General features: G+C 53.3%; 14 protein-coding genes, 1 long non-coding RNA gene and 5 other non-coding genes across 23 annotated transcripts in view; 7 read left to right on the top strand and 13 right to left on the bottom strand.

Annotated features, from left to right (window-relative positions):
- The window catches only part of DNAH2 (dynein axonemal heavy chain 2), a 204084-nt gene extending 176912 nt beyond the window's left edge, over positions 1–27172 (bottom strand). Inside the window, exons 1-7 of the mRNA XM_038768829.1 lie at positions 27079–27172; positions 19238–19477; positions 10693–10763; positions 9387–9557; positions 8282–8510; positions 3410–3520; positions 2246–2484 (exon numbers count right to left, since the gene is read on the bottom strand). Coding sequence (XP_038624757.1) covers positions 2246–2484; positions 3410–3520; positions 8282–8510; positions 9387–9557; positions 10693–10763; positions 19238–19364 — 948 coding nt within the window. The 5' untranslated portion in view covers positions 19365–19477; positions 27079–27172. The remainder of the gene's footprint in view (positions 1–2245; positions 2485–3409; positions 3521–8281; positions 8511–9386; positions 9558–10692; positions 10764–19237; positions 19478–27078) is intronic.
- A 16126-nt stretch (positions 27173–43298) lies between these two features.
- On the top strand, positions 43299–46044 carry LOC119947346. The gene is made up of 2 exons (XR_005456482.1): positions 43299–43423; positions 45776–46044. It is a non-coding gene; the product is annotated as an uncharacterized LOC119947346 (long non-coding RNA).
- Positions 46045–47181: 1137 nt separating this feature from the next.
- On the bottom strand, positions 47182–59928 carry EFNB3 (ephrin B3). The gene is made up of 6 exons (XM_038768992.1): positions 59804–59928; positions 56184–56476; positions 49803–49895; positions 49522–49620; positions 47458–47720; positions 47182–47340 (listed from the first exon to the last, which is right to left on the bottom strand). Exons 1-6 carry the CDS (start codon positions 59926–59928, stop codon positions 47182–47184), a joined length of 1032 nt encoding a protein of 343 aa, XP_038624920.1.
- A 7168-nt stretch (positions 59929–67096) lies between these two features.
- Positions 67097–92139, bottom strand: WRAP53 (WD repeat containing antisense to TP53). The gene is given in 13 exon segments (XM_038768228.1): positions 67097–67363; positions 67633–67694; positions 67696–67783; positions 68052–68155; positions 68361–68569; positions 69653–69785; positions 69970–70060; positions 70526–70614; positions 71174–71282; positions 74055–74153; positions 78085–78415; positions 82295–82563; positions 91988–92139. Coding segments are annotated over 13 exon segments (1923 nt in total). The 3' UTR covers positions 67097–67176.
- A 3-nt stretch (positions 92140–92142) lies between these two features.
- TP53 (tumor protein p53) lies at positions 92143–110980 on the top strand. Its single transcript, XM_038768227.1, has 12 exons — positions 92143–92284; positions 97894–98004; positions 99631–99727; positions 101056–101117; positions 101194–101522; positions 104723–104906; positions 104993–105105; positions 105205–105314; positions 105561–105700; positions 105851–105924; positions 107542–107648; positions 110727–110980. The coding sequence occupies exons 1-12, from the start codon at positions 92143–92145 to the stop codon at positions 110809–110811; spliced, it is 1554 nt and encodes a 517-aa protein (XP_038624155.1). The 3' UTR covers positions 110812–110980.
- A 2360-nt stretch (positions 110981–113340) lies between these two features.
- LOC119947212 (sex hormone-binding globulin-like) lies at positions 113341–171462 on the bottom strand. Of its 3 annotated transcripts, XM_038768810.1 has the most exons (13): positions 169124–169278; positions 168228–168328; positions 166726–166915; positions 166335–166496; positions 164679–164847; positions 162700–162842; positions 159655–159880; positions 127599–127727; positions 120904–121008; positions 119658–119863; positions 118083–118139; positions 115304–115402; positions 113341–115198 (listed from the first exon to the last, which is right to left on the bottom strand). In XM_038768810.1, exons 1-13 carry the CDS (start codon positions 169214–169216, stop codon positions 115034–115036), a joined length of 1845 nt encoding a protein of 614 aa, XP_038624738.1. In that variant the 5' UTR covers positions 169217–169278; the 3' UTR covers positions 113341–115033. The 3 variants fall into 3 exon arrangements, with proteins under 3 accessions (XP_038624738.1, XP_038624739.1, XP_038624740.1); XM_038768811.1 differs by lacking the exons at positions 113341–115198; positions 115304–115402; positions 118083–118139; ... (1 more) ...; positions 120904–121008; positions 127599–127727 and adding exons at positions 154820–155087; positions 171437–171462; XM_038768812.1 differs by lacking the exons at positions 113341–115198; positions 115304–115402; positions 118083–118139; ... (2 more) ...; positions 127599–127727; positions 159655–159880 and adding exons at positions 154820–155087; positions 171437–171462.
- TRNAG-GCC lies at positions 118501–118571 on the top strand. The gene has a single exon. It is a non-coding gene; the product is annotated as a tRNA-Gly (tRNA).
- An 8714-nt stretch (positions 171463–180176) lies between the features above and the next one.
- SAT2 (spermidine/spermine N1-acetyltransferase family member 2) lies at positions 180177–187229 on the top strand. Its single transcript, XM_038768681.1, has 6 exons — positions 180177–180248; positions 181695–181746; positions 182763–182846; positions 183778–183879; positions 184482–184522; positions 186438–187229. Exons 1-6 carry the CDS (start codon positions 180177–180179, stop codon positions 186603–186605), a joined length of 519 nt encoding a protein of 172 aa, XP_038624609.1. The 3' UTR covers positions 186606–187229.
- Positions 187230–191349: 4120 nt separating this feature from the next.
- On the top strand, positions 191350–210420 carry FXR2 (FMR1 autosomal homolog 2). The gene is made up of 17 exons (XM_038768565.1): positions 191350–191431; positions 203400–203452; positions 203765–203858; positions 204148–204219; positions 204377–204525; positions 205393–205486; positions 205611–205727; positions 206393–206563; positions 206740–206818; positions 207160–207269; positions 207405–207491; positions 207613–207829; positions 208108–208323; positions 208948–209148; positions 209304–209399; positions 209515–209618; positions 209822–210420. Exons 1-17 carry the CDS (start codon positions 191378–191380, stop codon positions 209915–209917), a joined length of 2010 nt encoding a protein of 669 aa, XP_038624493.1. The 5' UTR covers positions 191350–191377; the 3' UTR covers positions 209918–210420.
- A 161-nt stretch (positions 210421–210581) lies between these two features.
- Positions 210582–217254, top strand: SOX15 (SRY-box transcription factor 15). The gene is made up of 3 exons (XM_038768226.1): positions 210582–210697; positions 211229–211840; positions 216849–217254. The coding sequence occupies exons 1-3, from the start codon at positions 210582–210584 to the stop codon at positions 217021–217023; spliced, it is 903 nt and encodes a 300-aa protein (XP_038624154.1). The 3' UTR covers positions 217024–217254.
- A 5056-nt stretch (positions 217255–222310) lies between these two features.
- MPDU1 (mannose-P-dolichol utilization defect 1) lies at positions 222311–230657 on the bottom strand. Its single transcript, XM_038768664.1, has 7 exons — positions 230535–230657; positions 225215–225280; positions 224962–225094; positions 223763–223848; positions 223305–223423; positions 222980–223090; positions 222311–222862 (listed from the first exon to the last, which is right to left on the bottom strand). Exons 1-7 carry the CDS (start codon positions 230635–230637, stop codon positions 222728–222730), a joined length of 753 nt encoding a protein of 250 aa, XP_038624592.1. The 5' UTR covers positions 230638–230657; the 3' UTR covers positions 222311–222727.
- A 2659-nt stretch (positions 230658–233316) lies between these two features.
- Positions 233317–238445, bottom strand: CD68 (CD68 molecule). The gene is made up of 6 exons (XM_038768584.1): positions 238276–238445; positions 236383–236978; positions 235965–236084; positions 235585–235657; positions 235199–235369; positions 233317–233650 (listed from the first exon to the last, which is right to left on the bottom strand). The coding sequence occupies exons 1-6, from the start codon at positions 238334–238336 to the stop codon at positions 233514–233516; spliced, it is 1158 nt and encodes a 385-aa protein (XP_038624512.1). The 5' UTR covers positions 238337–238445; the 3' UTR covers positions 233317–233513.
- Positions 238446–239175: 730 nt separating this feature from the next.
- On the bottom strand, positions 239176–249127 carry EIF4A1 (eukaryotic translation initiation factor 4A1). Of its 2 annotated transcripts, none has more exons than XM_038768583.1 (11): positions 249049–249127; positions 245703–245751; positions 242838–242970; positions 241992–242131; positions 241023–241191; positions 240639–240748; positions 240386–240529; positions 240160–240297; positions 239973–240062; positions 239633–239712; positions 239176–239539 (listed from the first exon to the last, which is right to left on the bottom strand). In XM_038768583.1, exons 1-11 carry the CDS (start codon positions 249057–249059, stop codon positions 239395–239397), a joined length of 1209 nt encoding a protein of 402 aa, XP_038624511.1. In that variant the 5' UTR covers positions 249060–249127; the 3' UTR covers positions 239176–239394. The 2 variants fall into 2 exon arrangements, with proteins under 2 accessions (XP_038624511.1, XP_038624510.1); XM_038768582.1 differs by lacking the exon at positions 249049–249127 and adding an exon at positions 246815–246858.
- Positions 239791–239915, bottom strand: LOC119947417. The gene has a single exon (XR_005456491.1). It is a non-coding gene; the product is annotated as a small nucleolar RNA SNORA67 (small nucleolar RNA).
- LOC119947426 lies at positions 240850–240980 on the bottom strand. Its single transcript, XR_005456499.1, has one exon. It is a non-coding gene; the product is annotated as a small nucleolar RNA SNORD10 (small nucleolar RNA).
- On the bottom strand, positions 241711–241850 carry LOC119947424. Its single transcript, XR_005456498.1, has one exon. It is a non-coding gene; the product is annotated as a small nucleolar RNA SNORA48 (small nucleolar RNA).
- Positions 242369–242509, bottom strand: LOC119947423. Its single transcript, XR_005456497.1, has one exon. It is a non-coding gene; the product is annotated as a small nucleolar RNA SNORA48 (small nucleolar RNA).
- Positions 249128–249919: 792 nt separating the features above from the next.
- On the bottom strand, positions 249920–263754 carry SENP3 (SUMO specific peptidase 3). Its single transcript, XM_038768634.1, has 11 exons — positions 263670–263754; positions 256383–257195; positions 255622–255861; positions 255305–255416; positions 253628–253775; positions 253399–253446; positions 253090–253167; positions 250875–251012; positions 250601–250684; positions 250427–250477; positions 249920–250080 (listed from the first exon to the last, which is right to left on the bottom strand). Exons 2-11 carry the CDS (start codon positions 257182–257184, stop codon positions 249970–249972), a joined length of 1812 nt encoding a protein of 603 aa, XP_038624562.1. The 5' UTR covers positions 257185–257195; positions 263670–263754; the 3' UTR covers positions 249920–249969.
- Positions 257632–264525, top strand: LOC119946774 (basic proline-rich protein-like). The gene is made up of 4 exons (XM_038768225.1): positions 257632–257639; positions 257914–258097; positions 263949–264214; positions 264318–264525. Exons 1-4 carry the CDS (start codon positions 257632–257634, stop codon positions 264523–264525), a joined length of 666 nt encoding a protein of 221 aa, XP_038624153.1.
- A 9516-nt stretch (positions 264526–274041) lies between these two features.
- LOC119947341 (tumor necrosis factor ligand superfamily member 13-like) lies at positions 274042–280175 on the bottom strand. Its single transcript, XM_038768988.1, has 6 exons — positions 279910–280175; positions 279340–279430; positions 279164–279211; positions 278922–279040; positions 274919–275057; positions 274042–274815 (listed from the first exon to the last, which is right to left on the bottom strand). Exons 1-6 carry the CDS (start codon positions 280102–280104, stop codon positions 274706–274708), a joined length of 702 nt encoding a protein of 233 aa, XP_038624916.1. The 5' UTR covers positions 280105–280175; the 3' UTR covers positions 274042–274705.
- Positions 280176–280404: the final 229 nt, after the last annotated feature.

Genomic DNA, 280404 nt, shown 5'->3' with positions numbered 1-280404 from the left:
CGTCCCGTGTGAGGCTCACAGTCTCAATTCCCATTTTACAGATGAAGCAGCGTGGCTCAATGGAAAGAGCCCGGGCTTTGGAGTCAGAGGTCACAGGCTCAGATCCCTACTCTGCCAATCATCAGCTGTGTGACTTTGGGCAGGTCACTTCACTTCTCTGGGCCTCAGTTACCTCAGCGGGAAAATGGGGATTTAGAATGTGAGCCCCGTGTGGGCCAACCTGATCACCTTGTAACCTCCCCAGCGCTTAGAACAGTGCTTTCCACATAGTAAGTGCTTAATAAATGCCGTTATTATTATTATTATTATTATTATTATAAGCCCACTGAGGCACAGAGAAGTGAAGTGACTTGCCTAAGGCCACACAGCAGACAAGGGGCAGAGCTAGAATAAGAACTAGACTGTGAGCCCACTGTTGGGTAGGGACTGTCTCTATATGTTGCCAACTTGTACTTCCCAAGCGCTTAGTACAGTGCTCTGCACACAGTAAGCGCTCAATAAATACGATTGATTGATTGGTTGAGTGGGAGGAGAGGAAAGGAGGGTTTAGTCAGGGAAGGTGGAGGTGTGCCTTCAATAAGGCCTTGAAGCGGGGAGGAATAATTATCTGTCAGATACGAAGCGGGAGAAGCAGCATGATTTAGTGGCTACAGCCCGAGCCTGGGAGTCCGAAGGACCTGGGTTCTAATCCCACCTCCACCACTTGTCAGCTGTGTGACCCTGGGCAAGTCACTTTACTTCTCCGCGCCTCAGTTCCCTCACCCGTACAATGGGGATTCATTCATTCATTCAACCGTATTTATTGAGTGCCAACTGTGTGCAGAGCACTGGACTAAGCGCTTGGGAAGTCCGAGTTGGCAACATATAGAGTCGGTCCCTACCCAACAGTGGGCTCACAGTCTAGAAGGGGGAGACAGACAACAAGACAAAACATATTAGTGACTTGCCCAAAGTCACGCAGCTGACAATTGGCAGGGCCGGGATTTGAACCCATGACCTCCGACTCCGAAGCCCACGCTCTTTCCACTGAGCCAGAACTGTGAGCTCCACGTGGGACGGGGACCAACTCAATTTGCTTGTACCCATCCCAGTGCTTAGCACAGTGCCTGTCTCCCCTTCTAGACCGTGAGCCCACTGTTGGGTAGGGACCGTCTCTCTATGTTGCCAACTTGGACTTCCCAAGCGCTTAGTACAGCGCTCTGCACACAGTAAGCGCTCAACAAATGCGATTGATTGATTGATTGATTGGAACGTAGTAAGCGCTTAACAAATACCACTCTTATTAGAGAAGCAGCGTGGCTCAGTGGAAAAGAGCCCGGGCTTTGGAGTCAGAGGTCGTGGGTTCAAATCCCGACTGTGCCACTTGTCAGCTGTGTGACTTCAGGCAAGCCACTTCAATCAATCAATCAATCAATCGTATTTATTGAGTGCTTACTATGTGCAGAGCACTGTACTAAGCGCTTGGGAAGTACAAATTGGCATCACATACAGACAGTCCCTACCCAACAGTGGGCTCACACTTCACTTCTCTGGGCCTCAGTTCCCTCATCTGGAAAATGGGGATGAAGACTGTGAGCCTTAGGAAAACCCTTTTCTAAAGACCTGAAGCTCCTCCTCATCATCAATCGTATTTACTGAGCGCTTACTATGTGCAGAGCACCGTACTGTACTGTACTCACAGTCCTCCTCTGGACTGTGAGCTCCTTGTGGAGCTTCCTCCTTCCTCTCCCCCTCGTCCCCCTCTCCATCCCCCCCATCTTACCTCCTTCCCTTCCCCATATATATGTATATATGTTTGTACATGTTTATTACTCTATTTATTTATTTTACTTGTACATATCTATTCTATTTATTTTATTTTGTTAGTATGTTTGGTTTTGTCCTCTGTCTCCCACTTTTAGACTGTGAGCCCACTGTTGGGTAGGGACTGTCTCTATATGTTGCCAATTTGTACTTCCCAAGTGCTTAGTACAGTGCTCTGCACATAGTAAGCGCTCAATAAATACGATTGATGGATTGATGGATGAGCCCCCCGTGGGACAACCTGATCACCTTGTAACCTCCCCAGCACTTAGAACGGTGCTTTGCATGTAGTAAGCGCTTAATAAATGCCATCATTATTAGTAGTAGTAGTAGTAGTAGTAGTCGTTGGGCGTTCCGGGCCAGAGGCAGGACGTGGGTGAGAGGTCCCCACCACGGGTGGTCTCCCAGGCACCCCCCACCCACCCCGCCCGCCCTCCGGCACCTGAATCTGCCTGGCCAGTTTGAGGAAGGGTGTCATGTAGGACGACTTGGAGAGATTCAGGATGGACGCGATGTGCTTAACGCCCTTCTTGCTCAGCTGCTTGCTGATGCCCGACAGGTCGGCGCAGCGGTTCCGCCAAAACTCAATCTCCTCCAGAGGCCCCAGGCTCTCGCCCATCTCCATGGCCTCCTGGGCGCTCAGGACCTCCTTGATTTGGCGGGTCCAATGCACCATGGACGCTGGGGGAGGGGGAGCGGGGCGGCGGCCGGTCGGGCGTTCAGGACAGCCACCAGGCCCTGAAGACGCCCCTTCCCCGGCCCCGTGACAGCCCGGCGGGGATGGAGACGGGGTCCCCTGCCCTGGCCCCTCGGAGGGGTCAGCAGCGAAGGAGGGAGACCCAGCCCCTTCTCGGGGGTCTGCGGCCTGAATGCGGCCTAGTTCAGCCTTAGTCCTCTAGACTGGAAGCTCGTTCTGGGCAGGGAACGTGTCCGTTATATCGTTGTATCGTCCTCTCCCGACCGCTTAGTACAGTGCTCCGCACACAGTCGGCGCCCAATAAATGAGAAAGACCGACTGGCTTAGTGAGAAGCAGCGTGGCTCAGTGAAGAGCCCGGGCTTTGGAGTCAGGGGTCATGGGTTCGAATTCCGGCTCTGCCACATGTCTGCTGTGTGACTTTGAGCCCACTCTTCTAGACTGTGAGCCCACTCTTCTAGACTGTGAGCCCACTGTTGGGTAGGCACAGTCTCTATATGTTGCCAACTTGTACTTCCCAAGCGCTTAGTCCAGTGCTCTGCGCACAGTAAGCGCTCAATAAATACGATTGATTGTTTGATTGACTTTGGGCAAGTCACTTCACTTCTCTGAGCCTCGGTTACCTCATCTGTAAAATGGGGACAACTTGATCACCCTGTATCCCCCCCCAGCGCTTAAAACAGTGCTCTGCACATAGTAAGCGCTTAACAAATGCCATCATCATTATTATTATTATTACTGCTGGATCAGGGAGACGCAACTGGGCCTCGATCTTCTCAATCCCCTCCCCGTCCCCCCGCTCTCGGCCCCGATCCGGCCTCCCGCTCCGGCGGGAGAGGCTCCCATCCCTCGCACCCGCAATCCTGCTTCCGCATCGCCCCGCCCCGAAGCTCCGTGCTGGGGTTACTCACTCTCCAACCTCTGCACCAGTTCCTTGTCCTTCACCACCACCTCGGGATTCAGGCTCATGGCCTCCATTGGGATGTAAAGGACTGTGTGACCCTCCATTTTGTAGCGGACGTCTGAGGTGGGGGAGAGAGAGAAAGCGGGATGGGGGCGTGGAGTGTGCGGGACATCGGGGATGGGAAGGGAACGGAAGTTTCGAATCTGCAATTGTTGCCAATTGCCAATCTATGTTGCCAATTTGTACTTCCCAAGCGCTTGGTACAGTGCTCTGCACATAGTAAGCGCTCAATAAATACGATTGATGATGATGATGATGATCTGCAGGCCCCAACGCGGCTACCAATGGGGCTACCAATTCTGTTGTGCGGTACTCTCCCAAGCGCTTGGGACACAGTTAGCATCATCAATCGTCATCGTCGATGGCATTCATTGAGCGCTTACTATGTGCAGAGCACTAGGCTAGGGGCCCAGGAGAATCCAATCCAACAGAACCGGCGGTCACGTCCCCTGCCCACAGCGAGCTTACAGCCTAGAGGGGGAGACAGACATTAAGATGAATAAATAAATCCTAATATCAATTAATCAATCGCATTTATTGAGTGCTTACTGTGTGCAGAGCACTGTACTAAGCGCTTGGGAAGTCCAAGTTGGCAACATAGAGAGACAGTCCCTACCCAACAGTGGGCTCACAGTCTAATATATAATGTTATATATAATGTAAGCACTCAATAAATACCATTCATTCACTGACTGAGTTAGGGCAAGAAAGGGAAGAAGAATATAGACTGTATTCATTCATTCATTCATTCAATCATATTTATTGAGTGCTTACTGTGTGCAGGGCACTGTACTAAGCGCTTGGGAAGCACAGTTTGGCAACATATAGAAACGGTCCCTACCCAACAGTGGGCTCACAGTCTAATATATAATGTAATATATAATGCAAGCACTCAATAAATACCATTCATTCACTGACTGAGCTAGAGCAAGAAAGGGAAGAAGAATATAGACTGTATTCATTCATTCATTCATTCAATCGTATTTATTGAGTGCTTACTGTGTGCAGGGCACTGTACTAAGCGCTTGGGAAGCACAGTTTGGCAACATATAGAAACAGTCCCTACCCAACAGTGGGCTCACAGTCTAATATATAATGTAATATATAATGTAAACACTCAATAAATACCATTCATTCACTGACTGATTGAGCTAGGGCAAGAAAGGGAAGAAGAATATAGACTGTATTCATTCATTCGTTCATTCAATCGTATTTATTGAGCTCTTACTGTGTGCAGAGCACTGTACTAAGCGCTTGGGAAGCACAATTTGGCAACATATAGAAACGGTCCCTACCCAACAGTGGGCTCACAGTCTAGAAGGGGGAGACTGTAAGCTCTCTGTGAGCAGGGAACGTGTCTGCTAACTCTTGTAGGGGACTCTCCCAAGGGCTCCACACAGAGTAAGCACTCAATAAATACCACCGATTGAACGAAGAAGAAAATGGGGAGAAGGAAGAGGAGAATAATAATAATAGCAGGACTTAATAATCAATCATTAAATGATATTTATTGAGAGCTAACTCCGTGAGGAGCTCTGGACTAAGTATTTGGGAGAGTCCAGTGCAATTTAGTTGGCAAACTCGATCCCTGACCTCATGGTACTTGTTCAGCCCTTACTATGCATCAAGCACTGTGCTAATAATAATAATTGTGGTGTTTGTTAAGCTCTTTCAGTGTCCCAGAGCACCAGGGTGGAGAGAGGGTAAATCAGTTCAGACCCAGTCCCTGTCCCACACGGAGCTCACGCTCTAAGTAGGAGGGAGAACAGTTAGTGAATCCCCATTTGCCAGATGGGGAAACTGAGGCACCACGGCCACAGAGCAGGCAGGTGGTGGAACCAGCACTAGAACTCAGGTCTGCTGACTTTTTTTTTTTAATGGCATTTATTAAGTGCTTACTATGTGCAAAGCACTGTTCTAAGCGCTGGGGAGGTTACAAGGTGATCAGGTTGTCCCACGGGGGGCTCACAATCTTCATCCCCATAATAATAATAATGGCATTTATTAAGCGCTTACTATGTGCAAAGCACTGTTCTAAGCACTGGGAAGGTTACAAGGTGATCAAGTTGTCCCACGGGGGCTCACAGTCTTAATTCCCATTTTACAGAGGAGGTAACTGAGGCCCAGAGAAGTGAAGTGACTTGCCCAAAGTCACACAGCTGACAACTGGTGGAGCCGGGATTTGAACCCATGACCTCTGACTCCAAAGCCCGGGCTCTTTCCACCGAGCCACGCTGCTTCCAGTCTTCTGCTCTTTCCACTAGGCCACAACGTTTTTTCTTGGGAGGAGGAAGAGGAGGAGAATGAAGGAGAGAAGGAGGGGGAGGAGGAGAGAGAGAGAGAGGGAGGAGAAAGAGGGGTGGGAAGAGGAGGACAAGCAGGAGGAGGGATAAAGGAGGGGGGGCAGGGAAGGGGAAGGGGGGAGGTGTGGGGAGAGGAAGGGAAAGGTGTCAATATGAAATAATAAATGTGTAGAAATATGTGTGAATATATATATATAGACACACGAGCTATGTGGCTCAGAGCCTGTAAAACCTCAGACTTGTCACTCTATATGAGCACACAGTTTGGGCCTCAATAGTGACATCTGTTAGCTGTTTATATGCTGCCTTTACTCATCAACTCCTCCTTCACTATGGGAGCCAGCCTCGACAACTGGCGCTGATGAAAATCGCTTGCTGATCCGCTTCATCTCATCCCCCCCGTCGTCCCTCTACGTTCATCTCCCGGGATGGGTCCCCTTCCTGATCCGGCGGAGGTGGGGAGAGGGGGAGGGGGGGAGGCTGATTTTCCGGGGGGGCTCCCAATGGGCCGCCCCATAACCTCGGCCTGCTCCCATCGGGCTACGCAGAGGGAGGGGCGCTCCGGTCCAGTGCTCTGCACACAGTGAGCGCTCAATAAATACGATTGAACGAATGAATGAATGAATGGTCCCCGCAGAAACCGTGGGGGGACGAGGCGGAAGTCATCTTCGCTGACGTTAGGATGCGGGGACGGTTTGGCCTTTCCTCCCCAAGGACGCCCACTGATAAGCGTTCAGTAAATTACCGGTATTATTATCTTTACACTTGGTGAGCGCTTACTGTGTGCCAGGCACTTGACTAAGCACTGGGGGAGACGCATTGCTCTTGTTTGTTTGTTCACTTATTGAGAAGCAGCGTGGCTCAGTGGAAAGAGCCCGGGCTTTGGAGTCAGAGGTCACGGGTTCAAATCCCGTCAGCTGTGTGACTTACCTCCTTCCCTTCCCCACAGCACATGTATGTATGCTTGTACATATTTTTTACTCTATTTATTTATTTTACTTGTACATATCTATTCTATTTATTTTATTTTGTTAATATTTTTGGTTTTGTTCTCTGTCTCCCCCTTCTAGACTGTGAGCCCACTGTTGGGTAGGGACTGTCTCTATATGTCGCCAACTTGGACTTCCCAAGCTCTTAGTACAGTGTTCTGCACACAGTAAGCGCTCAATAAATTTGATTGATTGATTGATTGACAACTTCTCTGTGCCTCAGTTCCCTCATCTGTAAAATGGGGGTTAAGACTGTGAGCCCCCTGTGGGACAACCTGATCACCTTGTATCCTCCCTAGCGCTTAGAACAGTGCTTTGCACATAGTAAGCGCTTAATAAATGCCATCATCATCATCATCATTCCAACGGTATGAAGCGCTTACTATGTACCAGGCCACTAACTACATGCCAGGCACTGTACTAAGCGCTGGACTGGACACAAGATAATCAAGTTGGACACAGTCCATGTCCCACGTGGGGCTCGCAGTCTTAATCCCTAATTTACAGATGAGGTAACTGAGGCACAGTGGAAGTGAAGTGACTTCACACAGCTAATCCAGGACCTCTGCTTCCAGGCCTGGGCTCTGTCTGGTAGGCCACGCTACTTCCCCTGCTTATTTGATAATAATTGTGGTATTTGTTGAGCACTTACTACATGCCAAACACTATACTGAGTGCTGGGGAGGCTGGAGGTACAAGATCATCAGGTCGGACTTAAGTAGGAAGGAGACTAGGAATTGAATCCCCATTGAATCCCTTCTCTCCTTCTACTGCCCAGCCCACACCCTCCGCTCCTCCGCCGCTAATCTCCTCACCGTACCTCGCTCTCGCCTGTCCCGCCATCGACCCCCGGCCCCCGTCCTCCCCCGGGCCTGGAATGCCCTCCCTCTGCCCATCCGCCAAGCTCGCTCTCTTCCTCCCTTCAAGGCCCTGCTGAGAGCTCACCTCCTCCAGGAGGCCTTCCCAGACTGAGCCCCTTCCTTCCTCTCCCCCTCGTCCCCCTCTCCATCCCCCCCATCTTACCTCCTTCCCTTCCCCACAGCACCTGTATATATGTATATATGTTTGTACATATTTATTACTCATTTATTTATTTATTTATTTTACTTGTACATATCTATTCTATTTATTTTATTTTGTTAGTATGTTTGGTTTTGTTCTCTGTCTCCCCCTTTTAGACTGTGAGCCCACTGCTGGGTAGGGACTGTCTCTATATGTTGCCAATTTGTACTTCCCAAGCGCTTAGTACGGTGCTCTGCACATGGTAAGCGCTCAATAAATACGATTGATGATGATGATGATTTTGCAGATGAGGGAACTGAGGCACAGAGAAGTGAAATGACTTGCCTAAGGTCACACAGCAGGAAAGTGGTGGGGCCGGGATTAGAAGGCAAGAGGCAGTGACAAGTTGGAGGGGGACAGGAGAACGACAGGAGAAAGAAGTTCCATCCTCAGCTTCTCCTCCAGAGGGGCAAGACGAGGCTGCGGGGTGGGAGGACCGGGGAGGGGGATTGGGGTCCCTCTCACCAGTCAGGCTGGCCAAGAACTTGTGCAGGTGGGCGGCGAAGTGGTTGCGGATACTCTCCGGCCAAGAGGTGGTACTGAAAATCTGCGGGGCGTAGACTCCGTTGATCAAGCGGAGCAGGGCCGTGATGTAGCAGCCGCGCACCGTCCCAAACTGCACGGTGGCCTCGAAGTTGTCCGGGGTGATGGGGACGGCCGCTTGCCGGATGAAGTAGGTCAGCTGGTTCTGAGTCTGGGGGGAAGCGGGGGGCGTGGAAGGGGTGGCTCGCGCCCATCCCCGCCGTGGCGGCAAGAAGGACGCTGGCCGGAGGGGAGTGTTGGATGCTTCTGGAAGCTGGGGGCGGGGAGGAGGGTTGCACCGAGCCGACATTCACGACGTATTTGTATTAAATGATAGACTGGGGTCTCAGGCCCCCGCCCACCCCGAATCCAGCACTGGGCAGACCTTCCCCAGACCCCCAATCAAGGGAGAGAGTCCAGGGCCTGGATCGGTCGCCTCGTGACCAAATGGATGGGGAGAAACTGGAGAGGAGTTAAGGGTCCTAGAAGGAGGCTTAAAAAAGGGGGATGGTGGGGAGGGATGGGGGGCTTTGGAAGCTGGGAAAAGGGCAGGGTCTGACCCTGGTGGGCAAGGATTTGAAACCATATCGGGAGGGAGGGAGCAAAGGATTGTTCGAAGGGAGAACGATAATGGCGTCTGTAAAACGCTATGTGCCAAGTGCTATTCTAAGTGCTAGCGTGGACACAAAATCAGCCGGTCTCACAGTCAAAGCAGGAGGGAGCGGAGGGATTGAATCCCCATTTTGCAGATGAGGGAACTGAGGCCCAGTGAGTGACTTGCTCAAGGTTCCACATCAGACACGTGGCAGAGCCGGGATGAGAACCCAGGTCCCCCGGCTCCCAGGCCCCCGAGCTCTATGCACTGGACCACGCTGCTTCTTGGGGGATAATGAATGGGTGGAGAGGGGCAGGGGAGATGGGCCAGGGGCCGGGTTGCAGGGAGGATTGTGGGAGGAGGCTGTTGGCCCTGAAACGGGCTCAGACGCTCAGAGCGAGGGGCGGAGGCCGGTGGGGGCAGCGGGAGGAGGGGAGTGATGAATGGGGCTACCTGCACGGGCATGCCCAGCTCCACCTTCAGCCCTGCATAGGGATCGATGAACACGCTGACCATGGGCTCCCGGGGGTCTTGAATGAAGCACTCCAGGACGGCATCGTGCTCCTCCGTCCACGAGGCCGCCGACAGGCCGCTCAGCACCGTTCGACAACGGAAGTAGGGCTTCTGTGAGGGCGCGGGCGGTGTGAGAGAATCATAGGGTGCATTAGGGTTGGGGACCTGGGGCCGGAGCGGGAGGAGAGAGGAGGCAGGTTCTTGGGATTCCCAAGCATGGAGCAGAGACAGGGGGAGGGGACAGGGCATGAAGCAGAGCCCTCCTTCTCCTTCTCCACCTCCTCATCCTACTCCTGCTCATTTTCCTCCTCCTCCTCCTCCTCTTTCTCCTTCTCTAAGCACATCAAACCACAGCTGGTATTTTGAGGACGATGGGGGGCACTGGGGGAGGTCAAGGAGGGAGGAGTGTGAACTCCGGTCACCTAGGGGTCCCCCAATCCTTGCCCATGGACCTGAGCCCAGTCCAGCATGCTCTCGAAGCAAAGCTGGAATAAGGGCAGGGTGGTCCTTCCAGGCTCCCTTATTTTGGCCCTCGGCCAAAGGTAACGGGCAGAATTCCCCCCTTCCAAGTGCCACCCTCCCTCGTGAGGGATGAAGAGCCAGTCCTGTGTGGAAGCCCCGGATGCTTCCAAGATGACAAAACCTACGATCTCCCAGAAGTTTCTGGGTAGGAGCAGCCCCAGCCCAGACAGGCCAGATTCAGGCTCTGCGCCCCTGGGGTCAGTTCCGACTGGGTGGACTCCCAGATTTTGGACCCATGCTGGGTTCTCTGTGAGCTTCCTTGGCGTTGGGGTTTGGAACAGCAACGGAGAGTCAGAAGGGCACCAGGATACTAGCTGGGAGGGAAAGAACTGGTCCAGTCCTCCGGCTGTGGGAGGGAGGGGCTGTGGAAAATAAGATCCAACTGAGGTGACATCTGGACACCCAACCAGATGTTCATCCAAACCGTCTGGTGGCCAGTTGCCAACTGGGCCAGGACGGGTGAAAGGAAGCAGGTGGGGGGACCTCCAACCCCCCATTCAGCCCTCCCCTCCTCTCTGCTCCCGAAGGGGATGGGGTCAGGGGAGGGGTGGTTTCTTGAGACGGGAGGGGAGGGGAGGTGAAGGCCCCAGGTTTTCCTGGCAGAGAGGATGGGGAGAAGTCGACTTGCGGTCCCAACTGTTCCCTCCCTGCCCCGTCATCCCCTCACCCCAGCTCGCCATGCTATTGTGATCCACCTGGGGCGGAGGGGCTTTGGGCACCTTACCACATCCACCACTTCCTCCAAAGGGAGCGTCTCTTCTTCTTCTTCCACCTCTTCGACAGACTCTATGACCTCTGAAGAAGGTCAAAGAGACAGTGGAGACGACTTGTCCTAGGCCAGCGAGTGACCTCAGCCTCCCGCTCTCCTTCCCCTGCCCCCTCCACAGGTCACCCACCTCCTCTCCTCCACCCGGGAAAACTGAGCCCACAGGCTCAGGCCCCCTTCCCCAGAACCCAGGCATCCTGACCCTCTCCCCTCTCCTATAAATGCTGCTCTAGAGGGCAAGTCACTTCACTTCTCTGGGCCTCAGTTCCTTCATCTGTAAAATGGAGATGAAGACTGTGAGCTCCATGTGGGACAGGGACTGGGTCCAACCTGATTAGCCTGTATCTACCCCAGGGCTTAGAAAACTGCCTGACACATAGTAAGCACGTAACAAATACCCTTAAAAAAATAAATAAATGAAGAAGCTCCTTGTGGGAAGAGAAAGGGTCTACCAATTCGGATTTGCACTCTCCCAAGCATTCCACTTAGTAAGCGCTCAATAAATACCACTGATTGACTAATTGATTGATTGATTGATTCTCCTGCCCACCTCACTCCAGGGTTTATCCCTTAACCTGGAGTTCCTCTTCGGGCAGCCGAGAGGTTGGTCGAGAGGTCAGGAGGTTTGAGTAATTGGATTTGTACCTTTTATTTATTTTACTTGTACCTATCTATTCTATTTATTTTATTTTGTTAGTATGTTTGGTTTTGTTCTCTGTCTCCCCCTTCTAGACTGTGAGCCCACTGTTGGGTAGGGACTGTCTCTATATGTTGCCAGCTTGTACTTCCCAAGCGCTTAGTACAGTGCTCTGCACACAATACGATTGATTGATTGATTGATTGATTGATTCCCCACTCCCTCAGCGTCATAGCACTAACGTGCACATCCATCACTTATTTCTATTAATATCTCTCTCCCACTCTAGACGGTAAGCTCCTTGTGGGCAGGGAACATTTCTACCAACTCTGCTATACTGTTGTACTCTCCGTCCCCAGCACTTAATGTGGCTTTTCGCACACAGTAAGTGCTCAATAAATATGATTGACTCATTCATTCATTCAGTCGTATTTATTGAGCACTTACTGTGTGCAGAGCACTAAGCTGATTGATTGACTTTGTCTCCAATTGGGTCTGGTCATCAGGAGAATTATGGAACTGGGTCATATTGTGCCCAGGGGGTGGAGGTGGGTTGCGGGGAGAAGGACCAGATAGCTGGGACTGCGGGACTGCTGGATTGGGAGCGGGCAGTGGAACGAGATTTAGCCTGAAGGAGAAGCAGTGTGGTCTAGTGGATAGAGCGCAGTGGCTTGCATCATCATCATCATCATCATCATCAATCGTATTTATTGAGCGCTTACTGTGTGCAGAGCACTGTACTAAGCGCTTGGGAAGTACAAATTGGCAACATATAGAGACAGTCCCTACCCAACAGTGGGCTCACAGTCTAAAAGGGGGAGACAAAACCAAACATACTAACAAAATAAAATAAATAGAATAGATATGTACAAGTAAGATAAATAGAGTAATAAATATGTACAAACATATATACATATATACAGGGGCTGTGGGGAAGGGAAGGAGGTAAGATGGGGGGATAGAGAGGGGGACAAGGGGGAGAGGAAGGAAGGGGCTCAGTGTGGGAAGGCCTCCTGGAGGAGGTGAGCTCTCAGTAGGGCCTTGAAGGGAGGAAGAGAGCTAGCTCGGCGGATGGGCAGAGGGAGGGCATTCCAGGCCCGGGGGATGACGTGGGCTTGCACACATTAAGCTCTCAATAAATACGATAAACTGATGGATTGACTAATGGTGTGGGTGCTAGAGAGATGAGAACCGAGACACCAAATTCCCTCAGCTGTAAAATGGGGATGAAGTTTGTGAGCCCCACCGTGGGACACTGGCCTATGTCCAACCTAATTACCCGATATCTACCCTAGTGCGTAGTGCAGTGCCTGGCACTTAGTAAGCACTAAACAAATGCCATTAAAAAAGACACAGTCCCTGCTCTTTATGGGGCTCATGGTCTAAGTAGGAGGGGGAGAACAGGTATTGAACCCCCCAATCAACAGATGAGGAATCTAAGGCACAGATTAATGACTTGGCCAAGGTCATACAGCAAGTAAGTGTTGGATAGTGGCACTTAGTAAGTGTTTAACTTACTAAGTTAAACTAAGCCCAGACTAAACACCCTCCTTCCTCTCCCCGTCGTTCCCCTCTCCATCCCTGCCGCCTTACCTCCTTCCCTTCCCCACAGCACCTATATATATGTATATATGTTGTACATATTTATTACTCTATTTATTTTACTTGTACATATCTATTCTATTTATTTTACTTTGTTAGTATGTTTGGTTTTGTTCTCTGTCTCCCCCTTCTAGATTGTGAGCCCACTGTTGGGTAGGGACTGTCTCTATATGTTGCCAACTTGTACTTCCCAAGCGCTTAGTACAGTGCTCTGCACACAGTAAGCGCTCAATAAATACAATTGATTGATTTAACGAATACCATAAAAAAAGCCTGTCCTCCCTCCTACTTAGCCTGGGAGCCTTGTGAGGGACAGGGACTGTATCTGACCTGATGATCGTGTACCTACCCCAGCGCTTAATACAGTGCTTGGCACCTAATCTGCCTTTACTCTGTGACCTTTGGACACTTGCTATTCACCCCATCCCCAACCCCTCAGCACTTATGTCCGTATTTTTAAATTCGACACTATAAATTATTTATTTACATTATCGTCTATCCCCCCCCTCTAGACTGTAAGCTTTTTATGGGCAGGGAACATATCTGCTGATTCTGTTGTATTGTCCCTTCCCAAACGCTTAGTCCAGTGAGACTGTGAGCCCGTTGTTGGGTAGGGACCGTCTCTATATTTTGCCAACTTGTACTTCCCAAGTGCTTAGTCCAGTGCTCTGCCCACAGTAAGCGCTCAATAAATACGACTGAATGAATGAATGAATGTTCTGCCCACAGTGAGCGCTCAATAAATACCATGGATTGACTGGTTGATTCTTGTAATTATATTTTTTATGGTATTTGTTAAGTTCTTACTACGTGTCAGGCACTATACTACGCGCTGAGGTAGATCCAAGCTAATCGGGTTGGACACAGTCCCTGCCCCACATGGGGCTCACACTCCTCACCCCCATTTTCCAGACGAACTGTGGCCCAGAGAAGTGAAGCGACTTGCCCGAGGTCCCACAGCAGACAGGTGGCGTAGCCGGGAATAGAACCCAAGTCCTTCTGACTCCAGTGATCAGTCCACCAGGCCAAGAGTTTTATGATTCCTTCCTGCCTTCCCCCAGCCCCTCCTTGCCTTGTGTCCCTTTTTTCTCTAGAATTAGCGGCAAATCGAAGCCCAGGAGACCCTCCCCCTCCTAACCGCCCCCCAGGAAACTCTAATTCTGGCCCAAATATTTGGGGGGGGCCGGCATGATGGGAAGGGAGCAGCTGCTACCACAACAGCTCCCCCGGGCCCATCACCATCCACTCACTTCTCCCCTACCCTGGCTCCGTCCCTGGCATCCAAGGGGGCATCCACGCCCACCTCTGCTGGCTCGTCCACTCCCCGGATCCTCCCGGATGCTCCCCATCCCAGGCGTGGGAGGCGGGAAGGCCGGGAGGTGCCAGGGGGACCCCATCATCGGGCCTCCTTTGGCTGGTACCCGAACAGATGAAGCAGCTCGTGGGTTCGGAATTTGCCGGGCGGTGGAGCGGGCCGGGTTTCCGTGGTAACGGGCTTCCCGGGGAAAAGAGATGCTGTTTGCTCTGCCACCCGGGGTGGGCGGGGGTTGAGGAAGGGGAGGAAGGGAGGGCTGGGCCATCATGGGGACCAGGAGGGGCTGGGAGAGCCGGTGGGCGCCTTTGCCCCATTTTACAGATGAGGGAACTGAGGCACCTCCTCCAGGAGGCCTTCCCAGACTGAGCCCCTTCTTTCCTCTCCCCCTCGTCCCCCTCTCCATCCCCCCGTCTTACCTCCTTCCCTTCCCCACAGCACCTGTATATATGTATATATGGTTGTACATATTTATTACTCTATTTATTTATTTATTTATTTATTTTACTTGTACATTTCTATCCTACTTATTTTATTTTGTTGGTATGTTTGGTTCTGTTCTCTGTCTCCCCCTTTTAGACTGTGAGCCCACTGTTGGGTAGGGACTGTCTCTATGTGATGCCAATTTGTACTTCCCAAGCGCTTAGTACAGTGCTCTGCACATAGTAAGTGCTCAATAAATACGATTGATTGATTGATTTGCCCCGGTGGAGAAACTGAGGCAGGTGGCGACTTTTAGACTGTGAGCCCAATGTTGGGTAGGGACTGTCTCTATGTGTTGCCAATTTGTACTTCCCAAGAGCTTAGTACAGTGCTCTGCACATAGTAAGCGCTCAATAAATATGATTGATTGATTGATTGATTGATTGACAAAGCCCTCACGCCTTGTGTTTCCCAGAGAGTCGGGCTGGGCAGAAAGGACTTCTCCGCACCCAATCCTCTCCTGAATCAATCAATGGGATTTATTGAGCACTCCTTATGTGCAGAGCCCTGGACTAAGAGCTTGAGAGAGTCCAATACAATGGAGTTGGGGGTCATGTTCCCTGCCCACAACGAGTTTACAGTCTACAGGGGGAGACTGACGTTAATATCAATACTTAACTGACACATGTGCTGTGGCATTGAGGGTGAATATCCAGCGCTTAAAAGGTTCAGAACTAAATCAATCAATCAATCAATCAATCAATTGTATTTATTGAGCGCTTACTATGTGCAGAGCACTGTACTAAGCACTTGGGAAGTACAAATTGGCAACACATAGAGACAGTCCCTACCCAACAGTGGGCTCACAGTCTAAAAGGGGGAGACAGAGAACAGAACCAAACATACCAACAAAATAAAATAAATAGGATAGAAATGTACAAGTAAAATAAATAAATAAATAAATAAATAGAGTAATAAATATGTATAACCATATATACATATATACAGGTGCTGTGGGGAAGGGAAGGAGGTAAGATGGGGGGATGGAGAGGGGGACGAGGGGGAGAGGAAGGAAGGGGCTCAGTCTGGGAAGGCCTCCTGGAGGAGGTGAGCTCTCAGCAAAACTAAATGAAACCTGAAGCTGCCATTCAGACTCCCCCTCTCCCGAATCCCGGTCTGCATCAATCAATCAATCAATCAATTAATCAGTCGATGGTATTCATTGACCTCTTACTCCTCCCTGAAGGTCGTGTTCTACCGCCTCTGTTGTTCAGTATTCTTCCAAACGCTTAGTCCAGTGCTCTGCACACAGTAAGCGCTCAATAAATACCATTGATTGACTGCTAATAGTAATGATAATGGTACTTGGTAATAATAATAATAATGGCATTTATTGAGCGCTTACTATGTGCAAATCACTTTTCTAAGCGCTGGGGAGGTTACAAGGTGGTCAGGTTGTCCCAAAGGGGGCTCACAGTCTTCATCCCCATTTTACAGATGAGGGAACTGAGGCACAGAGAAGTTAAATGCCCAAAATCACACAGCTGACAACTATGGCAGAGCTGGGATTCGAACCCCTGACCCCTGACTCCAAAGCCCCTGCTCTTTCCACTGAGCCACGCTGCTTCTCTATAATGATGGCATTTTGTTAAGTGTTTACTATGTGCAAAGCACTGTTCAAAGCGCTGGGGAGGTTACAAGGTGGCCAGGTTGTCCCAAAGGGGGGTCACTGTCTTCATCCCCATTTTACAGATGAGGGAACTGAGGCACAGAGAAGTTAAGTGACTTGCCCAAAGTCACACAGCTGACAATTGGCAGAGCCAGGATTTGAACCCATGACCTCTGACTCCCAAGCCCGGGCTCTTTCCACTGAGCCACGCTGCTGCACTTGGTGCTTTCTATAATAATTAGTAATAAGTGTGGTATTTGTTAAGCACATAATATGTGCCAGGCACTGTACTAAGCGCTGGGGTAGGTACACGTTCATCAGGTCGGATACAGTCCCTGTCCCTCACAAGGCTTCCAGGCGAAGTAGGAGGGAGGATGGGCTTTTTTATGGTATTCATTAGACACTTACTAAGTGCCACTATCCAACACTTACTTGCTGTATGACCTTGGCCAAGTCATTAATCTGTGCCTTCGATTCCTCATCGGTTGATTGGGGGGTTCAATACCTGTTCTCCCCCTCCTACTTCGACCATGAGCCCCATAAAGAACAGGGACTGTGTCTTTTTTAATGGCATTTGTTTAGTGCTCACTACGTGCCAGGCACTGTACTACGCACTAGGGTAGATATAAGGACCCAGTCCCTGTCCCACATGGGGCTCCCAGCCTTCATCCCCATTTAAAAGATGAGGTAGCTGAGGCCCAGAGAAGTGAAGTGACTTGCCCAAGGTCACCCAGAAGACAAGTGTCAGAGCCAGGATTAGAACCCAGGTCCTTCTGACTCCCTCATGGGAAGCAGCGTGACTCAGTGGAAAGAGCCCGGGCTTTGGAGTCAGAGGTCATGGGTTCAAATCCCGGCGCCGCCAATTGTCAGCTGTGTGACTTTGGGCAAGTCACCTCACTTCTCTGGGCCTCAGTGACCTCATCTGTAAAACGGGGATTAAGACTGTGAGCCCCCTGTGGGACAACCTGATCACCTTGTAACCTCCCCAGCGCTTAGAACAGTGCTTTGCACATAGTAAGCGCTTAATAAATGCCATCATCATCATCATCCCCAGGCTCAGGCTGTATCCATTTGGCCACGCTGCTTCCCAATTGGCTAAGTCCAGAACACCGTATTAGCACCTGGGAGAGTCCCAGTTCAATACAATGGGTAGGCCGGATCCCAGCCCTCAAGGAACTTCCAGTCGAGAGTGTCTACTTAGGTCTCCCCTCGGTTCCTATGCCAATATCAAGACTTAGTGGCCTCCCTTTGACTCCCAGCTCTCCCTCACCAAATAAACACCAAAGTCCAAGTCTCCTGCCCGCCGGAACTGTGGGGCTTCTTTAGTGCTTACTATTTGTGAAGCGCTGTTCTAGGAACTGGGGGTACTTACAAGAGGAGCAGATCAGAAACAGTCTCTGTCCCATATACGGGTTCAGAGCCTAATGGGCCTAATTTTATCCCCATTTTACAGTTGAGGAAACTGAAGCTCAGAGGGGCCTTCCCAGACTGAGCCCCTTCCTTCTTCTCCCCCTCGTCCCCCTCTCCATCCCCCCATCTTACCTCCTTCCCTTCCCCACAGCACCTGTATATATGTATATATGTTTGTACATATTTATTACTTATTTATTTTACTTGTACATATCTATTCTATTTATTTTATTTTGTTAGTATGTTTGGTTTTGTTCTCTGTCTCCCCCTTTTAGACTGTGAGCCCACTGTTGGGTAGGGACTGTCTCTATGTGTTGCCAACTTGTACTTCCCAAGCGCTTAGTCCAGTGCTCTGCACACAGTAAGCGCTCAATAAATACGATTGATGATGATGATGATGATGATGAAGCGTGGGCCCTGCCCAAAGTCATGCAGCAAGAGAGTGAGAAGCAGCGTGGCCTAATGGCTAGAGCCCAGGAGTCAAAGGACAGGGGTCCTGGTCCCGGCTCTGCCCTTTGACTGCTGTGTGACCCTGACAAAGTCATTTTGCTTCTCTGGGCCTCAGTTCCCTCATCTGGAAACTGGGGATGAAGACCACGAGCCCCACGTGGGACAAGGTCTGATTAACTTGTATCCTCTAGACTGTAAGCTCATTAAGGGCAGGGAATGTGCCTTCTAATTCTGCTGATTGTCCTCTCCCAAGCATTTAGTACAGTGCTCAGCATAAACCTGTGAGCCCCATGTGGGACAGGGACTCTATCCAACCAGATTACCTTGTATCTACTCCGGTGCTTAGTACAATGCCTGGCACATAGTAATAATAATAATAATGTTGGCATTTGTTAAGCGCTTACTATGTGCAAAGCACTGTTCTAAGCTCTGGGGGGGGGATACAATGTGATCAAGTTGTCCCACGTGGGGCTCACAGTCTTAATCCCCATTTTTACAGATGAGGGAACTGAGGCTCAGAGAAGTTAGCACTTAATACATTGTTGTTATTATAATAAGCATGCAATAAATATGAATGATTGATCATGGCAGCGTGGCTCAGTGGAAAGAGCCCGGGCTTTGGAGTCAGAGGTCCAAATCCCGGCTCCTCCAAAGGTCAACTGTGTGACTTTGGACAAGTCACTTGACTTCTCTGTGCCTCAGTTACCTCATCTGTAAAAAGGGGATTAAAGCTGTGAGCCCCCCCCCCCCCCCCCCCCCCCGCGGAACAACCTGATCACCTTGTAACCTCCCCAGCGCTTAGAATAGTGCTTTGCACATAGTAAGCGCTTAACAAATACCACCATCATTATTATTATTATTATTATTATTATCTACCCCTGTGCTAGCACAGTGACTGGCACATAGCAAGCGCTTATCAAATACCATAAAAAAAAATTAAGAGCTATAATCGCCCCTCCCTGCCCCCCAGATCCAACAGTGATGTTGGCAAGGTACTTACTGAGCTCTTCCTGCGTGGGAGTGGGCAGGGGTGGGGGTTCCAGCTGTGGCCCCGATGGGGTCCTGGTTTTTTCCGCAGCTTGGGAGGCAGCTCGGCGCTTCTTCTCCGTGCCGGAACGACCAGACATGGCGCATGCCGGGCCTGGGGCTCACCGAGGGTTGGGAGCAGCAGTGGGGAGCAGGGTGGGATCAGGGGGACGGAAGCGGGGTGGGCCCCTCGATCCTCTTCTCAATGTCCTCCCTGGATATCAACATTACCTTCAATCAATCAATCATATTTATTGAGTGCTTACTGTGTGCAGAGCACTGTACTAAGCACAATATAACAAAGTTCATAGACGCATTCCCTGCCCACAGTGAGTTCTGGTATTTATTAAGCACCTACTATGTGCCAGGCACTGTGCTAAGCGCTTTGGAAAGCACAGTATAACAAAGTTCATAGACACATTCCCTGCCCACAATGAGTTATGGTATTTATTAAGTGCCTACTATGTGCCAGGCACTGTGCTAAGTGCTTTGGAAAGCACAATATAACAAAGTTCATAGACACATTCCCTGCCCACAGTGAGTTATGGTATTTATTAAGCAAGCACCTACTATGTGCCAGGCACTGTGCTAAGCGCTTCGGAAAGCACAATATAACAAAGTTCATAGACACATTCCCTGCCCACAATGAGTTATGGTATTTATTAAGCACCTACTATGTGCCAGGCACTGTGCTAAGCGCTTTGGAAAGCACAATATAACAAAGTTCATAGACACATTCCCTGCCCACAATGAGTTATGGTATTTATTAAGTGCCTACTATGTGCCAGGCACTGTGCTAAGCGCTTTGGAAAGCACAATATAACAAAGTTCATAGACACATTCCCTGCCCACAGTGAGTTATGGTATTTATTAAGTGCCTACTATGTGACAGGCACTGTGCTAAGTGCTTTGGAAAGCACAATAGAACAAAGCTCATAGACACATTCCCTGCCCACAGTGAGTTATGGTATTTATTAAGTGCCTACTATGTGCCAGGCACTGTGCTAAGCGCTTTGGAAAGCACAATATAACAAAGTTCATAGACACATTCCCTGCCCACAGTGAGTTATGGTATTTATTAAGTGCCTACTATGTGACAGGCACTGTGCTAAGTGCTTTGGAAAGCACAATAGAACAAAGCTCATAGACACATTCCCTGCCCACAGTGAGTTATGGTATTTATTAAGCGCCTACTATGTGCCAGGCACTGTACTAACTGCCGGGATAGGTACAATCTAGTCAGGTTGGACACAGTCCCTGTTCCACATGGGGCTCACAGTCTTGATCCCCATTTTACAAGATGTGGGAACTGAGGCCCAGAGAAGTGAAGTGCCTGGCCCAAGGACACCCAGCAGACAAGTTGGGGAGCCGGGATTAGAAACCAATGCACACAGTAAGCGCTCAATAAATACGATTGATTGATTGATTCTGATTCCCAGGTCTGGGCTCTACCCACTAGGCCACTAGATTAGTCTACTAGACTGTAAGTTCCTGGTGGACAGGGAATGAGTCTACCAACACTGTTATAGGGCACTCTTGCAAGCACTTGGTCCAGTGCTCTGCATCCAGTAAGCGCTCAATAAATTCAACTGATTGATAGATAAGATTACACTGTTCCTCTACCAGAGAAGCAGCGTGGCTCAGCGGAAAGGAGCCTGGGCTTTGGAGTCAGAGGTCATGGGTTCAAATCCCGGCTCCGCCACTTGTCAGCTGTGGGACTTTGGGCAAGCCACTTCACTTCTCCGGGCCTCGGTTGCCTCATCTGTAAAATGGGGGTGAAGACTGTGAGCCCCACGTGGGACAACCTGACCGCCTCGTAACCTCCTCAGCGCTTAGAACAGTGCTCTGCACATAGTAAGCGCTTAATAATATTATCATTGCTAATATGATGAGAACTGAGGGGTTGTTTTCCGGAGGAGGGTGCGCAAAATGGGAGGAAAGCGGCTGATCTGGGATCCTGAAAGGGACCTGTCGGTCAAGAAAGCTGGCGGGAAGGGGGCACCTGCCCTCCTGCCATTCTCTGATCACCTGGCCAAGGTAGGGATGAGGAATCCTTGCCAGAGCAGGGGAAAGGATGGGTTTCATTCTCCTACATCCCCTCTGTCCGTCCGGGCGGCCTTGCTCCCTCGGTTGAGATGGCAGCCTCCCAGTACCACCTGTTGCTCACCGCTCTCTTCCCTCCCCGGGGCCGCCGGGGGTATTGATCGTGGGTTTTGGATTTCCTAGTTGGAGGATTTGTAGGGCGCTCGGAGTGAAATTGTTCGGTTAAGCCGACACATCAATAAAACCAACTTCCCCGCTGCCCAGCTTTCTCAGCCAACCCCCTTGGGAGGTCTATCCAGTCTCCGGCTGCCTCAGAAAGCTCCTGGAACATGGCAGCTCCCCATTCCCCCCGGCATCACCGGTCACTTATTCCTCTCTGCATTTCTGCCCCTCACCCTCACTCCCCTCCCTGCATCATCACAGACAACAGTCTTGCTTTTTCTGCTTCTACCAAGGTGGGTCTCATTTTTTGCCTCCTAACTTACCCATCCCCCCCGAGGTGGCTCATCTCCCCAGCTCATCCTCTGGCTCCTTGAAAAATATCTCTCCCTCCAAGGAGGTCTTTTGTGCCCCTTTCATTCATTCATTCAATCGTATTCATTCATTCATTCAATCGTATTTATTGAGCGCTTACTGTGTGCAGAGCACTGGACTAAGCGCTTGGGAAGTCCAAGTTGGCAACGTATAGAGACGGTCCCTACCCAACAGCGGGCTCACAGTCTAGAAGGGGGAGACCGACAACAAAACATAAACCAAATAAAATAAATAGAATAAATATGTACAAGTAAAATAGAGTAATAAATATGTACAAAGATATAATAATAATAATGATGGCATTTATTAAGCGCTTACTATGTGCAAAGCACAGTTCTAAGCGCTGGGGAGGTTACAAGGTGATCAGGTTGACCCACATCGGGCTCACAGTCTTAGTCCCCATTCTACAGATGAGGCAACTGAGGCCCAGAGAAGTGAAGTGACTTGCCCAAAGTCACACAGCTGACAAGTGGTGGAGCGGGGATTTGAACCCATGACCTCTGACTCCAAAGCCCGGGCTCTTTCCACTGAGCCACGCTGTATATATATATACAAGTGATGTGGGGAGGGGAGGAGGTAAGGTGTGGGGGATTCATTCATTCAATCGTATTTGTTGAGCGCTTACTGTGTGCAGAGCACTGTACTAAGCGCTTGGGAGGGGGGGAGGGAGAGAGGAAGGTACCTCTCTCCTTTCTCCTCAGAACTCCCTGCTTCACCTGCTTTATCTCTGTTCCCTCAATATTACCCCTCTCCTCCCAGAAATGTTCACTCTCCCACAGCATTGCCCTTCTACACTGTTGGGTAGGGACCGTCTCTATATGCTGCCAACTTGGACTTCCCAAGCGCTTAGTACAGTGCTCTGCACACCGTAAGCGTTCAATAAATACGATTAATTGATTGACTGACCGTCTCTATATGTTGCCAACTTGGACTTCCCAAGCGCTTAGTACAGTGCTCTGCACACAGTAAGCGCTCAATAAATACGATTGATTGACTGACCGTCTCTATATGTTGCCAACTGGGACTTCCCAAGCGCTTAGTACAGTGCTCTGCACACAGTAAGCGCTCAATAAGTACGACTGAATGAATGAATTGCCCGTCTCCTCTTCAGTACTCCCCCTCTTCCCCTCTCCCTCAATACGGCCCCCTCCCCTCAGTACTGTCCCCAACCTTCAATATTCTCATCTGGAAAATGGGGATGAAGACTGTGAGCCCCCCGTGGGACAACCTGATCACCTTGTAACCTCCCCAGCGCTTAGAACAGTGCTTTGCACATAGTAAGCGCTTAATAAATGCCATTAAAAATATATATATATATTGCTCTCTCCTCAATACTGCCTTCTCCCTCCAGTATCAACCCTCCTGCCCCCTAAGTACCACCCAGTCACCTCAATATTGCCCCTCTCCTCTTAGTATTGCCCTCAGAACTGCTTCCTCCCCTCATTATTTCCCCTTCACTACCGACCTCTCAGCACTACTCCCGCCCCTCAGTACTGCCCCATCAGCACTGTTCCCTTCCCTCCGCATTTCCTCCTTAATAGAGTAATAAATTCCTTCGAGACTGTGAGCCCAGTGTTGGGTAGGGACCGTCTCTATATGTTGCCAACTTGGACTTCCCAAGCGCTTAGTCCAGCGCTCTGCACCCAGTAAGCGCTCAATAAATATGATTGAATGAATGAATGAATGACTATTGCCCCCTCACACCTGATCCCTCCCCTCACTATTGCCCCTTCACTGTTGTCCTCAGCACAGCTCCCTCCCCTTAGTATTTCCTCCTCAGTATTGCCCCCCCAGCACTACTCCCTCTCCTCAGTATTTTCCCCTCAACGCTTCTCCCTTCCCTCAGGATTGCCCCCTTCAACGCTGTTCCCTCTCCTCAGAATTTGCCCCTCAGTATTGCTCCCTCAGCATGGCTCCCTCCCCTCAGTATTTCCCCCTTAACACTGCTCCCTCCCCTCAGTATTCCCCCCCTCAACACTGCTCCCTCCCCTCAGTATTTCCCCCCCCCAACACTGCTCCCTCCCCTCAATATTTCCCCCTCAACACTGCTCCCTCCCCTCAGTATTTCCCCCTCAACACTGCTCCCTCCCCTCAGTATTTCCCCCCCTCAACACTGCTCCCTCCCCTCAGTATTTCCCCCTCAACACTGCTCCCTCCCCTCAGTATTTCCCCCCCTCAACACTGCTCCCTCCCCTCAGTATTTCCCCCCCTCAACACTGCTCCCTCCCCTCAGTATTTCCCCCCCCTCAACACTGCTCCCTCCCCTCAGTATTTCCCCCTTGGTCCTGCTCCCCCCTCAGTAAATACTAAGGATGCCATTTCTTAAGCGCTTAATATGTGCAAAGCACTGTTCTAAGCGCTGGGAGGGATACAAAGTGATCAGGTTGTCCCCACGTGGGCTCACAGCCTTCATCCCCATTTGACAGATGAGGTAACTGAGGCTCAGAGAATAATAATGATAGCATTTATTAAGCGCTCAATATGTGCAAAGCACTGTTCTAAGCGCTGGGAGGGATACAAAGTGATCATCAATCGTATTTATTGAGCGCTTACTGTGTGCAGAGCACTGTACTAAGCGCTTGGGAAGTACAAGTTGGCAACACAAGTGATCAGGTTGTCCCCACGTGGGGCTCACAGCCTTCATCCCCGTTTGACAGATGAGGTAACGGAGGCTCAGAGAATAATAATGATAGCATTTATTAAGCGCTTAATATGTGCAAAGCACTGTTCTAAGCGCTGGGAGGGATACAAAGTGATCAGGTTGTCCCCACGTGGGGCTCACAGCCTTCATCCCCATTTGACAGATGAGGTAACGGAGGCTCAGAGAATAATAATGATAGCATTTATTAAGCGCTTAATATGTGCAAAGCACTGTTCTAAGCACTGGGAGGGATACAAAGTGGTTGTCCCCACATGGGGCTCACAGCCTTCATCCCCATTTGACAGATGAGGTAACGGAGGCTCAGAGAATAATAATGATAGCATTTATTAAGCGCTTAATACGTGCAAAGCACTGTTCTAAGCGCTGGGGAGGTTACGAGATGATGAGGTTGTCCCACTGGGGAATCACAGTCTTCATCCCCATTTTACGGATGAGGGAACTGAGGCCCAGAGAAGTGAAGTGACTTGCCCAAAGTCACACAGCTGACAAGTGGTGGAGCTGGTATTTGAACCCATGACCTCTGCCTCCCAAGCCCAGGCTCTTTCCACTGAGCCACGCTGCTTCTCAGTACTGCTTCCTCCCCTCAGTATTGCCCCCTCAACAAAGCTCCCTCCCCTCAGCATTTCCCCCTCAGTATTACTCCACTTTCAGTATTTCTCCTTGAGTACTGCTCCCCGACTCAGTATTTCCCCTTCAGAACTTCTCCCTGACTCAGTATTTCCCCTTCAGAACTGCTCCCTCCCCTCAGTACTACTCCCTCCTCAGCACTGCTCCCTCCTCTCAGTATTTCTCAATCAGCACTGCCCCCTCCTCTCAGTATTGCTCCCTCAGTACCACCCCCTCAGCACTGCTCCATCAGCACTGCTCCCTCCTCTCAATGTTTCTCCCTCAGCACTGCCCCCTCCTCTCGATATTTCTCCCTTAGCACTACCCACTCAACACTGCTCCCTCCTCTCAATATTTCTCCCTCAGAACTGCCCCCTCCTCTCAATATTCCTCCCTCAGCACTGCCCCCTCCTCTCAGTATTTCTCCCTCAGCACTGCCCCCTCCTCTCAGTATTTCTCCCTCAGCACTGCTCCCTCCTCTCAATATTTCTCCCTCAGCACTGCTCCCTCCTCTCAATATTTCTCCCTCAGCACTGCTCCCTCCTCTCAATATTTCTCCCTCAGCACTGCCCCCTCCTCTCAGTATTTCTCCCTCAGCACTGCTCCCTCCTCTCAGTATTTCTCCCTCAGCACTGCTTCCTCCTCTCAATATTTTTCCCTTAGCACTGCCCCCTCCTCTCAATATTTCTCCCTCAGCACTGCCCCCTCAGCACTGCTCCCTCCTCTCAATATTTCTCCCTCAGCACTGCCCCCTCCTCTCAATACTTCTTCCTCAGTATTGCCCCCTCAGCACTGCTCCCTCCTCTCAATATTTCTCCCTCAGCACTGCCCCCTCCTCTCAATATCTCTCCCTCAGCACTGCTCCCTCCTCAATATTTCTCCCTCAGCACTGCCCCCTCAGCACTGCTTCCTCCTCTCAGTATTTCTCCCTCAGTATTGCCCCCTCAGCACTGCCCCTCCTCTCAATATTTCTCCCTCAGCACTGCTCCCTCCTCTCAATATTTCTCCCTCAGCACTGCTCCCTCCTCTATTTCTCCCTCAGTATTGCCCCCTCAGCACTGCTCCCTCCTCTCAATATTTCTCCCTCAGTATTTCCCCCTCAGCACTGCTCCCTCCTCTCAATATTTCCCCCTCAGCACTGCTCCCTCCTCTCAATATCTCTCCCTCAACACTGCCCCCTCCTCTCAGTATTTCTCCCTCAGCACTGCTCCCTCCTCTCAATATTTCTCCCTCAGCACTGCCCCCTCAGCACTGCTCCCTCCCCTCAATATTTCTCCCTCAGCACTGCTCCCTCCTGTCAGTATTTCTCCCTCAGCACTGCTCCCTCCTCTCAGTATTTCTCCCTCAGCACTGCTTCCTCCTCTCAATATTTTTCCCTTAGCACTGCCCCCTCCTCTCAATATTTCTCCCTCAGCACTGCCCCCTCAGCACTGCTCCCTCCTCTAAGTATTTCTCCCTCAGCACTGCTCCCTCCTCTCAGTATTTCTCCCTCAGTATTGCCCCCTCAGCACTGCTCCCTCCTCTCAGTATTTCTCCCTCAGCACCGCTCCCTCCTCTCGGTATTGCCCCCTCAGCACCGCTCCCTCCTCTCAGTACTTCTCCCTGAGTATTGCCCCCTCAGCACTGAACCCTCCCCTCGGTATTTTCCCCTCAGTACTTGCCCCTTGGGCACTGCTCGCTCCCGTCATCATTGCCCCCTCAGGATGTCACCCTTCTTATTGCCCTCGGCGGCACCGCTCCCACCCCTCAGCATTACCCCCCCCCCCAGCACTGCTCCCACCCCTCAGTATTTGCCCCCTCAAGACGGCTCCCTCCCCTCAGTATTGCCCCTCACAGCCCTGCTCACCCCCCACCCCCTAATATTGGTTCCCCTGTCTCTCCAGCCCCGTCCCTTTCCCCTCACCCCCTCTCCCTCCGCCGCCATCCCCTCAGGTTTGCCCCCACTTGCCCCCGGGGCCCCCTCCTCTCACCGGCGGTTGGGAGAGTCGTTCAAGACTCGGAGGGGGCTCCGCGGGGCGGGTACCGACGCGCGCACACACCACGCGTCGCCATGGCAACCCCCGACGTGCGCGCGACCGGTCAAGCCGGGCGCGTGAACCCAGTAAGGATGGGGGCGGAGGGAGCGACCCAAGGTGAGCGTCACGTGGTCCCAGTGGGGTGGGGGAGGGGCGCGAAGGCGAGGCGAGCGTCGCGCGCCCCGACACGCTCCCCCCACCCACGCTGCGCCTGCGCAGAAGCCGCCGCCTCAGGCTCCCAGCTTGTCCATCAAGGCGAAGCGAGAGGTTTGATTGGCCAGAAGGAGGAAAGGGGCGGGAACAGGGAGCGTTTCTCCCCGCCCCCCCCTCCTGTGGAAAGAAATTGGAGGGAATGGACCTACCCACTTTACAGAGGGGGAAACTGAGGTCCAGGGAGTGTAGAGTGACGAGGGTAAAATGAAGAAGGAAAGCATTGGGGCCTGGGAGTCGGAGGACCCGAGTTCTAATCCCGGCTCTGCCACTTGTCTGCTGTGTGACCTTGGGCCAGTCACCTCACTTCTCTGGGCCTCAGTGACCTCATCTCAATCGATCGTATTTATTGAGCGCTTTCGGTGTGCAGAGCACTGGACTAAGCGCTTGGGAAGTATATAGAGACAGTCCCTACCCAACAGTGGGCTCACAGTCTAAAAATCATCTGCGTAATGCGGTTTAAGACTACGAGTCCAAAGTGGGACAGGGACTCTGTTCAACCTGATTATTCCAGTTTAGTGCCTAGCACGTAATAAGCTCCTAACAAATGTCACTTAAAATAAAATGAGGGGGGCTGATTGGGGCTCAAGGCTGTGGCCCCTTACACATATATTTAAGGTATTTGCTAAATGCTTATCTATGTGCCAAGCACCAACCAAACACTGGAGTAGATACAAACTAATCAGGTTGGACACAGTCCAGGTAATAGTAATACTTATTAATATGTATTTGTTAAGCGCTAACTAAAAATAATAATAATTGTTGTATTTGTTCAGCATTTACTGAGTGCCAGGCACTATACTAAGCACTGGATACAAGCAAATCGGGTTGGACAGTCTGTGTCCCACCTGGGCCTCACAATCTTAATCTCTATTTTCATTCATTCATTCATTCATATTTATTGAGTGCCAGGCACTATACTAAGCACTGGATACAAGCAAATCGGGTTGGACAGTCTGTGTCCCACCTGGGCCTCACAATCTTAATCTCTATTTTCATTCATTCATTCATTCATATTTATTGAGTGCCAGGCACTATACTAAGCACTGGATACAAGCAAATCGGGTTGGACAGTCTGTGTCCCACCTGGGCCTCACAATCTTAATCTCTATTTTCATTCATTCATTCATTCATATTTATTGAGTGCCAGGCACTATACTAAGCACTGGATACAAGCAAATCGGGTTGGACAGTCTGTGTCCCACCTGGGCCTCACAATCTTAATCTCTATTTTCATTCATTCATTCATTCATATTTATTGAGTGCCAGGCACTATACTAAGCACTGGATACAAGCAAATCGGGTTGGACAGTCTGTGTCCCACCTGGGCCTCACAATCTTAATCTCTATTTTCATTCATTCATTCATTCATATTTATTGAGTGCCAGGCACCATACTAAGCACTGGATACAAGCAAATCGGGTTGGACAGTCTGTATCCCACCTGGGTCTCACAATCTTAATCTCTATTTTCATTTATTCATTCATTCATATTTATTGAGCACTTACTGTGTGCAGAGCACTGTAGTAAGCGCTTGGGAAGTACAAGTCGGCAACATATAGAGACGATCCCTACCCAACAACGGGCTTACAGTCTAGAAGGGGGAGACAGACAACAAAACAAAATATGTAGACAGGTATTTTACAGATGAGGTAACTGAGGCCCAGAGAAGTGAAGTGACTTGCCCAAGGCCACACAACAGACAAATGGCAGAGTCTGGATTAGAACCCATGACCCCACTCGCAGGCCTGGGCTATGCTGCTTCTCATGCAGCGCTATGCACAAGGCACTGTCATTCATTCAATCGTATTTATTGAGCGCTTACTGTGTGCAGAGCACTGGACTAAGCGCTTGGGAAGTATATAGAGACAGTCCCTACCCAACAGTGGGCTCACAGTCTAAAAATCATCTGTATAATGCGGTTTAAGACTATGAGTCCAAAGTGGGACAGAGACTCTGTTCAACCTGATTTTTCTAGTTTAGTGCCTAGCACGTAATAAGCTCCTAACAAATATCACTTAAAGTAAAATGAGGGGGGCTGATTGGGGCTCAAGGCCGTGGCCCCTTACACATATTTTTAAGGTATTTGCTAAATGCTTATCTATGTGCCAAGCACCAACCAAACACTGGAGTAGATACAAACTAATCAGGTTGGACACAGTCCAGGTAATAGTAATACTTATTAGGATGTATATGTTAAGCGCTAACTAAAAATAATAATAATAGTGGTATTTGTTAAGCATTTACTGAGTGCCAGGCACTGGATACAAGCAAATCAGGTTGGACAGTCTGTGTCCCACCTGGGCCTCACAATCTTAATTTCTATTTTCATTCATTCATTCATTCATATTTATTGAGCACGTACTGCGTGCAGAGCACTGTAGTAAGCGCTTGGGAAGTACAAGTCGGCAACATATAGAGACGATCCCTACCCAACAACGGGCTTACAGTCTAGAAGGGGGAGACAGACAACAAAACAAAATATGTAGACAGGTATTTTACAGATGAGGTAACTGAGGCCCAGAGAAGTGAAGTGACTTGCCCAAGGCCACACAACAGACAAATGGCAGAGTCTGGATTAGAACCCATGACCCCACTCGCAGGCCTGTGCTATGCTGCTTCTCATGCAGCACTATCTGCAAGGCGCTGTCATTCATTCAATCGTATTTATTGAGCCCTTACTGTGTGCAGAGCACTGGACTAAGCGCTTGGGAAGTCCAAGTTGGCAACATATAGAGACGGTCCCTACCCAACAACGGACTCACTGTCCTAGCGTGGCTCAATGGAAAGAGCCCGGGCTTTGGAGTCAGAAGGTCATGGGTTCAAATGCCAGCTCTGCCAACTGTCAGCTGTGTGACCTTGGGCAAGTCACTTAACTTCTCTGTGCCTCAGTTGCCTCATCTGTCAAATGGGGATTAAGTCTGTGAGCCCCACGTGGGACAACCTGATCACCTTGTATCCATCCCAGCACTTAGAACAGTGCTTTGCACATAGTAAGCGCTTAACAAATACCGTCCTTATTATTCATTCATTCAATCGCATTTATTGAGCACTTACTGTGTGCAGAGCACTGTACTAAGCGCTTGGGAAGTACAAGTTGGCCACATATAGAGACAGTCCCTACCCAACAGTGGGCTCACAGTCTATTATTATTATTATTCTCTGTGCCTCAGTTACCTCATCTGTAAAATGGGGATTAAGTCTGTGAGCCCCAAGTGGGACAATCCATCATTCAATCAAGCATATTTATTGAGCGCTTACTGTGTGCAGAGCACTGTACTAAGCGCTTGGGAAGTACAAGTTGGCAACATATAGAGATGGTCCCTACCCAACAGAGGGCTCACAGTCTAGAAGGGGGAGACAGAGAACAAAACAAAACATATTAACCAAATAAAGTAAATAGAATAGATATGTACAAGTAAAATAAATCAATAAATAGAGTAATAAATACGTACAAACATATATACAGGACAACCTGATCACCTTGTATCCATCCCAGTGCTTAGCATAGTGGTTTGCACATAGTAAGTGCTTAACAAATGCCAACATTATTATTATTATTGTTACTGCCCCATGTCTCAGGTGGGGCTCACAGTCTTAATCCCCCATTTTACATATGAGGGAACTGAGGCGGAGAGAATCAATCAATCAATCGTATTTATTGAGCGCTTACTGTGTGCAAAGCACTGTACTAAGCGCTTGGGAAGTACAAGTTGGCAACATATAGAGACAGTCCCTACCCAACAGTGGGCTCACAGTCTAGAAGGGGGAGACAGAGAACAAAACCATACTAACAAAATAAAATAAATAGAATAGATATGTACAAGTAAAATAGAGTAATAAATATGTACAAACATATATACATATATACAGGATAAATTAATGGCATTTATTAAGTGCTTACTATGTGCAAAGCACTGTTTTAAGCGCTGGGGTAGATACAAGGTAATCAAGTTGTCCCACGTGGGGCTCACAAACTTAATCCCCATTTTACGGATGAGGTAACTGAGGCACAGAGAAGTCAAGTCAGCGTGGCTTAGTGGAAAGAGCCTGGGCTTGAGAGTCAGAGGTCATAGGATCAAATCCCGGCTCCGCCACTTGTCAGCTGTGTGACTTTGGGCAAGTCACTTCACTTCTCTGGGCCTCAGTGACCTCATCTGTAAAATGGGGATGGATTGTGAGCCCCACATGGGACAATCTGATCACCTTTTTTTTTTTGATGGCATTTATTAAGCGCTTACTATGTGCAAAGCACTGTTCTAAGCGCTGGGGAGATTACAAGGCGATCAGGTTGCCCCACAGGGGCTCACAGTCTTCATCCCCATTTTCCAGATGAGGGAACTGAGGCCTAGGGAAGTGAAGTGACTTGCCCAAAGTCACACAGCTGGCAGTTGGCAGAGCCGGGATTTGAACCCGTGACCCCTGACTCCAAAGCCGGGGCTCTTTCCACAGAGCCACGCTGCTTCTCGTGATACAAGGATCACCTTGTATCCTCCCCCAGCGCTTAGAACAGTGCTTTGCACATAGTAAGCGCTTAACAAATACCGAACTTACCAAAATGATTGAGTGACTTGCCCAAAGTCACCCAGCAGACCTGCGGAGGAGCGGGATTAGAACTCAGATCCTCGGACTCTGGGGCCCGGGCTCTTGCCACTGGGCCGCGCTGCCCAGGGTGAACAATAGGTGGCGCTCCGGCCACTTCGATCCGTGCTGGGCGGGAATCCGGCCCGGGTTTTCCGGCCCACCTGGCAGCCCCACCTGGCCGCCCGCGGGCCAGCGGGAAAACCTGGAACCGGATTCCTCAATCAATCAATCAATCAATCAATCTATCAATCAATCTATCGTATTTATTGAGCGCTTACTGTGTGCAGAGCACTGGACTAAGCGCTTGGGAAGTCCAAGTCGGCAACACATAGAGACAGTCCCTACCCAACAGCGGGCTCACAGTCTAGAAGGGGGAGACAGACAACAAATCAATCAATCAGTCAATCAATCAATCGTATTTATTGAGCGCTAACTGCGTGCAGAGCACTGTACTAAGCGCTTGGGAAGTCCAAGTTGGCAACATATAGAGACGGTCCCTACCCAACAGTGGGCTCACAGTCTAAAAGGGGGAGACAGAGAACAACACCAAACATACTAACAAAATAAAATAAATAGAACAGATAGGTACAAGTAAAATAAATAAATAAATAGAGTAATAAATATGTACAAACATATACACATATATACAGGTGCTGTGGGGAAGGGAAGGAGGTAAGATGGGGGGATGGAGAGGGGGATGAGGGGGAGAGGAAGGAAGGGGCTCAGTCTGGGAAGGCCTCCTGGAGGAGGTGAGCTCTCAGTTTATTGAGTGCTAACTGTGTGCAGAGCACTGTGCTAAGCGCTTGGGAAGTACAAGTTGGAAACATATAGAGGCGGTCCCTACTCAACAGTAGGCTCACAGTCTAGAAGGGGGAGACAGACAAAAATCAATCAATCAATTGTATTTATTGAGTGCTTACTGTGTGCAGAGCACTGTGCTAAGCGCTTGGGGAGTACAAGTTGGCAACATATGGAGGCGGTACCTACCCAACAGTGGGTTCACAGTCTAGAAGGGGGAGACAGACAACGAAACCAAACATATTAACAAAATAAAATAAATAGAATAAATATGTACAAATAAAATAAATAAGTAAATAGAGTAATAAATAAGTACAAACATATATACATATATACAGGTGCTGTGGGGAGGGGAAGGAGGTAAGATGGGGGGGATGGGGATGTCTGTCTCCCCCTCTAGATGGTAAGCGCACTGTGGGCAGGGAATGCGTCTGTTCTATTGGCACTCTCCCAAGCGCTTAGTACAGTGCCCTGCACACAGTAAGCACTCCATAAATATGACTGACTGACATGGGTAGGGACTGTCTCTATATGTTGCCAATTTGTACTTCCCAAGCGCTTAGTACAGTGCTCTGCACATAGTAAGCGCTCAATAAATACGATTGATGATGATGATCCCCATTTTACAGATGAGGGAACTGAGGCCCAGAGAAGTGAAGCGACTTGCCCACAGTCACACAGCTGACGGAGCCGGGCTTTGAACTCATGACCTCCGACTCCAAAGGCCGTGCTCTTTTCCACTGAGCCACGCTGCTTCCCTGCAGGAAAGAGAAAGCGGAAAGAGCCCGGGCTTTGGAGTCGGAGGTCATGGGTTCGAATGCCGGCTCTGCCAGTTGTCAGCTGTGTGCCTTTGGGCGGGTCGCTTCACTTCTCTGGGCCTCAGTTACCTCATCTGGAAAATGGGGGTGAAGACTGTGAGCCCCACGTGGGATAACCTGATCACCTTGTAGCCTCCACAGCGCTTAGAACAGTGCTTTGCACATAGTAAGTGCTTAATAAATGCCATTATTATTATTATTATTATTAAGGGGGGCTGGGGGGGAGAGGGGAACGATAATAATAATAATTATGGTACTCATTAAGCACTTACTATGTGCCAAGCACTGTTCTAAGCGCAGGGGTAGTTACGAGTTAGGTGGGACACAGGGGCTTGCACTCTTAATCCCCATTTTACAGATGAGGGAACTGAAGTCCAGGGAATTGAAGTGACTTGCCCGAGGTCACACAGCAGACATATGGCAGTGTGGCTCAGTGGAAAGAGCCCGGGCTTTGGAGTCAGAGGTCATGGGTTCGAATCCCCGTGCCACCACTTGTCAGCTGGGTGACTTTGGGCAAGTCACTTCACTTCTCTGGGCCTCAGTTCCCTCATCTGGAAAACGGGGATTAAGTCTGTGAGCCCCACGTGGGACAACTTGATTACCTTGTATCTACCCCAGCGCTTAGAACAGTGCTTTGCACATAGTAAGCGCTTAATAAATGCCATTATTATTATTATATGGTGGAGCCTAGATGAGAACCCATGACCTAACTCTCAGGCCCGGGCTCTGTCTGCTAAGCTGCACTGAGTCATTCATTCATTCATTCAATCTTAGTTATTGAGCGCTTACTGTGTTCAAAGCACTGTACTAAGCACCTGGAAAGTACAATTCAGCAATAAAGTCAAGGGCTGAAGGGCAGGACCCCCTGAACTCTCCTGGCCTTCCAAACTCTGCCCCCAACCCTTTCATTCATTCAGTCAGTCAGTCAGTCATATTTATTGAGTGCTTAATGTGTGCAAAGCACTGTACTAAGCTCTTGGGAGAGTGCAATACAACAATAAACAGACACATTCCCTGCCCACAATGAGTTTTTCACTCCTCCCTCTCCAGACCCCTCTCTTTCCCAGGCCCTGTCCTTTGCCGAATGCCCTCCCTCTTCATATCCGACAAATAATCACTCTTCCCCCTTCAGCTTTATTAATGGCACATCTCCTCCAAGAGGCCTTCCCTGACTACGCCCTCCTTTCCTCTTCTCCCACTTCTCCCCCTTTGAGACTGTGAGCCCACTATTGGGTAGGGACTGTCTCTATATGTTGCCAACTTGTACTTCCCAAGCGCTTATTACAGTGCTCTGCACACAGTAAGCGCTCAATAAATATGATTGATGATGATGATGATGACTTCTTTATCACTCTGACTTGCTCCCTTTATTTATCCCCTCTCCCAGCCCCACAGCACTTATGTCCCTATCCAACATTTATTTATATTAATGTCTGTCTCCCCCTCTAGTAATAATAACTGTGGTATTTGTGAAGCCCTTCCTATGTGTCAGTCACCGAACTAAGCGCCGGCATGAATAAAAACAAACCGGGTTGGACACCATCCCTGCCCCACATGGAACTCACAATCTTGATCTCCATTTACAGACGAGGAAACTGAGGCTTAGAGAAGTGAAGTGACTTGCCCAAGGTCACACTGCAGACAAGCGGCAGAGCCATAATTAGAACCCAGGACCTTCCAAATTCCAGGTCCGGCTCTATCCACTAGGCCATGCCGCAGCAGGGTATGTATCAGCTTTATTGTTATATTATACTATATATAGTATATATAATATACCATATAATATAGTATATTATACTATATATTATACTTCTTTCCTCTCCCCCTCGTCCCTCTCTCCATCCCCCCCATCTTACCTCATTCCCTTCCCCACAGCACCTGTATATATGGATATATGTTTGTACATATTTATTACTCTATTTATTTATTTTATTTGTACATATCTATTCTATTTTGTTAGTATGTTTGGTTTTGTTCTCTGTCTCCCCCTTTTAGACTGTGAGCCCACTGTTGGGTAGGGACTGTCTCTATATGTTGCCAATTTGTACTTCCCAAGCGCTTAGTACAGTGCTCTGCACATAGTAAGCGCTCAATAAATACGATTGATGATGATGATGATGATATACTCATACAGTGCCTGACACATAGTAATGATAATAATAATAAAGATGGCATTTGTTAAGTGCTTACTAGGTGCAAAGCACTGTTCTAAGCGCTGGGGAGGATACAAGGTGATCAGGTTGTCCCACGTGGGGCTCACAGTCTTCATCCCCATTTTACAGATGAGGTAACTGAGGCACAGAGAAGTGAAGTGACTGGCCCAAAGTCACACAGCTGACAAGTGGCAGAGCCGGAAAGTAAAGTGCTTAACAAATACCATAATGATTATTATTATCATTCATTCATTCATTCAATCGTATTTATTGAGCGCTTACTGTGTGCAGAGCACCGTACTAAGCGCTTGGGAAGTACAAATCGGCAACATACAGAGACGGTCCCTACCCAACAACGGGCTCACAGTCTAGAAGGGGGAGACAGACCACAAAACAAAACATGTAGACAGGTGTCAAAATCATCAGAACAAATAGAATTACAGCTATGTGAGTTAAAATGTATCTGTTTATTGTTATATGGTACTCTCCCAAGCGTTTAGTACAGTGCTCTGCACACAGTAAGCACTCGGTAAATGCAATCGATCAATTGATTGACCGATTTCCATTCGCCTCGCCCCTCCACCCCGTGCCCACCTCCCAGCCCTGCCTCCTCATTCCTCGTTCCCGCTTTCCCATCAATAGACACTAATTACGACAAAGACAGAGGCTGCCTCTGATTGCATTTCCATGAGGAGCAGAGCTGATGACATTTTTTCTTCCCTGGATCAGAGGGGCCTGGCAGGGGAGGGCGGTGTCACCTCTACTCCTCATGTCAGCGTCTCTCTGGGCCTCTTCACAGCTCATTGCCGCCTGCTAAAAGGAGGATCTCTGGAGAGAATAATAATAATAATAATGACATTTTTTTATTAAGCGCTTACTATGTGCAAAGCACCGTTCTAAGCGCCGGGGAGGTTACAAGGTGATCAGGTTGTCCCACTGGGGGCTCACAGTCTTAATCACCATTTGCAGATGAGGTAACTGAGGCACAGAGAAGTTAAGTAACTTGCCCAAAGTCACACAGCTGACAATTGGCGGAGCTGGGATTTGAACCCATGACCTCTGACTGCAAAGCCCGGGCTCTTTCCACTGAGCCGCACTGCTCCTCTAAGGGAGGTTTGGAGGGTTTGGGGGGTCTCTGTCCCTTTAACTGTAAAGTTGTGGTGGGCAGGTAACCTGTCTGAAGCAGCATGGCATAGTAGATGGGGCCCGGGCCTTGGTAAATCAATCGTATTTATTGAGTATTCTGCACACAGTGAGTGTTCAATAAATACCACTGATCGATTGGGTTAGAGAAAGAAATTCGGCCTTTGGCCGTGCCGAGAGAAGACTGGGCCATCTTTCACTGTGGAAGGCAGGGAGGAGAATCTTGGATCTCTACCCTGTTGTTAGTCACCCTCCTCCAGTCCCATAGCATCGATCAATCAATCAATAAATGGTATTTATTGAGTGCTTAATACAAGCAAGAGCACTGTACTAAGTGCCTGTGAGAGCACGATACAGCAGAATGAGCAGAAACATTCCCTGCCCCTAACGAGCTTGCGGTCTGTATCCATCCGTGATTTCTTTTTAACCTCTGATCCCCCCTCTGGTCTGAAAATAATAATTGGGGTATTTGTAAAGCGCTTACTATATATACCAGGAACTGTGCTAAACACTGGGGTGGATGCAAGCAAATCGGGTTGGACACAGGCCCTGTCCCACAGGGGACTCACGGTTTTGACCCCCATTTTACAGATAATAGTAGTTTTGGTATTTGTTAAGCACTTACTACGTTCAAAGCACTGTTCTAAGCGCTGGGGTGGTTACAAGATGATCAGATTGTCCCACAGAGGGGCTCACGGTTTTAATCCCCATTTTGCAGATGAGGTCACTGAGGCCCAGAGAAGTTAAGTGACTTGCCCAAAGTCACACAGCTGACAGTTGACAGAGCCGGGATTTGAAGCCATGATTTGAATAAGTACGATTGAATGAATGAATGGTGGACTTTCCCAATAATAATAATAATGATGGTATTTGTTGAGCACTTACTACGTTCAAAGCACTGTTCTAAGCGCTGGGGTGGTTACAAGATGATCAGGTTGTCCCATGGGGGGGGCTCACGGTTTTAATCCCCATTTTGCAGATGAGGTAACTGAGGCCCAGAGAAGTTAAGCACCTGTATATATGTATATATGTTTGTACATATTTATTACTCTATTTATTTATTTATTTATTTATTTTACTTATACATATCTATTCTATTTATTTTATTTTGTTAATACGTTTGGTTTTGTTCTGTGTCTCCCCCTTCTAGACTGTGAGCCCACTGTTGGGTAGGGACTGTATATGTTGCCAACTTGTATTTCCCAAGCGCTTAGTACAGTGCTCTGCACACAGTAAGCGCTCAATAAATACGATTGATTGATTGATTGATTAAGTGACTTGCCCAAAGTCACACAGCTGACAGTTGGCGGAGCCGGGATTTGAAGCCATGACTTCGGGACTCCAAAGCCCGAGCGCTTTCCACTGAGCCACCCTGCTTCCTCAAGAGTTTAGTAGAGTGTACTGGGCCCCATAAAAACTCAATAAATTCCACTGATGGATTGATCGGTTGATTGGAGGAGTTCGGGCCCAGAATAGATGAGAAGGAAGCCCGAGGAGAGCGGGGTGGGGGGCTGAACCGGGGTCTCGACCCTGACAGCTCAGCCCCCCACATTATGCTAAATGGCTCATCAAACATCTCACTTGGCTAATTACCGCTCAATCGGATTAGGAACTATAGAAGCTCATCAACGCGGGGCGGAAGGTAAGGGTGGGGAGGAGGGGAAGGGGGAATAGAGGAGATCCGAGGCTGGGGGCCCACTGTTGGGTAGGGACTGTCTCTATATGTTGCCAACTTGTACTTCCCAAGCGCTTAGTCCAGTGCTCTGCACACAGTAAGCGCTCAATAAATACGATTGATTGATTGATGGGGGGGGCGGGGGGCTGGATCCCAGGGGGCCCGGCCTGACAGGTGAGAGGGGGGTCCCCAGAAGGCACCAAAAAGCCCTGGGCTCCTTCTCCATCCCCCCTTCCCTCGGGGATACAGGCGGGATCCCCCCCACAAAGTCACCCCCCTCTGAGACCCAGGCACCCAGCCATCCCCCCAACTACCCACCCCTCACATTTAATAAGCTCTTTCCTCACTGTCAATATTTGATTTCTCAGAACCGTCTCCCCGGAGAAGAGAGAGGGGGCCCCCCCAACACCCCCCTCCCCGATCCCCCTCCTCCAGCCTTTTGTCAACCCCACCATCGCCCTCCCACCACACCTCTGAGACTCGCTGATTTAATGAAATGATATTAAAGTCCAGAGCAGCTCGGGGAGAGCGGTTGTTATGGTAAAGTGGGAACGGGCAGGACGCCTGGGTCCCTGAGGAGAACTGAGGAGGGTGGGCGAGGGGGAGGATGCAGGATGCCCTGGGATGGGCTGGGAGTGGAGGGGGCTGGGGTCCTCTTGGAGGGGGGGGGAGAGGAAGGGGTTGGGGTCCTAGAAATCGAGGAGGGGGGAGAGAGAATTGGGCCAAAGTCGGGGGACTTTGATTTGTAGCCGTGGCTCCCCAGGATGGGCTGGGGCCTGGCCCGGCTGATTCATCTGCAGGCCCAAGGATGGTCAGGGGGGTGGGGGGGGACACACTGCTGGGGGTGGGGGGGCGCCTCCCGGGTAACCAGGCCGCCCCCCTCCCCATCCTTCAGTCCGGCTCCCACCAGGGACCCAGGCGTCCGGCTCCTGGCTCTCTCCCACGTCCTCCCACGGGGCCAGGCCTGCTGCCCGTCCCTCCCGTCCCCCCATCCTCCCACGACCCCTCCCCAGCCCCTCGGGGCTGTGGGAACGAGGGGATGTTTCCCCGGACGGTGATGAATGGGGAGCGACTGAGGCGGCGGCCCTCCCTGTTTGCCGAGCACACAGAAGCCCCCCGCCCCCCGGGGACCCCTCCCCAATCCAGGCGGCTGCTGGGGAAACGGGACCCGCCGGGGACGGGAGGGAGTTCGGAGGCTGGGGAGTGGTGGGGAAGACCTCGTGGGGCCCCAGGCGTCCGGGCGCCCGTCCTCCCCGCAGCCCCCCTCGCCTGTTCACACCTTTCCACTCGGGTTTAATTAGCAGCTCGAAGCGCCCACCCTCACCCCTCGCCGCCCCCACCCAAAACCCTTTCCCACCTTGACACTCCACATCTCTCGCCCCCCATCCCTACCGTCCTCTACCTCTTCAATCAATCAATCAATCAATCGGATTTATTGAGCGCTTACTGTGTGCAGAGCACTGGACTAAGCGCTTGGGAAGTCCAAGTTGGCAACATCGAGAGACGGTCCCTACCCGACAGTGGGCTCACAGTCTAGAAGGGGGAGACAGAGGACGGAACCAAACATATTAACAAAATCAAATAAATAGAATAGGTATGTACAAGCCAACCAGGTGAGAAGCCGCGTGGCCCAATGGAAAAAGCCCGGGCTTTGGAGTCAGAGGTCATGGGTTCAAAGCCCGGCTCCGCCAATGGTCAGCTGTGTGACTTTGGGCAAGTCACTTCACTTCTCTGGGCCTCAGTTCCCTCATCTGTAAAATGGGGATGAAGACTGTGAGCCCCCCATGGGACAACCTGATCACCTTGTAACCTCCCCAGCGCTTAGAACTGTGCTTTGCACATAGTAAGCGCTTAATAAATGCCATCATTATTATTATTATTTGGAGTCAGAGGTCATGGGTTCAAAGCCCGGCTCCACCAATGGTCAGCTGTGTGACTTTGGGCAAGTCACTTCACTTCTCTGGGCCTCAGTGACCTCATCTGTAAAATGGGGATGAAGACTGTGAGCTCCCCGTGGGACAACCTGACTGATCACCTTGTAACCTCCCCAGCATTTAGAACAGTGCTTTGCACATAGTAAGCGCTTAATAAATGCCATCATCATCATCATCATCATCACCAGGCATCCTCCTCTCCGTCTTCCCACTACCCTCCTCCCCATCTCTCCATCACCCTCCTCCCCATTCTTCAGTCCCAGCTCCCACCAGGGACCCAGACGTCCGGCTCCTGAGTCCGTTGTTGGGTAGGGACTGTCTCTGTTGCCGAATTGTACTTTCCAAGCGCTTAGTGCAGTACTCTGCACACAGTAAGCGCTCAATAAATACGATTGAATGAATGGATCTTTCCCACTGCCGCCAATGCACACGCTCCCCTCCCACTTTCTGTTTCAGTCCCTGTTCTCCCTCATACTTAGACTGTGAGCCCCATGTGGGACAGGGACTTTGTCTGACTTGATAAATTTGTACCTACCCCAGTGCTTAGAATGGTGTTTAGCACAGAGTAAGTGTTTAACAAATACCATTACTAGTAGCAGTAGTAGTAATAGTAATAGTCCTTCTGTGGCTTTGCTAATAGAGGGTCATCTTACTAAAGAAAATCTTCTTCAAACCCCCTCCTACGGCCCACTACTCTCCTCCAGGCTAAATCTTGTTCCCTCTCCCCCCCAAACACACACATACACACACACACACACACACACACACAATCACACACTACACTAGACACAGAGAATCTGATCCAGTTCCGTAATTCTCCAGATGACCAGACCCAGTTGGAGACAGGATCGGTCGATCAATCCATTGTATTTATTGAGCGCTCAATTGTATAGAGCACTAGACTGAGCGCTTAGGAGGGTGCAATACAACAGAGATGGTAGACACGTTTCCTGCCCGCAAAGAGCTCACAGTCTAGTGAGGGAGACAGGCATTAATATGAATAAATAAATAAACGAGTAGGGACATAAGTGCTGTGCGGCTGAGGGTGGGGTACTTAAAGGGTTCAAATCCAAGTGCAAAGGTGATGCAGAAGGGAGTGGGAGAGGGGAAAATCAGGGCTTAGTCTGGGAAGGCCTCTTGGAGGAGATGTGTTTTTAAAAGCACATTGGCTTTGAAGGTGGGGAAAAATGGGTAGAGAGATAGGATGAATGGGTCCCAGGATTCGGAGAGTCCTGGGGGACACTCTGACCCCTACATCCTCTTCATACCTTGGGTTGGGGGGCCCTGATGGGAGAGAGAGTGTCTGCAGTTGGGTGGAATCTATGAGACCTCCCCCCGTGAGAGTTATAAGCTCCTTGAGGGCACGTGTCGTGTATATTTACTGGATTGTGCACTCCCAATGCATTTATCTAGCGCTTAGTACTGTACTAAGCGCTTGAGAGAGTACACTGCAACAGCAGACAGGTTCTGTGCCCACAACGAGCTGACAGTCTAGAAGACCTGAGTGTTCTGCACGGAGGAAGCGCTCAATAAATGCAGTCGATCGATGGGTTGACTGAATGGGGGAGGCGGATCAATACGTCCCAACCAAGGGGTTGGTTGGGCTATGGGAAGATTTGTGTGGGTTTTATAAAGGTGATGTTGTTTCTGTGGGGTGTTTGTCTCTGAGTGTACGTGTGTGTGTGTGTGTGTGAGAGAGAGAGAGAAAGAGAGAGAGAGAGAGGGGCGGTCCCCAAAGGGTTGGGATGTGGTTCTCCCTCGGTTTGGGGGTCCCATCTGCCCTTTTCTCCCACCCCACTCCCATTTCTCCCCATCCCTAGCAGCGTCCGGCCGTCTTCGTAGTCCCCTGCGTTCCACAGATGTGGACACATTGGGGGAGTCCAGAAGGTGGGGGCCAGAGAGGTCCAGCAGTTCCCCTTCCCCTCATCCCCTCACCCCAGGGCCCCTCCCCTCCTCAGCGAGCCTGTTGCTGGGCGACCGGTTGCTGTGGCGATGGTTGCCAAGTCACCAGGGCTGATAGCCAGCGATGGGGCGGGTCCCATCTCCATCAGAGCGGGAGGTGTGTGTGTGAGTGTGTGAGTGTGTGTGTGTGAGTGTGTGTGTGTGTTTGGGAAGAGGGGGCTGTCACCATGACAACTGACCCCCCCAGTAGGGGGCAGGACGCCCCACTCTGCCTCTGAAGAGCCAAGGACCCGGAGTCAGGCGAATGGGCACCACCCACCCACTCACCCCCCACACCACCCCATCCCGATTTATCCGCTCCAAGCCTCGCTTGACTTAGGGAGGTCTCCCCTGACCCTCAGCCTCTGAGTCTTCTCCCTCTTGGGTCCCCACTCCGTTCAGGGACCCAGGAATCCTGCTTCCCAGCCCCCCCGCCCCATTGTCTACCCCACAATAGCTGCCTTCCCGGGCATCACTAGAGCCTGTCCGGTGGGGCCCTGACCCCTGCCCTCCCCCTCCTCTCTCTGCCCTTAAGGGGCCTCTCTGGCCGCCTCCCATCTGCCCGGAGGTCATGAGTTCCCTGCTGCCACCCCCAGCCCCTCCACCATCCTCAGAGAGCCCCCCCAGCCCTTCCCTTCTGCTTTCTCCCTCTCCTCTCCCACCCTCAGTCCTCAACCCGGTAGTTCCTCCAGGAGTGGATTGGAACTGAAACTGTGTAGGTCTGGATCCCAGAGACACCCGGATCCCGAGAGCCTCCTAGATTCCAGACTCAGAGACACCTGTATCCCAAGAGATGCCTGGATCTCAGAGACACTCAGATCCCAGAGAAACCTGGACCCAGAGACACCTGGATTCCAGAGATGTCGGACCCCAGAGAGGCCTGGATCCCAGAGACACCTGGATTCCAGAGATGCTGGATCCCAGAGACACCTGGATCCCAGAGATGACTGGACTTAGAAACACCTGGATCCCAGAGATGCAGGACCTCAAAGACACCTGGATCCCAGAGACACCAGCCCCTAAAGACATCTGAATCCCAGAGAGGTCTGGATCCCGAATTCCCCACAAAAAGGGAGCAGGAGCATCTGGGAGTGGAACTGATGCCTGGAGGATGGGACCCACGGCTTCTTCCACTCAGATCTCACATCACTTGACTCTGGATCAGGGGTTTTGCAATTTTTCGCTCTTTGAGGAACCAGAATTCTCACTCTCCCTCTTGTCGCCAGAGCTGACCGGGCCGTCCTAGAGCCGTCGGGTCTTTCGCTTTTCTATTTTACCCGGTCCGTGCCAACAGGAGTTTGGGAAAGGAGGCATCCCAATCTGGCTCTTTTTTAGTGGTATTTGTTAATAATAATTATAATAATAATAATGATGGTACTTGTTAAGCGCTTACTATATGCCAAACATTGTTCTAAGCGCTGGGGTAGATACAAGTAATCAGGTTGTCCCACGTGGGGTTCACAGTCTTAATCCCCATTTTGCAGATGAGGTAACTGAGGCGTGGAGAATTAAGTGATTTGCCCAAAGTCACTAAGCTGACAAGTGGCGGAGCTGGGATTAGAATGGTATTTGTTGAGTGCTTACTATGTGCTAAGCACTGTTCATGCCAGGGAGTGTACTAGTTGCTGGGATAGATACAAGCTCATCAGATTGGACCCAGCCCATGGGGCTCACAGTCTTAATCCCCATTTGACAGGGGAGGGAACTGAGGCAGGGAGAAGTTCAGAGGTCACCCAGCAGACAAGTGGCGGAGGCGGGATTACCACCCGGGTCCTCCGACACCCAGGTTCTTTCCACTAGGCCATGCTGCTTCTCTCCTCACTTCCCTGCAGCGGGAAGTCCTCCCTGAGGTTGATTCTTGTGGTCTCCTGCCGCAATGTGTTCCACTCACCCGGGGAACTGGGGCCTGGGCAATTTTCCGATCGCAGAGAACGCCCAGACCAGCTCTGTTCATCTCCCCACCCATCCTGCCATGACCACCAGCAATTTCCCTCCTCCCCTGCCTGCCCCCGACCCCGACCTCCCCCACAAACCCCCCAAATTTTCTTTCATCCGCCTCCCCCCCAGCCCCGACACACGCACTGGACCCGAGAACCACCTCCTTCGTCAGGACCAGCATTTTAGCTTTTTCTCCATTCAGCTTAGGGGATGCTCTGACCCCTAACTTCTCCTCTACAACCTGTTGCCGAGTCACCAATTTTCCACCTCAGGTTTCTTTTCTGGTTTTTTTTTTTTATTCTGTGTTTTTTTGTTTTTTTTTTTTCATTTCCCTTTACAGCAAAACTAGCATCAACACGACCCCAAACAGATCCCCCTCCCTCTCCAAATTCCCGTTTCCTCTAGGGGAGGGGGAAAAGGGGCACAAAAACCAGAAGGGGCACTGGGGGCAGGAGGGACGTGGCTAGGGCGGCCTCTTTGGTTGCTAAGGGAGGCCGCGAGGATCACTAAGGAGCTCCTGATGGAGTGGAGTTGAGTCCAGTAGGGAGAGGGAGAGAGAGGGTGGGTAGTGGGGACAGCTATGACAGGATGGAGCTGTATTCTAGGAGGGGTGGGAAGGGCGGAGTGGGTCAGAAGGGGCCTCTCCACTCCCCAACCTAAGCCTCAGCTGATGGCTCAGCTTGAGGGCCACCAAAGTTGGCTCTTGGGCCCATTCTGGCCCTAACCGGTTGCTGGGGGGGGTGGGTTTTTTTTTCGTTGCTAAGGCACAGCCCTGGTGACTTCTCAAGAGGAAGGGGGAGAGAGAACACAGTTGAGGTTGGGAGTGGGAGAGGGGAGTGATTCGGCAGCTATCCTGTTGCCAGAAAGTTCATTCCAGTGGCCTCATGGGGTGGGGTTTTGTCGTCGGAGGGGGCTACTCCCCCCTTCTCTGGAGCTGGTAGCCAGGGAAGCCCCCGGTTTGGGGGCCGGAGAGGGGCACCGGTCGCATTCGCCCTCCACGGCAGAAGGCGACTTCTGTGCAGAAGTTTTGCGCCGTTCCCCCTTCCCCCGTCCCGACGGATGTTTCCAGGAGAAATGGAACGAGGCAATGAAATAAGGGATAGTTCAGCAGATATGGAGGCACGGGAAGGGTTGGGGAAAAGAGAAAAAACGGAGACTATCGCGGGGGGGTGACCGGGGTTGCCATGGAAGATGGAAGGGGGCTGATGGAAAGATGGCGGTGGGGAAGGCCAACACCATTGTCTACACCCCGGGGCCTTCGTGGAGGGAATCCGACTTTTCAGCCCTCGGCTCCTTCCCGTCTTGGTTCCAATTAGCCAGCCCTTGATTTCCTCCCGACACCTGAAATCCCACCCTCACCTCCCCTAGAGAAGGACCATCCTCCAAGGCTCTCCCACTTCCCGTCCCAGCCACATCACTTCCAGTCCCAAAAGGATCACTTTCTTTTCTGGCTTAAAGGCACTTCCTGTTCCAGTTGAATCGTTTCCTGTCCTGTCAGAGGTCGTGTCCGTCCGGGCCACTCCGCTTCCTGTCCAAGAGTGGATCGCTTCCTCTTTCAGCGGTGGCCAATTCAGTCTTGAGATGGGTAACTTCCCGTCCAGCTCAACTCAACTCACTTCCTGCCCTGACCAAGCCACTACCTGGACAAACCGAGTCAACTTCTTGTGGCAGTGGCCGTCTTCCTTTAGCTTCCCGCCCCGCCTCAATAAAAAATAATAACTGTTGAATGTGGGGATGTAGTGGGCTAAGGCCTTTCCCCTCTGCTCTCCCCAGAAGCTGGGGCGTGGTGGTGGGGGGCGCCTCAACTTGGGGGTCCCTCCGAATTCCGGTCAGAGGGAAAGGAGAAACCCAGAGCCGTGGGAGGGAAGGGGCCGGGGTAGTTGTGTCACCCGAACTCGTGAGGAAGAGGGGAGAGGGGCAGGGAGAGGGACTAGAGGGAAGGAAATTGGAGAAAAGGAGTGAAGCGGCCGGAAGCGGAGCGGGAGAGAGCCAGCCAGAAGACCGGCGGAAAGAGACGCCCCGGGTGGGCCGGGGACGGAGAGACAATCAAGAGATGCGGAGACGGGACGAAGTCACAAACGTTCCAAGCAATGGCTCCTCAGGCACCGAGTTCTGGGTTTCTCCACAACCTGGTCCCGCAAAAAAATCTCAGGCCCGGCCGGGCGTGGAGGCCCAGCGAGTTGGGGGGAGTTTGCAGGGAATTCCGAGAGAAACCGGACGAGCCAAAGCAAGGGGTTGGGACAGGATGGAGAGGCTTGGAGAGCAGGAGCGTGAGGACAGTCGAAGATGGAAGTTGAGGGTCGGAGGCCTGGTGGACCGGAGGCCTGGTGGACTGGGAGATGGGGTCCGGGGAATGTGTGTGTGTGTGTGTGTGTGTGTGTGTGTGGTGGGGTGAAGAGGGGGTTGGAGATTGGAGGGGAGGGTCAGGAAGGAGCTGGGAGAGGGGAAGGGGGGGCAGGAGAGAGTCTGAGGAGTCGGGGATGGCTTTGAAGGAAGTCAGAAGATGGGGAGAGGGCAAAACTGGAGTTCAGGGCCCTAAGTTGGGCGGTTAGGAAGCTGCCAGGTCACTCTAGGGAGGGTGGGAAGTTAGAGGGGTTCTCGGGGTCAAGTCTGGGGAAGGCTCTGGGTTCCTTTGTGGGGAGAGGGGAGACAAAGTCCCCCCTGACCTGGAGAGAATCAGGGGGGCTTCTGATGCCTCTTCAGTGTCTTGGACTGGAGAGGGGCCTGGAGATTCCAGGCGGCCGGTGCCGGCTCTGGGAGCGGGTGGGGGGCTGCAGGAGGGTCCAGGAGCCAGTTGGGGGGCGGGGGGGGCGGGGGTTCGTGTGGGAGAAGATCCAGGAGTGGGGGCCGGGGCCGGGGGCCCCTCATACCTTGTAGTAGATGTTAGCGGGGCTCTGGGGGGGCCCATCCTGGACGATGTAGACCGGGTGGCCATAATCTCCGCTCACCTTCTCGTAGTGGGGGCAGAAAGGGGGGTCCCCGGCGCCCCTGAGCGGGATGCCCAGCTCCCCGGGCTCCGCCCCGTTGTTGTTCCCCGGGCCCGGGGGGCGGGGGCCGGCGGCGGCCCCCGGCGTTGGCGGCGGCGGCGGCGGCCCCCCCGGCTTGGCCCCCGGCCCCCCGATGCCGCTCCCCGCGATGATGCTCCCCCCGATGATGCTGCTCCCCCCGATGATGGTGCCCCCGATGCCCCCGCGTCCGGAGCCCCGGGCCGGCGGCGGGTCCGGGTGCCGGGTCTCGGAGGGCTTGGCCCGGCGCCGGCGCCAGCACAGGGCGCCCCCCGCCCCGGCCGCCCCCAGCAGCAGCAGCGCCGCGCCCCCCGCCGCCCCCGCCACCGCCGCCAGGCTCGGGGCCGCCAGGGCGCCGCCGTCCGCACCGCCGCCCGTCACGTTCCCGGACGGCCCACCTGGGGGGGGGGGGGGACACGGGGGACACGGGGGACACGGGGGGACACGGGGGACACGGGGGGGGACACGGGGACACAGACAGGGAGAGACGCGCGCTGAGCACCGGGGCCCGGCACCCCCAGCCTCTCCTCCCCGGGACCCCCGGACCGCCCCCAATCCAGATCGTCGTTATCGTCCCCCTAACCCCAAATCCAGGCCCCATTCCCTCACTGGGAGGCCGGGCGCCTGGCTCCTCCCGGGGACCCCCTAATCGTCGTTATCGTCCCCTCCACCTCAAATCCAGGCCCCATTCCCTCATTGGGACGCCGGACACCTGGCTCCTCCCGGGGACCCCCGGATCGTCGTCACCGTCCCCCATCCCAAATCCAGGCCCCATTCCCTCACTGGGAGGCCGGGCGCCTGGCTCCTCCCGGGGACCCCCGGATCGTCGTTATCGTCCCCTCCACCTCAAATCCAGGCCCCATTCCCTCACTGGGAGGCCGGGCGCCTGGCTCCTCCCGGGGACCCCCGGATCGTCGTTATTGTCCCCCATCCCAAATCCAGGCCCCATTCCCTCACTGGGACGCCGGACACCTGGCTCCCCCCAGGGACCCCCGGATCGTCGTTATCGTCCCCTCCACCTCAAATCCAGGCCCCATTCCCTCACTGGGACGCCGGACACCTGGCTCCTCCCGGGGACCCCCGGATCGTCGTCATCGTCCCCCCCACCCCAAATCCAGGCCCCATTCCCTTAAGTGGGACGCCGGACACCTGGCTCCTTACCGGATTGTCGTCATCGTCCCCCTCACCCCAAATCCAGGCCCCATTCCCTCACTGGGACGCCGGGCACCTGGCTCCCCCCAGGGACCCCCGGATCGTCGTCACCGTCCCCCACCCCAAATCCAGGCCCCATTCCCTTACTGGGACGCCAGACACCTGGCTCCTCCCAGGGACCCCCGGATCGTCGTTATCGTCCCCTCTACCCCAAATCCAGGCCCCATTCCCCTACTGGGACGCCGGACACCTGGCTCCTCCCCACATCTCCTCCCGGGGACCCCCGGATCGTCGTCATCGTCCCCCACCCCAAATCCAGGCCCCATTCCCTCACTGGGACGCCGGGCACCTGGCTCCTCCCGGGGACCCCCGGATCGTCGTCATCGTCCCCCACCCCAAATCCAGGCCCCATTCCCTTACTGGGACGCCAGACACCTGGCTCCCCTCCAGGGACCCCCGGATCGTCGTTATCGTCCCCCACCCCAAATCCAGGCCCCATTCCCTTACTGGGACGCCGGACACCTGGCTCCTCCCCACATCTCCTCCCGGGGACCCCCGGATCGTCGTCATCGTCCCCCACCCCAAATCCAGGCCCCAGCCGGACCCCTGGCTCCTCTCCACATCTCCCGGGGACCCCCGGTTCGTCGTCAGAGTCCCCCAGCCCAAATCCAGGCCCCTACAAGAGACCCCCGGGGCGCCCCCCCCCCCCCCCCCCCACCCCAGTTCCCGACTCTCTGCCCCTACAGGCTGAGGCCCGTCCCGGGGCCCCGGTGTCCGGGCTCCCAGCTCCCAGCCTCGGGCCCCTCCCTCCCCTCCCCTCCCCGACGCCGAGCAGAGTGCTAATTAAAGCAGTGACGGCACTAATTAGCTCTAATTGAGCCTGTTTCTCGTTTGGCTCCCATCCCCGTCTCCCTCCTCGCAACAACCGCCGCCCCCCGCCCCAAACTGCTGTCTCTGCAGCTGGACCGCGGGGGGTGGGGAGATGGAAAGAAGGGGGCTTTGGAGGGTGGGAGGGGGGGTAGGGGGCCCGGACGCCTGGGTCCCTACCTGCCGGGTTCTCTTTCCCGGGAACCGTTCCAGGAGACGATCCCCGCTCGCCGAGGGTCTCGGAGATGGGTTTTCGGGGAGCGTTGCCCACTCGGGGGTCTGGGCGGGGGAGACACAGGGTGGGAGGGAGAGAGGGAGCAGAGCAGGGGAATTGGCACATCCCCCCAATGCTGCCATTAACGCCCAGCCTGCCCCCACATCCCCACCCCTCCAGCTCCGAACCCCCTGCTCCCCTGGGGGTCCCAGGAATCCGGGGACCCCCTCCCCCAGCTCCAACTCACTCTGTCCCACGCGCAGTAGGACTTTCATCCCTCGGGTGAGGCAGACCCCTCCTTGTAGGCTTTCCAGGCCCTCTCGGGTCCCGTCCGACGTGGCTTGTAAAGAGAGGGAGGAGGTCGGGGGGCAGGGAAGGGGGGACGGGGGAGGGGAGAGTGAGGAGGGGGGGCTCCTGGGTCCCTGAGGGGAGAGGGGTCCCGGACGGGAGGCTGTCAGGCTAGCTCATCTCCACTCGGCTGAATCCTCTCCCTCCAGGGCAGCGAGGAGGGGGCTGAGATTTCCCCCCACCCATCACCCCCTCGCCCCTCGCTGACATCTAGGGGGTGAGGACAGGCAGAGAGATCTCCTCTGCGAGAGACCAAGGCCGAGACACACACATGGGGAGAGGGGTCCCGGACGGGAGGCTGTCAGGCTAGCTCATCTCCACTCGGCTGAATCCTCTCCCTCCAGGGCAGCGAGGAGGGGGCTGAGATTTCCCCCCACCCATCACCCCCTCGCCCCTCGCTGACATCTAGGGGGTGAGGACAGGCAGAGAGATCTCCTCTGCGAGAGACCAAGGCCGAGACACACACATACACCCAGGGGGGTGAAGACCCGGTTTTTCCGCGGCCTGTCCTTGGCCCCCAAGGGTCTCCACGCCTGTCACTGAAGATCAAGTCCCCTCTTGCTGTCACTCCCACATCATCAGCTCCTCTGTCGGCCCCGAGACCCTCCCCAACCCCTCAGCCTCTTCCCATTAAATCGCACTCGCTCCCCACTGAACCGACAGTCCCTCTGGCCAGTCCCGCTCCCTAAAGGAACCCAGTCGTCTGCCATCCCAGCTTCTTCCTTCCCTATCCTACTCCCCCTTCCCAGGCCCCAGCCCACCTCCCCTGAATCACGCCTGCCAGTTCTATTGAACTGACCTCTCCCCAGCGCTTAGGACAATGCTCAGCACACGGTAAGCGCCCAGTAAATACCTCTAGGCTGGAAGCTCTCTGTGTCTCCTGATTCTCTGTATTGGACTCTCCGGAGCGCTGACCACAGTACTCTGCACACGATAAGTGCTCAATACATACCTTTAGACCGTAAGCTCCTTGCGGGCAGAGAACGCGTCTGCTGATTCTGTTGTACTGGACTCTCCCGAGCGCTGACCGCAGTGCTCTGCACACGGTAAGCGCTCAATACATACCTCTAGATTGCAAGCTCGTTGTGGGAAGGGAACGTGTCTGCTGATTCTGTTGTACTTTCCCAAGCTCTTAGTCCAGTGCTCTGCACACAGTAGGCACTCAATAAATACCATTGATTGACTCCTTGATTTTTACTCACCACCTTTATTCACGGTTCCCTCACCCGCCCAGCCCCCACAGTACTTACGTCCGTATCCGTAATTTATTTATTTATATTAAAGTCTGTTTCCCCTCTAGACGGTAAACTCATTGTGGGCAGGGAATGTGTCTGTCATATTGTTTCATTGAACTCTCCTAACTGCTTAGTACGGTGCTCTGCACACAGTAAGCACTCAATCAATACAATTAATTGATTGATCGATGGATACCACTGATAGATTCATTGGATGTTTAGGAAAAATTGATTGACTGAATCAGCTACCTTACTGATCCTAACCCACCTGGATTATTGCATCAGTCTCTTCGCTGACCTCTCCACCTCCTGTCTCTCCCCACTCCAGTTCATACTTCGCTCTGCTGCCCGGATCATTTTTCCACAAAAATGTTCAGTCCACATCTCCCCACTCCTCGAGAACTTCCAGCAGTTGCCCGTCCACCTCCGCATCCAACAGAAACTCCTCACCATCGGCTTTAAAGGCCCCCTCCTACCTCACCTCGCTACTCTCTTAGTCCAACCCAGCCCACACATTTTACTCTTCTAATGCCAACCTTCACGCTGTGCCTGGATCTCATCTCTCTCGCCGCCGACCCCTCACTCACCTCCCTCCTCCGGCCCCCTTCACATCCATCAGCCCACCGCTCTCCCCACCTTCAACACCTTATTAAAATCCCAACTCCTCCAAGAGCCCTTTCCCGACTAAGCCTTCCTTTCCCTACTCCCTCTCATTCATTCATTCATTCAATCGTATTTATTGAGCGCTTACCGTGTGCGGAGCACCGTACTAAGCGCTTGGGAAGTACAAGTTGGCAACATATAGAGACGGTCCCTACCCAACAGCTGGCTCACAGTCTAGAAGGGTGGGTCTTCTGAGCTTGGATCTGTCCCCTCTAAACACTTGATATCGCCCCGCAACCCTTAGCCCCCTTCACTTATGTCTAAATCCTTGAATATCTGTCTCCCCACTCTAGACCGCAAGCTCCTAGGGACCAGGAAACGTGTCTACCAGGTCTGTGGTATCGGACTCTCCCAAGAGCTTAGTCCAGTGCTCTGAACAAAGTAAGCACCCGATAAATACCATTGATTGATCATCATCATCAATCATATTTATTGAGCGCTTACTATGTGCAGAGCACTGTCCTAAGCGCTTGGGAAGTACAAATTGGATGGATCCCCTCATGGTCCCCTCATGATTCCTCCAGGACCTCACCTCCAACGACGTATCTATAATTTCTTTCTTTATATTAATATCTGTCTCCCCTTCTAGACTCAAGTTTACTTTGCGAAAGGAAGCAAGTGTAAACCACTTCTGTATTTCTACCAAGAAAACTCTATGGCTCCACTACCAGAACGATTGCAGATGGAGGTGGGTCGGAGACGACCCGACAGCATAAAATGAGACCCCTTTTGGTCTGTAAGTTCCTTGGACGAGGCCCACGTCTATCAACTCTGTTGTACTGAACTCTCCCAAGTACTCAGTAAATTGCTCTGCACACACTAAGCGCTCAATGAATACCATTGATTGATGTCGTAGATGCCAAGACCTGCTTTGAGCTCCACCCCCACCCGGGACCTCTCCACCTCTCCAGTGTTAGCCGACGGATCAGAATATGAATTATTCCATCTGGGGATTTTCTAGGCTCTGGACTGAACATCGTGGGTATTATGTGGGCTGTGGATCGTCAAAACAGATGCCTGCCCCTGATACCCGGGGTGTAGATGAGCCAGCCTGTGGATTAACTAGAGGGTCAGCCCTTCATCGTGTGGGAGCCAGGGTGGGGACATAATGATGGCATTTATTAAACACTTACTATGTGCAAAGCACTGTTCTAAGCGCTGGGAGGATACAAGGTGATGAGGTTGTCCCACGTGGGGCTCACAGTCTTCATCCCCATTTTACAGATGAGGGAACTGAGGCCCAGAGAAGTGAAGTGACTTGTCCAAAGTCACACAGCTGACAAGTGGTGGAGCCGGAATTTGAACCCATGACCGCTGACTCCAAAGGCCGGGCTCTTTCCCACTGAGCCACGCTGCAAGGGGTGGTTTCTTCTTGACTGTCAGTAATGGGGAAGATTTGGACTATAGAAGACATCAGCTCTAGACTATCAACCTGTGAATGATCTGGGCTGTGGTTTTTCCAGAGTGTGAATGATCCAGTTTGACCGTGTGTTCTCCTCCTGGAGGGAGATTATCCAACAGGTGGCTGGAGATGGGCCAGTCAATCATCATCATCATCATCATCATCAATCGTATTTATTGAGTGCTTACTATGTGCAGAGCACTGTACTAAGCGCTTGGGAAGTACAAATTGGCAACATATAGAGACAGTCCCTACACAACAGTGGGCTCACAGTCTAAAATCAATCAATCCATCAAGGGTACTTATTGAGCACTGACTGCATGCGGGGCACTGTACTAAGCGCCTGGGAGAGGACGATACAACCGAGTTGGTAGACCCCAGTTGGCAGAGTTGGTACAGACGCAGTGTGGTCTAGTGGCTACAGCCCGGGCCCGAAAGTCAGAGGACCTGGGTCCTAATGTCAGCTCCGCCACTCACCTACTGTGAGACCTTGAGCCAGTCACTTCGTTTCTCTGTGCCTCAGTCACCTCATCTGCGAAACGGGGATTCAAAAAGCCTGTTCTCCCTCCTACTTGGACCGTAAGCCCCATGCATCTACCCCCGCGCTAAATCCACTGCTTGGCACATAATAAGTACTTAACAAATACCACGGTTATTATTTTCGGACACGGTGTGTGCCCACCGTGTCTAGACGTCTTAGTTTATCCAGATTTGCGTAGGGGAGCAAGGAGGTAGTGGATCCATCATATGGATTATTTGAACGGTGAATTGTTTGAATTGATGATTTTCCATACACCTGGTGATCCATTCTAACCCTTTCCCCCTCCACTACCCACTTTTTCTCAGTCAGTCAATGGTATTTTTTGAGTGCTTACTGTGTGCAGAGCACTGGACTAAGCGCTTAGGCTAGGACAATAGAACATATAACAGACACATTCCCTGCCCACAACGAGCTGACGGTCTAGAGGGAGCTTACAGTCTAGCTGCTCACAGTTACTCCTCCAATCAATAGGAAGAAGCAGCAATCAAGGAGCAGAGCGGGGCTCCATGTGAGCGGGGAGAGGAGGGAGACGGGTGAAAAAAAGGAGGATAGGGTACCCTCTCCCCCTCCCCTATCTCTAGGTGGAACGGGAGAAGGGTCTTCAGCCATCCCCTGCCTCTTCCTTAAATCGAAACTCGATCCCTTTATTATTATTATTATTATTATTATTATTATATTTACTTACTTGCTTACTTATACTTACTTACTGGCTTACTATGTGCCAAGCACCATTCTAAGCACTGTTTGTAGATTCAAGGTAATCAAGTTGGACACAGACCCTGTCCACACTTGGAGCTCACAGTCTTAATCCCCACTTTATAGATGAGGTAACTGAGGCACCGAGAAGTTAAGTGATATGCCCAAAGTCACACAGCAGACAAGAGGCAGAGTGAGATTAGAACCCATGCCCTCTGACTCTCAAGCCCGGGCTCTTGCCGATAGGCCGTGATGCTTCGCCGGCAACGAGGGGTTCAACCTGTGTGTTCTGCTCCCCGAGCCCATCCCCGAGTCTACCCCTGTTCCCAACCCCTCCCTTCTCTCTGACCCCCTCATCTTGCTTCTTGCCCCACCCCTTACCCCCATTCCTTCCCCAGGCTAGTCCAGCCCCTTCCTTCCACCTTCTAGCTCCTCTGCTACCCTGGCTCCTCCCTAATTTAATAATAACGGTACTTGTTTAAGCGCTTACTCTGTGCCAGGCACTGTTCTAAGCGTTGGAGTCGGTACCAGTTAGTCAAGCTGGGCACGGTCCCTGTCCCCCATGGGGCTCACAGTCTAAGCAACGGAAGAATCTGCTCTGAAAAACTTGGAGAATCAGCGTGGCTCGGTGGCAGGAGCCCGGGTTTGGGAGTCAGAGGTCGTGGGTCCTAATTCCAGCTCTGCCACTTGTCTGCTGTAGGACCTGGGGCAAGCCACTTCACTTCTCTGTACCTCAGTTCCCTCATCTGTACAATGGGTTTTAAAACTGTGGGCCTCATGTGGGACAATCTGATTACCTAGTATCTACCCCAGTGCTTAGAACAGTGCTTGGCATGTAGTAAGCACTTAAATACTGTTATTATTATTATTATTATTATTATTAATAAATAGGAGGGAGAAGGATTGAATCCCCATTTTACAGAAGAGGGAACTGAAGCCCAGGGAAGTGATTTGCCCAAGGTCCCAGAGCAGATTAAGTAATAATAATAATTGTGGTATTTGTTAAGGGCTTACTATGTACCAGGCACTGTACTAAGTACTGGGGTAGATATAGGTAATTGGGTTGGACACAGTCCCTGTCCCACATTGGGCTCACACTTTTCATCCTCATTTTACAGATGGGCACAGAGAAGTGAAGTGACTTGGCCAAGGTCACACAGCAGACAAGGGGCAGAGCCGGGATTAGAAAACCCAGGACCTTCTGACTCCCGAGCCCATGCTCTATCCATTACGCCAGGCTGCTTCTCTGCCGGCGCAAAGGGCCGGGGATGGCCACGCAGTGGACAAGTGATGGAGTCAGGATTAGAATTTGGGTCTTTCTAACTCCCAGCCCCATGTTCTTGTCAGTTAGGCCATGCCCACTTGCAATCCTTCACCAGCTTGTGGCTTCTCCCTCAGCTGTGCTCCCCCTTCTAACTCCCTCAGCCTCCCCTCATCTACCCCCATGCCTCAGCTGGGCCCTACCTCCCCACCCCTCATCTGACTCCCGGCCTTCCCCAACGCCCCGTTCCCACCCTTTGAGCCCCCACCCCCCTCCTTCCCCGCCTTCCCACCTCCATAAGGGTCCCCGCCCTCCCCACTTCCCCATCCCTCCCACCTCCCCAACCCCACAGGAGTCCTCTCCTTGACTACTCCCCTGGCTCCAACCTCCCCATCCTAGGAGTCCCCTCTTTCCCCACCTCCCCATCCCCAACCCCCTGGATGCCCGCCCTCCGACCCCCGGACCTCCCCCCGGCTACCTACCGATGATATAGTAGTCCTGGTTGCTGCGGAACTCATGGCCCCAGAGGTTGGGGCTGTACTCCTGGAACTTGATGGTGAAGCGCAGGTCCAGGTCCGGGCGGTCGCAGGTGAGGAGCAGGTTGGGGGCGGGGGGCGCCTGACAGCGCCGGCCCTGGGCGGCCCCCACCAGGTACAGCTTGTAGAACTCGTAGTCCGGGGACGAGTGGGGGCCGGGGGGCCGGGCCCGGGGGCACAGCAAGTCCAATCGGTCCCCAATCTGGGGGTAGATCACGTAGCCACCCTCTGCTTGGAACCTGGGGAGAAGGCGGGTGGCTGGGGGTGAGGACCCCGCCCCGTAACCCACCCCCCCAACCCAATAGGCCTCTCCCGGGGTGCCAGAACCGGCTCCAGTCTCTCCCTGGTGTCCCCCATCTCCCGAAGGCCCTCCGGCCTTGCCCTCTCCTCCAGAACCTGGAATCCCCCCAAATGCTTGGCCGAGAATGGACCGAGGGGCGCGGGGCGCCTCCCACACCCTGAGAGGCACATCCTACGACCAACATCAAACACACACACACAGACACAGAGCCAGGCCCAAGATGGCACCGCCCTCAGGAACTGAGTGAAAGGAAAGTGGCCACCGAAGTAGGAGAGAGCTGGGGGACGCCTGGGACACCTGGGTCCCTCAAAGGAGCGGGGGCTGGACGGAGGGAGAGCTGGGATGGTCGGACAGCGGGGCCCGATGGCCGAGCCCCAGCTCCGCACCCGACCCCATCGTCCCACTGGCTCTCGCCTTCCCCATCACCTGGGCCGTTACCATGGCAACAGGATGCTAGTTGCCAAGGAGCCCGCCTCCCTGAAGCCAGGGGGACCACCTCCCGCTGGTGACTTCATCGCCGTCACCATGACAACCAGCTCTGAGCTCAGCCGGTCCACCCCTGTCTTCGCTGGGGCAACCGCCGTGATGTCACTGCCCCACGAGTGACCTCACCCCCTCCCAGCCCCATCTCTATGGCATCCGGGGGTGAGGTCACCGCTCCCTGCTGGTGACATCACAGGGACTGCCATCATGAGCTGAGGGAGAGAATCATTCAGGGTTTGGCCAGTGGACCCGCCTGAGGGAAGTAGGGGCTTTTCCTCAGTTTCCCCGATGTCATTAGACTTCCCCCAACTCCCCTCCGTGACCCAGGCAACCTGCCCTCCAGCTCCCATTTCCCTCAGGATCTCAGCGCCCTGTTCACACTTCTACTCCAGAGTAAACGTCATCTCAGCCAACGAGCGACAGGAGTCCTGGACTTTTCATTCTCAGGTCACCCACCTCTCCTCCTGCCTCAGCCTCGCCTGCTCCCTCCACCTGCCCTCCTCTCCTTCTCCTCGTCCCCCTTCTTCCCCTTAGCTGGAACTTCTTCCTGAAGTCTACCGCCACTCCCTCCGGCTGCACTTTCAACCCCTCTCCTTCGATTGGATTCTGCAGCAGGAAGGATGGAGGTTGGACAAAAGGAAGAAGTTTCTGAGTGTGATGAAGACCACACCCTCTGACCTCTCTAGACTGGGGCAGGAGATCAGACAGGAGGCTTTCGATCAATCGATGCTATCTATTGAGCGCTGATTTTTTCACGGCACTTATGTGCTTACTATGTGCCAGACACTGTACTAAGCGCTGGGATAGAGACAAGAGAAGCCGGTTGGACACAGTCCCTGTCCCACATAGGGCTCACAGTCTTCATCCCCATTTCCCAGATGAGGGAACCGAGGCACAGAGAAGTGCCCAAGGTCACGCAGCTGACAGGTGGCTGAGCCAGGATTAGAACCCAGATCCCAGGCCAAGGCTCCATCCACTTGATGGAGAGCACTGGACTAAGAGCTCGGGGAGAGTCCAATATAATACAGTCGGTAGACACGTTCTCTGCCCACCGGGAGCTTGCCCTTAACCATCAATTGTATTTATTGATTGCTTATTTATTGCATATTTATTGAGCGCTTAACTCTCTTCTTCAGCTGCTTGGGGTCTCCTCTGACCCTCTACCCTTTTTCTCATCTATGGGTAGGTCATCCCCGCTCCTTCCAGCCAGGCATTATTGAAAGAGAGAGACCAGACACAAAAGGGCTCTTTTGGGGGGCTAATTTGGGAGGGAGGGAAGGTAGCTTCCAAGGGGAGGGAATGCCAGTGGACTTGGAGGGGAGGGACGGGCCCTGCGGTAAGGAGGAGTGTGGCTAGACTGGGAGGAACCCTGCCCGGAAGGGCTGGGGAAGGGCATCCTCTGGCCACAAAGTTGGGGGGTGATCCCGGGGACAGGTCTGGGCACCCAGGGAGAGGAAGTTAAAGTCCAAGTCACTTGCCCGCCCCGTGACCTCTTGGCTTCGCTGGGCCTCAGTCTCCTCATCTGTAAAGTGGGGATCCAGTGCCTGCTCTCCTGCTTCGGCTGTGAGCCTCATGTGGGACAGGGACTGTGTCCCACCTGCTGGCACAGGTTCTACCCCAGCGTCTAGTACACGGTCAGTACTTGTCGAAGACCATCATTATTAATTCTTGTCACTGTCGCCAAGGCCTTTCATCCTTCTTAACCCCCCTTCGGTGGCCGCTTCTTCACCTCGCGAAGTGGGAGTGGAAGCGATTCCCACCTAGCGATGAGTCCGGATCGCCTGACCCCTCCCCGGGCCCGGGGACCCCGCCCCCGATCCCCCACCAATCTCCAGCTCGCCCCCCTCTTCAGCCTGCCACCCCCCGAATCCCCCTTCACCTCGGGGCGGGCCGGGTGACTGCCAAGTGGGTGAACGAATCCGGAGGGCTGGTTGTGGGCAGGGAAGGCGTCTGCCAACTCGATGGCTTTGTCCTCTCCCCCAAGCGTTTAGTCCAGTGCTGTGCCCATCGTCAGCGCTCAGTAAATACCAAGGATGCTGCTGCTCACCCCGACCCGCCCAGCCCGCCGGCTTTTACCCTCTGTCTTCCCCTGCTTCCCGGCCCCTTCTCCCCGTCAAACTTGCGGCTCCCTCTCCCCAGCGCTTCTCCCTTCCAAAGCCCGTCAACTTTTTCTCCCCGGCCTCCCCAGCTGGGGTTAACCCGTTGCCCGCTGACCCCGCTCCCCCCGCCCAGCCCCCTCCGGCCGAACCGTTGCCCTCCACTCCCTCCTGTCCGCCCCGCCCGTCCCCCCACCTGTTTCCCTTTCATCTTCGCTCCAACCTGTCCATTTTCCTCGCACCCTTCCCTTCGCCCCACCTCCCCTCTCCCCGCCTCCCGCTTGAGTTTCTCCCGGATTTTGAGGCGTCTCCCGCCGGCCCCGGTTGTCCAGAATCTCTCCCCCGCCAGTCCTCTCCTTCCCTCTCCCCCGTTTCTCTAACTTCCTTCATCCCCATTTCAAAGCGACTGGGATTTCCCCCATCCCTCTTTTCTCTCCCTCCCCCTCCCCCGGAAAACTCTACCTCCCCCGGGTCCCACCGTCCCAGCCCCTCTCCCTTTCCCCTCGGCGTTACCTCCCCCACACCCATCTTTCCCTCTCCCCTCCGCCCCCCTCCCACCCCCTCTTTCAAGGGGGCCCGGGACGCCCCCCTCCCCCAAAACAGAGACTCAACCCCTTCTCTGCCCCTGCCCCCCGGGGAGACCTTTCCCCTCCCTCCCCGCCCCCCCACCCCAAATTGCCACCCACCTCTTGTTAGCTGTATTCCAGTACACGGGCTCCAGACTGAGCCCCGACACCAGGCACAGGTCCAGGGTGGTCAACAGAAGCCCCCCAAGGCTCATGCCCCCCCATCCGGGCTGCGGGACCCCCATGCCCCCGCCCCAGTGTCCTGGGGGGGCGGGGCAGGCGGCGGGGGGGGGACTCCCCTGAAGGCACAGACCCCCTCCCGCCACCCCCCCAAGCCCTCTCAGCTCCCCTCTTGCTGCCCCAGCACCCCAACTCAACTCCCCCGGGTCAGGCCCCAGCCCCCCAGGCGTCTGCCGCCCCCTCCCCCCCAAGAGGACCCCCCTTCCCGCCGCTCGCCTGCACCCTGAGGTTTTTTGGGGGTGGCGGCTAGAAGGGGCTGGGGGGGGGCCGGGGGAGGGGGAGCGGGGCCCCGGGCCGGGGTGGCATGGGGGGGATCCTGAAGGAGCCCCAGGGCTGGGAAGGAAAAGGAGAGACGCAGCGAGGGACACAGGGGGAGAGAGGGAGGCAGAGAGCTGGAGCCGGGGAGAGCCGGAGAGGAGGAGGAGGAGGAGGAGGAGGAGGAGGAGGAAGAAGAGCAGGAGGAGGAGGAGGAGGAGGAGCAGGAGCAGGAGCAGCAGCAGGAGCAGGAGGAGGAGGAGGAGGAGGAGACCGAATCCCGGGCTCAGGGAGGGAGGGCTCCAGTTAAAGGGGAGGCGTGGAGAGGGAAGGAGGGAGGGAGGGAAGGAGGGAGGGAAGGAGGGAGGGAAAAAGGGAGGGAAAAAGAGAGAGGGAAGAGCCGGAGCCGGAGCCAGGCCGGGGACAGAGCCAGGATCCCCTCTCCCCGCCCACCACACTGTCTGTCACTCTGCGCGCTCCGGCCCGTCTGTCTCTCCGCCGCGCTCGCCGGCTCTCTGCCTGCCTGTCTCTGACAGTCTGTCTCTTGCAGTCTCTGGCTGTCTCTGATAGTCTGTCTCTGGCAGTCTCTGTCTCTGGCAGTCTCTGTCTCTGGCAGTCTGTCTCTTTCAGCTTCTCTCTGGCTGTCTCTGACAGTCTGAAAGAGACAGACCGCCAGAGACAGATTGCCAGAGACTGCCAGAGACAGACTGCCAGAGACAGACTGTCAGAGACAGCCAGAGAGAGACAGCCAGAGACAGGGTGCCAGAGACAGCCAGAGACAGGCTGCCAGAGACTGCCAGAGACAGAGACTGTCAGAGACAGACAGCCAGAGACAGAGACTGCCAGAGGTAGAGGCAGACTGTCAGAGACAGGCAGAGAGAGACTGCAAAAGACAGGCAGCCAGAGACAGACAGCCAGGGACAGCCTGCCAGAGACTTCCAGAGACAGGCAGAGACGGCCAGAGACAGAGACTGCCAGAGACAGACAGCCAGAGACTGCCAGAGACAGACTGCCAGAGACAGCCAGAGAGAAACTGAAAGAAACAGACTGCCAGAGACAGACTGCTAGAGACAGAGACTGCCAGAGACAGAGACAGACTGTCAGAGACTGCCAGAGAGACTGCAAGAGACAGCCAGAGACAGACAGCCAGAGACAGAGACTGCCAGAGACAGAGACAGACTGTCAGAGACAGCCAAAGACAGACAGCCAGAGACAGACTGCCGGAGACTGACAAAGACTGCCACAGGCTGCCAGAGACAGAGACAGACTGTCAGAGACAGTCAGAGAGAGACTGCCAGAGACAGCCAGAGACTGCCAGAGACAGAGACAGACTTTCAGAGACAGCCAGAGAGAAACTGAAAGAGACAGACTGCCAGAGACAGACTGCCAAAGACGGAGACTGCCAGAGACAGAGACAGACTGTCAGAGACCGCCAGGGAGAGACTGAAAGAGACAGGCAGCCAGAGACAGACAGCCAGAGACAGACTGCCAGAGACAGAGACAGACTGTCAGAGACAGCCACAGAAAAACTAAAAGAGCCAGACTGCCAAAGACAGAGACTGCCAGAGGCAGAGACAGACTGTCAGAGACAGCCACAGAGAGACTGAAAGAGACAGGCAGCCAGAGACAGCCAGAGACAAGACTGCCAGAGACTGACAAAGACTGCCACAGGCTGCCAGAGACAGACTGTCAGAGACAGCCAGAGACAGAGACTGCCAATCTCTGTCTCTGGCAGTCTCTGTCTGTCTCTGGCAGTCTCTGACTCCCGACGACGGCCGGACCCGCGTCTCTCCCGCGCCCCCTGGTGGCCCGAGCGGGGACGGCCTCCCGGCTCCGGCTCCGGTAGGATCCAGCTCCGCTTCTTCCGGCCGCCCAGGCGCGGGCTGTGGGGCGGGGCGCGGCGGGAGGCTCCGGCTCCAGATCCAGCCCCGGCAATCCGGGCCGGGCCTTCCTCCCCGCGCCCCGATCCCATCCGATCCCATCCGATCCGAGCGCAGCCCTCCCGCTGAGCCCTACAATAACAAACACGCTTACAATAACAATAATAATCAATCAATCAATCAATCAATCGTATTCATTGAGCGCTTACTATGTGCAGAGCACTGTACTAAGCGCTTGGGAAGTACAAATTGGCAGCACATAGAGACAGTCCCTACCCAACAGTGGGCTCACAGTCTAAAAGGGGGAGACAGAGAACAGAACCAAACATACCAACAAAATAAAATAAATAGGATAGAAACGTACAAGTAAAATAAATAAATAGAGTAATAAATATGTGCAACCATATATACATATATACAGGTGCTGTGGGGAAGGGAAGGATGTAAGATGGGGGGATGGAGAGGGGGACGAGGGGGAGAGGAAGGAAGGGGCTCAGTCTGGGAAGGCCTCCTGGAGGAGGTGAGCTCTCAGCAGGGCCTTGAAGGGAGGAAGAGAGCTAGCTTGGCGGATGGGCAGAGGGAGGGCATTCCAGGCCAGGGGGAGGACGTGGGCCGGGGGTCGATGGCGGGACAGGCGAGAACGAGGTACGGTGAGGAGATTAGCGGTGGCAGAGGAGCGGAGGGTGCGGGCTGGGCTGGGGAAGGACAGAAGGGAGGTGAGGTAGGAGGGGGCCAGGGGATGGACAGCCTTGAAGCCCAGGGTGAGGAGTTTCTGCCTGATAATAATAATAATAATAATGACGGTGGCATTTATTAAGCGCTTACTACTGGCCAACTGCTGTTCTAAGCGCTGGGGTCGATCCAAGGTAATCGGGTTGGACACAGTCCCTGTCCCACATAGGGCTCACACTCTTAATCCTCATTTTATCACTCAATCAATCAATCGTATTTATTGAGCGCTTACTGTGTGCAGAGCACTGGACTAAGCGCTTGGAAAGTACAAGTTGGCAACATATAGAGACAGTCCCTACCCAACAGTGGGCTCACAGTCTAAAAGGGGGAAATGGAGAACAAAACCAAACATAACAAAATAAAATAGATATGTACAGGTAAAATAGAGTAATAAATGTGTACAAACATATATACATATATACAGGTGCTGTGGGGAAGGGAAGGAGGTAAGATGGGGGGGATGGAGAGGGGGGCAAGGGGGAGAGGAAGGAAGGGGCTCAGTCTGGGAAGGCCTCCTGGAGGAGGTGAGCTCTCAGTAGGGCCTTGAAGGAAGAAAAAATATGGAACGCTTCACGAATTTGCGTGTCATTTTACAGCTGAGGGAACTGAGGCACAGAGAAGCGAAGTGACTATCCCAAGGTCACACAGCAGACAAGTGGCGGAGTAGGGATTAGAACCCAAGACCTCTGACTCCCAAGCCCTTTGTACATATTTATTTTGTTAATATGTTTTGTTTTGTTCTGTCTCCCCCTTCTAGACTGTGAGCCCGCTGTTGGGTAGGGACTGTCTCTATATGTTGCCAACGTGTACTTCCCAAGCGCTTAGTACAGTGCTCTGCACACAGTAAGTGCTCAATAAATACGATTGAATGAATTCCCCAAAATACAAAATGCTTCACAAATTTGGGTTTATTAGTGGAGGCCGACCAGAATGACCTGGCCAGCAATCCACTGCAGGTGGGGCTGGGGAGAGAAGAGGAACTTTGGTTTTGTAATCAATTAATCGATCGATCGATCAAAGTCATTGAGCACTGAACGTGTGCAGAACATGATCTAGTGGAGAGAGCACAGGCCTGGGAGTTAGAAAGACCTAGATTCTAATCCTGACTCGGTCACTTGTCTGCTGTGTGACCTTGGGCAGGTCACAACTTCTCTGGCCCTCAGTCCCTCAGCTGTAAAATGGGGATTAAGGCTGTGAGCCCTGGTTGGGACAGAAACTGCATCCAATCTGATTATGTTGTATCTACCCCAGTGCTTAGCATCATCATCATCATCATCATCAATTGTATTTATTGAGCGCTTACTGTGTGCAGAGCACTGTACTAAGCGCTTGGGAAGTACAAGTTGGCAACATACAGAGACAGTCCCTACCCAACAGTGGGCTCACAGTCTAAAAGCACAAAGTAAGCGCTTAATACCATCACCACTGGACTAGACGCTCGGGAGAGTACAATGTAACAGAGTTGGTCGACACGTTCCCTGCCCGCTGTGAGTCTAGAGATGAGTTTACAGTCTAGAGGTTTTATTTTTACGGCATTTGCTAAGCACTTACTAGGTGGCCGAGCCGGAATTAGAACCCGGGTCCTCTGACACTAGGCCATGCTGCTTCTCTACGTTAATCCCCTTCTAGACTGTGAGCCCACTGTTGGGTAGGGACTGTCTCTATATGTTGCCAACTTGTACTTCCCAAGCGCTTAGTACAGTGATCTGCACACAGTAAGCGCTCAATATAAATACGATTGATTGATTAAGTTGAAGTCCAGAAGGGCACAGGAGAGGGAAGAGAATCTGAGGTCGAGGCAAAGGACAAGACACTGCCTTCAACTGGCAACAACTTTCTAACACACCACACCCCCATTATTGTAGGACCTACACTAATCCAAAAGGTCACATAATGAGTATTTATTAAAGTGGGGTGTGAGAAGAGTTCCAGGCCAATGTCCAGAAGGAGAGCAGAAAAGGGGTGGTGTGACCTTGTCAGCTGTGTGACCTTGGGTGAGTCACTTCACTTTTGGGCCTTGATCACTTCTTCTGTAAAATGGGGGTTAAGACAGCTCCCGGTGTGGGACAGGGACTGTGTCCAACCAGATTAGCCTGTAGGAGGTCTTTCCAATTTAGGCAAAGGGGGTTGGGGAGGGGGATACGGAACTCCTTGGGCGATCTCCACCCACCATCCAGGTTGACTAAGCGCCAGCCAGTTTAGAGGCAGGGGAAATAAAGTCTGCTGTGACGCCTTGGGCGAGTCACAACTTCTCCCTCTTCTTTCATGTCTGATGGATCACCACTCTCCCCACCTTCAAAGCCTTAACTAAAATCCCATCTCCTCCAAGAGGGCTTCCCTGACTAAGCCCTCATCTCCCTGACTCCCTCTCCCTTTTGTGTCACCCACGTCCTTGGGTCTGTATACCTGTATATATGCCCGTACATATTTATTACTCTATTTTACTTGTACATATCTACTCTATTTTATTTTGTATGTTTGGTTTTGTTCTGTCTCCCCCTTTTAGACTGTGAGCCCACTGTTGGGTAGGGACTGTATATGTTGCCATCTTGCACTTCCCAAGCGCTTAGTACCACAGTAAGCGCTCAATAAATACGACTGATTGATTGCCCCCTTTTAGCACTCGATATTCACCCCACCTTTGGAGAGGAGAGCTGTAAGTGCCCCACAGCACTTACGTCCATATCCGTCATTTATTTTAATGTCTGTCTTCCCCTCTGGACTGTAAGCTCCTTGGGGGCAGGGGCCACATCTCCCAACTCTGTTGTCCTGGACTCTGCCGAGCGTTTAGTACAGTGCTTGGCATATAGTAACTGCTTAACAAATGCTGGTAATTAGGAAGCTTGGGATTTGAGGGGATTGTAGGGGTGGTAGCTAGGTCAGGAGTCAAGCTGACTTCAGAGACGGTAACTTCTTAGAGGAAAGGATACCTGGGCTAGGCTACCCACCCTAAAACCTGACCATGTAGAATGACTCAATGGTATTTCTCGAGTGCTTCCCGTGGGCAGAAGAGTGGGAGAGTCCAACCCAACCCGGCTGGACGACACGACCCCTGCCCGCCAGGAGCTTCCGCTCGTTAGCATTTGGTGATGAACAACGGTGCTGTCTCGAACACTCCTCGGGGAAGACTTAATGAGGCAGACATGCCAGGGGGGTTGGGGGCTGAGGGGGAACTGGGGCGAGTGGGATGAGGAGTGGGAAATAAGGGGGGCTCCGGTTTGACCTGGGAATGGCTGGGTTCCCCCGCTATGGAGGGAAGATCAGAGGGGCTGATGCGTGCAGACCAGCACGCACGCACAAACACACACCTGCTCCCTCCTTCACACCCACACCTCATTCCCAGCTACACACACACACACACACCCTGCTCCGAGCTACACACATCTGCTCCCCCTTCACACCCACACCTCTTTCCCAGCTACACACACACACCCCCTGCTCTGAGCTACACACACATCTGCTCCCCCCTTCACCCACCTCATTCCCAGCTTCACACCGACACACACACACACCGTTTGCAGCTTCTCCTACAGACACACCACACACACCAAGTTCCCAGCTTCTCTCACACACACCCCTGCTACCAGCTTCTCACACACACTCTCACTCTCTCTCTCTCTCTCTCTCTCACGCCCTGTTCCTGGCTTCACATACACACATGCTCGGTTCCTAGCATTACATATACACACACACACCCTGCTTCTAGTTTCACATACGCGCACACACACACACATACATATACACACTCACGGCTCCCAGCTTCCCCCACCACGGCTACCAGAGAACAAAGCCAGAAACCCGCCCCCCTCAGTTTACTCTCGGTCGCCCTAGCAACCAGGAAGGGAGCAAACTGGGTGCATCCCCCCCCCCCCCCCCAATTCTGTGACATCTCAGCAGGTGCTGGGGCTGATTGGCTGGTTGAGCCTCCTGCCTGTCCCACCCACTGCTGGACCGTCACCAAAGGGCTCGGATTGGCCCAGCGTTGTGAGTCCCCCCTCCCCATCTGCGCCACCCCCTTCCCCCCGCTCCGACCCTGACTCCCCACATCAGACAGCAGTCAGGCGTCCAAGTCATACAAAACACCTTTATAGACCCCTTCCCCCACTTTGGCCGCCCCCCCCCCCCCCCCAACTCACCTCATTGGAGGTGGGGATACTGATGTCCAGGCCGCCCCCACCACCCCCATGAACCCCTCAGGGACCGGGGACGCGGGTGTTCGGGTCACCCTCGCAGACGCCTTAGGAGCCGGGGCTGCGGGCATCGCCCAGCGGACCCCTCAGGGGCCGGGGCCGCCGGCAACCGGGCCGTCCCCGCCCCTCACCACGGCCTCCTCGAAGGTGGGGGACACCGGCGTCGGACCGCTCCGGCCCAACCCCCGTGGACCCCTCAGGAGCAGGGCAGCCCGGTGTCCGGGCCGCCACCAGCCCACCACAGCTGAAGGCGGCAGTCGGGGCGGGTGTTGCGGAGGGATAGGAGGGGGTGCCGCTCCTCGCCTTCCTCCTCGCTGTCCTCCGGCTCGGGAAAGACGCGCTGGCCGGAGGCCGTGGCCAGCAGCGGGAGGCTGGGGTGGAGACTGGAGGCCGGGGAGGGGGAGAGCCCCAGACATAGAGGCACAGGAACAGATAGGGAGCAGGCAGAGAGAGAGAGAGACGGACAGAGAGCCAGAGAGACAAATAGGAGGAGTTGGGTGCAAGAGGGAGGATGGGTTGGCAAAGGAAAGAGAGACAGAAAAGGAGAGGCTGTTTTTGGTCATCTCAGCCTCAAGGTTCCCCTTCCTGGACACCCCTCAGGCCCCAGCTCTCCCTGCCCTGCCCCCTCTATGGGCCCCCCACGGCCCCTCACCTGACTCCGTTGGTACAGTCCCGCTGGGGCGAGAAGGTCAGCAGTGGGGACGGGTCCCCCCCCGTCCTCCGCGGCCCCGGGGGGCAGCTGCCCGGTGTCCCACACGCACACATGGCCCACCGTGCTGCCGCTGACCAGGAACTGCCCCGTGCTGGAGGGAGAAGGGAGGATGAGGCAGTGAGGGGTGGGCTGGAGTTTCCCGGGCCCCGGCAGCGAAGGGAGGGAGGAAAGGGGCAGGGTGAGAAGGGAGGATGAGGCAGTGAGGGGTGGGCTGGAGTTTCCCGGGCCCCGGCAGCGAAGGGAGGGAGGAAAGGGGCAGGGTGAGGTGGAAGGGGGAAGGGGGAAGGTAGTGAGGGGTGGGCCTGGAGGTGATGGGAGGGAGGGAAGGCGCGGGGCGTGGGGCCAAGGTGGTCACTCACGCGTCCAGGTCAAAGTAGATGCGCTGATTGGTGGTGACCTGCCGCCTGAGAGCCAGCAGCGCCCGGCTCAGCTGCCGCACGTCCCAGCACAGAAGCTCGCCATCCTGGAGGCAAAAGTGGCGGTGATAGCTGGAGGGTGGGGGCAACGGGAGCAGGGGCGACTGGAGGGGACTCAGGACCCACAGGGCCTCGCCCTTCCCCACCCCCATCGGGGGGATGGAGATACCCGGTGGGAGATGGGGCGGAGGAGGAGGAGCTGGGGACCTTGGGGGTTTGGGGCGGGGGAGGGAGCTCTGCGGCGAGACCCACCTTGCGGGCGCCCGAGAAGAGGCGGTGGCCGTCGGGGTGGAAGCAGAGGTGGGTGAGGCCCCCGCGGTGCCCGGTCAGCAGGGCCAGCAGGGTGCCCTGGTCGCGGGAGTACAGCGCCAAGGAGCGCCCGTAGGAGCCACAGGCATACAGGTCCTGAGTGGGGCTGAACGCCAGGCACGAGATGATGCCGCTCTGCCCCTGCTTCTTCGCTGCCGAGGACCGAGCGGACGGTGAGGGGACGGGCGCCGCCTCCCACCCGGCCCCTCCTCCCCCATCCCCACCTTCCCTCTGCCTCCATCGATCGCTGGCCTTTACTGAGTGCTTCCCGTGGACTGAGCGCTGCACTGAGCCCTTGGGACAGCGCAAGGCAACAGCGTTGGCAGGGGCGATCCCTGCTCGCAAGGAGCTTACGATCTACTGTGGGCAGAGCACTGGACTGAGCACCTGGGGGCCCGATATAAGAGTTAACGATAACAACAACAATAACAATTGTGGCATTTATTAAGTGCTTACTGCGTGCCGGGCACTGTATTAAGCGCTGGGGTGGATAAGAGTAAACCGGGCTGAATAACAATTGTGGCATTTATTAAGTGCTTACTGCGTGCCGGGCACTGTATTAAGCGCTGGGGTGGATAAGAGCAAACCGGGTTGGACGCGGTCCCCGGCTCACATGGGGCTCGCAGTCTCGATCCCCGTTTAACAGGTGAGAGTTGGTAAACTTGATCCCTGCCCGCGAGGAGTTTACAGTCTATTTGTGTGCAGACCGTTGGAGTGAGCGCAATACAACAGCACTGGCAGGCGTGATCCCGGGCCACGAGGAGCTGATAGTCTAGTTCTGCACGCAGTTAAGTGCTCAATAAATACAACTGTATGAACAAATGAGTGTTTAGCTCTATGGCCCTTAAGTGCTTGACTGCTCTAACCCAACAGCACTTTTGTCCATTCCCTTCTATCCAGTTGCATCCCCTGCCTTTTCTCCCCCTCTAGACTGTCAGCTCCTAGAGGGCAAAGGTCTCGCCCACCAAATCTGTTGTACTGTCCTCTCTCAGGCGCTCAATACAGTGCTCTGCACCCAGGAAGTGCCCAATAAAGACCAGGATTGATTGACTGATGAACTGATTTCCTCAGGGCCGAGCTCCCCTCCTATCCCTGGCTCCCTCAGTCCATCAGTGGTACGGATTGGGCGCTTACTGTGGGCACAGCACTGTACTAAACGTTCTCGGCTTCCTCTCCCCTCGGGCCCCCCCCCGAGCCGCTCCTCCCCTCCCGATCGGCTCCCCAGGAAGACTAACCAAAGGTGGGGCGGGTCTCACACGTCCGGCCAGGCCGTTCGGTGGCGAAGACCCGCACGGTCCTGTTGAAGCCGCAGAACAGCTGGGAACCGTCCGGGGTGAAGCAGAGGGAATGCGCAGCCGTCAGCTCGTCCTGGGTGGGGACAGGGGACAGGCTGAAGTCCGGACCCCCAGGGATGGGGATGGCCGGCGATGGACAGAGGAGGAGGAGATGGGGCCGGTGACTCGAGCGGCGGGCCGGTCCGGCCTGCGCTGGGGGGGGCCGAGGAACGGGGGAGCCAGGGGGTTGGGGGGGGGCCTTCCGCACAGGGTCCTACCAGGTGGTTGTAAGGGCGGAATGAGGCCCGTAAGTGGCCCGTGAAGGCGTCCCAGATGTGGATGGGATTCTCCCGGCTGCTGCTGGCCACGCTGTGAGAGAACACATCGCGAGGCTGGGATCGTGCCGTGAGGGGAGGTGGGGAGGTGCAGCAGAAGCAGCCAACATCTGAGGGGGTGGGTGGCAGGGAAGGCGGACCCAGGCTGGCGGCAGGAGAGGGCCAGGATCCAGGCTTGGGAATGACGGGAGGGAAGGGAACGTGGACAACCAGACGGAGGCTCTCAGGTCCAGTCTGCGGGAGCCGGGAGGGGAAGAGAGGCCACCCACAGGGCCTCCCTTCCCCGGGACCTCCACCTCAACCCCAGTCGCCTCGGCCCCGCTCCCTTCCCCAAGCCGACCATGAGGCTGCTGCTCGTCTGAGCAAGCCCGCTCTCGGCCGAGGGGCTGGGGGGACGGGGGGCACCCCCACCCCCCAACACACACACACCCAATCCTCCTGCAGGGCTACGGGCCGCCGGACGGCGGGGGGTCCGACGGGGTCCCGGGCCGGGACTCACAAGCAGGTGTCGGGCTGGGCCGAGCTCATGAGGGGGAACCAGCAGTAGTCATAGACGGTGTCGCCCTCCGCCATGCGCAGCACGGGCTCCTGGGGGTGGGGAGACGGGAGGGGAGACGACGTGAGCCCACTGTTGGGTAGGGACTGTCTCTATATGTTGCCAACTTGTACTTCCCAAGCGCTTAGTACAGTGCTCTGCATCATCAATCGTATTTATGGAGCGCTTACTGTGTGCAGTAAGCACAGTAAGCGCTCAATAAATACGACTGATTGATTGACGGGGACACCTGACCGCCGACCAACCAACCCATCCATCCACCATTGACTGACTGAGCGCTTACGGTGGGCAGAGCACTGAACTAAGCGCTTACTAGGTGCGAAGCACTGTTCTAAGCACTGGGGGGATACAAGGTGATCAGGTTGTCCCACATGGCTCTCGCAGTCTTAATCCCCATTTTACAGATGAGGTCACTGAGGCACGGAGAAGTGAAGTGGCTGGCCCAAGGTCACACAGCTAAGTGGCGGAGGTGGGATTAGAACCCATGACCTCTCTAAGAGGGTCCATTCCATCGCTAGGCCCATGAGGGGGAGACCCAGCCCCCCGGCGGTCCCCTCAGCCTCCTGGCTGCCCCCCGGCCCCGTCACGTACCATCTGGGCGTAGACGGGCTCCTCCTGGCTGTACAGCTCGTGGGGCAAGTTGTAGATGCGCAGGGTGTTGTCAGCGCTGTTTGTGAGGAGGCACGAGCCATCTGGAGCCCTAGAGGCAGGAAATAATAATAATAATAAAAATAATAATGGCATTTATTAAGCGCTTACTATGTGCAAAGCACTGTTCCAAACGCTGGGGGATACAAGGTAATCAGGTTGTCCCACCGCGGGCTCACAGTCAATCCCCATTTTACAGATGAGGGAACTGAGGCCCAGAGAAGTGAAGCGACCTGCCCAAAGTCACACAGCTGACAGTTGGCCGAGGCGGTATTTGAACCCATGACCACCGTCTCCAAAGCCCGGGCTCTTTTCCACTGGGCCACGCTGCTGGGACCTGGAGCTGGGGCCAGGGGAGGGCCGAGACCCCCTACCCCCACCTCAGCCCTCGCGAGAGGGGCGTCTACCCACATGCCTGCCACACCTCACTTCCTCCCCCGATCTTCACACCCTCCTAAAATCCCATCTCCTCCTGGGGGGGTCTGCGTGGCTCAGGGGGGATTCAAATCCCGGCTCTGCCAATTGTCAGCTGTGTGACTTTGGGCAAGTCACTTCACTTCTCTGGGCCTCAGTTACCTCATCTGTAAAATGGGGATTAAGACTGAGAGACCCCTTTGGGACAACCTGACCACCTTGTAACCTCCCCAGCGCTTAGAACAGTGCTTTGCACATAGTAAGCGCTTAATAAATGCCATTATTATTATTAAGTCCTCATTTCCCCTTCTCCCACTCCCTAAACAGTAACAATAATAATTATGATTGCGGTATGTTTTAAATGTATACTATGTGCCAGGCACTGTACTAAGCGCTAGGGTAGATACAAGATAATTGGTATCTCCAGCTCCACCACCTGTCTGCTGAGTGACCTTGGGCAAGTCAATCAATCGATCAATCGTATTTATTGAGCGCTTACTATGTGCAGAGCACTGTATTAAGCGCTTGGGAAGTACAAATTGGCAACATATAGAGACAGTCCCTACCCAACAGTGGGCTCACAGTCTAAAAGGGGGAGACAGAGAACAAAACCAAACATACTAACAAAATAAAATAAATAGAATAGATATGTACAAGTAAAATAAATAAATAGAGTAATAAATATGTACAAACATATATACATATATACAGGTGCTGTGGGGAAGGGAAAGAGGTAAGATGGGGGGATGGAGAGGGGGACGAGGGGGAGAGGAAGGAAGGGGCGAAAAACTCACTTAACGTCTCTGGATATATGTTTGTACATATTTATTACTGTATTTATTTTACTTGTACATGTCTATGCTATTTATTTTATTTTGTTAATATGTTTGGTTTTGTTCTCTGTCTCCCCCTTCTAGACTGAGAGCCCACTGTTGGGTAGGGACCGTCTCTATATGTTGCCAACTTGGACTTCCCAAGCGCTTAGTACAGTGCTCTGCACACAGTAAGCACTCAATAAATACAGTTGATTGATTGATTGATGCGCCTTGCACTTGGACCTGTCCCCTTCAAGCACTCGGCATTAGCCACAGCACTTAAGTCCAAAGCCCGTCATTTATTTTACAGTCCGTCTCCCCCTCTAGTCTGGGACCCCACTGTGGAACATGCCTACCAAGTTTGTTGTACTGGACTCTTCCAAGCACTTAGTCCTGTGCCCTGCACACAGTAAGCGCTCAATAAATAATGACAGTATTTGTTAAGTGCTTACTATGTGCTAGTCCATTGTTCTAAGTGCTGGGGTACATACAAGCTACTCAGGTTGGACACAGTCCCCATCCTAAATAGGGCTCACAGTCTTCATCCCCATTTGACAGATGAGGGAACCGAGGCACAGAGAAGCGAAGTAACTGGCCCAAGGTCACACAGCAGACAAGCTGCAGAGCCGGGATTAGAACCCAGGTCCTTCTGACGCCCGCTAGGACACGCCTACTTCCCAAGCACTTTGTACTTCCCAAGCGCTTAGTACAGTGCTCTGCACACAGTAAGCGCTCAATAAATACGATTGAATGGATGAATGAATTCACTGACTGATTCTCTCCCAAGCGCTTAGTCCCGTGCCCCGCACACACTAAGCGCTCAAAAAATATCACCGATGGAGTCTCTCCCAAGCGCTCAGTCCGGTGCCCGGCACACATTAAGTGCTCAATAAATCAATCAATCATATTTATTGAGCGCTTACTGTGTGCAGAGCACTGTACTAAGCGCTTGGGAAGTACAAGTTGGCAACATATAGAGACCGTCCCTACCCAACAGTGGGCTCACAGTCTAAAAGGGGGAGACGGAGAACAAAACCAAACATACTAACAAAATAAAATAAATAGAATAGATATGTACAAGTAAAATAAATAGAGTAATAAATATGTACAAACATATATACATATATATAAATGCCACTGGTTCTCTCCCATGCACTCAGTCCAGTACCTTGCACACAGTAAATACACAATAAATGCCACCGATTGATAGCACTGCCTCATGGAGCTGTTTAGGAGGCCAAATGGGCAGATAAACGCCATGGACTAGCCAGATGGAGGTGGCTCCCAGCCCAACCCCATCTCCCATTCATTCATTCCATCGTATTTATTGAGCGCTTCCTGTGTGCAGAGCACTGGACTAAGCGGTTGGGAAGGACAAGTCGGCAACGTATAGAGACGGTCCCTACCCCACAACGGGCTCACAGTCTAGAAGGGGGAGACAGACGCCAAAACGAAACACGTAGACAGGTGTCAAAGTCGTCGGAACAAACAGAATTAAAGCTAAATGCACGTCACTAACAAACTAAATAGAATAGTAAATACGTACAAGCAAAATAAATCTGCACAAATACCCACCCCCTCCGCCCTCACCTTACCACTTGCAGCCCTTTAGGAAGTTCTCGGGCCGGGAGCTGAATTCGGACCAGGAGCCGGTGAGGAGCTGGGGCCACTGCGTGAAGTCGTAGAACCAGGAGCTATAGGAGGCCGGAGTCACGGGCTTAGAGAGGATGGGGGAACGATGCTCTGCCGTATGTCTGCTGTATGACCCTGGGCAAGTCATTCATTCATTCAATCGTATTTATTGAGCGCTTACTTAGAGAGGATGGGGGAACGATGCTCTGCCGTATGTCTGCTGTATGACCCTGGGCAAGTCATTCATTCATTCAATCATATTTATTGAGCGCTTACTGTGTGCAGAGCACTGTACAGTTGGCAACATACAGAGACGGCCCCTACCCAACAGCGGGCTCACCGTCTAGTCACTTCACTTCTCTGAGCCTCAGTTACCTCATCTGTAAAATGGGGATTCAGACTGTGTCCCCCAACCCGATTACCGTGGAATCCCCCCAGCGCTTAGTACAGTGCCTGGCACATAGGAAGTGCTTAATCAATCAATCAATCGTATTTACTGAGCGCTTACTGTGTGCAGAGCACTGGACTAAGCGCTTGGGAAATACAAGTTGGCAACGTATAGAGACAGTCCCTACCCAACAGTGGGCTCACAGTCTAGAAGGGGGAGACAGAGAACAAACCAAACATATTAACAAAATAAAATAAATAGGATAGATATGTACAAGTAAAATAAATAGAGTAATAAATATGTACAAACATATATACATATATACAGGTGCTGTGGGGAAGGGAAGGAGGTAAGACGGGGGGATGGAGAGGGGGACGAAGGGGAGAGGAAGGAGGGGGCTCAGTGTGGGAAGGCCTCCTGGAGGAGGTGAGCTCTCAGTAGGGCTTTGAAGGGAGGAAGAGCGCTAGTTTGGCAGATGTGCGGAGGGAGGGCATTCCAGGCCAGGGGGAGGATGTGGGCCGGGGATCGACGGCGGGACAGGTGAGAACGAGGCCTAAAGGTGAGGAGATTAGCGGTGGCAGAGGAGCGGAGGGTGCGGGCTGGGCTGGAGAAGGACAGAAGGGAGGTGAGGTAGGAGGGGGCGAGGGGATGGATGGACAGCCTTGAAGCCCAGGGTGAGGAGTTTCTGCCTGATGCGCAGATTGATTGGTAGCCACTGGAGATTTAACAAATCTTAACAAATACCACAATTATAATAATAATAATGATGGCATTTATTAAGCGCTTACTACGTGCAAAGCACTGTTCTAAGCGCTGGGGAGGTTACAAGGTGATCAGGTTGTCCCACGGGAGGCTCACAATCTTCATCCCCATTTTACAGATGAGGGAACTGAGGCACAGAGAAGTTAAGTGACTTGCCCAAAGTCACACAGCGGACAATTGGCAGAGCCGGGCATTTGAACCCGTGACCTCTGACTCCAAAGCCCGGGCTCTTTCCACTGAGCCGCGCTGCTCCTCATAATTACGACAAGCTGAGGCTCCTCCAGGCAACTCCGGCGATGGAGGGTGATTGAGTTCGGCAGGAGACGAGTTTTTTTTTTTTCTTTTTTTATGGTATCTCTTAAGGACTTACTATGTGCTGGGCTCTATACAGAATGCTAAGGTAGATCCGTGTCAATCATGTTGGACACCGCCCATGTCACTCATTCATCCAGTCGTATTTATTAAGCACTGTGTGCAAAGCACTGTACTAAGCGCTGGGGTAGATCCAAGCTAATCAGGTTGGACACAGTCCCCGTCGCACACGGGGCTCACACCATCTTAATCTCCATTTTGCAGAAGAGAGCTGAGGCCTAGAGAAGTGAAGTGACATGCCCAAGGTCACATTGCAGACAACAATTTTCTCTCAACCCATTTCCATGACGGAGATTTAGAGGCCCCCGGGGGCCCACTTCCTCAATCCCTCCCCTTTTGGAGCAGGAGCGGACGGAGCTGGGCATGGGAAGCAGGATACCTGCTGATGAGAACCAGCGTGGCTCAGTGGAAAGAGCACGGGCTTTGGAGTTAGAGGTCATGGGTTCGAATCCCGGCTCCGCCACCTGTCTGCTGTGTGACCTTGGGCAAGTCACTTAACTTCTCTGAGCCTCAGTTACCTCATCTGTAAAACGGGGATTAAGACTGTGAACCCCACATGGGACAACCTGATCACTCTGTATCCCCCCCCAGCGCTTAGAACAGTGCTTTGCACATAGTAAGCGCTTAACAAATGCCAACATTATTATTATTATTATTATACCTGGTTCCTTGAGGGGAGTAGAGCTGTAGGAAGCTGAAGGAGCCCTTAGGTTCTTATATATATAAATGATCACTCTTTTAGACTGTGAGCCCACTGTTGGGTAGGGACTGTCTCTATATGTTGCCAACTTGGACTTCCCAAGCGCTTAGTACAGTGCTCTGCACACAGTAAGCGCTCAATAAATACGATCGATGATGATGATGATATAATGTAAGTGCCTAATTTATATTAATGTCTGTCTCCACCTCTAGACTGGAAGCTCACTGCAAGCACGGAACGTGTCTACCGTCTCTGAAGCAGCGTGGCTCAGTGGAAAGAGCAGGGGCTTTGGAGTCGGAGGTCATGGGTTCGAATACCAGCTCCGCCACGTCTGCTGTGTGACCTCAGGCAAGTCCAGACTGAGCCCCTTCCTTCCTCTCCCCCTCGTCCCCCTCTCCATTCCCCCCCGTCTTACCTCCTTCCCTTCCCCACAGCACCTGTATATATGTATATATGTTTGTACACATTTATTACTCTATTTATTTTACTTGTACCTATCTATTCTATTTATTTTATTTTGTTAGTATGTTTGGTTTTGTTCTCTGTCTCCCCCTTCTAGACTGTGAGCCCACTGCTGGGTAGGGACTGTCTCTGTATGTTGCCAACTTGGACTTCCCAAGCGCTTAGTCCAGTGCTCTGCACACAGTAAGCGCTCAACAAATACGATTGATTGATTGATTGATATTAACAAAATAAATAGAATAAATGTGTACAACTAAAATAAAGAGTAATAAATATGTACAAACATATATACAGTACAGCACAGAGAAGCAGCGTGGCTCAGTGGAAACAGCACGGGCTTTGGAGTCAGAGGTCATGGGTTCAAATCCCGGCTCCGCCACTCGTCAGCTGTATGACTTTGGGCAAGTTACCTGCCTTCTCTGTGCCTCAGTTCCCTCAACTGTAAAATGGGGATTCAGTCTGTGAGCCCCACGTGGGACAACCTAAACACTTTGTATCCTTCCCAGCGCTTAGAACAGTGCTTTGCACATAGTAAGCGCTTAATAAATGCCATTATTATTATTATTATTATTATAAAAGTGCTTTGCACATAGTAAGCGCTCAACAAATACGATTGATTGATTGATATTAACAAAATAAATAGAATAAATGTGTACAACGAAAATAAAGAGTAATAAATATGTACAAACATATACACAGTACAGCACAGAGAACAGAGAAGCAGCGTGGCTCAGTGGAAAGAGCCCGGGCTTTGGAGTCAGAAGTCATGGGTTCAAATCCCGGCTCTGTCACATGTCTGCTGTGTGACCTTGGGTAAGTCACTTAACTTCTCTGAGCCTGTTACCCCATCTGTAAAATGGGGATTAAGACTGTGAGCCCCATGTGGGACAACCTGATCACCTTGTATCCCCCCCAGTGCTTAGAACAGTGCTTTGCACATAGTAAGCGCTTTACAAATGCCATTATTATTATTATTATTATCCCGGCTCCGCCACTTGTCAGCTGTATGACTTTGGGCAAGTTACTTGACTTCTCTGTGCCTCAGTTCCCTCAATTGTAAAATGGGGATTCAGTCTGTGAGCCCCACGTGGGACAACCTAATCACTTTGTATCCTCCCCAGCGTTTAGAACAGTGCTTAGAACAGCACTTAATAAATGCATTATTATTATTATTATAACAGTACTTTGCACATAGTAAGCACTTAATAAACACCATTATTATTATTATTATAACAGTGCTTTGCACATAGTAAGCGCTTAATAAATGCCATTATTATTATTATAAATGCAATTGAATGAATGAACTTACTAAGGGCCCTGGTCCTCGGGGAGCAGCTCCTTGGCACCTTCCTCCATCACCTCCCCCGTTTCGAGCTTCGGGGACATCCCGGTGGGCTGCAGAGTCTCCTCAAGTATTGGGGTCTCCTCCTCCTCCTCCTCCACTCCAGGGGTCTTCTCGGGTGCCGGGGTCTCCTCCTCCAACGGAGAAGTGCCGGCCCCCGGCCCTGGGGGTCCCAGAGACCCCTCCCCAGCTTCTCCCAGCTCCCCAGGAGAGGCTGGAGGGGCCGCTGCCCCTGGGAGGGGCCGGGCGGGCTCATCCCCGGCAGGATCCGTCTTTCCGTCCCGGGCTGGGCAGGAGGCTGAGGAGGCAGAGACACACACAGAGATCGTGATCCTGGCTCCGCCAATTGTCAGCTGTGTGACTTTGGGCAAGTCACTTCACTTCTCTCGGCCTCAGTTCCCTCATCTGTCAAATGGGGACTAAGACTGTGAGATCCCCCCCATGGGACAACCTGATCACCTTGTAATCTCCCCAGTGCGTAGAACGGTGCTTTGCACATAGTAAGCGCTTAATAAATGCCATCATCATCATTATTATTATTACATGGGGTCAGTCAGGCATATTTATTCATTCACTCATCCAATCGTATTTATTGAGCGCTTACTGTGTGCAGAGCACCGTACTAAGCGCTTGGGAAGTACAAGTTAGCAACGTATAGAGACGGTCCCTCCCAACGGCAGGCTCACAGTCTAGAAGGGGGAGACAGAGAACAAAGCAAAACATATTAACAAAATAAAATAGAATAAATATGTACAAATAAAATAGGGTAATTCATTCATTCATTCATATTTACTGAGCGCTTACTGTGTGCAGAGCACTGTACTAAGCGCTTGGGAAGTACAAGTTGGCAACGTATAGAGACGGTCCCTCCCCAACGGCAGGCTCACAGTCTAGAAGGGGGAGACAGAGAACAAAACATATTAACAAAATAAAATAAATAGAATATGTACAAATAAAATAGAGTAATACATATGTACAAAGATATATACATATATACAGGTGCTGTGGGGAGAGGAAGGAGGTAAGGTGGGGGAAGAAGGGGGAGAGGAAGGAGGGGGCTCAGTGTGGGAAGGCCTCCTGGAGGAGGTGAGCTCTCAGTAGGGCTTTGAAGGGAGGAAGCCCTATTTTTTATTGAGTGCTTACTTGTGCCGAGCACTGGACTAAGCTTTTGGGAGAGATAGCAACAGCACAGTATAACAGACGCATTCCCTGCCCACAACGAGCTGGCAGTCTAGAGGGATGGGGAGACAGGGAGATGGCCCTGCTCCTGGCTGGGGAGAGACACGGGGCCCCTGCTATATAATAATACTACTACTACTACTAATAATAATAGCATTTGTTAAGCACTTACTATGTGCAAAGTACTGTTCTAAGCGCTGGGGCGGTTACAAGGTGATCAGGTTGTTCCACGGGGGGCTCACAGTCTTAATCCCCATTTTACAGATGAGGGAACTGAGGCCCAGAGAAGTGAAGTGACTTGCCCAAAGTCACCCAGCTGACAAGTGGTGGAGCCGGGGTTTGAACCCACGACCTCTGACTCCAAAGCCCGGGCTCTTTCCATTGAGCCACGCTGCTTCTCTAATATATACACAAAGACGCCCATACCCACACCCCGGGGGTCCCTGCTATACACACACACACACACACACACACATCAGAGCTTAGAAAAGTGCTTGGCATATAGGAAGCGTTTAACAAATACCATTATTATTATATCCAGCGCTTAGAACAGTGCTTTTGCACATAGTAAGTGCTTAATAAATGCCGTTATTATTATACCCACGCCCCGGGGTTCCCTGCTACACACACACACACACACACACACACACACAAACATTCAGCGTTTAGAGCAGTGCTTTGCACACAGTAAGTGCTTAATAAATGCCGTTATTATTATACCCACACACTGGGGGTCCCTGCTACACACACACACACACACACACACACACACACAGTCAGCACTTAGAGCAGTGCTTTGCACACAGTAAGCGCTTAATAAATGCCATTATTATTATTATACCCACATCCCGGGGGTCCCTGCTACACACACCCGGGGGTCCCTGCTATACACACACACACACACACACACACACACACATATTCAGCGCTTAGAGCAGTGCTTTGCACACAGTAAGGGCTTAATAAATGCCATTATTATTATACCCACACCCCGGGGTCCCTGCTATACACACACATTCAGCGCTTAGAGCAGTGCTTTGCACATAGTAAGCGCTTAATAAATGCCATTATTATTACACCCACACCCCGGGGTCCCTGCTATACCCATACCCCAGGGGTCCCTGCTACACACACACATTCAGCGCTCAGAGCAGTGCTTTGCACATAGTAAGCGCTTAATAAATGCCATTATTATTATACCCACACCCCGGGGTCCCTGCTATACCCACACCCCAGGGGTCCCTGCGATACACACACATTCAGCGCTTAGAGCAGTGCTTTGCACAGAGTAAGCGCTTAATAAGTACCATTATTACTATACCCACAACCCGGGGGTCCCTGCTATGCACACACACCCACACCCCGGGGGTCCCTGCTACTCACACACACACACACACACACAAACACACACATCCCCACACCCCCCAAAAACCAGGCCCGGGGGAGTCGGGAGGCAGCAGGGTCGGTATGTGGGGGGGGAGAGGAAACCAAGGCTTCGAGAGCATGTTCCTGTGGGCCCCCCACCCCTAATAGACCCCCATCATCCGGGAGGGCACTATAGCCGAGGCCTCATCAATCAATCAATCGTATTTATTGAGCGCTTACTGTGTGCAGAGCACTGGATTAACCGCTTGGGAAGTCCAAGTTGGCAACATATAGAGACAGTCCCCGCCCAACAGTGGGCTCACAGTCTAGGAGGGGGAGACAGAGAACAAAATCAGACATACTAACCAAATAAAATAAATAGAATAGATATGTACAAGTAAAATAAGGTAATAAATATGTAGAACCATATATACATATATACAGGTGCTGTGGGGAAGGGAAGGAGGTAAGATGGGGGGATGGAGAGGGGGACGAGGGGGAGAGGAAGGAAGGGGCTCAGTCTGGGAAGGCCTCCTGGAGGAGGTGAGCTCTCAGCAGGGCCTTGAAGGGAGGAAGAGATATAGCTTGGCGGATGGGCAGAGGGATTGGGGGCATTCCAGGCCCGGGGGTCATCTCCCCTTCCCGCTTAGGGCCTCAATGGGAGAGGCGGGAAAAGCGTCCAGAGCGTCCAGAGTTATCATCATCATCATCAATCGTATTTATTGAGCGCTTACTGTGTGCGGAGCGCTGGACTTAGCGCTTGGGAAGTCCAAGTTGGCAACATAGAGAGACAGTCCCAACCCAACAGTGGGCTCACAGTCTAGAAGGGGGAGACAGAGAACAAAACCAAACATACTAACAAAATAAAATAAATAGAATAGATAGGTACAAGTAAAATAAATAGAGTAATAAATATGTACAAACATATATACAGGTGCTGGGGGGAAGGGAAGGAGGTAAGATGGGGGGATGGAGAGGGGGACGAGGAAGGAAGGGGCTCAGTCTGGGAAGGCCTCCTGGAGGAGGTGAGCTCTCAGTTGGGCCTTGAGAAGGGTGGGCACGTTTAAGGGGGGGAATCAATCAATCGTATTTATTGAGCGCTTACTGTGTGCAGAGCACTGGACTAAGCGCTTGGGAAGTACAAGTTGGCAACATAGAGAGACAAGGGGCAGCCCTTCGTGAGGCGAAGGCCCTGCTGAGAGCTCACCTCCTCCAGGAGGCCTTCCCAGACTGAGCCCCTTCCTTCCTCTCCCCCTCTCCATCCCCCCCATCTTACCTCCTTCCCTTCCCCACAGCACCTGTATATATGGATATATGTTTGTACATATTTATTACTCTATTTATTTATTTATTTTACTTATACATATCTATCCTATTTATTTTATTTTGTCAGTATGTTTGGTTTTGTTCTCTGTCTCCCCCTTTTAGACTGTGAGCCCACTGTTGGGTAGGGACCGTCTCTAGATGTTGCCAATTTGTACTTCCCAAGCGCTTAGTACAGTGCTCTGCACATAGTAAGCGCTCAATAAAGACGATTGATGATGATGATGGAAGGTGCCACGTTCTACTGAAGAAGGAGGCCCCGCGGCCCGCACCTCACCTGCCCCGCGCGCTCCGCCAACTCTCGCGAGACCTCGCGAGCCACCCCGCTTCGGATTTCGGCCTTCAGCGCCAGTCGCAGCGAGCCCCCGCTCCGGAACTCTCGCGAGACCTGCCCCGCGCGCGCTCCACCGACTCTCGCGAGATCTCGCGAGCCCCTCCCCCCGAATTTCGGTCTTCAGCAGCAGCCGCAGCGAGCCCCACTCCGGAACTCTCGCGAGACCTCCCGGTGGCCGGCCCATATTAGGGCTCCTGGGCCCCGAGGCCTGCTGGGAAATGTAGTCCGGAAGCGTTAAAATGGGCCTGGGGAGGGAGGGGGCCGCGATTCTCCGCGCCGAACCCGCACCTTCAACTTCTCTACAGCAGGAGGCGCTGCGACACCGCCTTCCTACCCAGGGATTCACTCATTCATTCATTCAGTCGTATTTATGGAGCGCTTACTGGACGAAGCGCTTTGGAAGGACATCATCAATCATCATCATCATCATCATCAATCGTGTTTGTTGAGCGCTTACTATGTGCAGAGCACTGTACTAAGCGCTTGGGAAGTACAAATTGGCAACATATAGAGAACAATCGTATTTATTGAGCGCTTACTGTGTGCAGAGCACTGGACTAAGCGCTCAGGACATGTTAGAGAAGCAGCGTGGCTCAGTGGAAAGAGCCCCGGCTTTGGAGTCAGAGGTCATGGGTTCGAATCCCGACTCCGCCACATGTCTGCTGTGTGATCTTGGGCAAGTCACTTCACTTCTCTGGGCCTCAGTTCCCTCATCTGGAAAATGGGGATGAAGACTGTGAGCCCCCCGGGGGACAAACTGATCACCCTATATTCTCCCCAGCGCTTAGAACAGTGCTTTGCACATAGTAAGCGCTTAACAAATGCCAATTATTATTATTATTATTACATGTTGGCAACATATCTACCCGTTCCAGACTGTGAGCCCCCTTCTAGACTGTGAGCCCGCTTTTGGGTAGGGACTGTCTCTATGTGTTGCCGACTTGTACTTTCCAAGCGCTTAGCACAGTGCTCTGCACACAGTAAGCACTCAATAAATACGATTGATTGATTGAATAGTACATTGCTCTGCACACAGTAAGCGCTCAATAAATACGATTGAATGAATGTCCGTCTCTATGTGTTGCCGAGTTGTACTTCCCAAGCGCTTAGTACAGCGTTCTGCACACAGCAAGCGCTCAATAAATACGATTGAATGAATGACCGTCTCTATATGTTGCCGACTTGTTTTTATTTTGTTAGTATGTTTGGTTTTGTTCTCTGTCTCCCCCTTTTAGACTGTGAGCCCACTGTTGGGTAGGGACTGTCTCTATATGTTGCCAATTTGTACTTCTCAAGCGCTTAGTACAGTGCTCTGCACATAGTAAGCGCTCAATAAATACAATTGATGATGATGATGATGACTTGTACTTCCCAAGCGCTTAGTACAGTGCTCTGCACACAGTAAGCGCTCAATAAATGCGATTGATTGATTGACTGATTAGTATAGTGCGCTGCACACAGTAAGTGCTCAATAAATACGATTGAATGAATGACCGTCTCTATGTGTTGCCGACTTGTACTTCCCAAGCGCTTAGTACAGTGCTCTGCACAAAGTAAGCACTCAATAAATACGATTGATTGATTTGTATAGTGCTCTGCACACAGTAAGCGCTCAATAAATACGATTGAATGAATGACCGTCTCTATATGTTGCCGACTTGTACTTCCCAAGCGCTTAGTCCAGTGCTCTGCACACAGTAAGCGCTCAATAAATACGATTGAATGAATGACCGTCTCTATGTGTTGGCGACTTGTACTTCCCAAGCGCTTAGTCCAGTGCTCTGCACACAGTAAGTGCTCAATAAATATGATTGATTGATTGATTAGTATAGTGCTCTGCACGCAGTAAGCACTCAATAAATACGATTGATGAATGACCGTCTCTATATGTTGCCGACTTGTACTTCCCAAGCGCTTAGTACAGTGCTCTGCACACAGCAAGCGCTCAATAAATACGATTGAATGAATGACCGTCTCTATATGTTGCCGACTTGTACTTCCCAAGCGCTTAGTACAGTGCTCTGCACACAGTAAGCGCTCAATAAATACGATTGAATGAATGACCGTCTCTATGTTTTGCCGACTTGTACTTCCCAGGCGCTTAGTACAGTGCTCTGCACACAGTAAGCGCTCAATTAATACGATTGAATGAATGCATGAATATAGAGACGGTCCCTACCCAACAACCGACTCGCAGTCTAGAAGGGAGGGGGACGGTCCAGGGAAAGAAGGAAATGGTCTATGGAGAAAGCAAAAAATGTCAGCAGGATCAAGAAAAGTTTCCACAAACTCAGGGATTCATTCATGCAATTAAATCATATTTACTGAGCGTTTACAGTGTGCAGGGCACTATATTAAGCGGTCTATCTCGCCGCCGATCTCTCACCCACAACCTACCTCTGGCCTGGAATTCATTCATTCATTCAATCGTATTTATTGAGCGCTTACTGCGTGCAGAGCACTGTAATAATAATAATAATAATGCTGGCATTTGTTAAGCGCTTACTATGTGCAAAGCACTGTGCTAAGCGCTGGGGTAGATACAAGGTAATCAGGTTGTCCCACGTGGGGCTCACAGCCTTCATCCCCATTTTACAGATGAGGGAACTGGGGCCCAGAGAAGTTAAGTGACTTGACCAAAGTCACACAGCTAAGTGGCGGAGCCGTGATTTGAACCCACGACTTCTGACTCCAAAGCCCGGGCTCTTTCCACTGAGCCACGCTGCTTCCCAAGCGCTGTACTAAGCGCTAAGTACAGTACAGCACTGTACTAATCGCTTGGAATGCCCTCCCTCCTCACATCAGACAGCGCTTAGTACAGTGCTCTGCACACAGTAAGCGCTCAATAAATACGATTGATGATAATTGCTCTCTCCCACTTCAAAACCTTACTGAGGGAACATCTCCTCCAGGAAGTCTTCCCTGACTAAGCCCTCCTCTCCTCTTCCCCCACTCCCTTCTGAAGTGCTTTTACTTGCTCCTTTATTCATTCCCCCTCCCATAATAATAATAATTAAGGATGTTTGTTAAGCGCCTACTATATGCACAGCACTGTTCTAAGCGCTGGGGAGGTTACAAGGTGATCAGATTGTCCCATGGTGGACTCACAGTTTTAATCCCCATTTTCCAGATGAGGGAACTGAGGCCCAGAGAAGTGAAGTGACTTGCCCAAAGTTACACAGCTGACAGTTGGCGGAGCCGGGATTTGAACCCATGATCCCTGACTCCAAAGCCCGGGCTTTTTCCACTGAGCCACACTGCTTCTCACAGCATATATGCATATACCTGTGTATGTAATTTATTTATTTCTATTAATGTCTGTCTCCCCCTTTAGACTCTGAGCTCGTTGTGGGCAGGAATTTGCCTGTTTGTTGTTATCTTGTACTGTCCCAAGCGCTTAGTACAGTGCTTTCCGTGCAGTAAGTGCTCAATAAAGACAATTGAATGAATGAATGAAAATGAGCTGGTAGAGGAAAAGTTTGAGATTTGAGGGGAAAGTTCAGGATGTTAGTGCCTGTAATCACTAAACAAATAACATAATTAATTAACAAATACCGTAATTAAATCCCTAAACATTGGAACTGATGTCAAGGAGGAATCATTGATTTCTTTTATTTTTTTTAATGACATTTGTTAAGTGCTTACTATGTTCCAGGCACTGTTCTAAGCGCTAGGGTAGATACAAAGTGATCAGGTTGTCCCACGTGGGGCTCACAGTCTTAATCCCTGTTTTACAGGTGAGGTAACTGAGGCACAGAAAAGTTAAGTGACTTGCCCAAAATCACACAGCTTAGAAGTGGCGCATCCGGAATTAGAACCCACGACCTCTGACTCCCAAGCGCGTGCTCTTTCCACTAAGACGCGCTCACAATCAGCTCACAGTCTACAGGGGTAGACAGGCATGGATATAAATAAAGAAATGACAGTTATGGACGTAGGTGCCATGGGGCTGGGAGGGGAATCAATCAATCAATCAATCGTATTTATTGAGCGCTTACTGTGTGCAGAGCACTGGACTAAGCGCTTGGGAAGTACAAGTTGGCAACATCCGGTCCCGGTGAGTCGTCGCTTCACTCACAGCAACTTTTTTTTGCATTTTTTGCATGCAAAAAAAAGTGGCTCCCCCCCCCCACATGCATTGGTGCATAGGAGGCTTTTAGACTGCGAGCCCACTGTTGGGTAGGGACTGTCTCTATATGTTGCCAACTTCCCAAGCGCTTAGTACAGTGGCCCTACTGTGAGCTCACCTCCTCCAGGAGGCCTTCCCAGACTGAGCCCCTTCCTTCCTCTCCCCCTTGTCCCCCCTCCATCCCCCCCACCTTACCTCTTTCCCTTCCCCACAGCGCCTGAATATATGTATATATGTTTGTACATATTTATTACTCTATTTATTTATCTTGTACATATCTATTCTATTTATTTTATTTTGTTAGTATGTTTGGTTTTTGTTCTCCGTCTCCCCCTTCTAGACTGTGAGCCCACTGTTAGGTAGGGACTGTCTCTATATGTTGCCAACTTGGACTTTCCAAGAGCTTAGTACAGTGGCCCTACTGAGAGCTCACCTCCTCCAGGAGGCCTTCCCAGACTGAGCCCCTTCCTTCAATCAATCAATCAATCGTATTTATTGATCGCTTACTGTGTGCAGAGCACTGTACTAAGCGCTTGGGAAGTACAAGTCGGCAACACATAGAGACGGTCCCTACCTAACAGCGGGCTCACAGTCTAGAAGTCCTTCCTCTCCCCCTCGTCCCCCTCTCCATCCCCCCCATCTTACCCCCTTCCCTTCCCCACAGCACCTGTATATATGTATAGATGTTTGTACATATTTATTACTCTATTTATCTTGTACATATTCAATTTATTTTGTTATATTTTGTTTTGTTGTCTGTCTCCCCCTTCTATACTGTGAGCCTGCTGTTGGGTAGGGATTGTCTCTATATGTTGCCACCTTGGACTTCCCAAGCGCTTAGTCCAGTGCTCTGCACACAGTAAGTGCTCAATAAATACGATTGAATGAATGAATAATAAACAGGGGAATAAAGGGAGCAAGTCAGGGTGATGCAGAAGGAAGGGTGAGAGTTGGGTAGAGCAGGGATGGGGACTTGGGTAAAGAGAGGCAACTAGTTAGGGTAATGATTGCACACTTAATATGTGCCCAAAGCCCTGGGCTGTACCAAGGAATAGATGGGAAGATATAACAGAGCAGACACACAATCTGGGCCGGTGTGTCAACAGGATAAGAACAGAATCAACAAACCAAGACGGCAAAGTCAAAACAAATAAACAGAGAGTAAGAAACAGTGTTTGCCGAGTGGAAAGACCACCGGCCAGGAAGCCAGAGGACCTGGATCCTAACGGCATCACCTCCTCCAGGAGGCCTTCCCAGACTGAGCCCCTTCCTTCCTCTCCCCCTCGTCCCCCTCTTCATCCCCCACGTCTTACCTCCTTCCCTTCCCCACAGCACCTGTAGATATGTATATATGTTTGTGCATATTTATTACTCTATTTATTTTACCTGTACCTATCTATTCTATTTATTTTATTTTGTTAGTATGTTTGGTTTTGTTTTCCGTCTCCCCCTTTTAGACTGTGAGCCCACTGTTGGGTAGGGACTGTCTCTATATGTTGCCAACTTGGACTTCCCAAGCGCTTAGTCCAGTGCTCTGCACACAGTAAGCGCTCAATAAATATGATTGATTGATTGCTGTGTGACCTTGGGCAAGTCACTTTGCTTATCGGGGCTTCAGTTTCCTCATTCATAAATTGGGGGTGCAGTGTCTGTTCTCCCTCCCTTTTAGATTTCCACGGGGGGTTAGGGACTGTGACCTCATAGTCTGAATCCACCCCAAGTGCTTAATACAGGGCTTGACAATTATTGAGCACTTACTACGTGCAGAGCACTGTTCTAAGCGCTCGGGAGAGTCCAACACAAGAAAATAAGCTGACATATTCCCCATTTGTCACACAGTAAAAGCTTATATATGTATATATGTTTGTACATATTTATTACTCTATTTATTTATTTTACTTGTACATAGCTATTCTATTTATTTTATTTTGTTAGCATGTTTGGTTTTGTTCTCTGTCTCCCCCTTTTAGACTGTGAGCCCACTGTTGGGTAGGGACTGTCTCTATATGTTGCCAACTTGGACTTCCCAAGCGCTTAGTACAGTGCTCTGCACACAGTAAGCGCTCAATAAATACGATTGATTGATTGATTAACAATTACCATAACTAGTACCTGAGGAGCCAGAAACATACAGTTCTTAGGTAGGTTGGGGGGAAGGGGAGGTTGTATAATAATAATGATAATAATAATAATGGTATTTGTTAGGTGCTGTTCCGAGCACTGGGGTAGATACAAGCTAATCACGTTGGACACAGTCCCTGTTCCACATGGGGCTCACAGTCTTAATCCCCATTTCACAGATGAAGGAACAGAGGCACAGAGAAGTGACAATAAAGTAAGAGTTGTTAGACAGTAGCCCTGCCCTACACAGTTAAAGCCTGCTGTGATACACACATGAATGTGTGTATCACAAGTGTATCACAAGTGACAAGTCACAGTAAGCGCTCAATAAATACGATTGATGATGATGAAGTGAGTGACTTGCCCAAGGTCACACAGCAGACAAACGAGATTAGAACCTACACCCTCTGACTCCGAGGGAAGTCCACATCCTTAACAATCAGTTACATGACAATGTAGACTTTAAACATATCAACATAGCCTACGTGTACTGCAGCACACTCAGTTTTTGCAAACCCTTGAAATTTTACCATATTAATGAAACCCATCCATTTAGCACATCAATGTAACAAGTAATAAATCCTTAACAATTAAATAACTTAAATAACAATCCTTTATTGTTATATTGTACTCTCCCAACTCAGTAAGGGCTCAATAAATCTGATTGAATGAATAAATGAATCCTCAGCATTCATGTGTGTATCACAGCAGGCTTTAACTGTGTAGGGCAGGGCTACTGTCTAACAACTCTTACTTTATTGGACTCTCCCAAATTCTTAGTACAGTGTTCTGCTCACAGTAAGGACTCAATACATATGATTATTAGGTTTAGAGAAGCAGTGTGGCCTAGTGGAAAAAGCCCAGGCTCAGGAGTCTGAGAACCTGGGTTCTAATTCCGACTCTGTCACTTTCATTCATTCAATTGTATTTATTGGGTTCTAATTCCGGCTCTGTCACTTTCATTCATTCAGTCGTATTTATTGAGCGCTTACTGTTTGCTGTGTGGCCTTGGGCAAATCATTTAACGTCTCTGGGCCTTCATTTCCTCATCTGTGAAATGGGGATTTCCCTCCTACTTCGGCTGTGAGCCCCATGGGGGACATGGATTGTGACCAACCTGATTAACTGTATCTACCGTAGGGTTTAGTACAGTGCTTGGCACAGAGGAAATGTTTAACAAATACTATTATTACTATTATCTAGACTGTAAGCTCCTTGTGGGCAGGGAATGCCTCTGATGACTGTTGTGCGGTACTCTCCCAAGCACTTAGTCCAGTGCTCTGGACACAGTGAGCTTTAAATAAGTATCATTGATTGATTACTTATTTTACTTGTCCATATTTATTCTATTTATTTTATATGTTTTGTTGTCTGTCTCCCCCTTCTAGACTGTGAGCCCGCTGTTGGGTAGGGATCGTCTCTATATGTTGCCAACTTGTACTTCCCAAGCGCTTAGTCCAGTGCTCTGCACACAGTAAGTGCTCAATAAATACGATTGAATGAATGAATTTATTCTATTTATTTTATTTGGTTTATATGTTTTGTTGTCTGTCTCCCTGTTCTAGACTGTGAGCCCGCTGTTGGGTAGGGACTGTCTCTATATGTTGCAAACTTGTACTTCCCAAGCGCTTAATACAATGCTCTGCACACAGTAAGCGCTCAATAAATACGATTGAATGAATGAATGAATTATTGTTGTTCTTATTAGTAGTATACCCAGGCCCTAGAGGAGAGCCCTTCCTCTACAGCATTTAGTACACTACATGGCTCATAGTAAATGCTTAATAAATACCATGATTAATATTGTTATTCTGGCTGTTGGTATTAGTTGTATATATGGGCCCTAGAAGACGGCTCTTCCTCCTCAAATCTTTGATACATTGAACTCCAGGCTGGGTGTCTCTCTCCCCTCCCTCTTTCCTCTCTCCCCCCTTTCTCTTTTTCCCTCTCCCTCTCCCCATTTCCTCTCTCCCCCTTTCTCTTTTTTCCTCTACCCCTTCCCCATTTCCTCCCTCTCTCCTTTTTCTCCCCTTCCCCCTCCCTCTCCCCTTTCTCCCCATCCTTCCTCCAGCCCTTCCCTCCTTTCTCCCCCTCGTTCCCTTCCTCCTTCCCTCTCCCCTTTCTCCTCCCCCCCCACCGCCTTTTCTCCCCCTCCCCACTTTCCTTTCTCCCCACCATCTCCCCCTCCCTCCCTGCCCCCTTCTCCAATTGTCAACCGGGTGACTTTGGGCAAGTGCAAGTTGTTGCCAACTTGTACTTCCCAAGCGCTTAGTCCAGTGCTCTGCACACAGTAAGTGCTCAATAAATACAATTGATTGATTGATTGAAGTCACATCATTCATTCATTCATTCATTCACTCAATCCCACTGTTGGGTAGGGACCGTCTCTATGTGTTGCCAACTTGTACTTCCCAAGCGCTTAGTCCAGTGCTCTGCACACAGTAAGCGCTCAATAAATATGACTGAATGAATACCTCGTAACCTCCCCAGCGCTTAGAACAGCACTTGGCCCATAGTAAATGCTTAATAAAGGCCATCATTCTTCTTCTTCTAGACTGTGCGCCCACTGTTGGGGAGGGACCGTCTCTCTATGTTCCCAACTTGGACTTCCCAAGTGCTTAGTCCGGTGCTCTGCACACAGTAATCGCTCCATAAATACGACTGAATGAATGAATGAATGACTCTATTTATTTTACTTGTACGTATTGACTATTCCATTGATTTTATTTTGTTATTATGTTTGGTTTTGTTGTCTGTCTCCCCCTTCTAGACTGTGAGCCCACTGGTGGGTAGGGACCGTCTCTCTATGTAGCCAACTTGGACTTCCTAAGCGCTTAGTCCAGTGCTCTGCACACAGTAAGTGCTCAATAAATACGATTGATTGTTGTGTAGGGACCGTCTCTATGTACGGGAACTGTACCTGTATATATGTTTATACGTATTTATTGCTCTATTTATTTATTTATTTATTTTACTTCTACACATCTATTCTATTTATTTTATCTTGTTAATATGTTTTGCTTCGTTCTCTGTCTCCCCCTTCTAGACTGTGAACCCACTGTTCGGTAGGGACCGTCTCTACGTACGGGGACTATACCTGTATATCTGTTTATACGTATTTATTACTCTGTTTATTTATTTATTTTACTTGTACACATCTATTCTATTTTAGTTTGTTAATATGTTTGGTTTCGTTCTCTGTCTCCCCCTCCCACTGTTGGGTAGGGACCGTCTCTCTATGTTGCCAACTTGGACTTCCCAAGCGCTTAGTCCAGTGCTCTGCACACAGTAAGCGCTCCATAAATACGATTGATTGATTGATTGATTGATTGATTGATTGATTGATTCTTTTCCTGCCCCCTTTCCCCTCTGTCTCTCTCCCTTTCTCTGTCTTCTGCTCCGGCCCTCCCCGTGCCCACACTAAAGATGGCCGCCGGGCGGCTTCAGCCCGGGCGTCGCGCGGGGGCTGCCGGGACAGGGATTCTCCCGTCCGTGCCCACATTAAAAATGGCCGCCGGGCGGCTTCAGCCCGGGCGTCGCGCGGGGGCTGCCGGGACAGGGATTTTCCCATGGCATGTGGCTGGTTGGCGCTAAGTTAGGAACCGTGGGAAGGCGGTGCATCCGCAGGCAGCGGAGGACGGGGCCCGGGACCCCGGCTTTCGGGGGACCCCAGCGTCCGGACCCCTCCCCGCCCCGTCCCCCGCTTGCACCCGACGGTTGAGACGGCGATTGCTCCGGTCCCGGTGAGTCGTCGCTTCACTCACAGCCACTTTTTTTTTTGCATTTTTTGCATGCAAAAAAAAGTGCCCCCCCCCCTCCCCCATGCATTGGTGCATAGGAGGCTTTTAGACTGCGAGCCCACTGTTGGGTGGGGACTGTCTCTATATGTTGCCAACTTCCCAAGCGCTTAGTACTGAGAGCTCACCTCCTCCAGGAGGCCTTCCCAGACTGAGCCCCTTCCGTCAATCAATCAATCAATCGTATTTACTGAGCGCTTACTGTGTACAGAGCACTGTACTAAGCGTCTTGGGAAGTCCAGGTCGGCAAGACATAGAGACAATCCCTACCCAACAGCGGGCTCACAGTCTAGAAGTCCTTCATTTTTTGCATGCAAAAAAAAGTGGCTCCCACCCCCCCACCATGCATTGGTGCATAGGAGGCTTTTAGACTGTGAGCCCACTGTTGGGTAGGGACTGTCTCTATATGTTGCCAACTTGGACTTCCCAAGCGCTTAGTACAGTGGCCCTACTGAGAGCTCACCTCCTCCAGGAGGCCTTCCCAGACTGAGCCCCTTCCTTCCTTTCCCCCTTGTCCCCCTCTCCATCCCCCCATCTTACCCCCTTCCCTTCCCCACAGCACCTATATATATATGTATATATGTTTGTACATATTTATTATTCTATTTACTTACGTTGTACATATTCTATTTATTTTGTTAATATATTTTGTTTTGTTGTCTGTCTCCCCCTTCTAGACTGTGAGCCGTGTTGGGTAGGGATTGTCTCTATATGTTGCCAACTTGGACTTCCCAAGCGCTTAGTCCAGTGCTCTGCACACAGTAAGCGCTCAATAAATACGATTGAATGAATGAATGAATATCTATTCTATTGATTTTATTTTGTTAGTGTGTTTGGTTTTGTTCTCTGTCTCCCCCTTCTAGACTGTGAGCCCGCTGTTGGGTAGGGACTGTCTCTATATGTTATTTTATTTGGTTTATATGTTTTGTTGTCTGTCTCCCCCTTCTAGACTGTGAGTCCTTAGTTGGGTAGGGACCGTCTCTATATGTTGCCAACTTGGACTTCCCAAGCGCTTAGTCCAGCGCTCTGCACACAGTAAGCGCTCAATAAATACGATTGAATGAATTTGGTTTATATGTTTGGTTTTGTTGTCTGTCTCCCCCTTCTAGACTGTGAGCCCGCTGTTGGGTAGGGACCGTCTCTATATGTTGCCGACTTGTGCTTCCCAAGCGCTTAGTACAGTGCTCTGCACACAGTAAGCGTTCAATAAATACGATTGAATGAATGAATTGTCCGGGGGGAGGGGGGGAATTGCTCCAGCCCGGGAAAGGGGGTGGGGGGGGGGAAGCCTCCAGATTGAGCAAGTTCCATTAAAGTTCGGTTGTGGGGGGGTTCGGGGGAGTCCACCTCGGGAGACCGGGCAGCCCCCGCTGTCAATCAATCAATCAATCGTATTTATTGAGCGCTTACTGTGTGCAGAGCACTGTACTAAGCGCTTGGAAGCCCAAATTGGCAACATATAGAGACAGTCCCTACCCAACAGTGGGCTCACAGTCTAAAAGGGGGAGACAGACAACAAAACCAAACACATTAACTTATTAACAGCGGTGATCCCGTTGTCTGGAGGCGAAAATCTACGGCCGGAGCGGAGGCGTCTATTACGTTTCGGGCCCAGATTTGTTTTCCCTCCTCCCCTCCCCCCCGATCCTTATGGATTTCCTGTTTTGGTTCAGTCCATTCGAGGTAATGGAGGTGGGGAGGGAAAAGAAAAAAAAAAAAAAGGCTGCCCGGCCAGGGGAAGGAAAGGCCGTGCCCGCGCACCGGGGCGTGTTTTTCCCTTTTTTCTTCATCGATTCGAAAGTAAATGGAAGGATCTGAAGGGCTGGGATGTAAAATTCGTCATCCCATTCCCCCCTTTCCCCCCCCGCGCTCTCCATGACAATAGGTATGCCCTGGCTCCAGGGCTCTGCCGCCTGTCCTCTAGGACCATACCATCGCGCGGGGCGGGGGGTGGAGGAACAGGAAGATGGGATTCAGGGATATGTGGGGGTGTATTGACGGGGGTGAGGGGTGTTGGCGACTGTGGGAGGTTATTGAGGTCGGTGATGGGGGACGTTGTGGGCGAGGAGATTCACGAAATGGGAGAGCGAATTTGGTGTTATTCCCGTCACCCCCCCCCGCGGTAGTAGTGGAACGGTCGAGGTAGGGAGGCGGGGCTCGAGGGGGCGGGGCCACAAGGGGGCGCGCGCGAGACCTGCCCAGCATAACCCATCAATCGTTTTTATTGAGCGCTTACTGCGTGCAGAGCACTGTACTAAGCGCTTGGGAAGATACAAGTCGGCAACACATAGAGACAGTCCCTACCCAACATCAGCATCAATCGTATTTATTGAGCGCTTACTATGTGCAGAGCACTGTACTAAGCGCTTGGGAAGGACAAGTTGGCAACATATAGAGACAGTCCCTACCCAACAGCGGGCTCACAGTCTAGAAGGGGGAGACAGAGAACAAAACCAAACATACTAACAAAATAAATAGAATAGACATGTACAATCAATCGTATTTATTGAGCGCTTACTGTGTGCAGAGCACTGTACTAAGCGCTTGGGAAGTACAAGTCGGCAACACATAGAGACAGCCCCTACCCAACAGCGGGCTCACAGTCTAGAAGGGGGAGACAGAGAACAAAACCAAACATACTAACAAAATAAAATAAATAGAATAGATATGCACAAATAAAATAAATAAATAAATAAATAAATAGAGTAATAAATATGTACAAACATATATACATATATACGGGTGCTGTGGGGAAGGGAAGGAGGTAAGATGGGGGGGTGGAGAGGGGTTCCCTTTCCTACTTAAGCAGTGGGCCCCAGGTAGGACACCGACTGGGTCCGATTTGGTTAACTTGTATCTTCCCCAGCGCTTAGAACAGTGCCTGGCATGTAGTAAGCGCTGAACAAAAATAATAATATCACTTAAGCGATTGTCATTCTTCTCTCTCCAATGCCCTGCCCTCGCCTCAGAAACAGGATTTGGATCTCGTTAATCTGGCCTACGTTAAGCGAGATTATCTTAACCCTTCTTATTCCGCCCGCAGCCTCGGTCTCCAGGGGTCCGTCAGACATTTGCTAAGGCCGGAAATGAGTAATATGAAAGAAACACTTCCCACGCAGGCGTTGTTGTTTGTCAATCAATTTGTTTTAAAAAAGCTCAAATAAAATCTGAACTGTTTAAAATCTAAACGTCATTTTTACCCGATTGAGAAACAGCCGATCCGTGTCTCCGAAATACCTATTTTGACCCCCTTATTTCGCGCCTTAACCACATCCGGCTTCACCCTAAATTCAGAAACGTGTCATGGGACAAGGAGTTGGGGTGCTCTGGGTTCCAATTCCCACTTTGCCAGTGGCCAGTTGTGGGACCTTGGAAAAGTCGCTCTAACTTCCCTGTGTCTGTTACCTTTTCTGTAAAACGGAGCTAAAATGGTGTCTCTCTTTCGGTTTGTGAGCCTGCTGGGATAGGGTCTGTGCCTAATGGTGGTATTAATAATTGTAGTATCTCTTCAGTGCTTAAAGTGTGCCAGGCACTGTAGTAAGCGCTGGGGTGAATACAAGCAAATTGGATTGGACACAGTCCCCATCCCACGTGGGGCTCACTGTTCTTCATCCCCATTTTACTGATGGGAGAACCGATGCACCGAGAATCAATCAATCAATCGTATTGAGCGCTTACTGTGTGCAGAGCACTGTACTAAGCGCTTGAGAAGTGAAATGACCTGTCCAGGGTCACACAGCAGGCAAGTGGCAGAGTCAGGATTAGAACCCAGGCCTTTCAGACTCCCAGCCCCAGGCTCTAGCCATTGTACCATGCTGTTTATGCTGTTTATGCTGCCCGATCTGATTATATTGCACCTCTACCTTTGTGCTTCGTCCAGGACTTGGCCCAGTGAAATGACTTAATACCATCATCACTATCATCTCCTCTCCCCCAAGAGAAGCAGCGTGGCTTAGTGGAAAGAGCCAGGGCTGGGAGGGAGAAGACCTGGGTTCTAATCCCGCTGTGCCGCTTGCCTTATATCTAAATATGGGCAAATCACTAAACTTCTCTTTGCCTTAGTTTCCTTATCTGTTAAATACCTGTTCTCCCCCCTCATCAGACTGTGAGCCACATGTGGGATAGGGACTGCGACTGAGCCAATTACTAAGCGCTTAGTACGGTGCTTTTTTATGGTATTTGGTAAGCACCTACTATATGCCTGGCACTGTTCTAAGGTAACTGTACTAATTGCTTGGGAGAGTACACTATAACCATATAACAGACACATTCCCTGCCAACAGTGAACTTACAGTTTAGGGGGGAGACAGACATTAATAGAAATAAATGAATTATGGATATGGACAGAAGTATGAAAATCCCCCGAGGTTTGTGTCGGTTCTTCCCGCGTGCCCGCCGAAAGAGAACATTTTCACCTTATTCTCATGTTTTGCCTTCAGACATTTCTTCCTTTTCTAAGCAGCGAGGCTTAGCAGAAAAGAGCCTGGGCTTGGGAGTCGGAGGTCGTGGGTTCTAATCCCGCTCCACCACTTGTCAGCTCTGTGTCTTTGGGCAAGTCGCTTAACTTCTCTGTGCCTTAGTTACCTCATCTGGAAAATGGGGATTGACCGTGAGCCCCCCGTGGGACAACTTGATCACCTTGTAACCTCCCCAGCGCTTAGAACAGTGCTTTGCACATAGTAAGCGCTTAATAAATGCTATCATAAATAAATTTAAAAAAAGTGCTGTAGGGCCGGGTGGGAGAGATGAATAAAAGGAGCAAGTCAGGGCGACACAAGGGAGTGGGAGAAGGGGAATGTAGGGCTTAGGGAAGTCCTCTTGGAGGAGATGTGCCTTCAATAATAATAATAATGGCATGTATTAAGCGCTTACTGTGTGCAAAGCACTGTTTTAAGCGCTGATAAGGGCTTGAAGATGGGGAGAGTCATTGTCGGATTTGAGGAGAGAGGGCATTCCAGGCCAGAGGCTGGACTTGGGCCAGCCCGACACCCCTTTCCTCTAGACACAGAACTTTACTGAATTTTTGTTTGTTTTTTATTTTATATATTGGTCCATGTCTTCAGTCCTGTTTTAGTGTTTTATTGTTTTGTCTCAGTCCCCTCTCCTTCAGTCCTATTCTTAGAGGGTGAGGGCCCCCTCCCGCCCCCTGCAACCCAGGGGTCAGGTACCCCAGCTAATTCCCACCTCTGCATACTCTTTCCTAGCACTCAGAACAGTGTTCGGCACCCAGTAAAGGGTTTAACAAATACTGTGACTACCAGGCTATATAACGGACGTAACAGACACATTCCCTGCCCCCCTACTTCCCAAGCGCTTAGTACAGTGCTCTGCACACAGTAAGCGCTCAATAAATACGATTGATGATGAAGAAGCTTACATAGAGGGGGAGACAGGTATGAATAGAAAAAAATAAATGACGGAGAGGGACATAAGTGCTGGGGGGCTGGGAGGGGGCGTGAATTAAGGGAGCAAGACAGGGTGGGGGGGATGCAGGGAAGCTGCGGTCTCCTTCCTGGTGTTTTTGGTAGACTTCCGAGCCCAGGGCTCGGCTACAGGTATTGTGTTCCGAGGCTATATCCGCTTACAGGCCTCTTCCACTATTGGGGTTATTCAGTTATCAGACTCTCCTGTTTATCACGGTATTGGTATCGGCGGAACCAGCATTATTATCATTATTGGCAACAGGGGAGGGAAGAGGGCACAGGCTAATCCGGGGGTGCCCCAGGTTGCCCGACCCCCCAAATCCAGCCCCTGACTCTGGGGTCCTGTTATTCATTCAGTCGTATTTATTGAGCGCTTACTGTGTGCAGAGCACTGTACCAAGCGCTTGGGAAGTCCAAGTTGGCAACATGTAGAGACGGTCCCTACCCAACTGCGGGCTCACAGTCTAGAAGGGGGAGACAGACAACAAAACATATAAACCAAATAAAATAACGTACAGAGACAGTCCCTACCCAACAGCAGGCTCACAGTCTAGAAGGGGGAGACAGACAACAAAACATATAAACCAAATAAAATAACATATAGAGACGGTCCCTACCCAACAGCGGGCTCACAGTCTAGAAGGGGGAGACAGACAACAAAACATATAAACCAAATAAAATAACATATAGAGACAGTCCCTACCCAACAGCGGGCTCACAGTCTAGAAGGGGGGGGACAGACAACAAAACAGAACATATAAACCAAATAAAATAATATATAGAGACAATCCCTACCCCACAGTGGGCTCTGTCTAGAAGGGGGAGACAAACAAAATATTCATTCATTTAATCAATCGTATTTATTGAGCGCTTACTGTGTGCACAGCACTGTACTAAGCACTTGGGAAGTCCAAGTTGGCAACATATAGAGACGGTCCCTGCCCAACAGTGGGCTCACAGTCTAGAAGGGGGAGACAGAGAACAAAACCAAACATATTGTCCCCTTCCTCCTTTCCTCTTCTCCCATTCCCTTCTGTGTCACCCTGACTTGCTCCCTCTATTCCTCACTGCCCCGTCCCAGCCCCACTTCACTGTGTCCCTTCTCTGTCATTTATTTATTTCTGTTAATGTCTGTCTCCTCCTCTAGACTGTCAGCTCAATGCGGGCAGGGAATGTGCCTGTTTCAGACTGTGAGCCCACTGTTGGGTAGGGACTGTCTCTATATGTTGCCAACTTGTACTTCCCAAGCGCTTAGTACAGTGCTTTGCACACAGTAAGTGCTCAATAAATACAATTGATTGTTTATTGTTGCATGGTACTCTCCCAAGCACTTAGTACAGTGCTGTGCACACAGTAAGCGCTCAATAAATACGATTGACTGAATGCCCCCCTGTGTGGTTTAGTGGATAGAGAGCACAGGCTTGGGTGTCAATCAATCAATCAGTAGTATTTATTGAGCGCTTACTGTGTGCAAAGCACTGTACTAAGCGCTTGGGAAGTACAAGTTGGCAACATCTAGAGACGGTCCCTACCCAACAGTGGGCTCGCAGTCTAGAAGGGGGAGACAGAACAAAACATATTAACAAAATAAAATAAACAGGGGCCTGGGTTCTAATCCCAGCTCCACCATGTGTCCGCTGGGTGACCTTGGGCAAGTCACTGCTCTGGGCCTCAGTTCCCTCATCTGTAAAATGGGGGTGAAGGGTGTGAACCCCCAGGTGGGGACAGGGGCTGTGTCCAACCTGATTGACTGGTATGTACCCCAGCAATGAGAACAGCGCTTGGCCCGTAGTAAGCGCTTAACTAGTACCATTATTATTGCTCTCCCCCCATCTTCTGCAGGCGCGAGGCTGCCCACAGCCGTGGACCCCAAAATGGAGTCGTTGACTGAGCTGGAGCCCCCCCTAAGCCAAGAGACGTTTCTGGATCTGTGGCAGATGTGAGTGGGCGTGGGAGGCCGGGGGTGGGGGCTGGACTCCTCTCCTCCCAAGTCCCAGGGTCTCCATCAAGCATCAGAGCACCAGATCCCGAGCCTGCGAGAGCGCAGTCCGATAAAGGCGGTCATCCCTGCCCATGAGACGGTTTCGGTCCCAGGAGTCGTCCCCCCCAGCCCCGCCACCAAGTCGGTCAGTCAGTGGTATTTACTGAGCGCTTCTCCTGTGCAGAGCGCTTGGGAGAGCACGGTACGATAGCATTGGTAGAGGTGACCCCTGCCCGCCAAGGAGCTTTCGGTCCCGTCCCTCCCCCCCAAACCCAACCAAATGAATTGATAAGTGGGGGTGTACTGAGCGCCTACAGTGTGCAGAGCACTGGCCTGAGCGCCTGGGAGAGTGCAGCGCGATCGAATCGGAAGACCCGAGTCTTGCCCACAAGGAGCTGTCAGTGCCACGAGTCCTCCCCCCTCAACCAAGTTAATTAACGACTGGAATTTAATGAGCATTTACCGTGTGCAGAGCACTGGACTGAGCGCTTGGGAGAGCACGGTACGATAGAGTTGGTAGATACGATCCCGGCCCACAAGGAGCTTTTGGTCCCGGGAGTCTTCCCCGCCCTGCCACCAAGTCAGTCAATAAACGGTATGTATTGAGCGCTTACCATGCGCAGAGCACTGGACTGAGCGCTTGGCAGAGCACAGTACTTTAGAGTTGCATGTGCGAGCCCTGTCTGTAAGCAGCTTTCAGTCCTCCCCTTCAACCAAGTTAATTAATGAGTGGGATGTATTGAGCGCTTACCCTGCGCAGAGCACTGGACTGAGCTCTCATGCCCATCCAGTACCCAGCCCTCCACTGGCCCAAGCAGCGTGGCTCGTTGGAAAGAGCCCGGGCTTTGGAGTCAGAGGTCATGGGTTCGAGTTCCGGCTCCGCCACATGTCTGCTGTTTGACCTTGGGCAAGTCACTTCTCTGAGCCTCAGTTCCCTCATCTGTAAAATGGGGATTAAGACTGTGAGTCCCACGTGGGACAACTTGATCACCTTGTATCCCCCCCAGCGCTTAGAACAGTGCTCTGCACATAGTAAGCGCTTAACAAATGCCATTATTATTATTATTTCTGCCACCTCCCCCAATAACGCCCCATACGGACCCTTCCCAAGACCCTAGCGTCAAGTGCTTAGTACATTGGCTGGCACATAGTAAGCGCTTAGCGAATGCCGGATTGGAAAAAAAAAAGGCGTTCTGGGGGTCCGGTTCTCTGCTCCCCGAATCCCGGACGTCTCCGGCTCACGGGGCTGCCGGTGTCTCTGAATCTCATCTCTTTCTCCTTTCCAGACTCACTGGCCAGAACCAGGGGGGTCTGCTGGTGAGCAACGGGGGGGACCGGGGAATCCTTGGTGGGGCGGGACAGGGGAGGGGGAAGGAAGGAGAGCCGGAAACCATCCCCACTCCCCTGCCCCGTCAGGATGTGAGCCTCCTGGAGCTCATCCCTGCGGACGAGGGGGCTGCCCCGGAGGAGCCGGCCTCCGTCCAGCCAGCCCCCATTCCGCCGGACCCCATCCCGCCGGCCACTGCCTCGCCGCCCCCCCGTCCCGCCGGCCCCCACCCCGCCAGCCTCCGTCTCGCCGGCCCCCACCCCGCCGGACCCCATCCCTCCGGCCTCCGCCTCGCCGGGCCCCGCCTCGCCGGCCCCCGCCCTGGCCGCGACGTCCACGGTGCCTTCCATCGAAGACTACCCTGGGGAATATGGCTTCCACCTCGGCTTCCTGCAGTCCGGCACCGCCAAGTCTGTCACCTGCACGGTGAGCAGCCCCGGGGGGACGCCGGGGGTGGGACTTTGGATCTCCTGAGTCCTGACCCTTTCCACTCCCTCTCCCATCTCTCACCTCCCTTCTCTCCTTCTCCAGCCCAGCCCGCGCCCTCCGCTCCTCTGCCGCTAATCTCCTCACCGTTAGGCCTCGTTCTCGCCCATCCCGCCGTCGACCCCCGGCCCACGTCCTCCCCCGGTCCTGGAATGCCCTCCCTCTGCCCATCCGCCAAGCTCGCTCTCTTCCTCCCTTCAAGGCCCTACTGAGAGCTCACCTCCTCCAGGAGGCCTTCCCACACTGAGCCCCTTCCTTCCTCTCCCCCTCGTCCTCCTCTCCATCCCCCCATCTTACCTCCTTCCCTTCCCCACTGCACCTGTATATATGTATATATGTTTGTACATATTTGTTACTCTATTTATTTATTTATTTTACTTGTACATATCTATTCTATTTATTTTATTTTGTTAGTATGTTTGGTTTTGTTCTCTGTCTCCCCCTTTTAGACTGTGAGCCCACTGCTGGGTAGGGACTGTCTCTATATGTTGCCAACTTGGACTTCCCAAGCGCTTAGTACAGTGCTCTGCACACAGTAAGCGCTCAATAAATACGATTGATGATGATGATGATGATGATCTCTCCCCGGTCACGAGAAGCGGCGCGGCCCAGCGGAAAGAGCTCAGGCCCGGGAGTCGGAGGGCCTGGGTTCTCTTCCCGCCTCCGCCACCCATCTGCTGTGTGACCCTGGGCCAGTCGCTTCACTTCTCTGGGCCGTAGTTCCCTCATCTGTTAAAACAGGGATTAAGAGTGGGGACTTCACTTTGGACAAGGGCTGTGTCATTAGTTCATTTGTTCAGTCGTATTTATTTTGCACTCACTGTGTGTGGAACACTGTACTGAGCGCTTGGGAGAGTGCACTGTAACAAGAAACAAACACATTCCCTGCCCCACAATGAGCTCAACCTGATCGGATTGGATCTTCCCCAACGCTTAGTGCAGTGCTTGGCACGTAGAAAAGCAGCGTGGCCTGGTGGATAGAGCCTGGGTCTGGGAATCTGAATAATAATAATGGTATTATTTTTTTGTTAATGATATTTGTTAAGCACTTACTATGTGCCAGGCACTGTTCTAGGCCCTGGGGTGGCCTGGGTTCTAATTCCAGCTCCGTCACTCATCTGCTGTGTGACCCTAGGCGAGTCACCTCACTTCTCTGGGCCGCAGTTCCCTCATCTATAAAACGGGGTTTTGAGACTGTGAGCCCCATGTGGGCCAGAGTGTCCCACCTGAGGATGTTATGTCTGTCCTAGTGCTTAGTACAGTGCCTGGCACATAGCGCTTGACAAATACCTTTAAAAAGCAAAAAAAAATTTTTTAAAGTCTCTTCACTTCTCTGTGCCTCCCTCTGTTGAGTGGGGGTTCATTCCCCAGAGAAATAGCGTGGCTCAGTGGAAAGAGCACGGGTTTTGGAGTCAGAGGTCATGGGTTCAAATCCCGACTCCACCAGTTGTCAGCTGTGTGACTTTGGGCAAGTCACTTAACTTCTCTGTGCCTCAGTTCCCTCATCTGTAAAATGGGGATGAAGACTGTGAGCCCCCCCGTGGGACAACCTGATCACCTTGTAACCTCCCCAGCGCTTAGAACGGTGCTTTGCACAGAGTAAGTGCTTAATAAATGCCATTATTATTATTATTCTCACTCCCTGCGTGGGACCTGATGATCTTGGATCTCCCCCAGCACTTTGTACAGTCCTCGGCACATAGTAAGCACTTAACAAGTAGCATTAACCAAAAAAAATACCATTTTTTAAAAAAGTTTTTTCAGTTCTCTGTTCCTCTGCAAAATCGGGGTTCGTTCCCGCTCATGCATTCAATAGTATTTATTGAGTGCTTACTGTGTGCGGAGCACTGTACTAAGTGCCCTCCTCCTTAGACTATGAGCCCCGTGTGGATCTCCCGCCGGCGCTTAGTACAGTGCTTGGCACGTGTATCTGGAGCTCTACCCTTCACCTGCTGTGTGACCCCCACCAGGGCTCTCAGCCTCTCTGAGCTGCCAAGTGGGGCTCAGGTCGCTCTTAATTGTGGCATTTGTTAAGCTCGTACTATGTGCCAAGCGCTGTTCTAAGCGCTGGGATGGATACAAGCTATAATTCTATTTATCCTAACGGTTTTGACACCTGTCTACATGGTTTGCGTTGTTGTCTGTCTCCCCCTTCTAGACTGTGAGCCCGCGGTTGGGTAGGGACCGTCTCTATATGTTGCCAACTTGGACTTCCCAAGCGCTTAGTACAGTGCTGTGCACACAGTAAGCGCTCAATGAATACGATTGAATGAATTACTCTATTATTATTATTACTCTATATTTGTACATATTTATTTTATTTTGTTAATATGTTTTGTTCTCTGTCTCCCCCTTCTAGACTGTGAGCCCACTGTTGGGTAGGGACTGTCTCTCTCTGTTGCCAACTTGTACTTCCCAAGCGCTTAGTACAGTGCTCTGCACACAGTAAGCGCTCAATAAATACAATTGAATGAATGAATGAATGAATGGATGAATAACAAGTATCCTGCTATCCTGCAGAGACAGGATAGCAAGAGGAGCAGCGTGGCTCAGTGGAAAGAGCACGAGCTTTGGAGTCGGCGGTCATGGGTTCAAATCCCGCTCCGCCACTTGTCAGCTGTGTGACTTTGGCCAAGTCATTTCACTTCTCTAGGCCTCAGTTCCCTCCTCTGTAAAATGGGAGTTAAGACTGTGAGGACCCCCGTGGGACAACCTCATCACCTTGTAACCCCCCCAGTGCTTAGAACAGTGCACATAGTAAGCGCTTAATAAATGCTATCATTATAGAGAAGCGGCGTGGCTCAGTGGAAAGAGCCCGGGCTTTGGAGTCCGAGGTCATGGGTTCGAATGCCGGCTCCGCCACGTGTCTGCTGTGTCACCTCGGGCAAGTCACTTCACTTCTCTGAGCCTCAGTTACCTCATCTGTAAAATGAGGATTAAGACTGTGAGCCCCACGTGGGACAGCTTGATCCCACTGTATCCCCCCGGCGCTTAGAACAGTGCTCTGCACGTAGTAAGCGCTTAACAAATGCTATTATTATTATTATTATTATTAAGTACAGCAGTGGTGGTGATGTTGATGGTCGCCGTCCCGTGCGCCAGCTGTTCACCCCGTGTTCCCGGCTCTGTCTCCCCCCCAGTACTCCCCATTGCTCAACAAGCTGTTCTGCCAGTTGGCCCGGACCTGCCCCGTCCAGCTGTGGGCCGACTCCCCGCCCCCGCCGGGGGCCCAGGTCCGGGCCATGGCCGTCTACAAGAAGACGGACCACCGGGCCGAGGTGGTGAAGAGGTGCCCCCACCACGAGCGCTCGTCCGACGGGGACGGTGAGGGGGTTGCGGGGGGCGGGTGGGAGGGGTGGGCCCCTTGGGTCCCCGGAGGCCCCACCAGACGACCCGGCCGCCCCCGGCAGGAGCGGCACCCCCCCAGCACCTGATCCGCGTGGAGGGGAACCCCCAGGCCAGATACTTGAATGACGAGCGGACCACCCGCCAGAGCGTCGTCGTCCCCTACGAGCCGCCTCAGGTACCTTCCTCTTCAGCGGCGGGGGGCGGGAGGGTTGGGGCGGAGGAGGGAGGACCCCCAAAAGTGAGGCGGGGTTACCCTCTCTGTATCCCCCTCCAGGTGGGCTGTGAGTGCACTACCGTGTTCTACAACTACATGTGTAACAGCTCCTGCATGGGGGGAATGAACCGCCGGCCCATCCTCACCATCGTCACGCTGGAGACCGCCAGGTGGGAGACCCAGGCGTCCCCTTCTGTCTTCCGTCCTCCCAAGTCCCCCACTTTCCGGCAGCCCGCGTGGCCCTTCCTTTCTTTTTCAGCTCGTGGTCCCCTCTCACCCCTGGCTCCTCTTTGTGGGGGCCCTGCCAAGCCTACTTAAACCCTCTAGGGATTCTCCTGCCTGGGAAACGCGCGGCTCCTGTCTCCCTCCCGCGTCCTCACGGTCTCCCTTCTCCACTCCCCCACCCCCTGCCTCAGCGGTCAGCTCCTTGGCCGTCAGAGCTTTGAGGTCCGGGTCTGCGCCTGCCCCGGCCGGGACCGCAAGACCGAAGAGGAGAATCATCAGAAGAAGGGGGAGTCCAGCGGTCCCCAGCCCCCTTCGAAGGAACCCAAAAGGGGTGAGCGCTTCAGAGGGAGCAGGATGGCGGGGAAGACGGGGGAGACCGAGGTGGGGAGGGATGGGGTGGCAGGTAGAAGGGATTGGGAGAGGTGGGAAAACTAATTTATCCTGTATCTCGCCTGCCTCCTTCCCTTCCTCCCCAATCCAGCCTGTCCCTCGCCCCCCAAAAGTCCTCCTGAGACCAAGAAGAGGCTGTTGGATGAAGAGGTGTTCACCCTGAAGGTAACAGCTGGGCCCTCAGGCCCGGGGGCACATTCGTTCGTTCGGTCGGTCGTACTTATGGAGTGATTACTGTGTGCGGAACACTGTACTGAGCACTTGGGAGAAGACAATACAATAATAAGCAGACATATTCCCCGCCCACAGCAAGCTTACGGTCTAGAGACGAGCTTACCCCTCAGCTGCTGTTGCGGACAGGGTCAGGGATGTCCGTGGGTTCCCGTGATCCTCCTGCGGCTCCGGGAGATCTCTGTCCCCCTACCTGATTAAAACGTCCTTCGGTCGATCGATCGGTCGGTGGTGTTTATCGAGCGCTTACCTGTGTGCGGAGCACTGGACTAGATGCTCGAGAAGATACAAAACAGGAGTTGGTAAGACGCCATCCCTGCCCGCAAGTAGTGAGAAGCAGCGGGGCCGAGTGGGAAGAGCTCGGGCCTGGGGAGTCGGAGGACCTGGACCTGCTAGTTGGTGGCCGTGTGGCCCTGGACAAGTCATTTCACTTCTCTGGGTCTCAGTTCCCTCATCTGCAAAAATGGGGATTCATTCCCTATCCTCCCTCCTTCTTAGACTGTCAGCCCCATGTGGGACTCGATGATCTTGGATTTACCGTGGCGCTTAATGCAGTGCTTGGCATATAGCGCTTAGCAAATACCACAATTAAGGAGCTCACAGTCTATTGGGGGAGACAGACGTTAGCGTAGAGATAGGGGAACTAGAAAACCTACTGAACGACTTGTTCGTATGTTTGGTTTTGTTCTCTGTCTCCCCCTTTTAGACTTTGAGCCCACTGTTGGGTAGGGACTGTCTCTATATGTTGCCAATTTGTACTTCCCAAGCGCTTAGTACAGTGCTCTGCACATAGTAAGCGCTCAATAAATACGATTGATGATGATGATGATGATGATAGAGCCCGGGAGTCAGAAGGACCTGGGTTTTAATTCTGGCTCTGCCACCTGTCTGCTGCGTAACCTTGGATGAGTCACTTCACGTCTCTGTGACTCATCATCATCATCAGTCATATTTATTGAGCGCTTACTGTGTGCAGAGCACTGTACTGAGCGCTTGGGAAGTCCAAGTTGGCAACATATAGAGACAGTCCCTACCCAACAGTGGGCTCACAGTCTAAAAGTTCCCTCATCTGTAAAATGGGGGTTAAGACCCTATAAGGGACAAGCAGCGTGGCTCAATGGAAAGAGCCCGGGCTTTGGAATGAGAGGTCATGGGTTCGAATCCCGGCTCCGCCACATGTCTGCTGTGTGACCTTGGGCAAGTCACTTCACTTCTCTGAGCCTCAGTTACCTCATCTGTAAAATGGGGATTAAGACTGTGAACCCCACATGGGACAACCTGATCACTTTGTATCCCCCCAGCGCTTAGAACAGTGCTTTGCACATAGTAAGCGCTTAACAAATGCCAACATTATTATTATTATTATTATTATTATTATTATTACAAGGACCGCATCCAACCCGATTAGCTTGGATCTACCCCAATGCTAGTACAGTGCCCGGCACAAAAAAAGGGCGTTTTTCGTCCTCTCCCCACTCCCTCTGGATCCCTGGGCATCAGCTTCTCCGGTCCTTCGGAGACCCCCAACCACCCTTTCCTTTCCCCTTCTAGATCCGTGGCCGGGAACGCTACGAAATGTTCCGCATAATGAACGAAGCTTTCGAGTTCAAAGATGCCAAAGGCGGCCAGGAGCCCGAGGGGACACGCACATCCCGACAGTGAGTTCCCCTTCCGACCAACTTTCCTGGGGGTCACCCCGGCAATCCCCAGCCTCTCTACGCCCGATGACTCTTTCCCCACCCTGAGCTAAGAGAAGCAGAGAAGCCGCGTGGCTCAGTGGAAAAGAGCCCGGGCTTTGGAGTCAGAGGTCATGGGTTTGAATCCCGGCTCCGCCACATGTCTGCTGTGTGACCTTAGGCAAGTCACTTCACTTCTCTGAGCCTCAGTTACCTCATCTGGAAAATGGGGATAAGACTGTGAGCCCTACGTGGGACGACTTAATCACCTTGTATCCCCCCAGCGCTTAGAACAGTGCTCTGCACATAGTAAGCGCTTAACAAATGCCATTATTATTATAAGGAAGCAGCCCAGCTGAGTGGCTAGAGCCACGGCCTGGTGGGAGTCAGAAGGACTTGGGTTCTAATCCCGGCTCCGCCACTTGTCTGCTGGGTGACCTTGGGCAAGTCACTTCTCTGAGCCTCAGTTCCCTCATCTGGAAAATGGGGGTGAAGACTGTGGGACAACCTGATCACTTTGTATCCCCCCCCCAGCGCTTAGAACAGTGCTTTGCACAGAGTAAGCGCTTAATGGGGGTGAAGACTGTGAGCCCCCCGTGGGACAACCTGATTACCTTGTAACCTCCCCAGCGCTTAGAACAGTGCTTTGCACATAGTAAGCGCTTAATAAATGCCATTATTATTATTAAGAGAAGCAGCGTGGCTCAGTGGGAAAGAGCACGGGCTTTGGAGTCAGAGGTCATGGGTTCAAATCCCGGCTCCGCCACTTGTCAGCTGTGTGACTTTGGGCAAGCCACTTAACTTCTCTGTGCCTCAGTTCCCTCATCTGTAAAATGGGGATGAAGACTGTGAGCCCCACTTGGGACAACCTCATCACCTTGTATCCCCCCCAGCGCTTAGAACAGTGCTTTGCACATAGTAAGCGCTTAATAAATGCCATCATTATTATTATTATTATTATACTCAGAACAGTGCTTGGCACATGGTCCTTAGTTATTATTAGGACCTGCCTTGGTTTCCCGCCTTCCATCAGAAAGCTCTCCCTAGGTGAGGTCTACCCTCACTCACTCCCACTGCAGCCCGGCATCCCTCCCGCTTTATCCAGCCAATCGGGACCTTCTTCCAGCCAATGGACCCTAACCCTGTGCCAGTCGGGCTGGTCGTGCAAATGAACCTTCGGGACATTTAAGAAGCAGCGTGGGCCTACCAGAAAGAGGCCAGGCCTAGGAGTCGGAGGACCCGGGTTCGAATCCCCGCCCTGCCCCTTGTCTGCTGTGTGACCTCGGGCAAGTCACTTCGCTTTTCTGGGCCTCAGTTCCCTCATCTGTAAAATGGGGATTAAGACTGTGAGTCCCTGGTGGGACGGGGACTCTATCCAACCTGCTTATCTTGTATCTACCCCAGTGCTTAATGTAGTACCTGGTGTACATAATAATGATGGCATTTATTAAGCACTTACTATGTGCAAAGCACTGTTCTAAGCACTGGGGAGGTTACAAGGTGATAATAATGAATAATTATTCATTATTCATTCATAATGATAATTAAGCACTTACTATGTGCAAAGCACTGTTCTAAGCACTGGGGAGGTTACAAGGTGATAATAATGAATAATTATTCATTATTCATTCATAATGATAATAATAATTAAGCGCTTACTATGTGCAAAGCACTGTTTTAAGCACTGGGGAGGTTACAAGGTGATAATAATGAATAATTATTCATTATTCATTCATAATGATAATAATAATTAAGCGCTTACTATGTGCAAAGCACTGTTCCAAGCACTGGGGAGGTTAGAAGGTGATCAGGTTGCCCCACAGGGGGCTCACAGTCTTAATCCCCATTTTACAGATGAGGGAACGGAGGCACAGAGAAGTTACTTCATTTCTCTGTGCCTCAGTTCCCAGGTTGTCCCACGGGGGGCTCACGGTCTTCATCCCCATTTTACAGATGAGGGAACTGAGGCCCAGAGAAGTTAAGTGACTTGCCCAAAGTCACACAGCCGACAATTGGCGGAGCCGGGATTTGAACCCATGACCTCTGACTCCAAAGCCCGTGCTCTTTCCATTGAGCCACGCTGCTTCTCTAGTAACATAGTAAGCGCTTAGTACAGTGCCTGGCACGCATAGTAAGTACTTAACAAGCGCCATTAAGAAAAAAAAAGTTGGATCCTTAGTGCTTTGGCCTATTGCTCAACTGGCCCTTGCAGGCAGATTTGCATGAACCACCTGATTGGTGGGTAGAATGCATAATTTGCATAATTTCATTGATACAGAGTTGGTCAATCCCTGCTCATTTGCATAGGCCTTCTTTGAGCCAATGGGGGCGGAGGAGACAACTAGTAGTGGAGTCTTGAGAGTGGGGAGTGATGGTTGGCCCGGAGAAATTCAGAGCTTAATAATAATAATAATAATAATAATGGTATTTATTAAGCACTTACTATGTGCAAAGCACTGTTCTAAGCGCTGGGGAGGTTACAAGGTGATCAGGTTGTCCCACGGGGGCTCACAGTCTTCATCCCCATTTTACAGATGAGGGAACTGAGGCCCAGAGAAGTGAAGCGGCTTGCCTAAAGTCACACAGCTGACAAGTGGTGGAGCCGGGATTTGAACCCATGACCTCTGACTCCAAAGCCCATGCTCTTTAACACTGAGCCACGCTGCTTCTCTAAGTGAAAATTCGAGTCCATTAAGCCAAGATTCCCGGGAAGGGGAGGGCCAGGCCCGTGGCATCCTGAGGGGCAGGGAGAGCTCCTAGCATGGGAAGGGAGATTCTTCGATGGTGGTTGGGGGTGGGGGGTGGTGCTGACTGGAACTACAGCCGGAGGGAGTGAGGGCAGACCTCAGGGAGGACTCCCCCTCCTCCTTTTTGTTGTCTGTCTCCCCCTTCTAGACTGTGACCCCGCTGTTGGGTAGGGACTGTCTCTATATGTTGCCAACTTGTCCTTCCCAAGCGCTTAGTACAGTGCTCTGCACACAGTAAGCGCTCAATAAATACGAATGAATGAATGAATTCTTTAGTAACGACATACCGTTTTCCCTCCTGTCTCTCCTACAGGTCCCTGAAGTCGAAGAGGGAGGCTCCAGGCCCCAAGAAGGGCAAACGGCTGCTCGTCAAAGAAGAGACTCCCGAGTCCAACTGACATTTCCCCCTGACTGCCGTCCTCCCCCCCCCCCGCCCGCCGTCCCTACTCCCCCTCCCTCACCTTGCACACCCTGAGCCCTCTTCTGAAGCTTCTTTTATATTTCCCTCAGCCCCCCACTCCCCTCCCTGCTTCCTTTTTTATATGAACTTCCACTTTTTAAATAAAAATAGAATCCTTCGCTGGTAGTGGCTCCAGGCAGGGCTGGGGGAGGGAGGGAAGACCGGGGTGATTCGTTTATTCATTCAATCGCATTTATTGAGTGCTTACTGTGTGCAGAGCACTGGACTAAGCGCTTGGGAAGGACAAGTGGCAGAGGGGTTGAGGGGGAGGGGGGGCTTGGGCGTGAATGAGGAGAAGTGCCCGGATGTTCCACAAGGGGGCGGCTGTGACTACGTGGGGGGGGGGGGGGAGGATGGATGGACCACGTGTGAAGGAGATGGATGGATGGATGGACCACGTGTGAGGGAGGAGGATGGATGGAGAGGAGGGGAGGATGGAGGAGAAGAATTGGATAGGGATCCTGGGCCTTCAGAGGGGAGCAGGTGCTGAGGGGACTGCAAACGGGGTCAGCCGGGAGGGAGCGAGGCCCAAAGTGGGCCTGTGAGAGGAGAGCGGCCCGGGCCCGGACCCCCAGGTTCCGGGCTTGGAACAAAGGCCGGGGACTGGGTCAGTCGGTGCCCTGCATGACAATGAGGCCGGCCACCCCGGCTCCATTCACGGGACTCCCAGGGCTCCCCGCCGGCGGCCAGCCCCGGGCCTCGGGCCAAAGGGGAGACCCTGGCATCCCGGCCTCCAGGGCCGGGCCAGCCGCAGAAGGCGTCGTGTGGCCGCCCCTCATCTCTCCCTCTCTCGCAGAGGATTATGAGATTTGAAAGTCCGATTTAGCAAAGCCGAGCGGCCGCGCGGGCTCCCATCTGCCGCGGCCCGGGGACCTCCCGGCTGAGGGGGATGGGGCCATGAGGCCCAAGTGGGCGGCCAACGAGCCCAATCCTGGGGGTGGGAGAGGGGAGCGAGCTCCTAAAGGGAGGCGGATAATAATCATGGCTTTAGTTAAGCGCTTACCCTGTGCCAAGCGCTGTTCTGAGCGCTGGGGGAGTACGAGGTGATCAGGTTGTCCCACGTGGGGCTCACAGGCTTCATCCTCATTTGACAGATGAGGGAACTGAGGCACGGAGAAGGGAAGTGAAGTGTTCAAGGTCACCCAGCTCCCAAGTGGCAGAGCCGGGATTAGAACCCACGGCCTCTGACTCCCAAACCCTGCCTCTTGTCAGTAAGCATTGTGGCTCAGTGGAAAGAGCGCAGGCTTTGGAGTCAGTTCATGGGTTCGAATCCCGGTTCCGCCAACTGTCAGCTGTGTGACTTTGGGCAAGTCACTTAACTTCTCTGTGCCTCAGTTACCTCATCTGTAAAATGGGGATTAAGATGGTGAGCTCCCTCTGGGACAACCTGATCACCCTGTAACCTCCTCAGCGCTTAGAACCGTGCTTTGCACATAGTAAGCGCTTAATAAATGCCATTATTATTATTAAGCCATGCTGCTTCTCCGGGATGGGATGAGGGGGCGGGTAGGATCCGGGGGAGAAGTTGGGGGTTGGGGCGAACCCCCAAAGGGAGGCAGGTGAGATGGGGGGCCGAAGTCTGGGGGAAACTGAGCCCTGGGGAGGCAGGTGGGGAGAGGGGCGAAGTCTGAGGGAGGCCCGAGCCCCTCCCCGCCTCTAGACTGTGAATTCCTTGTGGGCAGGGACTGTCTCTGTTGCTGTAGTGTACTTTCCCAAGCGCTTAGTACAATGCACTGCACACAGTAAGCACTCACTAAATACGACTGAATAAATGAATGCGGTTGGCGGAGGGGCAAAGTCGGGGTGGGAGGCAAGCCCTGAGGGAAAGAGGGTGGGATAATAATAATGATGGCATTTATTAAGTGCTTACTATGTGCAAAACACTGTTCTAAGCGTGGGACGAGGGGGGCAAAGTCTAGGGGAGGGCCGAGGTCCCTGATGGGGGGCGGTTGAGGTGAAAGCGTAGAGCTGGTGGGGGGGCGGGCATTGGCAGCAACGGGCCTCGGGGCTCCGTGCCAGGCGATTGAATGAATCGAGGCTTTAAACTCTGCCAGGAAAAACCTTTCAAGGGACTGTGGGCCGAGGGAGGGGCTCCAGGGTCTGGCCCCCCACCCACTTATGGACTATAAGCCAGGCCGGCCTGTTCCCCGGTCCGTGCCAGGGCTGGCTGGGGGGATGGGGAGAGAGGGGGCCCGGTCCTGCCCACCCCCGGTTTGGCCCTAAGGCCTCACACGGGGAAGAGCAGATGGCACAGAGGTCCGTGAGCCCACTGTCGGGTAGGGACTGTCTCTATATGTTGCCAACTTGTAATCCCAAGCGCTTAGTCCAGTGCTCTGCACCCAGTAAATACGACTGAATGGATGAATGAACAACGAGGGGCTCGGGCCTCATATGGGAAGATCGAGGTGGTGTTGGTGGGGAGCTTGTTGGCCCTCACCTAGCTAAGCAACAGCAAGAAGGCAGTAGCGTGTGTGTAATATATATATTTATATATATATCTCTCGTCTTATCGTACTTTTGTCTTTTACAGTAGATCGGACACAGGCATTAAATAACTCTGCAGAGAGAACCCTGGGGAGGTCGGGAGGCGGGAAAGGAAGAGGGGCAGAGAGGCAAAGGAAGCCAAGGGGAGAAAAGTATATGCAGGGGGGGACAGAAGAAGAATAGGGGAGGGGAGCGGGTTTGTCTGCCGATGGGGAGGGAGTGGGAAGGGGGACGGAGGAATGAGGAGATAAAACCAGGGACGAAAACGGGGGTGGGGAAGAGTTAAAAACAATTCTGCGATTAAAAAATATCCAAACAGGGGCCCAAAGCCCCCTCTGTACCACACTAGGGGGTGGTTAAAGGGTTAAAAAAAGATTTGGGGGGGAGGCGTGGGGGAGGGTGTGGTGGGAGCGGGCTGGACCTGGACAAAACTCCTCACCTCCCAGCTCATCATCATCAAAGGTACTTCTTGAGTGCTTACCGTCCACCAGTGCTTACTGTCCACCAGTGTTGGTGGACACGTTCCTTGCCCACGACGAGCACGGTCTAGAGGATGTTGGATGGGGGAAGAATTCAAAGTATTAAATTGAGCTGGGGAGCTGGGGAACTGGGGAGGAAGAATTGGAGGGAGAATTGGTGAATTTTGCTAATGAAAAGCCGGAAAGGTCCCTTTTGAGAAAGACCTTAGAGCATCCAAAAAGGCCGCCTAAAAAAAAATGGGGGCCACCAAGGGGACCCACAATGGGCACCGAGCAGGGTGGTGGCAACCAGGAGTAGGGGCCGAAGGGAGGGTTCCTTCTGGAAGCCAGGAGAAAGACACGAGGGGGAAGACTCAAAAGGGACTCCCAACGTGGCCGTTTGGAAAAGGCCATTTTTCCAGCCCCTAGATGGCCCCTAGCCAGACATGGAGGACCTGGACCAGAGGGTGGCCTTGGGCTTCTAATCAATCAATCAATTGTATTTATTGAGCGCTTACTGTGTGCAGAGCACTGTACTAAGCGCTTGGGAAGTACAAGTTGGCAACATATAGAGACAGTCCCTACCCAACAGTCTAAAAGATGGCCACCCACTCCAGATCCACCAGGGCAAGAGGGGAGCTGGCAGTGGTGGACGGGTGGGAAGCCGTTGCCCGATTTGGGGTGGAAGAGGAGGATTCCGGGACGGGCAGGAGGCCACCACCCCTGGAAAATCAGGGAAAGAGGGAAGAGGAGATTGAGTCCTTGAGGAATGGCGGAGGGGGTGGGGGGGACCCCCGAGGAGTCCCCACAGACAGAAGCCAAGAACCAAGGTGGCAACAGGAGACACAAAGAGCAGCCACACACTACAAAGTCTCGCAGGGACAGAGGGAACAGAAAGGAGAAAAGAGGGTTGGGAAAGCGGGGGGCGAACACGCGCAAAAACAGGAAGCCCAGGTGACCCTCCCCGGCCAGCCAAGATGGCCACCCAAAAACAAAATGGCCACCGCCCACCCAGCTCAAGGGAGGGGACGGAGTGAGTTGGATCGGTTATAAAAAATACCTTTGTCGGGAAGAGGACAGGGAAAGGCATTCCAGGAAGGCAGGCAGGTTTGGGAGGGGTTGAGGGGGAGGGAGACGGAGGGGACAGAGATGGCGGGGTTGCCCCAGGGAGGGCCGGGGCGGGGGAAGGGGGGAAGGAAGGGTAGGGATGGGGAGGACTCAGGTCTTATTGATCTGGAGCTTGAAGGCGACGCGGCCGGCGAACTTGTCCCTCTCGTCGTCGGTGGCGATGTTGGCAGCGTTGACGCGACACTCCACGTTCACCTCCACGTTGGGCGTCACGTTGAGAAACTTGACGGCCACCAGGGGCTGGGTGTAGTTCACCTGAGGCGGGGGACGGAGGTGATGGGGCCGGCCTCCCACGACCACCCCTCCCACCCCCACCCCCGGCCAGCCTGCCCACCCCCCCACCTTGCCCGCGACACTCACGTGGAAACGCTTGCCGTAGTAGGGGAAGTACATGAGATCGATGTGGCCGTTGGCTGGGAACATGACAAATTTTCCCAGATTGTCTTCGTCCTCATCCCGCTGTAGGGGAAGATGGGGGTGGCCGGGGAGAAGGGGGTTAGAGAGATGGGGAGGCCCAAGGGTCCGGCTACCTAAAACACGTCCAAGACTGAACTCCTCGTCTTCCCTCCCAAACCCTGCCCTCTCCCCGACTTTCCCATCACCGTTGACGGCACTACTATCCTTCCCGTCTCACAAGCCCGCAACCTTGGTGTCATCTTCTACTCCGCTCTCTCGTTCACCCCTCACATCCAAGCCGTCACCAAAACCTGCCGGTCTCAACTCCACAACATTGTCAAGATCCGCCCTTTCCTCTCCATCCAAACCGCTACCCTGCTCGTTCAAGCTCTCATCCTATCCCGTCTGGACTACCGTATCAGCCTCCTCTCCGATCTCCCATCCTCCTGTCTCTCCCCCCTTCAATCCATACTTCGCGCCGCTGCCCGGACTGTCTTTGTCCAGAAACGCTCTGGGCATGTTACTCCCCTCCTCAAAAATCTCCAGTGGCTACCAATCGACCTACACATCAGGCAGAAACTCCTCACCCTGGGCTTCAAGGCTGTCCGTCACCTCGCCCCCTCCTACCTCACCTCCCTTCTCTCCTTCTCCAGCCCAGCCCGCACCCTCTGCTCCTCCGCCGCTAATCTCCTCACCGTTAGGCCTCGTTCTCGCCTGTCCTGCCGTCGACCCCCAGCCCACGTCATCCCCCTGGCCTGGAATGCCCTCCCTCCACACATCCACCAAGCTAGCTCTCTTCCTTCAAGGCCCTACTGAGAGCTCACCTCCTCCATGAGGCCTTCCCAGACAGAGCCCCCTCTTTCCTCTCCCCCTCCTTCCCCTCTCCATCCCCCCCACCTTGCCTCCTTCCCTTCCCCACAGCACCTGTATATATGTATATATGTTTGTACATATTTATTACTCTATTTTACTTGTACATATCTTTTCTATTTATTTTATTTTGTTAATATGTTTGGTTTTGTTCTCTGTCTCCCCCTTCTAGACTGTGAGCCCACTGTTGGGTAAAGACTGTCTCTATATGTTGCCAAATTGTACTTCCCAAGAGCTTAGTACAGTGCTCTGCACACAGTAAGCGCTCAATAAATACGATTGATTGATTGAAGGGCGGTCCAGAGCACTCGCTGGACTTCCTGATTCTGTCCCTCTTCCTGCTAGTGGGGGGCTCTTACCCCTTCCTCTTGGACCGGTGTCTGCCGTGCGCAAAGCCGAAAAGAGAACGGAGAGATGAGGAGTGGGTGGATGGATGGGGATAATAATCAGAATCGGAACATTTGTTTAGCGCTTACTATGTGCCAAGCACTGGGCTAAGGACAAGATGGGCACAGATCGTAAGCCCCTTGTGGGACAGGAACTAAGAGGGAGAGAGAACGGGTCCTGACTCTCCATTTTACAGATGAGGGAACAGAGACCCAGAAGTGAAATGACTTGCCCAAGGTCTCACAGCAGATGGGTTTTTTAATGGTAATTTGTTAAGTGCTTCATGCCCAGCACTGTACTAAGCGCTGGGAGAGATACAAGGTAATCAGGCGGGACCCAGTCCCTGTCCCACATTGGGCTCGTAGTAGGAGGGAGGAGGACTAAATCCCCATTTTATAGAGGAAGAAACTGAGGCACAGAGCAGCGACTTGCCCAAGCCCACACAGCAGACAAGTGGTGGAAGCGGAACTAGAACTCAGGTCCTCTGACTTTCCAGCCTGTGGAAATTATTTAAATTAACATCTGTCTCCTCTAGACTGGAAGCTTGTCGTGGGCAGGGAACGTATATCTTCCAACTCCGGAGTTTTGTCCTTTCCCACCGCCTAGTCCAGTGCTCCGCACACAGGAAGTGCTCAGTAAACAGCAATCAATCAATCGGATTTATTGAGCGCTTCCTGTGTGCAGAGCACTGTACTAAGCGCTTGGGAAGTACAAGTTGACAGCACTGATTGATTGATTCTACTAGGACACAGTGCTTCCCAGGAGGTAGAAAGGAAACGGGATTCTGGAGTAAAATGGGGTGCAGGGCTGAGGGGGTTTTTTTATGGTATTCGGTAAGCACTTATTGTGCGCCAGGTGCTGTACTAAGCACTGGGGTAGATACAAGCTAATCAGGTTAGATAAAGCCCTTGTCCCACCTGGGGCTCATAGTGTTCATCCCCATTTTACACAGGAGGGAACCGAGGACCAGAGAAGTGAAGCGACTCGCCCAAGGTCACACAGCAGACAAGTGGCAAAGGCAGGATTAGAACCCAGGTCCTTCAGACTCCCGGGCCTGGACTCTACCCACTAGGCCGCACTGCTTCTAAGTGCGGAAGGAATTTGGGATGGATGCTTCAAAAACTCGGCTGGCCTAGTGGAGGAACAAGGTTGGGGGAAAAGAGAGGGGTGAGGCTAGCGGGGAGGGTTTGGGGGTGTCTAGAGAAAAGTGGGGCGTCTGTATCGATCCGAACCGTGGGAATCCTCTTACCCCCTTGTCCCGGCTGTTCCGGGGTCTCTGGACCCAGTGGGAGGGAAGGAAAGAGTGTGAGTGACCAGAAGACGTGGAGGGGAGGGATTGCAGACCGTCCGCTCGGAACACATCTACCGATTCCGTCGTATTGCGCTCTCCCAAGTGCTTAGTCTGGTGCTCAGCACACAGGAAGCGCTCAATAAATCCCACCGACTGAGAGAGCTTGGGAGCAGGCAGGGGTGGATGGAATCTCACCTTCCCAGCACACGTGACGTTCATGCTCTGATTGGCGCCGGCGTAGAAGTTGATGACCTAATAAGAATAAATTGCAATATTAGGCGCTCACAGCGTGCCTAGCATTGTACTAAACGCTGGGGGAAGACAAGGTAATCAGGTCGGACCCAGTCCCCATCCCACAGGGGGCTTCCAGTCTAAGAGGGAACAGGTATTTCATCCCCATTGGACAGAGGAGGGAACTAAGGCAGAAAGAAGTGAAGCGACTTGCCCAAGGTCACCCAGCGGGCAAGGGGTGAAACCAGGATAAAAATAATAATAATAAAGTGGTATTTGTTAAGCGCTTACTATGTGCTAAGCAGTATTCTCAGCACAGGGGTAGATACAAGATCGTCAGGCTAGCAGTCTTAGTAGGAAGGAGAACAGGTATTGCACGTGAGCATTGGTGGTTCAGTGGTAGAATTCTTGCCTGCCACGCAGGAGGCCCGGGTTCGATTCCCGACCAATGCAACAGATGTTTCTTTTAAACTGTGAGCCCACTGTTGGGTAGGGACTGTCTTTCTATGTTGCCAACTTGTACTTCCCAAGCTCTTAGTCCAGTGCTCTGCACACAGTAAGCGCTCAATAAATACGACTGATTGATTGATTGACTGAATCCCCATTTTGCCGATGAGGCCCAGAGAAGTGAAGTGACTTGCCCAAGGTCACGCAATAGGAAAGGGATGGATCCAGGATAATAATAATAATAAATAATAATTGGCATTTAAGTGTTTTAATTATTTTATTTTATTTTATTTTGTTAGTATGTTTGGTTTTGTTCTCTGTCTCCCCCTTTTAGACTGTGAGCCCACTGTTGGGTAGGGACTGTCTCTATATGTTGCCAACTTGGACTTCCCAAGTGCTTAGTCTAGTGCTCTGCACACAGTAAGCGCTCAATAAATACGATTGATGATGCCAAGCGCTGTTCTAAGAGCTAGGGAAGATACGAGCTCATCAGGTCCCGCATGGGGCTCCCAATCTAAATCAGAGGGAGAGCAGGGATTGGACTCCCCACTCTCCAGATGGCAGAACTGAGGCCCAGAGAAGACTGAGCCCCTTCCTTCCTCTCCCCCTCGCCCCCCTCTCCATCCCCCCATCTTACCTCCTTCCCTTCCCCACACCACCTGTATTTATGTATATATGTTTGTACATATTTATTACTCTATTTATTTTACTTGTACATATCTATTCTATTTATTTTATTTTGCTAGTACGTTTGGTTTTGTTCTCTGTCTCCCCCTTTTAGACTGTGAGCCCACTGTTGGGCAAGGACTGTCTCTGTGTGTTGCCAATTTGTACTTCCCAAGCGTTAGTACAGTGCTCTGCACATAGTAAGCGCTCAATAAATACAATTGATGATGATGATGATGATGTGTTGCCAACTTGTATTTCCCAAGCGCTTAGTCCAGTGCTCTGCACATAGTAAGCGCTCAATAAATACGATTGATGATGATGATGATGATGATGAAGCGACTCGCCCAAGGTCACCCGGCGGGCAAGGGTCCCCTCTCCGGCCCCTCCACCCCCGCCGCCCCCGGCCCCTCGCCCCGGCCGTACTCGGTTCATCTTGATGAAGACGCAGGGCTGTCCGGTGTTGTAGCCGTAGTGCGTGGAGTCCCCGAGGCCGGAGCAGTCCCCCAGCTGGGTCCGGTTGAACCGGCAGGCCCGTTTCGGGTAGTTGAGGACCCCGTGGTCCGGCTGCTCGTGGTATCGGCCCGGCTGGCATAAGGCGTTCTTTTGAGCCTGCAGGGAATCGTTGTAGGCTGCGGGGGCGGAGGGGGAGGAAGCTGTGGGGACCCAGGCGTCCTGCCTCCCGGGCCCCCTCTCCCTGAAGATCCAGGCCCCAACTCCTGCATCGATGATTACTCACTACATCCCAATCTCATCTACCTCGCCCTCCTCCTCTGGCCTGAAACCCCCTCTCCCTCCAGACGCCCACTCTCCACACCTTCAAAGCCTTATTAAGGGCACATCTCCTCCAAGAAGCCTTCCCCGATTAAGCCCTCTTTTCCCCTGCTCTCTCTCCCTTCTGCGTCGTCCATGCACTTGGATCTGTGACTTCTGGGTATTCGATATCTGCCCCACCTTCAACCCCACAGCCCTTACGTCCAGATCTTAAAAAATAAACGCTCTATTTCTATTCACGACTGCCTCCCCCTTTAGAAGGTAAGCTCGTCGTGGACAGGGGACGTATCTGCCAACTCTGTTGCCCTCTCCCAAGCGCTCAGTCCAGCGGTCTGCACACAGTAAGCGCTCACTGAACACCATTGATTGGTTGACTGATGGAAGGCTGTAAGCTCGCCGTGGGCAGGTAGTGAGTCTACCCACTCTGTCGTCCTCTCCCAAGCACTTAGTCCATTGCTCTTCACACAGTGTGCGCTCAATGAATACCGTTGACGATGACAGTGGCCGTGTCCCTCCCTGCCCCCCATCCCCAGGCCTACTCATCATCATCAATCATATTTATTGAGCGCTTACTGTGTGCAGAGCACTGTACCAAGCACTTGGGAAGTACAAGTTGGCAACATATAGAGACAGTCCCTACCCAACAGTGGGCTCACAGTCTAAAAGGGGGAGACAAAACCAAACATACTAACAAAATAAAATAAATAGAATAGATATGTACAAGTAAAATAAATAGAGTAATAAATATGTACAAACATATATACATATATACAGGTGCTGTGGGGAAGGGAAGGAGGTAAGGCGGGGGGATGGAGAGGGGGACGAGGGGGAGAGGAAGGAAGGGGCTCAGTCTGGGAAGGCCTCCTGGAGGAGGTGAGCTCTCAGCAGGCCTACTCACGCTCCAGGAACTTGTGGAGCGTCTGCACATAGCGATCCCAGCTCTCCGTGTCACTGACGTTCACCACCACGTCCAGGTTGTCCGTCTTGGGCCGGATCATGAGTCCTGCGGGGAGGCCAGGGGGGGTCCATCAGGTAGCGGGGTCTCGACGTCTCCCTCCCGGGGTCCCCCCGTGTTCCCCTCGGGGGCTCAGCCGGAGGGATATTTGGTCCCCGGGCTCTCCAGAGGGGAGCGACTGCCACCACTGTGTCTGTCTCCTCTAAAATGGAAGCTCGTCGAGGGCAGGGAACGTGTCCCACCGACTCCGTTCTGTTGGACTCTCCCGAGCACTCAGTACAGTGCGCTGCACATGGGAAGCGCTCAAAAAGTACCACTGACTGAAGGCAGGGAACAGGTCTCCCTACTCCCTTATATTGGACTCTCCCAAGCACTTTGTCTAGTCCTCTGCACATTGGAGGCGTTCAATAAATAGCACTGACTGTGGACAGGGAACAGGTCTCCCAACTCCATTGTACTGGACTCTTTCAAGCGCTTAATCTTGATGAGAAGCAGCGTGGCTCAGTGGAAAAAGCACGGACTTTGGAGTCACAGGTCATGGGTTCAAATCCCCGCTCCGCCAATTGTCAGCTGTGGGACTTTGGGCAAGTCACTTAACTTCTCTGGGCCTCAGTTACCTCATCTGTAAAATGGGGACTAAGACTGTGAGTCCCCGTGGGACAGCCTGATCACGTTGTAACCTCCCCAGCGCTTAGAACAGTGCTTTGCACATAGTAAGCGCTTAATAAATGCCATCATTATTATTATTAATCTAGTGCTCTGCACAGGGGAGGCGCTGTATAAATAATAATGACAATAACGATGTTGGTATTTGTTAAGTGCTTACTGGGAGTCAAGCACTGAGGTAGATACAAGCTGATAATAATAATAATGATGGCATTTGTTAAGCACTTACTACATGCAAAGCAGTGTTCTAAGTGCTGGGGGGGGGATACAAGGTGATCAGGATGTCCCACGTGGGGCTCACGGTTTTAATCCCCATTTTACAGATGAGGTAACTGAGGCCCAGAGAAGGTGAGTGACTTGCCCAAAGTCACCCAGCTGACAAGTGGCGGAGCCGTGATTAGAACCCATGACCTCTGGCTCCAAGGCTCGTGCTCTTTCCACTGAGCCACGCTGCTTCTGTCCCCGTCCCAAGGTGGAGGGGATCATTGTCTTAATGTCCATTTTACAGATGAGGGAATTGAGGCCCAGAGAAGTGAAGGGACTTGCCCAAGATCACACGGCAGACAAGTGGCGGAGCCGGGATTAGAACCCATGACCTCTGGCTCCAAGGCTCGTGCTCTTTCCACTGAGCCACGCTGCTTCTGTCCCCGTCCCAAGGTGGAGGGGATCATTGTCTTAAAGTCCATTTTACAAATGAGGGAATTGAGGCCCGGAGAAGTGAAGGGACTTGCCCAAGGTCACACAGCAGACAAGTGGCGGAGCCAGGATTAGAACCCAGGTCCTGATTCCAAGGCCCGGGCTCTATCCATTAGTACATTAGGGAAGCAGCGTGGCCCAGTGGAAAGATCACGGGCTCTGGAGCCAGAGGTCATGGGTTCAAATCCCGCCTCCGCCACTTGTCAGCTGTGTGACTTTGGGCAAGTCACTTCACTTCTCTGGGCCTCAGTTCCCTCATCTGGAAAATGGGGATGAAGACTGTGAGCCCCACGTGGGACAACCTGATCACCTTGTCAACTTCCCAGCGCTTAGAACAGTGCTTTGCATATAGTAAGCGCTTAATAAATGCCGTCATTATTATTACACGCTGCTTCTCAATCAATCAAATACCATTGATTGACTGATCGAGAGGATCAACAGGAAGCCGGACTTGCCCTGGGGATCTTTTGGAAGAGAGGCACTCCATCAATTTATCGATGGATCAAGGAGCGACGCGGACCAGTGGAATATTTCCAGGCCTGCGAGTCAGAGGATTTGAATTCTCATCCTACCTCCTCCACTGGTTTGCTGTGGGACCTTGGGCAAATCATTTCACTGCTCTGGGTCTCGGTTACCTGATCTGTAAAATGGGGATGAAGACCGTGAGCCCCGTGTGGGACTTGGACTGTCTAACCTGAGGCGCTTGGATCTACCCCAGCGCTTAGTAAGTGCCTAAGCGCTTAACAAACACCACTGAAAAAAAAAAACCCTGTGAGCCTGTTTCACTAGTGACAGGGAATGTGTCTTATTCCCACAATCAATCAATCAATCGTATTTATTGAGTGCTTACTGTGTTCAGAGCACTGTACTAAGCGCTTGGGAAGTACAAGTTGGCAAAATCTACAGACAGTCCCTACCCAACAGTGGGCTCACAGTCTCAAAGGGGGAGACGGAGAACAAAACCAAACATACCCAACTGTGTATTCTTCCCCAATGCTTAATAAATACTATTACTACTTGATAAATACCATTAGTTAATAATAATAATAATAGTGATGGCATTTGTTAAGCGCTTACTATGTGCAAAGCGCTGTTCTAAGCGCTGGGGAGGATACAAGGTGATCGGGTTGTCCCACTTGGGGCTCACAGTCCTAATCCCCATTTTACAGATGAGGTAACTGAGGCCCAGAGAAGTGAAGTGACTTGCCCAAAGTCACACAGCTGACAACTGGCGGAGCCGGGATTTGAATCCACGACCTCTGACTCCCAAGCCCGGGCTCTTTCCATTGAGCCACGCTGCTTCTCTAATGCTAATTAGACATTAATCTTAATGTCTTTGTGCCTTTGTTTCCTCCTTTGTACAATGGGGGATTCAACACCTGTTCCCCCTCTTTTTTGGACTGTGAGTCCCATGTAGGGCAGGATGATCTTGTAACCACCTGAGCGCTTAGTACAGTGCTGGGCTTAGCGTAAGCACTTAAACGTGATTAATATTAATTGAGAACTTACTCTTATGCTAAGTGCTCTATTACTACTACTATAACCACTAATAACCATGTAATAATAATAATAATAATGATAATGGCATTTGTTAAGCACTTACTATGTGCCTAGCACTGTTCTAAGCCCTGGGGAGGATACAAGGTGATCAGATTGTCCCCCGTGGGGCTCACGGTCTTCATCCCCATTTTACAGAGGAGGTAACCGAGGCCCAGAGAAGTCAAGTGACTTGCCCAAAGTCACACAGCTGACAATTGGCAGAGGCGGAATTTGAACCCATGACCTCTGACTCCCAAGCCCGGGCTCTTTCCATTGAGCATTGAGGTTTTGTTCTCTGTCTCCCCCTTCTAGACCGTGAGCCCACTGTTGGGTAGGGACTGTCTCTATATGTTGCCAACTTGGACTTCCCAAGCGCTTAGTACAGTGCTCTGCACACAGTAAGTGCTCAATAAATACGATTGATTGATTGATTGAGCCATGCTATGTATTTGTTAAGCACTTACTCTGTGCAGAGCACTCTACAACTGATGACTGTGAGCCCGTTGTTGGGTAGGGACCGTCTCTATATGTTGCCAACTCGTACTTCCCAAGCGCTTAGTACAGCGCTCTGCACACAGTAAGCGACCAATAAATACGATTGGATGAATGAATGAAGACAAGAATTGTGGTTTTTGTGAAGTGTTTTCTCTGGGCAGGGAAATAATACTACTAATATTACTAATACTACTAGTACTAATACTACTAATATTACTACTACTACTACTACTCACAATTGGATATGTCTTAGATGCTTAACTCTGGGCAGAGCGTTGTACTAATCACAAGAATAACTGGATCTTTGCTAAGCCTTTACTCTGTGGGGAGCACTCTACAACTATTAATAACGATATTTATGGTATTTATTAATCACTTAATATGTGTCAAGCACTGTTCTACTACTAATGATGGGAATTGCGGTATGAGTTATAAGCGCTTAGTTCAGTGCTATGCACGGAGTGCTACTAATGATAAGAGTTGTGGTTTTTGTTGCATGCTTATTCTGCAGAGTACGCATTACTACTACATAGAACAAAAATCATATTTCTTAATGATAACAATAATAATAATTATGGTCTTTGTTAAGTGCTTACTATGTGCCAAGCACTGTTCTAAGCGCCGGAGCACTGTTCTAAGCGCTGGGGGGGATGCAATCAAATCGGATTGGACACAAATTCCTGTCCCACAGAGGGCTCACCGTCTCAAGCCCCATTTTCCAGATGGGGTAAATGAGGCACAGAGAAGTGAAGCGACTCACCCAAGGTCACACAGCGGATAAGAAGATAAGTGCCGGAGCTGGGATTCGAACCCTTGACCTTCTGACTCCCAGGGCTGTGGTCTATCCACTACACCCTGCTGCTTCTCCAAAAATAAGAAGAACTGGATATTTGTAAAGCCCTTACTCTGTGAGGAGCACTCTACTCCTACACACAATGATAATTCTGGTATTTATTAAGCACTTAATATGTGTCAAGCACTGTTCTACTACTTAGTTATTAATATTTTAATTCTATAATTATTTTAATTCTATAATTGTAATCTTAACACTTTAATTCTTGATATTTAGAATTGTGGTATTAGTTATAAGCGCTTACTCTGTGCAGAGCACTGACTACTAATGGTAAGAATTGTGCTCTTTTTTAAATGCTTACTCTGCAGCGCTCTAAGGACTGTTGAGTGCTTGCTCTGTGGAGGACTCTGATTAAAAATGAGAATAACTGGCTATTTGTTAAGCGCTTACTCTAGGCAGAGCACTGAACTACTACTACTAATGATAGTAATAATAATAATAATAATAATGGCATTTATGAAGCGCTTACTATGTGCAAAGCACTGTTCTAAGCGCTGGGGAGGTTACAAGGTGATCAGGTTGGCCCACAGGGGGTTCACAGTCTTCATCCCCATTTTACAGATGAGGGAACTGAGGCCCAGAGAAGTGAAGTAACTTGCCCAAAGTCACACAGCTGACAATTGGCAGAGCTGGGATTTGAACCCATGACCTCTGACTCCAAAGCCCGGGCTCTTTTCCACTGAGCCACGCTGCTTCTCTGAGAAGAAGTGTGGCCTAATGGTTAGAGCTTGGCTTGGGAGTCAGAAGGACCTGGGTTCTAATACCGGCTCTGCCACTTGTCTGCTGGGTGACCTTGGGCAAGTCGTTTCACTTCTCTGAGCCTCAGTTCCCTCATCTGTAAAAAGGGAATGAAGACTGTGAGCCCCCCATGGGACATTCCCAAGCGCTTAGTACAGTGCTCTGCGCACAGTAAGCGCTCAATAAATATGATTGATTGATTGATTAGCTTGTATCTGCCCCAGTGCTTAGTACAGTGCCTGGCACGTAGTAAGCGCTTAACAAACAAGCTAAAAAGACTTTTTTAAAAAATGATAAGAATTGTGGTATTTGTTAAACATTTACTCTGCAGAACACTGCACTAATAATAATAATTGTGGTCTTTGTTAAACATTTACTCTGCAGGACACTGCACTAATAATAATAATCGTGGTCTTTGTTAAACATTTACTCTGCAGGATACTGCACTAATAATAATAACTGTGGTATTTGTTAAACATTTACTCTACAGAACACTGCACTAATACTAATAATTGTGGTACTTGTTAAAGGTTTGCTCTGCAGAGCACTGCATTACTAATCCCTCTAGACGGTGAACTCCTTGTGGGCAGGGTCTTTCAGCGCTTTGCACATGGTAAGCGCTTAATAAATGCCATTATTATTATTATTATTGTTCTATTGTCCTCTCCCAAGTGCATAGTACAGTGCTTTGCACACAGTAAGCACCCGATAAATACAATTGAATGAATAATAATAATAATAATAATAATGATGGCATTTATTAAGCGCTTACTATGTGCAAAGCACTGTTCTAAGAGCTGGGGAGGTTACAAGGTGATCAGGTTGGCCCACGGGGGGCTCACAGTCTTAATCCCCATTTTACAGATGAGGGAACTGAGGCCCAGGAAGCGCTGGGGAGGTTACAATAATAATAATAATAATAATAATAATGATGGCATTTGTTAAGTGCTTACGATGTGCAGAGCACTGTTCTAAGCGCTGGGGGGGATACAAGGTGATCAGGTTGTCCCACGGGAGGGCTCATTTTACAGATGAGGGAACTGAGGCCCAGAGGAGTGAAGCGACTTGCCCAAAGTCACCCGGCTGACAGCTGGCGGAGCCGGGATTTGAACCCATGACCTCTGACTCCAAAGCCCGGGCTCTTTCCACTGAGCCACGCTGCTTCTCTATTATTCTGAATGAATAATCGGAATAACTGGATATTAGACCTTCCTCCGTGCGGAACTGCTAGTGGTACCAAGGTGGTTTGGGTTCAGCGCTTACTCTGGGCCACACGCTGGAAGCAGCATGGCGCAGTGGAAAAGAGCCCGGGCTTTGGAGTCAGAGGTCATGGATTCGAATCCCGGCTCGGCCAATTGTCAGCTGTGTGACGTTGGGCAAGTCACTGCCCTTCTCTGTGCCTCAGTTACCTCATCTGTAAAATGGGGATTTAACACTGTGAGACCCCTGTGGGACAACCTGATCACCTTGGAACCTCCCCAGCGCTTAGAACAGTGCTGTGCACATAGTAAGCGCTTAATAAATGCCATCATTATTATTATAACTGGGGCCGACAGCCCTTGAGAGAACCCCACGTTGGGTGGGCCTGGGTGGGGGGCGAGGGGCCTCACTGGGGGGGGTCCGGAGGGAAGGTGGGGGGGGGTCTCCTCACCGGGGGTGGCGAGCCGGTCCTGGTACTTGGGCGTGTGATCGGAAACCGTCTGCAGCATCGCCCACATGGTGAGCGTGAACATGGCCGTGAGGAACCCATAGAACACCAGGTAGAAGAGCAGGATGAAGGCTGCCGAAACAAGACAAAAACCCTCAGCCCTCAGGCCCAGCAGCCCAAGCCCACCCCCCGGCACCACCACCACCCATCCCCATAACGCCCCCCTCATCCCTACAATATGCAAACTTATTTATTCATTCGTTTATTTAATGTAGTTTAATCATCATCATCAATCGTATTTATTGAGCGTTTACCATGTGAAGAGCACTGTACTAAGCGCTTGGGAAGTACAAATCGGCAACATATAGAGACAGTCCCTACCCAGAAGTGGGCTCACAGTCTAAAAGGGGGAGACAGAGAACAAAACCAAACATACTAAATGTTCATCTCCCCCCCCAGACTGTGAGCTAATCTCCTCACCGTACCTCATTCTCGCCTGTCCCGCCATCGACCCCCGGCCCACGTCCTCCCCCGGGCCTGGAATGGCCTCCCTCTGCCCATCCGCCAAGCTAGCTCTCTTCCTCCCTTCAAGGCCCTACTGAGAGCTCACCTCCTCCAGGAGGCCTTCCCAGACTGAGCCCCTTCCTTCCTCTCCCCCTCGTCCCCCCTCCATCCCCCCATCTTACCTCCTTCCCTTCCCCACAGCACCTGTATATATGGATATATGTTTGTACATATTTATTACTCTATTTATTTATTTATTTTACTTGTACATATCTATTCTATTTATTTTATTTTGTTAGTATGTTTGGTTTTGTTCTCTGTCTCCCCCTTTTAGACTGTGAGCCCACTGTTGGGTAGGGACTGTGTCTACATGTTGCCAACCTGTACTTCCCAAGCGCTGAGTACACTGCTCTGCACACAGTAAGTGCTCAATAAATACGATTGATGATGATGATGATGATTTATTACTCTATTTATTTTACCTGTACATATCTATTCTATTTATTTTATTTTGTTAGTATGTTTGGTTTTGTTCTCTGTCTCCCCCTTTTAGACAGTGAGCCCACCGTTGGGTAGGGACTGTCTCTTTATGTTGCCAACTTGTACTTCCCAAGCGCTTAGTACAGTGCTCTGCACACAGTATGCGCTCAATAAATACGATTGATAATGATGATGATGATGTGGGCAGGGAACCTGTCTGCTGTTGGACCGTACTCTCCCGTGCACTTAGTTCAGGGCAGTAGGCTCTCAAACAGTACGACTGAATGAACATTCATTCATTCATTCATTCAATCGTCTTTATTCATTCATTCATTCATTCAATCGTATTTATTGAGCGCTTACTGTGTGCAGAGCACTGTACTAAGCGCTTGGGAAGTACAATTTGGCAACATCTAGAGACGGTCCCTACCCAACAGTGGGCTCACAGCCTAGAAGGGGGAGACAGGCAACAAAACAAAACATATTAACAAAACAGAATAAATATGTACAAATAAATAGAGTAATAAATACATACAAACATTAATTCATTCAATCGCATTTATTGAGCGCTTACTGTGTGCAGAGCACTGGACTAAGCGCTTGGGAAGTCCAAGTTGAGCACTTACTGTGTGTCGAGCACTGTACGAAGCACTCGGGAAATACAAGTTGGCAACATACAGAGACGGTCCCTACCCAACAACGGGCCGCAGAAGGGGGAGACGGGCAACAAAACAAAACACGTACGCAGGTGTCAAAACAGTCAGAATAAATGGAATTATAGCCGTATACACATCATTAATAAAATTAATACGGTAGTAAATATATGCAAGTAAAATAGAATAATAAATATGTACAAATCTATACAAGTGCTGTGGGGAGGGGAAGGGGGTAGGGCAGAGGGAGGGGGGATGATGGGGAGGGGAGGAAGGAGAGGAAAAAGGGGGCTCAGTGTGGGAAGGCCTCCTGGAGGAGGTGAGCTCTCAGAACATGCACACACATACACACACACAAACATCCCATCCCCATTCAATCATATTTATTTACTGAGCGCTTACTGTGTGCAGAGCACTGGACTAAGCACTTGGGAAGTACAAGTTGGCAACATATAGAGACAATCCCTACCCAACAGCGGGCTCACAGTCTAGAAGAGGGAGACAGAGAACAAAACCAAACACACTAACAAAATAAAATAAATAGAATAGATATTCATTCATTCAATCGTATTTATTGAGCGCTTACTGTGTGCAGAGCACTGTATTAAGCGCTTGGGAAGTACAAGTTGGCAACATATAGAGACAATCCCTACCCAACAGCGGGCTCACAGTCTAGGAGGGGGAGACAGACAACAAAACAAAATATATTAACAAAATAAATAGAATATGTACAAGATAAATAGAGTAATAAATATGTACAAACATATATACATATATACAGGTGCTGTGGGGAAGGGAAGGTGGTAAGATGGGGGGGATGGAGAGGGGGACGAGGGGGAGAGGAAGGACTTCTAGACTGTGAGCCCGCTGTTGGGTAGGGACTGTCTCCATGTGCTGCCGACTTGTACTTCCCAAGTGCTTAGTCCAGTGCTCTGCACACAGTAAGCGCTCAATAAATACGATTGAATGAATGAATTTATTCTATTTATTTTATTGGGTTTATATGTTTTGTTGTCTGTCTCCCCCTTCTAGACTGTGAGCCCGCTGTTGGGTAGGGACTGTCTCCATGTGTTGCCGACTTGTACTTCCCAAGCGCTTAGTCCAGTGCTCTGCACACAATAAGCGCTCAATAAATACGATTGATTGATTGACTGAAGGAAGGGGCTCAGTCTGGGAAGGCCTCCTGGAAGAGGTGAGCTCTCTCCCACCAGCATCCCCTCTCCTCAGGGACCCAGGCACCTGCTCTCCGGCCCCCAGCTCCCCTCGAACCCACACCTTCTGGGCAGGTGAAATGGCTGTGAGCACACTGTTGGGTAGGGACTGTCTCTATGTGTTGCCAATTTGTACTTCCCAAGCGCTTAGTACAGTGCTCTGCACATAGTAAGCGCTCAATAAATACGATTGATGATGATGATGATGGCTCAGCCTCATAACCCTGCGGCTGCGGCAGGCTCAGTACCACACAACACATTCGGACTCCCACCCAGACACACAAAAACACAACCATTCGACGCCCCGCACGCAGCCCAGAACCATTGTTGGCTAGGGACCGTCTCTATAGGTTGTCGACTTGTACTTCCCAAGCGCTTAGTACAGTGCTCTGCGCAAAGTAAGCACTCAATAAATACGCTTTATACTTATTTATTTTATTTTATTCATTCAGTTTATTTAAATTATTTATTTATTTTTATTTATTATTGTATTTATTTACTTCCCAAACGCTTAGTACAGTGCTCTGCGCACAGTAAGCGCTCAATAAGTACGCTTTACATTTATTTATTTTATTATTTTATTTTATTTTATTTTATTTAAATTATTTATTTATTTTTATTTATTATTTTATTTATTTACTTCCCAAGCGCTTAGTACAGTGCTCTGCACACAGTAAGCGCTCAATAAGTACGCTTTATATTTACTCATTTTATTTATTTTATTTTATTTAAATTATTTATTTATTTTTATTTATTATTTTATTTATTTACTTCCCAAGCACTTAGTACAGTGCTCTGCGCACAGTAAGCGCTCAATAAATACGCTTTATATTTATTTATTTTACTTTATTTATTTATTTTATTTTATTTAAATTATTTATTTATTTTTACTTACTATTTTATTTACTTCCCAAGCGCTTAACACAGTGCTCTGCGCACATTAAGCGCTCAATAAATACACTTCATATTTATTTTATTTTATTTAAATTACTTATTTATTTTTATTTATTATTTTATGTATTTACTTCCCAAGCGCTTAGTCCAGTGCTCTGCGCACAGTAAGCGCTCAATAAATATGCTTTATATTTATTTATTTTATTTATTGCATTTATTTCATTTCATTTAAATTATTTATTTATTTTTATTGTTTTATTCATTTTATTTCATTTAAATTATTTATTTATTTTTATTATTTTATTTATTTATAAATAAATAAATACGATTGAAGGAATGAATGAACACCGAAGGCATCCGCTTGAAGCCAATAGCCACCATACGCAAAACACCTCTCAGACCCACAACACAACCATAGGCACACCCAGCTCGAGGCAAAGTAATCTGAACACACAACTCCCACCCCAGACACACAACCTACTGCAAGGCCTTTAAACACTCCTGCCCGACAGTCATCTGGGCAACTGCACAAGTCTGCGAGCCCACTGTTGGGTAGGGACCGTCTCTATATGTTGCCAACTTGGACTTCCCAAGCGCTTAGTACAGTGCTCTGCACGCAGTAAGCGCTCAATAAATACGATTGAATGAATGAATGAACCCATCCCAGTAATAATAATAATAATAATAATGGCATTTGTTAAGCGCTTATTATGTGCAAAGCACCGTTTTAAGCGCTGGGGGGATACAAAGTGATCGGGTTGTCCCATGTGGGTTTCACAGTCTTAATCCCCATTTTACAGATGAGGTAACTGAGGCTCAGAGAAGTTAAGCGACTTGCCCAAGGTCACACAGCAGACATGTGGCGGAGCGGGATTCGAACCCATGACCTCTGACTCCAAAACCCGGGCTCTTTCCACTGAGCCACGCTGCTTCAGTAAGCGCTCAATAAATACGATTGATTGATTGATTGATTGATCCCAACTAATTGTGGAGGAAGCGTGGTAAAGTGGAAAGTGGGTTCTAATCCCAGCTCCTTCACTTGTCTGCCACATGACCTTGGGCAAGTCGTTTCACTTCCCTGGGCCTCAGTTCCCTCACTTGTAAAATGGGATAACTCCGGTGAGCCCCACCTGGGACAGGGACTGTGTCCAACCTGATTAGCTTAGCTGTACCCCAACGCTTAATACAGTGCCTGACAAATAGCGCTTTTTTAAACGACCCCTTTCCACAATCACTTGGACATAAAGCAATCAATCAATCGTATTTATTGAGCGCTTACTGTGTGCAGAGCACTGTACCAAGCGCTTGGGAAGTCCAAGTTGGCAACATAAAAGCAAGATAAACAACCACCTTTGCAAATCCACCTGCTGCAGCCTGCTTGCCCAATTATCCCAACGATAACAATAATTATGATTGCAGCATTTGCTAAGCACTTATTATGTGCCAGGCACTGTGCTAAGCACTGGCGAGGCTACACGGAAATCGGGTTGGGCGCAGTCCCTGTCCCGCATGGGGCTCCCAGTCTTAAATGCCCATTTTCCAGATGAGGCCCAGGGAAATGAAGCGACTTTCTCACGGTCATAAAGCAGGCAAGTGGCAGAGGCGGGATTTGAACCCAGGTCCTTCGGACAGAATCCCAAGCCCTGGGCTGTAACCACTGCTTCTCTGTGGTTCCACTCCCACCACGGGACGGGGACTGTGTTCAACCTGATTTGCTCGCATTGATTTTTCTAGACTGGGAGCCCACTGTTGGGTAGGGACTGTCTCTATGTGTGGCCAACTTGTACTTCCCAAGCGCTTAGTACAGTGCTCTGCACACAGTAAGCGCTCAATAAATATGATTGATTGATTGACCATCTCCTCAACCGCGTAAACCCACCCTCCGCACACCACCATAGTCCACTTCCAAGACCTCAGCACCCGTCAAGGCCCACACACGCCCAACCCACACTTCTCCAAGGCCCCAAGTGGATCCACAACATCACAACCTCAAGCGTTGGGACACGTGATTTGTCACCACAATTGCACATTGTTCAGAAACTGCTACATCCACCCAACCTCAGACACACCCAGCACAGCGACAACACTTGCGGTTCTCACGTGCCCCGTCCCAAACCCTGAACCTGTAACTCTGAAGACACAAGACCCTGTATACGAAGAATGCCCACGTCTGTAATGATTGTGGTATTTGTTAATTTGTGGTATTTGTTCTGTATATATGTATGTACATATTTATTACTCTATTTATTATACTTGTACATATCTATTCTATTTATTTCATTTTGTTCGTACGTTTGGTTTTGTTCTCTGTCTCCCCCTTTTAGACTGTGAGCCCACTGTTGGGCAGGGACTGTCTATATGTTGCCAATTTGTACTTCCCAAGCGCTTAGTACAGTGCTCTGCACTTAGTAAGCGCTCAATAAATACGATTGATGATGATGATGATGATGTCCAGCGCTTAGAACAGTGCTTTGCACACAGTAAGTGCTTAATAAAAGCCGTTATTATTACTAAGCACTGGGGAGGATGCGAGGAAAATCAGGTTGAAAACGGTCCCGGTCCCTCATGGGGCTCACAGTCTCCATCCCCATTTTCCAGATGAGGGAACTGAGGCACAGAGAAGTGAAGGGACTCGCCCAAGGTCACCCAGCAGACAAGCGGCGGAGCCAGAATTAGAACCCAAGCACAACCCACCCCGATTTAGGGCCAGAGCTACTGGGGACAGTCCCAGAGTCACAACATCACCGCCTCCCCCCAGACTGGCTGAGCAACTACGGATGAGGTAACTGAGGCACGGGGAAGTTAAGTGACTTGTCTGCTGGGTGACCTTGGGCGAGTCGCTTAGCTTCTCTGTGCCTCAGTTACCTCATCTGGAAAACGGGGATTAAGACTGGGAGTCCCACACAGAACAGGGACTGTGTCCTTCCTGGTTAGCTTGGCTCTACCCCAGTGCTTAGTAGAGTGCCTGGCACGTAGTATTTATTACTCTGTTTATTCATTTATTTATTTATTTTACTTGTACATTTCTATCCTATTTATTTTATTCTGTTGGTATGTTTGGTTCTGTTCTCTGTCTCCCCCTTTGAGACTGTGAGCCCACTGTTGGGTAGGGACTGTCTCTATGTGTTGCCAATTTGTACTTCCCAAGCGCTTAGTACAGTGCTCTGCACATAGTAAGCGCTCAATAAATACGATTGATTGCTTGATTGATAGTAAATGCTTAATATGTTTTAAAAAATCCATGCACACCTAATTCTGGGCAACTGTACAACTATCCTCAAACTGAACTGTATGACTAATCCCTGGCTACTTTACAATTGTATCTTCACAAACCCCTAAGTGTACAACTGTCCCTACGCTTATTTTACCACCACAGTTGTGGGGTCTGATTTCCCATGCCACAATTGCATGCCCCACAGCGCACAACTCTACACTCAAAAGGCACAACACGCAATTCCACAACTAATAACGCTAATGATAGGATTGGTTCAGCGCTTTCTTTGTGTCGAGCACTGTGGTAGATACAGGATATTCAGGTTGGACACAGTCCCTGTACCAGACGGGGCCCGCAGGCTAAACCGGAGGGAGGAGGATTGAATCCCCATCTTGCAGATGAGGAAACTGAGGCCCGGAGACGTTAAGGGACTCGCCCGAGGTCACCCAGCCAGGCAGATGTCAGGGCCTGGCTCCTCCGACGCCCGGGCCGGAGCTCTCTCCTCCAGGCCCCGCGGCTTCCCAACTTAAATAATAAATCATCAATCGTATTTATTGAGCGCTTGCTGTGTGCAGAGCACTGTACTAAGCGCTTAATAATAATGGTATTTGTTAAGCGCTTACTATGTGCAGAGCACTGTTCTAAGCGCTGGGGAGGTCACAAGGTGATCGGGTTGTCCCACGGGGGGCTCACAGTTTAAATGCCCATTTTCCAGATGAGGGAACTGAAGCCCAGAGAAGTGAAGTGACTTGCCCAAAGTCACACAGCCGATGAGTGGCGGAGCCGGGATTTGAACCCATGACCTCTGCCTCCAAAGCCCGGGCTCTTTTCCATTGAGCCACGCTGCTTGCTATCGGGGGCCCTGAAATGTCACACAATCCCACGACCCTCCAGGGCTGCCCCATCCCACCACTCCTTCAATCAATCAATCGTACTTATTGAGCGCTTACTGCGTGCAGAGCACTGTACTAAGCGCTTGGGAAGTCCAAGTTGGCAACATATAGAGATGGTCCCTACCCAACAGTGGGCTCACAGTCTAGAAGGGGGGGACAGAGAACAAAACATTTCAACAAAATAAAATAAATGGAATAGATATGTACAGGTGAAATAAATGAATGGCCTCACACCTTCCCAATCGGCCGGAATTGCAAACACCCTGGAGACCCTCCCCACCATCCCAAAGGGAAAAGAGGGATGTTGGGGGGGGGGCTCCACTATCTCCAACCAATCAATCAATCGTATTTATTGAGCGCTTACTGTGTGCAGAGCACTGTACTAAGCGCTTGGGAAGTACAAATCGGCAACACATAGAGACGGTCCCTACCCAACAGTGGGCTTGCAGTCTATATGTTGCCAACTTGTACTTCCCAAGCGCTTAGTACAGTGCTCTGCACACAGTAAGAGCTCAATAAATACGATTTATTGATTGATTGATAGAAGGGGGAGCCAGAGAACAAAACCAAACATACTAACAAAATAAAATAAATAGATGTGTGTAAGTAAGATAAATAAATAAACCACACAAGCACACACTCCGGAGCCACAGATGGCAAACTCTTTGTGGGCCGGGATCGCGTCCGCCTCTCGCAGGCGCTTAGCCCAGTGGTGGGCACCCAGTAAGCGCTCAGTACATGCGATGGAATAAATGAATGAGTCTCAACAGGACTCCAGGGCCTCAAAATGTTCCCTCCGCTAAACGCTGGGGCTAAAGGCCAGACCAGGGCAGGCCGGCCCCGCGGCTGGGGAGGTGGGCCGGCCTGGACCCCCCCGTCCCCCCCATGACTACTGATGAGGCCGCAGGGGAGGGCGGAGGAGGGGGCGCCCAGGCTAAAAATAGACGAGGAAGGGGCGGGGGTCTCTGGATCGTGGGAGGAAGGATGGGGAAGGGGGGGGGGGGAGGACCAAAGGACCACACACACACACACACACACACACACACACACAGAGGTGAGCGGATCCCGGGGAGAGCCCCCTGCCCCCCCCGCCCCCCTGCCCCCGGGCGCCGGGGCCCCGTCGAGGCCGAGTTAGGGCGCCGCCGTGACCCACTTTCTCCGCCCCCGCAGCCACCGGGGAGATGCGGGGACCCCCCACCCCCCCACCCCGCCTCCTCCTCCTCCGGCTTCGCCGCCCAGGCCCCCAGACCCCCAAACCTCCCCGCCCACCCCCCTCCCCCCCAGCTCCCCTAAATCTCCTCTTCATCTCCCCTTCCACGACTCCCTCCCCCCAATCTCCCCTCACCACCCCCTCCCCCAGTTCCCCTAAATCTCCCCTTCCACGACCCCCTCCCCCCAACCCCCCCAATCTCCCCTTCCACATCCCCCTTTCCACGACCCCCCATCCCCAACCCCCAATCTCTCCTTCCATGACCCCCTCCCCCCAAATCCCCCATCCACGACCCCCCTCCCCCCCAGCTCCCCTAAGTCTCCCCTTCCTCGACCCCCTCCCCCCAAATCTCCCCTTCCACGACCCCCTTCCCCCCAATCTCCCCTCCCACCCCCCTCCCCCATCTCCCCTAAATCTTCCCTTCCACGACCCCCTACCCCCAGCCCCCCCAAATCTCCCTTTTCCACTCCCCCTACCCCCAACCCCCCAATCTCCCCTCCCCCACAGCTCCCCAAATCTCCCCTTCCATAAACCCCTCTCCCCAAATCCCCCCATCCACGACCCCTCTCCCCCCAGCTCCAAGTCTCCCCTTCTTCGACCCCCACCCCCAGCTCCCCCAAATTTCCCCTTCCACGACCCCCTCCCCCCCAAATTTCCCCTTCCACGACCCCCTCTCCCCCCAATCTCCCCTCCCACGACCCCCTCCCCCCCCCGGCTCCCCCAAATCTCCCCTCCCACGACCCCTTGTTCCCTCCCACCCTCCCCCGGCTCCGGCGGCCCGTCCCCCCCGCCCCCCTCCTGTCCCCCCGCCGGGGGCCCGAGGCACCCATCCCTCCCTCCCTCCCACCCGGCCTGCGGGACCCCCGGTGGGTACCCCAGCTGCCGCCGGTCCTGCCCATGAACTGGCGGGTCCGCGGGTTCCAGACGAAGTCCTTCCACTCGTCCAGCAGCCGGCCGCCGCTCCGCTTCTCCTTCTCCATCACCACGGGGGGCCGGGGGGGGGCCGGGGGGGGACCGGGGGGGGCCGCTCCCCCCGAGGGCCGGCGGAGTCCCGAGCTCCGAAGACCCGAGGGTGTTGGAGGGGGAGGGGGAGGGGGCGGGGTGATTGACAGCCCCAATGGGACCGATGCAGAGAGATGGGGGGGAAAGAAAAAAAGAAAAGAAAAGAAAAGAAAAAGAGAGTCCGAGGGTCACCCCGGGTCAGAAAGGGCCAAAATGCGCCCCCAAAGCCGTGGAAAAAAAGGGGGTGGGGGTGGGGGGTCGGGCTGGGGGGGGATTTGGGGGGTCGCGGTGGGCTCCGCTGTCAGCAGTGCGGGGACCGAGGCTGCGGCGGCCCCCTTATACAGTCGCGGGCCACGCCCCCTCATCAATATGCACACACCACATGAATATGCAGATACGCACCTCATGAATATGCAGATGTGCACCGCATGAATATGCATGCGGGGCCCCCCCCCGGCTGGCCACGCCCCCCTCGCCCCGGTTACCGGGGCTTCAGCAACAGGAGCAGGGCCATCATCATCAATCGTCTTTATTGAGCGCTTACTACGTGCACAGCACTGTACTAAGCGCTTGGGAAGTACAAGTTGGCAACATAGAGAGACGGTCCCTACCCAACAGTGGGCTCACAGTCTAAAAAGTCTGGTCAGAGACACAGGGGATGAGATCCATTATAATAAGAATAATAACGATGGCAGGTGTTGGGCGCTTACTAGGTGCCAGGCACTGTTCTTGGGTTGCCAGCTTGTACTTCCCAAGCGCTTAGTACAGTGCTCTGCACACAGTAAGCGCTCAATAAATAAATACGATTGATTGATTGATTGATTGTTCTAAGCGCCGAGGGGGGATACAAGGTGATCAGGTGGTCCCACGGGGGGCTCACACTCTTCAACCCCATTTGACGGATGAGGGAACTGAGGCTCAGAGACGTGAAGCGACTTGCCCAAGGTCACACAGCTGACAGTTGGCGGAACCGGGATTAGAACCCATGACTTCTGACTCCCAAGCCCGGGCTCTTGACGCTGGGCCACGCTGCTTCTCACCACCCATCCCTCCATCGTCTTTAATAATAATAATAATGATGTTGCTATCTGCTAAGCGCTTACTAGGTGCCAAGCACTGTTCTAAGCACTGGGGGAGATACAAGGTGATCAGGTTGGCCCACGTGGGGCTCACAGTCTTCATCCCCATTTTACAGATGAGGTCACTGAGGCCCAGAGAAGTGAAGTGACTTGCCCAAAGTCACACAGCTGACAGGTGGCAGAACCAGGATTAGAACCCACGACCTCTGACTCCCAAGCCCGGGCTCTTTCCACTGAGCCACAGTGCTTCCCTAGACTGGAAGCTCACCGGGGGCAGGGTGTGTGTCTAATAATAACGATGGTGTCTAAGTGCTTACTATGTGGCAGGCACCGTACTAAGCGCTGGAATGGGGGTAAGCAAATCGGATTGGACACCACAGTCCCTGTCCCACGTGGGGCTCACAGTCTCAGTCCCCATTTTTTTACAGATGAGGTAACTGAGGCACAGAGAAGTGAAGTGACTTGCCCAAGGTCATTCAGCGGACAGGTGGCAGAGCTGGGATTAGAACCCATGTCCTTCTGATTCCTAGGCCCGGGCTCTAGCCACTACGCCCAGTTCTGTCATACTTCCCAAGCGCTTAGTACAGTGCTCTGCACACAGTAAGCGCTCAATAAATACGACTGATGATGATGTCGACTGTGAGCCCACTGCTGGGTAGGGACTGCCTCTATATGTTGCCAATTTGTACTTCCCAAGCGCTTAGTACAGTGCTCTGCACATAGTAAGCCCTCAATAAATACGATTGATGATGATGATGATATTGAACTCTCCCAAGCACCTAGTACGGTAATAAATGTGGTATTTGTTGAGCGCTTACTATGTGCCAAGCGTTGTTCTAAGCACAGGGGTAGATACAAATTGATCAGGTTGGAGACAGCCCCCGTCCCACGTAGGGCTCAATGATCTCAGTCCCCATTTTTTACAGATGAGGTAACTGAGGCACAGAGAAGTGAAGTGCCTTGCCCCCGGTCACACAGCAGATAAGTGCCTGCACACAGGAAGCGCTCAATAAATACCACTGGTTGATTGAAAGCTCCTTGTGGGTAGGGAATGTGTCTACCAACTCTGTTATATTGTGCTCTCCCAAGCGCTTAGTGCAGTGCTCTGCACCCAGTAAATGCTTAATTGATTGCACGGTTGCAGGGCACTGTACTAAGGGCTTGGGAGAGTATCAAACAAATACAATACAAATATCCAATACTCATATATGTTGCCAATTTGTACTTCCCAAGCGCTTAATACAGTGCTCTGCACATAGTAAGCGCTCAATACGATTGATGATGATGATGATAACGGTAGCTGTGGTATTTGTTTAGCATTTACTACGCGCCAAGCTCTTTCTAAGCTCTTTCTCTCCCCCTCACCCCTCTCCATCCCCCCCATCTTACCTCCTTCCCTTCCCCACAGCACCTGTATATATGTATATATGTTTATACATATTTATTACTCTATTTATTTATTTATTTTACTTGTACCTATCTATTCTATTTATTTTATTTTGTTAATATGTTTGGTTTTGTTCTCTGTCTCCCCCTTCTAGGCTGTGAGCCCACTGTTGGGTAGGGACCGTCTCTATATGTTGCCAACTTGGACTTCCCAAGCGCTTAGTCCAGTGCTCTGCACACAGTAAGCGCTCAATAAATACGATTGAATGAATGAATGAATGAATGAATCAATAAATACGATTGATTGATTGATTCTAAGCGCTGAGGCAGATGCATGATAATTAGGTCCTGCATGGGGCTCACCGTCTAAGTAATAATAATAATAATGGCATTTATTAAGTGCTTACTATGTGCAAAGCACTGTTCTAAGCACTGGGGAGGTGACAAAGTAATCAGGTTGTCCCACGGGGGGCTCACAGTCTTAATCCCCATTTTACAGATGAGGGAACTGAGGCCCAGAGAAGTGAAGTGACTTGCCCAAAGTCACACAGCTGACAATTGGCAGAGCTGGGATGTAATAATAATAATAATAATATAATAATGGCATTTGTTAAGCGCTTACTATGTGCAAAGCACTGTTCTAAGCGCTGGGGAGGATACAAGGTGATTAAGTTGCCCCACGTGGGACTCACAGTCAATCCCCATTTTACAGATGAGGTAACTGAGGCTCAGAGAAGTGAACTGACTGGCCCAAAGTCACACAGCTGACACTTGGCAGAGCTGGGATATGAACCCATGACCTCCGACTCCAAAGCCCGGGCTCTTTCCCAATGAGCCACGCTGCTTCTCTAAGTGGGAGACGGAACAGAAATGGGATTCCCATTTTGCTGGTGAGGAAACTGAGGCCCAGAGAAGCTGAAGTGACTTGCCCAAGGTCACAAAGCAGGTAAGTGGCGGAGCGCGGAACCCAGGTCCTCAGGCTACCAAGGCCCGGGCTCTTTCCTCTTGGCCTCGCTGCTTCTCTCGGGGCCGCGATGCGAGACGGAGATGGATTAATCAATCAATCAAAGGGATTTAACGCGCGCTCACCGTGTGCCGAGGACTGGACTAAGTGCTTGGGAGAGCACCGGACAAATATCCAGTACTGAGAGAAAAGAAATAATGTCAAAGTCTTCTCCCTCGGATCCCCTTTCCCCCCCAAACCCAAACCTTCTCTCCAGAATATATTGAGCCCTATATATTTCCTTTCTTTCAATCGTATTTATTGAGCACTTACTGCGTGCAGAGCACTGTACTGGGTGCTTGAGAGCATATACTACAAAAGAATTTACAATCTGGCCCTCGAGGGGTTTAGACTCTATATGTTGCCAACTTGCACTTCCCAAGCGCTTAGCACAGTGCTCTGCACGCAGTAAGCGCTCAATAAATACGATTGAATGAATGAATGAATAATGGGCTCACAGACACTGAGAACAGTAGGAAGTCCACAAACAGTTGGGTAGGGACCGTCTCTATATGTTGCCAGCTTGGACTTCCCAAGCGCTTAGTACAGTGCTCTGCACACAGTAAGCGCTCAATAAATACGACTGATTGATTGACAAGTTGCCACAAAAGTAGCAAATAGGAGTATGTGTGTGCACATATATATTTGCACATGCATATACATAGACACATATATTTTTTATATTTGTTAAGCGCTTACTAGGTGCCAGGCACTGTACTGAGCACTGTGCAATACAACGGAGTTAGTGAACACGATCCCAGCCCCAGCCCACAGGAAGCTTACAGTCTACACCGAGAGGGGGTAGACATTGAAATAAATGTCGTGGCTCAGTGGAAAGTGCCCGGGTTTAGGAGTCAGAGGTTCTAATCCCGGCTCTGCCACATAATAATAATAATTACGGTATTTATTAAGCGCTTACTATGTGCAAAACACTGTTCTAAGCACTGGGGAAGTTACAAGGTGATCAGGTTGTCCCATGGGGGGCTCACAGTCTTAATCCCCATTTTACAGACGAGGGAACTGAAGCACAGAGAAGTGAAGTGACTTCCCCAAAGTCACCCAGCTGACAATTGCCAGAGCCGGGATTTGAACCCATGACCTCTGACTCCAAAGCCCACGCTCTTTCCACTGAGCCACGCTCCTTCTCTGCTGTGTGACCTTGGGCAAGTCCCTTAACTTCTCTGAGCCTCAGTTCCCTCATCTGTAAAATGGGGATTAAGACTGTGAGCCCCACATGGGACAACCTGATCACCCTGTATCCCCCCCAGCGCTTAGAACAGTGCTTTGCACATAGTAAGTGCTTAACAAATGCCATCATTAAATTACAGAAAGGGGATGTAGTAGGTATATAAGGATATGTACATAAATGGAAGCGCTTAGGGCAGTGTTCTGTAGTCAATCAATGGCAGAGAAGCAGTGTGGCTCAGTGGAAAGAGCACGGGCTATGGAGTCAGAGGTCATGGGTTCAAATCCCAGCTCTGCCAAGTGTCAGCTGTGTGACTTGGGCAAGTCACTTCACTTCTCTGTGCCTCAGTTCCCTCATCTGTAAAATGGGGATTAAGACTGTGAGCCCCACGTGGTACTACCTGATCACCTTGTATCCCCCCAGCGCTTAGAACAGTGCTTTGCACATAGTAAACGCTTAACAAATACCATCGTTATTATTATTATTATTATTATTAATGAGACTTACTATGTGCACTTGGGAGAGTCCAATATAACAGAGCTGATAGACACATTCCCTGTCTACACGGAGCAGCTGCATGGTTTAGTGGATAGAGCCCAGGCCTGACCGTCAGAAGGACCTGGGTTCTAATCCCGGCCCCTCCACGTCTGCTTGGGAGTCAGAGGACATGGGTTCTAATCCTGCCTCCGCCACTTAAGTGCTGGGTGACCCTGGGCAAGTCATTTCACTTCTCTGGGCCTCAGTTACCTCACCTGTGAAAATGGGGATTAAGACTGTGGTCCCCATGTGGGAGAGGGACTGATTGACTTGAATCTACTCCAGCTCTTAGAACAACGCTTGGCACATAGTAAGCGCTTCAAAAATACCATGATCATTAATGATCTTAGAGTCTACAGTCTGCACACAGTAAGCGCTCAATAGAAACCACTGATGGAAAGGCCTGGTCTAACGGAGGTCGGGTGTGCCCCAGGAGGGTCCCCTCAATCAATCATCAATCAATAAATCGTATTTATTGAGGGCTTACTGTGTGCAGAGCACTGGACTAAGCGCTTGGGAAGTACAAGTTGGCAACATAGAGAGACGGTCCCTACCCAACAACGGGCTCACGGCCTCCCCTTCTGTACCCCGACAGGGTCAGGCTCGGGACTGCGAGGTGGTTTGAGGAAAACAAGCTGAGAAAGGTAGGGCTGGAGGGTCAAAGTAGGAAGATAAGGGGGGAAAAATAGCACTCATCCAGGGATTAGAGGGGAGGAAAGGAAGAAGACCGAGAGGCCTGAGGTCCATTGGAAACGGAGTCCATGCAGACCCTTAAGAGGTGCGATCTCCCCCCCAAGATGACCCTTCTCCCCCCTTCCCACCAATGCCAGAGGTGTGGGCAGGCCGAGGGTCCCCGGGGCCTCGATTTCTGTTTCTCCATCCGAAGGGGAGTGGGATCGGGGCAGAGCAGGACGATTGAGGGCCCTAATCTATCCGAAAGGGAAGGGGAAGAACTGGGGGATGGGGTGGGCGCCAGGAGGTGTCCTTGGGGTGGGGGAAGAGAGAGCCAGGTGACACATGTGCAAAGTTGGATTTAATGAGCGGGTGTGGACAGCCAGATGTGATAAGCCATCAGGAATCCAGCCCGGGCTGCCTGGGGACGGAGGTGGGGGGTAAGGAGGAGGTCAGAGCTCGGGGACTCCTTGTCCTGGGCCCAAGGGGACACTGAGGGAGGGGGGGGATCCCCCCTTCTCCCCCCTCCCAATTCCCCATCCTCGGCCCTTCAGGCAGCCTGGGGTTCTGCCCCCTCCCCTGGTTTCATTCCCTTCCCAAGTCAGGGAGAGCTGCCCCCTCGCAAGGCCTCAACTCTTAATAATAACAATAATAATAATAACGGTACTGATTAAGCACTTACTCTGCGCCAGGCACTGTACTAAGCGCTTGGGTGGGTACAATCAAATCGGGTTGGGCACAGTCCTCATCCCGTAAAGGGCTCATATATACACACACACACACACACACACATAAATATACATACATACATATATACACATATATACATATATGTGTGTATGTATGTATATATCATCATCATCATCAATCGTATTTATTGAGCGCTTACTGTGTGCAGAGCACTGTACTAAGCGCTTGGGAAGTACAAATTGGCAACATATAGAGACAGTCCCTACCCAACAGTGGGCTCACAGTCTAAAAGGGGGAGACAAAGAACAAAACCAAGCATACTAACAAAATAAAATAAATAGAATAGATATGTACAAGTAAAATAGAGTAATATGTACAAACATATATGTATGTATATATGTCTGTACTCATATATATGTGTGTGTGTGTGTATATATACACACACACATATATATACACACATATATATACACACACATATATACATATATATGTGTATGTATGTATGTGTATATATGTATGTATATATGTATGTACATATTTATTACTCTATTTATTTTACTTGTACACATCTATTCTGTATATGTGTATATATACATGTATATATATGTACATTCTATATATGTATATATATATATTCATATATATGTATGTATATGTATGTATATATGTCTGTACATATTTATTACTCTATTTATTTATTTATTTTACCTGTACAAATCTATTCTATTTATTTTCTTTTGTTGATATGTTTGGTTTTGTTCTCTGTCTCCCCCTTCTAGCCTGTGAGCCCACTGTTGGGTAGGGACTGTCTCTATATGTTGCCAACTTGGACTTCCCAAGCGCTCAATAAATACGATTGATTGATTGATTAATCCCCATTTTCCAGATGAGGCCACTGAGGCCCAGAGAAGCGACGCGACTTGCCCAGGGCCACACAGCAGACAGGTGGCGGAGCAGGGATTAGAACCCATAACCTTCTGACTCCCAAGTTTGGGCTCTCTCCACTATGCCATGCTGCTTCCCAACTCTTCAATCAATCAATCAATCAATCAATCGTATTTATTGAGCACTTACTGTGTGCAGAGCACTGTAGTAAGCGCTTGGGAAGTACAAGTCGGCAACACATAGAGACAGTCCCTACCCAAGAGCGGGCTTACAGTCTAGGAGTCTTCCCTCCATCTCCCCGCCGTCCCTCAGGAGTACAAGGTTGGGGCTTATCTAAACCCGCTCCTCTTTCCATCCCTGAAGCGGGAGGGAGCGAAGATAAACCCTGTGAGGAAAAACACCCTTCTTAATCCCCATTTTACAGATGAGGGAACTGAGGCTCGGAGAAGTGAAGTGCCTTGCCCACGGTCACACAGCAGACAGGTGGCAGAGCCGGCATTCGAACCCATGACCTCTGACTCCCAAGCCCGGGCTGAGCCACGCTGCACATAAGAAGCGCTTAACAAATACCACCATTATTATTATTATTACCGTTTAACAATATAACAGGCACAGTCCCTGCCCCCAACTTGCCACTCATTTATTCAGTCGTATTTATGAAGCGCTTACGGTGTGCGGAGCCCTGCGGAGACAATCCCTGCCCACAACGAGCTCACAGTCTAGAGGCGCTCTCTGTCCCCACAACACCTATATATATGTTTGTACATATTTATTACTCTATTTATTTTACTTGTACATATCTATTCTATTTATTTGATTTTGTTAGTACGTTTGGTTTTATTCTCTGTCTCCCCCTTCTAGACTGTGAGCCCGCTGTTGGGTAGGGACTGTATATGTTGCCAACTTGGACTTCCCAAGCGCTTAGTCCAGTGCTCTGCACACTGTAAGCGCTCAATAAATACGATTGATGATGATGATGATGATGATGATACAAGCCCATCAGGTTGTCCCACCCGGACTCACCGGTTCTCTCAGGATCCAGGAGTTCCGGCCTTCCAGGCCTAGCGAGGGACCGGGAAATCGGAGATCCGGGGCGGCCCCCGATTCCTTCCCTTCTTCCCTCCTCCGCGCACGGGAGCACCCGGGAAAGGCCCAGGCGGAGAGGGGCCGCCTCCCTCTGAGTCAGACTCCCGGAACAGGGCAAGGGACCCAGGTGTCCCCCACCCCCGGATCCCTGCAGCCTAGGCTCCCAGACCAAGGAAGATTTTCCACCTGGCTCCTCGCCCTCCCAGAGCTCAAATTCTCACATCTCCGGCACCAGATAGGAGGATAATAATATAATCAATCAATCAATCGTATTTATTGAGCGCTTACTGTGTGCAGAGCACTGGACTAAGCGCTTGATATAATAATAATGGTGGTATTTGTTAAGCCCTCACTATGTTCCAGGCACTGTAATAATAATAATAATAATTGGCATTTGTTAAGCGCTTACCATGTGCAAAGCACCGCTCTAAGCGCTGGGGAGGATACGGGGTGATCAGGTTGTCCCACGGGGGGCTCACAGTCTTCATCCCCATTTTACAGATGAGGGAACTGAGGCCCAGAGAAGTGAAGTGGCTTGCCCAAGGTCACGCAGCTGACAAGCGGCAGAGCTGGGATCAATCAATCAATCGTATTTATTGAGCGCTTACTATGTGCAGAGCACTGTACTAAGCGCTTGGGAAGTACAAATTGGCAACATATAGAGACAGTCCCTACCCAACAGTGGGCTCACAGGCTAAAAGGGGGAGACAGAGAACAAAACCAAACATACTAACAAAATAAAATAAATAGATATGTAAAAGTAAAATAAATAAATAAATAGAGTAATAAATATGTACAAATGTATACATATATACAGGTGCTGTGGGGAAGGGGAGGAGGTAAGATGGGGGGATGGAGAGGGGGGACGAGGAGGAGAGGAAGGAAGGGGCTCAGTGTAGGAAGGCCTCCTGGAGGAGGTGAGCTCTCAGTAGGGCCTTGAAGGGAGGAAGAGAGCTAGCTTGGCGGATGGGCAGAGGGATTGGGGGCATTCCGGGCCCGGGGGAGGACGGGGGCCGGGGGTCGATGGCGGGACAGGCGAGAACGAGGTACGGTGAGGAGATGCGAACCCGTGACCTCTGACTCCCAAGCCCCCGCTCTTTCCGCTGAGCCACGCTGCTCCGAGCGCTCGGTCCAGTGCTCCGCACACTTGGAGCGCTCAATAAATACAACTGGCCGATGGACAATAAAAAATATTGTCTCCCCCTTCTAGACTGCGAGCCCACTGTTGGGTGGGGACCGTCTCTATACGGTGCCAACTTGGACTTCCCAAGCGCTTAGTCCAGTGCTCTGCACACAGTAAGCGCTCGATAAATCCGATTGATTGATTGATTAAAAAAAAAAAAACCTCCCCCAAAGCTGGGGGTCCCGGGGGAGGCGTGACTCTCTCGGAGAGGGGGAAGGGGGAACTGGGCCAGTCTGGACGTCTTAGGTCGGACCAGCAGAGACCAGTTCCTGTTTAATGGCCCGGAGAGAAGCCGCGTCGGAGAATTCAACTCTCTGACCGGGGCACTGAACCCAACTCAGGGAGATAGAGGAGCCTTCCCCACCCCCAAGCCCCCTCTCCCCTCTATCTGCCCCTAAATCTTCTCCTGCCAGACCCCTAAATCTTCTCCTGCTGGACATTCAGAAGGCGCTCGCTATGGGCAGGGAACTAGGCTAATTCTGTGATATTCATTAATTCGGTCGGATCCCAGCTTCACCAATTGTCAGCTGTGTGACTTTGGGTAAGTCACTTCACTTCTCTGTGCCTCAGTTACCTCATCTGTAAAATGGGGATTAAGACTGTGAGCCCCCTGTGAGGCAACCTGATCACCTTGGAACCACCCCAGTGTTTAGAACAGTGCTTTGCACATAGTAAGCACTTAATAAATGCCATCATTATTATTATTATTATTCAGGGAGCGCTTACTGTGTGCAAAGCACCAGACTAAGCGCTTGGGAGAGACAATACAGCAATAAACGGACACACTCCCTGCCCTTACTGTGCACTTATTATGTGGCAGGCAGTTCCCTGCCCTTACTACGCATTTATTATGTGGCAGGCAATCAGGTTGGACACAGTCCTCGTCCCACGTGGGGCTCTCACAGTCTTCATCCCCATTTTACGGATTCAGGGAGCGCTTACTGCGTGCAAAGCACCGGACTAAGCGCTGGGGAGAGACAATACAGCAATAAACGGACACACTCCCTGCCCTTACTACGCACTTATTATGTGGCAGGCAATCAGGTTGGACACAGTCCTTGTCCCTCACGGGGCTCTCACAGTCTTCATCCCCATTTTACGGATTCAGGGAGCGCTTACTGCGTGCAAAGCACCGGACTAAGCGCTTGGGAGAGACAATGCAGCAATAAACGGACACACTCCCTGCCCTTACTACGCACTTATTATGTGGCAGGCAGTTCCCTGCCCTTACTATGCACTTATTATGTGGCAGGCCGTTAATCAGGTTGGGCACAGTCCTGGTCCCACATGGGGCTCTCACAGTCTTCATCCCCATTTTATGGATTCAGGGAGCGCTTACTGTGTGCAAAGCACCAGACTAAGTGCTTGGGAGAGACAATACAGCAATAAATGGACACACTCCCTGCCCTTACTATGCACTTATTATGGGGCAGGCAGTGAATCAGGTTGGACACAGTCCTCGTCCCACATGGGGCTCTCACAGTCTTCATCCCCATTTTACGGATTCAGGGAGCGCTTACTGCATGCAAAGCACCGGACTAAGCGCTTGGGAGAGAAAATACAGCAATAAATGGACACACTCCCTGCCCTTACTACGCACTTATTATGGGGCAGGCAGTTAATCAGGTTGGACACAGTCCTCGTCCCACATGGGGCTCTCACAGTCTTCATCCCCATTTTACAGATTCAGGGAGCGCTTACTGTGTGCAAAGCACCGGACTAAGCACTTGGGAGAGACAATACAGCAATAAACGGACACACTCCCTGCCCCTACTATGCACTTATTATGTGGCAGGCCGTTAATCAGGTTGGACACAGTCCTCGTCCCACATGGGGCTCTCACAGTCTTCATCCCCATTTTACGGATTCAGGGAGCGCTTACTGCGTGTAAAGCACCGGACTAAGCGCTTGGGAGAGACAATACAGCAATAAACGGACACACTCCCTGCCCTTACTATGCACTTATTATGGGGCAGGCAGTTAATCAGGTTGGACACAGTCCTCGTCCCACATGGGGCTCTCACAGTCTTCATCCCCATTTTGCAGATGCAGATTTCTAGGCACTTACTATGTGCCAGGCACTGTAATAATAGTAATAACTGGCATTTGTTAAGCGCTTACTATGTGCAAAGCACTGTTCTAAGCGCTGGGGAGGACACAGGGTGATCAGGTTGTTCCAAGGGGCGCTCACAGTCTTAATCCCCATTTTACAGCAATAAAGTACAGTAACTGAGGCCCAGAGAAGTTAAGTGACTTGCCCAAGATCACACAGCAGACATGTGGCAGAGCGGAATTCGAACCCATGACCTCTGACTCCAAAGCCCATCTCTTTCCACTAGACCATACTGCTTCTCACGCTGGATAGTCAAGGACTTTTTTAAAATGATATTCAGCACTCGCTATGTCCCCGGAACTGTACTAAGTGCCGGGGTAGATAATAATAATAATTATTATTATTATGGGACTCGTTAATCACTTAGAGAAGCAGCGTGGCTCAGTGGAGAGAGCCCGAGGTTTGGAGTCAGAGGTCATGGGTTCAAATCCCAGCTCTGCCAATTGCCAGCTGTGTGACTTTGGGCAAGTCACTTCACTTCTCTGGGTCTCAGTTGCCTCATCTGTAAAATGGCGATGAAGACTGTGAGCCTCCCCGTGGGCCAACCTGATCACCTTGTAACCTCCCCAGTGCTTAGAACGGTGCTTTGCACATATTAAGCGCTTAATAAATTCTATCATTATTATTATTATTATTACTTACTCTGTGCCAAGCCCTGTTCTAAGCACTGGGGGGATCCAAGGTCCTCAAGTTCATAATAATAATAATGTTGGTATTTGTTAAGCGCTTACTATGTGCAAAGCACTGTTCTAAGCACTGGGGGGAATACAAGGAGATAAGGTTGTCCCATGTGGGGCTCACAGTCTTAATCCCCATTTTACAGATGAGGGAACTGAGACACAGAGAAGTGAAGCGGCATGGCTCAGTGGGAAGAGCCCGGGCTTTGGAGTCAGAGGTCATGGGTTCGAATCTCGGCTCTGCCACGTCTGCTGTGTGACCTCGGGCAAGTCACTTCACTTCTCTGAGCCTCATTGACCTCATCTGTAAAACGGGGATGAAGACTGTGAGCCCCACGTGGGACAACCTGATCACCTTGTATCCCCCCAGCGCTTAGAACAGTGCTTTGCACATAGTAAGCGCTCAATAAATACGATCGAATGAATGAATGAATGAATGAAGTGACTTGCCCAAGGTCACATAGCAGACACGGGGGGGCGGAATTCGAACCCATGACCTGTGACTCCCAAGCCCGCGCTCTTTCCACTGAGCCACGCTCCATGTCCCTTGTGGAACTCCCAGTCTTAATCCTCATTTTTACAGATGCAGATTATTAAGCACTTACTGGGTACCAAGCGCTGTACGCTTGGACTCTTCCAAGCGCTTAGTACAGTGCTCTGCACTTAGTAAGACTTCAACAAATACCACGGATAGATTGGCCCGCTGTGAACTCAGCTAGTCAGGTTGGACCCAATCCATGTCCCACGTGGGGCTTCCAGTCTTAATTGCCATTTGACGGACGAGGGAACGGAGGCCCGGAGAAGTGAAGTGACTCGTCCAAGGTCACACAGGAGACGAGCGGCGGAGCCGGGATTAGAAGCCAGGTCCTCATCATCATCAATCGTATTTATTGAGCGCTTACTGTGTGCAGAGCACTGTACTAAGCGCTTGGGAAGTCCAAGTTGGCAACACATAGAGACGGTCCCTACCCAACAGTGGGCTCACAGTCTAAAAGGGGGAGACAGAGAACCAAACCGAACATACTAACAAAATAAAATAAATAGAATAGATATGTACAAGTAATCAATCAATCAATCAATCAATCAATCGTATTTATTGAGCGCTTACTATGTGCAGAGCACTGTACTAAGCGCTTGGGAAGTACAAATTGGCATCACATAGAGACAGTCCCTACCCAACAGTGGGCTCACAGTCTAAAAGGGGGAGACAGAGAACAGAACCAAACATACCAACAAAATAAAATAAGTAGGATAGAAATGTACAAGTAAAATAAATAAATAAATAAATAAATAAATAGAGTAATAAATATGTACAAACATATATACATATATACAGGTGCTGTGGGGAAGGGAAGGAGGTAAGATGTGGGGGATGGAGAGGGGGACGAGGGGGAGAGGAAGGAAGGGGCTCAGTGTGGGAAGGCCTCCTGGAGGAGGTGAGCTCTCAGTAGGGCCTTGAAGGGAGGAAGAGAGCTAGCTTGGCGGAGGGGCAGAGGGATTGGGGGCATTCCAGGCCCGGGGGAGGACGTGGGCCGGGGGTCGACGGCGGGACGGGCGAGAACGAGGCCTAACGGTGAGGAGATTAGCGGTGGCAGAGGAGCGGAGGGTGCGGGCTGGGCTGGAGAAGGACAGAAGGGAGGTGAGGTAGGAGGGGGCCAGGGGATGGATGGACAGCCTCGAAGCCCAGGGTGAGGAGTTTCTGCCTGATGCGCAGGTTGATTGGGAGCCACTGGAGATTTTTGAGGAGGGGAGTGACATGCCCAGAGCGTTTCTGGACAAAGATAATCCGGGCAGCAGCATGAAGTATGGTCCTCTGACGCCCAGGCCCGGGATCTTTCCACTAGATGCCGTGCTGCTTCAGCCTTCCCGCCGGCTTTTCCATTCCTCCCCCTGGCCACCATCGACCGATCAATCGTATTTAGAATCATACTGAGAAGCAGCCTGGCTCAGTGGAAAGAGCCCGGGCTTTGGAGTCGGAGTTCATGGGTTCGAATCCCGGCTCCACCACCTGTCTGCTGTGTGACCTTGGGCAAGTCACTTCACTTCTCAGAGCTTCAGTTCCCTCATCTGGAAAATGGGGGTGATGACTGTGAGCCCCACGTGGGACAATCTGATCACCCGTATCCCCCCAGCGCTTAGAACAGTGCTTCGGAGAAGCAGCGTGGCTCAGTGGGAAGAGCCCGGGCTTTGGAGTCAGAGGTCATGGGTTCAAATCCCGGCTCCACCACATGTCTGCTGTGTGACCTTGGGCAAGTCACTTAACTTCTCTGGGCCTTGGTTCCCTCCTCTGGAAAATGGGGATGAAGACTGTGAGTCCCATGTGGGACAACCTGCTCGCCTTGTAACCTCCCCAGCGCTTAGAACAGTGCTTTGCACATAGTAAGCGCTTAATAAATGCCATTATTATTATTATTATTATTATTATTTATTGAGCGCTTACTGTGTGCAGAGCACTGTACTAAGCTCTTGGGAAGTACAAGTCGGCAACACATAGAGACAGTCCCTACCCAACAGTGGGCTAGACTGTGTTACTGTGGTGGCTTGGAAAGTCCCGGTTCCTGGGAGAAACGGACTCCGCGGAGGGGTCGGGGGAAGACCTGGGATTTGTGAGGAGGAACCGGGCAGGATAGCGTTTCATTCATTCAATCGTATTTATTGAGCGTTTACCGTGTGCAGAGCACTGTACTAAGCGCTTGGGAAGTCCAAGTTGGCAACATATAGAGACGGTCCCTACCCAACAGCGGGCTCACAGTCTAGAGAGCAGGGGGCTGCAGCGTGGAAAAACCTGGGGCTGGGAGTCAGAGGACCTGAGTTCTAATCTCAACTCTGCCCACTTGCCTGCTGTGTGACCTTGGGTGAGTCGCTTCTCTCCTCTGGGCCTCAGTTTCCTCAGCTGTTCAAAGGGGATTAAATACCCACTTAGACTGTGAACCCCAAACGGGTCTGGGACTGTCTTGGATCGGATTATCTCGTGTCCTAACGCTTGGCATATAGGAAGCATTTCACGTCGGCTCGTTACAGGCAAGGAACGTAATTCTGCGGTATGATCCTCTCCCAAGCACTTAGTCTAGTGCTCCGCACGTAGTAAGCGCTCAATAAAGACCACGGATTGATTGATTGCTTATTAAGTGCTGAGTACAGTGCTCCGCACATAGTAAGCGCTCAAGAAAGACCATGGATTGATTGACTGCTTATTAAGCGCTGAGTACAGTGCTCCGCACATAGTAAGTGCTCAATAAAGACCATAGATTGATTGCTCATTAAGCACTGAGTACAGTGCTCTGCACATAGTCAGTGCTCAATAGACCATGGATTGATTGATTGCTTATTAAGCGCTGAGTACAGTGCTCCGCTCATAGTAAGTGCTCAATAAAGACCACGGATTGATTGATTGCTTTTTAAGCACTGAGTACAGTGCTCCGCACATAGTTCATGCTCAATAAAGACCATGGATAGATTGATTGCTTATTAAGCGCTGAGTACAGTGCTCCGCACATAGTCAGTGCTCAATAAAGACCATGGATTGATTGATTGCTTATTAAGCACTAAGTACAGTGCTCCACACATAGTAACTGCTCAATAAAGACCATGGATTGATTGATTGCTTATTAAGCGCTGAGTACAGTGCTCCGCACACAGTCAGTGCTCAATAAAGACCATGGATTGATTGATTGCTTATTAAGCGCTGAGTACGGTGCTCCGCACATAGTAAGTGCTCAATAAAGACCATAGATTGATTGCTCATTAAGCGCTGAGTACAGTGCTCCGCACATAGTCAGTGCTCAATAGACCATGGATTGATTGATTGCTTATTAAGCGCTGAGTACAGTGCTCCGCACATAGTAAGTGCTCAATAACGACCACGGATTGATTGATTGCTTTTTAAGCACTGAGTACAGTGCTCCGCACATAGTTCATGCTCAATAAAGACCATGGATAGATTGATTGCTTATTAAGCGCTGAGTACAGTGCTCCGCACATAGTCAGTGCTCAATAAAGACCATGGATTGATTGATTGCTTATTAAGCGCTGAATACAGTGCTCCGCACATAGTAGGTGCTCAATAAAGACCATGGATTGATTGATTGCTTATTAAGCACTAAGTACAGTGCTCCACACATAGTAACTGCTCAATAAAGACCATGGATAGATTGATTGCTTATTAAGCGCTGAGTACAGTGCTCCGCACACAGTCAGTGCTCAATAAAGACCATGGATTGATTGATTGCTTATTAAGCGCTGAGTACGGTGCTCTGCACATAGTAGGTGCTCAATAAAGACCATGGATTGATTGATTGCTTATTAAGCGCTGAGTACAGTGCTCCGCACATAGTCAGTGCTCAATAAAGACCATGGATTGATTGATTGCTTATTAAGCGCTGAGTACGGTGCTCTGCACATAGTAGGTGCTCAATAAAGACCATGGATTGATTGATTGCTTATTAAGCGCTGAGTACAGTGTTCCGCACATAGTAGGTGCTCAATAAAGACCATGGATTGATTGATTGCTTATTAAGCACTGAGAACAGTGCTCCGCACATAGTAAGTGCTCAATAAAGACCATGGATTGATTGCTTATTAAGTGGAGTACAGTGCTCTGCACATAGTCAGTGCTCAATAAAGACCATGGATCGATTGCTTAAGCGCTGAGTACAGTGCTCCGCACGTAGCAAGTGCTCAATAAATACGACTGAACGAGTGCATGAACGATCAGGGGACTAGGGAAGCGGCAGCAGCTACGGGCTGGGCGGGGTGAGGTGAGGGGGCCGTTTATCGGGGGGGAATTTGGGTGGCGTTCCCGGGATCCCGGGGGCAGCTGTGACTCCAGACGGCGTCGCTCAAGCTTTGCGCTCGGTCCGGATCCAGGATCTGGCCTTGTGCCAGCAGTCTTTCCAGGCAGAAAGCGGCCGGAGAGGCCCGGGGGTCCGATCCTGCGGGGGACAAGGGGGCAAGGCTCGGCCCAAACACGCACAACGCCCTCCCTCCGGCTCTACCTTTACTTCTATTTATCCTGACGACTCGACACCTGTCCACATGTTCGCCCCCCTCTCCATCCCCCCCATCTTACCTCCTTCCCTTCCCCACAGCACCTGCATAAACGTATGTACATATTTATTACTCTTTATTTATTTTACTTGTACCTATCTATTCTATTTATTTTATTTTGTTAGTACGTTCGGTTTTGTTCTCTGTCTCCCCCTTTTAGACTGTGAGCCCGCTGTTGCGTAGGGACCGTCTCTATGTGTTGCCAACTTGGACTTCCCAAGCGCTCAGTCCGGTGCTCTGCACACAGTAAGCGCTCAATAAATACGATGGATTGATTGAGTAGGGTGAGTCGCTTCACTCCTCTGGGCCTCAGTTTCCTCAGCTGTTCAAAGGGGATTAAACGGGTTTGGGATTGAACCCCAAACGGGTCTGGGACTGTCTTGGATCGGATTATCTCGTGTCCTAATGCTTGGCATATAGGAAGCATTTCACGTTGGCTCGCTACAGGCAAGGAATGTAATTCTGCGGTATGATCAATCAATCAATCAATCGTATTTATTGAGCGCTTACTATGTGCAGAGCACTGTACTAAGCGCTTGGGAAGTACAAATTGGCAACACAAATTGGTATGATCCTCTCCCAAGCACTTAGTCTAGTGCTCCGCACGTAGTAAGCGCTCAAGAAAGACCACGGATTGATTGATTGCTTATTAAGCGCTGAGTACAGTGCTCCGCACATAGTAAGTGCTCAATAAAGACCACGGATTGATTGCTTATTAAGCGCTGAGTACAGTGCTCCGCACATAGTAAGTGCTCAATAAAGACCATGGATTGATTGATTGCTCATTAAGCGCTGAGTACAGTGCTCCGCACATAGTAAGTGCTAAGAAAGAACACGGATTGATTGATTGCTTATTAAGCGCTGAGTACAGTGCTCTGCACATAGTAAGTGCTCAATAAAGACCACAGATTGATTGCTTATTAAGCACTGAGTACAGTGCTCTGCACATAGTAAGTGCTCAATAAAGACTACGGATTGATTGATTACTCATAAAGCGCTGAGTACAGTGCTCCGCACATAGTAAGCGCTAAGAAAGAACACGGATTGATTGATTGCTTATTAAGCGCTGAGTACAGTGCTCCGCACATAGTAAGTGCTCAATAAAGACCACGGATTGATTGCTTATTAAGCACTGAGTACAGTGCTCTGCACATAGTAAGTGCTCAATAAAGACCATGGATTGATTGATTGCTCATAAAGCTCTGAGTACAGTGCTCCGCACATAGTAAGCACTAAGAAAGACCACGGATTGATTGCTTATTAAGTGCTGAGTACAGTGCTCCGCACATAGTAAGTGCTCAATAAAGACGATGGATTGATTGATTGCTTATTAAGCGCTGAGTACAGTGCTCCGCACATAGTAAGCGCTAAGAAAGACCACGGATTGATTGATTGCTTATTAAGCGCTGAGTACAGTGCTCCGCACATAGTAAGTGCTCAATAAAGACGATGGATTGATTGATTGCTTATTAAGCGCTGAGGAGTACAGTGCTCCACACATAGTAAGTGCTCAATAAAGACCATGGATTGATTGCTTATTAAGCGCTCAGTACAGTGCTCCGCACATAGTAAGTGCTCAATAAAGACGATGGATTGATTGATTGCTTATTAAGCGCTGAGGAGTACAGTGCTCCGCACATAGTAAGTGCTCAATAAAGACCATGGATTGATTGCTTATTAAGCGCTCAGTACAGTGCTCCGCACATAGTAAGTGCTCAAGAAAGACCATGGATTGATTGCTTATTAAGCGCGGAGTACAGTGCTCCGCACATAGTAAGTGCTCAATAAAGACCATGTAGGTCCCTGTAGGTCGCCAACTTGGACTTCCCAAGCGCTCAGTCCAGTGCTCTGCACACGGTAAGCGCTCCATAAATACGAGTGAATGGATGGATGGATGAATGTGGTCCCAGTAAGAGCTCGATAAATCGATTGAATGAACGAACGTGGTCCCGGCTCTCCGGACTCCGGGAGGCCGGAAGCTTGTTGTGCGCGGGGGACCAGTCTGCCGATTCTGTTGCGCCGCACTCTCCCAAGTGCTTAGTACAGCGCTCTGCACATGGTAAGCACTCAATAAATACCATGAATGAATGAATTGTCCTCTCATGAATTGTCCAATGAATGAAGGGGGAAACAGACAACAAAACAAAGCATATTAACAAAGTAAAATAACATATAGAGACAGTCCCTACCCAACAGCGGGCTCATCAAAACATATTAACAAAATAAAATAACATATAGAGACGGTCCCTCCCCAACTGCGGGCTCACAGTCTAGAAGGGGGAGACAGACAACAAAACAAAACATATCAACAAAATAAAATAACATATAGACAGTCCCTCCCCAACTGCGGGCTCACAGTCTAGAAGGGGGAGACGGACAACAAAACGCTTAGTCCAGTGCTCTGCACACAGTAAGCGCTCAATAAATACGATTGATTGATTGATTAACCAAATAAAATAACATATAGAGACAGTCCCTACCCAACAGCGGGCTCACTGTCTAGAAGGGGGAGACAGACAACAAAACAAAACATATTAACAAAGTAAAATAACATATAGAGACGGTCCCTACCCAACAGCGGGCTCACAGTCTAGAAGGGGGAGACAGACAACAAAACACTTAGTAAAGTGATCTTCACACAGTAAGCGCTCAGTAAATACGATTATTGATTGATTAACCAAATAAAATAACACACAGAGACAGTCCCTACCCAACAGCGGGCTCACAGTCTAGAAAGGGGAGACAGACAACAAAACACTTAGCACAGTGATCTGCACACAGTAAGCGCTCAATAAATACGATTATTGATTGATTAACCAAATAAAATAACATATAGAGACAGTCCCTCCCCAACAGCGGGCTCACAGTCTAGAAGGGGGAGACGACAAAACAAAACATAGTAACAAAGTAAAATAACATATAGAGACTGTCCCTACCCAACAGCGTGGTCACAGTCTAGAAGGGGGAGACAGACAACAAAACAAAACATATTAACAAAATAACATATAGAGACAGTCCCTACCCAACAGCGGGCTCACAGTCTAGAAGGGGGAGACAGACTACAAAACGCTTAGAACAGTGCTCTGCACACAGTAAGTGCTCAATAAATACGATTGATTGATTGGTTGATTAACCAAATAAAATAACATATAGAGACAGTCCCTACCCAACAGCGGGCTCACAGTCTAGAAGGGGGAGACAGACAACAAAACAAAACATAGTAACAAAGTAAAATAACATATAGAGACGGTCCCTACCCAACAGCGGGCTCACAGTCTAGAAGGGGGAGACAGACAACAAAACAGAACATAGCAACAAAGTAAAATAACATATAGAGACTGTCCCTACCCAACAGCGTGGTCACAGTCTAGAAGCGGGAGAGAGACAACAAAACAAAACATATTAACCAAATAACATATAGGGATAGTCCCTACCCAACAGCGGGCTCACAGTCTAGAAGGGGGAGAGAGACAACAAAACAAAACATATTAACCAAATAAAATGACCTATAGAGACAGTCCCTCCCCAACAGCGGGCTCACAGTCTAGAAGGGGGAGACAGACAACAAAACAGATCATAGCAACAAAGTAAAATAACCTATAGAGACAGTCCCTACCCAACAGCGTGGTCACAGTCTAGAAGGGGGAGAGAGACAACAAAACAAAACATATTAACCAAATAACCTATAGAGACAGTCCCTACCCAACAGCGTGGTCACAGTCTAGAAGGGGGAGACAGACAACAAAACAAAACATATTAACCAAATAACATATAGGGACAGTCCCTACCCAACAGCGGGCTCACAGTCTAGAAGGGGAAGACAGACAACAAAACAAAACATACTAACAAAGTAAAATAACATATAGAGACAGTCCCTACCCAACAGCGGGCTCATAGTCTAGAAGGGGGAGACAGACAACAAAACAGAACATAGTAACAAAGTAAAATAACCTATAGAGACAGTCCCTACCCAACAGCGTGGTCACAGACTAGAAGGGGGAGAGAGACAGCAAAACAAAACATATAAACCAAATAACATTTAGGGACAGTCCCTACCCAACAGCGGGCTCACAGTCTAGAAGGGGAAGACAGACAACAAAACAAAACATACTAACAAAGTAAAGTAACATATAGAGACAGTCCCTCCCCAACAGCGGGCTCACAGTCTAGAAGGGGGAGACAGACAACAAAACAGAACATAGTAACAAAGTAAAATAACCTATAGAGACGGTCCCTCCCCAACTGCGGGCTCACAGTCTAGAAGGGGGAGACAGACAACAAAACAAAACATATAAACCAAATAACATTTAGGGACAGTCCCTCCCCAACAGCGTGGTCACAGTCTAGAAGGGGGAGAGGGACAAGATAACATATGAACCAAATGAAATACCATATAGAGGCCCCCTCCCCCGGGGGTCCCCCGGCTCGGGTGGGGTCGTGTCCCGGGGCTACCTGGGGCGGAGCCGAGGATCAGGGCACCGTGGGGCTGCTCCCAGAGGGCGGCGACGGCGGCGAAGCTTGTCGGGGCGAGGGGCAGCACGGCCTCCCGGGGCCCCAGGCTCAGGGCGGCGCCCGCCGGGCCCAGGCGGAGGAGCAGCGGGGCCTCCAGCCCCGACGGGGCCCGGGGCAGCGACCCCCGGCCCTCCGCCGCCGACCCGCCCAACGACAGCACGAAGGCCTGTGGGAAGGAACGGGGACGGACACGGACGGACACGGACGGACACGGACGGACACGGACGGACACGGGGACCGGCTCCTTCGCCTCCCCACCACGTGTTCTGCCCAAGCGCTGGGACGGAGGGAGGGACGGGTTTTCATTGGCCCCGCCCTGGCTACACCCACGGGAGGGAGGGGTTTCATTGGCCCCCGCCCCGCCCTGGCCACGCCCCCCTGGAGGGAGGGATTTCATTGGCCATACCCTGGCCACGCCCCCTGGGGGGGGGGAGAGCGGCGTGGCGCGCCCCCTGCGGGTGAGGCCCCGCCCCCTCCGGCCTGGGGAGGGGATGACAGGGAGCGACTGGACGGGGAGGCTCCGCCCCCTAGCGGTGAGGCCCCGCCCCCTGGGGGGGAGAGGGTGGGAAGCGCCCCCTGCCGGTGAGGCCCCGCCCCCTCCGGGATGGGGAGGGGATGACAGGGAGAGACGGGACGGGGAGGCTCCGCCCCCTAGCGGCGAGGCCTCGCCCTGGCCACGCCCCCCGGGGAGGTGGCAGGGAGCGCCCCCTGCCGGCGAGGCCCCGCACCCTCCGGCCTGGGGAGGGGAGAGGGAGCGACTGGACGGGGAGGCTCCGCCCCCCTGCGGCCTCGGGAGGGGATGACAGGGAGAGACTGGAGGGGGAGGCTCCGCCCCCAAGCGGTGAGGCCCCGCCCAGCCCAGGCCACGCCCCCGGGGGAGGCCGGCGGGGAACGCCCCCTGCCGGTGAGGGCCCGCCCCCTCCGGACGGAAGAGGGAGGGGCAGGGAGTGACTGGGAAGGGGAGGTTCCGCCCCCTAGCGGTGAGTCCCCTCCCTGCCCTGGCCCCGCCCCCGGGGGAGGGCGGCAGGGAGCGCCCCCTGTCGGTGAGGCCCCGCCCCGGCCGGCCTGGGGATGGGGGGGGGGCAGGGAGCGACTGGCTGGGGGAGGCTCCGCCCCCTAGCGGTGAGGCCCCCCTGCCCTGGCCACGCCCCCCGGGGGGAGGGCAACGGGGAGCGCCCCCTGCCGGTGAGGCCTCGCCCCCTCCGGCCTAGGAAGGGGGTGGGACAGGGAGCGACTGGACGGGGCGGCTCCGCCCCCTAGCGGTGAGGCCACGCCCCCGGGGGAGGGCGGCGGGGAGCGCCCCCTGCCGGTGAGGTCCCGCCCCCTCCGGCCTGGGGAGGGGGTGGGACAGGGAGCGACTGGACGGGGAGGCTCCGCCCCCTAGCGGTGAGGCCACGCCCCCCGGGGGGGGGCGAAAGGGAGCGCCCCCTGCCGGTGAGGCTCCGCCCGATCCGGCCTGGGGAGGGGGGGGACAGGGAGCGACTGGACGGGGCGGCTCCGCCCCCTAGCGGTGAGGCCCTTCCCTGCCCTGGCCACGCCCCCATGGGAGGGAGGCGGGGAGCGCCCCCTGCCGGTGAGGTCCCGCCCCCTCCGGCCTGGGGACGGGGTGGGACAGGGAGCGACTGGACGGGGAGGCCCCGCCCCCAAGGGAGGGCGTCGGGGAGAGCCCCCTGCCGGTGAGGTCTCACCCCCTCCGGCCTGGGGGCGGGGGGGACAGGGAGCGACTGGACGGGGCGGCTCCGCCCCCTAGCGGTGAGGCCCCTCCCTGCCCTGGCCACGCTCCCCGGGGGAGGGCGGCGGGGAGCGCCCCCTGCCGGTGGGGTTCCGCCCCCTCCGGCCTGGAGGGGGGGGACAGAGGGCGACTGGAGGGGGAGACTCCGCCTCCTAGCGGTGAGGCCCCTCCCTACCCTGGCCACGCCCCCGGGGGAGGTCGTCGGGGAGTGCCCCCTGTCGGTGAGGTCCCGCCCCCTCCGGCCTGGGGAGGGGGTGGGACAGGGAGCGACTGGACGGGGAGGCTCCGCCCCCAAGGGAGGGCGTCGGGGAGCGCCCCCTACCGGTGAGGTCTCACCCCCTCCGGCCTGGGGGCGGGGGGGAGACAGGGAGCGACTGGACGGGGCGGCTCCGCCCCCTAGCGGTGAGGCCCCTCCCTGCCCTGGCCACGCCCCGGGGGAGGGCGGTGGGGAGCGCCCCCTGCCGGTGAGGTCCCGCCCCCTCCGGCCTGGAGGGGGGGGGACAGAGGGCGACTGGAAGGGGAGGCTCCGCCCCCTAGCGGTGAGGCCCCTCCCTATCCTGGCCACGCCCCCGGGGGAGGTCGTCGGGGAGCGCCCCCTGCCGGTGAGGTCTCGCCCCCTCCGGCCTGGGGAGGGGGTGGGACAGGGAGCGACTGGACGGGGAGGCTCCGCCCCCAAGGGAGGGCGTCGGGGAGCGCCCCCTGCCGGTGAGGTCTCACCCCCTCCGGCCTGGGGGCGGGGGGGACAGGGAGCGACTGAACGGGGCGGCTCCGCCCCCTAGCGGTGAGGCCCCTCCCTGCCCTGGCCACGCCCCGGGGGAGGGCGGCGGGGAGCGCCCCCTGCCGGTGAGGCCCCGCCCCCTCCGGTCTGGGGATGGGGACAGGGAGCGACTGGAGGGGGAGGCTCCGCCCCCTAGCGGTGAGGCCCCTCCCTGCCCTGGCCACGCCCCCATGGGTGGGCGGTGGGGCGCGCCCCCTGCCGGTGAGGCCCCGCCCCCTCCGGTCTGGGGAGGGGGGACGGGGAGGCTCCGCCCCCTAGCGGTGAGGCCACGCCCCCGGGGGAGGGCGTCGAGGAGCGCCCCCTGGCGGTGAGGTCCCGCCCCCTCTGGTCCTGGGGCTTGTCCGGGTCCTGGTCCCGGTCCTGGTCCCGGTCCTGGTCCTGGACCTGGTCCCGGTCCTGGTCCTGGACCTGGTCCCGGTCCTGGGGAGCGAGGGGTGGTTTGGGTTCAGCCCCTCGCTCCTCCTGTTGCTCTCACCTGGTTCCGCAGGTGCAGGCTGAGCACGGGGTCGCTGCCGGGGGTCCCGAAGGCCAGGATCCGGGTGGGCCCGCCCGCTCCCACCGGGCGCAGCCCCAGCTCCACCGTGAAGTTCCAGGGATCCTCTCCTCGGGGGCGGAGGTCTGGGTGCGGGGGGGACAGAAAATTGGGAGACGCTCAACCCATCAGTGAATAGATGGATTCAATAGACCCATAGATCCGGATTGGAGCAGCGTGGCTCAGCGGAAAGAGCCCGGGCTTTGGAGTCAGAGGTCACGGGTTCAAATCCCGGCTCTGCCGATTGTCAAGCTGGGTGACCTTGGGCAAGTCCACTTCTCTGGGACTCAGTGACCTCACCTGTCAAATGGGGATGAAGACTGTGAGCCCCCCGTGGGACAACCCGATCGCCTTGTAACCTCCCCAGCGCTTAGAACAGTGCTTTGCACAGAGTAAGCGCTTAATAAATGCCATCATTATTATCAGTGGTATCGATTAAGCGCTTTCGGTGTGCACAACACTGTACGCAGCGCTGGGGAGAGTCCATACGATAAGGTTGGCAGACGTTCCCCACCCACAACTAGCTTCCAGTCTACAGGAGAGAAAGGAAGAGTGTCCTGGTGCCCTAACCACAGGTCCCCCCCTTATCAATAATAATAAGAATGATTGCATTTATTAAGCTCTTACTATGTGCCAACATGCCTCAGCATGCTCAGGGTCCATCCTAAATTTTCATCAGTCCCGTTTGCCTTGGTCAATTTTGTCTGTAGTTCTCTTGCTGGTAGATTTATGCCCCCTGAACGTTTGCTGGTAGATTTATGCTCCCGATACATTGCGCTTGAATGTTGTCCTGCCTCTCTCTGGAGGGGCAGGGACCGGGCCTCAGGGGGGTGCTCAATAAATCCCGTCGATGAGGATGGCCCAAAAAACGGGCCCACAGAGAGGAGAAGCAGCACGGCTTGGCGGACAGAGCCCGGCCTTGGGAGTCAGAAGGACTTTGGTTCTAATCATGGCTCCGCCCCATGTCTGCTGTGTGAGCCTGGGCCAGTCACTTCACTTCTCTGTGCCTCAGTTACCTCATCTGTAAAATCGGAATAAGAGTGTGAGCCCACTGTTGGGTAGGGACTGTCTCTATATGTTGCCACCTTGTACTTCCCAAGCGCTTAGTACAGTGCTCTTCACACAGTAAGCGCTCAGTAAATACGATTGATTGATTGTGAGCCCCATGTGGGACCGAGACCGTGTCCAACTTGATTAACTTGAATCTACCCCAGCGTTCAGGACGGTGCTTGCCGCATAGTAAAAGTGCTCAACAAGTACCATAATTATTACTATTAGAAGAGAGACTGTGAGCCCACTGTTGGGTAGGGACTGTCTCTATATGTTGCCACCTTGTACTTCCCAAGCGCTTAGTACAGTGCTCTTCACACAGTAAGCGCTCAGTAAATACGATTGATTGATTGTGAGCCCCATGTGGGACCGAGACCGTGTCCAACTTGATTAACTTGAATCTGCCCCAGCGTTCAGGACGGTGCTTGCCGCATAGTAAAAGTGCTCAACAAGTACCATAATTATTACTATTAGAAGAGAGACTGTGAGCCCACTGTTGGGTAGGGACTGTCTCTATATGTTGCCACCTTGTACTTCCCAAGCGCTTAGTACAGTGCTCTTCACACAGTAAGCACTCAGTAAATACGATTGATTGATTGTGAGCCCCATGTGGGACCGAGACCGTGTCCAACTTGACTAACTCGAATCTACCCCAGCGTTCAGGACGGTGCTTGCCGCATAGTAAAAGTGCTCAACAAGTACCATAATTATTACTATTAGAAGAGAGACTGTGAGCCCACTGTTGGGTAGGGACTGTCTCTATATGTTGCCGATTTGTACTTCCCAAGCGCTTAGTACAGTGCTCTGCACATAGTAAGCGCTCAATAAATACGATTGATGATGATGATGATGAGTGAGCGTTCCGGATTCACCTTTAAGGGCAAACTGGGCCTGTGATCCAGGAGGGAAGTAGGCCCCGGGGCCGGAGTCAGGCTCACAGGCCCTGAGGGGTGGATGGCGGGTAGGCGGGGGGGAAAATGAGGCCAAGGGTACGTTGAGCCAGAAGGAGCGGCGAAGGCAGGCGTCCAGGAATGGGACCAGCTGCGGAGGGAAACGGAAGAGGGTGCTGGGAATGTGTTCCTCCCCCCGCCCCCCAACCCCGTCCCTGTGGGCTCCCGCCTGGCCCCCTAGACATCAGTACAGTGCTCTGCACATAGTAAGCGCTCAATAAATACGATTGATGATGATGGGAGCCAAGCATCCTAACCAGCTGGCCCCCTCCTCACTGATCTCCAACTCCAGCCCGGCCCGCAAACTCCACTTCTCTAGCATCCGCTTACTCGCCGCGCCCCGATCTCGTCTATCTGGCCGCCGACCCCTTTCCCCCGTCCTTTCCCTCTCCCTCCAAATATGCCAGACCCTCACTCTGCCCACCTTCAAAGCCTTCAGGTCGTGTCTCCTCCGAGAGGCCTTCCGCGATGAAACCCTCTTTTCCCCGGCTCCCTCTCCCTTCCGCCCCATTTATGCGCTTAGATCTGTGCCCTTTGGATATCTGCCCCACTCCCACCCCACAGCACTTCTGTACACATCTTGAAATCGTGTATTATACATTATTCATATTGTCTGTCTCCCCCTCTAGACTGTACACTCATTATGGGCAGGGAACATCTCTGCCAACTCTGTTATATCGTACTCTCTCAAGCGCTTAGTACAGTGGTCCGCCCATAGTATGCGCTTTGTTCTGACGACTTGACACCTGCCCACATGTTTTGTTTTGTTGTGTGTCTCCCCCCTTCCAGACTGTGAGCCCATTGTTGGGTAGGGACCGTCTCTATGTTCACTCATTCATTCATTCATTCATTGAATCGTATTTATTGAGCGCTTACTGTGTGCACAGCACTGTAGTAAGCGCTTGGGAAGTACAAGTTGGCAACATAGATCTCCCCCTTCTAGACTGCGAGCCCACTCTTCTAGACTGTGAGCCCGCTGTTGGGTAGGGACTGTCTCTATATGTTGCCAACTTGTACTTCCCAAGCGCTTACTACAGTGCTCTGCACACAGTAAGCGCTCAATAAATACGATTGATTGAATGAATGAATGAATGTGCTCAATAAATACCATGGATTGATCCACTGACTGATGGCCTCTTCCTCTCTCCCTAGTGCCTTGCCCCCGCATCCACCTGCTGCGCTGTATTGTCCTCTCCCAAGAGCTTACTACAGTGCTCCCCACTTCATTCATTCAATCGTATTTATTGAGCGCTTACTGTGTGCAGAGCACTGTACTAAGCGCTTGGGAAATACAAGGTAGCAACATATAGAGACGGCCCCTGCCCAACAACGGGCTCACAGTCTAGAAGGGGGAGACGGCCAACAAAACAAAACATGTGGAACAGGTGTCAAGTCATCAGAATAAACAGAATGTACACCATTAACAAGTAAATATGTACAAGTAAAATAGAGTAATAAATCTGTACAAACCTAGTAAGCGCTCAGAAAATAGCCCTGATGGATCGATTGACCGGCTCATCCTCTCTCCCCACCCCCCCAGCTCCCCGGCCATCCCTCCTCGGGTCCTCCGGTGCTCACCGGGAGACGGAGTTTGCTGGGAGGGAAGAGAAGGTTTCCCAGGACGATCTTCATGGGGGGCAGCGGGGCTCCAGCGAGCGGCTTGGAGACCTGGTGGAGTTTGAGTACTTCATCCCCATCGATGGCCAGCACCACCATGTCTTGCTTGTTCGACACCTCCATCTGCGGGGTGGGGGCGGAGGGGGGGCGGTCGGAGGGTGCAGTCGGGCCTGGATCCCTCCCGCTGTCCTCAGGGACCCGAGCGACCAGCTCCCCCGGGGCCGGTAAAGTCAAGTGCCACGAAGCCGGGGAGCGGTGGGGTGCAGGGGAAGACTGCAGCAGGGTCGGGGGGCAGTGAGGAGGAGGGTGGGCTTTGGGGGGATGCTGGGGAGGGGCGTGGGAGGGCTCTTACCCGGTGCCATTTCCCGTCGTTGAGTTTGGGGCCCGCCGCCACCGTCACCCGGGCGTGGGGGTTATGGAGCTGGATCTCCACTCGACCCTCCCTCAGCCCCAGCAGGAACCAGTCATATTTGGGGTCCGTGTCCCCGTAAAACACCACCCCCTCTGGGTCCCAGGTGCGCAGCTCGAAGTAGGAGGTGGCCCTGGAGCAAGGGGACATGAGGAGGAGGAGGAGGAGGAGGGGCAGGGGGCAGAACTAAAGGAGAGGGGGGAGAGGGGTCCCATCTTAGGTCCCGGCGGGGAGGGGGTTTGGGGTTGGGTAAAGGGGTCCTTCTGAACTCACATCTCTTCCAGGAGGTCTGCCCTGATCAATCGTTGCTATTTATTGAGCACTCACCGTCCGCCAGAGCACTGTACTAAGCGCTTGGGAGAGTCCGATAGAACAGAACTGGTAGACACGCTCCCTGCCCACAAGCAGCTTCCAGTGATTTCTGTGTCTTCACACCTTATGTTCCCTAACTCTCACTTCAGCACTCTTGGCTACTCACCCCACGTCACCCTACTCTATTATTATTATTAATCATATTTACTGAGCGCTTACTGTGTGCAAAGCACTGTACTAAGCGCTTGGGAGAGTCCGATAGAACAGAACTGGTAGACACGCTCCCTGCCCACAAGCAGCTTCCAGTGATTTCTGTGTCTTCACACCATATGTTCCCTAACTCTCACTTCAGCACTCTTGGTTACTCTCCCTGCGTCACCCTACTCTATTATTATTATTAATCATATTTACTGAGCGCTTACTGTGTGCAAAGCACTGTACTAAGCGCTTGGGAGAGTAAAAGCACCCACATTCATCTCATGTTTTCCCCCTTCCTCCAATCCGTAATTCATTTTAGCATCCGAATGCCCCCGCTGTAGTGTAAGCCCCTGAAGGGCAGGGATCGATCGTATCTACTCGCTCTATGTCTATTTTTTTTTAATGGCATTTGTTAAGCACTTACTGTGTGCCCAGCACTGTACAAGCTCATCACGGGGCTCACCGTCTTATAACCCCATTTTCCAGATGAGGGACCCGAGGCCCAGAGAAGTGAATTTTTTTGTCCAAGGTCACCCACAGACAAGTGGCGGGGCCGGGATTAGAACCCGGGTCCTTCAGACCCTTGTTCTAACCAATAGGCCACACTGCTTCTCCTGAGAGCTTAGGGCGGTTCTGTGCACTTAGTCGGACCAGCTCAATAAATACTGATGATTGACAGGGGCGGAAGAGATCAGGAGAAGTGCAATGTGGGTCCTCGATTGGAGTTACAGGAAAGGCGAGGAGGTGGAAGAGAGGGAAGAGTCAGGGAAAGGGATGGAGGGGCGGAATCGGAGGAGGAGGGTGGATGGGGTTGAGGGAGAGAGGTGGAGTCAGGAAGGAAGAAAGAGATCTGGATCCCCCACGGAACCGGGGTCTTCCCCATTACAAATAATGATTACTGTCATTATCATTATTATGATGATGATGATGATTACCTAGTGACCTTGGTGAGGTCAAAGGTCATATTAAGGGCAGGCCCAAGCCTCCCGTGACTGCCAAGGTGCAGGGCGTCTGAGTCCAGGTTGGCTGGGTGACTCTGGTGGGGGGAACAGGAGGGTTGGGGAGCGTCGGGGGGAGCCGGGACCCGGGAGATTTGGGGAGAGACAGCAAGACCCAGGGCAAAAAGGGAGCTACTAGCTTCGGGGGGAGAGCATAAGAGCGTCTCTATATGTTGCCAACTTGTACTTCCCAAGCGCTTAGTACAGTGCTCTGCACACAGTAAGCGCTCAATAAATACGACTGAATAATAATAATAATAACGGCATTTATTAAGCGCTTACTATGTGCAAAGCACTGTTCTAAGCGCTGGGGAGGTTACAAGGTGATCAGGTTGTCCCACGGGGGGCTCACAGTCTCAATCCCCATTTTACAGATGAGGTCACTGAGGCACCGAGAAGCGAAGTGACTTGTCCGAGGTCACACAGCGGACAAGCGGCGGAGCCGGGATTAGAACCCACGACCTCTGGCTCCCAAGCCCGGGCTCTTTCCACTGAATAAGATGGATGGGAGACAGACACCCAGGAACCGAAAGCCCAACCCGGAGAAATCCACCAATGCCGACATTCACGTGCCCCACTGTATTGAACCAGTTTTTCCTATCATCCCTTGGGCCCAAGGCACTGCCACCCTTCCTGGAGACCTCCGACCTCCCTTCCTCCCTCGGCCGGGTTGGTTCTGGGATTGAATTTTGGGTTCCCCGTCAATCCCACCACCACCCCCAAAATATATGACACCCCCCCCAAGCTCCCCCACAGTCTTCCCCTCCCTCCTGAGAATGGACCAAGACGACTCCACCCCGGCCTTGGACCTGCCCAAGGCGTCTCTCAGGCACCTGAGGGCTCAGGGCATGCGAGGAATCGGACGAAGCTTCAGGAGGCAGCAGCAGCAGCAGCAGCAGAGGGGACCAAAGGGGTAGGTCAGCCATAGCGGGCCGGAAAGTCGGGGGGCCGGGGCCGTGTGTCCGTCCTCCACCGGGCTTGGATGACTCTGAGGTGGAGCGGAGAACCAGGTGGAACCGGTCCCCCGGAGGCAGCAGGGACTGAGGTGAAGGACCGGGATGAGGGACTCCAGTGGGGGCGGGAGCCGGGGTCAAAAGTTGGTGCGTGGGCAGAGGAGGGGGTGGGGACGGAGCCCGGGGGGGAGCCCCCATCCCCACTCCATCCGGGGGAAGGGAACCGATATAGACCGGCGGACCCACCCCCACCTCTCCCCGGCAGAGCTGGGAGCGAGTGGCGCCAGGAGGGCAAACAGAGAGGGAGGGAGAGAGGGAGGAATGGGATCCCAGGTGGAAGGGAGGCGGCAATCAATCAATCAATCAATCAATCAATCGTATTTATTGAGCGCTTACTATGTGCAGAGCACTGTACTAAGCGCTTGGGAAGTACAAATTGGCAGCACATAGAGACAGTCCCTACCCAACAGTGGGCTCACAGTCTAAAAGGGGGAGACAGAGAACAGAACCAAACATACCAACAAAATAAAATAAATAGGATAGAAATGTACAAGTAAAATAAATAAATAGAGTAATAAATATGTGCAACCATATATACATATATACAGGTGCTGTGGGGAAGGGAAGGAGGTAAGATGGGGGGACGGAGAGGGGGACGGGGGGGGAGAGGAAGGAAGGGGCTCAGTCTGGGAAGGCCTCCTGGAGGAGGTGAGCTCTCAGCAGGGCCTTGAAGGGAGGAAGAGAGCTAGCTTGGCGGAGGGGCAGAGGGATTGGGGGCATTCCAGGCCCGGGGGAGGACGGGGGCCGGGGGTTGATGGCGGGACAGGCGAGAACGAGGTACGGTGAGGAGATTAGCGGTGGAGGAGCGGAGGGTGCGGGCTGGGCTGGAGAAGGAGAGAAGGGAGGTGACGTAGGAGGGGGCCAGGGGATGGATGGACAGCCTTGAAGCCCAGGGTGAGGAGTTTCTGCCTGATGCGCAGATTGCGACAGCGGCACTGTCCGTATCGATCGCTTGACCCCAAGTGAGCCGTCGTGGCCCGCCAATATGGCGAGAGCGGCTCACGCATTGGTCGTCCCCCGTCCCCCGCCCAGTGGGCCATCCGACTGGGGAGGAGCGTGACGTGTTGGGAAGAGTTCAGTCCTGGGAGTCTCATTCCCGCTCTGTCACTTGCCTGCCAGGTGACCTTGGGCCAATCACTTTGCTGTGAGCAGGGAATGCGTCTGTTTATCGTTGTGCTGGACTCTCCCAAGAGCCTAGAACGGCGCTCTGCACATAGGAAGGGCTCGATAAATACTGACTGACTGACTTGACTTCTCCGTGTTTCAGTTTCCTCTTCTGTGAAATGAGGATAAAATCCCTGTTCTCCCTTCCCTTTAATAATAATAATAATGATGATGATGATGGCATTTATTAAGCGCTTACTATATGCAAAGCACTGTTCTAAGCGCTGCGGAAGTTACAAGGTGATCAGGTTGTCCCACGGGGGGCTCACAGTCTTAATCCCCATTTTTGACAGATGAGGTAACTGAGCCACAGAGAAGTGACTTGCCCGGAGTCACCCAGCTGACAAGTGGCGGAGCTGGGATTTGAACCCATGACCTCTGACTCCAAAGCTTGGGCTCTTTCCACTGAGCCATGCTGCTTTAGGCCGTGAACCCCATATGGGACAACCTGATCACCTTGTAACTTCTGCAGCGCTTAGAACAGTGCTTTGCACGTAGTAAGTGCTTAATAAATGGGACAGGGACCATAACTGATCCATTAACAGCATTTACTGAGCGCTTACTCTGTCCCTCTAGAAGGCAGTCAATCAGTTAATCAAATTTATTGAGTGCTTACGGTGTGCAGGGCACTGTACTGAACAGTCAGGAGAGTACAACTCAACAATATAACAGACACAGGTTGGACACAGTCCCTGTCCCACATGGGGCTCCCATTCTTAACCCCCATTTCACAGAAGAGGAAACCGAGGCCCCGAGCTGTGAAGTGACTTGCCCAGGGTCACACAGCCGGCAACCGGCAGAGCTGGGATTGGGATTCAGGTCCTCCAACTCCCAGACCCAGGCTCTTTCCACTAGGCCACACGGCTTTATTATTATTAACGCTCTATTTCCCACCTTTCCCCCTACCTGGAGTCAATCCAACATTCATTCATTCATTCACGCATGCAATCGTATTTATTGAGCGCTTACCGTGTGCACAGCACTGTACTAAGCGCTTGGGAAGTACAAGCTGGCAACATATAGAGACGGTCCCCTACCCAACAGCGGGCTCACGGTCTAGAAGGGGGAGACAGACGACAAAACAAAACATATTAACAAAATAAAAAAGCAATCAGTCAATCAGTGGGATGAATTGTACTCTCCCCAAGTGCTTAGCATAGTGTCCAGCACACAGATGGGGCTCCAAAAATACTACTAATTACTTGATTGAGGGGAACGTGTGTTTGTAGCCGAAAACATTCGGCTTTAAAGCACTGAATCCCCTTGCCCCATCCTACTGCACTTCGCTGCTCTCTTACTACAGCCCAGCCTGCACACTTGACTCATCTAATATTAACCAAACTACTTACTGAACCTCGATCTCGTCTATCTCATCGCCAGCCTCTCACCCACATCTTGCCTGTGGCCTGGAATGCCTCCCTCTTCATGTACCACAGACTCTCCCCGCCTTCAGAGCCTTATTGAAGGCACACCTCCTCCAAGAGGCCTTCCCTGACTCAACCCTCCTTTCCTCGTCTCCCATTCCTTTCCTGAGAGATGAAGACACTAAATCTGGCCCTAACGGGCAGTCGCTGAGAGAAACAAGTTCACACGTTAACAAATACAAATACATTAATAAATACATAGTTACCTGTTAAGCGCCGGGATAGATACAAGATAATCAGATCAGACAGAGACTCTGTCTCACACAGGACTTGCGGTATAAGTAGAAGGGAGAGCAGGGCCTGAATCCTCATTTTACAAGTGAGGAAACTGACTCCGAAAGTGAATTGACTTGCCCAGGGTCCCACAACTGGCGTGTGGCGGTGCAGGAATTAGAACTCAGGTTTTCGGACTCCCGGGCTGGGACTTTAAGAGGCAGAGACCCTCGGATAGAGATTCTGAGACCCTCAATCAGGATATATGTATATATGTCTGTACATATTTATTACTCTATTTATTTATTTTACTTGTACATATCTATTTTATTTTGTTAGTTTGGTTTTGTTCTCTGTCTCCCCCTTTTAGACTGTGAGCCCACTGTTGGGTAGGGACCGTCTCTATATGTTGCTGACTTGTACTTCCCAAGCGCTTAGTACAGTGCTCTGCACACAGTAAGCGCTCAATAAATACGACTGATTGATTGATTGATTGATGGATGGGGAGTCTCCTTCACCCTTCTCCAGAACTGCCACCCACAGGACTCCATCCTCCTCCGCCTCACAGACAATTCAGCCAGGAGCCCCTGGACTCTCCTTGCCATTAGCTTTTCTGATTTTTTGATTTGACTGACCCATGGACAATTCGAACCTTCTGCTCTGGGCATCACCTGCTTATTTTATTGTTGCTGCTGCATGTTAATTGTTAACTGCGCTCTGTGCAGTTTTTGTTGTCTCGCTGATCTCACCATGACCTGTGCATTCCCCTGCTCCCACCTGCCTTTCCCTGTCCTCATCTTTCCCTTCCCATCTCCCACCCTGCTCTTTCCCTCCCTTTACTCCCTCCTACCCCTCATCCCCACCCCCTCCCTGGAATCCCTCTGTCCCAGTTCCAACTCTCATCCCCCTCCCCCTGAGCAGATCTCCACCAAACCCCTCCCTTCCAACCCCTTCCCTTCCCTTCTCCCCACCCCTGTCCCATCCCAGTTCTCTTTTCTCATCGCCACCCCTCATTCCCCTCTCCCTGCCCACTCATTCCCATCCAAACCCTCCCCATCCCACATACCTTCCCTCTCCCTCCCCTCCCTCCACAGCTGCTGCCAAGTGTGGCCTATGGAAGCCCCGCTCCATCATAGATAAGCTCCCTTTCATCCTTGACCTGTTCCTTTCCCACTCTCTCCTTCTCCTCGCCCTCACAGAGACATGGCTCGCCCCAGATGATACGGTCTCTCCTGCTGCTCTCTCCAGCAGAGGCCTCTTCTTCTCCCACTCCCCCCGATTCACCGGGAAAGGGGGAGGTGTCGGCTTCCCTCCCGCACCCCAATGTCGCTTTCGTACTATTCATTCATTCAATCGTATTTATTGAGCGCTTACTGTGTGCAGAGCACTGGACTAAGTGCTTGGGAAGTACAAGTTGGGAACATATAGAGACAGTCCCTACCCAACAGCGGGCTCATCCCTCTTTCCCCTTCCCTTTCCTTCCCCTCCTTTGAAGCTCATATTATTCGCCTCTAACCACCCCCTCCAGATTCTTAATAGCCATCATCTACAGCCCCGCTGGTCCCACCTCCAACTTCTTTAATCATTTTGACCCCTTTCTCACTTTTCTTCTCTCCTTTTCCATGCCCACTCTGATCCTCGGAGACTTCAACATCCGCATGGATGTACCCGGTGACTCCTCTGCCGCCCGCCTTCTATCTCTCCTTGACTCTGCCAACCTCCTGCTCCACCCCACCTCGCCCACTCACCAACTTGGTCACTCCCTCGACATCTTCATTCATCCATTCATTCAATAGTATTTATTGAGCGCTTACTGTTTGCAGAGCACTGTACTAAGCGCTTGGGAAGTACAAGTTGTCCTGGACGGTCCCTACCCAACAGCGGGGCTCACAGTCAAGAAGGGGGAGACAGAAAACAAAACAAAACATTTAAACCAAATAAATAAAAAATAAACAGAATATGCACAAGTAAAATAGAGTAATACATATGTACAAACATGTACATATATACAAGTAAAATAAATAGAGTAATGAATATGTACAAACATATATACAGGGATTATTCATTCATTCATTCAATCGTATTCATTGAGCGCTTACTGTGTGCAGAGCACTGTACTAAGCGCTTGGGCACTGCACTGTCTCCACCCTCACCAACTCTGAAATCCCTCTCTCTGACCACAACCTTCTCACCTGCCTCCTCACTCACACTCCTCCCCCGTAAATCTATATTCTCCCCCACAGAGACCTCCGCTCTCAAGACTCCGTCCTTCTCTCTCAGCGCATACACCCCACCTCGCCTCCCTATCCTCTCTACCCACTCTCAATGCCCAGATTACTGCTCTCAACTCCACCCTCTCGACTCAACTCAACTCGCTCCCCTTTCCCTTCATCGCTCTCGCACCACTAACCCACAGCCTTGGATCACTGCCACTGCCCGCCTCCTTCACACTTATGCTCAAGCTGCTGAACGCTGCTGGCGAAAGCCTAAACACCAAGCCAAAGTTTTTCTCTTTAAATGTATCCTTTCCTGCCTTAACTCTGCCTTCTCCTCTGCCAGGAAAAACTATTTTTCTTCCCTTATTGACACCCATGCCCATCATCCCCGTCAGCTCTTCCGTACATTTAACTCCCTTCTCAGGCCCCCTGTTCCTCCCCCTCCTCTATCCCTCACCCTCAACGATCTGGCCTCCTTCTTCATTAGTAAAATTAACTCCATCAAGTCCCCCAAAGTCACCCCTCTCCCTTCTCCATCTCCCCCGTCCCCAACCCTCTCTTCCACTTTCCCATCCTTCCCAGCAGCATCTCCAGATGAGATCGCCTCCCTCCTCTCAAGTGCCACCTGTGCTTTGGACCCCATTACCTCTCATTTTATAAAAACTCTCGCCCCTTCCCCCCTCCCCTCTTTAACTTGCATCTTCAACCACTCACTCTCCAATGGTTTCTTCCCCTCTGCCTTCAAACGTGCCCACGTCTCCCCCATCCTAAAAAATGACATGCATCTAGCTTTATTTCTATTTATTCTGATGACTTGACACCTGTCCACATGTTTTGTTTTGTTGTCTGTCTCCTCCTTCTAGACTGTGAGCCCGTCGTTGGGTAGGGACTGTCTCTATATTTTGCCAACTTGTACTTCCCAAGCGCTTAGTGCAGTGCTCTGCACACAGTAAGCGCTCAATAAATACGATTGAATGAATGAAAGAATATGACTGAATGAATGAAATTAATGAATTGTATTTATTGAGAGCTTACTTTGTGCAGAACACTGTGCTAAGTGCTTGATTCAGCACTTACTGTGCGCAGAACATTGGACTATGTGCTTGAGAAACTACTATAATAATGATGGCATTTATTAAGCACTTACTATGTGCAAAGCACTATTCTAAGCGCTGGGGAGGTTACAAGGTGATCAGGTTGTCCCACGCGGGGCTCACAGTCTTAATCCCCATTTTACAGATTCATTCATTCATTCAATCATATTTATTGAGCACTTACTGTGTGCACAGCACTGTACTAAGTGCTTGGGAAGTCCAAATTGGCAACATGTAAAGACAGTCCCTACCCAACAGCGGGTTCACAGTCTAGAAGGGGGAGACAGACAACAAAACAAAACACATTAACAAAATAAAATAAATAGAATAAATATGTACAAGTAAAATAAATAAATAAACAGAGCAATAAATACGTACAAACATATATACAGGTGCTGTGGGGAGGGGAAGGAGGGCGCTCAGTCTGGGAAGGCCTCCTTCCTTGAGGTAACTGAGGCCCAGAGAAGTTAAGTGACTTACCCAAAGTCAAACAGCAGACAAGTGGCGGAGGCGGGATTTGAACCGATGACCTCAGACTCCAAAGCCCGTGCTCTTTCCACTGAGCCACGCTACTACTAACTGTGGTATCTGTTAAGCATTTACTACGTGACTAGCACTGTTCTAAGCGCTGGGGTTGATGCCAGTGAATCAGGTTGGACACAGTCCCTGTCCCATATAGGGCTCACAGTCTGTAGGATAGGGGTGAGTAGGATTTAATCCCCCTTTTACAGAGAAGGTAACTGAAGCCCAGAGAAGTGAAGCAACTTACCCACAGTCCCTGTCCCACATAGGGCTCACAGTCTGTAATAATAATAATGATGGCATTTATTAAGCGCTTACTAGGTGCAAAGCACTGTTCTAAGCGCTGGGGTTGATGCCAGTGAATCAGGTTGGACACAGTCCCTGTCCCACATAGGGCTCACAGTCTGTAGGATAGGGGTGAGTAGGATTTAATCCCCCTTTTACAGAGAAGGTAAGTGAAGCCCAGAGAAGTGAAGCAACTTACCCACAGTCCCTGTGCCACATAGGGCTCACAGTCTGTAGGACAGGGGTGAGTAGGATTTAATCCCCCTTTTACAGAGAAGGTAATGGAAGCCCAGAGAAGTGAAGCAACTTACCCACAGTCCCTGTGCCACATAGGGCTCACAGTCTGTAGGACAGGGGTGAGTAGGATTTAATCCCCCTTTGACAGAGAAGGTAATGGAAGCCCAGAGAAGTGAAGCAACTTACCCACAGTCCCTGTGCCACATAGGGCTCACAGTCTGTAGGACAGGGGTGAGTAGGATTTAATCCCCCTTTTACAGAGAAGGTAATGGAAGCCCAGAGAAGTGAAGCAACTTACCCACAGTCCCTGTGCCACATAGGGCTCACAGTCTGTAGGACAGGGGTGAGTAGGATTTAATCCCCCTTTGACAGAGAAGGTAATGGAAGCCCAGAGAAGTGAAGCAACTTACCCACAGTCCCTGTGCCACATAGGGCTCACAGTCTGTAGGATGGGGGTGAGTAGGATTTAATCCCCCTTTGACAGAGAAGGTAACTGAAGCCCAGAGAAGTGAAGCAATTTACCCAAGGTTACACAGCAGACTTGCGGTGGAGTCTGGATTAGAACCCAGGTCCTCTGACTCCCGGCCTGGTCTGTTTCCACTAGGCCCCGCTGCCTCCCACGTACCCTGCCACCCGAGGAGCTTACAGTCTCGATCTTACAGTCCCCTTAATGGCCCGACCTCTGCCCTCCTCCTACGAACCGCCCCCACCAAAGTGGTCAACTACAACTCCCAGAAGCCCCCAGGGCAACTTTTTTTTGTTACCTTCATCCCAAATGTTCGTTCGGTTCGTCGAAGGGGGCGTGGCCTCCCCCGAGGGGGCGTGGCCTCCACGAGGGGGCGTGGCCCTGACGGGACCCGCGGGGAAGGGGCGGGGCTTAGAGGGGTGTGTGTATGTGTGTGAGTGAGAGAGCGTGAGGGGGCGGGGTTTGTGTGTGTATGTTAGCGTGAGGGGGCGGGGTTTAGGGGGTGTGTGTGTGAAGGGAGTTTAGAGAGGGTGTGTGTGTGAGCGTGAGGGGGGCGGGGTTTGGGTGTGTGTGCATATGTGAGTTAGCATGAGGGGGTGGGGTTTAGGGGTGTGTATGTGTGTGAGTGTGTGAGTGAAGGGAGTTTAGAGGGTGTATGTGTGTGTGTGAGCATGAGGGGGGCGGGGTTTGGGGGTGTGTGTATGTGAGTTAGCCTGAGGGGGCGGGGTTTAGGGTGTGTGTGTGTGTGTGTTTGTGTGTGTGAGTGAAGGGAGTTTAGAGGGTGTATGCGTGTGTGTGTGAGAGCGTGAGGGGGGCGGGGTTTGGGTGTGTGCTTGTGAGTTAGCATGAGGGGGCGGGGTTTAGGATGTGTCTGTGTGTGAAGGGAGTTTAGAGGGTGTATGTGTGTGTATGTATGAGAGCGTGAGGGGGCGGGTTTTGGGTGTGTGCATATGTGTTAGTGTGAGGGGGCGGGGTTTAGGGTGTGTTTGTGTGTGTGAGTGAAGGGAGTTTAGAGGGTGTATGTGTGTGTGAGAGCATGAGGGGCGGGGTTTGTGTGTGTATGTGAGTTAGCATGAGGGGGCGGGGTTTGGGGGGGTGTGTGTGTGTGTGAGAGCATGAGGGGGCAGGGTTTGGGTGTGTGTATGTATGAGTTACTGTGAGGGGGCGGGGTTTAGGGTGTGTGTGTGTGTGAAGGGAGCTTAGAGGGTGTGTGTGTGAGTGTGAGGGGGTGGGGTTTGGGTGTGTGTGTATGTGAGCTAGCTTGAGGGGGCGGGGTTTAGGTGTGTGTGTGCGGTATGTGTGAAGGGAGTTTGGAGGGTGTACGTGTGTGAGAGCGTGAGGGGGCGGGGTTTGGGTGTGTGTGTATGTGAGTTAGTGTGAGGGGGCGGGGTTTAGGGGGTGTACGTGTGTGTGAGAACGTGAGGGGGGCGGGGTTTATTCATTCAACCGTATTTATTGAGCACTTACTGTGTGCAGAGCACTGTACTAAGCGCTTGGGAAGTCCAAGTTGGCAACATATAGAGATGGTCCCTATCCAACAGTGGGCTCACAGTCGAGAGGGAGGGTGTGTGTGTGTGTGTGTGTGTGTGTGTGTGAAGGGAGTTTAGAGGGTGTAGTGTGTGTGTGTATGAAGGGAGTTTAGAGGGTGTACATGTGTGTGGGTGTGAGAGTGTGAGGGGGCGGGGTTCGGGTGTGTGGCGGGGGATGTGGGGTTTATTCATTCAATCGTATTTATTGAGCGCTTACTGTGTGCAGAGCACTGTGCTAAGCGCTTGGGAAGTCCAAGTTGGCAACATATAGAGACTGTCCCTACCCAACAGCGGGCTCACGGTCTAGAGGGGTTTGTGTGTGTGTGTAGGGTTGGGGTGTGTGTGTTTATGAGGGGGGTTTAGAGGGTGTGTGTGTGTGTGTGTGAGGAGGAGGGTTAGAGGGTGTGTGTTTGTGAGGGGGGTTTAGAGGGTGTGTGTGTGTGTGAGGTGGGTTTAGAGCGCTTACTGTGTGCAGAGCACTGTGCTAAGCGCTTGGGAAGTACAAATTGGCAACATATAGAGACGGTCCCTACCCAACAGCGGGCTCACGGTCTAGAGGGGTTTGTGTGTGTGTGTAGGGTTGGGGTGTGTGTGTTTATGAGGGGGGTTTAGAGGGTGTGTGTTTATGAGGGGGTTTAGAGGGTGTGTGTGTGTGTGAGGAGGAGGGTTAGAGGGTGTGTGTTTGTGGGGGGGTTTAGAGGGTGTGTGTGTGTGAGGTGGGTTTAGAGGGGTGTGTGTGTGTGTGAGGGGGGTTTAGAGGGTGTGTGTGTATTTGTGAGGCGGGTTTAGAGGGTGTGTGTGTATTTGTGAGGGGGGTTTAGAGGGTGTGTGTGTATTTGTGAGGGGGGTTTAGAGGGTGTGTGTGTATTTGTGAGGGGGGTTTAGAGGGTGTGTGTGTATTTGTGAGGGGGATTTAGAGGGTGTGCGTGTGAGGTGGGTTTCGAGGTGTTTGTGTGTATTTGTGAGGGGGATTTAGAGGGTGTGTGTGTATTTGTGAGGCGGGTTTAGAGGGTGTGTGTGTATTTGTGAGGGGGGTTTGGAGGGTGTGTGTGTATTTGTGAGGGGGATTTAGAGGGTGTGTGTGTGAGGTGGGTTTCGAGGTGTTTGTGTGTATTTGTGAGGGGGATTTAGAGGGTGTGTGTGTATTTGTGAGGGGGATTTAGAGGGTGTGTGTGTGTATTTGTGAGGGGGGTTTGGAGGGTGTGTGTGTATTTGTGAGGGGGGTTTGGAGGGGGTGTGTGTATTTGTGAGGGGGGTTTAGAGGGTGTGTGTGTGTTTGTGAGGGGGGTTGAGAGGGTGTGCGTGCGTGTTTGTCGGGGGGGTTGGGGGGGTGTATTTGTGAGGGGGGGTTTAAACAGTGTATGTGAGAGAGAGGGGGAGGTTTAGTGGGGGGGGGTGTGAGTGAGTGGAGGGGGGGTTTGGAGGGAGGGAGGCGGGGTTTGGAAAGGTGTGCGCACGCGCGGGCTCCCCGTGGGGGGGGGGGGGGATGAAGGGGGGGAGGGGGAGGAGTCGGGGTCGGCGTCCGGTGGGAGGGTCCCCGGGTGTCCGTTCCACCGAGGGCCCGGGACGGGCCCGACCCTCCTCCCCGCCCGCCGGATTCGCTCATTCCCTCACTCAGTCGTATTTACTGAGCGCCTCCTGTGTGCACCGCACTGGACTAAGCGCCCGGGAAGCCCAAGTTGGCCACACCTAGGGCCGGGCCCTACGCCCCGGGGGGCTCGGGATGGCCGCCGGCCAGGTGCGGGTCCGGGAGGCCGCCGACACGGACTGCGGGGACGTGATGAGGATGATCCGGGTGCGTGAGGAAGGCCGGGGGTCACACCTCCTAAAGCCCAATCCGGGCGACCACGCGGGGGGCGAAGGAAGCCTGGGCCAATCCATCAATCAATCAATCAATCAATCAATCGTATTTATTGAGCGCTTACTGTGTGCAGAGCACTGGACTAAGCGCTTGGGAAGTACAAATTGGCAACCCATGACCTCTGACTCCCAAGCCCGCGCTCTTTCCACTGAGCCACGCTGCTTCTCTTTGTACATATTTATTACTCTATTTATTTTACTTGTACATATTTATTCTATTTATTTTATTTGGTTTATGTGTTTGTTTTGTTGTCTGTCTCCCCCTTCTAGATTGTGAGCCCGCTGTTGGGTGGGGACCGTCTCTAGTACATATTTATTCTATTTATTTTATTTGGTTTATATGTTTGTTTTGTTGTCTGTCTCCCCCTTCTAGACTGTGAGCCCGCTGTTGGGTAGGGACCGTCTCTAGATGTTGCCAAAACTTGGACTTCCCAAGCGCTTAGTACAGTGCTCTGCACACAGTAAGCGCTCAATAAATACGATTGAATGAATGAATGAACATATGGAGACGGTCCCTACCCAACAGTGGGCTCACAGTCTAGTCTAAAAGGGTCCCGGGCCTGTCTCTCTATGTTGCCAACTTGTACTTCCCAAGCGCTTAGTACAGTGCTCTGCACACAGTAACCACTCAATAAATACGATTGATTGATTGATTCAGGGGGGCAGGACGGAGGGACGACAGCCGTCACTCAGCACGGCCCACGGGGCTGGGTCACCCTGGCCAAGTCACTTCACTTCAAGAGAAGCAGCGTGGCTCAGTGGAAAGAGCCCGGGCTTTGGAGTCAGAGGTCACGGGTTCAAATCCCGGCTCTGCCAGTTGTCAGCTGGGTGACTTTGGGCAAGTCACTTCTCTGGGCCTCGGTTCCCTCATCTGCAAAATGGGGATTAAGACTGTGAGCCCCCCGCGGGACAACCTGATCACCTTGTATCCCCCCCAGCGCTCTGCACATAGTAAGCGCTTAACAAATGCCATCATCATTATTATTATTATTATTATTAGAGGGTGACAGACATTTTTCATTGGTATTTACTGAGCACCTACTGTGTGCTGAGCACTGGACTAAGCACTTGGGAAAATACAATACCACAGAATTAGCAGATCCGTCCCCAGCCCATAACGAGCTGATAGTCAAAAGGGGGGGAGACACATCAATATAAATAATTAATAATATGTAATCTAAAGATATGGGCATAAATTCTGGGGGCGGGAGGATATCGAATGCCCAAAGGTCACGCATCCAAGCGTCATAGATGACGCAGAAGAAGGGAGAGGGAGCTGGGGAATAGCAGATTTAATTGGGGAAGGCCTCTTTGAGGAGATGTGTCTAGGCGGACTGAGTGCAGAGCATCCTAATACCATCCTCTCGTTTCCCATTTTCAGGAATTAGCCGAATTCGAGAATCTCACCGATCAGGTGAAGAATACCGAAGAAGGTCCGAGACCCTAAACCACCTCCCCCGTTCATATAAACCATGGGGTGGGTCCTGGGAAAGGACACGTAGTTCCTAGAAGGGGAATGGCTGGTATTTATTGAGCGCTTATTATGTGCAGAGCACTGTACTAGACGCTTGGGAGAAGACGACAGAGTTAGTAGATGTGTTCCCTGCCCACAATGAGCTGTCTAGAGGGGGAGACAGACATTCATATAAATAATTATAAATACTATAAATGAGTCATTTATAACATAGTCAATCATTCATTCATTCATTCAACTGTAGAATAATTATAAATACTATGAGTCATTTATAACAGTCAATCATTCATTCATTCATTCAACTGTAGAATAATTATAAATACTATAAATGAGTCATAACATAGTCAATCATTTATTCATTCAATCGTAGTTATTGAGCGCCTACTGTGTGCAGAGCACTGTACTAAGCGCTTGGGAAGTCCAAGTTGGCAACATATAGAGACGGTCCCTACCCAACAGTGGGCTCACAGTCTAGAAGGATGAAGATTATGAGTCCCACGTGGCACACGGACTGTCCCACCCGATGTGCTTCTTTTTATCCCAGGCTCACCGCCTAGAAAACTGTGTATGTATCGTTCATATGTATGTATTCATATGTATTGAACGCTGTGTGTAGAGCACTGTACTAAGCACTGGGGACAGTACATTATAACAACAGAATGGATACATTCTCTGCCCACAATGACTTGACAGCCTAGAGGGAGAGACAGACTTTAATAGAAATAACATATACTGTTGGGTAGGGACCGTCTCTATATGTTGCCGACTTGTGCTTCCCAAGTGCTTAGTACAGTGCTCTGCACTTAGTAAGTGCTCAATAAATACGATTGAATGAATGTGTGGAACCTGGAAAGAGGATAGCATCTAAGCCAGACTTCATTTTTTCTGTCTCCCACTCTATCCCCTTCACTTTACTCCTTTCTCCCCACCACCCTGCCCCTCCATCCCATCCACTCCTCGCTACCCCCGGGGCAGGCCTGAAGGCCGACGGCTTTGGAACGAACCCATTTTTCCGATGTTTGGTCGCCGAAGTTCCCCCGGAGCGGAGGAACCCAAACGGTAAGATTCTCCAGGACCCAGAGATCGCTCCCAGCAGCTCCCCTGCCTCTCCTCCATCAGTCAGTGATGGTGTAGCGGAAAGAGCCCGAGCCCGGGAGTAAGAAGGTCATGGCTGGTCAAGCCATTCAACCTCTCTGTTCTTCAATTACCTCATCTGTAAAAGGGGGATTAAGACTGTGAGCCCCCCATGGGACAACCTGCTTAACTTGCATCTACCCCAGTGCTTGGAACAGTGCTTGGCACCTCGTAAGCGCGTAACAAACACCATCGTTTTTCTAGCGCTTCGAACAGTGCTTGACACGTAGTAAATGCTTAACAAATGCCATTATTCAATTATTAATCCCAGCTCCGCCAGCTGTTCGCTTTGTGACCTCAGACAAGTCACTTCACGTCTCAGGGCTTTAGTTCCCTCATCTGTAAAATGGGGATTGAGACTGTGAGCCCCACACGGGACGGGGACTGTGTCCAACCCGATTTACTTGTGTCCACCCCAGGCACTTAGTTCAGTGCCTGGCATATAGTAAGCACTTAACAGATACCGCAATTATTATTATTTATTGAGTGTTTACTGTATGCGGAGCACTGTCCTAAGCACTTGGGAGAGTATCATCATCATCAGTCGTATTTATTGAGCGCTTACTATGTGCAGAGCACTGTACTAAGTGCTTATAAAGAGAGAGTATAAAATAACAGAGCTGGTAGACACGTATGCTGCCCACACCGAGCTCGCTCAGCCCTGTTGACGTCCGTCTCCACCCTTCTAGACTGTAAAATCGTTGTGGGCAGGGAATGTGTCTGTTTATTGTTGTATTGTACTCTCCAAAGCGCACAGTCCAATGCTCTGCACAGTAAATACGGTAGAATAAATGAATGGGGACCACCCAACTCCCAGCCCCCTACTGACCCCCTCCCCCCTTTTGCTGTCTCCCAGGTCCCAGCGTGGTGGGCTTCGGCCTTTACTATTTCATCTACAGCACCTGGAAGGGACGAAGCATTTACCTGGAGGATTTATACGTGATGCCGGAATACCGGGGTCAGAGGGGTGGGGTGAAGCCCACCCAGGTGTTCCTGGCCCTCGGCCCCACTTCCTGCTTCCCGGGACTCAGTTGCCCAACCCCTAATTACCAGTCCTCCTTCCCAGCCCCAGGAGGGAACCCAGATTATCCCGTTTCCCGGCTCTCATCCCTTTCACCCAGGCGCTGCTTCTCTCTCCTTTCCTAGCATTTAGACATTCCGTTCCCTTGTCCTCTTGGCCCTTATCATGCACCGACCTTCCCTCCTCCCGGCCCCTTATTACCCCGGCACTTTTTCCCCTCCATGTCACTCTGTACCACTAGAAGCGGACTGACCTAGTGGAAAGAGTCCAGGCTTGGGAGTCAGAGGGCCTGGGTTCTAATCCCGGCTCGGCCACTCGTCTGCTGTGTGACCTTGGACAAGCCACGTCGCTTCTCTGGGCCTCAATTCCCTCATCTGTAAATTGGGGGTTAAGACTTGTGAGCCCGGTGTGGGACAGGGACTGGGTTTAACCTGATTATCTTTCCATCAACCCCAGCGCTCAGTACAGTACCTGGCACATATTAAGCACTTTTACAAATACCACAATTATTATTATTAACCTTTGGGTCTCTGCAACAGGTCAAGGGATTGGTTCCAAAATACTCAGTAAAGTGGCCGAGGTGAGAAGAGGAATGGGGGGAGGGGGACTGGGGGGTCTCTCTGAGGTGGGGGCCTTGGGAAGGTGGAACTGAGTGGGTCCGGGGTGGGTTGGGGGTGTGTGCGTGCCCATGGGGGTGAAGGAGGTGGTCTTCTAGAGCCCTGAAAGAACTGAAATACCGGTCCCAAACTCTGCTAAGACCTTTCTGCCCTTCAGGCTGGGGGTGGGGTCAGCCGCATCACCTGCCAAAGGAGCTATTGCCCTCCAGTCCTTCTAGACTGTGAGCCCGCTGTTGGGTAGGGACTGTCTCTATATGTTGCCAACTTGTACTTCCCAAGCGCTTAGTACAGTGCTCTGCACACAGTAAGCGCTCAATAAATACGATTGATTAATTGACTGCTCCTCCCCACCCCAGACAGGCCCCTCCAAGCTCTCACACTAAGCTCTCAGACCCAGCTCCCGCACCCAGCTGACCTCCTCCTCCTCCTCCTCCCCCCTCATCCCCCTCTCCATCCCCCCCCGCCTTACCTCCTTCCCTTCCCCACAGCACCTGTATATATGTATATATGTTTGTACAGATTTATTACTCTATTTACTTGTACATATTTATTCTACTTATTTTATTTTGTTAATATGTTTTGTTCTCTGTCTCTCCCTTCTAGACTGTGACCCCGCTGTTGGGTAGGGACCGTCTCTATAAGTTGCCAACTTGTACTTCCCAAGCGCTTAGTACAGTGCTCTGCACACAGTAAGCGCTCAATAAATATGACTGATTGATTGATTGACTGCTCCTCCCCACCCCAGACAGGCCCCTCCAAGCTCTCAGACCCAACTCCCGCACCCAGCTGACCTCCTCCTCCTTCCCCCTCCTCCCCCTCTCCATCCCCCCAGCCTTACCTCCTTCCCTTCCCCACAGCACCTGTATATATGTATATATGTTTGTACAGATTTATTACTCTATTTACTTGTACATATTTATTCTACTTATTTTATTTTGTTAATATGTTTTGTTCTCTGTCTCTCCCTTCTAGACTGTGACCCCGCTGTTGGGTAGGGACCGTCTCTATAAGTTGCCAACTTGTACTTCCCAAGCGCTTAGTACAGTGCTCTGCACACAGTAAGCGCTCAATAAATACGACTGATTGATTGATTGACTGCTCCTCCCCACCCCAGACAGGCCCCTCCAAGCTCTCAGACCCAGCTCCCGCACCCAGCTGACCTCCTCCTCCTTCCCCCTCCTCCCCCTCTCCATCCCCCCCGCCTTACCTCCTTCCCTTCCCCACAGCACCTGTACATATGTATATATGTTTGTACAGATTTATTACTCTATTTACTTGTACATATTTATTCTACTTATTTTATTTTGTTAATATGTTTTGTTTTGTTCTCCATCTCCCCCTTCTAGACTGTGACCCCGCTGTTGGGTAGGGACCGTCTCTATAGGTTGCCAACTTGTACTTCCCAAGCGCTTAGTACAGTGCTCTGCACACAGTAAGCGCTCAATAAATACGATTGATTGATTGATTGACTGCTCCTCCCCACCCCAGACAGGCCCCTCCAAGCTCTCAGACCCAGCTCCCGCACCCAGCTGACCTCCTGCTCCTTCCCCTTCCTTCCCCCTCCTCCCCCTCTCCATCCCCCCCGCCTTACCTCCTTCCCTTCCCCACAGCACCTGTATATATGTATATATGTTTGTACAGATTTATTACTCTATTTTACTTGTACATATTTATTCTACTTATTTTATTTTGTTAATATGTTTTCTTCTCTGTCTCCCCCTTCTAGACTGTGAGCCCACTGTTGGGTAGGGACCGTCTCTGTATGTTGCCAACTTGGACTTCCCAAGCACTTACTACAGTGCTCTGCACACAGTAAGCGCTCAATAAATATGATTGAATGAATGAATGACCTCTCCCCCATCCCCGCTCCCCTTGCAGGAGGCCTTGGCAAACGGCTGCTCCCAGTGTCGCCTGGCAGTGCTGGACTGGAATCAGCAGGCTGCCCGCTTCTACAAGGCTCGCAAGGCCGAGGACCTGTCTGCCACCGAGGGCTGGCACACCTTCCTCTTCAACACGGCTGCCCTCAAGGAGCTGGCAGGAAAGTGACGGGCATCGAAGGATCATCGCCCTCTTGCCAACCCCCTTTCCCCCCCCCAGCCTGACCTCCCGGGGGAGAAATCTATGTTCTCTGCCCCCCAGCCCACTATTCTTCATTCGCTCTCTCTGTGGTCTCGGGAAAACCCCACCTCCCAAATTCCAGTCGTCCTACTTTCAATCAATCGTATTTATTGAGCGCTTACTTTGTGCAGAGCACCGGACTAAGCGCTTGGGAAGTACGAGTTGGCAACCTATAGAGACGGCCCCTACCCAACAGTGGGCTCACAGTCTAGAAGGGTTTCCCTCGCCCCATCCCGGCATTCCCTGACTCCTCCAAACTGATTGCTCCTAGTGGAAAAATAAAGGGCAGTTAGTTTGGTGGGGAAGATTCATTAGGGGAAAAGTGACAAGGACTTTGCCCCCATCGGATGAAAAATAAACCCGAATCACTAGGAAGAGGACCCTATTATTCGCTCCCCTCAGGAAAGGAGAGAAGCAGCAGCAATGAAATACTTCACGGCCTGGAGAATTAATGCTAGGGGCTCGCTTGGGTTGTCAGAGGTGTCCAAATAATTCATTCAGTCGTATCTACTGAGCACTTACTGTGTACAGAGCACTGTACTAAGTGCTTGGGCGACTAATAGTTGTGTTGTTAAGCGCTTACTACAGAGAATCAGCGTGGCTCAGTGGAAAGAGCCCAGGCTTTGGAGTCAGAGGTCATGGGTTCAAGTCCCAGCTCCGCCACTTGTCAGCTGTGTGACTTTGGGCAAGTTACTTGACTTCTCTGTGCCTCAGTTCCCTCATCTGCAAAATGGGGATTAAGTCTGTGAGCCCCATGTGGGACAACCTAATCACTTTGTATCCTCCCCAATGCTTAGAACAGTGCTTTGCACATAGTAAGTGCTTAATAAATGCCATCATTATGATTATTTACTATTCCATTTATTTTATTATTAATAATAATAATGGAATACCTGGAATAATAATAATAAATATTAATAATAATAAGGCCCGGCCTCACGGGGATCTACCCCAGCTTTTCGTCCAGGGCCTGGCACACATTAAGTGCCTAACTATAATAAAAATAATAATGGTACTTGTTAAGCACTTACTATGTGCAAAGCACTGTTCTAAGCACTGGGGGGATACAAGGTGATCAGGTTGTCCCACGTGGGGCTGACAGTCTTCATCCCCATTTTACAGGTGAGGGAACTGAGGCATAGTTAGGCTCTTAATGTGTGCCCCTTCTAGACTGTGAGCCCACTGTTGGGTAGGGACCGTCGCTATATGTTGCCAACTTGTACTTCCCAAGCGCTTAGTCCAGTGCTCTGCACACAGTAAGTGCTCAATAAATACAATTGATTGATTGCCAGTCCCTGGACGAAAAGCTGGGGTAGATCCCCGCGAGGCCGGGCCTTATTATTATTAATATTTATTATTATTATTCCAGACATTCCATTATTATTATTATTAATAATAAAATAAATGGAATAGTAAATAACTACGCCTCAGCTCCCTCATCCGTAAAATGGGGATGAAGACTGTGAGCCCCACGTGGGCCAGCCTGATCACCTTGTATCCCCCCAGCGCTTAGAACGGTGCTTTGCACATAGTAAGCGCTTAACAAGTACCTTGATTATTATTATTATTAAAAGACAGTGGCCGGGCCCAACGGTGCCACATTTTCCTAGACTTCTAGACTGTAAGCCCACTGTTGGGTAGGGGCAGTCTCTATATGTTGCCTACTTGGACTTCCCAAGCGCTTAGTCCAGTGCTCTGCACGCAGTAAGCGCTCAATAAATACGATTGATGATGATGATGATGTTGGGTAGGGGCCGTCTCTATATGTTGCCAACTTGTACTTCCCAAGCGCTTAGTACAGTGCTCTGCACGCAGTAAGCGCTCAGTAAATACGATTGATTGGGTAGGGACTGTATATGTTACCAACTTGTACTTCCCAAGCGCTTAGTACAGTGCTCTGCACACAGTAAGTGCTCAATAAATACGATTGATGATGATGATGATTGATTGATTGATTGATTGACAGTCACGTGCCTCAGCTCCCCGGGCCCGCCGTTCTGGGCGGTGGCGGCAGCCAATGGCCGCGCTCCTTCCTCCCGCCTCCCCTCGTGATTGGTGGAGACGGCCTCCGGAATGGGGGCGTGGCTTCTTCGCTAAACTCCCCAACCGCGGCGGGCCTCGGAAGGAGGGAAAGAGGGGCCCCCCGCGCGCCTGCGCACTGGGGCGCGCGCGCCCTCGCGCTCCCAGCGTCGGCGGGCGCGCGCACGTGCGCGCAGCCGCGTCCGTTGGGGCCACTGGTGGACGTGGTGGGGGGGAGGGAGGGCGGCAGGGCTACGTAATGATCGGAAGCTCAGGATCAAATCCGGGATAATCAATCAATCAATCGTATTTATTGAGCGCTTACTGTGTGCAGAGCACTGGACTAAGCGCTTGGGAAGTACAAGTTGGCAACATATAGAGACAGTCCCTACCCAACAGTGGGCTCACAGTCTAGTCCCCCACATGCCTGCTGTGTGACCTTGGGCAAGCCACTTCACTTCTCTGGGCCTCAGTGACCTTTTCGTTCATTCATTCATATTTATTGAGCACTTACTGTGTGCAGGGCACTGGACTAAGCACTTGGGAAGTACAAGTTGGCAACACAGAGAGATGGTCCCTACCCAAAAGTGGGCTCACAGTCTAGTCCCCCACATGTCTGCTGTGTGACCTTGGGCAAGTCACTTCACTTCTCTGGGCCTCAGTGACCTGTTCATTCGTTCATTAGATCGTATTTATTGAGCACTTACTGTGTGCAGAGCACTGAACTAAGCGCTTGGGAAGTACAAGTTGGCAACACATAGAGACGGTCCCTACCCAACAGTGGGCTTACAGTCTAGTCCCCCACATGTCTGCTGTGTGACCTTGGGCAAGTCACAACTTCTCTGTGCCCCAGTTACCTTATCTGTAAAATGAGGATGAAGTCTGTGAGCCCCACGTGGGACAACCTAATTACCTTGTACCTACCCCAGCGCTTAGAACAGTACTTGGCACATAGTAAGCACTTAAATGCTATCATTATTATTTTTATTATTATTCTCTGGGCCTCAGTGACCTTTCATTCATTCATTCAATTGTATTGAGCACTTACTGTGTGCACAGCACTGTACTAGGCGCTTGGAAAGTACAAGTTGGCAACATATAGAGACGGTCCCTACCCAACACCGGGCTCACAGTCTAGAAACTCATCTGTAAAATGGGGATGAAGATTGAGCCCCACGTGGGACAACCTGATCGCCTTGTAACCTCCCGGGCGCTTAGAACAGTGCTTTGCACGTAGTAAGCGGTTAACAAATGCCATCATTATTATCAGCGATTAGAACTGCGCTCTGCACATACTAAGCGCTCAACAAATGCCATTATTATTATTAAGGGTGCACGAGGGCGAGACGCTCTAGCGCGTGCGCACCAGGTTGGACAGGGCGAGATGCTCTAGCGCATGCGCATCGGTTTAGACAGGGCGAGACGCTCTAGCGCATGCGTATCGTTTATACAGGGCGAGACGCTCTAGCGCATGCGCATCGGTTTAGACTGGGCGAGGCTCTAGCGCATCGGTTTAGCAGGGCGAGGCGCTCTAGCGCATCGGTTTAGACAGGGCGAGACGCTCTAGCGCATGCGCATCATCTTATACAGGGAGAGACGCTCTAGCGCATGCGCATCGGTTTAGACAGGGCGAGACGCTCTAGCGCATCGGTTTAGACAGGGCGAGACGCTCTAGCGCATGCGCATCGGCTTGTATAGGGCGAGACGCTCTGGCGCATGCGCATCGGTTTAGACAGGGCGGGACGCTCTAGCGCATCGGTTTAGACAGGGCGAGACGCTCTAGCGCATGCGCCTCTGTTTATATAGGGCGAGACGCTCTGGCGCATGCGTATCGCTTTAGACAGGGCGAGACACTCTAGCGCATGCGCATCAGTTTATACAGGGCGAGACGCTCTAGCGCATGCGCATCGGTTCATACAGGGCGAGACGCTCTAGCGCATGCGCATCGGTTCATACAGGGAGGGACGCTGTAGCGCATGCGCATCGGTTCATACAGGGAGGGACGCTGTAGCGCATGCGCATCGGCTTATCCCTTTCCCTCCCGCCGGGGGTGTGTGGGTTTCCTCGTCGCGCATGCGCAAGAGCCCTCCCCGAAAAAAAAAAAAGGTGGGGGGGGGGGAACACGAGGGAACGAGCCTCAGAGCGCATTCACATACCGGCCTGGTCGCACTCCCGACCCCAGTCGCCGAGCGAGGCTACCCCTAAAGCGGCGGGAAAGAGAGCGCGCTCCGTGGGCCGCGCAGGCGCAGCGCTCTCTTTCTCTTTCTGTTCCCCCCCCCGGCCTCGCGCCGCGACGCCTGCGCGCGGAGGCCCTCCGCGCGCGCCGGGCGGGTGCGCGTGCGCGGAAGCGGCGGGAGGAGGCGGCGGCGGCCGGTTTCGGGGCTGAGGCGGCGGCGGCGGCTTCTGAGGCAGCGACGGCGGCGGCGGCCGTTCCCCTCACGGTGGCGGAGACCGAGGCGGCGGCGCTGGACGGGGAGCGGGCCGGCCCCGGGCCCCTGCTCGTGGCCGCCGGGGGCGGCGGGGGCGGTGGCGGCCCGTCCCGGCCGGCGCCCCCCGCGGCTCCCCCGCCGGCCCCGGGGCGGCGCAGGGGGCCCGGCCCGGCCCGCGCTCAGCCCGCCGCCACCGGAGCCGGCCCCGGCCCCGGCCCCGGTCCCGGCCCCGGCCCCGGCCCCGGCCCGGACATGGAGCCCGGCCTGCCCGTCGAGGTGCGAGGCTCCAACGGGGCCTTCTACAAGGTGAGGCCCCCCCGCCCCTTACAACCCGTCAGTCCGATTTACTGAGCGCTTACCGGGTGCGGAGCGCTGCGCTAATACACCACTTTATACAGTCTTTATACCGCTCCTCCCCCTCACAATCAATCATCAGTCGTATTTATTGAGCGCTTACTGGGTGCGGAGCACTGCGCTAAGCGCTTGGGAAGTGCAAGTCGGCAACATAGAGAGACAGTCCCTCTAATACCGCTTTATACAGTCTTTATACCGCTCCTCCCCCTCACAATCAATCGTACTTATTGAGCGATTACTATATACAGAGCACTGTGCTAAGCGCTTGGGAAGTACAAGTGGGCAACATAGAGAGACAGTCCCTCTAATACCGCTTTATACAGTCTTTATACCGCTCCTCCCCCTCACAATCAATCGTACTTATTGAGCGATTACTATATACAGAGCACTGTGCTAAGCGCTTGGGAAGTACAAGTGGGCAACATAGAGAGACGGTCCCTCTAATACCGCTTTATACCGCTCTTCCCCCTCACAATCAATCAATCGTATTTATTGAGCGGTTACTGTGTACAGAGCACTGCGCTAAGCGCTTGCGAAGGACAAGTCGGCAACATAGAGAGACAGTCCCTCTGATGCCGCTTTATACAGTCTTTATACCGCTCCTCCCCCTCACAATCAATCGTATTTATTGAGCGCTTACTGGGTGCGGAGCACTGGGCTAAGCGCTTGGGAAGTCCAAGTTGGCAACATAGACAGTCCCTCTAATACCGCTTTATACAGTCTTTATACCGCTCCTCCCCCTCACAATCAATCGTATTTATTGAGCGCTTACTGTGTGCGGAGCAGTGTGCTAAGCGCTTGGGAAGTACAAGTTGGCAACATATAGAGACAATCCCTCTAATACCGCTTTATACAGTCTTTATACCGCTCCTCCCCCTCACAATCAATCGTATTTATTGAGCGCTTACTGTGTGCAGAGCACTGTGCTAAGCGCTTGGGTAGTACAAGTTGGCAGCATATAGAGACAGGCCCTCTAATACCGCTTTATACAGTCTTTATACCGCTCCTCCCCCCCCCCCCCACACACACACCCCCCCCCCAGAGTGACTGTGAGGAGGACGAAGGGGGCCGCCCCCCACCCTCCCCCAATTTCCTTCTCATCAGTCAATCAATCAATCGTATTTATTGAGCGCTTACTGTGTGCGGAGCACTGCGCTAAGCGCTTGGGAAGTCCAAGTTGGCAACATAGAGAGACAGTCCCTCTGATACCGCTTTATACCTCTCCTCCCCCTCACAATCAATCGTATTTATTGAGCGCTTATTGGGTGCGGAGCACTGGGCTAAGCGCTTGGGAAGTACAAGTCGGCAACATAGAGAGACAGTCCCTCTGATACCGCTTTATACCGCTCCTCCCCCTCACAATCAATCGTATTTATTGAGCGCTTACTGGGTGCGGAGCACTGTGCTAAGCGCTTGGGAAGTACAAGTTGGCAACATAGAGAGACGGTCCCTCTAATACCGCTTTATACCGCTCCCCCCCCCCCACACACACACACCAGAGTGACTGTGAGGAAGACGAAGGGGGCCCCCCCACCCTCCCCCCAATTTCCTTCTCGTCAGTCAATCAATCAATCAATCGTATTTATCGAGCGCTTACTGTGTGCAGAGCACTGGACTAAGCGCTTGGTAAGTACAAGTTGGCAACACGTAGAGACAGTCCCTCTAATACCGCTTTATACCGCTCCTCACACACACACCAGAGTGACTGTGAGGAGGACGAAGGGGGCTGCCCCCCACCCTCCCCCCAATTTCCTTCTCGTCAGTCAATCAATCAGTCGTATTTATTGAGCGCTTACTGTGTGCAGAGCACTGCGCTAAGCGCTTGGGAAGTACAAGTTGGCAACATATAGAGACAGGCCCTCTAATACCGCTTTATACGGTCTTTATACCGCTCCTCCCCCTCACAATCAATCGTATTTATTGAGCGCTTACTGTGTACAGAGCACTGCGCTAAGCGCTTGGGAAGTACAAGTCGGCAACATAGAGAGACAGTCCCTCTGATACCGCTTTATACCGCTCCTCCCCCTCACAATCAATCGTATTTATTGAGCGCTTACTGTGTACAGAGCACTGTGCTAAGCGCTTGGGTAGTCCAAGTTGGCAACATATAGAGACAGGCCCTCTAATACCGCTTTATACAGTCTTTATACCGCTCCTCCTCCTCACACTCACACACACACACACACACACCAGAGTGACTGTGAGGAGGACGAAGGGGGCCGCCCCCCACCCTCCCCCCAATCTCCTCGTCAGTCAATCAATCAATCGTATTTATTGAGCGCTTACTGGGTGCGGAGCACTGGGCTAAGCGCTTGGGAAGTCCAAGTTGGCAACATAGAGAGACAGTCCCTCTAATGCCGCTTTATACAGTCTTTATACCGCTCCTCCCCCTCACAATCAATCGTATTTAGTGAGCGCTTACTGGGTGCGGAGCACTGGGCTAAGCGCTTGGGAAGTACAAGTCGGCAACATAGAGAGACAGTCCCTCTAATACCGCTTTATACCGCTCCTCCCCCTCACAATCAATCAATTGTATTTATTGAGCGCTTACTGGGTGCGGAGCACTGCGCTAAGCGCTTGGGAAGTGCAAGTCGGCAACATATAGAGACAGGCCCTCTAATACCGCTTTATACAGTCTTTATACCGCTCCTCCTCCTCACACTCACACACACACACACACACACCAGAGTGACTGTGAGGAGGACGAAGGGGGCCGCCCCACACCCTCCCCCAATCTCCTTCTCGTCAGTCAATCACTCAATCGTATTTATTGAGCGCTTACTGGGTGCGGAGCACTGCGCTAAGCGCCTGGGAAGTCCAAGTCGGCAACGTAGAGAGACGGTCCCTCTAATACCGCTTTATACCGCTCCTCCCCCCCCCCACCGCCCCCCCACCCCAGAGTGACTGTGAGGAGAACGAAGGGGGCCGCCCCCCACCCTCCCCCCAATCTCCTTCTCGTCAATCAATCACTCAATCGTATTTATTGAGCGCTTACTGGGTGCGGAGCACTGCGCTAAGCGCTTGGGAAGTACAAGTCGGCAACATCTAGAGACAGTCCCTCTAATACCAATTTATACAGTCTTTATACCGCTCCTCCCTCTCACAATCAATCAATTGTATTTATTGAGTGCTTACTGGGTGCGGAGCACTGGGCTAAGCGCTTGGGAAGTACAAGTCGGCAACGTATAGAGACAGTCCCTCTAATACCACTTTATACAGTCTTTATACCGCTCCTCCCTCTCACACACACACACACACACACACACACACACACACACACACACACTCACCAGAGTGACTGTGAGGAGGACGAAGGGGGCCACCCCCCACCCTCCCCCCAATCTCCTTCTCGTCAATCAATCACTCAATCGTATTTATTGAGCGCTTACTGGGTGCGGAGCACTGGGCTAAGCGCTTGGGAAGTCCAAGTTGGCAACATAGAGAGACAGTCCCTCTAATACCGCTTTATACAGTCTTTATACCGCTCCTCCCCCTCACAATCAATCGTATTTATTGAGCGCTTACTGGGTGCGGAGCACTGGGCTAAGCGCTTGGGAAGTACAAGTCGGCAACATAGAGAGACAGTCCATCTAATACCGCTTTATACCGCTCCTCCCCCTCACAATCAATCAATTGTATTTATTGAGCGCTTACTGGGTGCGGAGCACTGCGCTAAGCGCTTGGGAAGTACAAGTCGGCAACGTATAGAGACAGTCCCTCTAATACCACTTTATACAGTCTTTATACCGCTCCTCCCTCTCACACACACACACACACACACACACACACACACACACACACACACACACACACACACACACCAGAGTGACTGTGAGGAGGACGAAGGGGGCCGTCCCCCACCCTCCCCCCAATCTTCTTCTCGTCAATCAATCACTCAATCGTATTTATTGAGCGCTTACTGGGTGCGGAGCACTGCGCTAAGCGCTTGGGAAGTACAAGTCGGCAACATATAGAGACAGTCCCTCTAATACCGCTTTATACAGTCTTTATACCGCTCCCCCCCTCACACACACACACCAGAGTGACTGTGAGGAGGACGAAGGGGGCCGCCCCCCACCCTCCCCCAAATCTCCTTCTCGTCAATCAATCACTCAATCGTATTTATTGAGCGCTTACTGGGTGCAGAGCACTGGGCTAAGCGCTTGGGAAGTACAAGTCGGCAACATAGAGAGACAGCCCCTCTAATACTGCTTTATACAGTCTTTATACCGCGCCTCCCTCACACACACAGACACACACACACACACACCCCCAGAGTGACTGTGAGGAGGACGAAGGGGGCCGCCCCCCGCCCTCCCCCCACTTTCCTTCTCGGCAGTCAATCGTACTTATTGAGCGCTTACTGTGTGCAGAGCACTGTGCTAAGCGTTTGGGAAGTACAAGTAGGCAACATAGAGAGACAGTCCCTCTAATACCACTTTATACAGTCTTTATACCGCTTCTCCCCCTCACAATCAATCAATCGTATTTATTGAGTGCTTACTGTGTGCAGAGCACTGCGCTAAGCGCTTGGGAAGTCCAAGTCGGCAACATACAGAGGCAGTCCCTCTAATACCGCTTTATGCCGCTCCTCCCCCCCCCCACACACACCCCAGAGTGACTGTGAGGAGGACGAAGGGGGCTGCCCCCCACCCTCCCCCCAATTTCCTTCTCGTCAATCAGTCAATCGTATTTATTGAGCGCTTACTGTGTGCAGAGCACTGGACTAAGCGCTTGGGAAGTACAAGTTGACAACATATAGAGACAGGCCCTCTAATACCGCTTTATACCGCTCCTCACACACACACCAGAGTGACTGTGAGGAGGACGAAGGGGGCCGCCCCCCACCCTCCCCCCAATCTCCTTCTCGTCAGTCAATCAATCAATCGTACTTATTGAGCGCTTACTGTGTGCAGAGCACTGCGCTAAGCGCTTGGGAAGGCTGAGTTGGCAACATATAGAGACAGTCCCTCTAATACCGCTTTATACAGTCTTTATACCGCTCCTCCCCCTCACAATCAATCAGTCGTATTTATTGAGCACTTACTGGGTGCAGAGCACTGTGCTAAGCGCTTGGGAAGTCCAAGTCGGCAACATAGAGAGACAGTCCCTCTAATACCACTTTATACAGTCTTTATACCGCCCCTCCCCCTCACAATCAATCAATCGTATTTATTGAGCACTTACTGGGTGCAGAGCACTGCGCTAAGCGCTCGGGAAGTCCAAGTCGGCAACATAGAGAGACAGTCCCTCTAATACCGGTTTATACAGTCTTTATACCGCTCCTCCCCCTCACACACACACACCAGAGTGATTGTGGGGAGGACGAAGGGGGCCTCCCCCCAATCAGTCAATCAATGGTATTTATTGAGCGCTTACTGTGTGCAGAGCACTGGACTAAGCCCTTGGGAAGTCCAAGTTGGCAACATATAGAGACGGTCCCTACCCAACAGTGGGCTCACGGTCTAGAAGGGGGAGCTACTGTGTGCGGAGCACTGTACTAAGCGCTTGGGAAGTACAAATTGGCAACATCTAGAGACAGTCCCTACCCAACAGTGGGCTCACAGTCTAAAAGGGGGAGACAGAGAACAAAACCAAACATACTAACAAAATAAATAGAATAGATATGTACAGGTAAAGTAAATAGAGTAATAAATACGTACAAACATATATACATATATACAGGTGCTGTGGGGAAGGGGAGGAGGTAAGATGGGGGGGATGGAGAGGGGAACAAGGACCCTCCCCCCAGTTTCCTTCTCGTCAATCAGTCAATCAATCGTATTTATTGAGCGCTTACTCTGTGCAGAGCACTGGGCTAAGCGCTTGGGAAGTACAAGTCAGCAACACATAGAGACAGTCAATCAGTCAATCAGTCGTATTTATTGAGCGTTTACTGTGTGCAGAGCACTGCACTAAGCGCTTGGGAAGTACAAGTTGGCAACATATAGAGACAGTCCCTACCCAACAGCGGGCTCACAGTCTAATACCGCTTTGTACAGTCTTTATACCGCTCCTCCCCCTCACACACACACATCAGAGTGATTGTGGGGAGGACGAAGGGGGCCGCCCCCCACCCTCCCCCCAATTTCCTTCTCGTCAATCAATCAATCAGTCGTATTTATTGAGCGCTTACTGTGTGCAGAGCACTGTGCTAAGCTCTTGGGAAGTCCAAGGCGGCAACACAAAGAGACAGTCAATCAGTCAATCAATCGTATTTATTGAGCGCTTACTGTGTGTAGAGCACTGGACTAGGCGCTTGGGAAGTCCAAGTCGGCAACACATAGAGACAATCAATCAATCAGTTGTATTTATTGAGCGCTTACTGTGTGCAGAGCACTGGACTAAGCGCTTGGGAAGTCCAAATCGGCAACACATAGAGACGGTCCCTACCCAACAGCGGGCTCACAGTCTAGAACGGGACTAGACTTCTCGTCCTTTCCCTCCCATGCCTGTCCTCCACCAAGGGGAATTACAAAGAGTCAATCAGTCATATTTATTGAGCGCTTACTGCATGCAGAGCACTGGACTAAGCGCTTGGGAAGTCCAGGTTGGCAACACATAGAGACAGTCCCTACCCAACAGCGGGCTCCCAGTCTAGAAGGGGACTGGACTTCTCGTCCTTTCCCTCCCGTGCCAGTCCTCCACCAAGGGGAATGACAAAGCGTCAATCAGTCGTATTTATTGAGCGCTTACTGTGTGCAGAGCACTGGACTAAGTGCTTGGGAAGTACAAGTTGGCAACATATACAGTCCTATTCATTCAATCCCACCTCACCTCAGCAAAAAAAAAAAACCCAAAATCCCTTCCTTCCCCGGCCCCAGCTAAGCCGCTTCCCATTCATTCAATCGTATTTATTGAGCGCTTACTGTGTGCAGAGCACTGGACTAAGCGCTTGGGAAGTACAAGTTGGCCACATATAGAGACAGTCCCTATTCATTCATTCATTCATTCAATCCCACCCCACCTCAGCAAAAAAAACACCCCAAACCCCTTCCTTCCCCGGCCCCAGCGAAGCCGCTTCCCATTCATTCAATCGTATTTATTGAGCGCTTACTGTGTGCAGAGCACTGGACTAAGCGCTTGGGAAGTACAAGTTGGCCACATATAGAGACAGTCCCCATTCATTCATTCATTCAATCCCACCCCACCTCAGCAAAAAAAAACACCCCAAACCCCTTCCTTCCCGGGCCCCAGCGAAGCCGCTTCCCATTCATTCATTCAGTCGTATTTATTGAGTGCTTACTGTGTGCTGCAGAGCACTGGACTAAGCGCTTGGGAAGTACAAGTTGGCCACATATAGAGACAGTCCCTATTCATTCATTCATTCAATCCTACCCCACCTCAGCAAAAAAAACACCCCAAGCCCCTTCCTTCCCCGGCCCCAGTGAAGCCGCTTCCCATTCATTCATTCAGTCGTATTTATTGAGCGCTTACTGTGTGCAGAGCACTGGACTAAGCGCTTGGGAATTACAGGTTGGCAACATATAGAGACGGTCGCTACCCAACAGTGGGCTCACAGTCTAGAAGCATTCCTCTCCCTCCCATGCCCAGGGCGACACCCACCACCCCGCACCAACTAAAGCTAGTTGCCCATGTCCCCCCTTCCATCCTTGGACAGACAGACACCCATCCACCTTGTCCCTGGGGCAGGGTGATCATTATTCCATTCCTCCCCCTGTGCGCCCCCCCCCCCCCCCATAGGACAGAGGGAGCCCACCTGTCCCATTCCAGACCACCCCCCACCACCCCTGACCACCACCACCACCACCACCAAACTCACATCTTTGCTGCCCTTTGCTTCCCCAAAGCAAGGTGCCCCACCCAGTCCTTTTCATCTTTCCCTTCTGCCTTCCCTCTGCTTTGAGATCAACATGGATGACCCACCCCATCTCCGCACTTCCAGATCAGCACCTCCACCCCCCTCTAACATCTATCTCTTGATTCTTGGCCACTCACAGCTTATTCCCTCTCCTTATGGAGAGTCAAAACTGCTGATCTTACAAGGAGATAGCAGTCGATCAATCAGTTATATTTATTGAGCACTTACTGAGTGCAGAGGGCTGTACTAAGCACTTGGAAGGGTCCAATAGAACACGAAACCCCCCCCCACCTCGTTTTAGACTTTGGAACCGCCCCCCCCCTCCCCACCACTTACTCCCCACCTGGGGCATCTCCCCTACTTTGGTGCTTTGATTTAGACCTTGCGAATCAGCGTCTTCCAAAGACCTTTTCAAAGGGCAAAAAGTACATCTCCTCCCCCTTCTCCCCCACCCCCTCATTCACCTGGCTTCCAGGCTCCAGTTCATCATCATCAATCGTATTTATTGAGCGCTTACTGTGTGCAGAGCACTGTACTAAGCGCTTGGGAGTACAGTTGCCCTGGAGCCCCATGGCCCCACTTTTTCCCCAATGCGGTGTCCTCGATAGTCTTGTACTTGACTGCTGCCCCCCCTGCCCCAGTTGTTTATGAAGGACCCCCAAACCCTGGTCCCTCTGTTTCTTCTTTTGGCTTCCCCTAACGCTAGCCTCCTCCTCCTTGCCCATAGGCCGCCCAAGAAGCTTCAGGGCCACCAGGACATCCTCAATAACTGAGATCGTTTTGGTTGACACATTTTTCTGGGAGGTGGTGGTGCCTCCCTTTCCAATCTCACATGAAGAGATCTCTTTTTGTTCTCTTCAGAGTCTTGTTCTCGATCACATCCACTCCCACCCCCCGCCAAAAAACCCCACCCACCTTATGCCAAGGGAAGATTCCCCTCACTCCCTCCATCCTTGTCTTGATCAGGTCAGTTGGAAGTGTCCAGGGTCCTAGTTTCCACGACGCCTCCGTGACTCACTTCCCTCCCAAATTGCAAATGTCCAACCCACCTGCCCCCAGATGATGAGACCTCTCAAAACGCAGGACCTAGGTCCCTAAACCCTCATGAGCAGTTCCCTAACTGGGTCTAAACCAACTCTCTTAGCCCCCCGCCCCCTTTTCTGTAGCCCGGGATCTCCAGGGTCATACAGGGAAACGCCGCAGAATTCCCTCTTGCCTCCCCAGGACTTTGCTCATCTCCAGTCCCATCCTTCTCCTCCATCCACGACCCACCCGGTGTGAGCCCTTCCCCCAAATCTGGCAGGTAGATCACCCTGAGCAGCCTCCAGCTCTCTCCAGGCCCCCACCTCTCATTTCCCCGGCCCTCCTCCTGGATCCAGGACTTCAGCCCAGATTCTCCCTGACCCCAGTCCGACCTCCACATCCCACCCCATCGCCCTGACCCGTGGTCCTCTGCCCCTGGGGAATCCAGATTCTCCTCCCCGACCACCGGCCCGGCCGTCCCTCACCTCCTCCCTCACCAAGTGCCCTCCCCATCATCTTGAACCTTCTCCCTGATCTGCCTTTCACCACCCTGCTGACCCTCGCCTCCCACCACGGTGTTTTTTGTTTTGTTTTGCTTTTTGCGGTCAGGTTGGAGCCGCCTTCGTGGTTTCTCCTCCTGAGCCTCAGGGGTTGGGGCCATTTTTGGAGACAACCGGCTGGGGAAGGGAAGGCGGTTGGCCGGCAGGCAGGCCGAGGTGCTCTCCTCACCCTTTGACCCTCCGCTTCCCCGTGGGCCCAAGGTGACGGTGGGCGGGTGAAGGGGCCCGGCAGGGCAAGACATCTTGGCCTCGAGGAACGGGAGACCGGGGAACAGTAGTTCAGGGAGCAGGGGAGCGGAAGGGAGGATGGGAGCTAGGGGTAGGATGCCTGGGTCCCTGAGGGGAATGGAGACTAGGAGCTAGGGGTAGGATGCTCAGGTCCCCGGAAGGCGTGGGGGCAGAATGCACCAGACCTCTCCAAGTGAGGCTTTTATTGCCCCCTGCCTCAATTTCCCCTTCCTCTTAAGGTTTCCTGGAACAGAGTCTGGTTCCGCATCCGTCCCCAGAGGTCTCCTAGAGCCAGCTCCTCTGTGACCCCGTTCCCCGTGGAATTCCCGCTCTCCCTCCCTCCGGCCCCCAAATACCTCCACCCTACAGGAGCCGAATCAACTCTGTTCTCACTCAGCACTTCCAGGCAAGGGGCCGCTTGGCACCAGCGGCCCGTTGGAAAATGCGGCCACTACTTGCCTAGGCCCCCACTCCAGCCCCGAGGTCCAGGGACCTTCCCGGCGGCCCTTCCAGGGAGCAAGGGACCGAGGTCCTCATCCCCTCGGCTTGATCGTTAACTCGGGCCTTGCCGGGATCGAAGGTCCCCTGGAGGAACCCGGGATCCCAGAGTCCGCGGAGGATCCGAGCCTCAACATCCACCCCCAACTCCCACCCCTCCTCCCTCCTGTTAGTCCAGGGCTTGGTTTTCTTGTCTCCTAGCCCTGAATCCCCTCACCCAGCCCAGGTTTTTGCTCCCCACCCTCAACGCCACCACCTTGTGCCCCTCAGCCTCCACCCCCACCCCACCCCCAGTCAGTCCTTCTTTGTGTCCCAGCCCTTTGGCAGTCTCACCCTCCCAAGACCTAGAGATTCAACCTCTCCTGTTTTGAGCCCTGGCACTTCTCCCCCACCCCCAAGAGGTCAAAGCTGCCTCCTCCTCCTCCAGGGCCCCTGGCCTCTTTGACCCCCGAGGCTGAGGCCAGAGGTTGGGGGCCTCCTGGGTTTTGCTGCTGGCTTCCTTGCGCCCCTGTGCCCACAGACCTATACACATTTCAGTCAGGCCCCCCCCCGAACCCAGCCCAAAATAGTGCCCGTTAGAACCCAGCTATGGGGGCAGAGGGAGGACGTTGGAACAGGAGGGAAGGGACAGGGAGCAGAGAGGTGGTTGAGGAGATGGGAACAAGGGCAGGGGTCTGGGATGTAGACGGGGGTCTGTGGGGGTGGGGGCAGGGCCTCCAAGTGGGAAGAGCGTCGAGGTGATGAAACTGGGGGCTGGATTGGAGCCTCTTGAGGGAAGCCCTCCTCGCCCCGGCCCCCATGGGCAGAGAAAAGGAGTGAGGGCAGGAGGCTGGGAGAGCCAGGTGCTCCTACTCCTTCCGCCAGAGGCCCCCCAGTAACCCGAGCTCGGCCCTGGGGCGCACACTGACTTCAGGGGGCGGTTAAATTTAGCCCATGTTCCCCCACCATATACGGAGTCTGGATAGAGGTGCCAGGGGTGGGCATGGGGGAGATTCTCCCACAGGATAACCCCCCCAGGCACCATCCTTCCCCCTTCCCTGGGGACCGTCTCTAGAATCAGCCGGAGTCAGACTCTTCCCAGTGTCTTGGAATCCCCCAAATCCCTTCCTGTCCGAAGGACTGAGCGTTTGGGTCATAAGAGGCGGGAAGGGCGTGGGTCCGTCCCTCCCATCGCCACCGGTCCCCCAGAGGTCCCAGATGTCTTCCCACCCAGAGTCCAGCCAGCCGCCTCCCTGCCTGGGACCCCCAACTACGTGTTCACGCTCCTGCTCCCTTCTAGAGTCTCAGTCCCTCTGTTCTTGCTCCAGCCTCCCCCCAAATCTCCTGCCGCTCCCGCCACACTGGGCATCTCCACTTCCTTTGCGCCCAACTCCTTCCTTGATGCATGATCTCAGATGCCCGGGGCTCTAGTTGCCGCCCTCCCTTACCTTCTCACCTCATATCCTCTCCCCTACTCCCTGAGGGACCGGCCCCCTCCAATTCAGTCCCACTGGTCAGGGCCCCTGGACCTCCCTCCCTTCTCCCCGGGGGAGCCCCAGACAACCCCTCTGAGGATATTCTTAGCTGGGATTAACTCGCTGGTATTTTAATTGGCTGCTGCCGGCCAGCCGGGGGGAGAGCCGGGACCAGGGAAAGTTAGGAGCCGAAGGCGGCGCCTTTCCCAGCTAAAACCCCAGTCCCAGGTGTCCGGCCTCCCGGCTTTCCACCCCTCTTGAATCCCAGGGCTCTGAATAGAGGAGAGATTTTTTTTTCTCTCAGCTTTCGTTTTCTGCCCCCTTCCACTTTACAGGGCTTTGTGAAGGACGTTCACGAAGACTCTGTCACCATCTTCTTTGAGAACAAGTACGTGTGTGCCGTCCCCTGCCCCTCCTCCTCCCCTTCTCCCCTCCCCCCTAGGGAAAGGAAGCCAGGGGCTGGGAAGCCGAGGCTAGTGGGGGCCACGCTTGGGGTCCCTAAGAGGAGCCCGGGACCAAGTTGAGGGTGGGGCGGGGGGCCGGGAGTCTGTGATCCCTGTGGGAGATGGGGGCTCGGGGGTGGAGGGTCCCGGAGGAAGGGCCGAGGTCAGAGTTGGGGATCGTGGGGGGCTGCAGAGAGGGGGCTTCCTTCCCTTTCCCTCCACCCCCCGATCCGACTTTTCCCTCTCACTCGGGGCAGCTGGCAGAGCGAGAGGCAGATTCCCTTCAGTGATGTGCGGCTCCCGCCGCCGGCGGACTACAACAAGGAGATCACGGAAGGGGATGAGGTGGAGGTGAGGGGTTAGGAACGCGCGCCCACTGTCCCGAAGCCCTTCACAGACCAACCTCCTCACCCCGATCGAATCTCCGCGGGCAGCTGGTCCCCAAGGCCCCCCTCCTTGCCGGCTGACCGACCCCACCCCCCCGTGTCCACACACATCTCCCCCCCTCCCGCCCGTCGCAGCTCCTGTCCACTCTGGGGTGGCCCAGCTGGCCGGTCTTCTTCCCCCAGGGCCCCAGCCGACTTCGGGAGGGCGGGGAACCTTCTCCCCGCACCTCAGGCCTTTCTCGATTTGCCTCCAGGTTTACTCTCGAGCCAACGAGCAGGAGCCGTGCGGCTGGTGGCTGGCCAGGGTGCGGATGATGAAAGGAGATGTAAGGATCCAGACCCCCCACGAGGAAGGGGAGGGGACGGGTTCTGACCCCGGGGAGAACGGAGCTGGAGGGCAGGACGCCTGGGGTCCTGAGGGAAGCTGGGGCCTCAGGGGGCTCCCCGGTGCCCTGAGAGATCTCCCCTGCCCGTCCCCCCCAGTTCTACGTCATAGAGTACGCAGCCTGCGACGCCACGTACAACGAGATCGTCACCCTGGAGCGGCTCAGGCCCGTGAACCCCAGCCCGTTGGCCACCAAGGGTAGCTTCTTCAAGGTCACCATGGCGGTGCCCGAAGACCTGCGCCAGGCGTGAGTTCCCCCCCGCCCACCCCGTCTCCCACTCCTCCCCTACCAACCAGCAATCTTGAATTTCCCACTTGCGAAGGACAGAGCCCCCGCCAAGGCCTCTGGGGAGCCAGGTCCGAGAGCGGACATTGGGGGATTACCCGTCCTCAGGAGCTTAAGGCCCGTTGGCATCATTAGCCACACGGGTAGTTGGCAGCAGCACGGTGTAGCGAATAGAGCCCGGGCCCGGGAATCAGAAGGGCATGGGTTCTAATCCTGGCTATGCCACTTGTCTTCTGTGTGACCTTGACCTTCATTTCTCTGGGCCTCAGTTACCTCATCTGCAAAATGGGGATTGAAACAGCCCTACGTGGGATGGGGACTGTTTTGCAACCCGATTTGCCGTTGTCCACCTAGTGCTTAGTATGGAGCCTGGCACATAGTAAGCGCTTAATAAATGCCACAATTATTATTAAGTCACGACAAGAGCGAGTGGCTGGGAGAGACCCCCATCCTGGCCCAAATGGCGGAAAAGAAGTTTTGTAAAGAAATTACAGGGTATGTGACGTAAGTGGCGTGGGGCAGAGAACAAAGGGAGCAGATCAGGGTGTTGGAGAAGAGAGTGGGAGAAAAGGAAATTGAGGACTTAGGGAAGACCTCTTGGAGGAGGTGGGCCTTCATTAAGGCTTCAGAGGCGGGGAGGGTCATCCTCTGTGGGGTATAAAGCTAGAGTAATAATAACAACAGTAGAGTGAAAATTGGGATAGTTCCCCCGAGAGAAAGGTGGCTTCGCGCCGTCAGGGTGAGGCGGCACGACCTGGAAAAGGAACTTGGCAGCAGGGGCGACTGGGACCATCCGTCTTTTCTTCCCCACCCACTCGGCCCCCGCAGGTGCTCCAACGAGAGCGCCCACAAGGAATTCAAGAAGGCCGTTGGCGCCAACTGCATCTTCCTCAACATCACCAACAGTGAGCTCTTCATCCTGGTGAGCCCCCCCTCAGACCCCTGCGCCCGAGCAGCCCTGCCCTCACCCCCACCCCGGGGTGTGGGGCCTTTCCTCCCGCCCCCCAGCTCACGTCCTCTCCCCCGGTCCCCTCGGTCTTCCTCAGTCGACGACGGAAGCCCCGGTGAAGAGGGCATCCCTGCTGGGCGACATGCACTTCCGCAGCCTCCGCACCAAGCTGCTGCTCATGTCCCGCAACGAGGAGGCCACCAAGCACCTGGAGGTGAGTGGCGCGCCCGCCCTGGAGCCCAGTAGATCCCACGGCCCCTCTCCGCTGGACGTGAGGTTGCTTCTGGTTGGCAGCCTGGGAGTCCCGGTAAAACGTGGGGGCCGCTGGTCCGATGTGGCGGGGGGTGGGTGGGGGGCGCTTGTCGTCCGGGGACTTGTGGCCCTCCGTCCACACCTTCCTTGTTGGGTGCCCCCATTGAGCCTCGCCAGATGACGTCCTGTCACACCCTCCAGGAGGCCTTCCCCTATTACAGTCCCGGCCGAGCCACCGCCTCGGCACCTCCTGCGGTGTTGCGTCCGCCGTGTGTGGTCCCCGGGTCCGTGCCCTCTAAGGCTACTTACTAAGTGTTAAGCAGTGGCCGTTTGTCTGCCGCTTCACCCCCCGCTGGACCGTTCACCCCTCGTGGGCACCAGTCCATCAGTCGGCCTCATACTTGTATTTTACCCTTGAAACCTAGCCGTGCCCCTTCCCCTGTGTGCCCCCCACCCCCTCTCACCCAAGAAGTTTGCGTGGCCCCGTCGGATTGGCTCCGAGGCGGTTCTTTCCGTGTCCCGGCCCCGCTAATTGCCTCCCATTAGGTCCGGCGCTGCGCCAGACCTCCGGGAAGGGCTGGGTGGGCGGGCACCAGTGTAGCTGTCCCCCATCCCTCCCGCTTGCAGACGAGCAAGCAGCTGGCGGCGGCGTTCCAGGAGGAATTCACGGTGCGGGAGGACCTGATGGGCTTGGCGATTGGGACCCACGGGGCCAACATCCAGCAGGCCCGCAAGGTGCCCGGGGTGACGGCCATCGAGCTGGGCGAGGAGAGCTGCACCTTCCGCATCTATGGGGAGGTGAGCCCTCCCCCCCCCCACCCCTGGGGGCCGGGGACGGACCAGGGGAGGGGGCCGGGCCGCGGGCTCCCGGTTTGCCGCCCCGGCCCTTTCCCCGGGATGGAGGGAGAGGTGGTCCGGCCTCAAGTCCCAGGCTGCTGCCTGCCAGTGATCCTCCTCCCCCCCGGACCCCACAGACCCCCGAGGCATGTCGCCAGGCCCGCAGCTACCTCGAGTTCTCTGAGGACTCTGTCCAAGTGCCCAGGAATCTGGTCGGTGAGTCCGGCGGTGGGTGGCGGCCGTGTGGATTCGGAAGATCGGGGGTGCGTTTGGGGGGCATAGCGAGAATGGGGACCAGGCGGCCGAGTCTCAGACAACGGAACCAGGAGCAATGAGGCCCGGGCCTGTCTGAGGCAGGGGGCCTGCCTGCTCTAAAGACTAGAAGAAAGGGGGTATTTTTGTGAGGAGAAGTGGGGGACCGGAAGGCACGGTGCCTGGATCCTGAAAAAAGGGGCAAGGTCGGGGGCACGTGGCAGCTCGGGCCCTGGCTGTCTCGGGACGGAGGCCGGAAGGGGAACGGTGTCCTCACGGCCCCCCACCCCCCTCTCCCTGCTCAGGGAAGGTGATTGGGAAGAACGGGAAGGTGATCCAAGAGATCGTGGACAAGTCCGGCGTGGTGCGGGTGCGCGTGGAAGGTGACAACGACAAGAAGAACCCACGAGAGGAGGTGCCCAGCGGGCGGAGAATCACGGGGGAGTGGGCCAGGCCGGTCTCCGTGCCGGGGGACGGGCTAGGGGAGGGACGGGGGCGCACCACCCCCTTCCGTTGGGTGTCTGACCACCCCTGGCTCTCTCCCCCCCAGGGCATGGTCCCTTTCATCTTCGTGGGCACAAGGGAGAACATCAGCAATGCCCAGGCCCTCTTGGAGTATCACCTGTCTTACCTGCAGGTTCTGGCGGGCCGGGGAGGGCGGGAGAGTTGGGGCGGGAGGGCGATGGGGGTGTCGAGGGTAGGGGCTGAGGGGGCGGGGGCGGAGGGGGGTGACCTTCTCGCCTGGGCCCCGTCCGCAGGAGGTGGAGCAGCTGCGGTTGGAGCGGCTGCAGATCGACGAACAGCTGCGCCAGATCGGGCTGGGCTTCCGGCCGGCGGGAGGCGGGCGGGCCGGGGCCACGGACAAGGGGGGCGGCTACGCCACCGACGAGAGCTGCTCCTCCTCCTCCTCCCTGCACGCCACGCGCACCTACGGGGGCCGGGGCCGCGGGCGCAGGGCGGCCGGTCCCGGCTACGGTGAGGGTCCGGGGGCCCGGGGCTAGCACGCTGGGAGGCGGTGGGGGCGGGAAGGACAGGGTTGAGGTTGGGGTTCCGTCTGGCGGAGGGCGGGCCGCTGTGGGTGGGGGCAGCGGGCCAGGGGAGGTTGCTGAGACTCGGGCGGGGAGGAGGGCGGAAGGAGACCCCCTCGAGGAATAAACTCCCCCACCCCAACCAATCAATCAATCAATCTTATTTATTGAGCACTGTACTAAGCGCTTGGGAAGTGCAAGTACAACCCTCACATTGCCCGGCAGGCCCCGGCTCGGACCTGTCCACCGCCTCCGAGACGGAGTCGGAGAAGCGAGAGGAGCCCGAGCGGCCCGGCCCCGGGGACAGAGACAGGGACAGGGACCGGGACCCTCCGGGCCGGGGAGAAGAAGGCCGGCGGCGGCCCGGAGGGGGCCGCGGGAGAGGCCCCCCGCCCGCCCCCCGCCCCCCCGCCAAGTACAGCTCCTCCTCCATCAGCTCAGGTACCGGGCCCCCGGTGACGAGACGGGTCGGGGTGGGCACGGGCTAGCGCGCAGTTGGGGTGCCCCTTGTCTTCCCCTTTATGCCGGCAGCTTGGCGTGAGCAGGGAATGAGCCTACTCACTCTGTTGGAGGGGACTCTCCCTAATCAATCAATTGTATTTATTGAGCGCTTACTGTGTGCAGAGCACTGTACTAAGCACTTGGGAAGTCCAAGTTGGCAACATAGAGCCAGTCCCTACCCAACAGTGGGCTCACAGTCTTAAAGGGGGAGACAGAGAACGAAACCAAACAACCATCACTTGGTCCAGTGCTCTGTGCACGGCAAGTGCTTAATACACACCCTTGATTGATTCAGTCGTATTTCTTGAGCGCTCCCTGTGTGCAAAGCACTGTTCGAAGCACATGGGAGAGTACAGTAGGACAGTTAACAGGCACGTTCCCTGCACACGACGAGCTCACGGTCTAGAGGGGGAGACCGATGCACATAGGTACACACCGGAAATAACACAGATACTGAGGTGGGGAATGAGGGGAGGCCCGGCCCCGTCCCTCCCATCTGCCCTCACCCACCCCCGGCCTTACTTTCTGCTCCCCGTCGTCGTCCTCCCTCCCTCCCGTCCCCAGTGCTGAAGGACCCCGACAGCAACCCGTACAGCCTGCTGGACACTACGGAGCCGGAGCCCCTGGCCGAGGCCGACGCCGGGGAGGCCCCCCCGGCCAGCGCCCGCCGCCGCCGCTCCCGCCGCCGCCGCACGGATGAGGACGGGACCGTCATGGACGGGGGGCCCGAGCCCGACGGGCCGGGCCTGGCCGAGAACGGGCTGGGTGAGCCGGGGGAGGGCCGGCCCTCCGTCCATCGGTCCGTCCGTGCCCCGGGCCTGTGGGAGCGGGGCGGCGGGGACTCCGGGGTCAGGCCCACCATCCCCTTCCCCCTCGCTCCCCCGTCCCCGCCACCGGCCCTGAGCCCCGCTGCCCCGCAGAGGACGATTCCAAACCCCAACGCCGCAACCGCAGCCGCCGCCGCCGTAACCGCGGCAACCGGGCCGACGGCTCCATCAGCCGAGACCGCCAGTCAGGTGAGCCCCGGTCTCCAGGCGAGGGCGGGGGGCCGGGGTGGGTGGCAGCCGCGGGATCCCCCCCCCCCTTCCGCCCCGCATGCCCAGTCTCCCCTTCCTCCTCCCCCCCCCGAAGTGACCGTGGCCGACTACATTTCGCGGGCCGAGTCCCAGAGCCGCCAGCGTCCGCTCCCCGAACCCGCGGACCGACCGACGGAGGACCCCCCCTCAGGACAGAAGGTAGGCCCCCGGTGCCTAGGGCGGCGGGCCAGCGGGGAGGTCCTGGAGAGAAAGGGCAGGATGGGGGGGGGACCCCCGGGTTGGGGGGGGGGACAGCGGGGTCTCAAGAGGTCATGGGGGGGGTGTGGTGTTCTCTTCCTCACCTCCTCTCCCTCCGCCCCCCTCCCTTCTCTCTTGTGCATCCCTGTCCCTTCTCCCACTAGGGCGACTGCAGCAGTAAGCTGGCCCCCCCTCCCTCGGAGAATGGGGAGCTGGCTCCACCCCCGGAGCTGGGCAGCCTGGTCAACGGGGTCTCATAAACTCAGTCCCCCCCCCACCTCCACCCCCCCAAAAAAAATCCCCGCCCTGCCCCTCCCCCGTCTCGCTTGCAAAAACACCACCACGGCCCCCTCCCCCCATCGGGCGTTGGCGCCGTATTGCCAAAGAGGGAACAGGCCGGGGACGGCGGCTCAGCCCCCCACCCCCCCAAACACACACACACACACCCCTTCCCGGGGGGGGGCTGATTTCGGGGTGACACCCCAACCCCCCCCCCCCCCAGACTGTATGTGCCTTCTTCCCCTACACCCTCCCTCCAGCTCCACTTCCCTCTGGGGACCCAGGAGTCCTGGTTCTCCCGCCCCCCACCCCCCATCTCTCCCCACCCTCTCCCCCCCACATCTCAGCCTGCTGGCGGGGGAGGCCTAGGGAGCCGGGGTTAGGGGGGGCGAGCCCCGTCCCCAGGCTGAAAGCGAGGGAGGCCTGGGTCCCCTCCCTCCCTCCTTCCTGGTCCCCTCGGGGGGGCCGACATCACTGTGGCAGATGGGGGGCGGGGTGGGGGGGGGGGACGACGAGAGGTGCTGGAGCAGGACGGGGGACAGGGGGGACGGGGCCTGTTGGGGCGGGGACGGGGGGGACGTGGGCGGTGGCGAAGGCGTATTTATTTTTCACTGTACAGTATTTAAAAAGAGAATAAAAAACCCAATGGGCCGCCCGCTTGGGGCTCCTGCCTCTTCACCCTCCCGCCACCGCGCCTGCCTCTGTGTCATTCTGCCCCCCCCCCGCCGCACCCTCTGGGCCGGGACCCCCACCCCCCTCCCGTAGGCCCAGCTCCCTAACGGGGGGGGGGTCCCGGCCTCGTGGGAGGAGGGGGGTGTAAGCGGGGCCCCTCAGTGAGGGAGGAGTGGGTGAGGCCGCCCTCCTGCCCTGCTCCTCCTGCCAACCGGGAAAACTTAATCCTCTTAGCCGCTGCCCCGGGGCCTGGGCCGGGCCGTGGGAAGGGACCAGAAAGGGGGGTACAGGGCGGGCACGGGGGGGGGGGGGGAGCAGGACCCCCAATCGGGGGGGGGGCGGCCTGTCCGGAGGGCAGGGCGCCTGGGTTCTCCTTAGCCCCGGGGGCAAGATGGGAGGAGAGGGAGAGAGGGAGGATGGGAGGGAGGGATGGAGGGAGGATGGGTGGGAGGGATGGAGGGAGGATGGGTGGGAGGGAGGGAGGGGAGCCCGGAGGGGCAGGACACCTGGGGGCGGGGCGGGGCCGGGGGCGGGGCCTCTTGCCCTTAAAACCTGCCGGTCCCGGGCCGCCCACCGCAAAACCCGGCCGGACCCCCCGACTCCCGGCCGCTCCCCACCAGGCCCCAACGACCCCTGCAACGGTCTGAGGGAGGGAAGGAGGGCGGGCGGGCGGGGGTCACCGTGGCGCTGCCGCCGGCCCCGCCTCCCCAGGCCTGGGCCCTCGGGCTCTCCGCCCCGCCGGAGCCGGGGGGGCCCAGGGGGCCGGGGGAGGCCGGAGGCCCTCCAGGAGGAGGCGGCGGCGGCGGAGGCGGCCGCGTCGGCCCCTTGTCGTCGTCGTCGTCGTCTCCGGCGGAGAAGGTGAAGAGGCCGATGAACGCCTTCATGGTGTGGAGCTCCGGGCAGCGCCGCCAGATGGCGCTCCTGCACCCCAAGATGCACAACTCGGAGATCTCCAAGCGCTTAGGCGCCCAGTGGAAGCAGCTGGGCGAGGCCGAGAAGCGGCCCTTCGTGGAGGAGGCCAAGCGGCTCCGGGCCCGACACCTCCGAGACTACCCCGACTACAAGTACCGGCCCCGCCGCAAGGCGAAGCCCGCCCTCCAGGCCCCCCAGGCCCCCCAGGCCCGCGAAGGCGGAGCAGGAGGACCAGGAGCGGGAGGATGGGGGGCCGCCTATCGCGTCGACGGGGCCGGAGGCTTCGGGTACCAACCCCACTACTCGCCGGGAGCTTACGGGTGAGTGCCCCCCGTGCCGGGCTCCCCGCTGACCGTCTTAATCGGGGACATAAGGAAAGCGCTTACGACGCTGGGGTAGATACAACCTCGTTCATTCATTCCATCGTATTCACTGAGCGCTCACTGTGTGCCGAGCACTGCACTAAGCGCTTGGGAAGTACAAGCCGGCAACAGATAGAGAAGCAGCGTGGCCCAGTGGAAAGAGCACGGGTTTGGGAGTCAGAGGTCGTGGGTTCAAATCCCGGCTCCACCACTTGTCAGCTGTGTGACCTTGGGCAAGTCTCCTCACTTCTCTGGGCCTCAGTGACCTCATCTGTAAAATGGGGGTGAAGACTGTGAGCCTCCCCCGTGGGACAACCTGATCACCTTGTATCCCCCCCAGTGCTTAGAACGATGCCTTGCACATGGTAAGCGCCTAACAAATGTCATCATTATTATTACTATTATTATATAGAGACGGTCATTTATTCATTCATTTAATCGTATTTACTGAGCGCTTACTGTGTGCAGAGCACTGGACTAAGCGCTTGGGAAGTACAAGTTGGCAACATATAGAGACGGTCCCTACCCAACAGTGGGCTCACAGTCTAGAAAGCTCATCAGGTTGGACTCAGTCCGTGCCCCACGTGGAGCTCACGGCCTTAATCCCCCTTTTGCAGCTGAGGGAACTGAGGCCCAGAGAAGCGAAGGGACTTGTCCAAGGTCACACAGCGGGCAAGGGGCGGAGGCGGGATTAGAACCCACGTCCTTCCGACTCTCAGGCCTGGGCTCTTAGCCACCAAGCCATTGATCGATCGGTCAGGCTGAGAGAGGAGGCTGCAGGGGGAGGCGTTAATGGTATCTGTTAGGACTTGCTATGTGCCAGTCACTGTACTAAACGCTGGGCTCATCGGGTTGCGTGCCCCACGTGGAGCTCACGGCCTTAATCCCCATTTTACAGGCGAGAGAACTGAGGCACAGAGGAAGTGAGGTGACTTGCCCAAGGTCACACAGAGGACAGGTGGCAGGGCCAGGATTAAAACCAGGGTCCTCTGACTCCTAAGTCAGGGCTCTATCTGTTGGGCCGCACTGCTGCTTCTGGGCAGAGAAGAGTCCGGGGAAGAGGGAGGGAAAAGAGCCGGGTTAGTGATGGTTGACCGCGGCGGGGTGGTGTCGTTTGTTTCTGGGGCCAAGTTGGAAAGAGAAGCAGTGTGGCTTAGTAGAAAGAGCCTTGCACAGAAGACCTGGGTTCTAAATCCTGCCCCTTGTCTGCTGTGTGACCTTGGGCAAGCCAGTTCACCTAATTGTGCCTCAGCATCCTCATCTATCAAATTAGGATTAAGACTGTGAGCCCTACATGGGACATGGAATATATCAAATTAGGATTAAGACTGTGAGCCCTACATGGGGCATGGAATATATCAAATTAGGATTAAGACTGTGAGCCCTACATGGGGCACGGAATATGGCCTACCTGATCATCTTATATCTATCCCTCGTCTGTAAAATGGGGGTGAAGACTGTGAGCCCCCCGTGGGACAACCTGATCACTTTGTAACCTCCCCAGCGCTTAGAACAGTGCTTTGCACATAGTAAGCGCTTAATAAATACCATCATTATTATTATATCCCAGCTCATAGTACGGCGCTTGACACATAGTAAGTGCTGTGCTTAATAGATACCATTTTTCGAAAAAAAGAGATGAGATTGAAGGGAAAGGAGAAAACGGCAGAGCCACTTCCTCTCTCCGGGCCCCGTTGCCACCCGGAGCCAAGGCTGAGGACAGGGAGAGGGGGCCTGGGGAAAGGGGGAGGGGGTTGCAAAAAAGCAGGAGGTTGGGACAAGGTGATCCCTTGGATGCCCCGAAACTAGGAGGCTTCAATTCACCCGCCCACTCCCTGCATGCGGGGCTTGTGGGGAGCTCCCTGCTGCAGCCTCCACACTTAAGCGGGGGGGTTCCTGGGTGATGGCATTTCAGGCATCGCCATCAGTGGCGTTTATTGAGCGCTTATTGTGTGTAGGGCACTGGACTAAGCGTTTGGCCGTCCTCCTCACCCCTGCCCGAGGTGAAGGGTCGCTAAAACGACCCCCCCACCCCCCCAAGGCACCCCAGGGGGAGAGAAAGCATATGGGGTAGGGGGAGGCAGGGGAGAATCGAGTCGCGTTGGCCTGGTGCCCAGTAAAAGGATGAGAGGAAAGGGGAAGGCCCCGACCCTTGTCAGCAGGGAAGCAGACAAGAAGCAGCAAGAAGCAAGACAGAGAAGCAGCGTGGCTCAGTGGAAAGAGCCCGGGCTTTGGAGTCAGAGGTCGTGGGTTCAAATCCGGGCTCCGCCACTTGTCAGCTGTGTGACTTTAGGCAAGTCACTTCTCTGGGCCTCAGTTACCTCATCTGTAAAATGGGGATGAAGACTGTGAGCCCCCTGTGGGGCAACCTGATCACCTTGTAAACTCCCCAGTGCTTAGAACAGTGCTTTGCACATAGGAAGCACTTAATAAATGCCATCATTATAGGGATGCAAAGTGAGGCGCCTCAGGAGGACCCGAGGAGGAGGAGACCCAAGTGGCTGGTTTGGAACAGACCAAAAGCCCCCACCTGCTCCCAATCCTGCCACGGCTGGCCCCGTTTGATCCAGGGGCCGTATTGAGGAGCAGAAAAGTGTGCAGAGCACTGTAATAATAATAATAATGGCATTTATTAAGCGCTTACTACGTGCAAAGCACTGTTCTAAACCTCCCCCACATGTCTGCTGTGTGACCTTGGGCAAGTCACTTCACTTCTCTGTGCCTCAGTTCCCTCATCTGTAAAATGGGGATTAAGACTGTGAGCCCCACATGGGATAACCTCATCTCCTTGTGTTCCCCCCAGCGCTTAGAACAGTGCTTTGCACATAGTAAGCGCTTAACAAATACCAACATTATCATTATCATTATTATTATTATTCTAAGCACTGGGGAGGTTGCAGGGTGATCCGATTGTCCCAAGGGGGGGTGCTCACAGTCTTAATCCCCATTTTACAGATGAGGGAACTGAGGCCCGGAGAAGTGACTTGCCCAAAGTCACACAGCGGACAATTGGCAGAGCCGGGTTTTGAACCCATGCCCTCTGACTCCAAAGCCCGGGCTCTTTCCTCTGAGCCACGCTGCTTCCCCAATTGGGGAGAGTACACTGTAACAGTTGGTAAAACAATCAATCAATCAATCGTATTTATTGAGCGCTTACTGTGTGCAGAGTACTAAGTGCTAAATCTACCCCTCAGGGACCCAGGTGTCCCACCCCGCCAACACCCAGCCCTGGTGGACGACCTGCTTGGGGCCCCAGGGACCCTCAGGAGTGGGTGGGAAGGGGCAAGGGGTGGTTAACGACACTGATGTTGGCATTTGTTGAGCGCTTCCTAGGTGCCAAGCACTCAGCCGAGCGTGGTGAGGCTGAAGCTCGTTATTGGCTTCTAGGCTTGAAGCTCACAGTGGGCAGGGAATGTGTCTACCAACTCTTCAATCAATCAAACAATCAATCAATCGTATTTATTGAGCGCTTACTGTGTGCAGAGCACTGTACTAAGCGCTTGGGAAGTCCAAGTTGGCAGCATATAGAGACAGTCCCTACCCAACAGTGGGCTCACAGTCTAAAAGGGGGAGACGGAACTCTTGTTATCAATCAATCAATCAATCAATCGTATTTATTGAGCGCTTACTATGTGCAGAGCACTGTACTAAGCGCTTGGGAAGTACAAATTGGCAACACATAGAGACAGTCCCTACCCAACAGTGGGCTCACAGTCTAAAAGGGGGAGACGGAACTCTTGTTATCAATCAATCAATCAATCAATCGTATTTATTGAGCGCTTACTATGTGCAGAGCACTGTACTAAGCGCTTGGGAAGTACAAATTGGCAACACATAGAGACAGTCCCTACCCAGCAGTGGGCTCACAGTCTAAAAGGGGGAGACAGAGAACAAAACCAAACATACCAACAAAATAAAATAAATAGGATAGAAATGTACAAGTAAAATAGAGTAATAAATATGTTATATATAACTCTTGTTATATTGTATACATTGTCTTCGATGTATTGTTATTTGTTGTTATAGCGTACTCTCCCACGTGCTTAGTACAGAGATCTACACACAGTAAGCGCTCAATAAATACGATCGATTGATTGATTGAAGAGTTGGTTGATTGACTGGCTTTTGGCTGAGAACGGGAAGGGTCTGGGTCCCGGGCAACGGGGGGAGGTGGGGGTCTCTCTATACCGTGAGCTTGTTGTGGGCAGTCGATCAGCGGTATTTACTGAACACCTACTGCGTGCAGAACGCTCTACCACGTGCTCAAGAGAGGACAGTGTAAACAGTTGGAAGACACATTCCCTGCCCACTTTGAACTTACAGTCTAGAGGACAGGGAACGCGCCTGCCGATTCTTTTGCACGGTCCGCTCCCGAGCGCTTAGTACGGTGCTCTGCGCTCAGTGGATTCATTCATTCATTGTCGTATTTATTGAGCGCTTACTGTGTGCAGAGCACTGTACTAAGCGCTTGGGAAGTACAGGTTGGCAACCTATAGAGACAGTCCCTACCCAACAGTGGGCTCACCGTCTAGAAGATACCACCGATCGATCCCTCCAGAGCCCAGACCGCCCTGGAAGAGCAGGGGACCTGCTTATTTTGTTAGTATGTTTGGTTTTGTTCTCCGTCTCCCCCTTTTAGACTGTGAGCCCACTGTTGGGTAGGGACCGTCTCTCTATGTTGCCAATTTGGACTTCCCAAGCGCTTAGTCCAGTGCTCTGCACACAGTTAAGTGCTCAATAAATACGATTGATGATGATGATGATGACCTAAGGGCCTGTAGGGAGGGTGAGACCAGGAAGTGGGGAGGGTTGGGAGGGGGGTAGTGTCCTCACAGGCCCAAACAGGGCTCTGGTTCTTACCTGTCCTCAACTGGAACAGGCCCTACCTGTGGCTGCCAACTGTGACTCAGTGCCCCACCCGCGGGGCAGGGGGCCGAGTTGGTGATTCGACCTTTTCTCTCGGCAGCTGTCCCCCCTACAACGCAGCCCTGCCTCCGAAGCCGGACGCCCCGCCGCCCTCCGTCCGGGTTCCTCCGTTCCCGGGGGACTTCCTGTCCCCCTACAACGCCGCCTACGTCCCCTCCCAGCCCCCCTACGCCTCCCCTCACCTCAGCGCCACGGCCCCCCTCACTCATCTCTAACCGGCTCGCGGGGCGGGGGGGGCACCCGTGGACTTGGAATCCGAACTGGGGACCTCCGCCCGGCCCCCCGCTCTCTCCCCAGGCTGGAAGATGGAGACGCCTCCCGCCCGGGAGTGGACACTGAGGTCCCGGACGCGGAGACCGGAGTCCCTGAGGAGGGGAGGGGACGGGGTAAGGGGGCCCGTGCCGTTTTTATAATGTTTTACAAGGAGATTAAAATGTGCTTTTTGTGACCCCTGTTCCTCCGCGCTCCCCAAGTCTTCCCAGCTGGCTCTGCTCCCTTCCGCCTCAGACCTGCCTCGGCAGGCCGCTCCCTCACCCAGCCCCGCGGGCCCTTGACTCAGTCTCCTCCCATCCTGCCCTGCCTTGCCGGGGCGAGGGAGCGGCCCAGAGTTAGCCAATGTTGGGGGGCGGAGCGGGGGGGACACGCTTGTGGCCCCCCGGGGCGGGGTGAGGGGGTCACCTGAAGGTCGGGGGCAACACCTGAAGGTCGGAGGCAACCCGCCCGTGGCCTGAAAGAGAGGGAAGAGGAGGCAGGAGCAACCAGAGGTCGGGGGAGACTGGGCCAGCAGCCGCCTTTCTGGGGGCCTGTGTTGGGGAGGGGGTGTCAAGCCCTGAGGCGGCCGGGTTCCCACCCTAACCCTCACAACTGTAGCTGTCGAGTGCGTACGAAGCGACCGGGTCGAGAAAATCCCCCGAGACGCAGTCCCTGCTGTCCCACTGTAAGCGGCGGGGATTTATTCCCCGTGTCACACAGGTGAGGAAACAGGCCCAGAGAAGTCAAGCGACTTGTCGGAGGTCACCCAGCAGGCAAGTGGTAGACTGTGGGCCCACTGGTGGGTAGGGACTGTCTCTATAGGTTGCCAAATTGGACTTCCCAAGCGCTTAGTACAGTGCTCTGCACACAGTAAGCGCTCAATAAATACGATGGATTGATTGATTGGCAGAGGCGGGGTTAGCATCCAGGTCCTGGGCTCTGTCCACTGATCCACACTGCCCGTGTTGTGCCCGCTGTTGGGTAGGGACTGTCTCTATAGGTTGCCAACTTGGACTTCCCAAGCGCTTAGTACAGTGCTCTGCACACAGTAAGCGCTCAATAAATACGATGGATTGATTGGTAGAGGCGGGGTTAGCACCCAGGTCCTGGGCTCTGTCCACTGATGCACACTGCCCGTGTTGTGCCCACTGTTGGGTAGGGACTGTCTCTATATGTTGCCAACTTGGACTTCCCAAGCGCTTAGTCCAGTGCTCTGCACACAGTAAGCGCTCAATAAATACAATGGATTGATTGGCAGAGGCGGGGTTAGCACCCAGGTCCTGGGCTCTGTCCACTGATCCACACTGCCCGTGTTGTGCCCACTGTTGGGTAGGGACTGTCTCTATAGGTTGCCAACTTGGACTTCCCAAGCGCTTAGTACAGTGCTCTGCACACAGTAAGCGCTCAATAAATACGATGGATTGATTGATTGGTAGAGGCGGGGTTAGCACCCAGGTCCTGGGCTCTGTCCACTGATCCACACTGCCCGAGTTGTGCCCACTGTTGGGTAGGGACTGTCTCTATAGGTTGCCAACTTGGACTTCCCAAGCGCTTAGTCCAGTGCTCTGCACACAGTAAGCGCTCAATAAATACGATGGATTGATTGATTGGCAGAGGCGGGGTTAGCACCCAGGTCTTGGGCTCTGTCCACTGATCCACACTGCTGGGTAGGGACTGTCTCTATATGTTGCCAACTTGGACTTCCCAAGCGCTTAGTACAGTGCTCTGCACACAGTAAGCGCTCAATAAATACGATTGATTGATTGTGCAACAGTGACATTGGTGATAGAATAGAATGGTCATCTGACAAGGCCACCCCTCGCCCAGCCGAGCCCAGGGGGTACCACACCGCGTGTGTTGTATAATATTCAGTCATTCATTCCATCGTATTGCCTGCTTACTGTGTACTGAGCACTTAGAAGCGGCGTGGCTCAGTGGAAAGAGCCCAGGCTTTGGAGTCAGAGGTCATGGGTTCAAATGCTGGCTCCGCCACTTGTCAGCTGTGTGACTTTGGGCACGTCACAACTTCTGTGCCTCATCTGTAAAATGGGGATTAAGACTGTGAGCCCCACGTGGGACAACCTGTCCACCTTGTAACCTCCCCAGCGCTTAGAACAGTGCTTTGCACATAGTAAACGCTTAATAAACGCTATTATTAGGAGAGTACAATGTGACAAAGAGACCCATTCCCTGCCCACAGTGAATATTGTTAGAATAGTGTTCTAGCTACCCCAGAAGTTAGCAAAAAGTGTGGCCATGGGGAAAGAGCTCAAGCCTTGGAGTCAGAGGACCTGGGTTCTCATTTCCGCTCTGCCAGTTGCTTGCTGTGTGACCTGGGGTAAGTCAACTGACTTCTCTGTGTCTTAGCACCTTAACTGTAAAATGGAGGTTCAATATCTGTCCTCCCTCCTACTTAGACTGTGAACCCCATGCGAGAAGGGACTGTGTCCAATCTAACTGACTTATACCAGCCCCGGCGCTTAGAACACCGTTTGACACATAGCGAGCGCTTAAAAATACCATTAAAAAAAGAAAAAGTAGCTCCATTGGCCGAGGGGGACCGATAACTCTTCTGCAGCCCAAGCAGACACTCAATCAATCAATCAATCGTATTTATTGAGCGCTCACTGTGTGCAGAGCACTGTACTAAGCGCTTGGGAAGTACAAGTCGGCAACATGTAGAGACAGTCCCTACCCAACACAGTCTAGAAGCAGTGTGGCTCAGTGGAAAGAGCCCAGGCTTTGGAGTCAGAGGTCATGGGTTCAAATTCTTGTTCTGCCAAATGTCAGCTGTGTGACTTTGGGCAAGTCACTTCACTTCTCCGGGCCTCAGTTCCCTCATCTGTCAAATGGGAAGACTGTGAGCCTCCCGTGGGACACTCCCGCCTCACTCCACCCCAGCTCCCCTTCTCTTCCCCCCACCTCAAGCCCACCCAGAACCAATTCTCTCCTCAGACCTCCCTCTTCAAATAGTCCACCTCCTCCGGGCAGGAGGCCTTCCCCATCGCCTTAAAGCACTTACTACGCGCCAGGCACTGTACTAAGCGCTGCGGTACATACGAGAGTCAGCTGGACACAGTTCCCAACCCCTCCTTCAAGCAGGAGGCCTTTCGCAAACAACCTCTCATAGCCACCCCCACTCTGCCTCTATAACACCCCTGCACCCCGAGAATTTGGGTGGAATCAATCAATCAGTCAATCGTATTTATTGAGCACTTACTATGTGCAGAGCACTGTACTAAGCGCTTGGGAAGTACAAATTGGCATCACAAACAGTAGCAGTAAAAATGGAAACAGTTCTCCCCAAGCCCCACTCTATTCAGCGCTTAGAAGAGTGCTTGGCAGGGTAAGCACTTAAATACCATTAATTATCACTACTCCTTTTCCCTACCAGTAGCCCCCTCCCCTCACTTTGACATTTCGCCCCCAGCGCTTAGAACAGTGCTCTGCACATAGTAAGTGCTTAAAAAATGCCATTATTATTATTATTTCCCCTATCTCTAATTTATTTTAATGTCTGTCTCCCCCTCTAGACTGTCAGCTCCTCGTGGGCAGGGAGCCCATCTACCAACTCTTACGGCGGACTATCCCATGCATCCAGAGAAGCAGCGTGGCTCAGTGGAAAGAGCCCGGGCTTTGGAGTCAGAGGTCATGGGTTCGAATCCCGGCTCCACCACGTGTGTGCTGTGTGACCTTGGGCAAGTCACTTAACTTCTCTGAGCCTCAGTTACCTCACCCGTAAAATGGGGATGAAGACTGTGAGCCCCACGTGGGACAACCTGATCACTTTGTATCCCCCCAGCGCTTAGAACAGTGCCTTGCGCGTAGTAAGCGCTTAACAAATGCCAACATTATTATTATTATCCAGTACAGTGCTCTGACTACAGAAAGCGCTCAGTAAATACCAGCCAATCATATTTATTGAGCGCTGTGTGCACAGCACCGTACAGAGCGCACGGGACAGTACAGTGCAACGATAAATAGACACACTCCCTGCCCACGACGAGCTTCGTCTAGAAGGGGAAGGCCAGTGGGAAACACCACTGACACACACCCTCCTTGAGAAGCAGCATGGCCCAGTGGCTAGAGCATGGGTTAGTTAGAGCATGGTTAGCAAGCGCTTAGTACAGTGCTCTGCGCATAGGAAGCGCTCAATAAACACGATTGATGATGATGGGTTTGGGAGTCAAAAGGTCACGAGGTCTAATCCCTCGTCTGCTCCATGATGTTGTGCAAATCACTTAACTTCTCTGTGCCTCAGCTACGCCATCTGTAAAATGGGGATTACGACCGAGCCCCATACGGGACAGGGACTGTGTCCAACCCAATTATCTTGTATCCACCCCAGCGCTCAGAACAGTGCCCGATACATAGTAAACGCTTAACAAATACCATAATTACAATAACACCACTATCTCACCCTATTATTTTCAGCCCTAACACTCGTACACACTTCCTTCTTCCTCCCGCCTGTCAATTCCTTTCAAGGTCTCTTTTCCTCACCTCCTTCTCCCTCCCGCCTGTAATTTCTTTTAAGGTCTCTCTTCCTCACCGGAGCGTAAGCTTAAAGACGGGGATCCCGTGGCCAAAGTGCCGTACTCTCCCCTGCGCTTAGTCCGGTGCTCTGCAAAGGGCAAGTGCTCAAATACTGTAAATAATAGTAATAAAAACAAGGGCGAGGAGAGGGGGCAGGGGCTCACCACTCCTCTGGGAAAAGAGATGTGGCTGGGGGGTGGGGAGGGTGGGACGCAAGACCCTGAGCACCAGGCCTATTGGCCTGGCTAATTGGGATGATTAAGGAATTACTGTTTAGGCCCCACCATTTACCCCCTGGGCCCGGGGGAAGCATGGGGCATAAAATACTCTCTCTCCCCCACCCCTCACGGGTTGGGGTGGGAGCCCTAGACCCAAAGCTGCCAACTTTCCAAGTCAGAGCCCAGGACTGTGGGAGAAGGCGGAGGGCGAGGACTGGGCGGGGACAATGGCCTCCAAGACCGAGCAGGCCCGAACCCACCGTTTTGGGTCTTTTCAGCCCCGACTGCGCATTCTCCTGTCTGGTCTGGGCAAGCCTGGGCATCCCAGCTGGAAAACCGTGGGGAGGGGGCCACCGGAGAGGGCCAGCCCGGCCCCCCAGCTTCACGTCTCCCTTCGCGATAGTCCGGAGGCCTCCGCTCTACCAAGATCCCAACCCTGGTGAAGGCCCAGCCTCCCCTCACCAAAGCTGGCGTGAGAGAGACGGAGGCAGCAGGGGAAGGAAAATCCCCCTTTAATTTTAAAAAAAAAAAGTGGCCCCCTCACCCGGAGGGGGTGGACCCTCCCCCCAGGGCTCGCGATGAGGAAGGTGCGTATGGCGGGCGGGTTGGGAGGATTTGGCTCAGTTGACAGCAAAGGATGGGGAGGGTGGAACTTGTACTTCCCAAGCGCTTAGTACAGTGCTCTGCACACAGTAATCGCTCAATAAATACGATTGATGATGATGATGGGGGGGTCCCAGAAGCCCCTGGAGGGGGCAACGGGTGGTCCAGCGGTGGCCCGGAGCGGGCGGGGAGGGGCGGAGACGGGGGACTAGCCGCCCCCCGCCCCGGCCAGGTGGTCCCTCGGAGCCAGGGGAGGTCGGGGAGCCGGAGGGGCTGATTGGTTGATTGACAAGCTCGGGGCGGGGGGGCCCTACTGGTGCTTCTTCTTCTTCTTCCGCTTCTGGGGGGGCCCGGCCTTCCAATAGTAGAGGACCTGGCCGGCGATCAGCCCGTTGCACAAGGAGGCGACGACGAAGGTCAGCGCCATCAGAGGGTCGGACGTCTCCTGCCGGACGGCAGGGGAGGGGCGTCAGGGAGGAGCCCAGCGCCCGGCCCTCCACGGGGGGTGGGGACCGACGGCCCCCTTCCTCCCCCGGCCTCCCCCCCCCCGGCCGCCCCTCACCTGGATGGACGTGAAGATCCGGGCGAGGGACCCCCCGAACAGCAAGAAGACGGTGACGGCCGAGAGCTGGCCGGTGTGGCCGTTGCGGTAATTGGTGGAGGCCTGCAAGAGCTGCCGGGGGCGCGCGCACATCATCACCATCATCAATCGTATTTATTGAGCACTTACTATGTGCAGAGCACTGTACTAAGCGCTTGGGAAGTACAAACTGGCGACATATAGAGACAGTCCCTACCCAACAGTGGGCTCACAGTCTAAAAGGGGGACACACAGACACAGGCTCGGTCCGTCCATGCCTCTGGTCTGACCCGGCCCCCCAGCTCACCTTCCCCACGACCACGGTGGGCATGTTGCAGGCTTGCAAGCAGGTGATCATGGCTGGAGGCATGACAGGGGACAGCAACAGGGCCACGGCCAGGGCGTACGTGACCAAGAAGATGGTCCCTGGGGGGTGGACAGGGAAAGGGACAACGGGCCTGGATTTCACACACGTACAGGCAAAAACAGCCACAGACCTACAAACACCCTGTCCTTTCCGTCACACAGTGTCCCTATTCCTCCCTCTACCCCAGCCCCAACTGGCCTCTTCCCAACACCGGGTCTTCTCCCGGGCTAAGCTTTAAGTCTCCCCTCAATCCCTCTTGCTGCAGCCTCTCCACCCCACCTTCCGAAAGCTTGACCCTCCACCCCCACCCCCGGAGAAGGCTCCATCCGACTGGCGCGGAGGAGCCCCCCGCCCCGTCCGCACCGTTCCCTCGGACAGGGTGGACGGCGGGCAGTCACCTCGCAGGCTCTGTCGCCGGTAATGGAGGATCAGGAAGCAGATGAGGACGGTCTGCACCATCAGGAACAAGGCTTCGCCCCAGGCGCTGAGGAACCAGGGCAGAGGGTCAACGAAAGATTTTAGTCAGTCAACCATATTTATTGAGCGCTTGATGGGCGTAGGGCACTGAACGAAGGGCTTGGGAGAGTCCATTATAACAAAGTCGGCGGACACGTGCCCTGCCCACAGTGAGCTTCCAGTCTCTAGGGGCAAATGGCCCCCGAAATCTGCCTGTCCACCCTGACCCCTGGGATTACCAGACCTCCAAGCGGTTTACCGTGAGCCCACTGCCCCGAGACGTGGTCTAGGGCATCTTCAGACTGGCACACTGGCCCCCATCCCCGGTTTCAGACCACGCAGAAAGGAGAGCCATGCTGGGTGACGGCGCCCCAGAGGGGCAGGAGATTTGGCCCCCACGGCTCGGTTCTCCTCCGACCCCAAAAGTACGGACTGGGGATCATTCATTCACTCAATCAATTTACTGAGTGCTTACTGTGCGCAGAGCACCGGACTAAGCCCTTGGGAAACGACAGCGTGGCTCGGTGGAAAGAGCGCAGGCTTTGGAGTCAGGCGTCATGAGTTCGAATCCCAGCTTCGCCAATTGTCAGCTGTGTGGCTTTGGGCAAGTCACTTAACTTCTCTAGGCCTCATCTGTAAAATGGGGGTTAAGATTGTGAGCCCCCCGTGGGACACCCTGATCACCTTGTATCCTCCCCAGAGCTTAGAACAGTGCTGTGCATGTAGTAAGCGCTTAATAAATGCCATCATCATCACAATACAACAAACAACAAACCCCTGGTCCCACTCCACCGGCCGGCCCCCAGAAATTCTTCCCCCTCGCCACGCCACCTGGCTTTTCTTTTTTCCTCTTTGAAATGGCATTTTTAAGCGCTTAGTAGGTGTCAGATGCTGTTCTAAGGGCTGGGGCAGATCCAAGCCAGTCAGGTCACTGACCCACATCGGGCTCCCAGTCTAAGGAGGAGGGAGAACGGGGATTCAATTGCCATTTTTCGTTGGGGAACCTGAGGCCCAGAGAGGTCAAACGACTTGCCCGGGGTGACCCAGCAAGCGACTGGCAGAAGTGGGATGAAAGCCCGGGTCCGCCGGCCGGCTCCCGGGCTCGTTCCGTCGGGCCGCGCTGCCTGCCCGTGCCGCTCACCTGAAGGGGAAGCCGTGGATTACGCTGTAGGCCATGGTGCCCGTCAGGGCTACCAGCTCCAGGAGCACGGATTTGAAGCTCAACCCCTCCGCGCTCTTCGCACCCAGGATCTTAAACACTTGCGGCAGCTTCACTGCGGAGGGGGAGAAGGACGGCAACGAGACATCCCGTCGTCCCCTCCGTTCATTTCAGGTTGTGCCCCTCTCCCCACCTCCCCCAGGCCACGAAGGCGTCATCCCGCTCCCTCACGTACCCAGGAGGGATCCAGCGACGATCGCGAGCCCCAAACTTTTGCTGAGGAGGATCTTGAGGCAGGGGACTCAGGTGAGAGAAGAGAGGAAGGGAAATTTCAGCCGGGCTCTCCCCGACTATTATTACGGTATTTATTTAAGTGCTTACTCCGTGCCAAGCACTGTTCTAAACACTGGGGAACATTGGACAAGCAGCGTGGCTCACTGGAAAGAGCACGGGCTTTGGAGTCGTCATCATCATCATCAATCGTATTTATTGAGCGCTTACTATGTGCAGAGCACTGTACGAAGCGCTTGGGAAGTACAAATTGGCAACACATAGAGACGGTCCCTACCCAACAGTGGGCTCACAGTCTAAAAGGGGGAGACGGAGAACAAAACCAAACATACCAACAAAATAAAATAAATACGATAGATATGTACAAGTAAAATAAATAAATAAATAAATAGAGTAATAAATATGTACAACCATATATACATGTATACAGCTTAGTACAGTACTAAGTACTAAGCGCTTAGTACAGTGCTCTGCACATAGTAAGCGCTCAATAAATACGATTGATTGATATACAGGTGCTGTGGGGAAGGGAAGGAGGTAAGATGGGGGGATGGAGAGGGGGATGAGGGGGAGAGGAAGGAAGGGGCTCAGTCTGGGAAGGCCTCCTGGAGGAGGTGAGCTCTCAGCAGGGCCTTGAAGGGAGGAAGAGAGTCAGAGGTCATGGGTTCAAATCCCAGCTCTGTCAACTGTGTGACTTTGGGCAAGTCACTTCCCTTCTCTGGGCCTCAGTTCCCTCGTCTGTAAAATGGGGATGAAGACTGTGAGCCCCCCATGGGACAACCTGATCACCCTGTAAACTCCCCAGCGCTTAGAACAGTGCTTTGCACATAGTAAGCGCTTAATAAATGCCATTATTAGTATTATATAAGTTGATCACGTTGGACACAGTCCCTGTCCCACGGAGGACTCACACTCTTCGTCCCCATTTTACAGACGAGGTCACTGAAGCACAGAGAAGTTACACAGCAGACACGTGGCAAGCCGGGATGAGAACACCCATCCTTCTGAATCCCGGGCCCAGGTTCTATCCACTAATAATAATAATGATGGCATTTATTAGGCGCTTACTATGTGCAAAGCACTGTTCTAAGCGCTGGGGAGGTTACAAGGTGATCAGGTTGTCCCACGGGGGGGCTCACAGTCTTCATCCCCACTTTACAGATGAGGGAACTGAGGCACAGAGAAGTGAAGAGACTTGCCCAAAGTCACACAGCTGACCGTTGGCAGAGCCGGGATTTGAACCCATGAACTCTGACTCCAAAGCCCGGGCTCTTTCCACTGAGCCGCGGTGCTTCCCAATAATAATGATGGCACTCTGCACATAGTAAGCGCTCAATAAATACGATTGATGATGATGATGATGATTCGTTAAGCCCTTACTATGGGCCAAGCACTGTTCTAAGCGCCGGGGTAGATACAAGGTGGGGCTCACAGTCTTAGTCCCCATTTTATAGACGAGGGAACTGCCACACTGCCTCTCTAGGTGACACACACGGGGGAAGGCGGGGAGGAGAAAACGAGGGCTTAATCGGGGAAGGCCTCTTGGAAGAGGTGGGATTTTAGGAGGGTTTGAAGGTGCGCGGGGGTGAAATGTCGGATGGGAAGGGGAAGGGGAAGTTCCGGGCCAGAGGTGAGCGGTGAGATAGACGAGATCGAGATACAGGGAGTAGGTTGATGTTATTACTGTGTTGTTAGATACCGGACAATCAGGGCAGACTCGGTCCCTGTCCTTTGAGGGGGTCTAAGAGAGAGTGAAAATAGGTATTTTATCCCCATTTTACAAAGGGGGAGCCTGAAGTCCAGAGAGGTTAAGTGATTCCCTTCAAGGCCCTACTGAGAGCTCACCTCCTCCAGGAGGCCTTCCCAGACTGAGCCCCCTCCTTCCTCTCCCCCTCACCCCCCCATCCCCTCATCTTGCCTCCTTCCCTTCCCCACAGCACCTGTATATATGTTTGTACAGATTTATTACTCTATTTATTTTACTTGTACATATCTATTCTATTTATTTTATTTTGTTAATATGTTTGCTTTTGTTCTGTTTCCACCTTCTAGACTGTAAGCCTACTGTTGGGTAGGGACCGTCTCTATATGTTGCCAACTTGGACTTCCCAAGCGCTTAGTACAGTGCTCTGCACACAGTAAGCCCTCAATAAATACGATTAAGTGTTACCGACTTGTACTTCCCAAGTGCTTAGTACAGTGCTCTACACACAGTAAGCGCTCAATAAATACGATTGAACGAAGGAATGAATGAATTTGCCAGAGGTCAAACAGCAAGGAAACAGGGTTGAGACTAGAACCCCGGTTTCCCAGCGATTAGGCCCAGGCTCTTTCCACCAGACCACACCGTCTCCCTCAGGAGTTTAGCACTGTGATTTTTCTTGCGGTACCTGTTAAGCACTTATTATGTGCCACACCCTGTACTAAGCACTGGGGTGGATACAAGCTAATCAGGCTGGACACAGTCTCTGTTCCACATGGAACTCACGGTCTTAATCCCCATTTCACAGATAACAGAAGCGTGGAGAAATGAAGTGACTTGCCCAAGGTCATACTTAAGACGAGTGGCGGTGGTGGGATTAGAACCCAGGTCCTTCGGACTACCAAACCCGGGTTCTATCGACTAAATCACACTGCTTCCTGAAGAGGTGTTTAATGAAAAAAGTATTTCCTAACACCATTTGGGTTCCAGTGGGGATTAGAATCAAATGTTCGTTATGGGAAGGGAATGTGTCTGTCTGTAATAATAATAATAATGGCATTTCTTAAGCGCTTACATGTGCAAAGCACTGTTCTAAGCGCTGAGGAGGTTACAAGGTGATCAGGTTGTCCCACGGGGGGCTCACACTCTTAATCCCCACTTTACAGATGAGGGAACTGAGGCTCAGAGAAGTGACTTGCCCAAAGTCACACAGCTGACAATTGGTGGGGCCGGGATTTGAAGCCATGACCTCTGACTCCAAAGCCCGGGCTCTTTCCACTGAGCCACGCTGCTTCATTCGTTCATTCATTCATTCATTCAATCGTATTTATTGAGCGCTTACTGTGTGCAGAGCACTGTACTAAGCGCTTAGGAAGTACAGGTTGGCAACCTATACAGACGGTCCCTACCCAACAGCGGGCTCACAGTCTAGAAGGGGGAGACAGAGAACAAAACCAAACGTATTAACAAAATAGAGTAAATATGTACAAGTAAAATAAGTAAATAGAGTAATAGATATATTAGATATACTAATAGACAAACATATATACATATATACAGGTGCTGTGGGGAGGGGGCGGAGGGAGCTCAGTTCTGCTGAGGCCTTCCCAGACTGAGCCCCCTCCTTCTTCTCCCCCTCGTCCCCCTCTTCATCCCCCACGTCTTACCTCCTTCCCTTCCCCACAGCACCTGTATATATGGATATATGTTTGCACATATTTATTACTCTATTTATCTTACTTGTACATATCTATTCTATTTATTTTATTTTGTTAGTATGTTTGGTTTTGTTCTCTGTCTCCCCCTTTTAGACTGTGAGCCCGCTGTTGGGTAGGGACTGTCAATCAATCAATCAATCAATCATATTTATTGAGCGCTTACTATGTGCAGAGCACTGTACTAAGCGCTTGGGAAGTACAAATTGGCAACACATAGAGACAGTCCCTACCCAACAGTGGGCTCACAGTCTAAAAGGGGGAGGCAGAGAACAAAGCCAAACATACTAAAAAAATAAAATAAATAGGATAGAAATGTACAAGTAAAATAAATAAATAAATAAATAGAGTAATAAATATGTACAACCATATATACATCTATACAGGTGCTGTGGGGAAGGGAAGGAGGTAAGATGGGGGGATGGAGAGGGGGACGAGGGGGAGAGGAAAGAAGGGGCTCAGTGTGGGAAGGCCTCCTGGAGGAGGTGAGCTCTCAGCAGGGCCTTGAAGGGAGGAAGAGAGCCAGCTTGGCGGATTTTGGGAGAGAGGGCATTCCAGGCCAGGGGGAGGACGTGGGCCGGGGGTCGACGGCGGGACAGGCGAGAACGAGGCCTAACGGTGAGGAGATTAGCGGCGGAGGAGCGGAGGGTGCGGGCTGGGCTGGAGAAGGACAGAAGGGAGGGGAGGTAGGAGGGGGCGAGGGGATGGATGGCCAGCCTTGAAGCCCAGGGTGAGGAGTTTCTGCCTGATGCGCAGCTTGATTGGTAGCCATTGGAGGTTTTTGAGGAGGGGAGTAATATGCCCAGAGCGTTTCTGGACAAAGATAATCCGGGCAGCAGTATGAAGTATGGATTGAAGTGGAGAGAGACACGAGGATGGGAGATCAGAGAGAAGGCTGGTGCAGTAGTCCAGACGGGATAGGATGAGATAGGATAGGATAGGACTGTCTCTATATGTTGCCAATTTGTACTTCCCAAGCGCTTAGTACAGTGCTCTGCACATAGTAAGCGCTCAATAAATACGATTGACGATGATGATGATGATTTTGTTAGTATGTTTGGTTTTGTTCTCTGTCTCCCCCTTTTAGACTGTGAGCCCGCTGTTGGGTAGGGACGGTCTCTCTATGTTGCCAACTTGTACTTCCCAAGCGCTTAGTCCAGTGCTCTGCACACAGTAAGCGCTCAATAAATACGATTGATTGATTGATTGATTGCAGAGCACTGTACTAAGCGCTTGGGAAGTATCCTGACAGACATTTCATCACAACGATGGAAACTCGCCGTGGGTAAGGAATGTGTTGTCAGTTTTACTGACCTCTCCCAAGCGCTTAGTACAGTGCTCTGCACACAGTATGGCTCAGTGGAAAGAGCCCGGGCTTTGGAGTCAGAGGTTGCGGGTTCGAATCCCGACTCCACCACAAGTCTGCTGTGTGACCTTGGGCAAGTCACTTCACTGAGCCTCAGTTCCCTCATCTGGAAAATGGGGATGAAGACTGTGAGCCCCACATGGGGCAACCTCATTAGCTTGTTTCCCCTCCCCAGCGCTTAGAACAGTGCTTTGCACATAGTAAGCCCTTATCAAATGCTATCATTAGTTAATTAAGAGCTGAATAACTAGGCCTGGCGGACGAAGGCTAAGGCGGGTTTTTTTCTGCCCTTCACAATGATGGCGCCCTCCACCGCACTTCCGCCCGTCACCAACATGGCGAAGCCAGAGCGGCTTCCGCCCTCAACTGTCATGGCGGCCGCCACGGGGGTGACTCGACTCGTTCTCCCGTCCCCGAGCCGCCCCCCGTGGGACGCGGGAGGGCGGGAAGGAAGCTGCGCCAGAAACGGGACGCGCCCTACCGTGCAGCAGGTCCCAGTTCAGGAAGAATTGGTCGTAACATTCCTCGGGAAGAAGGAAGGGCACCAGCAACCGCTTGAGCGGCTCGTCCCCCTCGGCGGCCATCTTGCTGATTGCGGCTGCCACTCGTCTCGCCCTTCCGGGACCGCCATTTCTGGTCGTACGCATGCGCCGCTTTCCTTTCGCGCCATCCTCAACCCCGCCCGCTCGGCCACTGCGCATGCGTGCCGCCCCCCTTTTTAGCGCCCACCTCTTCTCTCGCGGGCTCCCCCACCGCGCCTGCGCGCTGACACTTCCCGCTCCTCATTGGCCGCGCGGACGGAGGCGGGAGATGGAGGTCGCGCAGGCGCCCTAAGCGGGTCTGACCGCGCTACGACGCCATCTTGTCTTCTTCTACCTTGAGGACCCCCTTTTGTCAATCAATCAATCAATCAATCGTATTGATTGAGCGCTTACTGGGTGCAGAGCACTGTACTAAGCGCTTGGGAAGCACAAGTTGGCAACATCTAGAGACGGTCCCTCCCCAACAGTGGGCTCACAGTCTAAATCCCCACTTTACAGATGAGGTAACTGAGGCCCTGTCTCGTTTGAGGAAGGCGAGGCGGGGCCTCAGTGGTGGTCCTGAGACCAGGGACCGTGGCGGGCTTTGGAGTCAGAGGTCATGGGTTCTAATCCCGACTCCGCCACTTGTCAGCTGTGTGACTTTGGGCGAGTCACTTCACTTCCCTGGGCCTCAGTCACCTCATCTGCAAAATGGGTATTAAAACTGTGAGCCCCCTGCGGGACAACCTGATCACCTTGTATCCCCCCCCTCCAGCGCTTAGAACAGTGCTTTGCACATAGTAAGCGCTTAACAAATACCATTGTTATTATTATTATTCTCTGGGCCTCAGTTACCTCATCTGCAAAATGGGGATTAAAAGTGTGAGCCCCCTGCAGGACAGCCTGATCACCTTGTATCCCCCACCCAGCGCTTAGAACAGTGCTTTGCACATAGTAAGCGCTTAATAAATGCCATTGTTATTATTACTATTCCCTGGGCCTCAGTTACCTCATCTGCAAAATGGGGATTAAAAGTGTGAGCCCCCTGCAGGACAGCCTGATCACCTTGTATCCCCCACCCAGCGCTTAGAACAGTGCTTTGCACATAGTAAGCGCTTAATAAATGCCATTGTTATTATTATTATTCCCTAGGCCTCAGTTACCTCATCTGCAAAATGGGGATTAAAAGTGTGGGCCCCATGCGGGACAACCTGATCACCTTGTATCCCCCCCCCAGCGCTTAGAACAGTGCTTTGTACATAGTAAGCGCTTAATAAATGCCATTGTTATTATTATTATTCCCTGGGCCTCAGTTACCTCATCTACAAAATGGGGATTAAAAGTGTGGGCCCCCTGCGGGACAACCTGATCACCTTGTATCCCCCCCAGCGCGTAGAACAGTGCTTTGCACATAGTAAGCGCTTAATAAATGCCATTGTTATTATTATTATTCCCTGGGCCTCAGTTACCTCATCTGCAAAATGGGGATTAAAAGTGTGAGCCCCCTGCGGGACAGCCTGATCACCTTGTATCCCCCACCCAGCGCTTAGAACAGTGCTTTGCACATAGTAAGCGCTTAATAAATGCCATTATTATTATTATTATTATTCTCTGGGCCTCAGTTACCTCATGATGAAGACTGGGAGCCCCACGTGGGACAACCTCTCCCCCTTCTAGACTGTGAGCCCGCTGTTGGGTAGGGACCGTCTCTATAGGTTGCCAACTCGTACTTCCCAAGCGCTTAGTCCAGTGCTCTGCACTCAGTAAGCGCTCAATAAATACGATTGAATGAATGAATCAGTTGTATCCTCCCCAGCGCTTAGAGCAGTGCTTTGCACATAGTAAGCGCTTAACAAATGCCATCACTATTATTATTATTTACTGCCAGTGGGAGTGGAACCGTCCTCGCCAGGCGGCCTTCCATCGCCCTCGGGCCACCTGCCATCACCATCGGGCTCCCGGCCGCGCCCTCCGCTTCTCCCTCCTCTGGTCCTCCCGCGCCCTCGGCGACAGACCCCGCGGGACCCCCGACAGTTGCCCCCGGAAAACGAGGAGGAGGAGGAAGAGGAAGTCCTGGTGTAGGGGGGCATCCAAGATGCCGGCCCCCGGGAGGCCCAAGTGGAAGGCCGTACCCGTGGCCATCTTGAATCTGGGGTCCACCAGAGCACCAGCTCTGGGCTAAGGCGCTTAGAACAGTGCTTTGCACATAGTAAGCGCTTAATAAATGCCATTATTATTATAAGGCGCGCTCCTCGGCGTTCTGGGACATGAGGATGGGCTGTGGGTTTGGGGCAGCCGAGTGGATGGGCCACTTTCAGCTGGGCAAGGGCACGTCGGACTACCCGGCGGGCGGCCCGCCGTCCAGGGGCGAGACGTCACCGAGTCTACACTCGGTGTAGATGCCGATTCCGATTCCCGATTCCCGGCGCAGACTGGGGAAGGAAGAGGAGGAGAGCGGGCGGCTTGGACGATCATCATCATCAATCGTATTTATTGAGCGCTTACTATGGGCAGAGCACTGGACTAAGCGCTTGGGAAGTACAAATTGGCAACATATAGAGACGGTCCCTACCCAACAGTGGGCTCACCGTCTAAAAGGACGATCCACGAAGCTCCGAGCCGGGCGCTGCAGGACTGAGCTGATAGGAGCCCGCCGAGACGGGGGTGCCAGGCTGCCCGGCCCGCCCTCCCCCCCCAACCCCGGGCTTTGAGGGTCTCAGCCAAAGCAGGGCGATCACAACGTACAGAGTCACAGTTTTTAATCGTGCAGGGTAGAGTGGGGGAGCAGGTGCCCCTCCGGCCCTGCCCGGACAAGGCGGGGGGGAGGTGGTCTCAGCCCCGGATTCCCAATAAAGCCCGCGCCCCTTCCCCGGGGTGGCATCTGCCGCTCCGGCCGGGGGAGGAAGGAGGGCCGGGGCTGGGCGAGGGGCGGCTGTGGCTCACAGGGGCTGGTAGCTGGCCGTCCGGCTGCGGCGGTAGACGCAGAAGGCGACGAGGGCGAGGAGGATGAGGGCCAGCAGGATCAGGCCCACCACGAGTGGCACCAGGGAACTGCCGTCCCCGGGGCAGGACACAGCTGCGGGGAGGTGGGAGAGAGAGATGGGGGCGGCGGGGGGGGTCTTTTAGACTGTGAGCCCACTGTTGGGTAGGGACTGTCTCTATATGTTGCCAATTTGTCCTTCCCAAGCGCTTAGTCCAGTGCTCTGCACACAGTAAGCGCTCAATAACTACGATCGATGAGGAGGAGGAGCAGTCTTCGGAGACCCACCCTACCAGAAAAGGTAGGAACGGAAACAGGCCCTGCCCTCAGGGGCCTGTGATCGATAGTAATGATGATGCTATTCGTTAAATGTTTACCGCAGGTCAAGCACTGTTCTAAGCACTGGGGTAACGAGAAGCGGCGTGGCTCAGTGGAAAAGCTTTGGAGTCAGAGGTCATGGGTTCAAATCCCGTCCCTGCCAATTGGCAGCTGTGTGACTTTGGGCCAGTCACTTCACTTCTCTGGGCCTCAGTTCCCTCATCTGGAAAATGGGGATTAAGACTGCGAGCCCCCCATGTGGGACAACCTGATCACCTTGTAACCTCCCCAGCGCTTAGAACAGTGCTTTGCACGTAGTAAGCGCTTAATAAATGCCATTATTATTATTATTATTAATAAGGTTGGGCACAGTCCCTGTCCCACGTGGGGCTAGCAGTCTTAATCCCCGTAACAGATGAGGGACCTGAGGCCCAGAGAAGTGAAGTGACTTTAAGGTCACCCAGCAGACAAAAGGAGGGGCTGGGATTAGAACCCAGGTCCTTCCTAATCCCAGGCCCCGGGTTCTATCCACTTGGCCACGATGCGGGGGGAATGGGGCAGACGGAAACCCCCCTGTATCCAGATGATGATGATGATGATCATCATCAATCGTATTTATTGAGCGCTTACTGTGTGCAGAGCACTGTACTAAGCAACACATAGCAACGCATAGAGACAGTCCCTACTCAACAGTGGGCTCACAGTCTAAAAGGGGGAGACAGAGAACAAAACCAAACATACTAACAAAGTATAGAATAGATATGTACAAGTAAAATAAATAGAGTAACAAATATGTACAAACATATATACGTATATACAGGTGCTGTGGGGAAGGGAAGGAGGTAAGATGGGGGGATGGAGAGGGGGACGGGGAGAGGAAGGAAGGGGCTCAGTCTGGGAAGGCCTCCTGGAGGAGGTGAGCTCTCAGTAGGGCCTTGAGACCACCGCCAGACCCCTGGCCGGGGAAGGCCAGAGGCCGGAGCGCGAAGGGGGGGCCGGCCGGCCCGGGACACTGATGACCAGCCGTTGAGGACGGTGTAGTCGCCCCCGGCCTCCCTGGGGCTCGGTGGGGGCGGGGGCCGTCCCACGGCTAGTGGTGGGGCCGTGACCGGTGGTTGTTCCGTGACCAGTGGTGGTTGCCTACCACGTCTGTTGTACGGGACTCTCCCAAGCGCTCAGCCCAGTGCTCCGCACACGGCCAGCGCTCCATAAATAGCTCCGATTGACACAAGACCTCCCAAGAGCCAGAGCAGGGGGCCGTGGGGGTGGGGGGGGGAATGGTCAGGAGGGAATGGGGAACAGAGGTGGGTGAGGGAGGGGGCCGACCTTTGCCGAAGGCCCCCGAGGGGGGCAGCTGGGCAGCCTGAAGCTGCAGGGAGAGGAGATGGAGGCCAAGGGTGGTGCTCAGGCCCAGGCTGGCGTTGCTGCAGAGGAAGCTGCGGCCCGTCGGGGCCTCCAGGGCTCGCAGGGAGTCGTTGCGGACCCTAAAATCCCAGGCTGAAGGTGGCCAGCCAGGGGGGCGGGCTTAGGCTCAACGGGGGTCCGGACGCCGCTCCCACCATCCCTCCCCATCCTTGTCCCCCCCCGGGGGCCTGGATGCTGCACCCCCCTCCCCCTTGGGGGCCCCACCTCTCACCCCGTGGGGGTCCGGACTCCCCACCCCTTTTGCCCCCTCGCCACCCCAGGGGTCCGGGTACCCGGCGGGTACGTACTGCTGCTACGGGGAAAGGCCACTTGCAGGTGGACTTGAGTGTTGTTCAGGTATACGGTCCCCTGGCTGGGGTCCTGTAGCGGGGCAGAGCCGAGCGGCGGGGAAAAGTCACGGAGTCAAGGGAGGGCAGAAGGGAGTGAGGGGTAACTTGGGCTGCCCGAGCGCTCGGTACAGTGCCCCGCACACAGTGAGCGCTCAATAAATACGACTGAACGAATGAATCGGGGAGGCCGGGGGAAGCCCACGTGGCACACGGCTCATCCCGCTTGAGGGTGGAGGGGAGTGGGGGTCGCCCACGTGGCGCACGGCTCATCCCGCTGTGGGAGGGTGGAGGGGAGTGGGGATCCCGGGAGGGGAAGGGGACGAGGAGGGGTCTCCTACCTGGCGGAAGCCAAAGCCCAGCTTCCCTTGGGGGAAGGAAAGTTCCAAGTTGCTGCGGCCCTCCGCACAGCTGCCCGACACCTTCGTGCTGTTGGGTGGCAGGACCATGCTGCCCCAGAGCTGGTGGGCCGCCCAACGGGGGGCACCCGGAGGGAGGGGGAGGGTGGAGGGGGTGCAGGGCACAGGGGCAGAGGATTAGACGGACAGGGACGGGGAGGAGGGAGGCCCAGCAGGCCCAGTTGGACCGGAGGGGGAAGTTGGGAGAGAGGGTGAGGGTTAGGTTAGGTTTAGGCCCCGCCTTTCACCGCACCACCCTACCCCTTCCCTTCCTCATTAACCGCCTCAGCCCATCCCTGCCCACCCCCCCAGCTCCCCCGCCTCGGCACGGCCCCCCCACCCTCGCCCCCACACTCTGCACCTCCCCATCTTCCTGGGCCTGGTACAGGACCCAGAGCCGGATCTCGGCCCGAAGGCGCAGGCAGGGCCGGGAACCGTTGAGGACGGCGTAGTCGCCCACAGCCTCCCCGGGGCTCGGCGGGGGCGGGGGCGGCCCGGGCCGGGTGACGGGGCTGGCGGTGGGGCCGGGAGCGGTGGCCGTGCTGTGGCCGGTGGTAGGAGCGGTCCGGTGACTGGTGGTTGGGTGGCTGGTGGTGGTGGTTTTGGGAGGCGTGCTGGTCCCGTGACTAGTGGTAGTCCCGTGGCTGGTGGTGGTTGGGTGGCTGGTGGTGGTTTTGCGAGGCGTGCTGGTCCCGTGACTAGTGGTAGTCCCGTGGCTGGTGCTCTGGTGGTCGGTGGTGGTCCGGTGGCCGGTGGTGGTGTGAAGCGCGCTGGTCCTGTGACTCGTGGTCCGGTGGCCGGTGGTGGTCCCATGACTAGTGGTGGTCCCGTGGCTGGTGGTGCGGTGGTGCGTGGTGGCGGCGGGGCTGCTGGTCGCAGTGGGCGTCACGGTGAAGGACGGCAGCAGGGTGGCTGACTTTTTGTGGGGACAGTTGGCCCCGCACTGGGAGCCCCGGGCTGGGAGGGGGAAGGGGAAGGGGAAAGGGAAAGGGAAGGGGAAGCGTCAGCCCCACGGAGAGGTCCCTCCCTCCTTCCTCCCCATCCCTGCCACCCTCTCCGCTCCTCACCCCGGCCCCCCAGCCCCAGACGTGGCTCAGTGGAAAGAGCCCGGGCTTTGGAGCCAGAGGTCACGGGTTCAAATCCCAGCTCCGCCACTTGTCAGCTGACTTTGGGCAAGTCACTTCACTTCTCTGGGCCTCAGTTCCCTCATCTGTAAAATGGGCATCAAGACCGTGAGCCCCCCTGTGGGACAACCTGATCAATCGAATTTATTGAGCGCTTACTGTGTGCAGAGCACTGGACTAAGCGCTTGGGAAGTACAAGCTGGCAGCATATAGAGACGGTCCCTCCCCAACAGTGGGCTCACAGTCTAAAAGGGGGCTCCCTGATCACCTTGTAACCTCTGCAGCGCTTAGAACAGTGCTTTGCACGTAGTAAGCGCTTAATAATGGGCTCACAGCCTAAAAGGGGGCTCACCGATCACCTTGTAACCTCTGCAGCGCTTAGAACAGTGCTTTGCACATAGTAAGCGCTTAATAATGGGCCCACAGTCTAAAAGGGGGCTCCCTGATCACCTTGTAACCTCTGCAGCGCTTAGAACAGTGCTTTGCACATAGTAAGCGCTTAATAATGGGCTCACAGTCTAAAAGGGGGCTCACCGATCACCTTGTAACCTCCGCAGCGCTTAGAACAGTGCTTTGCACGTAGTAAGCGCTTAGTAATGGGCTCACAGTCTAAAGGGGGGCTCACTGATCACCTTGTAACCTCCGCAGCACTTAGAACAGTGCTTTGCACGTAGTAAGCGCTTAATAATGGGCTCACACTCTAAAAGGGGGCTCACTGATCACCTTGTAACCTCCGCAGCGCTTAGAACAGTGCTTTGCACATAGTAAGCGCTTAATAATGGGCTCACAGTCTAAAGGGGGGCTCACTGATCACCTTGTAACCTCCGCAGCGCTTAGAACAGTGCTTTGCACGTAGTAAGCGCTTAATAATGGGCTCACACTCTAAAAGGGGGCTCACTGATCACCTTGTAACCTCCACAGCGCTTAGAACAGTGCTTGGCACATAGTAAGCGCTTAATAATGGGCTCACAGTCTAAAAGGGGGCTCACCGATCACCTTGTAACCTCCGCAGCGCTTAGAACAGTGCTTGGCACATAGGAAGCGCTTAATAAATGCCATCCTCATTATTATTATGTGGTCCTCCCAGGGCAGGCCTCCCTCCGGCAGCCCCCCGACCCCCCAGTAGGTACCTGCCGGCAGCCCCAGGACCAGCGCAGCCCCCCAGAGCAGGAAGGCCGGGGATGGCCGCATGTTCGGGGAAGTGGTGAGGTGCAGGGCGGGTGGACGGCCGCCGCCTTCCTTCTCCTCGGGCTGCCCGGCTCCGTCTGCCCGATCCGCTCCCAACGGCCGCCCAGTAGCTCCCAATTTCCCCCCCCAACCCTAGTTCCACTTTTGGATATTTGCGGAAACGAAACCTCTCCTGTCCCAACCAACTCCATCCCCCGCCCCCCTGACTCAGCCACCTCTGTCCCTCGCATGGGCAGTGACTCAGGAGCAGCTGACAGGGCAGCAGCCCAGGTTGGGGGGGGGGAAACCTGACGACCCCCCAAAGTGGCACTTCCTCCTTTCAAAACCCACCACCACCACCGGAGGATCACGAGTCTTGAGCCTAAGTCAGTCACACCCTTCACCTTGGGCCTTAAGGGGATGAAGAAGCCTGCCTTGGGGTCTTGGGAGAGGGGAAAAGGGCCTGGGGGGAGGAAGAGAGGAGAGGAAGGGTGGGGGTCAGAAATGAGAGACCCAACAGGCAGTTTCCAAGACATTTTATTCAGAATTTTTCTGCTTCCCTCCTTTTTTTTTTTTCCTGGATCAATAAATACTATACAAAACAACGTAAAAATGGCCGTGTCCTCTCCCCTCTACCCCCCCAGGGGGGTGGGAGCCGGATTGGGGCGGGGGCTGGGGGCAACCCTCCCCCCACAACCACTGCCTCGGTGGGGGGGGAGGGTTCGTTTTTGGTCCGGGAATGGGAGGGTGGACAATGTGATGAACGGGCTAAAGGGTGGTCTTAGTGTTTCTGCTGGGGGGGGGGGGGGGTCGGCGCCTGGGGCAGAAGGGGCCCGCCCAAATCAAAGGGTTCGAAGCTTTCGTGCTTCCTTCTTTTTTGCCTCAAAAAGTGACATTTTATTCAAAGTCAAAAAAAAAAAAAAAAAAAAGTTGACAAAGGTCCCCACCTCCCTTCACGCCTCCGCTGGCCCCTTGTCTTCCTCCCTCCTTCCCTCCCGCTGTCGCCCGGCTGCCAGCCTGGTGGATCTCGGGCCACGCGGCCCCTCGGGCATCGGCGGGCGGGCGGGGGGCAGGCCGGGGCCTCAGATCAGGTCGGCCACGTTGAGAGGCATCTCCTCGATGGAGGTGTTGTAGAAGGTCTCGATGTCGCGCAGGGTCCGCTTGTCCTCCTCCGTCACCATGTTGATGGCGACGCCTTTGCGGCCGAAGCGGCCCCCGCGGCCGATTCTGCGAGGGAGAGAGAGAGAAGGTCGGGGGGCGTTAGGGACGGGGGGCCGGGGCTGGAAGATGGGGGGGCCGGGGCTCATCCCACTCGCTCACCTGTGGATGTAGTTCTCCCGGTTGGTGGGCAAGTCGTAGTTGATGACCAGGGACACCTGCTGCACGTCGATGCCTCTCGCCTGGAGAAGGGGAGGAAGGGGGGTGGTCAGCACCCGTGGAAGGATTGGGGTCGGCACGGGCCGAGGCGGCGTGTGGCGGCGTGGATGGCCGGAAGGGGCGAGGATCAGGCCCCGTCCCCCGTGAGCCCGCTCGCTGCTCTGCCAAGGAGCTACGTTCCAGGAGGGGCACCGCGCGGCCCCTAGGAGAGGGAATCTCCTTGGCCCCCACCCGATCCTCCCCGGGGGTCCCGTCTCCCCGCATCCCCCCGCCCGGCACTGACCAGCAGGTCGGTGGTGATGAGCACCCGACTGGAGCCTGAGCGGAACTCCCGCATGATCACGTCTCGCTCCTTTTGGTCCATGTCGCCGTGCTGGGAGAAGCGAGGGGGGAAGGAAGCGGCTGAGTTGGGGGTCGAGGGTCGGAAGAAGGAGGAGGGAAAGGGGGGGGGCAGGGGAGCAACGGCTCACCATGGCGGAGACGGTGAAGTCCCGGGCGTGCATCTTCTCCGTCAGCCAGTCCACCTTCCGGCGGGTGTTGATGAAGATGACGGCCTGGGTGATGGTGAGCGTCTCGTACAGGTCACAAAGAGTGTCCAGCTTCCACTCCTGGGGGGGAGAGGAGGAGGAGGAGGGCTCTCAAATCTGCCGGCCGGAGCCGCCCGCGGGTCGCGAGGTAGCGACGACGGGGACCCACCTCACGCTCCACGTTGATGTAGAACTGGCGGATACCCTCCAGGGTCAGCTCCTCCTTCTTCACCAGGATGCGGATCGGGTCCCGCATGAACTTCTTGGTGACCTCCAGCACGTCCGAGGGCATGGTGGCCGACAGCAGCACCACCTGCAGCGGGAGGGAGGAGACCCCCACCCCGGTGAGGCCGGGCCTTTGGGGGCACGGACCCCCTCTCCGGCAACTCCTCCCCAGGGGGACCGCCCCCCGACCCCCTCACCTGGGTGTTGCCGCTCAGCTTCTGGAAGATGTCGTAGATCTGGTCCTTGAAGCCACGGCTCAACATCTCATCGGCCTCGTCCAGCACGAACATCTTGATGTACTTGGGGGCTGCGGGGGAAGGGAGGGCGTGGAAGGGTCAGCTTGGCGGCGTCGGAACGGACGGGAGGACAGACGGAAAGGCTTGGGGGGCGGAGGTAGCTCTCCTCAGCGCTCACGGGTCTGATCACGTGCCCGAAAGCCCCCAGCCCCGCCGACGGCCCCGGGGGCAGAACGCCCCCGGGGTCCGGGTGGGAGGGGGCCTCCGGGCTCAGATGACACGCATGGGGGATCATCACAGAGCAGCCACGGGCGGGGGGAAGAGGGGCGGGGAAACGCGGCTCACACAGGTAGCGGCGGTTGAGCATGTCGAAGACGCGTCCGGGTGTCCCCACGATGATGTGCGGCGCTTCCATCTGCAGCTTCTGGACCTCGGCGCGCACATTGGTGCCCCCGATGCAGGCGTGGCAGGAGGCCCCCATGTAGTCACCAAGGGCCATCACCACTTTCTGGATCTGTGCCAAGGAGACACGAAGGGCGATGCTGGAGAGGGCACGCCCGCCCCTCCCGTCGCCCCCCTCCTCTGGGGCCCGGCTGGCGCTCGCCACACTAGGGTGACAGGGGTCACAGGGGGTGGCCTGTCACGCAAGAGATTGGAGTTTTTGGGTAGGGACGGGGTGAAGGAAGGGCCAGGGACGGCGTCCCCCGGCCGACCCGGCCACCTGGGCCGGAGGGTTGAAGCTCTGGCCTGAGGGAAGGGAGGGAAGGGGTAGCGGGGGCCTGGGTGGACCCCACCAGCCTCGGCGCCCTTCCTCGCGCCTGCTGCTCACCTGGCCACCCTCGCCTCGCTCGGGAGCATCGCTGCCGCCGTGCCAAGAAAGGACCGACCGGCAGCTGCTGCCCGGTCACCCAGGCCCCCGTGGGTTCCTCCCCGGGCTCCGGATAGTCCGGAGCTGGGATGGATCAGGCGACTTCCTGGGCTCCTTTCCCTGCTGGGGTTTGTTTTTTTTTTTTTGGAGGGGGGAATCCAGGCCCCGTGTGTCCGAGGCATGAACCAGCTGCGGCCACTTCCCGGGCATCGGGCTGGGATGAACAGGGACTGGGTTGCTCTGTCCCCGTCTGATCTAAGATCGGCACCACCGAACAGGTGCCTCTTTACCCAGCGACGGGGAAGGCGGAAAGGGGATGGGAGACGGGCTGCCCAATACCCACCTGGCCGCGGGGTAGCCACTGGGACGGCTCCCCGCTCCCTTTCCCGACCGACCTGCGCCTCCGCCTCGCAGGGGAGACCCCCGCCGGCCCCCCCCGGACCCACCTGTTGGGCCAGCTCTCGGGTGGGCGCCAGGACGAGGGCCTGAGTGGCCTTGAGGTCCAGTTCGATCTGCTGCAGGATGGAGATGGCGAAGGTCGCGGTCTTTCCGGTCCCAGACTGGGCCTGGGCGATCACGTCGTAACCTGGTGGCCGCAGAGCGGGGACCCGGGTGAGGAGGGGATTGAGAGCTTGACCGGGCCAGGGGGATCGATGGGGATGTTAGTCGATTAATTCAGTGCTGTGCGCAGAGAACTGTACTGAGCGCTTGGGAAAATGTTCGCGATGCGCCTGCAGTCGAGAGCCAATCGTGCGACAAGACTCGCCAGACAACAAGAAGTGTGATTGTGCGTCCGTGTGTGCACACAGACAGAACAGGGCTTCGATGTGTCCGAGGCATGAACCAGCTGCGGCCACTACCCAGGGCATCGTGCTGGGATGAACAGGGACTGGGCTGCTCTGCCCCCGCCTGATATAAGACTGGCACCACCAACCAGGTGCCTCTCTACCCAGTGACGGGGGGGAGGAAGAACCAATCTGTGTCATTTTAGACCGTGAGCCCACTGCTGGGTAGGGACTGTCTCTATATGTTGCCAATTTGTACTTCCCAAGTACTTAGTACAGTGCTCTGCACACAGTAAGCGCTCAATAAGTACGATTGATGATGATGATATTTACCAAGGGCTCACAGTGCAGGGAGCGTCCTAAAAACAACAGAACCAGAAGCTCTCATCCCTTCACGTATGTTACTGTGGGAGATGACACCTATGAGCACTGTGGGGTTTGGCTAAGACACTTGGGGGGGGACGCCTCGGGGCTTCAGGGGAGACAACAGTGGTGACCGGGGCTCACCCTTGATACAAGGAAGAATGGCTCGCTGCTGGATGGCAGAGGGCTTCTCGAAACCATAGGCGTAGATGCCGCGGAGCAGAGACTCGGACAAATTCATGTCGTCGAAACTATCCACGATCTCGTTCCAGTTGCTCTGCGGATCGGGGTCAGAGGGGAGGACGGCAGTCAGTGTGACGGGCCCCCACCAAAGTGGTTGCGGTTAGGCAGTACCCCCTTTCTGAGGGGGGACCGCAACCAAAGCCCTGCCCACAGGCAAGCCAGAAGGGCCTTTCAAGAGCTAAAGCCAGGCTGGCCTCCTTTGCAGTCACTAAGGCTAATGTTCCCATTGTTGGGGGGGTGCCTGGGACATCTAATAATAATAATAATAACAACAATGATGGTATTTGTTAAGTGCTTACTATGTGTTAAGCACTGTTCTAAGCGCTGGGGAGGTTACAAGGTGATCAGGTTGTCCCAAGGTGGGGCGGCCTCACAGCTTTAATCCTACACATAGTCACGTAGTTGGCGGAGCCGGGATTTGAACCCATGAACCGTGACTCCCAAGCCCGCGCCCTTTCCACTGAGCCAAGCTCCTAAGCCACCTGGGATGGCAGGGGGTGTCAGAACTGAGGACCCGCGGGATTACCAACACCCCCCAAGGGGCCACCACGATCCACCAACAGCATCTGCCGTTGGAGAGAAACAGCCTGGCTCGGTGGAAAAAGCTTGGGCTTGGGAGTCAGAGATCATGGATTCTAATCCTGGCTCTGCCACTTGTCAGCTGTGACTCTGGGCGAGTCACTTAACTTCCTTGTGCCTCAGTTCCCTCATCTGTAAAATGGGGATGAAGACTGAGCCCCACGTGGGACAACCTGATCACCTTGTACCCCCCCCACCAGCGCTTAGAACGGTGCTTTGCACATAGTAAGCGCTTCACAAATGCCATTATTACCTTCTGTGTGCTTATTTGGGGATGAAGACTGTGAGCCCCACATGGGACAACCTGATCTCTATATGTTGCCAATTTGTACTTCCCAAGCGCTTAGTACAGTGCTCTGCACATAGTATGCGCTCAATAAATACGATTGATAATGCTGATGATCACCTTGTACCCCCCACCAGCGCTTCGAATGATGCTTTGCACATAGTAGGTGCTTCACAAATGCCATTATTACCTTCTGCGTGCTTATTTGGGGATGAAGAGTGTGAGCCCCACGTGGGACAACCTGATCACCTTGTACCCCCCACCAGCGCTTAGAACGGTGTTTTGCACATAGTAAGTGCTTCACAAATGCCATTATTATCTTCTGTGTGCTTATTTGGGGATGAAGACTGTGAGCCCCACATGGGACAACCTGATCACCTTGTACCCCCCACCAGCGCTTAGAACAGTGCTTTGCACATAGTAAGCACTTCACAAATGCCATTATTACCTTCTGTGTGCTTATTTGGGGATGAAGAGCGTGAGCCCCACGTGGGATAACCTGATCACCTTGTCCCCCCCCCCCAGCGCTTAGCACATAGTAAGCACTTCACAAATTCCATTATTATCGTCATTATTACCATCCATGTGCTTATTAGATGCTGGCCACTGTGCTAAATGCTTGGTGAGAGCACAGTACAATGGAGATAATAAGCAAGATCCCCTCCCTGAAGGAGGGTAGACTCTAAGGGGGAGGGTCGGTGGTCTGTGGGAGGCATAGACCTCCCTCAGGTCTAGACTGTGAGTGCACTGTTGGGTAGGGACTGTCTCTATATGTTGCCAACTTGTACTTCCCAAGCGCTTAGTCCAGTGCTCTGCACACAGTAAGCCCTCAATAAATACGAATGAATAAAAGAGAAGCAGCTTGGCTCAATGGGAAGAGCCTGGGCTTTAGAGTCAGAGGTCACGGGTTCAAATCCCCGCTCCGCCGACTGTCAGCTGTGTGGCTTTGGGCAAGCCACTTAACTTCTCTGGGCCTCAGTTCCCTCATCTGGAAAATGGGGATGAAGACTGGGAGCCCCATGTGGGACAACTTGATCGCCCTGTATCCCCCCAGGGCTTAGACCAGTGCTTGGCACAGATTGAGCACTTAATCAATCGTACTTATTGAGCGCTTACTGTGTGCAGAGCACTGTACTAAGCGCTTGGGAAGCACAAGTTGGCAACATATACAGACAGTCCCTACCCAAAAGTGGGCTCACAACTTCTCTGTGCCTCAGTTCCCTCATCTGGGAAATGGGGATAAAGACTGTGAGCCCCACGTGGGACAACCTGATCGCCTTGTATCCCCCCAGGGCTTAGAACAGTGCTTGGCACAGAGTGAGCACTTAATCGTATTTACTGAGTGCTTACTGTGTGCAGAGCACTGTACTAAGCGCTTGGGAAGTCCAAGTCGGCAACATATAGAGACGGTCCCGACCCAACAGTGGGCTCACTTAACTTCTCTGTGCCTCAGTTCCCTCATCTGGGAAATGGGGATGAAGACTGGGAGCCCCATGTGGGACAGCCTGATCGCCTTGTATCCCCCCAGGGCTTAGAACAGTGCTTGGGAAGTCCAAGTTGGCAACACATAGAGACAGTCCCGACCCAACAGTGGGTTCACTTAACTTCTCTGTGCCTCAGTTCCCTCATCTGGGAAACGGGGATGAAGACTGGGAGCCCCACGGGGGACAGCCTGATGGCCCTGCATCCCCCCAGGGCTTGGAACGGTGCTTGGCACAGAGTGAGCGCTTAATCAATCAGTCGTATTTATTGAGCGCTTACTCTGTGCAGAGCACTGTACTAAGCGCTTGGGAAGTCCAAGTTGGCAACACAGGGAGACGGCCCCTACCCAACGGGGGGCTCACAGTCTAACAAATCCCATCCAAATCCCATAGTTATGAGTGACCGGTCCAGGGTCTGACCTCGATGACGCCGTCGGGTTCCATTCCGTCGGGGCCATTGTCTCGGGATCTGCGGGGACAAGGAGAAGGGACAGGAAGGGCCTGTCAGTCCCCGGGGCTTCCGCTAGGGGGCGACGGCCACCGCGGGAGGCGCCCCCTAGCGGGGGGGGGGGGAGCCGCCGCCACCGCGGGAGGCGCCCCCTAGCGGCAGGGGGGGTGAGAGAAAGAGCTGGCCGTCCGCGCGGGTCATTGGCCGGCCGGGTGAGGCCGGCCCAAAATGGCTCCCTCCAGCCCCACAATGGCGCCGGGCCCCCTCCCCTCGACGGGCCCAGGAGGCCCGGATGTGGGACGGGCGCGCGCGCGCGCCCCCTCCCACGTGCCGCCCGGCGTGCACGCGCCGGAAGTCCCTCCCACCCGTCGCCCCGATTGGCCGCGACGCCCGCTCCTGCACGTCACAGCGCGCTCCACCGCCCCCCGCCCTCCGTCGAGGCGCAAGAGCCCGGATGTGGGAGGCCGCGGGCGGTGGCGGCCTCTCGCACAATGCGCCGCCCGGGCCGGGGGCGGGGCGGGGGGGGATAGGGGTTGCACAACGCGGAGGAAATGGCGATTGATGATGGAGGGGGCCGGCATGTGCTCGACGCCCACACCTGGAACAATCCATCGCCCTTCCCCGGCCGGGGCCAGTGGTTCAGCCCGCCCCGGGAAAATAATGGAACGATCCATCCGCATCTCGCTCTCCTCCCCCCCGGCCCCGCCCGCGCCGCAAGATGGACCTGTTCGCCCGCCGACGGCGCCGCTCCCCTCCCACTCAAATCGGACCAGACAGTCCGGGAAATGGGTCAATACCCGACGGGCGGCCTTTCCCCCGGCCTCCCCCACTCCACCGCCGCCCGGCGAAATGGCCGCGTCGGTTTATGACTCCCCCCCCCCACCGGCCTTCCGTCCCCGCATCCCGCGGGGTTTCATCCCGATGCAACTCCGCCCGACGAAGGACCCCTGAAAATTTAGTTTCCCGCCGGGACGCATAGTAGTCGCGCCCAATCCTCCGTCCCCCCCCTCCCACCGGGCCCTAAATGGTTTTGCCCCGCTCGGTCCTTTCCCCCCCGCCCTCGCCGTCCAGCCCGGCTACTCACCGCGATTCTTGACTCGCAGACATGTTCCTGGGAACTAGGGCGGAGGGCCCGCCTCTCGACAACTTATAGGGCGGCCGAGCCCGCCCCCGCTAGCCCATTGGCTGCCCCCGCTAAGTCCCGCCCGCCGCTGCCCGGCAACCCGCCGTGACGCCAGGGCTCCCGCGCGCCGCCATTGGCTGGCCGGCCCGCCCGTCACACCGCCCCGGAAGTGACGTCAGCAGAGCGGACGCGCAGGCGGCCATCTTGGGTGGCCCCTTTCCCTTCCCCCCTCCACACGTGTGGCGGCGGCCGGTCCCTCGCCACGTGACCCCGGCGGGCCCCACGTGAGGCGGGCCTCAGTCTCCCCCGCCGATCAATCAATCAATCCATCAATCGTATTTATTGAGCGCTTACTGTGTGCAGGGCACTGTGCTAAGCGCTTGGGAAGTCCAAGTTGGCAACATATAGAGACGGTCCCTACCCCACAGTGGGCTCACAGTCTAAAGTGCTAAGCTCTTAGTAATAATAATAATAATGGCATTTATTAAGCGCTTACTATGTGCAAAGCACTGTTCTAAGTGCTGGGGAGGTTACAAAGTGATCAGGGGGGGCTCACTGTCTTCATCCCCATTTTACAGATGAGGGGACTGAGGCACGGAGAAGTGAAGTGACTTGCCCAAAGTCACACAGCTGCCTAGTGGGGGAGCCGGGATTTGATAATAACGACATTTATTAAGCGCTTACTATGTGCCAAGCACTGTTCTAAGCGCTGGGGGAGATACAAGGTGATGAGGTTGCCCCACGGGGGGGCTCACAGTCAATCCCCATTTTCCAGATGAGGGAACTGAGGCACGGAGAAGTTAAGTGACTTGCCCAGTGTCACACAGCTGACAAGTGGTGGAGCCAGGATTTGAACCCATGACCCCTGACTCCAAAGCCCAGGCTTTTCCCACTGAGCCACGCTGAGTAGTGCTCTGCACACAGTAAGTGCTCAATAAATACAATTGATTGATTGAAAGTCCCGCTTATTGACCCCCCCACAACTCCCTTTTCACTGCAGCTAGCGGGAATCGAGGCAGACTCGATGCCACCGGGAAGCCGGGAGATGGGCCCCGGCCCTCGTTATCTCACTTGTCTTCTTTCCTGCCCATCACTTACCCATTCTGGCATCGACCCTCTGCCCCACCACTCCCACCCCGACAGGCCGCTCCTCCATTTTGAACTGTCCCTTCCTCTTCCCTGATAATAATTAATAATAATAATTGGCATTTGTTAGGCGCTTACTATGTGCAAAGCACTGTTCTAAGCGCTGGGGAGGATACAGGGTGATCAGGTTGTCCCATGGGGGGGCTCACGGTCCTAATCCCATTTTACAGATGAGGTAACTTGAGGCCACTCAGTAAGCACCACATAAAAACTAAGGTTTTCTGGGAGGTAAAACCTCTTGACAAGCTTCTAACCTCCCACAATCAATCAATCAATCAATCGTATTTATTGAGCGCTTACTGTGTGCAGAGCACTGCACTACGCGCTTGGGAAGTACAAGTCGGCAACACATACAGATGGTCCCTACCCAACAGTGGGCTCACAGTCTAGAAGCAGTGTGGCTCAGTGGAAAGAGTCCGGGCTTTGGAGTCAGAGGTCATGGGTTCAAATCCCCGCTCTGCCAAATGTCAGCTGTGTGACTTTGGGCAAGTCACTTCGCTTCTCCGTGCCTCAGTTCCCTCATCTGTCAAATGGGGTTGAAGACTGTGAGCCCCCCGGTGGGACAACCTGATCACCTTGTAACCTCCCCAGTGCTTAGAACGGTGCTTTGCACATAGTAAGCGCTTAATAAATGCCATTATTATTAGAAAGTTAAAAGTGACTTGCCCACACAGCAGACATGTGGCGGAGTCGGCATTCGAACCCATGATCTGACTCCAAAGCCCGTGCTCTTTCCACTGAGCCACGCTGCTTCTCCGATCCCCCTCCTCTCAAACTGTCCCATCCTCTTGCCCAATCCCCCTCCTCTCAAACTGTCCCTTCCTCTTGCCCAATCCCCCTCCTCCCAAACTGTCCCTTCCCCTTGTCGGAGCCTCAGTGACCTCGTCTGTAAAATGGGGATGAAGACTGTGAGCCCCACGCGGGACAACCTGATCACCTCGTATCCCCCCCCAGCGCTTAGAACAGTGCTTTGCACATAGTAAGCGCTTAACAAATACCATCATCATCCACCTCTGCCCATTGCCCTCCTCTCGGCCGTGCCCCCGCACCTTGGATTCATCTTCTGTCTCGCTCCGGCCCCTATTCGGCCTCACTCCTCGCTCCACTCTCCCGAGGCAGGACGGTGACCGGTGGCGGGGGCTGGAGCCCCCCCCCAAGTGACCCCTGCCCTCCGAGGCCTCGCAGTTGAGCCAGCCCCTCTCTCCATCCCTCACAGTGATGGATGAAGTCCTTTTATGAGGTCACTACCTCCTGCTCCAGCCTCCCTCTGCGGGGAGATTGGCCGAGGGGCCGCAATGCTCCCCCCAACACAGCCGCGCTCGCTCTTCCCTTTTCCCCCCGGCCAACCTCCGCTCGGGCCCCGGCGGCTGAGGGTTCGCCGTTGCTACAGCCACCCCTCCACCTGGCCATTCTGCATTGGCCGTTCCCTTTCCGGCTACTGGCGGAGGGCTGCATCGAGGGAAGCGCTTAGTACAGTGCTCGGCACACAGTAAGCGCTCAATAAATACGGTTGATGACGAGGGAAGGAGTGAAAGATTCTGGGTCGCCGGTGGGGGGTCGGGCGTCAGAGGGCCTGTGGTTAACGGGAAAGGGCTGACTGGAGTGAGCCGGCGGCTCCCAGCCCGGCCCGGCCCCCGGCCACCAAACACACATCTCCAAAGGATCCTTTATTAACCAGAGCAGGACCATGGCATTTTATATATATATATATATATAAAAAAAACCAAGTTTAGGGAGGCTGGGCCCCTCTGTGTCCCCCCCACCCCGAACAGACGACTCCACTAACACGGAGGAGGGGGGGGGCTTCCTCCCCATTGTTCCCCCAACGCCGGAGGAAGTGAGGGTCCCCCCCCCATCACCCCCACCCCGCGAAGAACTAATGGGGACTTTGCCAGAAGTGGAAAAAAAAAAAAAATACAGGAACCAGGGGGGAGACATTTAAATATGAAAAACGGCAGAGGGGTGGGGGCTCACACAGTGAGTTTGCAGTGACACAGCTCCTTGTAGATTTGCCTCCGCAGTTTGGGCATGTCCTGCTGGGTGAAGCTGAAGGGTTGAGAAAGGGCCAGGAACTTGCAGTACTGGGGAGAAGCGAGGAGGGAGAAAGGGCAATGGTGAGGAAGCGGGGCCACCCCTACTCCCACCCTCTGCCTCGGTCATGTCACCGACACCCCCCCGCACCCTCACCAACCACTCTCCACCGTCCCCCAATGCCCAAGGACAGGGGAGGGCATCGACGGGGACTATCAGTCTGAGGGAGGGGGGCTGTACCCTCCCAAACGCTTAGTACAGGGCTCTGCACACGGTAAGTGCTCAATAAATACGAATGACCGATCGGGGACGGTCAACAGGTCGGTGTCCCTGAGGTGACTTTGGGGCACGATGCTGGGGAGAGGGGAGGGTGTCAAGATGGAGCCCCTGACTCACCTGTAGAACAAAGGCCCCACAGTCACTGTCATTGTTCTGTCTGGCCACGTTCTGGGCAGGGGGAGACAGACGGTCGTCACGGGGGGGGGCCGGACCCTCCTCTTTGGCTGCCCCCACCCGCCGGGGGTCTCCCCCCTCGCCCCCGCTCCCCTGAGCCCATGCGGAGTCGCTCACCATCTTAAAGTAACCCTTCCAGCCCTGGTGGAAATCAGGCCGGTCCTTTTTGGCTGCTTCGGCCTGAAGGTACTTGGCGATATGCTGGGAAGGGAAGTGATGGGGAGGCCGGGGTCGGCGGTGGGGCAGAAGGGTCTCCGGTCTCCGGAGGCCGAGGCCCGGCAGGGAGGGAGCGGAGCGGCCCGGGACCGCCGCCGCCGCCTCGCCCCTGGGATCGTGGGAGCCCCCCCCGCCGATCCCGGGCCCTGGACACCCGCCGGGGTCGGGGGCTGACCTTGGGGCAGCGGCGGTTGAGCGTGCGCTGGGAGTCGAAGTAGGTGATGGTGCGCCGCCGCACGTCCACCGAGACGAGGGACCAGTGTACCTCCAGGTGGATGGGGATGAGCAGCAGCTGCTTGTTGAAGATATCCACCTGGAGAGAGGGAGGGGAGGCCGGCTGCTCAGCGCCCGCCCTCCCCCCAGGACAGGGAGGGGAGCCCCGGTGGCCCGGGACCCCTGCCAACCCAGCAGGCCCCCGTCCGAGCGACCGCACGGCTTGGTTTCCCTGGGGCTTCACCACCCTTATCAGTAAACTCCGCAGCTTCTTCCTGCTGGGAAACTTCTAAGGTCCGTCTAATTACAAGAATAATTAAAGATTGTGGTATCCGTTAAGCGGTTACTATTTGCCAGGCACTGTACTGAGTGCTGGGGTGGACACGAGTAAATCATCAATCGTATTTATTGAGCGCTTACTATGTGCAGAGCACTGTACTAAGCGCTTGGGAAGTACAAGTTGGCAACACACAGAGACAGTCCCTACCCAACAGTGGGCTCACAGTCTAAAAGTCAATCAGTCGGACACAGTCCTTGTCCCACATGGAGTTCACGCTCTCAAATCCCCCTTTTGCAGATGAGGTGACTGAGGCACGGAGAACCGCATGGCTTGCCCAAGGTCACACAGCAGACAAGTGGCAGAGCCACCATAAGAGCCCGTGACTCCAAAGCCCACGCAAAGTAAATCAGTCGGACACAGTCCCTGTCCCACATGGAGTTCACGCTCTCAAATCCCCCTTTTGCAGATGAGGTGACTGAGGCACGGAGAACCGCATGGCTCGCCCAAGGTCACACAGCAGACAAGTGGCAGAGCCACCATTAGAACCCGTGACTCCAAAGCCCACGCAAAGTAAATCAGTCGGACACAGTCCCTGTCCCACATGGTGTTCACACTCTCAAATCCCTTTTGCAGATGAAGTGACTGAGGCACGGAGAACCGCATGGCTCGCCCAAGGTCACACAGCAGACAAATGGCAGAGCCACCATTAGAACCCATGACTCCAAAGCCCACGCCTTATCTCCTTCGCCATGGTGTCTAGAGTAAGCTCACCCCTACCCTTGTACCCTCGCCCACTAAGCTGTAAGCTCGCCGTGGGCAGGGAAAGGGTCCGCCACATAGTTGGGCTGTACTATCCCAAGCGCTTAGTATGATACCCTGCACGCAGTAAGCTCTCAATAAGCAGGGTCGGTCGATTGATTGTGCCTTCACAATTCACAATTCCGGGCCTGGAATGCCCTCAATCCCTCTGCCCATCCGTCAAGCTAGCTCTCTTCCTCCCTTCAAGGCCCTGCTGAGAGTTCACCTCCTCCAGGAGGTCTTCCCAGACTGAGCCCCTTCCTTCCTCTCCCCCTCGTCCCCCTCTCCATCCCCCCGTCTTACCTCCTTCCCTTCCCCACAGCACCTGTATATATGTATATATGGTTGTACATATTTATTACTCTATTTATTTATTTATTTTACTTGTACATTTCTATCCTATTTATTTTATTTTGTTGGTATGTTTGGTTCTGTTCTCTGTCTCCCCCTCTTAGACTGTGAGCCCACTGTTGGGTAGGGACTGTCTCTATGTGTTGCCAATTTGTACTTCCCAAGCGCTTAGTACAGTGCTCTGCACATAGTAAGCGCTCAATAAATACGATTGATTGATTGATTCTGTCTCTAAGCTTTCAGCACAGGGCTGTGCACACGATAGGTGCCCAAGACTATCGACTGCCTTGAGATCAACTCCACTCCCGCTTTCCTTCCCCTGGCAGGGGCAGCCCCGGTCCAGCCAAGGTAAGAGGAGAGGCAGAAGCTGGGGGGAGAGAAGCAGCGTGACTCAGTGGAAAGAGCCCGGGCTTTGGAGTCCGAGGTCGTGGGTTCAAATCCCGGCTCCACCCATTATCAGCTGTGTGACTTTGCGCAGGTCACTTAACTTCTCTGGGCCTCAGTTACCTCATCTGTAAAATGGGGATTAAGCCTGTGAGCCCCACGTGGGACAACCTGATCACTTTGTAACCTCCCCAGCGCTTAGAACAGTGCTTTGCACATAGTAAGCGCTTAGTAAATGCCATTAATAATAATGTGGGGGCTGCGAGGGGATGGGAGGAGAGGGTGGAGGCCCAGCCTTGCTATTTTGCGGGGGGCGGGGGAGATGAGAGTGGGAAAGCGAGGCCTCCCCGGGAGGCAGACTCACATTTTTGGTCCATCTTTTCACCCCCTCGTAGCCCTTGGTGCGGAGCTTGTCGTAGAAAAAACTGTTGAAGAAATGGACCTGTCCCAACGACACATAGGAGAGCCACCGGGGTTACCGGAGTCGGCAGGGGTCCCCGCGGACACGGAGAGCCAGCGGGGTGCCCGGGCCACGGGGTCTCGCTGTCCGCAGAGGGCCCGGGCGTTCTGGGTCCCAGCCGCCACCCCAGAGACCCCCCCCCCCCCCCCGTTCACACCTCCCGCCCCGCCACGGCCCACCGCTCCAGCGACCCGGGAGTCCTTCCCTCCCTACCTTCTCCGGGACGGTGTCCATGACCAGGTCTCCGTACATATTCATCACCTGGTTGGAGGGGGAAGAGGGGAGGTCAGGGGGCAGCAGGGGCCTCCTTCACCACCCCCGCGTCGCTCCCCCACCCAAAACACGCCAGTGGGCCCGCTGTCCGGTGGGTCTGCTGGTCCCCTGGCCCTCCCCGCCCCGATCCCTGCTGCCCGTCGCCCCGGCCTCCCCTCCCCGCCCGCACCTGGTCGTTGAGCCAGTTCTGCCCGTACAAGGTGCCGAGGTCGTCCATGGTCAGCACGTGCCGCTTGTAGGCGACACGGAAGCCCCGGACCATGGCGTTGCCCGGCATGCGCTGGTAGGACTGGATCAGCTGCTGCACCAACCCCTTCCTGGGGATGAGACGGGAGGGCGGGGGGCAGAACGGGGGAAGGCTCCGGGCCGCCCGGCTGCCCCGCGGGGAGGAGTCACACCCGATCCCATCTGGTTCTTCCTTAGAGCCAAGCACCTAACTGCGGGTTTGGGGTGGAGGGGAGGGGGCATGGGCTGGCACAATCGGGTGAGGAACGAGGTACCATTAGGTGGAGGGTGAGTATACAGAGTGGGGGTGGGGGGAGGTGTCTCCTTGGGAGCGGTGCCAGGACGAGCTCGGGGGAGGGAGCGCACACTGAGAACTCCCGGCCCCATCATCTCTACCGGTGGCGGGGTCAGAGCTGTGTAGAAGGTGACCAGCAAGGAGGCCACCACCACCCGGGAAGGAAAGACTTTTAGACTGTGAGCCCACTGTTGGGTAGGGACTGTCTCTATGTGTTGCCAATTTGTACTTCCCAAGCGCTTAGTACAGTGCTCTGCACATAGTAAGCGCTCAATGAATACGATTGACTGATTGATTGAAAGATGGGACTGACCCGCCAAGACTGTGAGCCCACTGTTGGGTAGGGACTGTCTCTATATGTTGCCAACTTGGACTTCCCAAGCGCTTAGTACAGTGCTCTGCACACAGTAAGCGCTCAATAAATACGATTGATTGATTGACTTGCCATTTTTTTCCTCCAGAGGGGCAGGGGCCACGTCTAACTGTGCCCTTCCAAGCACTCTGCTCTGCGTTCGGTAGGTGCTCAATAAATACCAGCAACCGATAGACCCAATCATTACGGTCACACCCAGCGGGAGCCAGAAAATCCCACCGCAGATGGGGGCTAGAAAGCACCCGGCACAGGGTGTTGCTGACCACTCTATAAAGCCAGGGCCCGGGAGCCCAATCCCGGAATCTGGGGGGCAGGTCTGGTCAGAGTGTGAGCCTGGGAAAGGGCAAGAAAGGTCACCAAATGGTCCCGGGAGGAGGAGATTAGAGAAGAGGGTGGGCCTTCCGCGGGCCAAAATGAAGGCCGTGAGATTTAACGGGCAGTGACTATCACAAAGGGCGTGGGTCCGACCAACACGGCGCCGTGGGTCCGCTGACCCCTCCGCCTCCAACTCCCACTGGAGGACCTGAACTTGAGGGGGAATGGGGGGTGTGTGGGGAAATGCTCCTTCCCACAGTGGACAGGGACGCAGCGGGGCTTCATTCCTGGGGAAAGTCACGTGGCTGGAAAGACGGGTGGGCTCCGGGAGCGGGGTTTGGGTGTGAGGGCGAGAGACGAGAAGAAAGGCAGTTTCGGGAACGCGGAGGGGTGGAGATAGCCCGCCCCATCATGCTACGCTGGGAGTTGGGGGACGGACCGGCGCCGGAGTCTCAAAAGGGCCCGTCGTCGCCACCAGAGCTGGGGTCCCGGCCCGGGCAGGGCGCCCCGCTGACCCCAGTCACGGCCCCGGTCGTCCGCATCCCCCCGGCCCACCGAGCCCCCTCTTCCCCAGCAGGTCCTTCCCGGCCCGGAGAGCCTATCTGGGAGGGAGCTTGGCCTCGGCCGCGGGGCCGCACCTGGACGGGGTGGAGAATTCCTGCTGGAAGATGTCCTCGAGCTTCTCCACCACCTCGTCCGTGCTCAGGGGAATCAGGCTGCCGTACGTCTGCAGGAACTCATCCAAAATGCCTGGGGTGGGGATGGAGGGGGTCGGCGCCAGTCAGCCGGGGTGGGAGGAGGGGGGTGGCCGAGCAAGCCTGGGGGACCCGACCCCGGGGGGCGGGAGGGGGCGGCGGCCTTTCGCTTTCCCGGGCCGGGTCGTGGGACCCGGGCGAGCATCCCAGTGACACCCCCGGCGGGTGAGGACGGGGGCGTGGGGGGAGCGGCGCCTCACTCTGAACGCAGGTGACGTGCTCTTCCCGCAGCGGGCTGTGCTGGCCGGCCTTGTCCCCCGGCCGCTCGCGCTCCTCGGCGGCCCCGAGCTCGGGCCCCTGGAAGAGCTCCTGGGCGGCCCGGGGCCCGATGCTGCACACGTTGCTGATGAGGATGCTGGCGTCGGCAGGGAGCGGACCCGCTTCGCCCTCGGACCCTGACAGCCCTCCAAAGCCGTTGGGGAGAGCGCCCGCTGCCGCGCCTACGGGCAAGAGAGCAGGGAGGGGCAGGGGGCCCTGTCGGCGAGGAGACCCCGGCCCCGCTGTTCGGGCGGCGGGGGGTTGGCGGGGGTGGGGGGAGATGGGGCCGTCAGCCAGGGCGCACTGGAAGGGGTCACATGGGGATGCCAGAGGGGACACCAAGCACCCTCCTCCTCCTCTTCCCTTGGCACCGGGGCCGGGGATCGGGGATTGGGACAGCAGCTGGGAAACTGGGCCAAGAGAGACCGGCTAGGATGCAGGGATTCTCTCTCTTTTTATTGCTGTATTGTACTTTCCAAGCGCTTAGTCCAGCGCTCTGACACAGTAAGCGCTCATATACTACGTCTGAATGAATGAATTGGGCCCTGCCACTCAATCAATCAATCAATCGTATTTATTGAGCGCTTACTGCGTGCAGAGCACTGTACTAAGCGCTTGGGAAGTACAGGCTGGCAACATAGAGACGGCCCCTACCCAACAGTGGGCTCAAGACACCCCCGTGGGAACCCCGGGCCCCACCTACCTGGGTCCGCTTCTGGGGGCCGGGGGGAGCGCCGGGCCCGCCCCGGAGCCTCGTCCTCCAGGGGCTCCCCGCCCAGAGGCGGGAGGGCCCCTCCGGGCGCCCCGTCGGCCATGAGCGCCCCCAGCAGCCCCAGCCGGGGCGGGGGCGGGCCCCGGGGGGATCCGAAGCGGCAGCCGGGGGGCGGCGGGGCCCCGGGGGCGGCGCCGCCTTCCTGGGGCGGCGGGAGGGTCTTGGGGTGCGGGGCGCCCCTCCGCCTGCCCCTCCGCCGCCCCCACAGCTTCCAGTGGAATGTCAGCGACGAGCTCTTGGAGTAGAGCAGCAGCTGCAAGGCCTGCATGGCCCGGCGGCGACGCTGAGACCAGGCCCGGCGGGCCGGGGGACGGGGCGGGGGCCGGGCCGGGGCCGGTCGCGGGGGCCGGGGCCCCCCGAGCCGGCCCCAGCCGGGCGGCAGCCCCCAGGCCGCCGTCTCCTCCTCCTCCTCCTCCTCCTCATCGTCGTCCTCGTCCTCCTCGGACTCTTCGTCCTCATCCTCGTCGTCCTCCTCCTCGTCCTCCTCCTCCTCCTCCTCGCTGGCCGAGGCGTCGAAGGAGGGCCGGGGGGCGGGGAGGCGGCGGGCGGGGAGGGCCACCCCGGGGCCTGCTGGGTCCGGCCCGAACCCCCCTCCGGCCTTCAGGGAGGGCCTGGGGGGCGGCGGCCAGCGGAGGCGCTCCCGGCGGGGCCGGGGGAAGGCCGCCGCCCTCGGGGAGGCTCCCAGGGTTGCCGAAGAACGCCAGGGGCGCTTCCCTTGGACAGTCTCTTTCATCTTCCGGCAGCCTGGGAGGAAAGGAGACGACAATTAGGAGGGGAGGCGGGATCTGGATTCCATCCCCATCTGCCCCCCACCAGGCCGGCCAAACCCCTCCCTCATCGTGGCCTCTGAGACTGAGGGTCCCCCCCCCCCCGCCCAGTTCCATCTACCACAATCTCCCAGCTCCATCGCCAAGGGTCAAGGGTTTGGCCCCGAGCCTCCTTCCTCCATTCGCCCATCAATGAATAGCACTTCTTGAGCGCTTACTGCGTGCAGAGCACTATATTAGAGCCCCCATTCGTGGGCTCGGGCATCCGGTCCAACCCAGCAGGGTCCCTTTTCGGGGAGGTGGCCATTCCCGTCCATCCCCACTACCCTCCATCACTGGGCCTCAAGAGCCCTCTTGTCTCCCAACCCTCATTCTCCCTCCTTCTTCACCGGGAGGGAGCGGGCCCAGGGAAGATGGGCAGGTGGGGGAAGCGCCGATTAGCAATACAAAAGGAGGGGAAAAGATGTAGGCGGTGGAAAAAAAAACAGGAGAGAGAATCCAGGTCCTCTCCGGGCAGCTGAGGGGGTCACCCCATCGCCCACCCGCCCTCCACACTGGGCTGTCAGCCCCTCCCCGAACCCCGAGGGAGATCTGCCCCACGCTGAGGAAACCTCGGAGCAGGGGGATGGCTCACTCCCCTTTACCCCCATCCGAGAGACCTCCCTGAAGTCTAACCCCGTTCCCTCTGGCTGCAGCCCCGGCCCTGAAGAGGGGATCCAGGGTCCGGAGGGGAGCGTCCGGGGTCCAGGCCGGCCTGCGGGGAGGGAGAAGAAACGGGGGCTGCCAGCGGGTGCCGGGATGGGCCGGGGCGATGACCCTCGGCCGGGTGACGCGGAGGGGAAAGGGCTGCCCCGGGCCCGGAGCGTGGGAGCAGAGAAAGTCCGGGCGGGCGGGGGCTGCCCCGGGGATAATAATAATAATAATAATAATAATAATAATAATAATAATAATAATGGCATTTACTAAGCGCTTACTATGTGCAAAGCACTGTTCTAAGCGCTGGGGTGGTACAAGGTGATCAGGTTGTCCCATGGCGGGGCTCACAGTCTTCATCCCCATTTTACAGACGAGGTCACTGAGGCCCAGAGAAGTGAAGCGACTCGTCCAAAGTCACAGAGCTGGACAAGTGGCACAGCCGGGATTCCCAGACTGAGCCCCTTCCTTCCTCTCCCCCTCGTCCCCCTCTCCATCCCTCTCCTTCCCTTCCCCACAGCACCTGTATATATGGATATATGGTTGTACATATTTATTACTCTACTTATTTATTTATTTATTTTACTTGTACATTTCTATCCTATTTATTTTATTTTGTTAGTATGTTTGGTTCTGTTCTCTGTCTCCCCCTTTTAGACTGTGAGCCCACTGTTGGGTAGGGACTGTCTCTATGTGTTGCCAATTTGTACTTCCCAAGCGCTTAGTACAGTGCTCTGCACATAGTAAGCGCTCAATAAATACGATTGATGATGATGATGATTTGAACCCATGACCTCTGACTCCCAAGCCCGGGGCTCTTTCCACTGAGCCGGTGGCCCAATCCGGACTCGGCCTCCCGGCCCGCAAGGGGTCCAGGCCGGTGGGGCCGAGGAAGAGGGGCCTTCCTCCTCCTCCTCCTCCGGGAGGACCCGGTCCCGTCGCCCCCGCCCCCCGACAAGGCGGGGGGTCTCCACAGGCCCGCTGTTGGGTAGGGACCACCTCTCTATGTTGCCAACTTGTACTTCCCAAGCGCTCAGTCCAGTGCTCTGCACACAGTAGGCGCTCCATAAATTCATTCATTCAGTCGTATTTATTGAGCGCTTACTGTGTGCGGAGCACTGGACTAAGCGCTTGGGAAGTACAAGCTGGCAACACAGAGAGACGGTCCCTACCCATCGTATTTATTGAGCGCTTACTATGTGCAAAGCACTGGACTAAGCGCTTGGGAAGTACAAGTTTGGCTCAGTGGAAAGAGCATGAGCTTTGGAGTCAGAGGTCATGGGTTCGAATCCCGGCTCTACCACATGTCTGCTGTGTGACCTTGGGCAAGTCACTTAACTTCTCAGCCTCAGTTCCCTCATCTATAAAATGGGGATTAAGACTGTGAGCCCCTCGTGGGACAACCTGATCATCTTGTATCCCCCTCAGCGCTTAGAAGAGTGCTTTGCACATAATAAGCACTTAACAAATACCATCATTATTATTACTATTACAAGTTAGCAACATAGAGAGACAGTCCCTACCCATCGTATTTATTGAGCGCTTACTGTGTGCACAGCACTGGACTGAGTGCTTGGGAAGTACAAGTTGGCAACATCTAGAGACGGTCCCTACCCATCGTATTTATGGAGCGCTTACTGTGTGCAGAGCACTGGACTAAGCGCTCGGGAAGTACAAGTTGGCAACATAGAGAGACGGTCCCGACCCATCGTATTTATGGAGCGCTTACTGTATGCAAAGCACTGTACTGAGCGCTTGGCAAGTTGGCAACATAGAGACGGTCCCTATGGAAAGAGCCCAGGCTTTGGAGTCAATCAATCAATCAATCGCATTTACTGAGCGCTTACTGTGTGCAGAGCACTGGACTAAGCGCTTGGGAAGCCCAAGTTGGCAACATATAGAGACGGTCCCTTCCCAACAGTGGGCTCGCAGTCTAAAAAGAGTCAGAGGCCGTGGGTTCAAATCTGGCCTCCGCCACTTGTCAGCTGAGTGACTTTGGGCGAGTCCCTTCACTTCTCTGGGCCTCAGTTCCCTCGCCTGTAAAACGGGGATGGAGCCTGTGAGCTCCTCGTGGGGCAACCTGACCACCTTGTAACCTCCCCTGCGCTTAGAACCGTGCTTTGCACATAGTAAGCGCTTAATAAATGCCATCATCATTATTACTACCCCAGCGCTTAGAACAGTGCTTTGCACATAGTAAGCGCTTACTAAATGCCATTATTATTATTATTATCCTAGCGCTTAGAACAGTGCTTTGCACATAGTAAGGGCTTAACAAACACCACCATTACCGTTAACAGTACGGTTGAAGGAAGGAAGGCCCCCTCTTCTCAGGGGCTGGTGTCGGGAAGGGTTGTGGGATCGAGATCGGGAGGGGCTCGGGCTCCCGGGCTCCCTTGGGCATGTCCCTTCACTTCTCTGGGCCTCAGTCCCCTTGCCTGTAAAACGGGGATGGAGCCTGCGAGCTCCTCGTGGAGCAACCTGATCACCTTGTAACCTCCCCTGTGCTTAGAACAGGGCTTTGCACATAGTAAGTGCTTAATAAATGCCATCACTATTATTATTACCCCAGCGCTTAGAACAGTGCTTTGCACATAGTAAGTGCTTAATAAATGCCATTATTATTATTACCCCAGCGCATAGAACAGTGCTTTGCACATAGTAAGGGCTTAACAAACACCACCACTATCATTAACAGGACGGTTGAAGGAAGGAAGGAATGAAGGCCCCCTCTTCTCCGGGGCTGGTGGTCGGATCGGGTCGGGTGGCTCACCGGGGCGGAGAGGGAGGGGCTCGGGCTCCCGGGCTCCCTTGGGCGAGTCCCCTCACTTCTCTGGGCCTCAGTTCCCTCACCTGTAAAACGGGGATGGAGCCTGCGAGCTCCTCGTGGGGCAACCTGACCACCTTCTGACCTCCCCGGCGCTTAGAACAGGGCTTTGCACAGAGTAAGCGCTTAATAAGTGCCATCATTATTACTATTATTGCCCCAGCGCTTAGAACAGTGCTTTGCACATAGTAAGTGCTTAATAAATGCCATCGTCATTATTATTGCCCCAGCGCTTAGAACAGTGCTTTGCACATGGTAAGGGCTTAACAAACATCACCATTATCATTAACAGGACGGTTGAAGGAAGGCAGGCCCCCTCTTCTCCGGGGCCGGTGTCGGATCGGGTCGGGTGGCTCACCGGGGCGGAGAGGGAGAAGGGAGGGGCTCCCGGGCTCCCTTGGGCATGTCCCCTCACTTCTCTGGGCCTCAGTCCCCTCACCTGTAAAACGGGGATGGAGCCTGCGAGCTCCTCGTGGGGCAACCTGACCACCTTGTGACCTCCCCGGCGCTTAGAACAGGGCTTTGCACAGAGCAAGCGCTTAATAAATGCCATCATCATTATTATTATTATTACCCCAGCGCTTAGAACAGTGCTTTGCACATAGTAAGGGCTTAACAAACACCACCATTATCGTTAACAGTACGGTTGAAGGCAGGCCCCCTCTTCTCCGGGGCTGGTGGCCGGATCGGGTCGGGTGGCTCACCGGGTCGGAGAGGGAGGAGGGAGGGACTCGGGCTCCCGGGCTCCCTTGGGCATGTCCCTTCACTTCTCTGGGCCTCAGTTGCCTCGCCTGTTAAACGGGGATGGAGCCTGCGAGCTCCTCGTGGGGCAACCTGACCACCTGGTAACCTCCCCTACGCTTAGAATAGTGCTTTGCACATAGTAAGCGCTTAATAAATGCCATCATCATTACCCCAGCGCTTAGAACAGTGCTTTGCACATAGTAAGGGCTTAATAAATGCCATCATTATGACTATCACCCCAGCGCTTAGAACAGTGCTTTGCACATAGTTAAGGGCTTAACAAACACCACCATTATCATTAACAGTACGGTTGAAGGAAGGAAGGAAGGAAGGCCCCCTCTTCTCCGGGGCTGGTGGCCGGATCGGGTCGGGTGGCTCACCGGGTCGGAGAGGGAGAAGGGAGGGGCTCGGGCTCCGTTGGGCATGTCCCTTCACTTCTCTGGGCCTCAGTCCCCCGGCCTGTAAAACGGGGATGGAGCCTGCGAGCTCCTCGTGGGGCAACCTGACCACCTGGTGACCTCCCCTGCGCTTAGAACAGGGCTTTGCACAGAGTAAGCGCTTAATAAATGCCATCATTATGATTATTACCCCAGCGCTTAGAACAGTGCTTTGCACATAGTAAGGGCTTAACAAACACCACCATTATCGTTAACAGTACGGCTGAAGGAAGGAAGGAAGGAAGGAATGAAGGCCCCCTCTTCTCCGGGGCCGGTGTCGGATCGGGTCGGGTGGCTCACCGGGGCGGAGAGGGAGGAGGGAGGGGCTCGGGCTCCCGGGCTCCCTTGGGCATATCCCGTCACTTCTCTGGGCCTCAGTTCCCTCACCTGTAAAACGGGGATGGAGCCTGCGAGCTCCTGGTGGGGCAACCTGACCACCTTGTAACCTCCCCGGCGCTTAGAAGAGTGCTTTGCACAGAGTAAGCGCTTAATAAATGCCATCATCATTATTATTATTATTACCCCAGCGCTTAGAACAGGGCTTTGCACATAGTAAGGGCTTAACAAACACCACCATTATCATTAACAGGACGGTTGAAGGAAGGCAGGCAGGCCCCCTCTTCTCCGGGGCTGGTGGCCGGATCGGGTCGGGTGGCTCACCGGGGCGGAGAGGGAGGGGCTCGGGCTCCCGGGCTCCCTTGGGCATGTCCCTTCACTTCTCTGGGCCTCAGTCCCCTCACCTGTAAGACGGGGATGGAGCCTGTGAGCCCCTCGTGGGCAACCTGACCACCTTGTGACCTCCCCTGCGCTTAGAACAGGGCCTTGCACACAGTAAGCGCTTAATAAATGCCATCACTATTATTATTACCCCAGCGCTTAGAACAGTGCTTTGCACAGAGTAAGTGCTTACTAAATGCCATTATTATTATTACCCCAGCGCTTACAACAGTGCTTTGCACATAGTAAGGGCTTAACAAACACCACCATTATCATTAACAGGACGGTTGAAGGAAGGAAGGCACCCTCTTCTCCAGGGCTGGTGTCGGGTCGGGTGGCTCACCGGGGCGGAGAGGGAGGGGCTCGGGCTCCCTTGGGCATGTCCCTTCACTTCTCTGGGCCTCAGTCCCCTCGCCTGTAAAACGGGGTTGGAGCCTGGGAGCTCCTCGTGGGGCAACCTGACCACCTGGTGACCTCCCCTGCGCTTAGAACAGGGCTTTGCACAGAGTAAGCGCTTAATAAATGCCATCATCATTATTATTATTATTACCCCAGCGCTTAGAACAGTGCTTTGCACATAGTAAGGGCTTAACAAACACCACCATTATCATTAACAGGACGGTTGAAGGAAGGAAGGCACCCTCTTCTCCAGGGTTGGTGTCGGGTCGGGTGGCTCACCGGGGCGGAGAGGGAGGGGCTCGGGCTCCCTTGGGCACGTCCCTTCACTTCTCTGGGCCTCAGTCCCCCCACCTGTAAAACGGGGATGGAGCCTGCGAGCTCCTCGTGGGGCAACCTGACCACCTGGTGACCTCCCCGGCGCTTAGAACAGGGCTTTGCACAGAGTAAGCGCTTAATAAATGCCATCATCATTATTATTATTATTATTACCCCAGCGCTTAGCACAGTGCTTTGCACATAGTAAGAGCTTAACAAACACCACCATTATGGTTAACAGTACGGCTGGAGGAAGGCAGGCAGGCCCCCTCTTCACCGGGGCCGGTGTCGGGGAGGGTTGTGGGGTCGGGTGGCTCACCGGGTCGGAGAGGGAGGAGGGAGGGGCTCGGGCTCCCGGGGGCTCAGGCGCCACGGCCCCGGTTCATCCCGCCGCCGCCGCCGCCGCCGCTGCCGCCGCCGCCAGCTCCTCCTCCTCCTCCTCCTCCCGCCGCTGCTGCTCCCGCTCCGGCCGCCCACGCGGGGACCTCGCGCTGTTCCTCGCGGACCGGACCGGACCGAATGGAGTCGGACCGGCCCCCCCCTCCCCGACTCCCGCCGCCGCCTCCCGTGAGCCCCGAGGCCACCGGCCGCGGCGCAGCCTTATCGCGTCACACCCAACGGCGGCCGCCGTGACGTCACGCCCCCGACCACGCCCCCTCACCCCACGGGCCAATGGGCGTCGTCGTCGCGCGCGGGCGCGAGACCCCCCTCCCTGGACCACGCCCCCTCGCCCCTCGAACCAATGGGAGTCGTCGTCACGCGCCCGCGCATGCGCGATCCCGCCCCGGGCCACGCCCCCTGCGCACGCGCCCCCTCTCCAGGCCACGCCCCCTCGCCCCACGGGCCAATGGGCGTCATCGTCGCGCGCGCGAGAGAGAGAGAGACCCCCCGCCCCGGGCCACGCCCCCCTGCGCACGCGCCCCTCTCCCAGCCCCGCCCCCCTGCGCACGCATTCTCCCTCTCCCAGCCACGCCCCCTCGCCCTCCCGAGCCGATGGGCGTCGTCTGCGAGTGCCCCCTCCCCGGGCCACGCCCCCCTGCGCACGCACCCCCCTCTCCCGGCCACGCCCGCTCGCCCCACGGACGAATGGGCGTCGTTGTCGCGCGCACGCACCCCCTCCCGAAGCCACGCCCCGCCCCTGCGCACGCACCCCCTCTCCAAGCCACGCCCCCTAGGCCCCCCGAGCCAATGGGCGTCATCGTCGCGGGAGCGCACGCACCCCTCTCCCAGCCACGCCCCCTCTCCCCACGGACCAATGGGCGTCGTCGTCGCGCGCGCGCACGCGCTCCTCTCCCAGCCACGCCCCCCTGCGCAGGCACCCCCTCTCCAGGCCACGCCCCTTCTACCACGGGCCAATGGGCGTCGTCGTCGTGCGCGCGCGCGCCCCGGGCCTCGTTCCCGCCCTGGACGGACGGCGGCGCGCGCCCAAGCCACGCCCCCTGCCCCCCCTCCCTGCTTCTGGGGCCGCCCACTTTTCTCTCCCTCCTCAATTCATTCATTCATTCATTCATTCATTCATTCAATCAATCAATCAATCGTATTTGTTGAGCGCTTACTGTGTGCAGAGCACTGGACTAAGCGCTTGGGAAGTACAAGTTGGCAACATTCATTCATTCAATCGTATTTATTGAGCGCTTACTGTGTGCAGAACACTGGACTAAGCGCTTGGGAAGTACAAGTTGGCAACATTCATTCATTCAATCGTATTTATTGAGCGCTTACTGTGTGCAGAGCACTAGACTAAGCGCTTGGGAATCAATCAATCAATCGTATTTATTGAGCGCTTACTGTGTGCAGAGCACTGGACTAAGTACTTGGGAAGTACAAGTTGGCAACACATAGAGAGACAGTCCCTACCCAACAGTGGGCTCACAGTCTAAAAGGGGGAGACAGAGAACAAAACCAAACATACTAACAAAATAAATAGAATAGATAGGTACAAGTAAAATAAATAAATAAATAGAGTAATAAATATGTACAAACATATACATATATACAGGTGCTGTGGGGAAGGGAAGGAGGTAAGATGAGGGGGATGAGGAGGGGTACGAGGGGGAGAGGAAGGAAGGGACTCAGTACAAGTTGGCAACATTCATTCATTATTCAATCGTATTTATTGAGTGCTTACTGTGTGCAGAGCACTGGACTAAGCGCTTGGGAAGTACAAGTTGGCAACATTCATTCATTATTCAATCGTATTTATTGATCGCTTACTGTGTGCAGAGCACTGGACCAAGCGCTTGGGAAGTCCAAGTTGGCAACATATAAAGACAGTCCCCGCCCAACAGCGAGCTCACAGTCTAGAAGGGGGAGACAGACGACAAAACAAAACATATTAACCAAATAAAATAAATAGAATAAATATGTACAAATAAAATAAATAGAGTAATAAATACATACAAACATATATACATATATACAGGTGCTGTGGGGAGGGGAAGGAGGTAAGGTGGGGGGGATGGGGAGGAGGAGAGGAAAAAGGGGGCTCAGTGTGGGAAGGCCTCCTGGAGACGGTGAGCTCTCAGTAGGGAGGAAGAGAGCTAACTTGGCGGATGTGCGGAGGGAGGGCATTCCAGGCCAGGGGGAGGACGTGGGCCGGGGGTCGACGGTGGGACAGTGGAAAAGGAGGCACAGTGAGGAGATTTCATTCATTCATTCAATCGGAGTTAATAATAATAACAGTAATGATGGCATTGATTAAGCGCTTACTATGTGCAAAGCACTGTTCTAAGCACTGGGGAGGTTACAAGGTGACAACCCAACCACCTCTGGCATCCGCCAAGCTAGCTCTCTTCCTCCCTTCAAAGCCCTACTGAGAGCTCACCTCCTCCAGGAGGCCTTCCCACACTGAGCCCCCTCCTTCCTCTCCCCCTCCCCATCCCCCCTGCCCTACCTCCTTCCACTCCCCACAGCACCTGTATATATGTATAGATGTGTGTACATATTTATTACTCAATTTATTTATTTTACTTGTATATACACTTGTATATATACAATATATATATATATATATACTTGTATATATACCGTATATATACAATATATATACTTGTATATATACACTATACTTGTATATATACTTGTACATATTTATTCTGTTTACCCATCCCCCTGCCCTACCTCCTTCCCCTCCCCACAGCACCTGTATATATGTTTGTACATATTTATTACTCTATTTTACTTGTACATATTTACTAGTCTATTTATTTTATTTGGTTAATATGTTTTGTTTCGTTGTCTGTCTCCCCCTTCTAGACTGTGAGCCCGCTGTTGAGTAGGGACCGTCTCTATATGTTGCCAACTTGGACTTCCCAAGCGCTTAGTACAGTGCTCTGCACACAGTAAGCGCTCCATAAATACAATTGAATGAATGAAGGTGATCAGGTTGTCCGACTGGGGGCTTACAGTCTTCATCCCAGTTTGACAGATGAGGGAACTGAGGCACAGAGAATACTTCTACTAATGGCATTTATTAAGAGCTTACTATGTGGAAAGCACTGTTCTAAGCACTGGGGAGGTTGCAAGGTGATCAGGTTGTCCCACGGGGGGCTCACAGTCTTCATCCCCATTTTCCAGATGAGGGAACTGAGGCCCAGAGAAGAGAAGCGACTTGCCCAGATTCACACAGCTGACAAGCAGCGGAGCCGGGATTAGAACCCACAACCTCGGACTCCCAAACCTGGGCTCTTGCCACTGAGCCACGCTGCATTAAGTGACTTGCCCAAAGTCACACAGCTGACAGCTGGCGGAGCCAGGCTTTGAACCCCTGACCTTTGACTCCAAAGCTTTGGACTAAGCGCTTGGGAGAGTACTGCATGGCAATAAACAGACACATTCCCTGCCCAAGGCGACCTGATAGTCTAGAGGCCGAGTTTACAGTCTGCCTTTTTTTTCTATAACAATAATTATGGTCTTTGTTAAGCGCTTACTATGTGCCAGGCACTGTATTTGTTAAGCACTAATAACTGTGGTATTTGCAAAACACTTACTATGTGCCAGGCCCCGTATTTGTTAAGCATTTACTAAAAATTGTGGTATTTCCTAGGCGCTTACTATGTGTCAGGCCGTGTATTTGCTAGGCATTTACTATGTGTCAGGCCCTGTATTTGCTAGGCACTTACTACGTGTCAGGCCCTATATTTGCTAGGCACTTACTATGTGTCAGGCCCTGTATTTGCTAGGCACTTACTACGTGTCAGGCCCTATATTTGCTAGGCACTTACTATGTGTCAGGCCCTGTATTTGCTAGGCACTTACTACGTGTCAGGCCCTATATTTGCTAGGCGCTTACTATGTTTCAGGCCCCGTATTTGTTAAGCATTTACTAAAAATTGTGGTATTTCCTAGGTGCTTACTATGTGTCAGGCCGTGTATTTGCTAGGCATTTACTATGTGTCAGGCCCTGTATTTGCTAGGCACTTACTACGTGTCAGGCCCTGTATTTGCTAGGCACTTACTACGTGTCAGGCCCTATATTTGCTAGGCACTTACTATATGTCAGGCCCTGTATTTGCTAGGCACTTACTACGTGTCAGGCCCTGTATTTGCTAGGCACTTACTACGTGTCAGGCCCTATATTTGCTAGGCGCTTACTATGTGTCAGGCCCCGTATTTGTTAAGCATTTACTAAAAATCGTGGTATTTCCTAGGTGCTTACTATGTGTCAGGCCGTGTATTTGCTAGGCATTTACTATGTGTCAGGCCCTGTATTTGCTAGGCACTTACTATGTGTCAGGCCCTGTATTTGCTAGGCACTTACTACGTGTCAGGCCCTGTATTTGCTAGGCACTTACTACGTGTCAGGCCCTATATTTGCTAGGCGCTTACTATGTTTCAGGCCCCGTATTTGTTAAGCATTTACTAAAAATTGTGGTATTTCCTAGGTGCTTACTATGTGTCAGGCCATGTATTTGCTAGGCACTTACTATGTGTCAGGCCCTGTATTTGCTAGGCACTTACTACGTGTCAGGCCCTGTATTTGCTAGGCACTTACTACGTGTCAGGCCCTATATTTGCTAGGCACTTACTATGTGTCAGGCCCTGTATTTGCTAGGCACTTACTACGTGTCAGGCCCTATATTTGCTAGGCACTTACTATGTGTCAGGCCCTGTATTTGCTAGGCACTTACTACGTGTCAGGCCCTGTATTTGCTAGGCACTTACTACGTGTCAGGCCCTATATTTGCTAGGCGCTTACTATGTTTCAGGCCCCGTATTTGTTAAGCATTTACTAAAAATTGTGGTATTTCCTAGGTGCTTACTATGTGTCAGGCCGTGTATTTGCTAGGCATTTACTATGTGTCAGGCCCTGTATTTGCTAGGCACTTACTATGTGTCAGGCCCTGTATTTGCTAGGCACTTACTACGTGTCAGGCCCTGTATTTGCTAGGCACTTACTACGTGTCAGGCCCTATATTTGCTAGGCGCTTACTATGTTTCAGGCCCCGTATTTGTTAAGCATTTACTAAAAATTGTGGTATTTCCTAGGTGCTTACTATGTGTCAGGCCGTGTATTTGCTAGGCATTTACTATGTGTCAGGCCCTGTATTTGCTAGGCACTTACTATGTGTCAGGCCCTGTATTTGCTAGGCACTTACTACGTGTCAGGCCCTGTATTTGCTAGGCACTTACTACGTGTCAGGCCCTATATTTGCTAGGCGCTTACTATGTGTCAGGCCCCGTATTTGTTAAGCATTTACTAAAAATTGTGGTATTTCCTAGGTGCTTACTATGTGTCAGGCCGTGTATTTGCTAGGCATTTACTATGTGTCAGGCCCTATATTTGCTAGGCACTTACTACGTGTCAGGCCCTATATTTGCTAGGCACTTACTATGTGTCAGGCCCTATATTTGCTAGGCACTTACTACGTGTCAGGCCCTATATTTGCTAGGCACTTACTATGTGTCAGGCCCTATATTTGCTAGGCACTTACTATGTGCCAAGCCCTGTATTTGCTATGCACTGAGGTAGAAACAAGGTAATCAGGTTGGACACGGTCCCCATCCCACAAGGGGCTCACAGTCTTAAACCCCATTTTACAGAGGAGGGAACTGAGGCCCAGAGAATAATAATAATAATGATGGTATGTGTTAAGCGCTTACTATGTGCCAAGCACTGTTCTAAGCGCTGGAATAGATACAAGGTAATCAGGTTGTCCCACGTGGGGCTCACAGTCTCCATCCCCATTTTATAGAGGAGATAACTGTAACACAAAGAAGTGAAGTGTTTTTTCCAAGGTCACGCAGCAGACAAGTGGCAGAGCCGGGAGGAGAACCCAGGTCCTTCCGACTTCCAGCCACTAGTCAGTCAGTCAATCCTATTTATTGAGCGCTTACTATGTGCAGTGTACGGGACTAAGCGCTTGGGAGAGGAAAATATTTATTTTATTTTGTTAATATGTTTGGTTTTGTTCTCTGTCTCCCACTTCTAGGCTGTGAGCCCGCTGTGGGGTAGGGATCGTCTCTATGTGTTGCCGACTTGGACTTCCCAAGCGCTTAGTACAGTGCTCTGCACACAGTAAGCGCTCAATAAATACGATTGAATGAGTGAATGAATGAATGTCTGCCTCTGCGTGTCCGTCTTTGTCTCTCTGTCCGCCTCTGTCTCTCTCTGGGTCTTTGTCTCTGCGTCTTTATCTCTGTCTCTGTGTTTGTACATATTTGTTACTCTATTTGTTACTCTATTTATTTATTTATTTATCTTACTTGTACATATCTATTCTATTTATTTTATTTTGTTAGTATGTTTGGTTTTGTTCTCTGTCTCCCCCTTTTAGACTGTGAGCCCACTGTTGGGTAGGGACCGTCTCTATATGTTGCCAACTTGTACTTCCCAAGCGCTTAGTACAGTGCTCTGCACACAGTAAGCGCTCAATAAATACGATTGATGATGATGATGTGTTTCTGTCTCTGTCTCTCTGCCTCTGCGTCTCTCAATGTCTCTGTCTTTGTCTCTCTGCCTCTGTGTTTCTCTGTGTCACCGTCGATTGATTGGTTGATTGATTTATAGCTTTACTTCTATTTATTCTGATGACTTGACACCTGTGTACATGTTTTGTTTTGTTGTCTTCTAGACTGTGAGCCCACTGTTGGGTAGGGACTGTCTCTATATGTTGCCAGCTTGTACTTCCCAAGCGCTTAGTACAGTGCTCTGCACACAGTAAGCGCTCAATAAATACGATTGATTGATTGAATGATTGAAAATATAGCAATATAACAGACACATTCCCTGCCTAGTCTAGAGCAGGAGACAGACCTTAACATAAATAAATAAATTTCGAATATGGACATAATTTCTGTGCGGCTGGGTGGAGGGATGGATAAAGGGAGTAAGTCAGGGAAGTAGGGAGTGGAGGAAGAGGAAAGGAGGGCTTAGTCAAGGAAGGCCTCTTGGAGGAGATGGGCCTTCAACAAGGTTTGGAAGGAGGGGAGGGTTAATCTCACTACGCCATGCTGCTTCACTTTTTGTGCAGTCCTTCAATCAATCAATCAATCAATCATATTTATTGAGCGCTTACTGTGGGCAGAGCACTGTACTAAGCACTTGGGAAGTACAAGGTGGCAACATATAGAGACAGTCCCTACCCAACAGTGGGCTCACAGTCTAGAAGGGGGAGACATCATCATCATCATTATCAGTCGTATTTATTGAGCGCTTACTGTGGGCAGAGCACTGTACTAAGCGCTTGGGAAGTACAAGTTGGCAACATATAGAGACAGTCCCTACCCAACAGTGGGCTCGCAGTCTAAAAGGGGGAGACAGAGAACAAAACCAAACATACTAACAAAATAAAATAAACAGAATAGATATGTACAAGTAAAATAAATAAATAGAGTGATAAATATGTACAAACATATATACATACATATATATATATATATATATATATACACGTACACCCCTTCAAGGGGTTCGAGAGACAGAGTCTGTGGAAATGAAGACAGCAGCCAATCGCGGAAGCACGTCGGCCCGGTAATAATAATAATTTTGGTAACTGTTAAGGGTTTACCATGTGCCAAGCACTCCTACTAGGCACTGAGGTAGAGGCAAGATGATCAGGTGGGGTACAGTTCCTGTCTCACATGGACCCCATAGTCTGCCTAAATAGGAGGGATTAGGATTGAATCCCCATTTTACAGGATGAGAAAACTGAGCCCCAGAGTAGTTAAGTGACTTGCCCGAGGTCACACAGCAGGCAAGTGGCAGAGCTGGGATTAGAACCCAGGTCCTCTGGCTCCCAGGCCCAGTCTCTTTCCGCTGAGGAATGTGTCTACCAACATGTTTGGATCCTCCCGGGCGCTTAGTCCAGTGCTCTGCATACAGTAAACGCTCAATATGTGAGCCCACTGTTGGGGAGGGACTGTCTCTATATGTTGCCAATTTGTACTTCCCAAGCGCTTAGTACAGTGCTCTGCACACAGTAAGCACTCAATAAATATGATTGATGAATAAATACGATTGATTGATTGATTAGGTCACGTGGCTTCTACCCAAGAAGGGTCGATCTGTGTACCTGCTGCCGCTGGAGGGGTCGGGACTCTATCGTATGCTCTTTGGAGCTTAGCACAGCACTCTGCACACAGTAAGCACTCACCGTATACTCTCCATTGAATGCTAGACTGCTTTTACTGAGAGCCCTACTGAGAGCTCACCTCCTCCAGGAGGCCTTCCCAGACTGAGCCCCTTCCTTCCTCTCCCCCTCGTCCCCCTCTCCGTCCCCCCATCTTACCTCCTTCCCTTCCCCACAGCACCTGTATATATGTTTGTACATATTTATTACTCTATTTATTTTACTTGTACATATCTATTCTATTTATTTTATTTTGTTAGTATCTTTGGTTTTGTCTCCCCCTTTCAGACTGTGAGCCCACTGTTGGGTAGGGACTGTCTCTATGTGTTGCCGACTTGTACTTCCCAAGCGCTTAGCACAGTGTTCTGCACACAGTATGTGCTCAGTAAATACGATTGATTGATTATTACTCTATTTATTTATTTATTTATTTATTTTACTTGTACATATCTATTCTATTTATTTTATTTTGTTAGTATGTTTGGTTTTGTTCTCTGTCTCCCCCTTTTAGACTGTGAGCCCACTGTTGGGTAGGGACTGTCTCTATATGTTGCCAACTTGGACTTCCCAAGCGCTCAGTCCAGTGCTCTGCGCACCGTAAGCGCTCAATAAATACGATCGATTGATTGATTTTATTTAGAGAAGCAGCGTGGCTCAGTGGAAAGAGCACGGACTTTGGAGTCAGAGGTCATGGGTTCGAATCCCGGCTCCGCCACATGTCTGCTGTGTGACCTTGGGCAAGTCACTTAACTTCTCTGAGCCTCAGTTCCCTCATCTGTAAAATGGGGATTAAAACTGTGAGCCCCACGTGGGACAACGTGATCACCTTGTAACTCCCCCAGCGCTTAGAACAGTGCTTTGCACATAGTAAGCGCTTAACAAATGCCATCATTATTATTATTATTATAGACTGTCAGCCCCGCCTAGGCTGAGAAGCAGTGAGACATAGTGGACAGAGCCGGGCCTCGGAGTCACGGGTTCTAATCCCGGCTCCGCCGCTTGTCTGCTGTGTGACCTTGGGCGGGTTACTTCACTTCTCTGGGCCTCAGTTGCCTTACCTGTGAAATGAGGATTGAGACTGTGAGCCCCTCATGGGACAGGGACTGTGTCCAACCCGATTTGCTTGTATCCACCCCAGCGCTTAATACAGTGCCTGGCACATAGAGCTTAACAAATACCATAATTAATATTATTATTATAGGCCACTTCAGCCACACTCACACCTCTAGGTAAACTTCCTTAGTGTCATGGTCTTTAATTACCGGGAGACGACTTAATTTAGAAGCATTTACACAGCGTGGCTCAGGGGAAAGAGCCCAGGCTTGGGAGTCAGAGGTCATGGGTTCTAAATCTGCTCTGACACATGTCTGCTGTGCGACCTCGGGCAAGTCACTTAACTTCTCTGAGCCTCAGTGACCTCATCCGTAAAATGAGGGTGAAGACTGTGAGCCCCACGGTGGGACAACCTGATCATCATCATCAACCGTATTTATTGAGCGCTTACTGTGTGCAGAGCACTGTACTAAGCGCTTGGGAAGTACAAGTTGGCAATATATAGAGACAGTCCCTACCCAACAGTGGGCTCACAGTCTAAAAATGATCACCTTGTATCCCCCCACCCCCAGCACTTAGAACAGTGCTTTGCACATAGTTAGCGCTTAACAAATGCCATCATTATTATTATGTACATTTATGCACAGTCACATGGGTGAAGCGTGGTACGAAAAAAGGAGCTGGGTGAATTGTGGGAGAGAGGAGCCGTTCGGCCAGAAGGATTGAGATTGATCACACGAACCATCAGTAGCATTTATTGAGCACTTACTGTGCGCAGAGCAACCGAGACAGCACGATAGCATAAGTAGACACAATCCCTATCCTCGAGGAGCTTCCAGTCTAGCGGGGGGAGACAGACATTAAAATAAATTACAGGTAGGGGAAGCAACGGAATAGAAGGCTATCTTCATAGATGGTATTTATTGAGCACTCACTGTGTGCGGAGCACTGTACTAAGCGCTTGGGAGGGTCCGATACAACAGAGGTCCCTGCCCTCAACGAGCTTACAGTCTAGAGGGGGAGGTGTGTTTAGGGAGAGCTGATTATCCCGATTTGCTTGGATCCACCCCAACGCTCAGTACGGTGCCTGGCACGTAGTAAGCCCTTAATAGAAACCATTATTACTATTATTATTATCAAGGGACACCGGGAATGAGACCGTTGGGTTAAGGAGGGAGGCCTTGAGAGACACCGCAGAACGAGGTGCTTAGACGGAGACGAGGAAGTGTGGGAAATAGCGTGATAAGGGGGGGTGGTCTCCTGGTATCCGTACCTCGCGGCTAGCGGGCAATACTGGTCCAGTTGCCCACAACGTTGGGGGGAGTTTGTGGTGTCCAGGCACCTGGGGGCCTGGGTCAACCCATCCAGAAATCAGTGGTATTTATTGAGCGCTTACTGGGTGCAGAACACCGGACTAAGCGCTTGGGAAACGACCACAGAACCACATAACAGACCCATTCCCTGCCCACGACGAGCTTACATTCTACAGGGTCCCGGGCCAGCCATGGGGCCTGCTTCTCTCCTCCCTCCGGGTCCGTCCAAATGAAATCTCTTGTCACCCCAGAGTCGTCCAAAGGGTCAGGGGGCGGGAGGGGGGTAAATTTTGGCTTGAAACTGAGACCCATCTCCGAGGGGAGGGGAGTGGTGGGGGGCTTCAGTTGGTGCCCACTGCATCTGCCCGGCGCCGGGCTTCCTCTCCTCTTGTCCGCCGCCGCCCGTCCTCCTTTCCCGCTCAGAGCCTCACCAGCCCCAGGAAAGTGCCGTGGGGACTGAGGTCGAACGAAGCCCCCGCCCGGGGGATAACGAGGCTCACGGTGTCCCCTCGGTGCAGCCGGAAGACCCCTGCGACGGCGGCGGGAAGGGGGGCCGAGGTTGGGACAGGCCCGAGGCTGCCCACCCTCCCCGCCGACCGCCCGGGCCCGAGCCCCGCTTTTCCCGCCCTGACCTGCGCTGTAGCAGCTGTTGTAGGCGAGGTTGGGATCCGGAGGCATGCTGCGGACACATCGGGACAGGATCTGCTCTCCTCCCTGGCCTTCCCGGGACACCACTTGACCCATGGTGAACGTCACATCGTGAAACAGCACCTGAGGAAGTCATCATCATCATCATCATCAATCGTATTTATTGAGCGCTTACTATGTGCAGAGCACTGTACTAAGCGCTTGGGAAGTACAAATCGGCAACATACAGAGACAGTCCCTACCCAACAGTGGGCTCACAGTCTAAAAGGGGGTGACAGAGAACAAAACCAAACATACTAACAAAATAAAATAAATAGAATAGATATGTACAAGTAATCAATCAATCAATCGTATTTATTGAGCGCTTACTATGTGCAGAGCACTGGACTAAGCACTTGGGAAGTACAAGTTGGCAACCTATAGAGACAGTCCCTACCCAACAGTGGGCTCACAGTCTAAAAGGGGGAGACAGAGAACAAAACCAAACATACTAACAAAGTAAAATAAATAGAATAGATATGTACATACATCGAAGAGCCCCCTTCCCTCCAGGGCGCATGAGCGCTGCTAAATAGAGTAATAAATATGTACAAACATGTATACATATATACAGGTGCTGTGGGGAAGGGAAGGAGGCAAGGTGGGGGGATGGAGAGGGGGACGAGGGGGAGAGAGTCACGTGCTCCAAAAAAACCGTCGCCCCAACGCATCACCCACGATGCGGGGGACGTCGCCAGGAGGAGGAATCAATCCGGCGCGTTGAGGGCTGGGAATGTGTCTGTTTATCCCTGGACTGTCCCCTCCCAAACATTTAGAACAGGGCCCACAGTGAGCGCTCAATAAATCCGATTGATATTCATTCGATTCATTCAGTGGTATTTTAGACTGTGAGCCCACTGGTGGGTAGGGACTGTCTCTATATGGTGCCAACTTGTACTTCCCAAGCGCTTAGTACAGTGCTCTGCACACAGTAAGCGCTTGATTGATTGATTGATTGAGTGAGTGCTTACCGTTGTTGGAATATCAATCGTGTTTATTGAGCGCTGATTCATTCGATCGCATTTACCGAGCGCTCACCGTGGGCAGGGCAACGGACGGAGCGCCGGGGAGAGTATGATATGACTGAGTTTCTAGACACGTTCCCTGTCCACAACAGCGGCGTGGCTCAGTGGAAAGAGCACGGGCTTTGGAGTCAGAGGTCATGGGTTCGAATCCCCGCTCTGCCGCTTGCCTGCTGTGTGACCTTGGGCAAGTCACTTCACTTCTCTGAGCCTCAGTTACCTCATCTGTAAAATGGGGATTAAGACTGTGAGCCCCCCGTGGGACAACCTGATCACCTTGTAACCTCTCCAGCGCTTAGAACACTGCATTGCATCCCCCTTTTAGACTGTAAGCCCACTGTTGGGTAGGGACTGTCTCTATATGTTGCCAATTTGTACTTCCCAAGCGCTTAGTACAGTGCTCTGCACACAGTAAGCGCTCAATAAATACGATTGATTGATTGATTGCACATAGTAAGCGCTTAATAAATGCTATCAAAAAAAAGTCACTTCTCTGAGCCTCAGTTACCTCATCTGTAAAATGGGGATTAAGACTGTGAGCCCCCCGTGGGACAACCTGATCACCTTGTAACCTCTCCAGCGCTTGGAACAGTGCATTGCACTGCATTGCATCCCCCTTTTAGACTGTGAGCCCACTGTTGGGTAGGGACTGTCTCTATATGTTGCCAATTTGTACTTCCCAAGCGCTTAGTACAGTGCTCTGCACACAGTAAGCGCTCAATAAATACGATTGATTGATTGATTGCACATAGTAAGCGCTTAAAAAATGCTATCAAAAAAAAAAGTCACTTAACTTCTCTGAGCCTCAGTTACCTCATCTGTAAACTGGGGATTAAGACTGTGAGCCCCACGTGGGACAACTTGATCACCTTGTAACCCCCCCAGCGCTTAGAACAGTGCTCTGCACATAGTAAGCGCTTAACAAATGCCATCATCATTATTATTATTATTATTAATAACAAGTTTATAGTCATTCATTCAATCTTATGTTTGGAGCGCTTTACTGTGTGCACAGCCTTGGAGGGAGCGCTTGGGAGAGTATAATAGGACGGGTGCATTCCCTGCCCACAGCGAGCTTCCCCGCTTAGACAAGGAGCACGGAAGATCAGAACGGGGGGTGGAACCGATCGATCAATCAGTTCATCATATTTTTGAGTGCTTACTGCGTGCAGGGCACTGGACTGAGCGCTTGGGAGAGTGCAGCGTGGCTCAGTGGAAAGAGCCCGGGCTTTGGAGTCGGAGGTCACGGGTTTGAATCCCGGATCCCCCACATGTCTGCTGTGTGCCCCTGGCCCAGCCACTTCACTTTTTCTGTGCCTCAGTTCCCTCATCTGTAAAATGGGGATTAAGACTGTGAGCCCCACGTGGGACAAACTGATCACCTTGTATCCCCCCCAGCGCTTAGAACAGTGCTTTGCACATAGTAAGCGCTTAACAAAATGCCATTATTATTATTATTACTATAGAACAATTAACAGACATATCCTCTGTAAGCTTACAGTCTAAAAAACTCCACTGGTTGCCCATCCACCTCCACATCAAACAAAAACTCCTCACCATCGGCTTTAAAGCAACTCTTCTCTCCAACCCAGACAGCACATTTCACTCTAATGCCGACCTTCTCACTGGGCCTCCATCTCACCTATCTTACCGCCATCCCTCTCCCACATCCTGCCTCTAATCTGGAATACCCTCCCTCCTCAAGTCCAACAGACAATGAGTTTCTCCCCTATTTCAAAGCCTTATTGAAGGCACATCTGCTCCAGGAGGCCTTCCCTGACTAAGCCCCCCTTTCCTCTTCTCCCACTCCCTTTACAAGTTGCCCCGACTTGCTCCCTTTGTTCTCCCCCCCTGCCCAACCCGAAGGCACTGATGTCCACATCTGTCATTTATTTATTTATCAATAAATTTATAATAATATATTCGTGTCTGCCTCCCCCCACCCTCCACCTCAAGACTGTAAGCTCGTTGTGGGCGGGAAATATCAATCAATCAATCATATTTATTGAGCGCTTACTATGTGCAGAGCACTGTGCTAAGCGCTTGGGAAGTACAAATTGGCAACATAGAGAGACAGTCCCTACCCAACATCGGGCTCACAGTCTAAAAGGGGGAGACAGAGAACAAAACCAAACATACTAACAAAATAAAATAAATAGAATAGATATGTACAAGTAAAATAAATAAATAAAGAGAGTAATAAATATGTACAAACATATATCCATATATACAGGTGCTGTGGGGAAGGGAAGGAGGTAAGATGGGGGGGATGGAGAGGGGGACGATGGGGAGAGGAAGGAAGGGGCTCAGTCTGGGAAGGCCTCCTGGAGGAGGTGAGCTCTCAGCAGGGCCTTGAAGGGAGGAAGAGAGCTAAATATGTCTGTTTATTGTTGTACTGTCCTCTCCCACATACTTGGTCCAGTGCTCTGCACAGAGTAAGCGCTCAGTAAACGCGATTGACTGAATGAATGAAGAAGAAGAAGAAGAACTGTGGCATTTGTTAAGCTCTTACTGTGTGCCAGGCACTCTCCCAATCTCAATCCCCATTTTACAGATGAGGCAACTGAGGTCCTGAGAAGTGACGTGACTTGCTCAAGGTCACCTAGTCGACATGTGGTGGAGCCAGGATTAGAACCTAGGACCGTCTGACCCCCAGGCCAGTGCTCTATCTACTACAGTGCTCTGCACACAGTAAGTGCTCCATAAATACAGGTGAATTGAGTGCTCTGTATACAGTAAGCACTCAATAAATACGATTGAATGAACGGATGACTGGGGGGAACGCGGAGGATCAGAACAGAGGTTGGGGGTGGCCAGGGGAGGCCGGAGGGCGGGGGGTCGGTCAGCCCTGAGAGCACGAAGGGAAGGGGAAGTCGGGGCGTCGGGGTGGGGGTCGGGGGGATCCTCTCGATGACTCGGGACGTACCTGGCTGTAAAGGAGATACACCCCCGTCTCTCTGACTTGCACTCCGTGGACGTGGGGCTCCAGAGCACGCCCCTGCCTCAGAGCCGGGACCCACATCACCTCGGTCACGTCGGAATGTTCTAGGAGGCGGCACCATGGCGGTGGATAGGAAGGAGGGGAATGGGGGCATCAGAAGAGGCTTCGAGTGCCTTCCTCCCCCTTGCCCCCCTCCTGCAGCCCCCACCCCTCAAGCTGGGACTCACTTCTGGAGGTCTTGTTGGTGGGGGCCAGGTGTAGCACAGAGCGCTTCTCTGGAGGAGGAAGAGTGCGGGGGGCTCTCCTCAGCGGGGGCTCCCCCAAACATCGCACCCTCAGCCCCGGCCTCCCACCGGCCCCCCAGAGTCGATCTCCGGGCCCCACCCCCTGACCCAGGACTCACTCTTCTGCTGGTTTCTATGGGTAGGGGCTGCTCCTCTCCTCTGGCGAGACAGGGTCTGGGGTCTCCAGACGGGGGATTCGCCAAGGCTCTGCTGCTCGGGGAAGTGACACTGGGGGTTGTGGCGACTCGGGGCGCCCGGTTCCCCCCTTTCTCACCCACCCCTCATTCCCTTCCAAGCCAAGAGGGGACCAGACATGGGACCCAGGGTCCCACCTCCCCACCCGGCTCTCTCCTGGCATCGCTCCCCAACACCAACCCTGTCCCCTGGCTTCTCCCGAGACCCGGGCAACTCCAGCCTGGGTTGGGTCCGATAAGCTTTAACCTTTAACCTTGCCCTTCTCGCTCCTCTTCCTCCAACCCCCCCAACCCCCCCACACCTGCAAAACTCGGGGTGGGGGGGTCTCCTTCCTTGACCCGACTCAGAGGGAGGACGATGGGGTGGGAGCTGGGAGTTGGCTGTGGGCCTTGTCGTTCCCTCCCACCCCCCGGCATCTCCTGCGTCTCCCCTCACCGGCCCACCGGGTCCCTTCGCGTGCCCCCAGCCCGCCCCCCGCCTCACCCCCAGCTCACCGACTGGTGGAGGGGTCTCTTCCCCATGGGGCTCCCCCCGGCCTCCTTCAGCTTGGCCACCTCAGCCCTCAAGGCCTGGAGCTCCCCGCTCTGGGCCAGCAGGGCCAGAACACAGGCGGCCACCCCCAAAGCCGCCCCCCAGCTCAGCCACAGGGCCACGGAGAGGGCGGGGTCCCGGCGGCTGGGGACCCCCATTGGCCCTGGGGGGTCCCCGGGGGTGGGAGAGGGCAGAGACGTGGCCGGCAAGAGAGCGGCAACGGGCGGCTCTGTGTCACAGGAGTGTGGTGGGGTGGGGTGCGGGGGGGAGACCAGCCAGAGGGGCAGCGGGGGGGGGGGGGGGGGAGAATTACGCAAGGGAGAAGCAAACGGGAACTTAAGAAAGGGAGGAGGAGGAGAAGGAGGAGGAAGGGAGAAGGGTACCCAGGGCACCCTCCAAATTGTCCCCAGCTGTCTCACGGTCCCGGTCCCGGCCACCTTTCCTCAGTCCTGTCCTGG

This window comes from Tachyglossus aculeatus, chromosome Y4 (genome assembly GCF_015852505.1).
Source record: "Tachyglossus aculeatus isolate mTacAcu1 chromosome Y4, mTacAcu1.pri, whole genome shotgun sequence".
Classification (NCBI taxonomy): Eukaryota; Metazoa; Chordata; class Mammalia; order Monotremata; family Tachyglossidae; genus Tachyglossus; species Tachyglossus aculeatus.
Note: the sequence above shows the minus strand (reverse complement) of the source record. Positions and strands in the feature narration are given on the sequence as shown.

Coding starts and splice junctions, on each gene's coding strand:
- SENP3 (XM_038768634.1), bottom strand. CDS start 257,184: ATGAAAGAGACTGTCCAAGGGAAGCGCCCCTGGCGTTCTTCGGCAACC. Junction 253,447..253,627: donor AGAACTGGCTCAACGACCAG/GTGCGGGCGGGG, acceptor CCCTCCAACCAG/GTGATGAATATGTACGGAGA. Junction 250,685..250,874: donor TCAACCGCCGCTGCCCCAAG/GTCAGCCCCCGA, acceptor TTCCCTTCCCAG/CATATCGCCAAGTACCTTCA.
- MPDU1 (XM_038768664.1), bottom strand. CDS start 230,637: ATGGCCGCCGAGGGGGACGAGCCGCTCAAGCGGTTGCTGGTGCCCTTC. Junction 225,095..225,214: donor CGTCGCTGGATCCCTCCTGG/GTACGTGAGGGA, acceptor CCCCCTCCGCAG/TGAAGCTGCCGCAAGTGTTT. Junction 223,424..223,762: donor CCGGCGACAGAGCCTGCGAG/GTGACTGCCCGC, acceptor TCCACCCCCCAG/GGACCATCTTCTTGGTCACG.
- SAT2 (XM_038768681.1), top strand. CDS start 180,177: ATGGCCGCCGGCCAGGTGCGGGTCCGGGAGGCCGCCGACACGGACTGC. Junction 180,249..181,694: donor ACGTGATGAGGATGATCCGG/GTGCGTGAGGAA, acceptor TCCCATTTTCAG/GAATTAGCCGAATTCGAGAA. Junction 184,523..186,437: donor TACTCAGTAAAGTGGCCGAG/GTGAGAAGAGGA, acceptor CTCCCCTTGCAG/GAGGCCTTGGCAAACGGCTG.
- FXR2 (XM_038768565.1), top strand. CDS start 191,378: ATGGAGCCCGGCCTGCCCGTCGAGGTGCGAGGCTCCAACGGGGCCTTC. Junction 191,432..203,399: donor CCAACGGGGCCTTCTACAAG/GTGAGGCCCCCC, acceptor TCCACTTTACAG/GGCTTTGTGAAGGACGTTCA. Junction 206,819..207,159: donor AGTGCCCAGGAATCTGGTCG/GTGAGTCCGGCG, acceptor CTCCCTGCTCAG/GGAAGGTGATTGGGAAGAAC.
- SOX15 (XM_038768226.1), top strand. CDS start 210,582: ATGGGCCGCCCGCTTGGGGCTCCTGCCTCTTCACCCTCCCGCCACCGC. Junction 210,698..211,228: donor GGGACCCCCACCCCCCTCCC/GTAGGCCCAGCT, acceptor GCTCCCCACCAG/GCCCCAACGACCCCTGCAAC. Junction 211,841..216,848: donor TACTCGCCGGGAGCTTACGG/GTGAGTGCCCCC, acceptor TTCTCTCGGCAG/CTGTCCCCCCTACAACGCAG.
- EIF4A1 (XM_038768582.1), bottom strand. CDS start 246,837: ATGTCTGCGAGTCAAGAATCGCG. Junction 242,971..245,702: donor AACCCGACGGCGTCATCGAG/GTCAGACCCTGG, acceptor CCCGATCCGCAG/AGCAACTGGAACGAGATCGT. Junction 240,749..241,022: donor GCTCAACCGCCGCTACCTGT/GTGAGCCGCGTT, acceptor CTTCCCCCGCAG/CCCCCAAGTACATCAAGATG.
- LOC119946774 (XM_038768225.1), top strand. Junction 258,098..263,948: donor GGAGCGTGGGAGCAGAGAAA/GTCCGGGCGGGC, acceptor GCCGCGGCGCAG/CCTTATCGCGTCACACCCAA. Junction 264,215..264,317: donor CCAATGGGCGTCATCGTCGC/GCGCGCGAGAGA, acceptor TCCCTCTCCCAG/CCACGCCCCCTCGCCCTCCC.
- EFNB3 (XM_038768992.1), bottom strand. CDS start 59,928: ATGGGGGTCCCGCAGCCCGGATGGGGGGGCATGAGCCTTGGGGGGCTT. Junction 56,477..59,803: donor TGGAATACAGCTAACAAGAG/GTGGGTGGCAAT, acceptor CCTTCTCCCCAG/GTTCCAAGCAGAGGGTGGCT. Junction 49,621..49,802: donor CCTACTGCGCGTGGGACAGA/GTGAGTTGGAGC, acceptor TCCCCCGCCCAG/ACCCCCGAGTGGGCAACGCT.
- LOC119947341 (XM_038768988.1), bottom strand. CDS start 280,104: ATGGGGGTCCCCAGCCGCCGGGACCCCGCCCTCTCCGTGGCCCTGTGG. Junction 279,041..279,163: donor CACCAACAAGACCTCCAGAA/GTGAGTCCCAGC, acceptor GCCGCCTCCTAG/AACATTCCGACGTGACCGAG. Junction 274,816..274,918: donor CAACAGCTGCTACAGCGCAG/GTCAGGGCGGGA, acceptor CCGCCGTCGCAG/GGGTCTTCCGGCTGCACCGA.
- LOC119947212 (XM_038768810.1), bottom strand. CDS start 169,216: ATGGCTGACCTACCCCTTTGGTCCCCTCTGCTGCTGCTGCTGCTGCTG. Junction 127,728..159,654: donor GATCCTCGGCTCCGCCCCAG/GTAGCCCCGGGA, acceptor TTGTTTCGGCAG/CCTTCATCCTGCTCTTCTAC. Junction 115,199..115,303: donor ACTACGGCAAGCGTTTCCAC/GTGAGTGTCGCG, acceptor CCCCCGCCTCAG/GTGAACTACACCCAGCCCCT.
- TP53 (XM_038768227.1), top strand. CDS start 92,143: ATGTGGCTGGTTGGCGCTAAGTTAGGAACCGTGGGAAGGCGGTGCATC. Junction 105,701..105,850: donor TTCGAAGGAACCCAAAAGGG/GTGAGCGCTTCA, acceptor TCCCCAATCCAG/CCTGTCCCTCGCCCCCCAAA. Junction 107,649..110,726: donor GGGACACGCACATCCCGACA/GTGAGTTCCCCT, acceptor TCTCTCCTACAG/GTCCCTGAAGTCGAAGAGGG.
- CD68 (XM_038768584.1), bottom strand. CDS start 238,336: ATGCGGCCATCCCCGGCCTTCCTGCTCTGGGGGGCTGCGCTGGTCCTG. Junction 236,085..236,382: donor AGGCCCAGGAAGATGGGGAG/GTGCAGAGTGTG, acceptor GCGGCCCACCAG/CTCTGGGGCAGCATGGTCCT. Junction 235,370..235,584: donor GGCCTTTCCCCGTAGCAGCA/GTACGTACCCGC, acceptor GGCCACCTTCAG/CCTGGGATTTTAGGGTCCGC.